Below are 249,961 nucleotides of genomic sequence, written 5' to 3'. Positions count from 1 at the left end.
ATTTATCACAATCTATTACTCCCACAATACACAATTTTCTTTTGTTTTGTCATTAAAGGACGCACCATTATGGATTATTCTTGGTTATTTGTTTTTATTTGATGTTTTCATGAGTAAGCCTAAGAGGTGGTGGCGTTAGTGGTCTAAGTACGCTTAATAAGGTATAAATTTCTATACAGCACCTGTTCAAAAGTGGTAAATTTTTTCTTCTGCCAATAAAAACTTTGGAAATACAATTTCCTCCGTAGTATGCGACAAGTTATGCTTAGCATGTGTAATTTAAGGTTGTGCGTTACCCTGTTTGATGGTTATCTACTCCGATTCGATGCACAATCGTCGAATATACATATGAAGAAAATACCGCTGATAACCGTAAATGATTTCTTTAATAAAATATATTAAAGCAACAAAGTTCAATTTCATATTTTCATCTCAGAAATCAGCGATCGTTGCAGGAAAAATCTGGATTACGTCATACCTATACCAAACCTGTAAAAGTTTCACAGAACAAATATGTTTATCTATCGCCACAACTATGTAACGTTGAAGAGCACACGAATTAGCTACCAAATTGTGCGAAATCAAGAAATAATTGTGTTACTCTGTATATTCGCTTGTTGTCAGAAAATTCTGAATTTGAAAATTCCATTAATTGAGAAAATTTACCAAAAAAGGAAATTATTGCAAAAATGAGTTTTAACATACTTTTTCATACGTTTTACGAAATAGTAGGCAACAAACATTTGCTACAAAATATGCTATTTTCTAGTTTTTGTTTGCAGTTTGTTAGCGAACTTATTCAGCATGTAACCATCAGGTAATTATGACCCTTATAAAATGTGCATGAAACAACAAAAAATATTACTCCTGGGTTTTAGCTGTTAAATTACCAATAGAAATTTTAAATCTTTTTGCAATCTCTGAATTTTTGTAAAAATTGCAGAATAATTGACCACTGGCAATAGTAACACTGGGACATATTATCGATTGTCTCAATCACATGCACTGCAGGTCAATAAAGGTTTATATTGATTGTGGCTTGGCACGTTTTTTTAAATTCAATTTTCCTTTTTTTGCGGTACCACCATTACCAAAAGGAATTTTAAGAAGTAATTTATGCGGCCTGTTATAAGGTTGCCTCCACACTGGTTGCAAAATGAGCGCTTTTTGACTATGCTTACTTCAAGCAATATTGTAGACACTTACTTCCTAGCAAGCATCCCATACATATCCTTTTCAAATTCTGCTTAGTTGAAGCGGTGTGGTCAAAATCGATACCAAAAGAGCGTGGCAAGCCTGCTTGGGTCAGGCAGAAGAGCAAACCTAGTTTCTTAGTATCGCTTTTTTTAATATGCACCACCTGAACTAAAATATACATTTAAATCGTATATTTAAGCCGTGGTATACCGCAACGTTTTCAGTAAAACTTTAAAACTTGCGAAAATTTATAACCCGCGTATTACTTTTAGGCATATATTTGTTTGAAAATTTTACAGGTAATTCGAACTAGTAGCATAGAAAATTATATGCATTTTTGAACGAAGCTAAGCTTTCTGAGTAATTGATTTTATAGCCATAAATGGTTCGCAAAACAAAGAATTTGACAGCAAGTGCAGTGAGTATAGTATCAAGCGTTTGAATAACTTATATAGATTTGTTTGAAAGGGAAAAAATCGTAAGATACTCGTAAGGTATCTACTGCATATTTCTTGGAATAATGCAGTCCATATGTATCGATCCCGTTTGAGTGATATGATACATTGAGGTCGTTTTGGATTTTACTTCTTTCTAAGTGAACGTAGGAGAACAGCGATTGATCCGGACTAATACCAAACCCAAAAAAAATGTCCCATTTACCTCGCTAGTAGAGGACATATGCAACTTGTAAATAAAATTACTAATAATTTGCATCGTTAACAGCCTAGTCGAAGACCGAAAGTCTTCACGTTAACTACAAAATTACCAGAAGTGCAGCATGGGCAGCACACATGTCAAAATGTTTTTAACAATCGATCCAAAGATGATAACATGCTATTTTAAAGACAAGTTACCGACGCTTTAAATTGTGTCTGGAGTGTCGAACTGCTCTTCGGGTAGAGTAGAGTACTGTGCCATTTTTCTTATTGAATCAACAGTGTGGCAGACGTATTATTATCAAACTCTTTTCTGGTTGTGTTAGACGTTTTTTTTTTCATAGTAATGCGAATTCGAATTTTAGTTATACCGGCTTATTGTTGGCATAAGAGATCTTCGTCCAAAAGCCATAAGCCATAGGTAAACGAATTCGGTACATGAAATTATAAAGTTATCGTACAAGTGACTGGACTATTTTACGCTCCATATTAATGCCATTGATTTACACAACCCGGATGTGCGAGATAACAATGAACATGCTATGCGGTCAGAGCTGTAGAATCAAGTGTACTAAACCATAAGATATTTTAAAGATCTTTTTGTTGTTTTGTTGTGTGTTTCATTTATTCCTTTGCACATCAATATAGGTAGAAATCATGATACGTATGTATATCTTGTTGTTCATATGTGATTGTAATTATTACAATGTTCTTTTTCATTAACCATTATAGTTGAATCAGTCTTGTATTATTATTATATTTTGTTTTTTTTTTATCTTTTTCATTTTGTGAACCTAATCGGCGATTTTTTATTCGCAGTTTTAACTTACTTAAAACAAGAAAATAAGACTACAATTGTTTTGTTATTTCGTTTTATTACTTAAATGAACACTTCACCATATTAGATTTAATTATTGTTAGTAAAAAATTTTTCTTTGCAAGTAATTTAACATTCCTTGTGTGGTTTAGGTTCCAGTTGTATGATGAAAAATATGCTTTTTTCTAAAGTGATAATAGATCGCAATCATTCTTCGGTGTCCATCTAGTTCCATTACAGCGTGCTACATGTTTGTGAAATGTGCTATTGGTTTTATATATCTGTGTGCCTTACAAGTTATGGAAATATGCTAGTGAAATGATATAGCTTCGCAAGACAAATAATAATTGTGTTTTTCTTTGCGTTTCACAATGGCAATATTCAGGATTACATTCTTTGCACCATGTTCATTTCACAGACTTGGAAATTACAGTTGGATGTGTGCATCACTAAATGGATATTTTTAGTCAACAATTGACTTCGGTGTTTCTTGCTTTTCAATTAAAATACAAAAAAGAAAAAAGCAAATATGTCGTTTTTACAGTGTGTTTATAACTACCACTGGCGTTTGTAAATTGTTTTTGTTTTACTTTTCACTTTCGTAAGGAATGAAAAAGCGTGGAAATTGTGTTTAGTAATAGTTAGATTTCTAACCTAAATTAGCTTTAATAGCAACAACCATTGGTTTTCCGAGGTTTGACAACAAAATTAACGTAGTTAAGGTCTTAAATTAAAAAAAATCGATGATCATTTATGCCTGGGTGATGAGATTTACGTCCCTAGTAATTATCCGTCTACTAGTAGCTAGTACTGTTGTTTATGAATATTGATATCAATAAGTCATGTGGTAAGATAAATCAAGGTCTCTGTTTGTTTGCGTACTTTATTTCTCCTTTAATTTAGCTTTAATTGAGTCTTTATTTCGAGTGATGTTAAGTTTCGCATAGAATTAACTAATTAAGAATTAATTGTGGTAACTAGTAAAAGGTTGCTTATTTCGGGTAGCCCTTGAGCATCAAATTGTTATGACTGTTGACTGTAGGATAACAAAAAAAAAGAAAACTCTCTAGAGGGGTGTGCCGCATTATGATTTTGATCGTATCGCAAACAATTTTTCTCAGGTATGATATCTCACAGTGTTCATGCAAACTTCGAATATGTTAATAAATATGGCAAATTTTGATTTGTATTACATATTACGATGGAATATCTCACATATATCACACGATTTCGGCTTAATTTAGATTTTGGCGAAGGTAGCGAGTTCCAACTCTACCGGTTCGATGTTAAAGAGCATGCATCAGAGCAATGGATCAGGTATTTCCTCAGTGCGCTCGGTAATGTATTAAATATTGCACGTAAAATTGTAGTACTTTGGAGTACCATAGCCTGCAGCAGAGATAAGCGTTAATTTAGGCTTATGTTTCCAATACTTTCAACACTCTTTCGATACGATTTTTTTTGACAACCCTACAACCACTAATCGCTTCAAACAACGTGTTGAGATTTGTGTTAATGGACATTCTCTAGATTTTTGTAGATTGCTCATAGTTTGAGTTTTTTGTCTCTTTCAATAAATAACGAGTTATTACTTCTTAACTTTTCCTCGTTTTAAACGTGTGATCAATTTGGCATTTCAGTCTCCTTGAGATTTTTTGTTTTGTGTATCCATTCAAAACGCGTTCAATCTGTAAATGGTAGCTGGCGTAAAATAAATTCCTTCTTGCGTTGCCCATAATATTCGTTCCGTATCGTGTAGATATGTTTAAAGCCTCTGGATAATCAATCATATTTATAAAGCATTCCTCTATTGCTTGTGAAGATCTAAGAAAATTGGTTAGCATCAGTTACGTGATCTACGAAGCTGATGCAGTTGCCGCAACTGTCGCAAAATATTCAATTAATAGTTTTCTGTGCTGTTAAGTTAATATCGCTTCAAACGCAAAATAATAAAAAAAATTGAAAGGTGGAAAGTTCCTGTAAAATAATTACGAAAAAAAAGGTTGTTCATTTGTTTTTTCTTGTCTGCATCCTATTTAGCTAGTAGAAAAGACGAACTTATTTGCGGTTTTCTTAATTTGCACTCATTTGTGTTAATAAGACAACGTCGGAAAGGGCAAGGATTTTCTTACGCGTTTATTTGTGGCAAGTAACATTGCATTACGGACAAGAGTTTACAACAATTCTCTAAAAAGCAATCCAAGTGATAAAAACATGAAAATAATAGATCATTTCTTGATAGCCTAATACATCAAAAGTTAATAAAGTTTTTATAAGTTTTTTTAACACAAGCAATGACCAAGTACTCCTTGCCTTGAAATGGTGGAGTTGGACCAACATCAACGTATTTAGTTGATGTTTTGAAGCCTTTGATACAGTTTAATTGATATTGATTGATTGTATTTATGGTTACTCAAGCAAGATATAATGTGGGTCTATGTCATATATCGTTCATGTAATTAAATGAATTCTAAGAAAAACATAATTTTTCATCCGTACTCACTTTACGAAAAATCTTGCATCTAATCTTATGTTTGGTGAGAAGCATTATGATAAATTTTGAGTTATGATTGATAGCCTTTCCTAATTGGGACATTTTTCAAAATTATCGTGCAAAATAGGTCGAATGCTCGTAAAATTTTATGAACTTTTATGAAATTTATGAAATTTTAATTGCGCGAGCATATTTCATTCACTTGAAACGAAACGAAACGAATGTTCAAAAACTCGAGGTCATTGGACATTGGTAATTCAAAAATTTATGACTCTTGAAACAAGCGACACAGAACTAAAAGTTTTGCAAGAAAACTTTTCCAGCAATCCAGAATTCGCTTGTATTTTCATTTAAAATTTCTTGTTTCACGATACATGGTTCAAGAGTCATGAATATTTGAAAGTAACGATGTCCAAGATGATCGCGATTTCCTCTAGAGTTTTGTGAGAAAATAGAAGGCCTCGAGTTTTTAAACATTGCTTTCTTTTATAAGCCCATTAATTAAGCACGTGTGTCAAACCCCATGGAACTCTGGGACCCTCCGGCACAAATCAGTACGACAATTTTGAAAAACTGCCTTTTATTGAAAGGCAGTTTCTCTATAAATTAAGAAGCGGGTGTACAGTTTGTTATTTACCGCAGTTCACTCTCTTGGATTTAGTTAGAAAATTTACACATTTAGCGTAAATTCAAAAACGTTGTACCGTTCTGATTCAATCTTAGAGCGGTCTCAAACTTCGAACACTTAGAATAAAATGCTCATTAGTATCGCTAATATGATACAACTATTATGCTTATTGTATACCACCGAATAGAGGACATTCTAATGAACACGGTGGTATACAATAAGCATAATATATTATCATATTAGCGATACTAACGAGCATTTTATTCTATGTGTTCAAAGTTTGAGACTGTTTTAAGTTTGAATCAGAACGGTAGTTCCAAATGTACGCATTTAACAAATTTACCCAGGCTTAGCAAATCTCAAACCTGTTATTTTGCGTATTTCTGACTTACAGCAGACGAAATACGAACCATAAGTTAGCATCTCACCTCTATGGTTGTAGGCATCTTGAAGGAAACAAATCGTTTTTAAAACATAAAAAGCAAAAGTGAATGTAAATTTTTTTGCCAAACCCGAAAAAATCGATTAGACAATTTAGCTTTCTCGTTGTGTGCCATGTAATGCATCTAAAGATATGCGGATTCCAAGTTTTCAAAAATATTTCCCGGACTAACAGTAAACTTTTAACCAATTATGGCGAGGAAGAAAAACGTAAATAGATTCGATTTTAAAATATGGTTTCTGTTGATGAGACGTCACGAAACAAAGAGTTGCTTTCCATTTGGTTTAAACAAATGGAAAGCAACTCTTTGTTTCGTGACGTCTCATCAACAGAAACCATATTTTAAAATCGAATCTATTTACGTTTTTCTTCCTCGCCATAATTGGTTAAAAGTTTACTGTTCTACGGTAGTGCAAATTCTAAGACATTCCCAGCACTTTAGTAGCAGGATATTAACACGAAAAGGATAACCGAAATGAGGATCGAATATTTATAAGCACAATTTCTCAAAGCTACTGGTGGTTTGTTACGTTAGGCCGAAGCTTTGCGTCATCTTGTTCGGTAAAAATAAATGCTCTCACGTAAACCAAAGATGTGTCTTATGTTTTTGTGAAAGATATTGATTATTGATTAAACACTGCAGATAATCACATAAGGTTCCAGATGCAGTGTCTAGTGTAACGTAGCTAATACTTCTACACACTGTATTTATATTTTCAGCACATCATGGGTCACGTGGTTTTCTCTCGCATTTTGTTTTTTTTTTGTGTTTAGAGTGGCATCCTTAAAGCTAAATTTCTCGTAAACTGGAGTATCTCTATTCTAATAAATAGAAATGGGAATAGTAACAATAAATTGTGAGCAATCAACATAATCAACATATGCGTGTGTGTGTGTGTATGGAAGATAGGGCAAGGTTAATATATAACTTATCCTAAAAACTCTTTTAAATAACGTAAGCGGCACACTGGAAAGAACGTAATTATATTTAAATGTAACACAGGCAATCTCGATTGCTGATTATATAGTAGGAGTTCCCACAGGAGATGTGTGCTGTTCTCTTTTATTTCACTGTTTACACAAAGCGTTTTGTGGCATTGTTTGCTTAAGGTAGATTTAAAAATCAACTTTGGAGAATGGTTTGAAACCTAGATTTTTAATAGTATCACAAATTAGTAAACTAAATCGTACACAGGGACTCTATAAATGGTCTACAAGGATTTCTTCTGTAAGTTTGCAGTTCTTTAATCTAAGCACTAAAGTTACTGTTAATGCAGGCTGAAAATTAAGGGTAATCATTGTTTCAGTTCGAACATTGTTAGAATAGGGTAGAATATGCCTTTGGAATATACTGTAATGGCAAGTCAAATGTATTGCATCAGCTGGCTAAATAACGAAGCATTTGACCAGAAAATTGTATTGGAAGAGTCGATGGAAGCGAGCTGGATGGAGCCAGAATTCACAGTTCGAATGATTGTTTTCTCAAGCATTCGGTATGTAAAATCACACGTATTTGAATACTCAATGTAACGGAAGTTTTCTTTATTAGCAAAGAATTAATATTGAATTATTCGAAAAAATAAACAAATATTGTGACCAACATGTCATAAATGTCTTTCACTTTCACTCGATTAGCTTCATCTGAAATAAAATTTGTGAGATACTGCAGTACATTTAATTGTACAAAAGGATTGTAAGTGGAATTTTTAACTTGTGCGTAATATCAACGCACGGTATAAACATCCATAAAGAGTAAATATCAAAACACTGAACGTAAGAGCTTTTTGCAAACAATCCATCCAAACTTCTACAGATGTTATGAAGTAATTCAATGCCCGGTGAATTATTGCTTATCATTGTTTCATTGTACAAGCACCATCAATGTAAACCATAAGTACATTATAAAATGTGCTATTATACAAATTTGGTTGACTTAAACTTGGCGCATTCGCTTTAACCATGCATTTAAAAAACCTAAACAGTCCTCATTTTGTAGGTATGTGCGTGCAAAATGATGCCTCTATCGTGATTACTGACATTATACTTACGCACACGTTGCCATGTGATTTGTTTTATCCACTTTAATGGCAATAAAATGCATTTTCGCACTCCAGTAATATCCCGGCACAAAAGATACAGCGTTGACAATTTTAAATTTATTTTAAACATTTGATAACTGAAAATCAAAATGGCATTTAAGCAAGCTGAGCACCGCAGGAAATGCTCTCGCATCGCGAAAAGACCAACTATTCGCACGTCAAGTTAGTAAAATCGTTAGGCCAAATCAACTGTCGTCAACCTAATAAGATTTCGTTTGCCGACAGTCAGCAACGACTGCCTTTCTTGAAGCAATACGATCGTTCCGTACTGTTTTAGCCGGATGACATCCTGCCATTACGGAACAAAGTCCATGAAGTGGTATACTCCAGCATCAACGTACAGGTGGTATCCGACAATGAGAACTCTCCCAACACGCCAGAGCTCCGTCTGACTGAGAAATAGTGGGCCGTTGTCAAGCGCAAACAAAACAGTTGGAAGCTAGAAACAGTTTTAGACAAACTGGCACTCTGCGGCGAACAAAGTGGACGTGGTGGCTGTACAGAAACTGAAAGTAGGAGTTAAATGAAAGGCCCGGCAATTCGGATTCCGCCACCCGGAAGGTTAGCTGATTTTTCATTAATTGAACTTCAAAACGAAACATGATTTTTTTTTCAATAGAAACTTTAATCAATTTACCCGGTTCGGTGCCCAAGTTACCATTGTTTCTCCGTAGTGTATCGTCAAATCTGCAACTAACTGATGGTAACTTTGTCATTAAGTACAAAACTTGCGTTACGCTTTACTGCTGGTAATTTCTGGTCAATTCGGGGTGAATGGTTTGAAGTTTTCAGAATACATAAATCTACCATAATCAGGTTGTGCCACAATCATTTTAATTGAGAGATATAATATAGCATTATCCATGCGGAATGGTTTTTTTTATGGAAACTCTTTTGTTCTGATCAATGTTCTAGCAAAATTACAAAATTTATCTGGAATCCGTTCACCAGCATGCTTCCATCGTAATTTTATTTACCGACAGGGCAAAAATAAAGCCTAAATAAAAACAAATTGATATTAATTTACTCAGTGTAAATTAATCACATTAGATGGCCTCCAATACCGTTTTGTAATCATCATTGATAGGCACATCTCAGTAAAATCTCCAACTACATTCCTTCGGATTTTGATTTCCTATTCCAACAGATTTCACCACGGCTTTGTTTTTTTTTTTTGGAAAAATTGTCACCTATGTTGTTTATATATGTATCAGTCAGCACTGGGATGTTTTCTATCTGGTTTTCACTTAGATATCGAAGCTTCTGCCGAACTGTACAATAATATAGCGACAACCTGAAACAAAAAATTGATTCGAATTCTTGAATTCAGTGAAATGTGAGCTACTATACGTAACAAACCTTACAAAGTGTGAAGAAAATATAAACAATACTTTTCTACCGTTCGGTGAAAATCATCGATAGAAATAAATTTATGATTTGTCCTTGTCTTTAGAGTTCGCCTTACGTTAAATATAAAGGTATATATATTTTTTCGTTCATTCACCGGAACATTTTTCAAGTAAATTAGCAGGGCTAGCGCGTAATGTATTCATTACAATACTCTTAAATTTCAAAGCTTTCTTGTAAATGGCGTTCGTTGAAAAGCGTTTCAGGTTCAAACGAATCGATGGGGCTCTAGAGTACAGTGAAATGTTGCAATAGTCCCCCTATTGTTTTTGCATTTATATATTAATTACTGTTGCTGCCGAAAGCGGCCAACGATTTTCATGTGAACGGTCTTTTCTAACAGCAGTAACATTTTCGTTTTACTTTGTTGAATTATATAGATTTTCTTACATCGAAATATATTCTAATACCACATTTGATTTTCTTATAAATTGCTTTCACCTACTGCAAAATGTGCATAATTGTTTGTGACTTTTTTTTTATCTTTGACTGAATTATGTACGCATGTGTCACCATGCGCGATTCGTCCCCAGACGAAGAAGTGGTAGAAACGAATGCTGCTAGTACAAAATAATAGGATAGAAAACAAACCGATTTTTCTGACTTATACGCCTAAAGCAACCTAAAGTTAATAGGATTCGTATGCTTTGTTTTCATGAGGGTTCGAATCCTCTCACTCGTGAAAAAAGTTTATAATTTACTGTAAAACTTAACATGTGAAACATATAACTAGACTTTTCTTTGACTTGAAATGTTTTGTGTGTTTGTTTGTGTTGGTTTCCTCATTTTTAGTTGTATTTTTTTTCGATTTTTGTCTGTTTCAAATATATATTAATTGTATATCGCTTTATTTAAAAAAAATGATAAAAACATTCACAACACCTTAATACTACGCCAGACGAAACCGCTGACTGTGAAAAGACACTTCATTTATAAACCCAGGCCTTCAGCTACCTTCGTTCAGTGACGTCCAACAAAATCTGCATCGTAGTTCGAATTAGTATTTTATACTAATAATATACATCGAATGATCAGTTGCCATAATGTCGTACTCACCTTTTTATCCTATAAATTCTGCTCACTTTGATCGCTTATCTTCTATGAACGTTTATATGCTTTGTATCTTTTCGTTCGGCTTAGTTCAGTTCAGTACCAAGCAAGCTCTCGGGTAAAAATGAGTTTAGATTGGCCGGCGTCACTCGATCGGATGGTCCGTCCATTGGAGCCCAGAGGTTAGCTCCTGCAGAAGTGCTAGGCCATGCTGTATTCCAAGCATCTGCACCTACACGAAAATAAACAGCATAATGGTGTGACAAGCATTATACGGTGAAGCGAATGAAACAACCTGGATTTCGTACGGATTGTGATTGGGCAGCGGCACTCAACCTCCAATTCTGTCCCCCAGATCCACCTGTCATACCGTTAGAGCCATTTGGGGGACCCAGATGTTGGAGAATATTCTGAACATCGCTCTCTGTAGTGGTCTCGGCGCAAATTGTTGTGTTTCCCAGCATGCAGTTGTTGAGCGCTAATTGAGCTTTGTTTGCTTCTTCACGTGATGAGTATTTACAAAGGGCAATGCCATGATTGAGATACACGTGAAACGCGACCAATGGACCGTGTTGCATACACAACGTACGTAGCGTGGACCCGTCAATCTAAACGAAATGGTGTTTAAATTAAGTCATTTTACATAATAATGTTCTTCAATTAACCAAAAAAAATAGATTTTTTTTTAAATAAGTGATTATGAAGGACATGACATTTAAGCCCACATACACACTTGGGCGCCAGAGATTTTTCAATATTAGTACTAAAATTGGGTGACTGTGGAGTGGATTCGATTTTCGTTCATGTCGTTGTTATTCCGTATATTAATAACATTGTTGTATTGAAAGTGTGTAAGCTTCGCGCTTTACGTACCTGTGCAGTAAGATTTTTCAACAAAATCCATGTTGAAGGCCATGCCGCTGCACTACCGTTCCAACCAGGACCACCGGCTGAAGCGTGCGAAGGATTCCATCCGTTCACCTCTAGTTTGCCACCTGCGCCTGTTTTAAGTCCAGGTGGAGCTACACGCGCACCTTTGTTGAGAGGATTCTCCCACAAATCGGCCGAAGGAACAATACTATCTGGCCACGGATTTTTCGACAGTTTTGAGCCCCCGAAGCCACCGTGTGTGCTATTAGGGTTGTAACTCCAGGTAGAGGACGTAATCGATTCAGTCGGCGAGGATTTGCTGTTAGTAGCATTATTATTATTGTTACTAGTACTATTGCTATTGGCAAATAAATTCGATTCTTTGGCAGAAACTATGGATAATGGAGAGCGCGCAACGCTTCCCGGTGTAATAGTGGGATCATCTTCGATACGAGTGGGTAGAGTACCCTAAAAAAACAAGATTGTTAATTATTTTTATTCGATTACAAAACTTTGCTGCCTACCTTCCACGGTTTTCCTGGCTCAAATTCAGGAACCAAATCGGTAAATGTATCAGCATTTGCCGTCCAGTCTTTATTATCTTGAGCATTGGAATCCGGCCATCCGTCACCCATGTTGGAACGCCCATTGGACCATGTTCTACAAACAATGATTCGGTTTATCCCAACCGTATTTAACAAAATAAGTTTTTTGACATACCCATCATCGATTCCTCCAAGCCCTGAGGCAGATGGTTTTGAGGTAGTCCCTGGAGCTCGAGGAAAATCTGTAAGATCTGCATCTTTATCTACTGCTGATGTTGAAGGAAGTTTCCACTGGGTTAATCGAGACTGTTGACTAGTGCCACCTGACGATGGGAATGGGTTGTTATTATCCTTCAGGGATAAATCTGAGAAATTACCCGGAAGTCCGGGTATTTCGTTAGGAGTACGGAACAAGTCATTTGCTTGGTGCCCACTGGTAGACACCGGGTTCGGATTGTTTTGCTGCTGCTGTTGTTGCTGTTGTTGTTTCATATAGATAGTCTGCTGTGCAGTGATCTGGTTTTGGAGGTTTCCAATTTGCGATTTGAGCTTATTGATTGCAAGGGAAATTTGTACAGCACTAACACCGCCACCGCCACTGCGGTTTAAATTGCTTTGCATAACTTGTAATTGCTGAAAATTTAATAGTATATCCAATATGAAATCAAAGTTTTAAAACAAAACTTATAGTCAATTACCTTGATATGATTCAACAGTTGATTTAAAAGTAACAATGTTTGCGGTGCCAAAGGTTGGTTAAGGATTTGTTGGTTCAAATAACCATGTTGTACGGCCATTTGAATTTGTTGGACTAGCATGCGTAGTTGCTGGGTGGAAGGTTGAGATTGGGCATTTTGATTAAGCACCGATGGTTGACCAAATTGGGCGGCGGTGGCTCCATTAGGACCACCATGTCCTGCACTATATTTCATATTATGCAGGGGGTTCATATTTGGATTACCACCAAACGCACTGAGCAAGTTTTGATTATTCTAAAACAACAAATAGCACATCTGCAATAAACTGTTTGCATATACAAATGTAGGTATATTAAAGTTACCTGAGGGAACGGAAGCGCTGTATTACCAGCTGTCGAAAACCGGTCATTAAATTGATTACCGAATGCGGGACCATGGTCATCTCCTCGTCGCCAGTCAGATGATCCATTTCTCTGCAACATTTCAATTGATTCCTCGAGATTCATATTGGATATACGAAGAACTGTTTCAACATCTTCTTTTTTGAAACCCATTTCACATAGCATGCGGTAGTGTTTGCTGTTTCTGATAAACTCAAGTGGATTTATTTTATTCGGGGGCTTGTTTAAGCCAGCATTATGCATTCCCCAATCTGGAACCATATCGCCGCCAGCATCGTTCCAATTGGAGCCCATTGGTTGTTTACCCTTGTTCCAATTTGCTGGTGTAACATTTTCTGTCCATAATGAGCCTGCAGTTTTTTCCTCCCAATTATTGCCACCGTTATCGTCCCATCCAGCACCAGTACGTGGATTCACATTGTTTTGTCCCCACATGTCTGGCTTGATAGGGCCAGAATTTCCAATTCTACCACCTGTGACACCTGGTAAATTTCCGCCAACAATAGAGTTTCGTTGAACAGAATTTCGTTGTAGTCCTTCCTGTCCTTCTTTCCAGTTGGAGACATTTGAATTTTGACGGCTGAGCACATTTTGACCCCATACGGCAGTACCGTCATCAACATTACGTCTGATACCAGGAGTTGAGGAGTCTTCCCAACCAGAAGGCATCTTATTGTGGCCAGGAAGTTGATTATTAGGCCATTGAGCATTTCCTGCTGGTGTACCAGGGGTTGATACAGGCGGCATTTTATTAGGTGCTATTCCTGGAAGTTGGTGCTGCTCCCAGAGATTGACATTACCATTCAATCGACCGGAAATACCTCTTGGATCACCACGAATTTCTCTGTTTCCATCTATTCCTCCTGAAATGCGCATATTGCGCATATCAATGTTTGTTGGTTCCATTCCAGTAACGCTTGCAGTGACTGCAGGAGGTGCATTGCGCTGATCCCATCCACTAGCAGGGACTGTAGAACCGGTCCAGTCAGTGTCTTTTTTAATGGCACCAGGAGCAACGCCACCAGGACCCCACATATTAGCATTGCTTGCAGCATTCCAGGGAGCCTGTTGGGACGGCCCACCTTGAGGTGTAACTGCAGTCTGGTTGTTGCCGGCGACGCCGGTCCAAACACTGTTCGGTTCATTGGCGTCATCATCTTCACCCCAGGTTCCTCCAATGTTGGTTGACGGGCCCCACGGTGTTTTTTGAACGGTTTGTTGTTGGGGCATTTGTCCGCCATTACGAAGATTCGCTTCCCAAATCTCGGTCCCAGTGTTGGTTTTCCACATAGGGATGCCAGCTGTAGGACCCGTGATTGCACTGTTCGGATCTGGCTTCGAGCCCGGTTCCGGAGAAGCTGGTACATCCCATCGAGTATCCTGATTTACATTTTCTGAGCCCCACCCATCATGTGCATGAAGAGCTTCGATCATTGTATTTAAACGTTCCAACTTAGGATTCGGTTGTGCTGCTGGTACATCAGCTTGTTGCGGTTGTTGTACAGTATTGGCACTGTTAATTGAATTGGCTACATTACCACTAGCACCACTTGGTTGATTTTGTGCATTAGAAGCATTCGTGTTAGGGTTAACTGGATTACCTGTGACCCACGCATTGGGATCAATGTTTTCGCCACCAGGATGTCCTGGCGGCCCAGTTGCTACCGGTTGTTGTGGTTGCTGTTGCTTCATGTTTGCGCTACCACCTCCTACAGCTCCTGCTTGCGGATTGTTAACCCACGATCCTGGCTGTTGAGGATTCAGGGAACCCCATGAATTCCCTGGATTGCCAGCAGTACCTGGGGTGCCCCAGGCACTAGCTCCACTATTGATTGAGTCTTCCCCTCCTCCACACAGTCTCATACGTGGCCTCAGGCCTGCTCTTCGCACAGTCTTTTCTCGTTCAGAAAGACACAGCAGCTCATCAAACTTAACGTACGTTGATACTAGTTTCGAGGTTGGTTTGGCTTGTTCGGAAGTATTAGCATCGTTTGCATTATTTGCCATGGCTTTATCATTGTTGTCGTTCTTAAAATCTAAATTTTGGTCATTACAGATCAAGCTACTACATCCATCCGCTATTATACTATGATTAGTATTTACTGTTATCAGGTAATCAATTAAATCACATATCATATTCACAGTGTCATTCTTATTCATCATGCTTTGGAACAGATGATCGAAATGTGTCAAATTCCCGTTTTTCTGATTTTTTTGAATAGTGTAGCCACCCGTGTTTAGTTCTAACTGGCGCTTACTTCGTGCATAGTATTGTCCAGTGAGGGTCAGCTCCGATCGTTGCTCACACAGCGAGTGCAGTTGTTCCTCTTCAAAGACCACAAGCGCAATGCAATCGATGTTAATTTTTGCTGCAATTGTTTGGCGAATTATTGAATTACTATTAACAGTAAGTATAATATTGGATACAATCCCTGATTGTTGCTCAGACTCATCGATCGATTGTAGTAACAGTGGTTTTCGAATTAGTAGATGCAACTCGCCCTCTCCTTCTTTCGACAGCTCCAGCTTTTGACTTGCCTCTTTTTCGATTGAACTTAGCAAACTATTAAGTGATTTCTTAAAAGCGTATTCAGACTTGTTCGTGTTGTTTTGAGTAGTTGAAGTAATAGAAAAAGTAGTCATAGAAGATTTAGCAGCGGTAGTAGTAACAGTGTTGGTGATATTTTTATCGGATTTCTTAATATTAAGGGTCATTAATACGTCTAAATTCTTTGTATTATTTTCGATACTAGAGATAAAGTTTTGCATTTTCCGTAATTTGCTCTATTTTGTTTGTAGCGTATTTATATACACTATTGCATTTCTCTCTGAGAAACAAAAAACACACTATCCTGCAATATATTGGTATTAAATATTTTTTAGCGATGAAGAAACATTGACTTACCTCAGATCCCGTTTACTGGTATGTATTCTATGTGTAGGTGAAATGTGTTAAACTGTGAAAAGGAAAAAGAAAATGAATTAAATGTTGGTAATGAGTGAACTTATTCCAATTACACTACATTTAATTTTAATCCGAAATCAGTAAATTGAGGGGACAAATGATTAAAACCAGTAATAAGTTCTTTTGAAGTTTCTATAGTAGACATTTAGCAGTAAAACCTTTGTTGTTTTGTATCAATGTTTGACTCCTTTACGACGTTACTCGCGATGCTGACTGTTAATGCGCACCACGTAACTTTTCCATTTTCGATAATTTATCAAATAAATTATGTTTTTTAGATGTACACAGTCATATTTCGTTAATTGCTAATTATCACCGATTTTGACAAAGACTTTCATTATTGGGCTGAGCTGTTATAGCTAACAGTTGAAGCGTTGTTCATGTCATCTCTTGGCTTTATCAGATCAGCCAAACCAACGTAAGTCTTTCTCAAAATCGGCGATAAGCTTAGTGCAGTTAACAGAGCTTGTTCGTTCACTTTGACTCAATGTTGATACATTTGACAGTACAGTCAGTGGAGCAAAATTTGACAAAGTTATATATGGGACATTTGTAATAATTGGTTTATAATCTACTATATAATGAATGAAAATTGAGTCAAAGTGAACGAACAAGCCCTGGCAGTTATCGAAATTTGATGGTACCTAAAAGTTTTCTATCGGACTATGACATAAAAATAGGATTGGCCGTGCAATGATAGCGATCATGCGAGTCATTTATCCGTGCTACGAACTTTTTAACCCTCTCACGGGCAACATCGGAAACCCGATGCGGTCCAGCTAATGACTATCTTTTCATAAAAATATGCTCAAAAAAGCTTAAGTCTTAATTTTTATGCAATAACTAGCTTGCAACTTTTAAAAAAATATTAAAATATATGCATGACCGCATTTCAAGGTCAATACTAAAAACATGAGATTAGTATATTTCACAGGAACGGGACCTTTCCCCGAAAACCCGCGCTGAGAATCGTGGCTAACACGCTGACAGTCGAATCACGTCACGTGTAGTACCTTGCAAGTCGTAAGGGCCTGCATAGTGTCGTCGTCCTGCAATGCACAGTGGTCCAGAAACGAAAGTTAACTGAAAACTTACTTTTGCGGCTAAGCGATTTATAATAGCTCCCTACAATGTTTAGCAAAGTTGTTCAACTCTAAAAGATAAATAATGCGAAATCAACGACTAAGTTCCAGTTTGGCTCGTAAACACATAATCCATAATAACTTTTTATAAGAAAGAGATAGAAGGATGATTTCTTCGACAAAGTTGTAGCTAAAGATTATATAAGTAACTTTTCCAAATACATAGTAGGCGTATTTTCAGGCGTTTCTAACTTACAGGGTGTTTTACAACAACACCTCTCAAAAATCACTTTTTCGCTGATTTCTTCAAATGCAGTGGTTTTATTGCTTCATAAAGTTTTACAAAGTTGGTTATCTTATCAAAAGACATATTTTTGTAGAACATTGTATGTTGAAAACTCATACGTGTAACGAGTTCTAACCTTTTTCCTGTGTTTTTTTAGTCTTTTTTGGAATAGAAGTTAGATTTCAACTTCTCGGTCGGTGGTTATCTATAGTAGACGGATTTGTGGCGGCACAATTTGTGTCTAAAACCCAACCAGACGCGTCGCTATCTCAGGGCTGATAGCCAAAGAGGCAATCCAAAAAAGTGATTTTAGTGACTAAATGAACAGAAATAGTGACCAAACATATACAAAAAGTGACTGAAAAGTGATCAAATGGAGCAAATTTTAAGTTTGAAATTTGATGCCAAAAGAATGAAGGAATTTCAATGATCTTCAAACTACGCATCTGTTTCTGTCAGTTCTGGGCAAATAAAGGGCACAACTTTTCTCGATCAATATCACTGAAATCCGCAAGATAAAATGATCTTTTTGCGCCATGAGAAAACTATTTTCATGTGGAATCCGATGGCAGGATGTTAAATTGCAACAATAAACGTCTCGGTTAGTATCGCGAAAATCAAATTAGGATTTTCTTCATTTGGACAAATCTACAAAAATCAACCAACTCGTCATCGTCAGCATAGGGCCCAGGTAGCTAGTGATGTTTCAAGCAGTCGTTTCCATTCAACTCGATCTTGGGTCGCTCGTCGCCAATTTCCCGGCGTCTCAGAAGGCGCAAGTTGCTTTTTTTTTCGAACGATCTTCGCACATCAGGCCTCTGGTTCTACCTCACTGGCATCAGGATATACCTTCATCTATGATCCCGATTCCCTGTTCCTGTTTGGCGTTGGAACCATCGGCGAAGGTGTTCCAAATTGGAGATCCAAGTGTGAAGCTAGCAAACCCGAATGATGTAACGCTGGAAGCGATTAAATAAATTTGCTGTTTCCACATTATCTTCGCCGATATGATGCACCACGTCTCGCAGGTATGCAATAGAATGGATTTTTACGTTTGAATTGAAAAAACTCGTGCAGTTGGGATTTTCTGATATGGAGCTTTGTGATATTGTCCACAGAATACTGGGTCAACTTTCTGCATCTCGGCTAAAATGCAGTCTATCTTTGTGATTTGCTGGACTTCAGACTTTTGATTGCTACTTCAATTTTAGCTAATGACGGCTCAAAGTTAACGCGGTTGATGCAACGTACTGCGAGTGTTCAAATTGTTCACCCCAACAGTTAAACTGATCCGTACGATTGCTCAGTAGGTTTATGCCATGCTCTAAAAATAATCTCAATTGTCAGTGATGTTATTGCAAAGCGCAAAAGTTCCAGAAGTTTTGCTTATAGAATGTTTTGCTCAGCAGCCCCATAAGCGACAATTTTGTTTCATCTTTCTTTTTCTGCCGGAGCACTTCAGAATACATGCTTCTGGATAACGATGCAAATCGTTTCAGTCCGTTTAAATGCCTGTCCGATATTCACTTTGGGATATAGAATAAACAGTCTCTAGTGTGTGAAGAAAAAATTAGCTCTGCTAGTTGTGCTCTTTCTGCACAAGATAACATGTTATAGGAGAAAACAGTATTTGGCATTATTCGGGACAACACAAAATGTTTGGACAAAAATAGAAACACTTGTTCGCTGTGAGAAGCAGATTGCTCTGTCTATTTATGATTAAGATGAGCAAAAACAAGCCTGTTACTCAGTAACTAGTTAGTTCTAAGTTTAAGCAGTATTTTTGCATTGGTCCATTGGATTGATATTTATCAATATTTTATGGATTCTTTAATATTGATCGGATATTTAGTTGTGTATAAAAAACTATTTATTTTGTATGGAAAATGACATAAAAACCCAGTATTAGGCTGGTGTAACGTATGCATTAAAAAAAATTAGACAGCCTGTCTCAGCTGGGATTCATACAAACATACGACGACTGGCTTGTTAGACCAACGTCGTACCTCGAATTCAACTGGGAGGTGGCATCCCCATCTTGTACAGTCATAGCCTTGTACCGATTAGGAATATGCGTTTTGCAAAAAAAATCTACAGTTCTATCAGTCGAACTCTAACCGTGATGGCGAAAACAGTGAAGCTACTCCGTTCAGAAGTGTGCGCGTTCGAAGAACGGTACCTCGCCGCGTCGAAAACTGATATCGTGCGGCACTTTGTGGACGCCGGATACGCCCGTTCCGGCATCTGCAACATCTTGGCGCTATTGGACAATAATTACAGCATCGAAAGAAAGCCTGGTTCCGGCGGCCGATAACCCTGAGCGACAAGAAGCTCCAAAGAATGCTGAAGAGAAAGACCGAGGGAAAAGTGGCTACATCACTACTGCGTGCGCTTGGTCGGTGCAACTGGCCAAACAGTGAAAAGATACCTGGCGAACATGGATGTACATGTCAGGAAGCGGTAGTCCCGTCCACTTGTCTCGGAGCTGCAGACAATGACGCAGCGGCAGCGACTGAATATGATGGTCAATACGATTTTCCCGGCGAATCACAACATGGCGGTGGTGATAGACGACGAGACCTATCTCACCCTGGATGACAACGTCTGGCAGGGCACTTCGTATTTTACTTCCGCCACGAAGGAAGTGAGCTCCGAGGTGAAGTTCGTTTCACAAAAGTTCCCCAAGAAGGCGCTACGGTGCCTGGCAATCAGTGGGTAAGGGATGTTGAAGCCGCTCTTCTTTCGCTCCGGACTGGCCGTGAACGGGGAAATTTATAGTACGAAGTGCCTGCCGGAAGTTGCGTCTGACCGGATCTGAGGTCGGTCCACTATACTCAAAGCGATCGGTGGAGAAGATTGAGCGGCTGAATATCGAAGCTACGTCCCATCGAGAATTTTTGCGCAAACCTGAAGCGTAAGGTCTAACAATTTTGCCGCAAAAACTGAGCAGGAATTGATAAATAAAACGAAGAAAGAACTCAAACACATGCCTAAACGTTGCCTAAATGTTCCGGTTAACTGCTGGAAGGCCGCTCGCAAGAGCGTAGAATTTTTTTTTGCAAGTAAGCAAATATAATAACCTTCCATTGGGAATTTATCAAACTCAATTAGCTGTCTTAATTTTTTTTCACCCCGGAATAAGTCCATTTTTTTAATGCATACGTTTGCATGTCAATAGCAAAACGCATAAGTCGGTGCAAGACTATAACTGTACAAGATTGGGATACCACCTTCCAGTTGGCTTCGAGGTACGATGTTGGTCCAACAAGCCAGTCGTCGTATGTATATATGAATCTCAGCTGGGAGAGGCTGTTAGAGTCAAAAGGAAGGCTGTGAAGTCTGTTGAACTAAAACTAACAGAAGTCAAGTTTTGATAACGGAATGTAACATCTAGGCTTTGCTTTGCTTTCCTTAAAAGATTATTGCTGGAAGAATACTTTCTTTGCGGTCAATATAGCCAGATTCTTGAACCAATCTTCTATGTTCCGGGAACAAGTATTCAGTTGGTTGTGGAAGTTGATATTTAGAAAAAGACGGCCGCTTAAAACTGACAAATTTTGCATCCAGTTTTTTGTTCTGATATCGATCACTAGTGAAACCGTATGTTCAATCCATTTTCGGAGGACAGACCATTTCAGCATCAAAATCCGACACGTTTACTAAAAAAATTGCAATACATTAATTTCTCACGTGACGTTTAATTTATCTTGCTCGAGCTCGAGGTACGATAGTAGTCAAACAAACAAACGTTAGTAGTCTAACTTCAAGAATTTTTATTCTGAGGAACAAATATTGCCTCGTATTTTAATAACAAATCGAGCTGTCCACTTTCATGAATTTCAATGAGTATTATATTATTTGAAGTAAATTTCAAGTTGAAAAGTTTCAACTTCGCACATAGAAATTTCACATGAAAAGATTAATTGAAATTGAAATTGTAAAATGAATGGTTTGTTAGACCAGCACCGTACCTCGAAGCTAACTGGGTGGCCAGTAAGTTCGTTAGTTGTTTTCGAGCAACATCTCGTAATTTTCTGAAACAAAATCTTATAAAAACTTTTGACTGAACTCGTTTGTTTCAATTTGGCGTAAAGATATTTGTTATCTAGCAATTTTCAATAATCTTGATATTTGACTTGCGATGTGGGTTCACCAAATAAAATTTTGAATGAAAAATAGTTTAGCTGCAAAAAAGTGACATTAGTGACCATTTGTGAAAAATGTGGCTTTTTAGTGACCATGACCAGCACTAAAAAAGTGACCAAGTCACTAAAAAGTGACACGCTATCAGCCCTGCTATCTTAATAAGTGGGTTTTGCAGTCTCCTTTTATCCAGCGCATCTGCGGTTCGAAGGTACATGGGTACCAGCGAACCACATTTCCTGGCGGGTGTTGTGGGTTTGAATCCAGTTATAATCTCTGATTATAGCTTGGTTCGACCTATGCACCTTCCAGCATTGGACAAAAGGTAGGAGTCAAAACGACTACTTGTTAAGCGTAGCTACAATATCCCCTCTCCCTCCTCACCTTTCCGCTCTTTCCCCTCCTATACCAAAAAATGTTCATTTCTTTCCCCTACCGTCCCGGCCCTTCATCAATTGTAGAACCACCGTTTCAAAAAATATTAATAACTAGCTGACCCGACAAACTACGTATTGCCACAAATTATACTATGTTGTACATAAATCGTGAATCTCGGATGTCCTTTATCACAATTTCGAGTTTTGCAAGTTTCTGAGGAGTTCAACCTGACATAATTCATTTTATTCATAGTTTAATATAAAAATTTGCTATTTTTCCTCACAGTAAAGTAGAGAACAACTCCCCCTATTGCTTAGCCAAATAAAATAAAGCGGATAGCAATATTCGCCGTGATTGTATAACATTTCGCCGAATACTACTTCGTGAAAAACCTTACACGGAATGTACCATTTCGCAGGGTGGTCCTCTCCTCACTCGCTGTCGCTCGTTCGGGCCCAACCGAACGGAAGTAATAAAGGTCAGTAGACCTAGGAAAACAAAAAAACGCGGGACACCGGCAACACTCGATTGTGTTTCATTTGTATGGGAGACCCCCCCTCTTACTATCATAAGAACCTTCCCCGACCCCAAAAAGCCCTGCATGTAAATTTTCACACCGTCGGTTCAGTAGTTTCCGATTATATAAGGAACATACGGACAGACAGACAGACAGACAGAAATTCATTTTTAGGGTATAGATAATTATCTGGAAGAGCGCCAGATAAGAATTAGTCTGATTTTTCTTTTTAGTTTTTATGTCTAACGCCCTAACCAATACTTTTTTCAGTTCAGATTTATTACAAAATTGAAATAAAGCATGCATATTACTCACAGCAAAAAAATTGAGGTGTTCAAGATGTCCTTTTTCTTCAAAAGCAAGAAAAAGAATATTCGAGCAATAATTTTTTTTCGAAATTTTCCTGAAGTTTTGATTTTCATTTTGCGTTTTGTTGTTAGTAAACAGTTTTGGTTTATATTTTTCAGTCTTAAACTAATGTGGTTCTGATATATTTATAGTGGAGAAAATAAAAATAATTGTACACAGTCAACTCCAAAATGCATTAGCGTCAATTCGGGAGCAGGTAAAACTGTTGCGGCGAATCCGGAAGGCTAAAGATGTTTTCGAGCAAATAGCCAGAATCCGGGCTTGTAAGATATACAACCAGATGTCGACGAAACGTGATAGATGTGTCTTGCTCGACAATGAAACTTATGCGAAAGTCGATTACAATCAAATCCCGGAGTCGAATTCTTCAAGGTGCCTGCTCGCGGCATGGTTCCTAGCAGATATAAGTTTGTTTGAGCGGATTAATTCGCGAAAAAATGTATGATTTGGAAAGGGATCTGTTCCTGTAGCAAGAAAACCAGCGTTTTTATGATGTATAACATCATGAATTACCAAAGTAAACCAAAGGGAGTGCCTCTACAAACCAATTTTACGCTGCAATAGGACCCATGATGGTCAATAGGGCCCATGAGTTACGTTTTGGCTAGAACTGTGTAGCTTACTGCCATTACAACAAGGACTTGCTACAATGATACAACGACAACGCAATTCAGTTCATCCCAAAGAAGTTGAACGCATTAAATTGTCCCCAGTTCCATCCAACAGAGATTAAGCGGAAGCTGCAGATGGAAAGAGAATCGGGTGATGAAAAACACTGGTCAAAAGAAGAATTGGTGGAATCGGCTGGTATTATTCGTTTCGTCAATCAGAAGGGTTTCAATTGAAAGAACGGTTAAAATATCACGCATTCGAAAGTGTTCCATTTCAGAATGATCTAAACTTAACATTGGATAAAAAATATCATGCTAATAAATTAGATTATCTAACCTTTTAAGCACTAACTTACACAATTGTGTAGATGAAAGCTTTTGGCAAAACGATTATTCAGAATCGTTTACGTGACCTACAAAGTATGAAAGTTGACCAACGTTAGTCTAAAAGTTCCAACAGTTTATTACGTTCTAGGCGAAATAGTTGTTTCACGGTAACAAATTTCTGAAAAATAGCAAATAATAAGCCGTCCTTAAAGGGCTGAACGAATCAATAGCCTTTTACTTCAAGACTAACAGTAATAAGTCAGATGGTGTTGACTAAGGCTCAAGGACAAGAAACATTCTGAAGAACACGATGTTGATAAAGGCAGAGATTCTCGCTTATCCGTTAAATACTGTCGTGTCCACGATGGTATCCACTGGGGTGGGACACGTTCCGTTAACTCCAATAAAAGTCCAAAGCACATAGCTATAGCACAATTTTGTTTCGTTGTCAGTTTGTATTATCCAAAGTTTGAACACATTTTACACTTATCATTGCCCATTTCAAATGTTAAGAAGCATTATGTTAACCGGATGGAATCTTTACAAAATCCATATTTGAAACTCATGCTTCTTAAGATTATATTTTATCTTGACATTGTAAAATGAATGGTAAAACCATAATATTTACCTCTTTCGCTGTTTGAAATAATTTTGCAATTGCAATAACTTGATGTTTAAAGTCTTGAGCATAAGTTTAGAGAAGAGGTTTGTCTTATAATGCCCATAAGATAATATTTAAGAATATATTCTAGATGAGCAATTTTTTTGACAACACCCAGCCAACAATCAAGAATTTTTAGACAGCTGAAATGAAATTTCGGTAATTTTTTCAACGGGCTGCAAGTGAGGTGCTGTTGCTAATTTGGTGTCGTTCTAGCTCGTGAGTAAACTACGTATGTATTGGCCGGCCGAACTAGCACACTTCGGTCAATTGAACGCCGTTTAGCGTACCAAGAGCCTAAAGATGCCAATCTTCTATTCGCATTTAATATCCTATTTCATCTATATTGAACGTCATCTACGCCAACGCCGTCTTTCAGTCAATTTATATTTCAATAATCTAAGTCTAGAATATAAAAGAATATAAGGAATTGCCAACAGCAGAAACCGAAAAAAATTGACTCATCTCCCAGTCCCATCCACCACCCAATTTAGTAAAAATTAAGAAATTAGTCGTGTAGAAATTTTGAATTTCAACAAATTATAGCCAGGAACTGTACAATTATCGTAGAGTAAACTTCGAGTGGAATTTTAATGTTTTAAATTAATACATAACAGGTAATGTTTATCCGAAGTTCAGTGGTTTACTGTTTGATTTCCTTTTTGAATTTTGCAAGATTCCGATGCCTTGCTTTCTCTTTGAGAACATACCAGGCAGTGTCGATAATTCTAGAGAGCGAAAATGTTACAAATCTTTTAAGCGAAAACATCAATCTGCACCACTGACGAATCTACACAGGCTGCAAGTGCAAAAAGGACTACCACTACAGATACTAGAAGCAAAACAACGTCTAACCGTGGGTGAAAGGAAAAACTACAAGGTATACAGCCCTAAGGGTTGTACGAAAGGGTGACGTAGGACTATATCAGTCCTACTGCAACTGCATAACTGCATTTCTGGCATATGTATGTTTATAAGAATCTGTGAGTGCCATTAAGAGCAAAAGTGAAATATTCAGATTCAATTCTTCATTGAATGCAATGGTAGCTTTGACAATACGTGGACGGGGGTTCATAAGTACAACGCCTGCAACCATTGAGATATAGAAATTTCTTTTAAAAATCACTTGTGTGCATGAAATAGTAATGAATGACCAGTCCACAGATTATTGTATTAAATATGATTATGCGTAGCTTGACATGTTCCAATAATCTTACTTTAACTCCCTTGTGGCCTTTAAAAGGGCCATTGGTTACAAGTAACATTAAAGCCAAAGCACGTTCATTGTAAATATGACGTGCCGTTCGAATGTCCTTCTCTTTTAACATGAATGGCAACAGGCACGTAAGTTAGCGGCGTCGATTCACTATCTTTTGCTTCGAGAAGGTTTAACTAGTTTACTTTCACACCTTACCGCTTGTTACATAGCAGAAAATATGGCACATACGCAAAAATTTCTGCTTTATTTGTAAGAGATCTTAACCACCTAGGGGTGAGGGGTCTCAAACCATCATAAAACAAATTCATGCCTCCAAAAACCCTCACATGCCAAATTTGGTTCAATTTGCTTGATTAGTTCTAAAGTTATGAGGAAATTTATATTTCATTTGTATGGGAGCCCCCCCCCCTCCTTTTAGAAGGAGAAGGGATCTCAGTACACTATGGAAAAAATTCTTACTTCCAAAATGCCTCACGTGCCAAATTCGGTTCATTTGCTTGATTAGTTCTCGAGTTATGAGGAAATTTGTATATTATTTGTATGGGAGCCCCCCCTCCTATAGAGGGAAGGGGTCATAATCCACCATAGAAAAAATTCTTGCCTTCTGAAACCTCCATATACTAAAGTTAGTTCCATTTGCTTAATAAGTTCTAGAGTTATGAGGAAATTTGTATTTCATTTGTATGGGAGCCCCCCCCCCTTCTCTTAGAAGGGGAAGCGGTCTCAGTACACCAGAGAAAAAATCCTGCCTTCTGAAACCTCCACATGCCAAATTTGGTTCCATTTGCTCAATTAGTTCTCGAGTTTTGAGGAAATTTGTGTTTCATTTGTATAAGAGCCAACCTACGCCTACAAAGTGCTACGCAGTCCTAGTATAGTAAACAAAGATGTAGTCCTAAGTCAAAAATACGGTTGCTGAAGACTTTAGTCTGACGGAGGCTGCAGTACACCAGATTTAAAACGAAACGCAAAAATTGAGAATATTTTTGTCCGGAAGTTATCGAAGATTGAAGATATCATTTCGTTTTGGCATTTGATCAGAAAAATGAAGAATTTATTGTGCATTGTATTATTACTCTATCGATCTTCTATATACAGCACTCGTTCGCTAATTGCACGAATAAGGCGATGCAACAAGCGAATTTCGTTCTTTATTTGCACGATGGCTGCCAATATTTATTGTAAAACGTGATGCGTTATCACCGTAAAGAACTCTTCACATGCACTCACACGTGCGCTAGGTTTTGCGAAAAACATTAAAATATTTACAAACGAACCAAAATCTTAATGAATACGTCTGCAATTCGTCAAAGTTTAGCCTATTAATTTATTTTAAGATATTAAAATCTGTTTGGCCGTTGACTTCAACACAACACAAGACTTTTCCAACGTGGTTCGTAAATATTTCTGAGGGCGAGTTTTTTTGCTGCCCTTTTTATAGTTCACCACATTTGATTTTGACACAAAATGCAATCCACATTCGGTGCAAGTGCAATCTACTAAATGATAAATGAGTCACATGACCTGTGAATGTTTATGGCTTTAATTCTGTCACTCCTCTTAGAGTGACACCGAATGTTTTTGGCATACTTTCATTAGCTTTCTCATTTGCCATAACATGCAGAGTTGTAATATAATAATAATAGATTGCATTACTTCAACAATCAGGCTCCGATTCAGGCATTCGGTTCCATTTGTTTGATTTGTTCTCGAGTTATGAAGAAATTTGTATTTCATTTGTATAGAATCCCTCCCCCCATCTTAAAGGAGAGAGGGGTCTCAATTCACCATAGAAAAAATCCTGCCTCCAAAAACCCTCCCAAACAACAATGTGAGTTTTATTGTACTCTTAGCGCAGTTTTCATGACCAATTTTGGTCCTAAATGCCATCATAAGAGTGTAATAAAATCCAAATTGTTACTTGGCCTCACATGCCGAATTTGGTTCCATTTTCTTGAATAATTCTTGATTTATGCAAAAATTTGTATTTCATGGGATATATTTGAATGGGAGCTAAAGGGGGAGGGGTCTCAAACCATCATAAGAACCCTTTCCAGTCCTATAAACCTCTGTATACAAATTTTCACGCCGATCGGTTCAATAGTTTCCGAGTCTATTAGGCACATACAGACAATTGACCAAACTCGTGACTTTAGTCATGACCTTGAAATGCGGTCAGGCATATATTATATTACATACAGACAGCTAGACAGAAATTCATCTTTATATATAGCACTTGTGCGCTAATTGTACATTCTCTTGTTGCACCGTCTTTGCACGTTCGCTCGTTGCATGATAATGCAACTAAAAAGCAGTTATCTGTCAAACTACACGTTAGAAAACCACGTGGTCACTATAAACAAAATAAATATTAAATTAATAATTAAAATACTCTGGTTGGACAGGGATACTCTTGGCGGAGATGAATCGTCAAGCAAAAGTCAATCTGAAACGGGCTTCCTTGTAGGCGATATTATTTCGCAGTAGACAAGATCACTATGGATAAAAGAATTACACTAGACTGGATGTCATGACATGCCTAGTACAGCTTCTCTTCACGTAAGGTTTTATCCCTATTTTTTAGTAATTAGGTACTGAAGTTGAAAACCCCGAGGACCCGGGTTCAATTCCGAACCCCACAGAAGTGACGAACGATGACCCAAGCTGTTAAAGTAACTTCAATCAAATAAAAAAAACCCGAATTAATCCACCTAGCGGCGTGACCTAGCCTTTCTACTACCACAACAATTATTCAATTTCTCAGGAACATCTATAATTAACTTGACTATATTTTTAAATATCCGTTCCGTATTCCTCAGAATCCTTATTTGCCAGTAAAATTCACAACGTATTGCGTACAACAATTATATTTTCTTTCCTTGGGTTTACTTGTAAGCGTCATTAATGTTACTTGATGAACACCTTACTGAGTTTTATAATATTTACGTGATTTATAGAAACATAATGTAAACACAAAAGCTAATTTTTGCAGACTTGAATATATACAGAAAATTAGAAATTAATCCTCTAACGGGTCTACAGGCGGCTTGAACTTTCGGGCTTCAGAGCCACATACGAAACGTGTTTCGAATTGCAATATGAAATATATTTTCATAGCAGATTTTTTGATATTTTGATATTAATACCATGCGTTGAAAAGTTAGCATCTTTGAAAAACAAGAGTTCAGAAAAATTATTATTAAACTTTACTTTTGAAGAAAATGGATATCGACAACAAAATGATTAATCTCAAAATTTTACTATTAGTTTGCTTGGCTTCAATTGTGTAATATATCTGAATCAGAAAAAATAACTGAATAGAGCAGTAGATATGAAAAGAGAGAACTTTTTCTTAGCTGGCGCTACTTCAGATAATTATTTTAGCATGAAAATCAAAACTTAAGCTTCTTTTGAATGTACTTTCATGAAAAGATAGTCATTAGCTTGATCGCATTGTTTTTACAATGTTAGTGGGTTAGGAAAACAAGATGAGGTCGAAAAATAGTGTAAAAGCGGCCCCATAAATATGCTTGAGAATGGGAAATATGATCGATATGATTTCCAGTGCTTGTCATTTTTGATTTATTTATTAAAACATAATACATGACATAAGGCATCTGTCCTTTAGAATGTCACTAACGAAAGCAAATCTTACAAAATTACTACCGTGCAACGTTTACTTCCTATTTTTCATTTAACATTTCTAAGATCTAGTATCTATTGATTGAAAAGAGCATCTATTGATGCGCAAAATTTGTTTGAAATTTGTATAAATTTATTTGGAAAAATCAACTCACTAGTATTTTTAATCCTATCACCATTATACCTACATGCTAAAATTAACTGCTTTTCTTCGCTTTTTACTTTTCTTGTACAATTGTGGGTAACAGCAAGTGAAGAAAATGACAATTGAAATCTGAAATCAAAGAAAAGAAAAAACTTTTCGAGAGAATCCTACTAGGTATTTAATATGTATTCATTTGCAACAGATACGTAGTTCGCCTACGACGTGCAGGCTTCATCAGTGTCTTATTTCAAAGCGTATACGTATCTGTCGCGAATAAATATTAAATAGTGGAATTTATTCGGTAAAAGTTTTATCTTTTCCTTAAATTCAGAGCTCGTATTCCACTAAGAGGCTTCAAAAACTTCAGACAATTGACATGTTTCTCACTTCTCTTGAATTTCAATGCAAATTTAAAAATTGCAAATTGTCATCACATACACACATACATACATACATCTATACATCTATACATACATACATACATACATACATACATACATACATACATACATACATACATACATACACACATACATCACACACATTGAATACAATCAACATTTGATTGATATGTTTTGCTTTTACACGTTTCAACGGTTCAATATACGGTGCATAAGTGTTAAACAGTGGCGACTCGTGGGGGTTTAGCTTACCTGTTCAACCAGCGAAAAATACAAATTAATGCGCAGCTTTTTTTTATTATCGCATTTCTATATTTTAATCATAAAACTAACATTAGGCGTTTTCACCGTAGCGCTTGCCATGTTGCGTAAACGTTGTATTTCGTGTAGGTATATACTGCCGCAATTCGCATTGCAGTTCCAGTTTCTATGGAGATGGAACTGTTATGCGAGTAGCGGCAGTATAAATACGCAATACTCCGTATTCGCAATATAGCAAGCGCTACGTGAATATTCCTATTTATTTAAATAATAACGGAATACGACGGTTTACTTTACCAGCAAACTCGTCTCTGAATTTTAATTACGAACCGAAAACTTTTCGTTCAATTTACCTATTGAACCAAATTCAAGAATTACCACCTTACTGCGATGCGCGCACAAGCAACAAGCAATATGCGTAAGTTGTTCAATGCTAAAGATGAACGAGTCAATGAGAAAATTTTGCTAATACTGCATGCCAAATTGCCAACCGCGCTCTATTTTCAAATCCCCTTCGAACCAACACATTGTTCCTGGTGCTAATCTCTAAAGCAACGTTCAAACGTCGCGTTGAACGTTTTGCTCATTAGCTTCCTAACTAAATAAAATATGGAATCAAAGCGCAGGCCATACGAATATGTGGTAGTAAGTTGTTCAATGCTGAAGATGCACGAGACAATAAAGCGTCCGCGCTTTCGAGTAAAAGCTGTGTCGCATTCTCTTTTTATCTCCTTCGTACCAACACATTGTTCCTGGTACTAATTCAGTATCAATAATCAATACCAGGAATAATGCGTTGGAATGCTTGTGCATTGAGATCTATAAAGCAACGTTCAAATGTCGTGTTGAACGGTTTGCTCATCAGCTTCGTAACTAAACTAAATTCGTATTGCATTGCAAATGCGTCGGTGCAAACGAAATTTTGTCGGGATGAATTTTGTTTGCCTGTCCTATGAACAGGTTGAACACGCGGACGAGTCGCCACTGGTGTTAAAGTTTGAATAACTTTTGAATGAACCGTCCGATTTTCAATAACTCGGTTTTGTTTGATAGATCTCAATAATAATTTTCAAATAATAATAAAATGTGTGATGTTTTTCATTGAATTAATGTTTATATGTTTCAAAAATATGTTTTAAATACTATTTTTTCACATTTCTTTATGTAACTTTCAAACTACAAGTTCAATCGTCATGAAATTTGAAAGTTAAGGGTTTGCAAATCTTCTCTTTCATATGCAATCAATTTTGTTAAAATCGGTTAAGGGACCTATGAGATAATGAAGTCCCATATTTTTCGTATTTTTATACATAACTTTTGAACTAAAAGTCCGATCAAAATGAAATTCAATAGCGACTTATAGGACACTTAGACCTTTCATTTGACACTAAAAACATTAAAATCGGTCCAGCCATCTCCGAGAAAAGTGAGTGAGATTGAAAGCGTTACATATACACACACACACACACACACACACACACACACACACACACACACACACACACACACACACACACACACACACACACACACACACACACACACACACACACACACACACACACACACACACACACACACACACACACACACACACACACACACACACACACACACACACACACACACACGCGCGCACACATACACACACACAGAAAATGCTCAGTTTTCAAAACTGAGTCGAATGGTATATGACATTCGCCCCGCAGGACCTTCTTTCCATTTCCGGTTTTTCAAGTGATTTCTATACCTTTATACTATATATTTATATAGTAGAAAGGCAAAAAGGTTGAAAACTGAATTTAGCACGATTCATTTATGTTTGTTGAATTTTACATAAGAAAAAATAAGTCCAAGTGGACAAACACGAGAGGAGGATGGGGGCTGAGTCAATGTCACCGGTTGTACACGGAGGAGGAATTTTACTGTCCACGGGGTATCTGGATTGCCATTTACTAGTGTTGTTGTTCGCGGTCACCAACGATCCAAAATATACGAACTCCCAATGAGTTTAAGGCCACGTTCATATGGCTTTGTGTGTAAGTGATATAGATTCAAATAGTTGAGAGGGTTGAGTAGTTGAGTAGTTATTTCCCGTCGAATAGTTGAAATCAGTTCAGAATGTGAACCATTTCATATTTTGACATTTTTCATTTCCATTTTCATTTTTACCTTTGTTATACTATATAACAAAGGTTTAGAAATTGGTCGAAAAACACGAAATTGATCCGAGGCCCGTAGGGCCGAATCACATATACCAATCGATAGAGCTCGACGAACTGAGCAATGTCTGTGTGTGTGTGTGTATGTGTGTATGTGCAGCTCATTTTCTATCGCCTGTTTCTCGAAGATGGCTGAACCGATTTGATCGCTTTTACTTTTGTTTGTAAGGTATTATTGTCTAGTATATCACTATTGATATACTTTGCGGTCCGACGTTTCGTTTAAAAGTTATAAGCAAAAATGTGAAAACTACGTGACACGCGTTTCTCCTGAACTACGCAACCAATTTTAACGATCTTAGTACCAAACGAAAGCTCTTGCTGTTACTAAACTTTTTACAAAGTTTTATTGAAAACGGACAAGCAGTTTAAAAGTTAGCCTTAAAAAACCATTTTTGATAAGGTTCAAATGATCGCCTGTTTCTCAGAGATGGCCAAGCCGATTTATGCGCTATTAGTTTTATTTGGCAGGTAATATAGCCGGATAGATCACTATTGAATGGTTTTTGGATTGGACGTTTAATTTGAAAGTTATGAGCAATCGTATACACCACACCAAAATTAACAATAATTTACAATGATTTTAACCAAGATAATTTACCTAATTTCAATTATTTTAATATCAAACGAGAGGTTTTGACACTACGAATATATATGCAAAATTTCATAAGAATTGGTTTTACCGGTCAAAAGATATCAATCCTCGAACGCTCGCGCCAACTTTTGCAACACAGTTACTCGCGCGCACAATAACCCAAAACCAAAGAAAACGTGCGCACTAGAGTTTTGACTAGGAAAACTTGTTTTTAAGTTTATCGAACCTTTGGAAGAGTTTCTTGAAATTGAATGCTCTATCATCTGGTGCAATTTTAATTTGGATTAATCCCCCTACAAGTGAAAAAAATTATTTTTCAGTTTCAATATAACACATTGATATGTTCTGCAAAGTTTTAGAGCCTATTATTACAAGAAATTTTGATGAAGACTGTAACCTGAGATAGAAGCGAAGACAGAGAAATCTTATTTATTGTTTCTGTATTTGTAAAATCAGTTTTTCTATTTTAGCTCTTTTTGTAATTGTTGTATGACTTTTTCATGTGTTACAAAGTTATACAAATAGTAAAAATACACAACTTTGCTGAAAATAGTATACCTCTATGTTTGCTTGTTTAGGAACTGTAGAACTTTGATTATAAAAATACCCTGATTTTAACCCCGAATTACTCGACTACCAACTGACGGATACATTTTAAACATTTTACATTTGCTGATAGTTTTGCTACATACAGACATCATTTTTCCATATGAAGTAACGTGAAAAAATTCCAGTTTGGGGCCAATAGCGGTACACCTACGGTTGCCAGTATGCCAGATAAATCTGGATTTTGCCAGATTTTTGATTGCGCGCCAGACCAACAGACAAAGCTTAAAACGTTCCAGATATTTGGCACTGTGCCAGATTTTCGATTATCCGTCTTGCAAAAAGGTCATCACTTCTAATTTTGGACAAAATTTTGCATCTACGGTGAGCAAAACGAGCAAGATTTTTTCAGGAAAACGCCTCCCCATCGGACTAATTTTACCACCAGATTTTTGCCAGACACTTTTATTCGTGTTCGCCAGATTTTCGGGAAAACCTGGTGGCAACCTTGCGTACACCTCACATGCTGCTTGCTTCGTTTCTGTGCTATCGGTTTATGCTGATCTATTTTCCTAACAATTTAAAGTATTATTGCATTGAATAATTCAGACATTTTGCTGAATATTTTTTTGAAGAATATACGTTAGTTAAACACCGATTGGTAAATATGGCATTCAAAAACCTACACATGTTATTCAGTATACAACAGCGTGGGTAACCGAAGGTTAATAAAAATTGATGAAATTTTTTCAAGAAGACCTTATTGATGCATAGTTATGCATAGTTCAAAAACCTATAAACTAGACCTTTACTACGCAATGTATATGTTAAAGAATAATATTTCTTCTTACAACTTACTTTTACTTGCACTTACCCACATTAGTAACAACTTACTCAGCAATTTCATGAGAAAAAGAACTATCAAAATTTGTAAGTGCTACTATTTTGTTCAAATTTTGTAAGCTTATTCAATTTCCAAAATTTTTATGTAAACCAACGCACAATGCAACGTTAACTAATAGATGAATTATGTTCCGAAGACGTGTCGATTTCTATCTCAAATAGCAAGTAAGACCGTATAACAAAGGTTCCTTTCACCAATAGGTGGATTAAATCAGGTTTTGACTTACTTTTTACTTACTTATGTCCACCATGTCCAGCGGTCCGGCATGAAATCAGAGATCTCCGATGCACCGTGCTACGCAGGCACACAACCGTACTGTTTACCGTTTGAGTTGAAAATTCGGGTTTTCGTACGTAGAGTGTTCTGGTTTGAGCGCCAAGTGTTTCGCAGACCTGCAAAGGCAACCCTGGGATTCCTGATCCGTGTGGCTATGGAGTATTTTGCACGATAAAGCTGTTTGCAGTAGGATTAATATCAACAATATCAAATTCCAAACTCTCGGATCCTCTTCTCCAATCTTTGCTCCCCTCTGAACCCTACACATACGAACTTCACTTGGAGCTTCAGTTAATGTCATTCTCGTTTAGAGATGAAACCGCAAATTACTTCATATCAATCTTGGTACCAGCATAGGGTGTTGTCTGACTACCAAGATATTGAAAGGCGTCCACCTCTGCTCAACTTGTCACGCTACTGTGTAGTTGGTGGGATTGTCAGTGTTCAGTGTTCAGTGACCTGCTGCCTGGGAACTCTCCGAGAGGTCCTCTAACTTGCTCTGCATGTTGTTTCGACGTTGTCCGAGCAAGATAATGTTGTCGGTCAGGTCAAGGTTATTGAGCTGCTCCATCGTTAGAGGATTCCGAGGCAATCCTCTGTTTGGTCTACTGTCCAAAATGCATAAATCACCCTAATATCTCATCCATAACGATGACAAACTGTAGTGGTGATAAAAAGCAGCCCTATCTCACGCCAGCAGTAATTCTTATAGGGTCGGAAAAGAAATTTCTTTCACCTTCAATGAGTGTAAATATCAAAGTGCGCAAGAAAAAATAATTTCTGAAGTATAGAATTTTGATGTTCTCTTGCCCGTGTGTACGTATTGCCAATGTCTAGAATAACTACCGAACTGTCGAGAATACCCATGCTTGAGAGAAGGCTTTTATCGAACGAATGTGAAATAACTACTGATCTATCAAATTTTAACTGAATAGTTAAATTTTTTGTCAAATGGTTCGCAGCCTTGGTATGCAAATTGATGTTTGGTCAGTTTGGCTAAATGTGATGACGTTATAGACTCATCCATTTTTTTATATTGTTTTTAACAGAATAGACGGGCTGGTAAACGGCTGAATAATGCGTACCGTCGGAGCCTTGTGCACGTGTAGGCACGAAATAGACCCTACAGTGGTCCATAGCCTCTTATTCAGCAACTCCTATTCCTACCTCCTCGTGGTACCAGCCGGGATACGAGCAACTTTGGTGGAGATCGGGTAACCAACCCCGGTGGAAGCCAAAATCGTATGCTGACAGGAAAGGAGGGCTCTTTCGAGCTTCGTTGGCCCTCCGACGAAACAGGGGGTTGGTGTAGCAGGCTTTGCAAGCCGTCACCACGAAAAATATTAAAGCACGGAACGATGAACAAATATATCCTTACTGGAACAATCGGAATAGACCCACGCGACGAAAAAGGACTATGGATTGGAAACTCGGAACGTGGAACTGCCGATCTCTCAACTTCCAAGGGAGCACTAGACTGCTCTTCAAGATCTTGAAGAGCCGCAAGTTCGACGTCGTAGCGCTGCAGGAGGTGTGCTTTTTTTGTATTGTTTATGCGGGGAGAAAATCTTCATAGACAGCATCTTTACTGTGCCGAATAGGATTCACATGGTGCCAGCATGCGCCTATCTACTAAAAATTATCCTGCTGCCCGTTCCTGAACCCCTCCTGGAACTACCGTTAGTTTTTACTTTAGGAGGGAGGACGTGCCGAAGCACTCCGACTTATCCGTTGCGTGTGTGGGTTCACACAACACCCTTGCCATTTCATACCGCCACTACCGTTCACCTAGGGCCTGGGCTACCCAATCAGCCCATTACTGACCCTAGCAAGCTATGTCAGGCCCTGTCGTTGCAAACGTTCTAGCCGTTGCAACTCCGTTATCACCGCCGTAGCCGCCCTATCGACGGCACCCCATGCGCGCTGCTCAGCGCACATTCTCTGCACAATGTTGTCGGCGTTGGTGTCTTCCCCAACGACCGCAAGCATCACCCGCCGAGTGCACGTAAACCGCGGGCAGTGGACAATCACATGCTCCGCCGTTTCCTCGGCTACCGTGCAAACGGGGCAAAAGGGTGAATCTACCCGCCCGCGCGTATGTAGATACTTCTTAAAGCATCCATGTCCCGACAGAAACTGGGTAAGGAAAAAGTTTACCTCACCATGACCTCTGCCGATCCAGGACGATATGTTCTGGATCAGCCTATGGGTCCACCTACCATGGTCGGTGCGATCCCATTCCGCCTGCCAACGCCTAATGGAGTCCAACCTAACTCTGTCACTAGCGCCCCTGACGTTCCTCCTCCTATGGCACTCGATATCCTTACCTAGGAGTATGCATATTGGAATCATAGCTGCAATAACCCCAATCGCATCCGATATGGTACGGTAGCCGCACGCAACGCGCAATGCTAACAGCCTGAACACCTTGTTCAGACATGCCTGATTGCGCTTACTCTCCAAAGCCGGGGCCCACGCCGGTGCACCGTATCGTAGCACCGACATGGCAACGCTGGCCATCAGGCGTCTCTTAATGCTGCTAGGACCACAGCCGTTCGGCATGATCTTAGACAGCGCAGTAACCACCGTTGATGCTTTACCACAAGCATAATCCACATGGCTGGTGAAGTTCAGCCTGTTGTCTGTCATGACACCCAGGTACTTCACACTTCGTTTGGAGACAATCACCTGTCCCCCTGCAGGAGGTGTGCTGGAAAAGCTCAACGGTACGTACGTTCAGAGATGGACATACCATCTACCAGAGCTGCGGCAACACACACGAGCTGAGTACAGCTTTCATAGTGATGGGCGAGATGCGGAAACGGGTGATTGGGTGGTGGCCAATCAATCTTCGAATGTGCAGGTTGAGAATCAAGGGCCGATTCTTCAACATAAGCATTATCAACGTGCACAGCCCTCACCTCAGAAGTACCGATGACGACAAGGATGAATTCTACGGGCAGTTGGAGAGTGAATACGACCGCTGCCCAAAACATGATATCAAGATCGTCATCGGGGATTTCAATGCTCAGGTCGGCCAGGAGGAGGAATACAAACCGGTGATTGGAAGGTTCAGTGCACACCAGCGAACCAATGAAATGGGCCTAAGACTTATCGACTTTGCCGTCTCCAAGAATATGGCCGTACGTAGTACCTTTTTCCAGCACAGAATCCACCATAAGTACACCTGGAGGTCACCAAATCAGACAGAATCACAGATCGACCACGTTTTGCTCGACAGTCGGCACTTCTCATACATTATCGACGTCAGATCCTATCGAAGCGCTAACGTTGACTCGGACCACTACCTAGTGATGGTTAAGATGCGCCCAAGACTCTCCGTTGTGAACAACATTCGGTACCGACGCCAGCCTCGGTTAGACCTCGTGCGGCTAAAGCAGCCAGACGTCGCCGCAAACTACGCGCATTCACTCGAAGCTGCGCTGCAGGAAGAGGACGAGCTAGACGAAGCCCCTCTCGAGGACTGTTGGAACACTATCAAAACAGCCATCAGCAGTGTAGCGGAGAGCTCCATCGGGCATGTGGCCCGGAATCAGCAGAACGATTGGTTTGACGATGAATGTAGGAGGGTGATGGATGAGGAGAACGCTGCGCGGGCGGCCAAGATGCGCAGTGCCACACGTCAGAACGTGGAAAGACACAAACAAAAGAAGATGCAGCGAAACCAAATCTTTCGGGAGAAAAAGCGCAACCTGGAAGAGCAGGAATATGCAGATTTGGAGCGGCTGCATCGTTCTTAGGAAACGCGGAAGTTCTACCAGAAACTGAACGGATCCCGCAAAGGCTTTGTGCCGCGAGCCGAAATGTGTCGGGATAAGACTGGCAGTATTCTGACGGACGATTATGAGGTGACGGATAGGTGAAAGCAGCACTTCGACGAACACCTGAATGGCGCCCAAGCAGAAAACCATGGCGGCGGGGAAAGCGATTTCGACGGTGCAGCAAACGGGAAAGAGGTGCCAGCCCCAACGATAGGCGAAGTTAAGGAGGCCATCCTGCAGCCAAAGAACAACAAGTCTGCTGGAAAAGATGGCATCGGAGCGGAGCCTTTTAAAATGGGACCAGAAAAGCTGGCCGTTTGCCTGCACCGACTAATTGCTAGAATTTGGGATACGGAACAGCTACCGTAGGAGTGGAAAGATGGGGTTATCTGCCCGATCTACAAAAAGGGCGACAAGTTGGACTGTGAGAACTATCGAGCGATCACCGTTCTTAATGCCGCTTATAAAGTGCTGTCCCAAATCATTTTCCGCCGTCTATCACCAATTGCAAGGTTTTGCACGACGGCGTCTTGTCCGACCCCATAAGGGTTACTGCTGGCGTGAGACAGGGCTGCATTTTATCACCGCTTCTGTTTCTCATCGTTATGGATGAGATATTAGTTGGAGCAATTGACAGAAGACCAAATCGAGGATTGCCTTGGAATCCTCTAACGATGGAGCAGCTAAATGACCTCGACCTAGCCGACACATTGTCTTGCTCGCACAACGCCGAAACGATATGCAGAGCAAGTTAGATGACCTCTCCGAGAGCTCCCAAGCAGCAGGTCTCACAGTCAATGTAGCGAAAACTAAGTCTATGGTAGTGAACACTGACAATGCCACCAACTTCACAGTAGCGGGACAACAAGTTGAGCAGGTAGCCGCCTTTCAATATCTTGGTAGCCAAACAACGCCCGATGGTGGTACCAAGACTGATATAGCCACACGGATCAGGAAGGCCAGAGGTGCCTTTGCAGGTCTGCGAAACATTTGGCGCTCAAACCAGATCACTCTACATACGAAAACCCGAATCTTTAATTCAAACGTTAAATCCGTACTGCTGTATGCCTGCGAAACGTGGTGCGTCTCAGCGGAGACAACGCAAAAACTGCAGGTATTCATTAACCGGTGCCTGCGATACATTATTCGTGCCTGGTGGCCTGATAATTGGATATCCAATGAGGAACTCCATCGTCGGTGTCATCAACGGCCGATAGCCACAGAAATTCGTGAACGTAGGTGGAAGTGGATCGGACACACCTTGAGGAAAGGAGCGAACGAGGTTTGCAGAGCAGCACTCGACTGGAATCCACAAGGACAGCGTAGAAGAGGCAGACCCAGAGGCTCATGGCGATGGAGCTTAGCCAACGACATCCGGGCTGTAGACGAGAACCTGTCCTGGCGACAGGTAAAAGCCATGGCGGGTAACCGTCAGCAGTGGAGATCTCTGATTTCATCCCTTTGTTCTGCCGGACCGGCGGAAATGGACACATAAGTAAATAAGTAAGTATCACCAATTGCGAATAGATTTGTGGGAACTTATCAAACCGGCTTCGTCGAAGGTCGGTCTACAACGGATCAAATATTTACACTGTGGGTAATCCTCCAAAAGGGCCGTGAATACAGAGTTCCCACGCATCATTTATTCGTTGACTTCAAAGCCGCATATGATACTATCGACCGGAAAGAGCTATGGAAAATACTGGACGAGAACAGCTTCCCCAGGAAGCTCATCAAACTGATTAAATCTATAATGGATGGTACACAGTGCTGTGTTCGGATTTCGGGTGGATTGTCAAGTTCATTCGAATCACACAGAGGGCTTCGTCAAGGTGATGGTCTTTCATGCCTGCTGTTCAACATAGCGCTACAAGGTGTTATGAACCGAGCGGATATCAACACGCGGGGCACGATATTCAACAAATCTAGTCAATTCGTCTGCTTTGCCGATGACATGGATATTATCGGCAGAACATCTGTGGCGGTGGCTGAACAGTACACCAGACTAAAGCGCGAAGCAGAAAAGATTGGGTTAAAGGTAAATACGTCTAAAACAAAGTACATGCTGGCCAGCGGAACCGAGGCCGAACGACACCGCTTGGGCAGTAGTATATTGATCGACGGCGATGAGTTTGAGGTAGTCGATGAATTTGTCTACCTTGGCTCACTGGTAACTGCGGACAATGATACCAGCCGTGAGATTCGGAGGCGTATTATCAGCGGAAGTCGTGCTTACTATGGGCTCCACAAGCAATTGCGGTCGAGCAGACTAAGTCCCCGTACAAAATGCACCCTGTACAAGACGCTTATTAGACCGGTTGTTCTCTACGGGCATGAAACATGGACAATGTTCGAGGAGGACCTGCGAGTGCTCGGAGTTTTCGAACGACGAGTGCCAAGAACGATCTTCGGCGGCGTACAGGAGAACGGAGTATGGAGGCGGAGGATGAACCATGAACTCGCACAGCACTATGGCGACCCCAGTATCCAGAAGGTAGCTAAAGCTGAACGTATACGATGGGCAGGGCATGTTGCAAGAATGCCGGACAACTACCCTGCAAAGATGGTCTTCGCCTCAAATCCGGTAGGAACAAGACGACCAGGAGCGCAGCGAGCAAGATGGTTAGACCAGGTGGAGCGAGATCTGGCGGAGAATACTCGGTGTCCGATGAATTGGAGAGAGGTAGCCCTCAACCGAGTTACATGGAGAAACTTTGTTCAACACGCTTTGTCTTAGGACGGCAAGCCTCCTAAGTAAGTAAGTAAGTAACAGAATAGACGACAAGCTTATCGACCTGAAGCATTTTGGTGTAGATCTGTTCTGTCCTTTCCAGGATGAACATAACCCTCTTTTGTCGCCATGCTGCTGGTATGCGACCTAGTATCAGCATTGATTGAAAAAGGTTTGTGAGAATAAGTGTTAAAAAAGCCTTGCCCTTATGATAGTACAGAAAAAATTCAACCCCTCCCGGTGAAAGGTATCAACCGCCCATTTAACTTTGAATTACGTAAAACTTTTTTTTAGTTAATATGCAAGCATTATTCGTGTTTTTATTTAGCACAATCATTTCATTCACTATTTTATGTTTTGGTTTCAAGAGATACAGTTCTCAATGTCGGTGTATTTCGGTCTTCGCATGAGTTTTAATGGTTGAACAGGGATGTGGTCAAACACTAGATAATTTTGATCGCGATGCAAATACAGTTAGGACTCGGTTTCCCGGGAATCCGATTATCCGGGTACTCGATTATTCGGGTTTTTAGACTCGATCATCCGGGTGAAACAAAATTTTTTTTTTAATAATTTACATAACACAAATGTTATAGTTTTCACGTTAGATAATGATTCTAGCATAACAAATACTGATTAACCTCCCTAAAGGTAAAAAATTCCTTTCCTATATATTTTTATCAACGAATAATGCAGAAAATGGTATCAATTTTTAATGTTTAAATTGTTGCGTAGTATGATTCATAATTCATCACCATCAAAATCATCATCATCATCAAAATCATCATCATCATCAAATTAATATTCATCAATCAATCAATTAAAAATCATTATCATAAACAAAACCATCATCATAATCATCATCATCATGATCAACATCATCATCAAAATAATCATCATCGTGATCATCATTATCAAAATCATCATCATCACCATCATCATAAAGCTACAAGGTATACAGCCCTAAGGGTTGTACGAAAGGGTGACGTAGGACTATATCTGATCATTAGATCAAAGACTAATCAACTGCATTTCTGGCATATGTATGTTTATAATAATCTGTGAGTGCCACTGCTTAAGTGACTGTTTAAAAAAGAAGAGCGAAAATTAGATTCAATTCTTCATTGAATGCAATAGTGGATTTGAAAATACGTGGACGGGGGTTCATAAGTACAACGCCTGCAACCATTGAGACATAGAGATTTCTTTTAAAAATTACTCGTGTGCATCATAAAGGTTGAAATAGTAATGAATGACCAGCTCACAGGTTATTGTATTAAATATGATTATGCGTAGCTTGACATGTTTCAATAATCTTACTTTAACTTGCTTAGGGCCTTTAAAAGGGCCATTGGTTACAAATAACATTAAAGCCAAAGCACGTTCATCACAAATATGACGTGCCATTCAAATGTCCTTCTCTTTTGACATGAATGGCAACTGGTGAATGGAAAAGGTTCTACTAGTTTACTTTCACAGCTTACCGCTTGTTACATAGCAGAAAATATGGCACATACGCAAAAATTTCTGTTTTATTAGTATTAGAGGCCTTATTCTCCTACCACAGGGGTGAGGGGTCTCAAACCATCATAAAATAAATTCATACCTCCAAAAACCCCCACATGCCAAATTGGGTTCCATTTGCTTGATTAGTGCTTGAGTTTTGAGGAAATTTGTATTTCATTTATATAGCCCCCCCCCCCCTCTTATGCCCTCCTTAAAATTGCTCCCTTACTCCTCCATAAAATTACTGGTCATTTTATCTATCCAACGACACATAAATTGTTCAGTCTCGTGCAGTAGTTCATAGTTATTACCATTTGAAAATCTTTCAATCAAACGTTACACTTCTATTTTCGTTTTCACAAAGTGCTATCCAGCCCCAGTATTTTTTTTCCATGTGTGGACTCATTACTGCGACCAGTATAGTTCTCGCCTGATTTTTGAATAGGTCCTAACTGCAAATGAGAGATTCTCTTTAGGTCTCCTCTCTTACGTCTAATACTGCTGCATGAAAGCATTTCAATGCAAATTTTCTTAACGATTAGGTAGCATATGACGCCAGCAATCATATCGTGCGAAAAAAAGCCGTCAAGTGTTTTAGCAGCGTCGTGAAAGATGTAAGAGAGGCGACGCAAAGAGAATCTCTCATTTGCAGTTATGACCTATTCAAAAATCAGGCCAGAGTTGATCTATTGTAATATCGCCCGGGTGTTTGCTGTATGACCTACACTGCATTTCTTTTTGCTGTAATCACTATTGAGTGAGCGATATGCTTATTAAATTTATGCGTGCTTGTGTGTATAGGGGTTTACCCTTCCTTCAAAACTTGATCTACTTTACCCACTTATTCCTCGCTACCAGCACTATCCCATATTATAGCCGTCCCTGGCGAGGACTCATTCGTACCTCTGACCAGTACACTTAACTATAGGAGGGACATTTGCACTGTCAGGTGGCTTCAGTGGATAAATATAAAGAATTCAGCATGAAGGAAGGGTACATGGAGGGGCCTGAGAATAAACCCATGCTAAAGTCACTTGACATCGAATGGCTTGATTCTACTAAGATTCAAACCCACGACCACTCGCTTGTCAAAGCAGACTCGGTAACCTTGCGGCTACGGAGTCCCAGTATAGTAAACAAAGACGTAGTCCTACATCAAAAATCAAAGAATTTGCTTAACGTTCATTCGTTTTTTCAATAGTGAGCTGCGAAAAATAAACTATTTAGGCAATATTATTCAATTCCTAGATAATTTTCTGATCGATTTTTAGAAATATCTTTCGAATTAGTTGAGAACAACGTATGCAAGGTTACAGTAGTCTCGAGTCCGTAAAGGATTCCGGTTCGATTCGCGTTTCGTACATCGTCTGCTTTGTGCAACGACGAATAATACTCTAAAATTGAATCGTTTTGTGGAGTGTAAATAGGCTCCACTTAAAGATTGAATGCGTCATTGAATTTTCTTACTCGTTTAATTGTCGACTGTGGCCAGAAATGAAGAGGAGAAGGAATTGGTTTTTGCGAATCTGGCGCAGAATACCTCCGCTGTCCTCAAATTTTTAGTAACAATGTCCAAGTTGGCTGCGAAGCCTGAGAGTTACCTACTCTTATTGAAGAGCCTTCCCGTCGTTTCGATGCCTGCAGGCTGAATCACACATTCAGCAGCAATGCTAAATAATATACAGCAATGCTGTAACAGCATAGCCTATTTCCTCACCGCAACCCTCTCTGAGATTCGAAAACTGCTGCGGAAAGTACGTAGAATATCAATATTCAGAGTAGCTTTGGTCAGCTGCGTCAGTCTATTTGGAAATCCTTTATTATTGTACATTATTTGTCATAGTTTTTCGCGTCCAACTGTATCGTACGCTGCCCTGCAATCCATGAACGTTGTATTGCCGATATTTCTAAAGAATTCGTCGGTAAGAAAATTTGATCCGTAATAGCACGGGCCCCCATAATGGCCGCCTGGTATCGCCTGTTGGCAATAGACGATGAAAGTGCACCTTGTAGCGGTATTGACCAGCATAATTTTCCTACCTGTTTTGATTATGACGGAGAATGTGTTGACCATTCGGAACTAATCAATTGACATACACCCATTTTTGTGAACAAATTGATCTCTGCCCATGGTAGACGAAAAAACGCTAGGTAGATATTTGATGAGGGTATTTGTTAAAATGAATGCATACATACAGGCAAGGAATGTGAAATTTATCTTGTGCAAAACCTTGAGTACCTATTTGCTGAAATAGTTTCTTTAAAAACTTGAGATAAAGCATTGCTTATGTTTAGGTATGCTAAATGGGTCTACAGTCATGCTGAACAAGGTAAATCAGTTTAATATGGAGCCTTTTCTGCTCTCTCGAATAAGCTTAGTATACGCTAATTACCCCAATTGATCCAAGTAAATAATTTCGATTAAAACCTTGAGTTCTATTGCACAATTATAAGAATTTTAGCAATAAAAAAAGACCAAACTTTTATTAGGATTAGAGTGCAATAAAACTCAAAAAAAAAAAATAAACCAAAATTAGATATGCTCTTATTAAACACCAATATATTAGTAAAATATGCTTACCGTATCGTTATAAGTCAACCCACCAGCGTCCTTTATTTCCACCGTCGGTGTAAAGTTAGGCTTGCATTTCCTTTTTGTCTTGCGCAGCGTATTTCCACCAGCTTCCTTCTACTCTGTGGTGTATTTTATCGTTTTTCTTGTTATTGTTATTATTATCCTGCACAGATCGATGCTTGAATGCATCTACACGGTAATGACGACGAGACAAGAACACCACCTTTTATTGCTCGTAGTACTCATGCAATTATGCAACGGTGTGACCGTCTTTCAATGTATGCACTAGGAGAAAAATAACCACTTTTCAATCTTTGGCTGTTTACAATCACGCACCTGGCAAGATAGAACACTTTCTGATGGCGATCTGGGGGAACTGGCAGGAATAAAATCGCCAACAACGTAGTTCTTAGCGGAGCACAGTTACTTTTTCTTCCAGTACGTCTCTTGCGTCATTACACGCTTTTTGATTCCAATCTTAAAACATTGCGGTGTATGCTAACTGCAACGTTAGCTTATTTAACTTTAATTCTACGTATATAAAATCAAATTTTTCACACTCGATTTCACATTTTCGCCTTTTTAAATACTAATATAAATCACATCTTAAAATTTCTATTTTCGGGACACGAGAACAGTACTGCGAAAAAATCGCCTGCACACCGTGCGAGACACCGATGACACTGAATTGGTGTGATCGCGCTGACAGTGCTGCCAGATCTGCAAAATAAATTAAGTTATGTGTTAGACGTAGGCTGTAGTAGACAGGTTGTCTGGGATCACAAACACTATACTGTGAATGTAACTGTAAATATTAGCTAAGAATAAAACTATAGACAAGAAGTGCATGAAGCATTTATTAATATATTAAAAACCCTTCTGTTTTTTCTTTTCTAGCAAAAGCTGTAAAAATCTGGCGAGATGGGCCGTCGACGGTCTCAGCCTACAAGCCTGAGAGAAGGCACCACAAAAAAAGCTGTAAAAATCACGTTTGTGCTTCAGACATATTCAATTGCCGTAGGTATCACTGTTTTTATTTTATTCGTCTTAATTGGAATTTGGCTTTTGGTTAAGGCGTCGTATTAACGTCAATGTAGAGATTAACAATTCCATAAGTAAATTCATTTACAGAAACTTCTCGTTGTCCTTGCTTTCAATGTAAAGCAAGACAATTTTTCGGTACAAGCTCTAAATACTATTTTAGATATTTATCTGATCCCTAGATTATCTGTCCGTACCTGTTTTGCAGATTAACGATTGTGTATGAATATGTTTGCTATCTCTGAAAAACATTACGTTGTAAAAATTGTTCATAAGGGAGCACTTGCAGCTATCGTCAAAGTTTGGATGTTTTGAACTCTATCTATTATATCTACAACTGATGTGACTGTATGCTTCGAATTTCATACGCATATACGTTTACGCAAACCAAAACAAACGTAGACCACCAATACAACCGTTACAGCGGACACATTTCTGATCAATCGCAATTTCATTCACAGCAGTGGTCGTTTTTTCAGCGTGAAGGAAAACCTATCTATCCTACAGCCATCGTACCAAATTACTCGACGTTTCTCGTTTCTCCTGCTGCGACTGCGACAGAAACAAATTCTCTCTCTCTATTTATGCACTACCGTCTATCTCGTTCTAGCCAATTATCTTACCGTGGTCTCTTGCAGGCTGTACAGCAGTATTGAAGAAAAATGATCAATTTAGGATTTTACTAAACTGCGTTTTTCCGCACTTCCGACAAATAGTCGAATTAATTAACACTTGTCGCTTATGCACGTAGTCTTCCGAAATCACTTGCGAATATTTTCGCTGATCGCAACTATCATTTAAAGCCAATTCTAGTGATAGAAAAATACTTGACACATACCGGAGCCATTTCTCACCATGGCCATTTGCAAATATCGTTCTTATCGTTATGTGGCAGAACTTTTCACTCGTCCCAGTGAAAATGATACGGATAACATCAAATACAGAGCCGCATTGAGCAACTCTAGCTCACATTAGAGTGACTATATACAGAGTGACGGCATGGCATCTCAAAAGTATGCAATGCTCTAGCAATGCTTATTTTCTTTCTCTTTCCTGCATACGCGTTGGTTTGATCGTCTGCTCGATTGGAATGACACTGACAGATAATTATCATTCCAATTTTGACATTGTCGCTCTTTATATCCAGCTTTTTACGAGCCATAATGGCGGACGTGTTCGTAAAATCTGAACAGTATTTTTGACATTTCCCTAATAAATCGCACGTTTTCTTTCCGTACATTCCTTTAGTTTTACCGTGAACTTGCAACTAAGTGTAGATCGAGGTGTAGATCGTATGCAGAATTGGTGCTCCCGGAATTTTTTGACACTTAGTATCAACAAATGCAATGTGATAACCTTTCACCACAAACTATACAGACACCACGCGTAGAACAAAAAGCTCAAAATCTAAGGTACCAGATTCATTTGAAGTGAGTGAATCTCGTCCCTTACTTAGCTCACGTATTGTGTGGCTCTCAAGACTACCTTTCTCTCTTACTCTGCTAGAAATCTAAAAATTTACTCTCGATAAAACTAAGCAACCTGATAAAATTGTTTATGATTTTCTTCAGTTAATGTCTGCAAAGCTGATTCAATTATTTAGGAAATGAAAAGGTAAATAATTAATAATAAGTTTTTGAAGATAAACGTTTTTCTCGCTACTTTTTAGCTAGAGAAAACACGGTGTAGTGTTTCAAACAATATAATATCGCAGCAGTGAATCCTTAGCGATAAATTTCTATTATAGCAACACAAACATTTGGATTGCCAATTTTTTTCGTTTTACAACGACGTGGTTCGGCAATTGACAAAGCTTGATCGGACTGGACCAGGATATCTATCAGCGATAAAAAGATATCAGGACATGCAAAATGGCCTAACGAATAGTGTGGATTATGACGACACACAACCAAAAACTTGGATGGGACTATCATCATCGCAAATTTCTCTTTGTCCAACTACAGCAGTGGCTGAGCTTCGGTCCAATTTGATCGAGATCACAAAAAGGAGTAATAGATGTAACAAGAAGCTTTCTTGTTTATGATTTACGTTCGATTTTATACAGAATTTTTATGGTGCACCGCCTTGTTCTTTATTTCGTGCTAGCTGTTGTATCGAAACGCGGGCTGGAATTCCCCGTCAGAGAAATGTTCCCATTGCTGAGGTTATTCTAGCCGTGTGCCCACTTGTCGGGCTCGTTTGACTTCTTAGAAATCAGGTGCTGGGTTATTGCTAGCTTCCATGGGCACTCCCAGGTTGACTTCTGTTCCGCCTCCTTTTGCAACTTCGCCATTTAAGTGTTCACCGAAGAACTGCTGCCACTCGCAAGACCATCTCGCGCTTGTTTGTGATTAGATTCCCTCCCTCATCTCTATCATATGTCAGGTTTCATAAATATAAAGCTGTTGATATTCGTTTGGGTTTTGTGCGAGAAAAATTAGGAGGGAATTATTTTTGGGAACATATACACTGAATTTCTTCCGGTTTTCAAATTCCAATGGTGAAAATTTTTGGAGGGTGCCTGGTCCCCTCGGCACCCCCTCTAGCTACGCTAGGCTGACCAGACGTCCCGGATTGTGCGGGACTGTCCCGGATTTGGATGGCTTGTCCCGGATTACCAAGCGTCCCGGAAAATGTCCCGCATTGATTAATTTTTAAATCGTGCCAGTTGAATGCTGAAACGCTCAGAGGAACGCTACAAATGAGTTCTAAGAAGTTTTTAAGAAGTTCCCTATTTATGAATTATTGTTGAGACAAGTGCATTCAACTGAAAAATTTAAGTTATTTTGTAATGTTTGCCTCTAAATAACTTTGTTATACCGTGGACCGTCGTACATTTGAACGATTACTCAGCAAACTAACGCGGTTTGTTTTTCATTTGAACAATTGGCGACCTTAAACATGCTGCACTTGTATGAATTGGCCGCCCTGCTATTTGTTATTATTTTGGCGTTTTGATTTAGTTGGCAATTACAGACGGCGAATATTTCGTTCTCCCATCAAACTTTTATCAGAATCGTCGAGAAAACAAATATGGAGGACGCTAGATCAGTACAAACAAATTTTTACTAGACAAGTCGTGCAAATTAGCAGAATTCAAATCAAAAGTGTTGAGATTAAATACGGGCAAACGAACGGAGGTCCATGGTATACTATAGTAGAAACAATTTAGCAAATAAGTCATTCAATATGTCCTGCCATCGGTCGTCGTCGTCAGCATGATGTCGGGATGGTTCGTGCTGTTTTAAACAATCATCGCCATACAATTTGATCTTGAGCCTCTCGTCGCCAGCTTCCCAGGCGTCTTTCGACCTGGTCGAGCCATCTGGCACGTATGGTCCCCCTGTCACCCGGCATCCTTGTCCGGCTCATTGTAGCCTACCGACTTTCGTCAGATGTACGATGGGAATCTCCCCAAGCAATGCCTTATAATTTATATGCATACGCCACTCTTGGCTTTCACTTTGTACTCCACCGAATACGGTTTGCAGTCATGCCGCTCAGACACGGCAAGGGTGCGTATGTCTACCGTGAGCAGCATCACAGATTCAACTCCATAAAGAACTTCTGGTCTAATAAGAGTTTTGTACATTGTCAGTTTCGTAGCGTTTTGCAAAGAGCAAAATAAGCCCGCATTCCCGCGTGCATGCGGTGCTGGATCTTTTTTTACTAGTGTTGCCCACAGCCACCAGTTATGCCAAATATGCGAACTCACAACCACTTCCAGTTCGACGCCGGCTTGCCGGGTTACCGGCACACCATCCGTGGGATTCGCGCACTTGTCAGTTTGAGCCTTTTCTTTTCATGAATTTGAGCTCCGTTGCATTTATTTTTAGTCTAAACTCCTCGCTTTCAGTCTGGGGTAGATTGCCTCCGCCGTCCCGCATTCGTCCAAAAAAAATCTGGTCACTTTAAGCTACGCTAATGTTCCCTACCGACCTGGACGTTTATATCTCCGATGACAGTCCTGATGTCTCGTGGCGAATAACTTGTCACCTACAGCTGCACGTAGAAGCCTTCCTCCTCGTCATCAGATCTACCTCCGTCAGACAGTTGGAAGTATGCTACAATTACGAGACTGAATATGTGAAATCGAGCATCGAGATCTATGAAAGCAAGATAATCTATTTCGTGAGGGACTGATAACATCATACGAAAACAGTACTTAAAAATCATTTCTGTTTCAATTCCTTTAGTAAAGCAGGATTTCATTTTGAAAATCAGAACACCAAGACAACGCAAGCGAAAACAGGACATGTCCTGGAAAATCAGAACGTATGGTCACCCTACTTATTACCAAGATTAGGCCAAAAATCAAGAGTTAAAATTAGAATATTGGAAAGTTTAAAAAATGTTTTATTATCCATAATGAGAAAGTAGTTTAAAGTAGTAGTGCACAACATTCGAGCACTTCTCCTGTTGATGTGCGTTCAAATGACGTCCTTTTGTGCTGCGTATCTTGCCTAGAGCCTTTATCACTTGATATCTTCATCAATGGATGCAAACGTTCCTCTGCTAAAGGGACTCTTAAAGCATCAAAGGTGTGCGATAAAAGATCTTTATGATTCCTTGATTTCTTTCTTTAGATTCATGAAAATATAGAACTTTATGAAACAGTTTCACTTGGAACTCTACACATTTTATACCCATTATAGTTACTTATTACTCGGAACATTGGTCTCTACGGAAGCAATCAACTCAAAATGTTTCACTTCGCCTATAATTTTTGAAGGAGTTCAGCAATGATGAGCATTATATCCAATTTTTACAAAATATAAAAATGGAAAGAGAAATGCATTAAGCATCTCTTAGCATTTCCATTACTATTGATTGCTGTTTCAGGTTGGTAAGGCAAAATATTTTTATTTTGCACGGTTACCAAAAATGTTTGTTTGGCGTTGCTATATAACATATCGATGAACTAACTCTCAATTAAATAGTGAGAAAAATGAGTGCTTGTGAAGGGACCGTGAGTGACTTTCTCACGTCCCTTCTGGTACCTGGAAAAATCGTTCGCGTGCTGTCTGTATAGTTTGTGCTTTCACCGTAGACAGAAAGCGATCATGTTTACTTATACAATTGGGTATTTTAATTTTCCCAAAAAAGTTGCTTTTTACCTCATTTGATAGCCCGTCGTTTTCTGAATCTAACAGTTTTTTTTATATCAATTGAGTCAATATTTGATGAAAAAATTAATAAAAATCAAAAATAGAATGATTTGCTGTTTGACAGATATCAACCAAGCCGGTTGATTGAAATGATGTCAGAAGTTCTCCTCCTCTCTTTCATCTTTCTGATAGAGCTTTTCATTTTGACCGAGCTTTTGACAGCTCCCATATGAAACTTGTATCGTCTGATGACCATAGTTTATCTATCCATTGTGTTGTCGAAGGCGAGCTGAGAAGAAAAATGGTTTACTAATAAGCTATCGTCTAATCCCAAAAAAATTTTTGAAATGAAACAAATGCTTTTTTTATTACTTTCACTCGTCAAATTTGGAAAAGTCTTCATGTGACTTTACAGTGACATCATATCTTATCATAATATGCGAGAATTTAAATACCGCTAAAATACCCAATTGCTGGACACAGACTTCAACGGGTCTACCAAATTAGAGACTTGGAGACTTGGGAGTTACTCTTGACTGTGAGTTGACCTTCAAACCTCACTACAACGACATTCTGACGAAAGCCAACAGACAACTTGGTTTTATATTCAAAATCTCTGAAGATTTTCGCGACCCGCGGTGCCTACGGGCCTTGTATTGTGCACTAGTCCGCTCAGTTCTTGAGTTTAGTAGTGTGGTATGGTGTCCATACCAAGCGTGTTGGATTGCTACATTCGAGCGAGTACAAAAAAGGTTTGTTCGCTACGCACTTCGTTTGCTACCATGGCGTGATGCTACGAACTTGCCTTCCTACACTGATCGCTGTCGGCTACTTGGAATTGATACCCTAGAACGGAGAAGATTCATCGCACAAGCTTTCTTTGCTGCTAAGTAAAGTGACCAGATTTTTTTTGGATAAATGCGGGACATATTAAATGGCTTATTTGCTAAATCTGTTGGGTAGTAAAGATGGGATCATTTAGAAATAAGACACTTCATTTTGGCGATAGCGGCGTTCCCAGCGGCCGTGGATGCTAACTTTTGGTAGCGTTATGTTATTTGTAAACAGTTCGGCTCGGTATATTTTTTTCGCAGTTTAAAGGTAACGTAGTTTCGAGATATTCATCATGCAGGAGGAGAACTGTGTAGTAACTGTGGGCGGTCACCTGCCGAATCCATCAGCGTCGGCTCGGGAGCTGGCGGCACTGACGGATTGTTCTAAAAGAGCTGTGGTGTGAGTAATTGAGGGTTGCAAGGAAACTCTCAGGGCTGTCCATAAGGCGCAGGTCAGACATTGGAGTTGAACTCTTGATCGTCAACTGCGGTTGAGGGTCATTTGGCAAGTCAAGGCTGATCTCAGCATCACAGATTGTGCTTTGGCGACAAAAACTGAATACTGACCGCTGTACGGCGAATCCGTCTCGGAATGGCTACAAGTGTTACCGAGGAAGCGGGGAGCCCAATAAAAGCCTCAAACAATAAACAAAGGCTAGAATCCGGTCTCGTGGGATGCGGCCGGGTGGTGACGAAACGCGATGCATGTGTTCATGCTCAGGTCCGCGGTAGGGTTTGTGGTAGATTCGAGATTGGTTTTGGGGATGGGTTCATGATAAAAGGTCATGACTTGGCAAGGGATCTGTTTCACTGACATTCGTGTGAAAACCAGTATTTTGTGACGGACAAGAATTCGGAGATACACAGGGTTAGGTGCCTCACCAGGCGGATTTTGCCATTCATTAAGTCCCATGACAGCCTACCGCAGTATTAGCTTGCATGCTACAATGGACCATGGACTTCTGTTTATCTCAAAAGAGCCGAGTGCACCAAATTATCCCTGGGTTCTTCCAATATTCAAATACTGGGGGATAAAGAAGCGAAAGCTGAAGATGAACAGAACAGTCACCAGACATTGGACAGATGAGGAGTTCGAAGTGCCGGCTGGCCGTGGCCGTGATTGGAAGGGGTGTGCACTGGCTAACGACCGTTGTCAACAGTAGGTTTGTTCATGCAATGTTACTTAATTTTCTATGTTGCATCCTTGGAAACTGTTTCGATTAAAAAATTAATCAATGCGGGACATTTTCCGGGACGCTTAGTAATCCGGGACAAGCCATCCAATTCCGGGACTGTCCCGCATAATCCGGGACGTCTGGTCAGCCTATGCTAAGATCATCACTTCGGAAGTCGATTCGCCTGAACTACTCCGGCAGTTTTACTTCTATGCTCCAGAGAGAGTTATACGTCAACGCAACTTTTTACACCTCGCCACTCGTAATCGACAATACGGACAAAATGAGCCAATCCGTGCCATTGCCAGTGCATTCAATCTCGCTTACATCATTTTTGACTTTAACGTTCCATTGCATGTTTTTATGAGAAGACTATCATGATCCTGTGTTCGTTTTATTTTTCATTAAGACAATTTTTTGTCAGATGAATTTTATTCAATAAATAATAATTATTATTATTTACGATGAATGAAACACATTTTATTTCGCATTTCAAATGTTTCCTTTAAATAGATTCGAACCTGGGTGCTTGTATCCCTGCATCATTCATTTGCTGGCACTTTTGATATCTCAACCACAGCTGCTGTAGATGAGTGGGTTGTAATTAGTCGTACTAAAATCGTCGTTCATAGTTCATTTTAGAGTTCAATTGGTTGAAAAAAGACGGCAGCAGTTAGATGAAACAGAGCATAAGTACAGTGGAGCCCCGTTCGTTTGAACGATTCCTCATGCAAACTAACGGGGTTACTTTTTAATTTGAACAACTGGCCACCCTAAATATGCTGCAACTCGTATGAATTGGCCGCCCTGCTCTTTGTTATTGTTTTGGTGGTTTGATTCAGTTGGCAGTGGCAAGCATCGAATATTTCATTCTCCGATCGAATTTTTATCGCAATCGTTGGGAAACGGAATGTGAAACTGATTAAACACGCTAGATCAGTACAAACAAATCGTGTTTATGTGCATTGTCTGCAAGAGCAAATGATGCCATGTTCAGAATGACATTTGAACCATTTTTAATTTGCACGTCGTGCAAACCAACGGGGTTCAAACTAAAAAGTGTTCAGATTAAAAACGGTCAAACGAACGGGGGTCCACGGTAGTGGCCGTAAATAAGCAAAAACGAAGTCAGGTATAAGCATTTTATTAACATTTACGGTACGTTTTAAAGATTTGTCCTAAAGCTTGTAAGCAACATATTGTAACATTATATCCAGCTTTCCACGAGCGATAATGGCGGATATTGAGCACAAGTGGGCACAATCTTTTGACAATCATTGGAGGAGCGTCGAGTTCGCCCTGACGGAGTTACTATGGATACATTCATGATTGTTTGTTGTTCGAATGTAAAGCCTAGTATCGACCTGAAAAGAAATGGGCAAAAAGATAGGCCAAGAAATGCTAAAGAAAAGATTTTCCGTTCGCGATTTCTTTACCAGTATGCACCTCACAAGAAATATTGTTTTACTTTCAGATGGCGCAGTTTTACATGCAAGTGAATTGAAACGTCACTTTTCCGTACGGAATAATATCCGGCGCAATTATTACCACAAGAAAAAATGACAGATAATTGCTTGCCTTGCAGTTGTCAAAATTTCTTCGATAAATAGCAGGATTTTTTCTTGAGCTGTTTTCTTTTCAGCTGGATACTAGGCTTAAAAATGTAAACATTGTTCAATTTTGCAGATCAGCTAAAGAGGAACATAATTGAACGGATAAGTTTTATGGATTGTGGCTTTACAGTTTTCGCAAATTTCAGGGAGAATGTCCAAATACGCAACGGAAAGTTTCTTATGAAGTCGAGACGCTGTTCGAGAGCAAACTTGACAACGGCTCGACCAACATGAAGTTAATGTTTGCGTTAATCAAGGGGTCGGTCACTCGGCACAGCCGTTTTTATGTTAGGCGACTTGAAACGAGGCGAACTGTGCCGATGCTGTACCGAAAGTGCCGAACTGCAAGATTTGTTAAATTCGTTAAAATCTGATAGATCTGGCAACCGTGCGAGATGATTTTGACAACTGGCAGTGCTCCCATTTCATATGTAAAATTGAACCGGAGGTGTGTAAAGCCCTATAAATGTTATTTTTATAAGGCGTTAGAGGTGTGCCGTTTGATATCTCTGCAGTGCCGGGGCACTATGTGCTGAGTGTCCGACCCCTTGGCGTTAATGTGTAATGTTTCGAATGTTTAATTCGCACGATTGTGAAAAAGTATTCTGAGCCAGTGCCTTCAGTAAATTATGGCCGCAAACCACTATAGATCATTTTGCGATGACGTCATTTTTCCGTCAAATGACACCACTTGGTGGTTTGTTTACATATTTTTTGTCACATCCAGCAGTTTCGATTTGAAATTTCGTGAAGGATTACTGCATAAGTTTTTGTAAAATGCATGTACGGCACTTTATCTTAAATAAAAACTATAAATTTTTATCATTATCTGCCGGACAAAGATAGAAAACTCAATTCAAAATTTAACTCCATGTAAACAAACCACCAAGTGCTGTCAAAAAAGTGTGGTTAGGAGCTCCCGTGTAATGATCTATAAAAGTTTGAATCCGCTTAGTTATGTTCCACTTCAGCAGATCTGCAAAGTTAAACAATGTTTACATTTTTACACTCGTACAACAAACAATCATGAATGTATCCATAGCACCCCATCGACATCTCTATAACGAGCTGCAGTAAACGTCAGCGACGACATGTCGTGGGCTCAAAATTTGACAGCGGGCCCAAATCAGACTGCTGGCAGTTGAGTGAAACGCAGTGCTGACATGCTATATCATTTTCGCACACACGAGATGTTGGCAGCGAAAACATGGTTGCCTGCCGATGGGGTGATCCATAGTAACTCCGTCAGAGGGCGAACTCGACGCTCCTCCAACCAAGGGCATGGTGTGTTGCTATCTCTTTCTCATGTAGGAGTGAAGAGAGCAACTTTCAAATGGTCCTCGGTAAAGGGGAATTCCCAGCAAATTTTTTGGTTCCTGTCAAAATTAACATTTTGGTACCTATGCGTGGGACATCGAAAATGTATGAATTTGACAGCCACTTCACCCCGTAGCCTCCAACCCGCTTAGGAAAAATTCGGATGCCCGGCAGAAATCGAACAGAATCAATATGGCGCCGGCAAAATTTGACATTCAGAACCGGTTCGTCTTCTTCGTTTTTCGCTCGATTTTCTGTATGTCAAAAATGACATTTTAAAACGGGAGATACGTGTTTCTCACGATGCTGCCTAATGTTGCAGTTCTGCATTACAGGTAAGAAAATAATATTCAACGTGTTTCTGAGGGATTTAGTTTCTGTTTTTAAAGCCTCACGAAACGTTTTAAATGGTCGATTCCAATAACGTGCGTGCTCCGTGCATTCTTTTTGTTTTCAGACCAAAGGTCCCGCTCATCTGGTTTCAGCTTCTGAAATGCACCGAAAACTAACAAAAATAAGCTGAACGTAAGAATGAACAATAAAGTAGTGTAAAATGCGCAAATGTATCTATGTATTGTATTGTATTGTATTTATTATTGATGACAGCTTTTTTTAATCAAAAAGTTACGCAAAAAACACAAACCGGTTGAATCGGTTTCGGTATCGGTTCTGTCCGTCATGGCTGGCAGAAATCGAACAAAAATCTGGCTGACAAAACCGTCAGGCGAAATTTCTGCCAGAATCGGTTGTTGCATTTCTGCTAGTTTTCACGGGTGACGGCGGCCAGAAATCCGGCAGAATGCCTGGCAGAAAAAGTTTTTCGCTGCCAGATTTTTGTTCGATTTCTGCTGGACGCGCCTATAGGCTTATAAGCGGGAATGAATGTCAATAGATTGTGCCCACTTGTGCTCAATATCCGCTATTATCGCTCGTGGAAAGCTGGATACGCAAATAGTGTTTTGACGTAGGACTACGTCTTACGGCGGGTTTTGAGATAGGGTGTCATTCCAAAAAATCGAAAAAGGCGAGCGTCACGAAAAATGAAAGGTTTTGAGCGCTAATAGCTCAGCGGTCTTCCGATCGATTTTCAATATTCTTACACCAATCGATCCGAAAATCTTCTAGGAATTGACCCAAATGAAGAAAAGTATGGACTCTTGATGTTGAACTATTGAAAAATTGAAAATAATGAACCTATGTTTTACCAGAATTCTCGCTTCGTGATTGGTTGGAAGATTCTTTGCGATGATCTAAACCTATACCAATTTGATATCTGTGCTTGGGAAGTAAGCTAAAACAAGTGACAAAGTTACTCCATTTCAACAAGATTTCTTAACACCGCGGTTAAACTTAGACCATTTTGATGTCCTTGCTTGGGAAGTACGCCAGAAAGAGTGACAAAGCTCCCTCGTACCAACAAATTTCTTATGAACGCGATTAAACCTAGTCCAATTTGATGTCTGTGTTAGGGAAGTGTGCCAGAAAATATGACACTGTTCGTTGTCCCAACAGATCGCAAATTCTTTACTGCAAGACGATTAAACCTCGGCGAATTTGATATCTGTGTTGGAAAAATGTGCTACAGCTGTAGTGTTCGGTTATAATACGACTCTGTATGAATACGCATGCTTTCCGTTTCATTAGAAGTGTAGTGAAAAGATGTGCTGTTGATAAAATAGGATTGAATTGGTAAAATCCCTTCAACGTGGGGAATCATGGGTAATAAAAACAATCTTTACCCAGTAAACCATTTGGTTTGTATATCTCGATTACAACTGAGGTATACGAAATCATATCTGAACGAAAAAGTTATATTTCACGCCATATAAGAGCATATATGTACCAAAGTGGAGGCGATATACGTGCGAAAATTTTGACAGCTATTTGTAATTCTATTTTGCGCAGTTTTTATAACACGCAACTAAATACTCCTGAATATATGATATAGATATAATCAAATATTGTAATTGTCTATCCTGCTTTATAATTCACAGTCATGAATTGTATATGAAGACACGCACGACTGCAAAACAACTTATTGTTCACTTCGATTTGACATACTCTAATCATTATACAACTCCAATATGAAATTGACATGAAAACGATTTAATGTGAACTTTCTATTACGATTTTGTGTTATCTGGGTAATTTCAGTAAGGTAGCAGGAAAGCAATAGTTTGTGTTCTTGATTTTGTTAAATTGTTGTCAAATGCACTATCTTTTGAGAATTGAACGTATGCAATGTTATCCCGCATTTTGCACCTTACTGGACACCGCAGTCTAAAAGTGCGACTGGCACAAAAAGTGCGACAATGGGAATGCTGTGAGTGAGAAAGAGAAAGAGTGACAACTGCAATGTTGCTGTTTTGTTTCGTCATATACATTGGCATTAGAGAAAATAATCTGGATTAATCCAACTACAGCTGCAAAGCACAATACTACTTTGATAAATATCACATACAATGCATGTAGCATGTATATATGTTGCATATAGCATGTATACATGAAGAATCGAATGATTACAAGCATGAACACATGCTACTATCAGTACAAAGAGACTTACGTAGTCCTGCGTCACCTATATATGCTGTCGTGTCTTGTACACAACCCCTCTGATGTTTAATAATGCCAATTTACGATAATGCTTAAACGCATTAGCAATGTTTATACAAAAGTTTTAACCATGCTGTCTGCTATTAGCGATACCGAGCTACAGCCAATATGGGGTTATGCGTTAATGCTTGTGGTTACTTGGGAATCTGGCTCTCAGTCTCTGATTTCTTGCCACTACGATTCTGTTCAAGCCGTATCTCCTCGTCTAATGGCTTTAGCAGGTAGACTTTATCTTTGTCCTGAAACTCTGATCTTTATAGAGCTTGCTAAGCCCAGTGCAAAAGGCTACAAAAACTTATCGTTTATCACTCAAACGTATGTTTTTTTTACCGGGGTATAACTGGGGGAAAACAAAAACAAACGTGTAAAATCAATGTAAAATCTAACAACAGCAACAACAAATCGCGCGTCGATGTGTGCGTACGGTAAACGTCAGCAAGCTCAATTATTGCTTCACTGTTAAAATTAGTCATCACAATACCTTATGGCTCCTCAGCTGGTTCAGTATGAGCAAAATTTCTACCAGTTCAGACGCCATTTGAAGAACGCCCACAAGATAATCTTCAATATGCAAATGAAAGCCTTCGGCTTGTTTGGTTTTTACTGAAATCAATGAATCATGTTATATATAATTGAATAACTTATTGTACATCCGAAACATACTTCCTAAAATTTCTACTGCTGCACCACTGCTCACAAGAACCTCCTTTTCTAAGTAGACTGTAGGTTAGAAAGTGCCAGTGATCGTTGTATCGGTAGTACTGCACTGTCGGAATCAGAGCGGCTAAACCTGGGTAAGACCAAAAAGAATGCACGGAGCACGCACGTTATTGGAATCAACCATTTAAAATGTTTCGTGAGGAATTTTATTTTCTTACCTGTAATGCAGAACTGCAACATTAGGCAGCATCGTGTGCAGCATGTATCTCCTAAGCACGATAAGTTTTTGTAGCTTTTTGCACCTGGCTTAGCAAGCTTTATCCCGCTTAGGCGTGTCCGGCAGAAATCGAACAAAAATCTGGCAGCGAAAAACTTTTTCTGCCAGACATTCTGCCCGATTTCTGGCCGCCGTCACCCGTGAAAACTAGCAGAAATGCCACATCCGATACGGGCAGAAATTTTCGCCCGGTTTTTCTGCCGGATTTTTGTTCGATTTTTGCCAGAGGTTTCGAATAAAAACCGGTTTTGCACCGATTCAGCTTTCCCTCCTTTTTTGGAGGGTAGCAGCAGTGGACTGTAGTAGCAAGAAGCGTGCAATAAACAGGTTAACAATTAAATTATACCTGCTTTATTATGTTCCATATTATTCTCTTACCTTTTGCCCGAAACTGCAAAACTACCCAGGTAACCAATAAGCATTAAAATAAGCAGTAATTCAGTCGTTTATTAGCATCCCTGGCGTTTTATACTGCAGGTTGTTGTTTATCAGCTTTTTGACTGCATAACTGTTGTAAATTGGCATCCACAATTCTATTTAAAGTCTTCTTGTTGGTAACTAGCTGCACATAAGCATTGTCAGCACTATAAGAGGGCTAGCAGTAAAGTAGCCGCATATTTTGCCAAAATAGCATTTAAGTAGCGTTTAAGGCAACTTAAATGCTTATTGGCTTGCTTTTAAATTGCATTGGAAATGCTTATTGGTTACGTGGGTATGATGAACCACTTTTCTTCAGCCTCAAAGTGTCACATTTGACATAAAGAGAATTGGGTCCTAAAATTTATGATAAAAAGATGATTTTTTTAGAAGGAACGATAAAGCTTCCCATTATGACTACCAGAGTATAGTTTTTTCTTTTTTAAAAAGATGCAGAGCACTAAAAAATTAAAAAACAAAAATATTGTAATTTATTCTCCCTTGACATTAGAGATCTTCCTTGACATAACGAAAATAACACGTTTCTGGCAACAATGATAACTTTTTCTCACTGGCAACTCTGGTTTGACATTAGAGCAGCTGATCGTTTTGACAGTTACAGCCAAAGTAAATTGATATACCAGGTATGTGACTATCGAGGGTTGCATTAGTGTGTGTAGAAAGAAGAAGACATAGTTCTGAAATATGGTGGAACTTGCATGAAAATTAAAACTAAATTAATTGTAATTAATGAATGCAGCTATATTATTCCAGAGAAATATTTGAACATTTACAATGAAATGTAAGGAATATATTTTAAAGTCATTTGCACTTGTAGCCTTCTTTAATTATACGTAAAAAATTTGAGAACATGGATGACTAACTATTTCGATGTGCAATTGAAAAATGAATTAATGTTTCTAATACTTCACGATCAATACGGTATACGGTTGCTTTAATTAAAACACGTTCCGTCCAACATTTTGCATGCATGATGCTCTTGAATATCTGCCTCTGATGTCTTCTTTTAAAAACCCGAATTAATCCACCTAGCGGCGTGACCTAGCCTTTCTACTGCCACAATAATCACTATTTAATTTCTCAGGAACATCTCTAATTAACTTGACTATATTTTGAAATATCCGTTCTGTATTCCTCAAAATTCTTATTTGCCAGTCAAATTCACAACGTATTGCGTAAGTATAATCAATATATATAGAATGCCAGTGTCGCTGGTGTTTCATGGATATTTGGGTGGCAAACATGTTGCTGGTTCGTGTCTTGGATACGGGAACTACAGTCAACTTTCGCTAATTGCACTAAACTCTTAGCCCATTTAGTGAAAGACTTTCGTTAATTGGGCTGAGACGTCAAAACCGAGGGATATATCGATTGTTTTTGTCGAAATCGTCGCAGAAAGGTTTATACAAGTATACACTTATATTAAATACGGAATCAGTAGATTAGTGGAAACTAATCTTTTCGTTGTTGAAATTTATTTCTAGATTATTTAACAAATAAATAGTAGAATTTCATGCGACAATGTTAATATATATTGGCATTTTTAACTGTTTCACCGTGATTCTAAAAATGGCAGGGTCAAGTTCATAATTGATCGGAAAACGATGTGATACAATTGTATTCCATTTAATTAATTTTAATATTTTCTATATAAAACATTTTCCACACTTGAATCAACTATATTCAAGAGCCCCTCAGAAGAAAAAATACGCTGTCAGAAATGACGTTTGACTTCGTTTTAGATGGGCTATAGCCCAATTAACGGGAGCCCGATTAAAACGTAGCCCACTTAAAGATAGCCCAACGAACGAAAGTTGACTGTACATTGTCAAATTGCCCAATAGAAAATTTTCCTGCCGACGAAATACCCCAAAACGACCAAATCGGGTGATTTATCCTACGTGATTTACGGAAAAGCAGAAGGATTTTTTATTGGGTTGCCTTTTTAGTTTGACAATCAGATTCCCGTTTCGAATCGATCACTCACACATATGCGCATACAGTGTAAATACGTAATTTTCAAATGTGTGATGTTTACCACGAGCACTGCAGCGACACTGGCATTCTATATATATTGATTCAACTATTGCGTACAATAATTATATTTTCTTTCCTTGGGTGCAGAAATACTTGTAAGCGTCATTTATGTTACTTGATGAACATATTATTTAGTTTTATAACATTTACGTGATTTATAGAAACATAATGTAAACACAAAAGATAATTTTTGCAGACTTGAATGAATATATATATATATATATAGACAGCCTTAACATTCAGGCCTTAGAGCCACATACGAAACTTGTTTTGAATTGACAATATGAAATATGTGTTCATAGCAGATTTTTTGATATTTTGATATTAATACCATGCGCTCAAAAGTTAGCATCTTTGGAAAACAAGAGTTCAGAAAAATTATTATCATATTTCGATTTTGAAGAAAAAGGATATCTACAACAAAATGGTTGATCTCAAAATTTTACTATTAGTTTGCTTGGCTTCAATTTTGCAATATATCTGAATTAGAAAAAATAACTGAATAGAGCATTAGATATAAAAAAAAGAGAAATGGAAATATTTCTTAGCTGACGCTCCTTCAGATAATTATTTTTGCATGAAAATCAAAACTTAAGCTTCTTTTGAATGTACTTTCATGAAAAGATAGTCATTAGCTTGATCGCATCGTTTGTACAATGTATCCCGTTAGAGGGTTAGGAAAACAAGATGAGGTCGAATAGTGCAAAAGCTGTGCCATAAACATGCTTGAGAATGGGAAATATGATCGATGTGATTTCCAGTGCTTGTCAATTCGATTTATTTATTGAAATATGATGCATGACATAAGATTTCTGTCTTTTAAAGTGTCACTAACGAAAACAAATCGTACAAAATTACTACCGTACAATGTTTTGCTCCTATTTTTATATAAAATTTCTAAGCTCTAGTATTTATTGATTGGAAACAGCATCTATTGATGCGCAAAAATTGTTTGCAATTTATATAAGTTTATCTGGAAAAATCAATCCATTAGTATATTAAATCCTATACACCACTATATCTAAATGCTTAAATTAATGCTTTTCTTCGCTTTTTGCTTTTCTTGTCTAATTGCGAGTTACAGCAAGTGAAGAAAATTTATTTATTTATTATTTATTTATTAAAATGACAATCGAAATCTTAAATTAAAGAAAAGAAAAAACTTTCCGATTGAATCCCACTACAGTGGGATTTCGAATTTGGCAATGTTCGATTTTGGCAACAAAAGTATCCGTTTTTGGCAACACAAAATATTTTACTTCCAAAAGTATGCTTAAATATCGAAACGTGCCGCTCGAGCCAAAAATGCTGATGCTTAAATATCAGTCAGTTTCCGCATTACTTTAAATGACGAAAAAATATTGCCCTAAGTGTGTACATGAAAAAAAGTTTGCGATCATAGAATGTTTCGAACAATAATATTTTTATTGCCGTAGGATTATGTCTTACCGTAGGTCACCAAAAACTTACTTACACCGCATGGATAGGTCTTGGCGGATTTTGTGAAAAAGGTTGCAATCGTTGATTAATAACATTTAGTTAATTTCCAATGCATTTACATTCAATTTTGTCATATCAAAAAGGGTCTCGATTTTGGCACGGTTTCGATTTTAGCAACATAGGCGACACGCATTTGTTGCCAAATTCGAAATCCTACTGTATTTAATATTTATTTGCGACAGATGCATAGTTCGCCTACAACGTGCAGGCTTCATCAGTGTCTTATTTCGAAGTGTATACGTATCTGTCGCGAATAAATTTTAAATATTGGAATTCAGTCGGAAAAAGTTTTTTCTTTTCTTTAATTTCAGAGTTCGTATTCCACATTCCACTAAGAGGCTTCGAAAACTTCAGACAATTGACATGTTTCACACTCTCCTTGAATTTCAATGCAAATTTCAAAATTGCAAATCGTCATCACAAACACACATATACATACATACACACATACATATACACATACATACATACATACATACATACATACATACATACATACATACATACATACATACATACATACACACATACATCACACACATTGAATACAATCAACATTTGATTGAAATGTTTTGGTTTTATACGTTTTAACGGTTTAATATACGGTGCTTAAGTGTTAAAGTTTGAATAACTTTTGAATGAACCGTCCGATTTTCAATAACTCGGTTTCGTTTGATAGATCTCAACAGTAATTTTCAAATGATAATAAATCTGGTGATGCTTTACATTGAATTAATGCTTATATGTTACAAAAATATGTTTTAAATACAATTTTTTCACATTTCTTTATGTAACTTTCAAACTACAAGTCCAATCGTCATGAAATTCTGAAGTTAAGGGTTTGCAAGGCTCCTCTTTCATATGCAATCAATTTGGTTCAAATCGGTTGAAGGACTTATGAGATAATGAAGCCCCATATTTTTCGTATTTTTATACATAACTTTTGAACTAAAAGTCCGATCAGTATGAAATTCAATAGCGACCTATGGGACACCTAGACCTTTCATTTGACACTAAGATCATAAAAATCGGTACAGCCATCTCCGAGAAAAGTGAGTGAGATTGAAAAGCGTCACATACACACACACACATACACACACACACACATACATACACACACACAGAAAATGCTCAGTTTTCGAAACGAAGTCGAATGGTATATGACATTCGGCCCGCAGGACCTTCTTTCCATTTCCGGTTTTTCGAGTGATTTCTATACCTTTATACTATATATTTATATAGTAGAAAGGCAAAAATAGTTTTATTCGAATAGATGCTTGTGCTACTGCTTGAAAATCCTTAAGTTGAAGTCACTGTTCCAAGATGATACCTTTTTATCATAAATTTGCCCGCTCACATTGTTTGATATATATGCTCTTGTCTCAACACTACGTAGAAAACCTTAAAAAGTAATCTTAGATTGCTACAAAACAGTCTTAGATGATAATTAACACTTTAAAAGCTTATCAGAAATCAGACGAAAAATATTGCGGGCGGATTACAATGTTGCTCATGCTGCTTATTGAACAATCATGTCCGAGCATTTTAAAGAATTTCTTTTTTGTTTTACTACTTGTAGGAAAGCGGTATAAGGACATTTCTTTGAGACATCTTGATACCGCTTTGACGAAAAAATTTCCGCTTGCGATTTGGAATGTTGCACTTCATTGTATTCATGAAAATACATACTAGAAATAATGTTCTAAGCATAAACATAAAAGCTGTAAGAAAAAAAAGACAAATCTTGCGTATCCAACGATCTTTTTAAAAAATTAACTAATTTTCCATACAAAATGCTCGAATTCTCAGAACTAGTGTAGATGTGTTAGTGCAAAGTGTATATGACAGCTCGCATTGTCATATACCTGGTATATATCAATTTACTTTGAGTTACAGCTTCGCAGTTGTCTCTTGTGCTTGTCTGCGTTTTGCTGGTCGTGAGGAAGTGGAACATCAAATTTGTATTAGTTATCGGATAAAAGTTTTGATTCGGGCAATGTATTCCAATCCATCGATTCACGGTGCTAGACTTTGTCCAAATCTAGTTTGCGCTAAGAATGACTAAACGATGTCAAACTGATGGCCAACAGTATAATCTCGGTACAATCGACCCCGCAGAACAGTATGAAAAAAAAAAAACGCCAACCGAAACTGGCACCGTATTATCAATCAGATTGGTATGTTCTGCTACTCCGATGTGAATCAGCAGTAGGGCGAACGGCAGACCAAAAATTTCTGTGCGTTTCTAACCAAACACGGTCGCATCTCGATGGCGGGTGTTGCATCCGAAAACTGAAGCCATCCACGCTGTGACCAAGTGCAGTCACTACGCTTATTGCTGATTTTGACAAAGGCCTTAATTAAACTGAGATGACCGGAACCGGAAAATGAGCTGTAAACTCAGAAAATGTTTTAGGTCGCGATTGCCAAGCCATTTCCTGACTTTTCAACTTTTGACTTGTTGACACACTATCAGCTATCACATGAGCGTGAAGGTAAACAAAAAGTTTTCCGTGACATTTCAAGACATACTATGGTTTCTTTTTATAATTCGTGTTGTCTAGACACCGCTTGACACAACCATGCACAACTATAGTTTGTCTATATAAGGTTGCCCAAATGTTTATTTTTTGTTCAAAGTTTCACAAAATTAAAAAAAAGGTCTTTAACTGGAATAGCCTAAAAATATAAAATTGAATATCAAAATATGTGTTCCTATCCCTAACCTCATCGATTCAAGCTAAAAACGACATAGGGCTTTAGGACCCAATTGAGCGAAAAATGAAGACTGGTTCTGTTCGATTTCTGCCAGGCATCCGACTTTTTCGTAAGCGGGTATGGGCGCGAGGAAGAGATGCCATCAGTCTTCTTGATGGAATGTTTTTGATTTAACCCTCTATAAGGCAATGGCAACTATATTGCCACGAACAAATTTTTTTTATTTTGCTTCTATAATTATAATGATGTCATTATAGACGCAAAACAAATATTTTTCGTTCATGGTGGCAATATAATTGCCACGGCCTTATAAAAGGTTAAGGCAGCTCTGAACGAACATCACAAGGAACATCACCAAACGAAAATCACCGCACCTGTAATGCGTATCTCATTGAGTGGCAATAACGAAATAAAGCCGCAAAACGAAAAGCTTTCGACGAACACGATAAAAAGCTTAACTCCATCGATAGGAGTGCAGAACTTACGCACACATAGTGCATGAAAAAGCTACACAATGGCGAGTCTGGAATAAAATATCATTATTTGGTGTGACATATTTTTGTCAATTTTCGATCGAAAGGTTATTTTTCTTTCTGTAAAACAGATAGGAAGTGTTTTTCGGAAATCCCTCATCAACGTGCAATTGGATATTGTTAAAATTGGATACCAAGTGTCTGAATAGTTGTAATATTTGAAGCTGAAAAAGAGTACGGTGTTCAGAGGAAAGTGAAATAATTTTTCGTCGCGAACGAAATGACCTTATAAGAAAATCCTACTTTTCGATACATCGGCAACAACCTTAGGTGAACTTGGGTGGTGTTTCTGTCCGTGTTCTTGAAGGGATTGAAAACTCCCGGTTCGAGTGCCGCAAGACTTGGAAACTGGATTTCCTGCTAGTATAGTTAATCGCAGTGTTTTCAATACGATTAAATTATCTTGGTGTTGTGCAAATAAGTGATGTTCGGGCATAGAGAACCACTTCCACAAAATGGTAGCAGTAAAAATTGATGTCGTCAAGCTGTTCTTACACCGCATGAAAACAAAGTTTTCTGCCAAAGGTATGCCAAATAGTTTAATAACATTGCCAAATTTGTTCTCTTGTATTTCGAAGGGCTTCTCGGATTTCGGCTTTCAGAAAAATATTTCGAAAATTGCTAAACGGTCTTCGTAGAAAGATTTAGGTATAACCACTTGTTTTACGATTTGCTCCTATTTATTGTGTATATGCAGTTTTTCTTCCGCGCAGTCCATGAAAGATAACACAATATTATTTATAGATTTTTCTATGGCGATAAATTAGGTTCTGAAATTTAATGAGCAACAAAAACAGGTCTCAATCATCGTTCTTGTTAAACGAATTGATTGATTAGACTAGTTATTTAAGAATTCTATTTTTCTATCATTGTACGGCCTTATTTTGTATATTAAAAAAAATCGCACAGCTAACTAAATGTCAGATAAATATATTAGTTATTTTTTTGCAATCGCTCTTTTAAAGCTTATTCTGCTAGGTATAACAAATTTTATATGTTTCATGTAAAATACTGTTTGAAAACAGGGTTAAATTTTTTGAATTGCAAATAATTTTATTTAAGGCTGAATCTTGTAAATTTCAAACGTCGAATTATCCTGGCTAGAAGGTCATTTTACATATTCAATAAAACTTTTTTTTCTATTGACCTCATTTAATCAGATATGATATAGCGCTGTATTGAATGCAAAAATGTCGGTTTTTTTTCATAGCTGCATGTCTCATTAAATGTAATTATGTTTACTAATATGTATTTGCAATAATAAATATAATGCGAAAAACTCAAGACTACCGTTAGATAAATTATACCAAAGCTTTGATAAATTTTTTCTAGTTGTATGGACTGAGTATGACATTGCAATGTAGTAAGTGATACATTCTGTTTTCGAAAACTGCACTTCTATTTTTTCCGACCAATATTAGATTCGCTATGTAAAACAAATTCCGGTGCCAAAAATATATTGTGAAAAACTGTCTTCAAATGAGGTTTTTTTCTGGGTTGCTGATATAATTTGCTAACCATGTTATGTTTGTTAAGCGATGGTGTGCTCAAGAGATATAAATCGTACTTAGAAAAATCTATAACTTCTAAACAAACTATCGCGAAATTTTTAACAATGAAAGGTTGGGAGTTTAGAAACAAAAAAAATTCTTTTTTGAATGTTTTCATGAGATAATTCTTCAGACTTTTTATTGAAGTTTTTCCTTATGATGAAAATTTTTGTTGGAAACTGGAGCATGACAACGAAATATAAAACACATGTTGATTTAACATAAAACATAAGAAAAATATTTTGTCAAATATAAATTGGCTGTAAATTTCGAACTTGTTTCTTTTGCATTTCCGGAAGGCTTATATATCTTCAGGAATATTGGGCCAAAGGATTTTTCGATAACTGATTTCGTTAAAACGTTACAGCAAAAACTATGGGAACAAACTGAACAAAAAAAACTGTGGGGTCACTTCAAGGGAAATGCGTTACTGCACGAAACGGACAATTAGGTAGATTGAAGTCTTTTTTAATAAAATCCACACCTTTGTCGCGGTACCACTGAGGTACCTAAAGTAAGTAGTTAAATCTAGTCAAAACTTTTTAGGGCCATTGTGTGCTTCGATATATGGGAAGCGCACAATTTTACAGGCCCGACCCAACCCTGAAAATCGAGCCTACTTTTCCCTTCGCAAGAAGCTTCGATCAAGGAGCATACGCCGCCACACCAAGCTGATGATGTACAAAACTCTAAACAGACTGGTAGTTTTCTACGGAGTTGAGAAAGTAAATTTGCTTACGGAAGACATACTTACCGTATTTGAACGAAAGTTGTTAGGGACTAGTTTTGGCAGAGTACAAATGGACAGCGGAGAGTGGCGGAGTTGCATGAATCACAAACTAGAGGCACTGATTGGAGAGATTCTCATCGTACACCTGGCGAAAGTTGGGATACTACGGTGAGCCGGCCACTTCTCAAGGATGCCGGACGACTGTGCAGTGAAATCGGTTATCTTTAAGAACCCCACCGGTACCAGGAATAGCTCAACCAGGTTGAAGCCGATATGGGTGTGTCCAGACGCGTAACGAATTGGGGACGAGTAGCACAGGACCGAGTAAAACGAAGAGGATTTCTTGATACGGTAAGAGTCACTCCGGCTCTCGTCTGGTAAAATAAGTAAGTAGTAATGTCGGTCCTAGGCTGCAGTTCCCCAATCCCCTTGAACACCAGCTGCCCGTGCGTCGTCCTCGACAGCGCACATCTATCGGGTGCGGGGTTTACACCGAAATCTACGACCTTTTCCTGGTTTTCTGTTGAAAATAGTTTTGGCTACTCTATCGTCGGGCATTCTGGCCAGGTGCCCAGCCCACCGCAGTCTGCCACATTGTACTACCTTCACTAAATCAGCATATTTGCATACTTAATACAGCTCGTGGTTCATGCGTCTGCGTCACACTCCATTTTGCCACAAAGTATTGACCGCAAAATTTTACGCTCAAAAACTTCAGGCAGCACTGCAACTGGCTACGTAATTCGTAGAAAGCCCGATTCGCAGATGCACTTCGTTGTTTTACTTCGCGGCTCACATCGTTGTCATATGTCACAAGTGTACACTTGTGTCCCCACAAGTGAAATGTGGGGTGCGCAGAATTAGGTGCGTTTACTGCAAGCAAAAAGATTAAATTTTCTGGGGACATCTTCTCATGCCTTGGCCGCATAGCACTTTTGCTCAGAAAGTTGCGCAAAATCCAGCCGTTTCATTGTCAATAGTTAAGGAAGCATCTCTGGTACTTCGCAGAACCTGTTACTGTGCAACTTTCGGGAACGATTTTTGGCCGTTTTTTATTGGGGTAAATATTCGATTAGGTACATAGAATACTTGAGAGTAATTATCCTATATCCTATACTAGCTGACCCGACAAACTTCGTATTGCCACAAATTAAACTGTGTTGTACATAAATCGTGAATCTCGGATGGCCTTTGTCACAATCTTGGGTTTTGCAAGTTTTTGGGGAGTTCATGGGTGTTTTAATATACAAATTTTCCTCACAGTAAAGTAGAAAACAACTCCCTCCCTTGCTTAGCCTGATAAAATAAAGTGGATAGCATTTAAATATTTGCCACCATTACAAACCATTTTTCCGAATACCATTTTGCGGAACTCCAATTCCCGGTTGACCATAACGCGGAATATAGAATTTCGCAGAATACCATTTCGCGAAAAACCTTACGCGGGATATACCATTTCATGGAAAAGCTTTTCGAAGAAAGTATCATTTCGCAGGATTGACCCAACTGAAGGAAACTAATAGAGGTCAGTAGATCTAGGAAAATAAATAAACCTAGATCCAGGTGATCCCTACGGAGGGCTGCCCCCCGCAGTGGCCAGCGCTTCCGACGGCAGAATTTAGCGCGAGACGGCCACAGGCCACGAGTCCTTATCCTCCTACCACAGGGGTGAGGGGTCTCAAACCATCATTAAAAAAAATCCTGCCTCCAAAACCCCCCACATGCCAAACTTGGTTTGCTTGATTACTTCTCGAGTTATGAGGAAATTTGTATTTCATTTGAATGGGAGCCCCCCCTCCTAAAAAGATAAGGGGTCTCAATTCATCATAGAAAAATATCATGCCTCCAAAAACACCCACTTGCCAAATATGGTTCCATTTGATTAATTAGTTTTCGAGTTATGAGGAAATTTGTATTTCATTTGTAAAGGAGCCCCCCCCCCCCTCTTAAAGTGGGGTCACCATAGAAAAAATTCTTGTCTCCAAAAACACCCACATGTAAAGTTTTGTTCCATTTGCTTGATTAGTTTACAGAAATTTGTGTGTCTTTTGTATGGGAGCCCCCCTCCTAGTGGTGCGAGGGGTCTCTAACCATCATAAGAACCTTCTCTGGCCCCAAAAACCATTTTTATAGGTATAGATTTGTATGGAAGCCCCCCTCTTAGTGGGGAGGGATCTCTAACCATCATAAGAACCTTCCCTGGCACCAAAAACCCCTATAAGCAAATTTTCACTCCGATCGGTTCAGTAGTTTTCGATTCTGTAAGGAACATAGAGCAGAGAGAAATCCATTTTTATAGGCATAGATTTGTATGGGAGCCCCCCCCTCTTAGTGGGGGGAGGGGTCTTTCGCCATCGAGAGAACCTTCCGTAGCCCCAAAAACCCCTACATGTAAATTTTCACGCCGATCGCTTCAGTAGTTTTCGATTCTATAAGGAACAGACAGACAGAAATCCATTTTTATAGGTATAGATTCAATCCCCAGTGGTGACTTTTCAACACTATTAGAATTGCATTACTTGCAATTATTATAATTTCTTACGATTTGTTACGACAATTAGGACTATTTAATAGTAGGGATTAAAACCTACGTGTCAAATTTTTGGCCGCTATTTTCTGATAAGCTTCATACAGACGAATTCTACCGACAAGAAATGTTGTAGTAAAATGAGCAGTATGTACAGATAATAAGTGAATCGAGCTTTAAGTAGTTCGCAAGAATTAAGTCGAACTCTTTATGAAATGGGTTTTGCGATAAATGAATCAGAATCAGATGATGGCGCTTTATGCTTTCAGTTAAGTTCTAGTTCTATAAAAATCTTGTTTCGAAGTAAGGCAATTTCGATATAAGACAACTTTTTAAAATGATGATTTGTCTTATATTGAGGTAATAAGGCCATTACAAATATTTTATAAAGTTTTTGTCCTTCCGTTGTTCGACCACTAAGGGGGGGGGGGCGAGAAAAAACAAAGTGAATTTTTTAATCGAGCAAAAAAAACTTGGGTTTAAGTATTTTTATTTAAAGTTTAAACGTGAAAACCGAATCTATTCTTGCTTATAACATATACGTTATTATTTTCTATGCAAAAATCTACGAAAAAAAGACAAAAACGAAGGAAAATTTTTTTGGACGATTTTCGGAAATTCCATTGTTCGAATTTCCATTTCTGTTTCGTGCTAGAAGCGTTAACTCAACTTGTACACTCATTTTTCGAGTTATTCAGACTGTAGGGCCCACAGACAATTGATTTTATGAAAAAAATTTGGACTTATATCCTACAAATTATTTTTCTGCCCCCCGATTTTTCAAGCCAATTTCCAAGGGGGGTGGGGGTGACAAAAACTTTTAAAATGATTTGCAGTGGCCTAATTTGTGTTAGGCTTATGGTTTGTTAAAACATATTTAATATTTTATTTTGACGTAGGACTACGTCTTTGTTTACTGTACTGGGACTGGGTAGCACTTTGTGAAAACAAAAATAGAAGTGTAACGTTTTTATGAAAGATTTCAAATACTAATAACTACTGAGCTACTGTACGAAACTGAACAATTTATATGTCGTAAGATAGATAAAATGACCAGCAATTTCATGGGTGGTTACAGACCAATTTTAAGGAGGGCGTAAGAGGGGGGGGGGGGTCCTATACAAATGAAATAAAACTTTCCTCATAAATCTAGAACTAATCAAGCAAAAGGAACCAAATTTGACATGTGGGGTTTTTGGGAGGTAAGATTCTATGGTGTACTGAGACTCCTATTTCTAAGAGGAGTGGAGGGGAGCTGCCATACAAATGAAATACAAATCTCCTCATAAATCTAGAACTAATCAAGCAAATGGAACCAAATTTGGCATGTAGTGGTTTCAGAAGGCAAGAATTTTGGCAAGAAATGTTGAATTGAGACCCCTTCCCTCTTTAAGAGGGAGGCTCCCATACAAGTAATACACAAATTTCCTCATAACTCGAGAACTAATCAAGCAAAAGGAACCAAATTTGACATGTGGGGTTTTTGGGAGGTAAGATTCTATGGTGTACTGAGACTCCTATTTCTAAGAGGAGTGGAGGGGAGCTGCCATACAAATGAAATACAAATCTCCTCATAACTCGAGAACTAATCAAGCAAATGGAACCAAATTTGGCATGGGGGGGTTATTGTAGGCATGATGTTATTTTATGATGGTTTGAGGATAAGGACTCTCAAACAAATAAAACAGAAATTTTTGCGTATGTGCCATATTTTCTGCTATGTAACAAGCTGTGAAAGTAAACTAGTAAAATCTTCTCAGAGCAAAAGACAGTGAACCGACGCCGCTAACTTACGTGCCTGTTGCCATTCATGTCAAAAAGAGAAGGACATTCGAATGGCACGTCATATTTGCGATGAACGTGCTTTGGCTTTAATTTTATTTGTAACCAATGGCCCGTTTAAAGGCCACGAGCGAGTTAAAGTAAGATTATGTCAAACATGTCAAACTACGCATAATCATATTCAATACAATAATCTGTGGGCTGGTCATTCATTACCATTTCAACCTTTATGATGCACACAAGTGATTTTTAAAAGAAATCTCTTTGTCTCATTGGTTGCAGGCCTTGTACTTATGAACCCCCGTCCACGTATTTTCAAAGCGACCATTGCATTCAATAAAGAATTGAATTTGAATATTTCGCTCTTCATTTTTAAAAATTCAATTAGGCCATTACAAATATTTTATAAAGTTTTTGTCCATCCGGTGTTCGGCCACTGAAGGGGGGGGGGGGGGCGAAAAAAAAAACAAAGTGAATTTTTTAATCGAGCAAAAAAACATGGATTTTAAGAATTTTTATTTAAGGTTTAAACGTGAAAACCGAATCTATTCTTGTTTATAATATATACGCTATTAATTTCTATGCAAAAATATACGAAAAAAGACAAAAACGAAGGGAAAATTTTTTGGACGATTTTCGGAAATTCCATTGTTCGAATTTCCATTTCTGTTTCATGCTAGAAGCGGAGACTCATTTTTCGAGTTTTTCAGACTGTAGAGTAGTGTTCGACATCGGAACGAAAATTGAAGTCCGGGTTCCGGTCCGGTCCGGTCCGGTAAAAAATCGGAACGAAATTTTTAGGTCCGATTTCGTTCCGGTCCGATTTAGCTCAGTTCCGGTTCCGGTCCGATTCCGGTCCGGAAGTCCGAAATTGTCCGGATGCAAAATTTACCAATTTTTAAAAAATAGGTAAATGTCAAAGGTAAAGCTTTGAATGTGTAGAACCTTCTGTAACTTCTAAACGCTAACCGGCCTGAAATGGATCATTTAAAAAAATTGAAAAATGCGGCACCAGTAACTGGTAGCTTACCCATCATGAAATGGTGCACTTTCAGACATAAACGTCAGATTTTAATTAAAAAATTGTCTTTCAACCGTCAGTTTATGCTCTTTTTAATGAAAATTAATTTAAATTCGCGATTTTTTATTTTCCCCGGAAACTTTAAATCAAATTTTCCAGTTTTCTCGGACATCACTTGCTTCAAAAGTTTATAGTTCTTGAACAATTTGTTTTATGAAACGGCGAACAAAATCTCAGCCATTTAGCAAAGCATATCAGCATATTTCTCAAAATTTTCCACGGTGGTGGAAAACTCCTGTAGAAAAATAAAATCACTGCAGTGAAATTTTTGACACTAACACTAAGAAAAAAATACAGTGGACTCTTGGAAAAGTTAACTCTCTGAAGAGTTAATTGTTCAGAAAAGTTAAGCGAATATTAGCTCCCATGCAACGCTCTAAAAAGTTAATTTTTGCCTTAACTTTTCTGAGAGTTTAAATTTTTTGGTTATCCAAAGCGTTCATTCACACACCTGTGTTTTCCTTCAATCTTTATTTCTCATTTTTGGATTCCTAACGCATTTTCACAGTTTAATACAGAGTCTCATCATAACTGGGATTAAATTAAACTCTTGTAGCGGACAGTTATAGCAACAGTCCAATACGGGCACATACTTATCTTAGGATTTTTGGAAAAGCGCAAACTTAGATTGAATTTTAAATGCAAAAGAAGCAATAGCAGGGACGAAACCGACTATTTCAAATTTACTGAAAGGAACTAAGTATTATTTTATAAATATGTTTTTTTTCGTTATGTTTTCTTTTTTTCGGGTTATCCAACTGGTCGCTTAATCTCTATACCTATAAAAATGGATTTCTGTCTGTCGGTATGTTCCTTACAGAATCGAAAACTACTGAACCGTTCGGCTTGAAAATTTACATGTAGGGGTTTTTGGGGCCGAGGAAGGTTCTTATGATGGCTAGAGACCCTTCCCCTCACTAAGAGGGAGGGCTCCCATACAAATGAAACACAAATTTCTGCATAACTCGAGAACTAATCAAGCAAACGGAACCAAATTCGGCATGTGAAGGTTTTGGGAGCATGAGCATGCGCATGAACGACCACACACATCGTAGTTGCACCTCCGTGATTGATCTGAGCTAATGAAGTTGCACAGGGAACCACACAGATAGCATTTCGGGAAAGTTGACTATCGTCAATGTGTAACAATTCAGTAGCAGTAGCAGTAGTATAAAGTTGTATATAAATCGTTAGGAAAGGAAAGGATTGTTAGTTCAACATTCGCTGTTATGAGTCCGAGTTTACCTCTGCATCTCCACGAATGTCACGGGAAGAAGGATTGTATTAGTATGAGTATGATCAGATCTGGATTCACTGTGGTAAGTGATGCGATCAGGCGATTTATTAAAAGTACTTCAAACAGCAAATAGAAACGAAACCCATGGCTTCCGGCCACTGGTAAAATAATTCGCGTAACGGCATGTGAAGGTTTTGGGAGGCAAGATTTTTTTTCTATGGTGAATTAGGACTCCTCCCCACTTTAGGAGGGGAATTAGGGCCCCTCCCCACTTGTCCTACACAAATGAAATACATATTTCCTTTTAACTCGAGAACTAATTAAGCAAATGGAACCAAAGTTGGCATGTGAAGGTTTTTGGAGGCAAGAATTTTTTTATATGATGAATTAGGACCCCTTCCCACTTTAGGAGGAGGCTCCTATACAAATGTAATACATATTTCCTAAAAATAAAAATAAGAAAACTTATCCAATTTAACCAACTTATCCAATCTGTTTTCGAACACTGAGGAAGCCTGCAAGTCGTAGGCGAAATACGTATCTGTCATTGAATAAAATACACATAGTAGAATTAAATTGGATAAGTTTTCTTATTTTTATTTTTAGGTTTCGTATTCTACTAAGACGGTCCAAAAACTTCAGTCGACATATTTCCTCATAATTCGAGAACTGATCAGGCAAATGAAACAAACTTTGGCATATGGGTATTTTTGAAGATAAGAGTTTTTTTATGGTGCATTGAAACCCTTCCTTTCTTTAGGAGGGGAATTATGACCCCTCCCCCCTTTAGGAGGGGGGGCTCCATACAAAGAAAATACAAATTTCCTCATAACTCAAGAACTAATCAAGCAAATGGAACCAAATTTGGCATGTGGGGGATTTTGCAGGCAGGATTTTTTATGATGGTTTGAGACCCCTCGCCCCTGTGGTAGGGGAATAAGAACTCTCATACAAACTCAGCTAATCGAACTCGAGAAATTTTAGACTCTTCCTTAAAACATAACAGACAATAACAAGACCACCAAAAACTTTCTGCAGCCGCCCGCAGAAATCAGCTATGCCCAGGTTTATTTGTTTTCCTAGATCTACTGACCTCTATTACTTTCCTTCAGTTGGGTCCGGATGAGCGACAACGAGTAAGGAGAGGATCACCCCGAGGATCGAAATGGTACTTTTCATGAAAAGGTTTCCCGTGAAATGGTACATTCCGCGTAAGGTTTTTCACGAAATGGTGTTCGGCGAAATGTTATACAATCACGGCGAATATTTAAGTGCTATCCGCTTTATTTTATCTGGCTAAGTAACAGGGGGATTGTTTTCTACTTTATTGTGAGGAAAAATTGAAAATTTGTAAATTAAATGTAAATGTAAATAGTGACGTTACTGCCAAGACGTTACTGCCAAAATGAGTTATCTTAGGTTGAGCTCCTCAGAAACTTGCTAAACTCGAGATTGTGACAGATTCACGATTTATGTACAACACATTTTAATTTGTGGCAATACGAAGTTTGCCGGGTCAGCTAGTAGCGTTTAAAACTCTGCGCTGGGTACATTTGTAATGTTAACGAAGTGTCAGGGAGACCTCAAACATCAGTACTACATGACGAGACAGGCAATGTCGCCCACTAAAACACAAGTAGAACCCCAAGCATAGTCGTCACGCCTAATAGTCGTCACGCCTATGCCCGCAGGCGGAGGCGTTCCGGCCCTGCGCGGACTCCACGAACTGACTCTAAGTTCTCTCTGCCAAAGGCCGGAATGCCATACTTTAAATATAATGATGATGATGATGATGATGATGATGATGAGAAGAAAAATGATAGATCGAATTTGTTAATGTGCTTTGGACTTTTTGTACTACTTGAGTTAGACTAATCTCATGTTTTTAGTCTTGACCTTGAAATGCGGTCATACTTGAGTTGTAAAATGTAGTATAGTGAAGAAGTGGAGGATTCGTCAGCCCCGTCTGACACCGATTCTCAACCGCGCGCCCGCTTTCAATTTTTTAACTCAAACAACCACAAATGATCTAATAGGAAAGACAAATTTCGGAGCATTAGCGGTTATCAACTTATCAGGGCAAATTGAATCTTTCATTCCCCCAGCATTTATGCACTGTCCCAAGATACAAAGTAAATTGAGCGCAGCACAACCCGGACGTTTGCGGTAGTCGAGAGGAGTTGGAGCTTATAAAGCTTTATAGAGACGCACTCGTCTTCCAACCCTCGAGAACAAAGAGCTAATGCAGTAAAGCTGTGGGCTTAAACGTCTCTCTAAGACTCAACCCCTCCCCATCGATAGACCCCGCGGCCGGCCACAGAGCACAGGACAGCCACGAGACCAGTGCGAAAATCCAGCAGCATCGCCCAGCCGAGACTCGAACACACGACACGAATTGACCTAATTTTCCCATCTGCTACCTAAGTACTTCTATTATTATACCAGTAATCATTGTAGAGTTGTCCTTCGGCATTCAACCGGATCTGGTAACTCGCTTACATCCCCTTACTAACCCTAAGTCCCCGATCGACCCAATCAATCCAACATTTTGCGGAGATATTTGTGACAGCTGTGATAAATAGAGATGAATCCCAGAAACATTCATCTATTTATTATCAGAGATTCCCATACTGGACACATTTGGTAAATTTTTACCCCGAGTCCCACTTGAAATTACAAAAGTATTTTGACATATACCCACATTCAGAAGTAAACGTGACCGCTGCTCATTTACTGATTAGTTAAAAAGCCCTACACCACGACAAGGTTCAGTTTTATCGTGGGGAAGCATTATTTCATAAAGATCTTGCTACATATTTCTTTGCGTTACAACTTCCAGATACCTAAAAATAAGTATCCTGCATCAGAGAACATATTTTTCGATTTTGTGTTTATCATTTTCAATGACTCTTAGGACTACTCAGAAAAGGTAATATTTCGAAAAAGCTAGCCGACCCATTCATTAACTTTTCCGAAAGTCCACTGTATTTCAAAATTTCTTAACACTTAGATCATGGGTTTTCCAACATTTCCTTAAAATTTTGCACCGTCATAGAAAATCATGTGGAAAACTTGTTCTAACTAATATTTTTCCTGGATTGCTGAGAAAATTTTATTACATTTTCATAAAAAAATTGTTCTGCAATGCTTGATTTTAAAACTATAAACTTTCGAAATAAGCGATGTTCGAAAAAATCGAAAAATTTCTAGTGGAGTTTTCTGGGAAAATAGGATAACATATTGTTTTCATTAAAAAGTTAACATCCTATACTCGTAAGCAAAATTTTATGAAAATCTGAGCCTCTTCGGCCCAAACCTATACGATAATTTTGAAAAATCTGATGAAACTTTTGAGTTATCTTTCATATTGGACCATAAGCGTGAATATCGGTTACCTATGGCATTACCGAGAAGATGAAGTGCCATAATTACATAACTTTTAAAATTAGTTCTTTGAAATTAAATTTTGAGGGATCATACGGCACGAGCGCACGAGCCGATGCTGCGAAACGTTCGGTTTTAAGACCCACAGATATTTGCTAATTTTTAAAAAATAAATCGATTAGTTGGACTTGTTTTGGAGCCTTAAACAGAAAGTGTATTACTGCTAGCGAAATTATTGTCTTTCCTCAATACTGAGGAAATTAAAGGAAATTAGTTTTAAACATATAAAGTAAGTCCTAGTCATCGTTTCCACTGCGGTCAGTTTTACGATCAAAAGTGCTCCGGACTTTTCCAGACTTTCAACGGAAGACCTGGTCCGGTCCGGTTCCGGAACGCTTCGTTCCGGTTCCGGTCCGATAAAAAATCGGACTCTAAAATTTCGTTCCGATCGGACTTCGGACCGGACTTTACCCGATCCGATGTCGATCACTACAGTGTAGAGCCCACAGACAATTGATTTTATAAAAAGAAATTTGAATCATATTCTACAAATTATTTTTTTGCCCCCCGATTTTTCAAGCCAATTTCCAAGGGGGGGGGGGGGGGTGACAAAAACTTTAAATATGATTTGCAATGGCCTTAAACAATGGCACTAAGTGCTAATGATCTAATGATCTGATATAGTAGCACATGGGATTTGCTTTGTTTTTTTTATACCAGCCGTCGTATGCTCGAATCTTACATTTTTACCTCCTATTATTTGTTTCTCTATCAAGTGATTATTAAAGTAATGTTGTTATTTCAAATGTTGTTTTACAGACGAAAAGTGCTGAAGTGAGTGTTTGCCATATACGTTTAGCTATAACGAAGCTGCAAATCTCTGGAGTTACAGGAAGTCAGCCACTTCCACCGGAAACAGGATATTATTCTTGACACGTAACCTTACACAGCCTAGTGTTCAATCTGTGATATTTCGGCTAAGTAGCATCCTGATGTTCATCGTCTGGATCATTTGAAGTCCGTCCATTGAGAAAGATAAGGTATTATTTTATATTGTTATTAAGTATAAAAGAAAGAAATAAGCATCGTCTGCTTATGTTTGATTCTTTTTGCAGAGTGCCAGCGCTCTATTTCCCTGGATTATTGACGAGACCGAATGCTGCTAAGGTAAGTGATTATAGTAAATTTGTTGACACTGTAGTTGTAAAATACATAGGGTAGCCTGCAGCAGGTTGAGAAAATTCGATTATTTTCAAATGATTGTAAATAGCGCTCCAAATTTTACTTTAAACATCAAACCTAAGTCTTTTCTTATATTTAAGTTGATTTAGAAGAAATTAGATGCATATTTTCTTTGTAAGCCGAGTGGTTCATGAAAAAAATGGCAAAAATTTAATGGAAACTTTTTAGTGCCAATATTTTTTTGTTTTCCTCCAAGAATTGGTTCAGGCTTTTATATGTAGGTATTGGATAAGTTTTGAAGTGCTCTTCAACATCACAGGCTATTTACATATACATGTATTGTGATGATGTAAAAAATGGTTATGTTAAAATGGCTTGGCAGTGATGCAGGTTAGGAAATCCAAATTTTTGCTGGTCGAAATTTTTTTTTCAACGTTTTACCTTTGTTATACTATAACAAAGGTTCCGAGGCCCGGAGGGCCAAGTCACATATACCAATCGATAGGGTTCGACGATTTGAGCAATGTCTGTGTGTGTGTGTGTGTGTGTGTGTGTGTGTGTGTGTGTGTGTGTGTGTGTGTGTGTGTGTGTGTGTGTGTGTGTGTGTGTGTGTGTGTGTGTGTGTGTGTGTGTGTGTGTGTGTGTGTGTGTGTGTGTGTGTGTGTGTGTGTGTGTGTGTGTGTGTGTGTGTGTGTGTGTGTGTGTGTGTGTGTGTGTGTGTGTGTGTGTGTGTGTGTGTGTGTGTGTGTGTGTGTGTGTGTGTGTGTGTGTGTGTGTGTGTGTGTGTGTGTGTGTGTGTGTGTGTGTGTGTGTGTGTGTGTGTGTGTGTGTGTGTGTGTGTGTGTGTGTGTGTGTGTGTGTGTGTGTGTGTGTGTGTGTGTGTGTGTGTGTGTGTGTGTGTGTGTGTGTGTGTGTGTGTGTGTGTGTGTGTGTGTGTGTGTGTGTGTGTGTGTGTGTGTGTGTGTGTGTGTGTGTGTGTGTGTGTGTGTGTGTGTGTGTGTGTGTGTGTGTGTGTGTGTGTGTGTGTGTGTGTGTGTGTGTGTGTGTGTGTGTGTGTGTGTGTGTGTGTGTGTGTGTGTGTGTGTGTGTGTGTGTGTGTGTGTGTGTGTGTGTGTGTGTGTGTGTGTGTGTGTGTGTGTGTGTGTGTGTGTGTGTGTGTGTGTGTGTGTGTGTGTGTGTGTGTGTGTGTGTGTGTGTGTGTGTGTGTGTGTGTGTGTGTGTGTGTGTGTGTGTGTGTGTGTGTGTGTGTGTGTGTGTGTGTGTGTGTGTGTGTGTGTGTGTGTGTGTGTGTGTGTGTGTGTGTGTGTGTGTGTGTGTGTGTGTGTGTGTGTGTGTGTGTGTGTGTGTGTGTGTGTGTGTGTGTGTGTGTGTGTGTGTGTGTGTGTGTGTGTGTGTGTGTGTGTGTGTGTGTGTGTGTGTGTGTGTGTGTGTGTGTGTGTGTGTGTGTGTGTGTGTGTGTGTGTGTGTGTGTGTGTGTGTGTGTGTGTGTGTGTATGTATGTAATGATTTTTTCTATCGCCTGTTTCTCAGAGATGGCTGAACCGAATCGTTCGCTATTACTTTTGTTTGAAAGGTATTATTGTCTGGTAGATCACTATTGAGTTGTTTCGTGACACGACGTTTCGTTTAAAAGTTATAGGCAAAAATGTGAAAAATACGTGACACGGGTTTCTCCAGAACTACATGACCGATTACAACGATCTTAGCATCAAATGAAAGCCCTTAATAAAGCTAAATTATTCAGGATTTCTTAATTGAAAACAAACAAGTAGTTTAAAAGTTATGCCTAAAAAATCTGTTTTGACAAGGTAATAATTATCGCCTGTTTCTCAGAGATGGCTAAACCGATTTATGCGCTATTAGTCTCATTTGAAAGATAATATATCCTAATAGATCACTATTTTTTTGATTTTTTGATTGGACGTTTAATTTGAAAGTTATGAGCAATCGTATACACCACACCAAAATTAACAATTATTTATAATGATTTTAACCAAGATAATTTACCTAATTTCAATTATTTTAATACCAAACGAGAGGTTTTGACACTACGAATATATATGCAAAATTTCATAAGAATTGGTGGTACCGGTCAAAAGATATTAACCCTCGAACACTCGCGCCAACTTTTGTAACACAGTTACTCGCGCGCCCAATAGCCTCAAACCAAAGAAAACGTGCGCACTAGAGTTTTGAATGGGAAAACTTGGTTTTAGGTTTATCCAACCTTTAGAAGAGTTTCTTGAAATTAAAAGCTCTATCGTCTGGTGGAATCTAAATTTTGATTAATCCCCCTAAAAGTGAAATAAATAAATTTATTTTTCTTCACTGTCAATATAACACATTGATGTGTTCTGCAAAGTTATAGAGCATATTATTACAAGAAATTTTACTAAAGACTGTAACCTTCTATCTCTGCAGTGAAGATAGAAAAATCTTATTTATTGTATATGAATATGTAAAATCAGTTTTTATATTTTTGCTCTTTTTGTAATTGTTGTATGACTTTTTCATGTATTACAAAGTTGTACAAATGACAAAAATAAACAACTTTGCTGAATATAGTATACCTCTATGTTTGCTTGTTTAGGAACTGTGGAACTTTGATTATAAAAAATACCTTAATTTTGACTACGAATTACTCGACTACCAGCAGACGGATACATTTTAAACATTTTAAATTGGCTAGTTTTGCTGCATACAGACACCATTTTTCCGTATGAAGAAACGAGAGAAAATTCCAGTTGGGGTCAATTGCGGTACACCTCGCATGCTGATTCTGCTTCGATTCTGTGATGTCGGTTTATGCTGATCTATTTTCCCAACAATTTAAATTATTAATGCATTGAATAATTATGATATTTTGCTCAGAATAAGTTTATTGAACAATATACGTTAGTTAAACAACGATTTGTAATCTTATAGCAATATGGCGTTGGAAAACCTACACGTGTTGTACAAAATACAACAGCGTGAGTAACCGAAGGTTAATAAAAATTGATTAAAATTATTCAAGAAAACTATTGATGTGAATCAAATAGAATGGCATTACAGGAAATTATTTATAGTTCAAAAACCTATACACTAGACCTTTACAAGGCAATGTATATGTTAAAGAATAAGATTTCCTCTTACAACTTACTTTTATTTTCACTTCTCAGATTAATAACAACTTACTTATCCTTACTCAGCAACTTCGTGAAAAAAGGATCTATCAAAATTTAAAAGTGTTCCTATTTTGTTCAAATTTTGTAAACGTATTCAATTTTCAAAAATTTTATGTAAACCAACGCATTACGCAACGTTAACCAATAGATGAATTATGTTCCAAAGACGATTTCGATTTCTATCTCAAATAGCAAGTAAGACCGTATAACAAAGGTTCCTTTCACCACTAGGTGGATTAAATCGGGTTTTATCCATTTTTTATGATTGTCAACGACTATATAAGTTAAACCTGTTTGCAATAAGTTTTGTGCATTTTAATGCTTAATACTGGGTTGACGGTGAAATAAACATTGGTGTCCCTACCGGTTGCTATTGTTTTGTCTTGCCCATTATTTTCGATGAAAATTGGTCTGAATTTAATGCTTGATGTTAGAAAAATACCGTATGTACAAATAAAATACATTTTGTTTTCATTATTGTAAAAACAAAAAATTTCTCAACCAGCAGCAACAATTTTTTTTCAATAATTTTTAGGTCCTTCACGGAAATAAGATCAAATATTTTGTTATTTTTTCTGTATAGATAAGACTCATAATTACACTCATAAAAACATTCTGATGAATGATGAATGATGATGAATGATTACATTCTATGAACCGAAAACAAAATTGGTCTCAACCTCCAGCAGTCTCCCCTATAAATCTCGGAATTTTTTATTTTTGGAAAAGTAGTAATCTGCCCATAAAATCATAACTGTTCCATATGAAATTTTATCGATTTTTCCATTGGCGTAACTAGAGGGGGCTTAGCCCCCCCTAGGGCTTAGAAAACATTTAGCCCCCCCTAGAAAAATTAAGCTGTACTTTTAAATTTAAGAAAAAACTATAGTTAGATAACTTTACATGATAAAAACTTCAGAGTAATTTTTATATGCATCACAACTTAAAGTTCCTATGCATCAATGTACATTTAATTTTAATATGCCAAGGAAATAAAATGGTCGAAAAAATGCCGGGGGCTATAGCCCCCCCTAGAAATGAGCGCTAGTTCCGCCAATGGATTTTTCTCAAAATCTGCTGTGCCCCGGTGTTGCTAGTACAGAAAAAAAGAGTTTTTCAAAGCTCTAGGAAAAATGGAAACCCCCGTGCGCCTCCAAAAAAATCCCCGTTACTTCAAAAAGGATGTAGAATCAAAATAAAAAAATAAAAATAGTGACTTTGTCAAAAATTTTAATGGTTTTTGTCCCGTTAATGAAAGCAGCAAGTAAATATTGAAAATCAGTAAGAGTTATGCGAAGATTTTCCTGATTCAATCGAAAATTATTCGCATGTCAGATCTGGTGATCAGTGATAAGCTGTAATAATTGCTTTTAATTCATTTGGACTGTATTTGGAGAGATTCCGTTTCTCTTGCATTAATGCGGTCTAAATTTAAATTGCTGCAATCTAAATTGCAGCTGCGCAAGTGTCTGGAAGACAAGAAGGGAGAAAGGATTTTGAAAGGATGCATTACTTTTTCAATTGGACCGATTGCAGTAAGGGAACTGTGGGTAAGACGGACAGATGGTTGATTTTACCAGTTAAGCATTAAAATTCTGAACGTCCTGATCGTCATTTAGAACTTTGAAATTATGTTAAAATACAGAAAACTGAAAATTCGGAGTGATTCTGCGTGCCGATGCAACTTTTATGTCATCGAAATTAAGCTTTTTGAGTGGTTTAATTCTAAAATGTTACACATCAAAAGAAAGGAAAGCCTAGGTGCTTCGCAGCCAACTGGTAGATTACAGGACAATTGCAGGGCCAGTTGCTACGATCCTATTGACTCTAACAGCTCCTCCCAGTCGAGATTCGAGCATACGACTACGACTGGCTTATTAGGCCAGCATCAAACCTCGAGGCCAACTGGGAGGCAATTTTATTAAAAATTTTTACACATGACATCAAGTAATTCGATTCAATAGCTTTTCAAGTGACGTGAGACGAGACGTGACGAGACGTGGAGTGCCTTAGTTGAATACGAAACCTGAAATTTATTAAAAAAGAAAACTTTCCAATTAAATTCTACTATGCGTATTTTTTCTCGACAGATAGGTACGCATTTCACCTACGATTTGCAGGCTTCATCAGTGTCTGTTCGTTCGAAAACAGTATGGTATGAATATAGTGCCGTAGCCAAAAATTTTTCGATTGGCAGCCCCTGAGGCAGGGGGTATAGCTACCCCCTTCACTTCTTGTTCGGTACATCGCCATATTTTACGTATTCAATCTGGTAATGGTCAAAAATAATTATATGCTCTCAATTGTGGCGATTTATATTACCTGTCCATCTTGCCTCCACGCATTGTCCTTTTCACCCGCAGCTCTTCAAAAGTTCACTTTTTTGGTCCATTTTAATACTCCAAATACACATTGAAAAACATTTGTTGTTAAATAGGAGGTATTACTGAACGACAGATTTATAAGTGGCTGGTGGTCAAAAATGAAGAAAAAGGGTTTTGTTTCTTGCATTTTGAGAATTTCTATTACAATGGGCCCTATCCTCACAGTCACCTCACTTCTCTCACGGGCCTATCCTCACAGTCATCTTCACCTCACCTTATAGGTCCCATGATTTGTACAATCCTCCAGACGAGCGAAGTGACCTAAGTAACTCTCAGAATCGCAAATTGTGCTCCCACCTAAACAATTTAGGTGGTGTGACAGCGAGATCTCCATTTTCTCCACCTACTGTTTTTCGTCATGGGATTGTTATGTATAGTAGGTTTCAACACAGACCGATTTTTCAGTGAGCAGTTTATTGTACAGCTCTTTACTATCTTAACGTATCAATCTAACTCTATATGTAGGACACAACTCTTATTGTACTTACAATATAAAAATCGGGGCTAGGTCCAATGTCTAGATGGACAACGTCTACGCCAAAACCGGTTGGCGAATAAGGTAAATTATGTTTATATTGTAAGAACAATAAGTGTTGTGTCCTGTATATAAAGATAGATTTGTTAGTTCTTACGTTAGCACAAACCAAAAGTGAAGTTAAACGTATCAATGTTTGTTTTTTTCACAGATACTGACTCCTGATATGATGATAACAAGTAAGAATCCTACCATCACAGTGTTCCGATTACGATTGGATCGAAAGATGATTGGCTGCTACATTCCAATATTATTACACCGTGAATTAAACGGTGAAAAATCGTTGGTGAAGCATGCTACTACCATCGTTTGGAACTGCGTTTCTTCCGAACCTCGACAAATCACGGAGGCGACTATCCCTTACGCATACAAGTCTGACTACATCTACTTGACACAATCAATTGGCAGCAGCTGCGACAGCAGGGAAATGCTGATCTCAATAAGATTTCCATTGGATGACTTGGACGCCACCCAGGCGCTCGTTAGCCATATTACTGAGTTGATGCAAAACACTAATACTGTGACTTTGAAATGTGATTTTAATGCTTACCTGAATAATGTTAGTATTAGCCGTAATCTAGCCCTACAGACATGCACTACTTTAAACCAAGGTCTGGTGCGAGCAGCCAATGAATTTCAACCTATTGACAAAACATCCGGTCGACGACGAAGCTCGTATACAAAATTCGATGACCTATTGGAGATGGTTGCTAATGAAAAAGCGCTACTAAAGCGCGCCTTCCATGAATCTCCAGGATGGTCACGGCCGCGTCTGCGATTGTGTGGAGGTGGTGAAGATTCTATCAACAATGGTACCAGTGCTTGGGGAACTCCTCCCGGTGCTACAAACGGCACTAGTGCTTGGGGCTTAGCTAATCAACAACCGCCACAGGCGTGGGCAGCGGCTGCGGCTACTGGTAGTAACAGTGTAAACAACAACAATCAAGCGGCAACGAGTCAACCACAACGTCAACCATCACAACCGCAAGACCAAAATGCCAACAAAGCGCCACAATCGATTCCCAATGTTAACAACGGCAACAGTAACGGAGGCACACCGAATGTCTGGAATCGTAACCCATCACAACCGACTGGTCCCAATCCAAACGTTGCCAACAATAATCCGCAGCAGCCTCCATCGCAGCAGCAACAGCAGCATCAGGTAGGGAACCATGTTGGTCATCAGTTGAACTGCGATCGTTCATTCAAGCTGATTTATAACTCAAAGCTTAAGCTATGTTCACTTATTCCTATCTAACAGCACTTCTTTGCGAAACCGCACCCTTTATTTTTCTTAAAATTGCGCATCTTACCCATATGGGTAAAATTTTAGTAGACTAAACTTCTATATTTTAGGTTTATAGAGATTTGGCTCTTCATAACTAAAGCTTTGATCTTTTAGAAATGGGGCTCTTTCGAATGCGTTTATTTTTTAACTCTTCTTTCAATTGAAACACTTTCCAAGGATAAAACAAAGGTAGTAACTTTATAGTTCAGGAAAAAACTAAAACAAATTATTAATCGTTATTTCGAAGAAATTCTCTTAGTTTACTGTTAATATCACTCACTGTCGCTGGTAACTGGTCGGTTCATCTTCAACTTCCGCTTCAATATTGCCCAATCGATAGAGAAGACCACAATTGGGCACAATTGGGTGGATTCGACTCTTTTTTCCATTGTCGATGTACCATGGCAGCACGTCATTACTCGGTAGATTTGACCGAAACGTAACTGGACCATTATGGCACTTAATGAATCTCCAAATTCACGGTCTTAGCAGTCACAAAACTCCTGTTTTTTGCCACAGGAACAGATCCCTTGCCAATCATGTATTTTTTCGTGAACTTGTTCGCGAAAACAAACTTGAGCTTCCATTCCAACGTTAGGTTTGCACTTTGTAACAAAGTCGTGAGAGTTTCTTTGCATCCAGTAGTGATAGATTTTGAAGTAACTGTGCACAATTATTTTTTCTAATCTACTCCTGCATAATGAATAAACGCGCTACTTTTAAACTGTGAGAATAATAAACCGAGTAGAACTGTTCATAAACATTAATACGTTGCCAAATTGTTGCATATCCAAGACCACTGGGAGCACCGCTACCACCAAAATGAAGTACCTACTCCATTTCTAAATGATCTAAGCTTTATTTATACTGTTGTGCTCAAAAAAGCTGAACATCTTGGTTTGAAGTACCCCCTCCCCCAGAAAAAAAGAAATAAATTGTTAAATATTTTGTTTATAGCTAATTGTCTTTACTGTTAAAAGTGGTACCTACTCTGGAAACGAAGACGAAAAACTTGAATTTTTACCAGGAGACTTATCTCTTCAGAAATGTTGTACAATCAAGTCTTGTTTTCCGTTCACTTATGGGGGAGGGTCGGTCGTAAAAAGAGAGGACGGTAATTTAAATTTTTTGGAAAAGTTAGCGCTTTTTGGTAGCTTTAACTATCTTTACATCCAGAAAATACAAAATACATCTTCAAATATACCTTAACCAATAATCAAAATAGCGCAACACTTGACTTTAATTACAACATCACGAAAACAAATCTCAAAAATCCATTATTTTTCGATCTTCCAGAGTAGAGTTCCCCCGTAATTCAACTAATCAGTGATCATGACCTCTATTCCACTTTCCAGCAACCATTACAGCAACAGCCACAGCAGATGGTAATGGCTAACAATGGGACTGTTGCAACGAAAAGTCAGCTGGAAATGCTGAGCAATATGCGCGAAGCGTTATTCAGTCAGGATGGCTGGGGCTATCAGCATGTTAACCAGGACACCAACTGGGAGGTCCCTGGTTCGCCTGAACCAGGAAAAATTGATAATCCTAATAATAATGCAAGTAGTGGAGCTGCAGCTGGAGCACAAGGGCAAGGTGGAGCAGGAGGCGGAGGAGGTGGAGGAGGGGGAGGTGGTATGCCCAATCCAGCAGTTTCTGGCTGGAAACCATGTAACCAGAACAATGGCACCGAATTGTGGGAAGCCAATCTTCGTAACGGGGGTGCTCCTCCGCCACCACAACCAGTACAGAAAGCTCCTTGGGGACCATCTACCAATCTTGGTGGAACTTGGGGCGAGGATGATGATTCTGCTGAAGCGAGTGTTTGGAATGGAGGCGCTGCTGGTGCGAATCAGCCAGCTGCAGCACCGCCTGCTTGGAGTCAGAACAATCCCGGCATGTGGCCTCCGGGTACCGCAGCTGGCCCAAATCCAGTTACTGTTAAGAAAGAGAGCGAATGGTCTGGAGTAATCGGTACTAGCACTGGGACTGCAAGTAATGTTCCACCGACAGTTGCGGGCTGGGATAATCGAGGAGGATCTGCACCTGCTGTTAACATATCCGGTCCTATCGGGCAATCAGTACCAGTTGAAGCTACACGTGAAATTCGAGGAGATCCACGTGGTATATCAGGGCGACTGAATGGAAATGTCGGCATGTGGGATCAACCTAATGTTCAGAATCTTCCTGCCGCTGCAAAGATTGTACAAGGCACTCTTCCGTCAGCCGTTCCCGGAGTTAATAGTCAGTGGAATACACAAGTTCCAAACAAACTTCCCAGTAGCTGGGATGATCCGTCGTCACCAATGAACACACGTCCGACATTAGAAGATAATTCCGGTACTATTTGGAACCAGGGTCCTCTATCCCGACAGAATTCCAATGTTTCCAGCTGGAAAGATATGCCGGACAATATTGTCCGTAATCCGATTCCTCGAGCTCCACTCGCAGGAGGTGCTAATCTACCCCTTGGACCAGCGACAAGAGGTGTTGGATTAAGAGGAATTAATTCGGGCATAAAACCGGACAATAACATGTGGGGTCAAAATCAAGGCCTCCCTTTGAATAGTTCATGGGATGAATGCAGCGCCACCGGCGGCTGGGATGATAAAGGAATGGCTAATAGTGCTCCTTGGAACGATTTCGGACAAAATACCATGTGGAATAAGGGAAAGCAGACAGCAGGTTGGCCAGATCCGAGTGATATAATCACTGGCGGTTCCGGTGCCGATTGGGCCATGAATAAACCACCGAATAAGATGAGTCCAGCAGAATTTATACGCAGCAGCAAGCATTATCGCATGCTTTGTGAAAACGGTTTTAAGAAGGAAGACGTTGAATTTGCTCTGCGCTCTACGAATATGAACTTTGACGAATCTTTGGACATATTGCAACGACATGGCACTGTAGGCGGTCTGGGAGATTGGAGACGTCCTGATGAGCATCCGGGGACAGCCTTTGAAGCTCAGTTTTCAAGTAGATTTCCGGCAGGTCCTGGAACTGGAATGCCGTTTTCACAGGTTGCAGATTTTTTTTTCGAATTCATTTAAAATTATTTACAAGACCTTTTTTTACAGAACCAAAATTTGCTTAACAGCATACCGGGAGTTGGCGGTGCCAACCCAAATCATGCCGCGTTGAAATATCTTTCTCAAGGACCTTCGACGGCACATTCTTCTTTTTCGCAAGGTCCGAATCCACTGGCAGCGGCAGCTGTCGCTGGCAATCCACAAAATCCGCAAGCACAACCTTCCACTCAACAACTGCGAATGCTCGTCCAGCAGATCCAAATGGCCGTACATGCTGGTTTTCTCAATCATCAAATATTGAACCAACCGTTGGCTCCGCAAACCTTATTACTATTGAACCAGTTGCTCAATCACATTAGAGTAAGTGTCACAACCATTGGGAATAATTTAGCTAGTTAGTTACTTATTTTTGGTATATGTTTTTTTCTAGCAAATGCAACACATTCAAAGTAATCTTGCTCGAAGTGGCGGAGCAACCGGTGTTAGTACCGTGCAGTTGACAATGCAAATCAACAAACATAAAGCGCAGATCTCGCAGCTTCAACAGCAAATCGCAGCACAGCAAGCTATTTACGTCAAACAACAACAGCAACAGCAGCAGCAACAACAACAACCACACCAAACAGGTGCCCCTCACCAACCTCCAGGAACGCCTGGATCTATGAATCCGGGACTGGGGGCGGCAGATTTTTTGCGTCAACAGGAATTGGTCTCGTTGCAAAGCAATTTCGCTGATATGGGACTAAATAAAGATCCTGTTACCCCAGGTGTCGGTTTTCCTCCGAATGCTGCTGCTGTTAATAGCAACAATCCAGTTAATGCCGGAATGACAGCCGGCACTGCTGGCGTTACTAGTCAACAGTCTCGCCTGAATCAGTGGAAACTGCCATCGCTCGAAAAAGATGGCGGTGTTGGTGGCGCCAATGATCTCACCGATTTCTCTCGTGCACCAGGCACGACCGCCAAGTCGACGCTATCGACCGTGAACTCCAACATAGGCTCCCTGGGTCTGCAGGATGGGTGAGATGCCGATACCGTCCAGTAGGTTTATCTTTTATTCTGAAAACATTTTTTTTTTGGGCTATAGAACTTGGTCATCAGGGCGGTCGAATATTACTGATGGATGGCCGGATCCATCTGTTGGCGGTGTTGAGCCGGAAAATAAAGACTGGGAAACTCTGGTCCCCGAATTCGAACCAGGCAAGCCATGGAAGGTAAAGGTGATCACATTGCGTTTTACGTTGTACCGTATTGTATAGGATTATTCATAATTTATGATTTATTTATTCTATATTTCGGGATCGCCCAGGGAGCACAGATGAAAATTGACGAAGATCCCAGTATTACGCCCGGTAGTGTGGCACGCAGCCCATTGTCGATTTCGGCTGTTAAGGAGGCTGATTTGTTTGGTACAGGAGGCAAGTCGTCCCCGACTGATACAATTGGTTTGACTTCTTCTACGTGGAGCTTCAATCCATCACAGCCAGGAGGAAGCGGTAAGATGGTTACCAACGCAGGAAAAAATGTATGGCCAGAAAGTATTTCATCCACAGTTGCCAGTACCGGTTCGGATCTCTGGGGAACGACTATGGGGAAAACTACCCGGGGGCCACCACCAGGGCTGGGTGCTAACAAAAACACGGCAGCTGCTGCTAATGGCTGGACCGGTGGTGGTAGCAGCACGCAGCGTCCCGGCACAGGTGGCACTTGGTCGGGCGGAAATAGCTGGGGATCATCGTGGTTGTTGTTGAAAAATCTTACTTCACAGGTACGTGTAGGGTGAATCATTAAACGGAAACGACGATGTGACAGTGTTTTACCGCTTTTTAGATTGATGGTGCCACCTTACGCACGCTATGCATGCAACACGGACCGCTACAAAGTTTACAATTATATTTGAACCATGGTTTAGCACTGTGCAAATACTCTTCCCGTGAGGAGGCAAATAAAGCTCAACAGGCACTGAACAGTTGTCCCTTAGGCAGCACTACCATTGGAGCAGAGTGTCCTAGCGAGGCAGAAGTTCAAACTTATTTGCAGCAATTGGGTGCACCAACGGGCAGCATTCCTGTCGGCGCGGCTAGCTCTGGCGGCGGAATCAACAGCAGCGGTAGCATCGTTCCACCGAGTAGCAGTGGAAGTGTTACTAGTGTTGCGCAATCTTGGCGTCAAACTCCAAGAGGATCCGGTAAGTAATGATGTAGCTAGGAGGAGGTTTCCAGTGACAGTGTTTGCTTTATATGTTTCTAGGTACTGACACTTGGGGTTCTGGATGGCCACCTTCTAACACGGGTGGTGGTGGTGGAAACTTATGGGCACCGCTCGAGGGAGGCACGGAGCGTGGTACCCCTTCCAATTTAAACTCATTTTTGCCAGAAAGCTTACTCGGTCCTGAACTAAACTAGGGTAGCAACACCGCATGTAATGGTCTCGAGCACTGATAAGCGATAAAAGTTTTCGTTAACTTACTTATTCTCTTTTGCTAAAAAGGTTGTGTTTTACATATATTTTTTTTAAAGAGTACTATTTATTGTTTTTTCTTCTCTTACTGAAATAAAATAACATAAGAAATGTTATCAATAAAACGCTATGCAATTTCGTTTTTATTGAATTCGATTCTGCATTGAATTCTGCATACCTTAATTGGTAATTGGATAGAAAGTATCTCCTACGCACCAGTGTTTGAAAGACTGGAAAAAGAGAGTGAAACCGTGAAAGTGAATTTTTGTTCGGAATCAAAAGATACGAAAGGGGCACATTAATTGCCTAGTTTCAGCAAGTAACTGTACCGCAAATGGAAGATCATTTTGTACGAATAATTACAGACGTTTTAACCTTCTTAGAGCAAAAGCCGTTTGAAATGATTAATTAATATAATGCAAACAATGAGACATAAAATCTAGTATTAAAGGACATAATAGCTGTCTAAGTCAGTTTTTTAGATTCTAAGATAAACTAGTAGTGAACGATAACAGAGGATTAGAAATTTGAGGTATATAAGAAAATTTGATCTATATTTATTAATTTTAATATACATCAAGGCAAGAACATTAAATTTACTGTATGTATATGAAAAATATACATAAATGTTATTATTGAATTATTTTTGAAATTATTTAGATATCGGAATAAATGAGCATGAATTAGCATTAATAGGTTTATGTTTTGCTGGAAAGAATTTGCATTTAACTTTGCCGACAGTTTTAAGGGAGCATATTACTTTTTCAATTCTCAAAAATCGATTATTTTTATTGATTATTTCGAATGATTAACATTTTGAACATACGTGTTTGCAGCCGCTTGAATGCCGTTTCAGGTAGCAATTTTGTATTTTTTAGAAAAGTTTAAAGTCCCATCGAGGAAGGATATATGGAAAAGGGCTTTGTTTCTCTACCGTTATCCACCTTTTCGCGTAATGGCAGCTAGTGGGTACAGCCTACAAAAGTATTAGAATGCCTTTGGTAACTTTATTCATGTTGGGATTCAGTACCGTTTCACCTTAAGGTCCTAACAATTTGCATACGGATTTTAATACAATGCATGGAATGCATGGAAAAACTCCAATTTCCGCAACGACTAAGAATCCGTATGCATTGTGTCGGGGCCTTCCGACTGGAGTATCCTTTCACGTAAGCTTTTTCAATAAATACTGCATAAATCAAGTTGAAAACTAAATTTAGCATAATGCATTTCTGTTTTGTTAAACTTTACATTAGAAAAAAATATGTCCACGTGGACAAACAGGGAAAGGGGTGGGGGTTGAGCCAATGTCCACGCTTGTCCACGGGGGTAGGGGTTGGGGGGGCGGGTGAAAATTTGTATTTTTCTGTCCACGTGGTATCTGGATGGCCCCTTAGTGTAATTACCTAGTTTCATCGGCAGACCATCTTCAAGCATTATCTACTACAGCTCATTTCGTTTGTCTGAATCATGCAAATCAAAATCCGAAACAGATGATGATTTTGCAAGTTGTCTAGTAAGTGACGCAGAGTAAACATCTAATCCGTCGGGGAGCGACCCTCACGAAAACCAGCTTTTGACGTAGGACTACGTCTTACGGCAAGTTTTGAGATAGGGCGTCATTCCAAAAAATCAAAAAATGCGAGCGTCACGAAAAATGAAAGGTTTTGAGCGCTAATAGCTCAGCGGTTTTCCGATCGATTTTCAATATTCTTACACCAATCGATCGGAAAATCTTCTAAGAATTGACCCAAATGAAGAAAAGTATGGATTCTTGATGTTGAACTATTGAAAAATTGAAAACAATGAACCTATGTTTTATCAGAATTCTCGGTTCGTGATTGGTTGGAAGATTCTTTACGATGATCTAAACCTATACCAATTTGATATCTGTGCTTGGGAAGTAAGCCAAAACAAGTGACAAAGTTTCCCCGTTTCAACAAGATTTCTTAACACCGCGGTTAAACCTAGACCATTTTGATGTCCTTGCTTGGGAAGTACGCCAGAGAGAGTGACAAAGCCTCCTCGTGCCAACAGATTTTTTACGAACGCGATTAAACCTAGTGCAATTTGATGTCTGTGTTAGGGAAGTGTGCCAGAAAAAATGACAAGTTCGTTGTCCCAACAGATCGCAAATTCTTTACTGCGTGACGATTAAACCTCGGCGAATTTGATATCTGTGCTGGAAAAATGTGCTACAGCTGGTAGTGTTCAGTTATAATACGGCTCTGTATGAATACGCATGCTTGCCGTTTCATTAGAAGTGTAGTGAAAAGATGTGCTGTTGATAAAATAGGATTGAATTGGTAAAATCCTTTCAACGTGGGAAACCATGGATAATAAAAACAATCTTTAATTTCAGTAAGGTAGCAGCAAAGTAATAGTTTGTGTTCTTGATTTTGTTAAATTGTTTTCAAATGCACAATCTTTTGAGAATTGAACGTATGCAATGTTACTACTTTGATAAATATTACATACAACGCATGTAGCATGTATATATGTTGCATATAACATGTATACATGAAGAATCGAATGATTACAAGCATAAATACATGCTACTAGCACTACAAAGAGACTTACATAGTCCTGCGTCACCTATATATGCGGTCGTGTCTTGTACACAACCCCTCTGATTTTTACTTGCCGACGAAGGAGTCAGCTACCGGTCTTATTTTACAGAACAGGATAGAGAAAGCACGTTATAGGCAGAATTGAGCAATGTAATGCCTGTCGTGTAGTCGCACTGAGCATGTGACTCCTGACCTGGTTCTTCTCATCTGGTCACTCTCTGGTGTTCGTCATCAAACCAACCAGCTACTACGCTGTCTTCCACGCGTTGTGCCTACCACCTTTCTCGCAGTTATTTCAATGGCAGCACGGAGGTTTTTTCACAGCTCTCTTTTATCTTCAGTTTCCTGACATGAGAAAAGTGTCGACCGTTAATGAAGCTAGTCTCCATTTGGATGCCTCCAGGTGTTTTCAAATATTTAGACGTTAAAACTAGGTGCCATTGATGGCCATTTTCTTGGCCGCGACAAAATTTCTCAGACCATTGGTCTACAAATGAATAAAGGCTATGTCTTCCAATGGTAGGGCGGAAAAATTTCTCCCTTCCGATCTGCGCAGTTCTCCGTCACTCTCCGTAGGTTTTCTCGACCATGTTGTAGAACTCGTCCTGAGTGTTATCGGATTTATCATTTGTCGGGGCGTATACGTTGGTTAGGCTGTAGTTCATAAATTTACCTTTAATTCTCAACACATATATTTGGTCATCTACAGACCTAGTATAATCAATATATATAGAATACCAGTGTCGCTGCAGTGCGCGTGATAAACATCACACTTGTTCAGATAATGTATTTACAGTATAAATGCATATGTTCGTGCCGGTTCAAGAAAAGTTCGGACATTCCAGGTACCAAGCTTCCAATCGTTATCCAATAATCCTTTACTTGTTCTTTGTCGTGTCCTACGCTTGTTTACAACAGATACCACTTAATTAAATGGTCGTGAGGTTCAGTGGCTTGCTAGGTCACGTGGAGGCCCTTGACTGGACCTCGGGGATGGCGGTAATGGATGCTTTCTGGAGGTAGCTGCGTTCTCAATTTCATAGCTAGCAAAAAAGTTGTATTTAGGGTTAAAAATCTGGGTCGGAGCGTGCTAACAGACGGCCGTGAACCCTCATTTTCATGCCACTTGGAATGCTTGACAAGAGATTTTGGAAACCCGTCCACGCGCGCTGCCACACACAAAACCTGAACGGCTGCTTGTCCCCTAATGAAACAGCTTGACTGTATCAGTACCTTTAAGCTAGTAGCCTAAACCGCTCACATTTCTGGGACGTTTGATATACTGACTCGTACGAGGTAACAAAAGCATCAAGAGATGCCGAGAAAGGTCTGACACACCATTTTAGATCAAAAGTGGCTGAGCATATCTTCAACGACAACCATCCGCTGGCCATTGACAACGCAAAAGTAATAAACAACTGCTCTGCGTGGAAGATGGATGTAACGAACTGACATGACACATAGAAGAAAATCCTTTAAAAACCATCGTCCTTCACATTTTGCTTGCACAATGGCACCCTCTGATATCCATGTTGCGGAGTAGCTTGCACTTGCAGGGTTTTATGCAGCAGGGTTTTTACATTAGTATGGGTTTTACATTTGTAACCGCGCGCCACGGTTTGGTCAGGTTGCGAAATATGCTTTTTTGAAAAATAAGTAGTTTTTGATTGGACGATGGAATTAACGCGAGGGTCTCGTCTGTTTGTCTGAGCCTACACTAATTTTGTATCCACCTTTTCGTGTGCGTATTAGCGGATAGTGGGTACAACTTTCGGAGAACGTTGGCATGCAACTTTATTCACGTCAAGTTGATATTTCCAACCTTGATTGTTGTTCTAGAACTTTCAAGCATACGTGAGCGGAGTTTCTAAAAGCAAATAAACATTGTCGAAAACTGTACCCACTAGCTGCCATTAGGCGCGCGAAAAGGTGGATACCCACACATAGATTACGTAACCTTAAGCTCCTATAAAAACAGTAAAATTGCTTTGGCTAATATAGTTCGAAAACAGACACTGAGGAAGCCTGCAAGTCGTAGGCGAAATACGTATCAGACACAGATTTTGTCAATCTAATCTAATCTAATCTCACACTAACGCAGCCAATTCTTGAAGGCATCCTGGAAAATGACGATTACTTGAATCAATCATTTTTCTTGTCAACAGCCAGGCCAACTGCGCAGCATGTACCGCAGAGAGAATTCCAAAGTATCAAGTGGAACCAGAAAAAATACCTAATTCCGTTAAACTCCTTGAAATCAAGGGGAAGGAAGAAAGCGTGGACCTCCCGTACCAAACGCTTCCCATATACATAGATAATGATTTATTCACAGTCGTTGGGAGTATCTTTGGAAAATAAAGGTTAAGCGATACTCCGGGCCCTCAGGGATGAACTAATGGCATTTTGAAAGCACGGCTAACATCTCGATTTGCACTATCCCCGCAGGCTCGACTCGAAAAGTTGCTAGGAGCAGCAGATCTCGGAGACATGCGTCCTACACATCTGTTGGCAAAAATGCAGGAGGTTTCCGCCAGTCTGAATGTAAACGAGGAGCTACTAAAAATGCTGTTCTTGAAAAGAATGCCACCAAACATTCGTCCTGTTTTGACGATTAGTGATGGATCTCTAGCTACAATGGCTGATAAGTTGGTAGACGAACCTTAAGCAGCGGCTGTTTTAACATCATCCTCGTCTAATGCTATGGACGAAATCGACTATTTAAAAGAGCAGGTGGAAGTTCTTAGTGCTGAAATACGTCGCCTTAAGCTGAATCCAGTTCCTGGTAGAAGCCGGTCGTCGTCACGGTCCCGAAACTCTAACGTTTTGTGCTGGTACCACCAGAAGTACGGCGATAAGGCTCAACATTGTAAGCAGCCTTGCAACTTTCGTTCAAAAAACAAGACGTCTGCCTGCCTCAATCGTCCGAGGTGGGCAGAAGTTTCTCAAGTCGGCGTCTCACGTTATACGATAGTCCCAGTGGTTATCGATTCCTGATTGATACCGGATCGGACGTATCGATAATTCCAGCTACAAGAAAAGAGAGAATAGGCGGCACGATTCCCTTCGTGCTACACGCAGCTAACGGCACAGAAATCAAAGTGTATTCAACGAAATTTATTACAACTAGTTTACGTTTACGACGAAAGTTTACGTGGAACTTTCTAGTGGCTGATGTTAGCCATGCAATCATTGGATCGGATTTCCTAGCGCATTTTGGACTTCTAGTCGATCTAAAAAACAAAGTGCTAATCGATAAGAAAACCGCATTGCACGCAACAGGTAGTATGACGACCGCAACTATTCACAGTATCATCACGATTAGATCAAACCATCCGTTTCATGACCTCCTGTCAGAGTATCGGCAAATTACAATTCCTGCGACATTTCGGGCTGAAATTCAACATGACGTCACACATCATATTGTTACAAAAGGTCCCCCAATAGCATCAAAGGTTCGGCGGATGCGTCCGGAAAAATTGAAGGCGGCGAAAGAGGAGTTTGCGTTAATGACCGAGCTAGGCATATGTCGACCATCTAGCAGCAGTTGGGCTAGTCCATTGCATTGTGTACCGAAAAAAGACGACCAATGGAGATTTGTTGGAGATTACCGGCAACTCAACAACGTCACCACACCCGATCGTTATCCAGTACCCCACGTTCACGATTTGCTGAATTCACTCAACGGTAAGAAGATTTTCACAACCATTGATCTCGAAAGAGCGTATCATCAAATACCAGTTGAGGAAACTGATATTCCAAAGACTGCTGTTGTTCCAGTTGGAAGTTGAACTGTTTTATCATCGCAATATTATCGACATTCATCTTGTTTCTGCAACATCGATAACCATACTTTTGCATTATCGACATTTGTCTACACCCGCCGTAGCGACATTTGTCCTGTTTAACCAACGTGCCTTTCTTCTGCTTTACCGATGCGACATTTGTACTGCACCCGCTTAGTCGACAACGATCTAGTTGGAACTTTATCTGCGCAGCCGTTTTTGTTCCAATATGAATTTGCACCATTTAATGGAACTCCCGTGGAACATCGAACGCAAGTGGTGGGGGTATTTACTTATGTACAACATTATGTATTTTAATAAATCGCTTGTGCGACTTGTACACTTTAGGTTAGGACAGCGCTCCTTGTACGTTAGTTTTAAGTTTTAAGTGAAATATACCGCGTTTATATTCGATAACCAGTACCAGTGTTTTACTAGCAGTGTAGTCCAAAAGTGAAGAACAGTAATAGTCCTGACTCTAGTGCAAGTGTTTCCATCCCAGCGAGTCTGCAGAAACAACCTAGTGCTCTGCAAGTAGTGATCCTGTGAAATCAAGGTGTCCACCAGGAATCCTTATTCCGTCGCCTTGTTTGCTTCTTCCGACAGAAGCCCTACTGTCCATTTTGCTTGTTCCACCGAAGAGGAACATATGGTCCTTCGAACCGGATCTCCGAGCCGGTTATTCCTTCTTGCCATTGGATACGCTGCTAGTTTGAGTGAAAAGTGAAAACGAACCCGAAGAATAAACACGTTAGTGAAGTGAAAAAAAAAAATGCCAATAACGCATAGCCCACAGGGGTCGCAAGGGGCTAAGTCGCCCAATGATAAAGATGCAAGTGATAGTGAAAGTGAAAGTTTCCATGGTTTCGATGAAGGCGCGAAGCGCCCTTCTACAAGTGCTGTTGACAAAAGGATAACGGTTCTTTCTCGTCAACAATCTCAAGCGCAAGCGAAGATTCAGCGTATCGCTGCGATGATAGAAGATTCGATAGTTCCGCTTGCCCAGCTCAATGTGTATGTGAAGTGTGTAGAGTCAGCATATCAGGAGTATTGTTCTTTCCACAACCAATTAACAGCGGTTCTTTCCAATGAAGAAATGGATGAACATGATACGGATTACGCTATTTTTGAGGAAACATATCATCACGTGATGATTCGACTGGAAACCTTAATCCTAGAGAAGAGGAATTATGTTGAGCCGGCTCCGCCGCAAGTGGTCATCCGTCAGCAGCCTCTCAAGGCACCGGTCCCAACCTTTAATGGACTTTACGAGAATTGGCCAAAATTCAAGGCTACCTTTCTCGACATCATGTCTCAGTCCAATGATAGTGACGCTATCAAGCTATATCATTTGGACAAGTCGCTTGTAGGAGCTGCTGCAGGGATACTTGATGCCAAAACGGTGAATGAAAACAATTACGCACACGCTTGGGAGATACTAAACGAACGCTTTGAGAATCCACGAGTGATAATTGACAATCACATCAAAGGTCTGCTAACGATGAAAAAGATGTCAACCGAATCACATCGAGAGCTGCGTCAACTACTCGATAGCTGTACAAAGCACATAGAAAATCTCCGGTACTTCAAGCATGAGCTGACAGGCATCTCCGAGCTAATGGTGGTTCATTTAATTTCGGCCAGCATGGATCGAAACACGCGAAAGCAATGGGAAGGAACAATTGCGAAGGGTGAGTTGCCAAGCTACGATGGCACAATCACATTCCTGAAAAAACAGTGCAACGTACTAGAAAATTGCGAAGAGGTAGTTAAGTTGCCAAGTAGTTCCAAGTTAGTACAGAAATCAGCATTTTCCCCGAGAGTAACCACGAATGCAGCTACAGACAGTGTTAGCGAGTTGTGTGATTTCTGTAAAGGTGCTCATAAAAACTTTCAGTGTGACATCTTCAGAGGCATGAATGTATCGCAACGTGTTGAGAAGGTGCGTGAATTAGGCATGTGCTTCAACTGCCTCCGGAAAGGGCATCGTATAAAAGATTGTCCCTCCGAGCGTAAGTGCCAAAAATGTCGAATGCGTCATCACACGCAGCTGCATGATGATAGCGTGTGGAGATCATCGAGATATCAGAAATCAAATCCATCAGTTACCGGTAAGCCACAATTTGATCGTTCTCCTGTACTAGCATCCAGTGCAGAAATTAATACTAGCGATGCTGTAGCAACAACTTGTTCAATCGCCAAGTCCAATGCTAAGCGGACAGTCATGCTTTTAACGGCAATGGTCAACATCGTCGATCGTCGAGGCAAGGCTCATTCTTGTCGCGCTTTATTAGATTGTGGATCGCAAGTCAACCTTATCTCCAAACGAATGGTTGATTTGATCGGTTTGAAAACTTTTCCCACCAGTGTTTTGATTGCTGGTGTTAATAACAAGGCAAGCAAAAGCGACAAAAAGGCCAATGTGGAGATTTTGTCAACCAACAACGATTTTCGAACAGTCCTAGAATGCATCGTAACACCGTCAGTAACCGGTTTAATACCAAGCTCGTTTATTGATACTCGCAACTGGTGTATACCTCCAGAATTCCAGTTAGCCGATCCTTATTTCAACGCTCCGCAAGCGGTCGATTTGCTTATAGGTAACAGTCATTTCTTTGCATTGCTGAAACCAGGTCAGCATAAGCTTGGAGCGAATTATCCAGAACTCCGCGAAACTCGACTTGGTTGGGTTGTAACTGGAGAAGTATATGAGCCATTAGTCGAAGCTGACTCCGTGTATTCTCATAAGATAACCGTTGAAGACGTTCATAAAGCTATGCAACGTTTCTGGGAAATAGAAGATGTCGCCGAAGCACCAGTTTTGTCTTCAGAGGAGCAGGAATGTGAGGAGCATTTTCGTGCCACGCATAAGCGTGATTCTTCAGGACGGTTTATCGTTCAGCTGCCGTTGAAGGAGAATGTTGTTCATCTGTCCAACTGCCGAGATCTTGCATTAAAGCGATTTTATATGCTAGAACATCGTCTTTCTCGTAACTCAGCGCTTCGGGAGCAATATGTAAAATTCATACAAGAATACGAAAGTCTTGGCCACTGCAAGCAAGTTGACGAGCGGAAGGATCTTCCAGCTCAGCGAAATTGTTATTTGCCTCACCATGCCGTAATTCGTCCAGACAGTACTACGACAAAATGCAGGGTTGTTTTCGACGCATCTGCTAAGCCTTTAAGTTCCAGTTTGTCTTTAAATGATGTCCAAATGGTAGGTGGTACTGTTCAATCTGATTTGTTCTCCATAGTATTACGGTTCCGTAAACATAAATATGCATTCACCGCAGACATTAGCAAAATGTATCGCCAAATTTCTGTAGATTCTAGCCAAACCAGTTTGCAAAGAATCTTCTGGCGAGAAGGTTCAGAATTACCCTTGAAGGTTTTAGAATTGACGACAGTAACATATGGAACAGCAAGTGCTCCATTCCTAGCGACACGATGCCTGAAGCAGCTAGCAGACGATGAAATAAATAATTATCCAATGGGAGCTGCTACTGCAATGAACGATTTCTACGTTGATGATGTCCTTTCAGGCGATGATACATTAGAATTGGCATTAGAGCGACAAAGGCAGGTCAAGCAACTATTAGCAAGTGGTGGTTTTCCAATCCATAAATGGTGCTCGAATTCGGACGAACTACTGGCATATATTCCTGCTGTCGAACGGGAACAAAAAAAGGTTTTAGCAGACACCAACACGAACACAGTTATTAAGGTTTTAGGAATAATGTGGGATCCGCAGTTTGATCAGTTCATGTTTTTATCGAAGCCTTCTGAAGCGAATCAATCCTTTGATGTGCCGACCAAACGGATAATATTTTCTGGAATCGCGAGATTATTTGATCCGTTAGGACTCGTTTCTCCCGTAATTGTATTGGCTAAGATACTGATGCAAGATTTATGGCGCAGCAAGGTCGGTTGGGACGAACCAGTCGACATAGAGCACCAGTTAAGATGGAAACAGTTCCAGAACGCTCTTCCTCAACTTAATGATATTCGCATTCCAAGGCGCGTAATTTCAGACGACTGCAGTGTTCTTGAACTTCATGGATTTGCTGATGCTTCCGAACAGGCGTACGGAGCATGTGTTTACGTCCGCAGTATTCACTCCAATGAGTCGGCGCAACTACAGCTGCTTTGCAGTAAATCAACCGTAGCACCATTGAAAAAGGTAACAATACCCAGGTTAGAGTTGAGCGCAGCACGGTTACTTGGTCGCCTCGTCGCCAAGGTATATCCGACCATAAATATTTCTTTCCAGCAAGTGGTTCTTTGGTCAGACAGCCAAATTGTTTTGAGCTGGTTGAAGAAACCTACCGAAAGGCTAGATATATTCGTTCGTAATAGAGTAGCCGAGATACAATCAACAACACGTGATTTTTCCTGGAAGTATGTACGCTCATCGCAGAACCCTGCCGACATTCTTTCTCGAGGTCAAATGCCCAAGGAGCTAGAAAATAACACGTTATGGTGGTATGGACCATCTTTTCTTGCGTCAGCATATGATCAGTTGTCGGACCCAGTAGAACTTCCAAACAGTGAACTTCCAGAGATGAAATCTTTAGTCACCGCCCTACCTGTAACGAAGGAACAACCATTAGCTGTGTTTTCAAAATATAGTTCATTTAGAAAATTGCAACGAATCATCGCTCTGATGCTGCGATTTATTCATAACTGCAAGCAACGAGATCCAGCGGCACGAGTCTTCAAGGAATTACCAACAATCGACGAACAAAGAAAGGCGTTGCTTGTGATCTTCAAGGTTGCTCAAAAGCTTGAGTATAGTGATGAAATTGGGAGAGTAAAATCTGGTACGATGTGTAAGAAACTAGCCGCTCTCGGTCCGATTTTAGTGGACGGATTGCTAAGAGTTGGAGGGCGAGTTCAACACTCTAAACTTCCATTTGCTTCTATGCACCAAATCATTTTGCCCAATAATAGTCCTATTACCAGATCCTTTATTCGCCAGTTACATGTTGAGCACCTTCATCTAGGTCCAACAGGTTTATTAAACGTTCTTCGGCGAAATTACTGGGTAGTTAATGCTAATTCCACCCTCCGCTCAGTGACAAGAGCCTGCATTAAATGTTTCAGGGTGCGACCGACAGAAACATCGCAGTACATGGGTAACCTTCCTGCCTATAGAGTAACGCCCGCACCGCCTTTCGCTGTAACCGGTGTGGATTATGCTGGACCATTTTTTATCAAACAAGGTGTACGGAAGGGAGCTACAGTGAAGGCTTATATTTCAGTTTTCGTATGCATGGTTACACGAGCAATACATTTGGAGTTGGTGTCAAGCATGTCAACTAATGCGTTTTTGGCAGCCCTTCAGAGGTTCATCAGTCGTCGAGGTATCGTTCAGCAATTGCATTCAGATAACGGTACTAATTTTCGTGGCGCTTCACATGAATTAAATCAGCTGTACCAGATGTTTCAAAGAGAGCAGCAAGCACATAATATCGAATATTTCTGTTTGTCAAAGGCTATTGATTGGCATTTCATACCACCGGATGCTCCAGAGTTTGGTGGTTTGTGGGAGGCAGCAGTAAAAAGTACCAAGATTCATTTAAAAAAAGTATTGGGAAACACATCTCTCAATTTCGAACAATTTGCAACTGTTTTGACGGAGATTGAAGCTGTCCTGAATTCACGTCCTCTCTTCGCAACCACATTGGATCCGGACCAGATTAAAATAATAACACCGGCAGACTATCTTATCGGTCGTCCACTGACGGCAATTCCGGAGCCCTCCTTAGAGAACATTAAGGTTAATCGATTGGACAAATGGCAGCATTTACAGATGTTACGAGAACATTTCTGGAAGGCCTGGAACAGGGACTATCTTAGCAGTCTTTAACCTAGGAAGAAAAATTGGAAGGTAAATACAAACATCATTCCAGGAACGATTGTCTTGATCCACAATAAAAACTTGCCACCGCTTCAATGGAAATTGGGGACAGTAACTAAAACTTATCCAGGCACCGACGGTTTAGTACGCGCTGCAGACGTTCGCAGTGAAAACACCACTTTTCGTCGCCCGATTACCAAATTATCAATCTTGCCGATTGAAGACAACAAAGCTGCTTGCTGCATGATAAATGCTAATCTAAAAGGGTATAATATTGGCAAGGAATGAATTGAAAAGATATTTCAACGGGGCGGAGTATGTTCCAGTTGGAAGTTGAACTGTTTTATCATCGCAATATTATCGACATTCATCTTGTTTCTGCAACATCGATAACCATACTTTTGCATTATCGACATTTGTCTACACCCGCCGTAGCGACATTTGTCCTGTTTAACCAACGTGCCTTTCTTCTGCTTTACCGATGCGACATTTGTACTGCACCCGCTTAGTCGACAACGATCTAGTTGGAACTTTATCTGCGCAGCCGTTTTTGTTCCAATATGAATTTGCATCATTTAATGGAACTCCCGTGGAACATCGAACGCAAGTGGTGGGGGTATTTACTTATGTACAACATTATGTATTTTAATAAATCGCTTGTGCGACTTGTACACTTTAGGTTAGGACAGCGCTCCTTGTACGTTAGTTTTAAGTTTTAAGTGAAATATACCGCGTTTATATTCGATAACCAGTACCAGTGTTTTACTAGCAGTGTAGTCCAAAAGTGAAGAACAGTAATAGTCCTGACTCTAGTGCAAGTGTTTCCATCCCAGCGAGTCTGCAGAAACAACCTAGTGCTCTGCAAGTAGTGATCCTGTGAAATCAAGGTGTCCACCAGGAATCCTTATTCCGTCGCCTTGTTTGCTTCTTCCGACAGAAGCCCTACTGTCCATTTTGCTTGTTCCACCGAAGAGGAACAGCTGTAATAACTTACTTCGGTTTATTTGAGTTTACGCGAATGCAGTTCGGTTAATGTAATACTAGCCAAATTTTTCAACGGTTTATGAACAAAATATTCCATGACCTTGACTTTGTAATTGTGTTTATCGATGACATTTGCATAGCATCTTCACGGGAGGAGCATCGGAATCACGTACGAATTGTTTTTGAACGCTTGCAGCAAAACGGATTGGTGATTAACGTTGCTAAGAGCCAATTCGCCCTACCACAAGTCGAGTTTCTCGGATACTTAGTGAACCAAGACGGAATTCGACCATTGCCTACACGAGTGCAGGCAATAAGTGATTATGCATTACCCTCGAAAGTGAAAGAACTCCGACGATTTCTGGCTCTGATAAACGTATATAAGCGGTTCATTCCCAGGGCGGTGGACACTCAATTGCAGCTTCGTAAGCTAATACCTAGCCACAGGAAAAATGACACAAGGCAAATACAGTGGGACGATGAATCAATATCTGCGTTCAATTCCTGCAAAAAATCCCTTGCAGCGTCTGCTTTATTATATTATCCCGATTCAACCAAGGCGTAAGCGCTAATGATCGATGCATCAAACACGGCAACTGGTGCTGTTCTTCAACAACTCTCCGGCAACATGTGGCAGCCGTTAGGGTTTTACTCAGAAAAACTATCGGAATCGCAAAAGAAGTATTCCACGTTTGGCCGTGGGCTGACCGCCATGAAGATGATATTCGTCATATTAGCGGCATGGAAAACACTGTCGCTGATGCGCTATCCCGGTTCGAATCAGTATCTGTCGTGGATTTGGCTGTATTAGCTCAAGATCAAGCTGTCGACAAAGAGCTCGTAAACCTGATGAAGTCAACATCTTTAAAAATCGTGCCGAAGCGAGTCATAAATACTTCCCGTCCAATTTACTGCGATGTTTCTATTCCAAACCGTTTTCGTCCTTTCGTTCCAGAAAAACATCGTACAACTATAATGCAACAGCTTCACGGTATGGCACATCCCGGAGCCCGGACAACAAGAAGGCTTAATTGCGATAGATTTGTCTGGCCGACGATGAAAAAGGATATCAATCTATTCGTTAAAACGTGCACGGATTGCCAGCTTTCTAAGGTAATGCGACACAATATCACCCCTGGGTTCGTTTGACCCTCCGAAAGCCAGATTCCGGCACATACATATTGATCTGGTTGGGCCCTTACCACCATCTAACGAGCAACGTGACTTGCTAACAATTGTTGACCGGTTTACACGTTGGCCGGAAGCTGTTCCGCTTCCAGATATGATGGCGCCAACTGTCGCTCGAGCTATCACTTTTAATTGGATTGCAAGATTCGGAACGCCCGAGACAATCACTTCCGACCAAGGTCGTCAGTTCGAGCCCGAGCTATTCCGGGAGTTGACATACATCTTGGGATCACACCACATTCATACAACTGCGTATCATCCACAAGCCAATGGAATCGTTGAACGATTCCACCGTACCTTAAAAGCATGTTTAATGTGCAAAAAAGGAAATCGCTGGGTTGCAGAACTACCGATTGTCTTGCTTGAACTAAGGGCTGCATATCGCGAGGATCTCAAGTGTTCTTCTGCAGAGCTTGTATACGGTCAGGCCCTCCGTATACCGGGAGAGTTTTTCGATCCTCCTCCAGTTAACGTAGACCGCACGGACTTTTTACATAACTTGCAACGTGCTCTGGCTAAACTGCGCGTCCCCACAACGACTCATCATGCTAGACCATCGGTGTTTGTGCACAAGGACCTCGAAACGTGCACACACGTTTTCGTCCGTATTGACACAGTGAAACGTTCGTTGCAGAGGCCTTATGAGGGACCATACAAAGTTATTGCCCGCGGGACCAAATATGTGGATGTATCAATTGCCGGTAAACAACAAAGAATTTCTATTGATCGAGTAAAACACGCATTCGTCTGCGATAGAAATGTTTCGGATCATCCTCACGATGACTCGCGTACGATAGTTACGCAATCTGGACATCGTGTCCGTTTCTTGACGTAACTGGTGGGGCAACTGTGGGTGCACCCCGTTGGATGTCACCCTGTGAAACTTGCTGAGAATCGCTTGACAGCGAGAGAAGAATATATAGAGAGAGATGATTATTATATTCGTGGAGTTGAAGTGAAATACGGTGGAGTTGAAGTGAAAAGTCCATGCGTCATTAAATAAAGTGTATTTTATTCTACGATTTCCATTTGCATCCGCTTGCGTCCTCCACATAACTGACCGTGGACTTGGCGCATATGCAGTCGTTTCTCGCTTTGAGAGAAACATAGTTTTGAACAAAGTGGACAATGGGAAGATCTTCGAGTGTGCAATGATAAACTTTTTTCTGACTTAAATTCGAAAGCTTTCGTCATACTAGAGTCTGTCTCTCGATCAGGCACATGTACCTGAACAGTGTGCTCCGCGAGTTGCTGCTCGGTGTTCATGACAGCCGGTACAGCCGAATTGAAATCTAATGTTGCATTGTCGCTTATGGCATTGTGGTACGATGCCGTGTCCTCATTTGTTTTTTTTTTTTTAGTATTTCATATCTGTGTTGTATTCTCTTCCTCAGGGCAAATCCGACCAGGACCTGGTTCTTCATCATCATCGCTGTTTGGAGAAACACAGGAGGAATTAAAAATGACTATACCCTGAATCTCATTTATAGTTACCCGTAGCAGGCCTGTGCCGTTCGTAGTTCTGCTTCCGATTTGCGGCATTTGTTGATGAACAGCTATGCGTTGAGTGCTTCATCTACGCACCGCGGACATGCATCTCCGGGTAGACCGTCACCTTCGGAAATCTGCAAAAATTCCTTTTATTTTCCAAACTAAAAACAGAAAATTTCATGATTAAATCTTACCTCGATCCTGGCACAGAATTTCAAAATATCACAAAGCTTGATGCCGCGCGTCGTTGCTTAAATAACGAAACATAATTTTCTTCATGCCGCAAACTGATACGGCATTCTTCTGAAGGCATTCTGCTTTTGATTCAATAAAAAAATGAGGTTCAAATTATTAATTTGAAAATGTCTCAAATGCTGCACTATGAATGATGGTGTTTTTGTTGTTTTCCGAATTTCATAGCATTTTTATCGAGAAACGTCAGTCTGGACTCGCACCCCGAGCACACATCTAATAACAAATCACCCAAATCACTGACACAAACCTCTGATGGACGGCGCACGGGTACGGGTTGAATGAGCACAAGCACAACACAAATCTCGACTAACATTTGAAAAGGGCCTAACAACCAATATGGTGAAATCGAGTAAATTGAATTCAAAGATTGGTATTCGAAATTTAAATCCTAATTTAATATTCTACCAAATAAATCCAATTTTCTTTTCGAATACAGTGGCTTGATCTCTTATCTATTGATATGTGAGAGGAAATTAATAAAAAGTCTCATTTGAGCGATAAAAACTGAAAGAAAAGAATTACACCCTTTTTAAAATTAAAGTTCACTTATTCCCAATTTTTATGCCACTATGCTGCCAACACTGGAATTACCCCCTGGTTTTTAAGCTTATTATTATTTCAATTTGTTGTTTCGCCCGTTTCGCGCTTGAAGTTGTTTTACGTATTAATGTCAAAAATCCTTTTTTTTGGTATTATTATTAAACAGAAAGTGTGTTTTCGTCGTTCTGTCGTTTTCATCTTGTTTCAACTCGTCCGCGATTTTTAATTTTTTGAAAACTATCGGAGTTCAGTTCAGTATAAAAATATTTTCCAAAAACAGAATAAAAAGCAGGGCTGACCTTTATGCAATAGATATCGAAATAAAAGATGAACCGGTCATCATTGAAGGCTACGAGCTGATAGATACCGCAGACAGCTACAATCTCAGGTAGGCACATAAACAGCTGGGTATGAATAAACAATCTAGTTAAATTATAATGTTCAATTTTCTCTTAGCAATGAAGCATGTGCTTTCAAAGATAGCCAACAAAGTTTCGAGAACGATGAGATGTTGATCCTTCTTCGGCCGTGGGGGCTGGAGATCCCTCAGTGAAAACTACATTTAGCGGAATCATTCCCCGCGAAGTGAATCGCTGTGCCAGAATCCAGTTGAAATGCCGCACCTTCCAATAATGTTCCGAGATTGGTGAGAAGACTGCTGGGAGACGCTATTTCATACATCCCGGAAAATGGATCAACATTTCGGAAGTGGTCTCACGGTCGATGATTTGCTGGGAGCCTGTACTTCAGCTGGACAAAGGTATCCAGCCTGCGAGTAGATTACAATCGACCATTTCGGATTTCGGTTCCTACTTCCAACGGTCGATATCGGTGGTGAAAAGTTCCAGATAAATTTAGACGTACAATTCTCTCCGAACGAAATCAACGTCAAAGCAACCGTGAACAGTATCATAGTGGAAGGAAAACACGACGAAAAGCAGGACGGCCACGGTTACATCGCAAGGCACTTCGTTCGTCGGTACATGCTCCCTTCTGACCACGATCCCGATGCAATCGTCGCTGTCGTCGGACGGAATTCTTACGATCTGGAAAACCGGTTGCGGAGGCAATTGAAAAGTAAAATACAAATGAAAAATAGATTCAAGTTCTCTATCATAAGATAAATCTCTGATACTGCATTTAATGTGATTTCTAGAAATGTGATACTACATCAAAGTGAAAATGTTTGTTATACCAAATAAAAAATGTAACAGTTTAAAAAAAGCTAGCGTGTGACCTAAGCGTTTTGTTCCGTTGGTACTTCTTGGAGGTCGATAATGTTGGTTGTGCGAACTCTCTTTCTAGTTCGTCGCCCGTCGCATTGCAAAATACGTGTGTGTATATAGTTCTCGGTCGATGATGTTATTTTTCGAGAAGCGCAATTGCTGCAAATAGGGGCGATGGGTAGGCTTCTTAAGAGCCAGCTGCGTGAGAGCTTCCTCAATCGAGACCCATTGACGCTTGCAACCGATGATTTTCGTGTCCTCCCATTCTTCCAGGGCTTGAGTAACTATCATGACAAAGACTTCGGTTCGGTGCATATGCTCTGTATTTTTGAAAATTTCCAGACATCTAACCAGCTCTCGTCCTGCTTCCTCGAGAACCTGACGGGTTCTGGTTCTTGTTTCCTCCATCTGGCACTCTCCTTAATTCAGGACGGCGAAACGATATTACTATTTAAACTTCAGATTCTTCGCAGATGCATGCGGCGTCGTGAATAGCTATCCTTATCGTATATTCTGATGGAATTCGGTTTTTCCTTCACCATCTTGACGAAGTTAAAAAATATATAGTGCAATAGGGATGGTAATATTCTTATTTAATCTGCGGTGACCGCTTCGAAACAGAATGTATACAAAATCTCTTTAGGATTGGGTTGGTTCTCTAAGTAATTTAAAACATGGTAAAATGTCGCTGCTCGAAAAACACAAGTCTGTAAGAAATTACTCGCACTATTACGCTTCCTCTTAAAGCACCTAGACGAGGATTTCCCTCTATTTTACAGGTAACAGTGCAGTTAGCTGTAGGCAGCGCATTCGGCTTGTTTTTAGCAATCCAGAGTAGTCCCGGAATCCATCTTAGAGGTTATCTTTGGCCGAGAATCGGTTTTGTTCACAATAACTAATGGACAATTCAAACTGCTCAGTACTTTCGTAGAAAGGTTTTAGAATTATAGCACTGTAAAAGTGGCGATAGTTGCCGAGCTAATCCAGCGATATTAACTTCCACCGGAAAACGCATTTCCGGAAGCAAGACACAAAAATCGAAGTACAAGTCAGTTTTTGAAATTAGCTAGATATGACATCAGGGTACATTAAACGTAGTGCAATCAGTGTAACATTCTGAAATATAAAAAGGAATTTTTACCAATATTAATCATTAGATATTATCATCATCAGATCATACTTGCATTGAACAGTCCAGCGGACTTTCTTCTATAAACGATATAGATAAATCCAGGGGTTGAGCGCTGACTGAATCGGCGAACTGTGACTTAGGCGTCGATGATATTATATTGCATGTGCAATTAAGCAAATTTAATCAAATATAACCACACTCCGTATGTATACTGTATGTATGCTGTAAGGCTGTAACAACAATCGTAGCTTATGATGGTAATAACTCAAGGGAATAATTCCATCGTTGACAGTTAAACGGCGAAACATAGGGGTCTAACAACACGCTTATTCGTGTATAGAGCGAATGAGCCAAATTCAATTTTAATAAGTTTTATGTAGAAACTTGTTTTAGAAATACCTAAAAACTGTCAAAAGCCTTTAAAAATCTTTGAAGAGGATAATTGCATGACCGTGAGGCTAATTCAATGTGCCAGCGAAGCTAATTTTCAATAAGAAAAAACTGGCTTAACAGCCATGAGCATTTTTTTTGGGAAAATGGTATTACGCCTTTTTAAAAAAAGAATGAAATAAAACTTTTTTAAGCATGTTGTTGAAATCTATAGATAGATTTTCATTGTTTTAGATGAATAATGACATAAATTCAATTTGTTTACTTTTGGCTGTTACGCCCTTTTCAAATGTTAGTCGAGATAATGTATACTCGATTTTGATGGCGAGAACTGCGAGAACTCGAATATGCCGTCGTAAAATCTTTGCTTTGAAAGCCCGATTGTGAAAGCGAACAAAATGAAACTCGAATACATTGCGCGATTGTGTGCGTGAGAAGGGCGCTCGTACAGTCGAATTCATTCATTTTCAAGTCTTTTGCAGGTGGAAAAAATCGCAGTTCGTCAGTCGAGGAGCGAGATTCTTATACGTCGTTCTGCAATGCATTTCTAGCCTCTCGGGACAAGTGAAAAGTGGCTTTTACGGTAAAATCGACTAATCCAAAGGGAAGAAATCGAAGGACCTAGAAATCAAATCGAAATTTGCGTGAAAAAGTGCTGATAAGTGCGAGAAAAATTGAGTTCGAAATTTTTTCAGCTCTGTTGCGTGTTGGAAAGAACAAAATGTCCTTACATTCGCGTGTCTGATACCTCTATAAAGCAATGGTGGCCAGCAGCGACAGCGGTGTATGAGAAAACGACGTCGAACCAGTTTTACTGGAACGCGAAAATTCTGGTTTTCCTTGCAGGAATAAAAAATTGTGATGGGAAAAGTGAGTTATGTTAGATCCTGCCTAATTCTGGAACCGAAGTCAGTGTCGAATTGCTGAATTTTCAGCCGTGAACAAAATAAAATTTTTTCGTGTAGCCTCAATCGATCCACATCAGCAGTTTTTTGCCACGGCAGATAGCACGGCATCGCACCTCGATTGCGTTGGGCGGATAGGTGCCAACGAGTTTTTATTACCGTTGGCAACAAGTTAAGGCGTCTCATGAGGTGTTCCATCGGATTCGTCAAAAAACAATTCGGAGCGAATACTTCCCATTGGATTTTCATTTTGTTTATGGGAAAGGTAAGATTGATTTTCTGTGTGTAAATTTCCATTGAACGCAAAAAACGATGTAAATGGTTTCTTTTCGTACCCCTCTCATTCGGTGGTGTAGCAGTGTGTTAGTGTAGTTTGCTCGTCGCGAAAGTGTGTGGAATTTGTGGAATGATGGAATTGAAATCTCAAGCTCATTCATGTACACACACACAGGTACAATTTGCAAATGTCAATACCGCAGCGATCAAAACATTACTGTACATTTCATACACCGGAAAGATTGGAAAGATTGTGTGTTTTTCATTGACTTGAAAAATATCATTCGAATCTGAAAAAATAGTAAAATGTGTGTGAGATGTTTTGATTATACTGAATTATACTTAGTGACTGAAGGTGATTTTTGATAGTATTATGAGAATCATTTTATTACGAATTAAATGTTCGGTTTTCTGTGGAGTTTGAAGTATCTTAAGGTTGATTGGTTGGTTGTAACATTAATTTCAGAGATTTCAAAAGTAGTTTTTATGTTTAAAACAATAGTAAAACCTTAAAATTCGACAAAAATACTTAAAGAACTAGCTTTTGAACACTTGTAGTTTTGCTATTACATGACAAATGCTTTTTGTATTATTGTTGAATTTGTTAAATTGTTAATTTTCTCGTTTATGCCGCACAATTTTGGAATAAATGTGCTGTCCCAAGTATGCTTTTTTCAGCCATCATTTTGCAATTTTCGTCGGTCCTGGTCAATAACGGAGTAGCAGCATACAGGCGGTATTCTATGCTTATGCTTTTTCACGCCGCACAAATTTAGTAGGGTAACCAACCTATTTTGGACCCCCTTAGCAGCTGTACATAATTTGGACACTTGCATTTGATTTTGCTGTAAGTGTCCAAATTATGTACAGCTGCTGAGGGGGTCCAAAATACGTTGGTTACCCTATCTTTTACTGGCGCAGCAAAGGAATAGAAACTCTCACTCGGTTTGTTTACATTAGGTTAATCGGCCCTTTCAAAAGTTTGATGAGAAGCGCTGAAAGTAGAGAAAAATCGCAATCATCGTGGCATATCCATACCTTACAGGCTCAGCAAGGTATTCGAAAAACAGATCTATTTTTTTCCATGTGTGGACTCATTACTGCGACCAGTATAGTTGATCTATTATTATATCGCCCGGGTGTTTGCTGTATGACCTGCACTGCATTTCTTTTTGCTATAATCACTATTGAGTGAGCGATATGCTTATTATTAAATTTTATGCGTGCTTGTGTGTATTGGGGTTTATACCTTTCCTTCAAAGCTTGATCTACTTTACACCCACTTATTCCTCGCAGCCAGCACTATCCCATATTATAGCCGTCGTCCCTGGCGAGGATTCCTTCGTTCATCTGACCAGTACACTATAGGAGGGACTTTTGCACTGTCAAGAGGCTTCAGTGGGTAAATATATAGAGAATTCAGCATGAAGGAAAGGTAAACGAGGGGCCTGAGAATTAACCCATGCTAAAGTCATTTGACATCGAATGGCTTCGATTCTACTAAGATTCGAACCGACGACCACTCGCTTGTCAAAGCAGACTCGGTAACCTTGCGGCTACGTAGCCCCCCTAAAACAGATCCATACAACTATATAGGTCAGTTGTACCGATCATCTCTAACAGCCAGCATGATGAAGCTTTGCTTTATGAAGCTTCGTTTAACAACATAATAAAATATCTTATGCTATCCCAGTATGAATTGTTACGCTTGTGTCGGACGACGTCCGTACGACAATTGTTACCGGAATGCTAAGTGGAGTCAATACGTTTTGATTTTGGGAAAACTTTTGACACTGTACCACACAATCTCATTATTGAAAACCTGAATCACATGGGATTTTCCTTATGGTTCACCGAATGACTAATATTTGTCCGCCCGCACAGCTTTTATTACTGTAAATTCCGTTTGTTCCGGAATATTTGACACGCAGACAAACAGACGAAACACACACTACAGCATAAAATCCTGCAAATGCAAGCTACTCCGCAATATGCATAACAGAGGGTGCTAGTGTGCAAGCAAAATGTGTAGGACGATGGTTTTTAAAGGATTTTCTCTTCTGTGTCTCGCCAGTTATATTCATAACGGCAAACCTGTCCGCGAGACCAGGCATGGCAGCGCCAGTAAGGCGGCATGCTTAAAAAATTATGCTACGAATATTTTAGAACATGAATTACATTGGAAAAATCGAATTATACCCAGGCGAACGAAAAGGGATAATTATTTATAAACTAGCTGACCCGACAAACTTCGTATTGCCACAAATTAACTTGTGTTGTACATAAATCATGAATCTTGGATGATCTTTGTCACAATCTCGAGTTTTGCAAGTTTCTGAGGAGTTCAAGCTTAGATGATTCATTTTGGCAGTTACGTAACTATGAAAGCATCCCAGGTAACCAATAAGCATCACCAATGCTATTCAAATGTAGGCCAATAAGCATTTAAGTCGCCTTAAATGCTACTTAAATGCTATTTTGGCAAAATGTACAGCTACTTTATTGATAACACTCTTATAGTGCTGACAATGCTAATTTACAGCTAATTACTGACACGAAGAATTTGAATACCATTTTGGATGCCAATTTACAACACCTATGCAGTCAAAAAGCTGATATACAACAACGTGCAGTATAAAATGCCAGATACGCTGATTTGCTGCTTATGTTAATGCTTATTAGTTACCAGGAATGGGTAGTTTAATATACAAATTTGCAATTTTTCCTCACAGTAAAGTAGAAAACAACTCCCCTGTCCCCTCATTGCATAGCCAGAAAGCGGATAGTAATATTCGCCATGATTGTACAACATTTCGCCGAATATCATTTTGCGAAAAACCTTAAGCGGAATGTACCATTTCACGGAAAACTTTTTTTTGGAAAGTACCATTTCGCGATCCTCGCTGTCGCTCGTTCCAGGAAATTCAGGTAGACCTAGGAAAACAAATAAATCTAGATAGTAGTGATTTCTGAGGGGAGTTGCCTCCTCCCAGTGGGCGGCGCTTCCGACGGCGGGTCGCCGGCAACACTCGCGGCCGTCTCGTCCTGGATGATCTAGTGTTACTATAGATAGTTTTTGTGGTCTTGTTATTGACTAATGTTTTATGAAAGAGTCTCGAATTTCTCGAGTTCGATTAGTTTTTGAGTTTCGCAAAAATTTCTGTTTTATTTGTAGGAGAGTCCATATCACCCTACCACTGGGGTGAGAGGTCTCTATCATAAAATAAATTCAAGACTTCAAAATCTCCCACATGCCAAATTTGGTTCCATTTGCTCAAGTTATAAGGAAATTTGAATTTCATTTGTATGGGAGCCCCCCCTCCTAAACAGGGAAGGGGTCTTAATTCATCATAGAAAAAATTTCTGTCCCCTAAAAGCCCCATATGCCAAATTTGGTTCCATTTGCTTGATTAGTGCTCAAATTAGTGGGTAGGGGTCCTAATTCACCATAGAAAATATTCTTGCCCTCGAAAACCTTTACATGCCAACTTTGGTTCCATTTGCGTGATTAGTTCTCGAGTTATGAGGAAATTTGTATTTCGTTTGTTTGGGAGCCCCCCCTCCCAAAAAGGTAAGGGGTCCTAATTCATCATAGAAAAAATGGTTGCCTCCAAGAACACCTACATGCCAAATTTGGTTCCATTTGCTTGATTAGTTCTCGAGTTATGAGGAAATTTGTATTTCGTTTGTATAGGAGCCCCTCCTCTTAAAGTGGGGAGGGGTCCTAATTCCCCATAGAAAATATTCTTGCCCTCGAAAACTTTCACATGCCAAATTTTGTTCCATTTGCTTGATTAGTTCTCGAGTTATGCAGAAATTTGTGTTTCATTTGTATGGGAGCCCCCCCTCTTAGTGAGAGGAGGGGTCCCTAACCATCACTAAAACCTTTCCTGGCCCCAAACACCTCTACATGCAAATTTTTACGCCGATTGGTTCAGTAGTTTTTGATTCTATAGGGAACATCCCGACAGACAGACAGACAGAAATCCATTTTTATTTGTAAGATAACTCGGTACTCGGGACGCGCTAATATCCTGGCAAGAGAGCTGCAGAAGATAAAGCGATGACCAAAGAAGGGAGAACTCATAACATAACAACACTCGCAACTCATAGAAGGGCACTATATTCAAGTACCAGATTTTCTATTGTGACGGCAAAGCAGAGCATGTCGTCGGATTTGTACTACATTGAACAACAAATGAAGTGGGTCGTTAGATGGAGGTCCATTACAAAAGCTCGAGCTTCTCGAAAAGACATGGGCACATTCCATGGGCAGGACATGACATAAAAATAGTCATCGGGGATACAAATGCACAGGTCGGACGTGAAGGGTTCTTTTGTCTCGTTACTGGTAGATCTACCACAAACGCCAATAGCCTGAGGCTAATCAACTTTGTTACAGCCAGAGTAATGACTATTTGGAAAACCCATTTTGCGCGACGTAACATTCGGAAGCATATCTGGAAACACCCTAATGAAGAGGCCTGTTTTCAGATTGACCATGTGCCGTTTGATGGTTTTCGGATGTCGCGGACGTGTGGTCCATCCAGGGACCAAGCATCCGCTCGGACCACTATTTCGTAGGAAGCAAGATTCACGCCCGATTGTCCAACGAGGAAGATACGACTGAACATCTGGCGGTTATCATCGGAAGGATTTGTTGAAGAGTGCTCTTGGAAAACTGTTGAACGAGCAGTGGATGCACATCCACGTTGGGTACTTCCAGTGAAGGATTTGACGCAGAGTTTTAGCGAGTGACTGGCGAGAAGAGCCGAGCAAGAACTCACATGTTGGCTGCAACTGTGACACGCCCGAGTAGGGACAGATACCGAAATGATAGAGCTGCTATAAAGAGATTTGCTAACTCCTCTTAAGCGGTCAGGTGCCGAAAACGAAATTTCGATACATTGTTGAATGGTAAATTAAATAACACTGTCGACAGAAACAAAAACAGAAACAGGAATCCACTAACTTTGGACGAGGTTAAAAAAGTAGCTAGAGAGCTAAAAAACGGCAAAGCAGTTGGAAAGAACTGCATTCCCAGCGAACTTTTGAAAATCACGAACGAACGACTGTGTTGTGCAATACATCAGGTGATTCTCAAGGTATGGACTGAAAAGGAACTACTTAAGAACTGGTTGGAAGGTCTCATTCGCCCTATCTACAAAAATTACCATCAACGGCGTCGACTCGAATGCAACAATTATCGAGGTATTCCTTTTCTCAATTCTGCATACAAAATTCTCTCTCGCATCCTGTTTCGTAGACTGAGACCGTTGCAGGGAACCTTTGTTGGCGAATACCAGTGCGGTTTTCGAGAGGAACGCTCCGCGACGGACCAAAGGTTTATTTTGCGACAGATCCTCGATAAATACCTGGAATTCAACTTGCAGCAGACTCACCATTTGTTTATAGACTTCAAGCCGGAGTACAGTTAAACGAAATGTGCTGTGACGGATTATGCTTAAACATGGTTTTCCAACAAAACTTATCAGGCTGATACGTGTTACCCTTTATGGTTTATGCTCAAGCGTCAGAGTAGCGGGTGAGGTATTGGACTCGTTTGGCGACGTTAGATGACTTGAAGCAACGTGACGGCAGTTTGCTGTTCAATATTGGATTGGAAGGTGCTGACTGGATTTCCCTAAACATGTGAAAAAAGCAGAGCCTTTGGTGATAAATGTGTCTAAGATGTGATCCTTCTTTACCGACAGACTTCGCAGCCGGTTATTAGAGTAAAGGGTAATTACGGGGCTAGCAACGATCTTATTGACCCTAGTAGTATCGCCCATCCGAGATTTGAACATACAACGACTGGCAGCATCGTACCTCGAAGTTAACTGGGGGGTCCTAAACATTTACATACTTCAAAAATACATATTTCATAAACCAATCATCACAGAGCAAATATTTTTATGCCAACATGCGAGTACATTTTCAGTTTCTGTGCATGCTTGCTTCATCGCTTGTGAAAAAACATATAGAAAAGGTAAACATCAAACAAAGGGTGCGCACAAAAGTAGTTTTAAGAAAAGAACATTACTGTGTTTCAAACTTAAAAATTGAAATGAAAAATGTATCTATTGCTCAATGCAGTTAACTTTCATTTTTTAGGGAAAACATTTTATGGTTATGACTGCCACTCAAAAACATGACAAAACGAAAATTAGTTTTGTGCTTTGGGGTGCAATTGTTGCAGCTTAAATGTGCACAAAATTAGGTAAATGATTTTAGCAATTTGCGCAAACTATGTGTGAATTCTATGACTATTTCAACCGGTTATCGCATTTTTTTTTATCAATTAAGGACATCGGAATGTTCAATAAATATTATTGGGCAGAGTACGATTATTTTGATCCAACCATCTTTGCTATTGGGGATATGTAGGCTAATCGAAATATAACTGCATCCAGTGTGACCATTCGTAATTCACTTCGAACGGATTTAATGCATGATGTTAATGTACCACATTGAAATGTGGATTAGCTATGCATAATTTTCTCTGCTGCACAGACTATAGTTCGGTTTTTTAATTTACCTCTACGAAGCTCAGCCCTCGCTCTCTCCTTTGTTGAGAATGTGTTTGTTTGTTTATTTCGATTATTTTAACGATGGAGGCGTAATATACAGCAACAAATCCAAATGCAACCAAGCCAAACACATGGACAGCATGGTAGGGTGATTGATCGTGGTTCGGCCTATTCTCACTGTTTCACATAGCACACATGAACTATGCACGTATATCTACAAAATCACAATGTTTTTCGAAAAAAATTTAGAATGTTTAGGAAGAATAACTAAAGACTATTCTATTTCTTAATTTAGAAGAAAGTTTAGAGCGCCAGTTGAATTATAATTTGATTTTTAATGACAGTCAAATTGTGATCCTGGTTCGGCCTATGTTGATCGTGGTTCGGCCCATCGATGATCTTGGTTCGGCCTATTCCAATAAAAATTTTCTGAAACGAATGTTTTTGTATATTAACCAATTATAAATGGTATAAACTTACTTTTGGTGCCTGATATAGTATCTCACTTCAATTTATCTACCTAGCAGTGTTAAATGAGCTTGTGCATGATCAATATTCTAACTATTTCGGGTTATATAAATTCAGATAATTTTTTACTTTCTTCGGAAGCATTACAAATAGTACAGATGTATTTTTGGGTAAATATAGTATCTTTTTTCACTTTATCTACCTAGCAGTGTTAAATAAGTTAACTTTCTCCTTCCAGTTGACCTCAAGGTACAACACTGATTCAACAAGCCAGGCGTCGCATGTTGTAATTTCGACTGGAAGAGGCTGTAAGACTCAATAGGATCGAAGCACTAGTCTCGCAATTTTCCTGTATTTTAACAGGTGCCTTCGAAGAAAGACAGAATTTACATTTAATTTCAGCATGTTTTCAAATAGATCAGTGAAAATAGCTGCTTTTGACATCACAACTGTATTAACAAATAACCGGTTATACACCGACGTTAGACGTTGGTTTTTGCCCTAATTCAGGGACAACAAATAATCCTAAATTCCTATCGTTAAAAGAATAGAAATTGGCGAACCGAAATACTTTTGAAAAATTCAAAAGGTAAAGCATACTTTTATTAATACCACAATAGATCAAAATAATGGTCGCAGTGGTCAAATCTTCCGACAAAAAAAAAACTTTTTGTTGGCGCTTGCCCTACGTTGTGTATTTTGAAGGAAAAAAGGAAACGACGACAGCCGGCAGCAAACGTGTATAGCAGGCGGGAACGACGACAGCCGGCGGCTGCTGGATAATAACCACCAAAGAGGGTGGTAGTGGATCGGAATTTTCACTTTTCTATGAATAGCACTGAAGCCACCGTATTAGGCACTATAACTTAGAGATTTATTTCAGGCTAAACGGGTCCAACTAATAACTAACTACACAGGTAAGTATTGCAGAGTGGTAAGTATATTTGATTGCAGGATAACGAAGACGCAAGTTTTGCGTTCACTCTTGCTACTGGTTCGATCTGGACTGACTATCGTCCGATCGCTACCGAAATTATTATGCGGCTGACGGGTTGCCAGAAGGGCTGCAAAACTGGTCTAAATGTACGCCCGTTAGCACCAATCTGCTACAGGATGCAATTCTACCGCCAGTGCGGTCGATTTTACTTCTAAGTCTCAACACTTTTATTAAAATTATTTTCGAGCGTCTTAGTAGAACTCACGAAATATCGCGAACTAATTCTTTTTAGTTCTTCTATAATTTCTGCAGAAATATGCCACGCTGATGAAGATTGCAAGTCGTAACCGAAAAACGCGTATGAAAGTCAAATTATAGTAGAACTAAAAGGAATTCATTTCCAACTAGTTCGTAATACTATACTTTTATTGATTTTTCGGTAGAGTTCCCACAATCATGAATTTTTTTCCAGATAGTATTTTTCTGGATTGATGAGTAAATTTGCTTACATTAGCATGAAAAAATATTTATTTTTCAATACTTGGCTCAACAGCTATGAATTTTTAAAATAGGGGGTGTACATGAAAATCGATAAATTTCCATTTGAGTTTTCTAGGAAAACAAGATACCATGAATTTTTTAAATATTGTTTCATGCACAAGCCCTGAAGTCGTGTACAAGGTTGCATAAAATTCTGAAACATTACAATCCAGTTTGTACGCTTCTTTGGAAAAATACCCTCATATTTATTGTTAAGAAAAACTCAATTTTGGTATGCTAATAATTTTGTTTCTGAAATGCATGAAATAATAAAATATGGCATAAAACACAACATTTAGATTTAACACAAATGGTACGTGCAGCCAGAACTTGGTTAAAACGTGGGCGAAGCGCGGCGCCACTAGCGGCGATTCAGTGAAGCTGATAGGCCGAACCACGATCATTTGTAGGCCGAACTAAGATCAAAAAATTAAAATCGTATTTTCTCAATAAGTCGTAATCTCGCTTTTTGTTTGGAATAAAACGATCCAATAATGGAAGAATATAGATGAATCTATATTTTAAAATTGTTTTAAACCAATACTTCACAGACTAAAACACTTTCTAAGCGTTTAAAAAAACAGCTTTGATGACGACATTAGAAGCCGTTTTTACATATGTTATAAATTTAATTATTTGAGCTAGTTACATTAATTTTTATGGCAAATAAATGAAGGCAATGCATAGGAAAATATTATAAGCTGCTTAAAAAATTATTTTACCTTTAAATCTGTAAATATTTAATGAATTATCGATGATTATGCTAATGGGCCGAACCAGGATCAGTTTTTGCATAGGCCGAACCACGATCAATAACCCTATGCAAGTAAAGGAAATCGTACACAGTCCGGTACACGATCATGCAGTTATCCACATTGATAAGCGTGCTTTGCAATAATTTTCAAATTGCATGTAAAAATGCGTTTTCGAATTGCTGCTGCTACCGCTGATAGTTGCTTACAATAGCAACGCTAAAAAACTCAATGCTCCGGGAATTTTTGACAGTGTGTTTCAAACACTGTATACTCAGCTTAGCCTGTAGCTAACACCCATTGAGTACATCAAAAGTACATTTTGACAACAACTCGTAAAACTGTAGGATGTCGCGGTTATGTTGAATATTATTAACTATTTCTTCATTTCACAGATATTTTGCACACTTGTAGCTCGTCTTAAAAGGATTAACTATAATTTGGTCTTTAATGAAAAAATACATTGGGAAAGTTTGATTCTGTTTCCCGGTGATATTCCGACGATTTTGTTCGCGAGTTTGTAATTTGTTTACATTTTGGACTTGGGCCCTTCTCAATTGTTGGTCGAGCATCCGCTGAGCATCGAGCTCGGCATCCCTCCCGAGAAAATCAGAATGACCAGTTTTTTATTCCAGCTGCCATGATGTGAAAAATAATCCCACTGCGATGCGGAATATGGAACTTTCTGAGGAAATGGAACCAAATTTTAGCTAAATATTTTTCCATTTAAGGTCAATTTAATGTGGTTCTTTCAACATAAAACATAAAAGTGAAAAAAAATCAATGAAGATAAAGCTAAGAGTGTACATAGTTGCAGGTACCTTACTTTTTGATGTAGGGGACGTAAAGGTTAATTATGAACATGCTGTGTAACAATTTTAACATGTACTGAACGCAGAAGAGAGTAGTCAACAGGAAAACACTTTTTTACCAATTTTTTTTAAATTTGTTGTATAATATGCTGCTGCTCAAACCATTTGAAAAGCACAATACTGTTTTAGTTTCAATCTAAAAAAAGTTTCTGTCGTTCCGGTTAATTATAGACTAATCTCAAGTTTTTAGTCTTGACCTTGAAATGCGGTCATACATATATATTAAAATTTTTTTTTTTAAACGATGGTTCTACAATTGATGAAGGGACTGTAAGGGAAAGAAATGAAAATTTTTTTGGTGAAGGAGAGAAGAGCGGAAAGGAGTGGGAGGGGGATATTGGTAGCTACGCTTGACAAGTAGTCATTTTGACTCCTACCTTTTTGTCCAATGCTGGAAGGTGCAAGAGTCGAACCAAGCTATAATCTGAGATTATAACCGGATTTGAACCCACAACACCCGCCAGGGCATGTGGTTCGCTGGTACTTGTACCTTTGAACCATAGAGGCGCTGGAGCGCCTATTGCTCTTGCCGCGTGCTATTTATTGCTATAATTTGACCTTCTGCTTTTTATACGACAGACTTCGCAACCAGCTGTTAGAATACAGGACAGTGCGGGGTCAGTGCTTCGATCCTATTGACTCTCACAGCCTCTCCCAGCCGAGATTCGAACATACGACGACTGGCTTATTAGACCAGCGCCTTACCTCCAGGCCAACTGAGAGGTGCTAGACTAATCTCAAGATTTTAGTCTTGACCTTGGAATGAGGTCATACATATATTTAATATTTTTTTGAAACGATGGTTCTACAATTGATGAAGGGACGGTAGGGGAAAGAAATGAAAATTTTTTTTTGGCGAAGGAGGGGGAAGAGCGGAAAGGAAAAGGGGGGGGGGGGGGGTATTGGTAGCTATGCTTGACAAGTAGTCATTTTGACTCCTACCTTTTGTCCAATGCTGGAAGGTGCATGAGTCGAACCAAGCTGTAATCTGAGATTATAACCGGATTCGAACCCACAACACCCTCCAGGGCATTTGGTTCGCTGGTACTTGTACCTTTGAACCATAGAGGCGCTGGACGGTACAAGTACCAGCGAACCAAATGCCCTGGAGGGTGTTGTGGGTTCGAATCCGGTTATAATCTCAGATTACAGCTTGGTTCGACTCATGCACCTTCCAGCATTGGACAAAAGGTAGGAGTCAAAATGACTACTTGTCAAGCATAGCTACCAATACCCCCCCCCCCCTTTTTCTTTCCCTTACCGTCCCTTCATCAATTGTAGAACCATCGTTTCAAAAAAATATTGAGAGGTGCTATTTATTGTGGTTGTGTTAGCAAACAATGCGATTGTAATTTTATTTGAATTTAACATGCAATTTGTTGTCCAAATACCTACGTCTGAATATGATTGCAACAAAATTTACTTTGATTATTGTCAACATGTTTTTTTACAACTTCTTCACGTAATGTAGGCTCACAAGCTTCACTTTCCGGAAAATACCATCGATTTTGAATGACCAAACTATTCTCGTTGTCTCACTATTGACTACTTTTCGCTGGTAGGTTTTATGATTAATTTTCATATTTTATTTTCAAGTTGTTTCAAACCCCTTATGGAATTCAAACTCTCTAAGTCTAAGTTCATGCGATCGCAGTGTACCTATTGCGGGCAGTTGTGCATGTAGTATGGTCACTTGATCCACATTTGCCATCGGCGTATGAGTGTGTATTTTGTTCCTATATTGAACGTAAACCAACACACGAGCCGACGAAACTGTTCAGCCAGGTAGAGGCCGAAAAGAAACCAAACAGTCAGCACGAATGCCAACCACTTTTTTCGTACATCAACTGCTTCGTCTATTGTTGCTCCTGTTTAAAGGTTCGCTGCAATAGGTATACAGTAGCTCCCCGGTGGAGGTACGCGAAAATAAAAATAAACAAACGGTTCAATAAACTGTTATGTAAGAAGTGCAAGAGGAGTTTCGGTCATCTACATTCTCGAGCGGACAAGCTTTTCGGTCTGAGCTGAGGTCTTAGCCCGGAAAATGAATGAGATGTAAAAGTGGCACGAACGAAATAGATGCGAGATTTGAGACTTGCTCGGGTTCGTGCATCAGGCTATGCCGTTTCGATAAACCTCTAAGCACGTTTGAGTTTTTTGTGTTACTTTCGCACTAACCGTTATTTTTAAAATATGAAATAGTATGATCATTAGGGGGCCATTTTTATTGTCTCATGAAAACTCTGACTGCAATATTACAATTCAATCGGACAATATTTACTGGACATAAATTCTATTTTAGTGTAAAAAAGGAAATCATGGCTTAGGCGGCATTAAAAAGATTAAAAAGATTGTGTTTAAATCACATTCACATTGATGAAATGTGAAGGCTTATGTTTAAACTACTTCACATTTAAAGTCTTTTTTTGACGTAGGACGAAGGTAGGGTGTCATTTCAAAAAAATCTAAAAATGCGAGCGTCACAAAAAATTTTAGGGTTTAGGCGTTAAAAACTCGCTTATTTCTCAACCACTTTGAAAGGTATTTATATCAGTCGGTCAGAAATCTTTCTACGAATTAAACGATATACAAGTGAAATTTTATTTTTAAACATTCACTAATAATAAATGCATGAATATTAAGCATTGTTATAATTGATGTATCAACCAATAACATGCCAGCATCTGTTTGTTCTTCTAGTCTGGGACGACAGGCATATATATACTGCGATTTCATTTGTTAACATTTCTGAAAAACGGTGACCAAATTTTTACGTCCCAACAGGTCACATTCTACATTCTTTCTTGTCAATCTAAACGGATTTGATATCCTAAACGTAAAATGTATTCGTAAAATGCGCAACTGATGTCTCGTGCGAAAATATAACGTTTCGTGTCTATTACTGCACTGATTTTAATAGTTCATCGCGACATAGTAGGGAATCACTCACACATGAGTGTTCCTTTGCTTTGATTCTTAGCAAACCTCCTATAACATTATTGTCGTAGATTATTGGCAGTCCACTAACTATGGCGCTAGCGTTGTCCACAAGGACTCTTATCATTATCACAACCACCTTCTCTCAGCCTTGGACAGACTTGGTGGCTTTTTTTATTCAAATTGTTCTGTCATAATAGTTGGCAATTTCAAATCTTCATTCTTTTCGTGCTGATTGGTGAGTGCAAATGAGTGTTGAAGATAATAATTTAGAATTATTCGCTCTTGGAACCGTTTATGAATCTTTATTTTTCGCAAATAGCAAAATGAGTTGAAAAGTTCTACATTTTGTGCGTTCCCCTTTTTTGGTCAGTAAGGTTTTCGACTTTTCAATTACTTTGCTGTATTATTTCCAACAAGACAATTCTTTCAAAAGTTTTTTTTTTTTGTCAAATAGCTTTGCGTAATAGCGCAATGATAAATTAATCACCTTTTATGAAGCCTTCCTAACCATTTACTAGCACTTGTGTACTAGTTATTGATTGTTTGCTTCTTGTGATCGGCGGTTTTCGGCGAAAATAAATATCAACTTAAGTGCCAGTTTGTTCGTGCGTTTCGAGTTACTTACTAACCTTAGTTATTGAATGTTGGCTATATCTAGCGTAAAGAGAACTGCGAAAACTTTCGAAATGCACTGGAGTCGCTATTTACGCGGTTTTTTTAACGCGACTATTTTTACGCGAATTTCGGAATTAACCCTTTATAAGGCAGTGGCAACTATATTGCCACCAACAAAAATTTTTTATTTTGCTTCTATAATTATATTGATGTCATTATAGACGCAAAACAACTATTTTTCGTAGGTGGCAATTTAATTGCCACGGCCTTATAAAGGGTTAACGCGGTTTTTACGCGAATTTCGGAATTTACGCGGTTTTTTACGCGAATTTCGGAATTTACGCGGTTTTTTTACGCGATTTTCGGAATTTACGCGGTTTCTTTACGCGAATTTCGGAATTTACGCGATTTTTTACGCGAATTTCGGAATTTACGCGGATTTTTTACGCGATTTTCGGAATTTACGCGGTTTCTTTACGCGATTTCCGGAATTTACGCGGTTTTTTTACGCGAATTTCGGAATTTACGCGGTTTTGATTTACGCGGGACGTATCCTTCGCGTAAAAAGCGACTTGAGTGTACTATACACTGCTAATAACTAATAGCAAATTTGTTTATTCAATCCGGGTTGGAACTGGATGAATTTTTTGTGTTCATTTGCTCCTAACTGAGAGATAAAATTCATCCAGTTCCAACCCGGATTGAATAAACAAATTCGCTATAAGTATGTATAATTGCAATCAGATGATTTGCTTTGAAAAGACAATTGATGGAAGAAACATTGCACCAAAAACCAACCCGGTAGTAGTCAACAGAAATAGAAGAGCTATGAATTCAATTAATTTAATAAATCTGATCGCTCTGCTAGGTTGTAAACGTAATCTAATCTAATTGGATTAATTTATTAAAATAATTGGATATTTTGTTTCACAAAAAAACAAGAATTGAATTTTAAGGTGTCAGTTTCAATTTTGTCAACGCATGTAATAAATATCTACAGATTTATCTCCGTAGTAAGATGAATATGATTTCTATCAGTGACTCAATTTGGCTGATACAATTGCATTAGAATGCTAATATTATCATTTGTTTATTTTTTTCTCTTTATTTGCAGCCCTTGAGCATTTCATCGTGAAGCAGGTTCCGATACTGGTTAATAGATATTGTCATTTGTCGTCTGGAGCGGGCTGTTGTCGTTGTTATCATCTAATTTATCTGTGATATTGTTACTCGATTCATTTGACGTAACGAGTATTCATATGAGGGATCTGACTCCGTCCTCAAAGGTAATTATATTTATTATTTATGCATGTCAAACAGTATGGTAGAAGTTCAATAGTTAGTATGTATTATAGAAACTATAAAAATAACATGGGAATTGCAAAAAAAAACAACACTTCAAAATCTGGTCTATTTTGTATGCGGAACTAAGGAATGAGTTTCATCTCGGAATGATTTGACGTATGAAAAATGTTATTTCTCTTTTAGAATTATAAAAAATCAGAAAGGTTGAAATTCCAGACACACTGGCCTAGAACCACATTAGGCGGGTTTGTGCGAAGAAACCTTAAATAGTAAAGAAAACACTAAACTTAATAGTTCAGTAGAATTTTGACATTCAAGTTGCAGCATGGCCCAACTAACCAACATCCAATTAACGTTCGTTCAATTAACAAACCCTCAATTTGCGCTCCGCAATCATTGCTATATTTTAAAATAGAAATCTCCCTCGCGCACCCAGCTTTTAACAAAATTCTAGGAAAAAATTAAATCTTCAAAATAATATGTTATTGGTTGATCTGACTTCACCAAAATTCAAATAATACTATATTAAGCGTGCGTTTGTCCGCGCTGATAATTATCAAAAAGCAAGTTTGCAGATGCCATTTAATTCCATTGTTTGCCATCTGAACATATTCTGCTCTCTCATTCCGCGGTTGCAAGGCACGAAAATTGATTTACATTCGCCAGTTCTTGACTGCATATGTCGCCTGTTTGCAGCGTTATGTAGCTAACAAAAAACCAAACGATAATGGCTTCGCTTTTCTTTTTAGTCTTTACATGTCAAGAAGGCAGGACTACGCAACCGCCGCAAGATTATTTTGCTTCTCTGTCTTGAAGCAGCATCAGCAGCCCCATTCGCAAGCATGGTGTATGTAATCTTCGTCCGCCGACACGGAAAAAGTATCCGTGCGTAATGGCGGCTAGTGAGAACACCTTTCGGAAAACGTTAGCATGCCTTTGGCAACTTTATTCACGTCAAGTTGACAGTCCAGCCTTAATTGTTGTTGTAGAACTTTTAAGCATACGTATGCGGAGTTCCCAAAAGCAAATAAACAATCTTTTCAAGAAATCCATACATTTGCTGTAGTATCTTTTATCAAAATCCGTTCTAAATTGGAAAAGCTATTAGCATTCAAAATCTTTAATTTTTTCGTGACGGATTGAATTGACACCCTGCGGTAAGACGTAGTTCTACGTCAAAATGTATTAGAAAATGTATTCCATAGGCTCCGGACAACATTGCGAACTTTCTTTGGAGTAGCCGTCATTGTCTATTGCAAACGCTACTGGTCAAACTTCTCAGTCAATCTTGATCAAAGCTTGGCTTTTCGACTACATCTGCAAATCAATAACTGCTTGTAAATTTATCAGCATAAACAAATTTAAACTTGACGGGGTATCAATTCGTGGTGTGGCTGGACGGAATTTTAAGCCTATAAAATCCATTCCATGTATGTTACGTTGTTCATGAGCTAACATCCTTTATATCTCGAAGATTTGCGGTGGACAGACTGATTTTTTAACGTTTGTATCATTTTATATCATGGAAATTCATTAATATTCTTATTTTATTCAAAAACGAATTGGTTTTCAGTCGATTGGTGAAAAGGGCTCATTTCTTCGAAATCTGCGCCAGTAATATCTATCGTTGTGGTCATTTTAGGACATGACGCAAACCGTATTAGTGTGAGTATTAAAGGAGGTCTTTTCAGGTCGGCAGCTTGCCAAAAAAAAAATCCTGTAGCAAACGCTAGGTACTCCGACAGAAGCGGTCATTTTGGGATCGAAACCATATCAACACGGGAGTCATATTTCAGGATTTTGTATAATTTGCAAGTATGACACTCAAATATGTATGTTTTCGGTCATGACTCAAAGTGGTCATATTGAGAGACGTTACTGGCAACATTTTCAGAACTGATTTCGCGTTTTTGTATGGTAATTTAGCATCGTTTGCTTTCGTGTCTCGCTCGTTGCATTTTTCCGACAGCGGTTGTTTTAGGACGCCACTCTGAATTCATTTGAGCACACTTAGCAATGGTGCGTTTACAAACCGGAACTTTTATTGAAATCTTATAAACGTGCATTTTAATCGTAAAATCGGTTACCTAGGAACATCGCGCGTTATTTCTTTCATATGATTATCAAATATCAAAAGCTTGATAGCTTTTATACAGCTCCCTAATAAAGTAGTCAGAGTTTTTAAGCAAGTTCTATGATCGAAGGATGGCAGAAGGTATCTCGTGCAGTCAATGTTTTCGATTTAATTGCCAAAATAAACCCGTTTGTCTCAGGACTCAGGCCCAGTTAGCTTCGAGGTACGATGCTGGTCTAACAAGCTGGTCGTCGTATGTTCGAATCTCGGCTAGGCGGTGCTTGCTAGTTAGAGTCAATAGGATCGTTGCACTGGCCCCGTAATTTTCCTGTACTCTAACAGCCGGCTGCGAAGTCTGTCGTTAAAGAAGGGTAATGTCTAGAGACGGTATAAACCCATGGCTTTGCTTTTGTCTCAGGACAGCTATCGTGTAAAGCGACAAATCTCTATCGGTATTTAATAACTGACCGCGCGCGATTTCGAACGAATCGAATATGTTGATAGCACATAACTTCCGGTGCGGTAAACTGATTTCTCATAGTTTTTTCCTATATCGGTATATCGGATCTCCACTACCTGTTTCGCAATGGCCACGTAACCAAAAACGTCCTCAAATCATACGCAAGCTCGAATGACAGTGATCGCACCACTTGCCTCGGTGGATCCAGATCAATTCCTTTCTACTAACAACAACTCCTTCCTGTGACACTTGTGGATGATGCAGAGGATTCCTCGGTCTCTAGTAGCAGCAAGTGTCGCACTAACATTCCTTTCTCTCCCAAATTGACCTGCATGGGCGTGGCCAGCTTTGCTATTGATCATCACAAAGAATTAGATCACCAGAAAATGCACACTGAGAATGATCTGCTACTCCCAAGTATCATTCTGATGGCTCTTTGTGCAATCTCAGTTGACCTAGATCAATCGCGGGCAACTCACGGGCAGTCAAACTATGCTATGCTATGCTATGAATATTGTTTTTATGATTATTCTAGTTGAAAAAATGCAAAAGGAACTAGGGTGCTGGATGGGTTCGTTTACGGTGGGTCTTCGTCTATTTTCCAGACATATCGACAAGAAACCAGCATTATAACCAATTTCGATGCGAATTACAGTCAAACCAAGAAAATTACTATTTTTCGATATTTGTTCAAAAAATAGAAGCCCTCTTGGTTTTTCTACTAGTTTTGAGTATGACGAAGAGAAGCTTGAGTATGACGAAGAGTAACTACTTAAAATTTTGAGCTGTGATTCAAACTATTTCCACTCTTTTTATAGTAGCTGGGTAGCTGTTGGACACGGCTCAAAGAATACGTACATAGATAAACGAAAGAAATCTTGCTAATGACGAACTCCCGCTGGAGTATGAAAAATTGTTCCACTGAGAAAGTTCCGAAATATTTTTTCGGGCTAAATGGGTATACATGTACAGGCAAGAAATGTCAGATTTATCTGGGGTAAAAAACTTGAGTACTTGTGGATTAATTCTTTTAAAAACTCGCAATAAAGTCTGGATCGTGTTTATGTATGACGAAGAGGGTCCGTAACCCTATCCATTTTTTAAAAATTCGATTTGTAGACATTTTTGATCAGCGATATTATAGTTGTAGCGCTATTTTTGTTGTATGAATAAACATTAATTATTGCTTTTTTTAATAATCCTACAGGGTGAAGGTGCTACATCCCTCTTCGGCCAACGGTCAACAAAGCGATACAGTTGAAGTTTAGTTCGTAATTCGCCAAGTTGAAGCAACAGGAAAATTCTGTTTGTTGTAATCAGATGAACATTATAACAACTGCATGAGTGACAGCAGCCAAAGGCTTCACGTATGTGCGTGTCGACGGCATTGCGTTGTGGAACACAGAAGATTTACCAGTGTGTGCTCATGTGAATAAATTAGGAATACTAGAATCGAACCTTGTGCCAGCAGATGGTCATCTTCCACATGCATGACTGACAGAAGCTTGAACACTGAAGTTAGAACACGTAAACTACAATCACAGTTTAAATATATATAACAAAAATGCAATAATATACCGAAATATTTAAATGAAATTGTCAGTTTTAATACAACATAGTGTGGAAACAAATATTACTTATTTGTAAGTGAATAACGATATAATCTATCCCACGTGAATATCTACATTGAACTTTAAATTTCAACTACAAGCAAAGTGCATACCAAGTACCAAGAATCTATATATCTTCAAAGAAGAAAAGAAGCAAATTTACGAATCAAGTAATTTTTTCTGTGAAAAGTGTAAACGCAAATATCTGTGAGTGAAATGAGTTAATTTACCGCAAACAGTGTTTCGATTCTAACTATCCACTACTAGCTGCTGCGGGTAGATGAGTGTGTTATCAACGTTTCGTCTGCTTTTATCTGTGGTTTAAGCGTAATCTAAAGCTATAACATAAGTACAGTACTAAATTAAGTGAAGCAAGAACATGTGAATGATAATAATTTCGACTTTAAACAATGTGACTTTGAAGATAAAGAAAAACTGTAATCAATATTGTGTTCCACATTATCCGAAAATTAAGAACAAAAAGCTTTAGAGAAAAGTGTTTAATAAAAAACAAAACTCAGAGACTTAATTAATACTACACTGCATCGCCGCATCCAAAATAGAGGATACACTTTGGCGTCTCGAGAAGAAAAGACTGCTAACGACTGAAAAGGATTGTGGTTATTTTTGTAAACGATAAAACAGACAGGCGTTCAGCAATTTGTTGGCAGTTCCCGGGAGACGTGATGTGAAACAACGTGAAAAAGCAGAACTGTTCCTAGATACCAATTTCGAGTGGTTTGAAAACATTCCAAATAACCGACTACATTATAGGCAAAGAACACACACGGGTGCAACTTTTGCGTGAGTTTAAACCAAAAGAAAGTTTATCAAAAAGGATATCATAACGTCTGTTCGCAACTACTCAATCTGATTCACGAACAAGTCTGAATACGCTTCAAGAAGAATAGTATGAAGTTAAAAAAATAGACAAATGTGTGTAGACAATTGTGTTTTTTTCTGTGGTGAACAAAGTCAACTGACGAAATCGCAGTTGTGAAACCAGCTTAGTACAACCTAGGGAGAATTTTCTATCAAAACATTATCATGGGTGCAATAATTAACGCGATCACTGATCGTCAGTCGTCTGAATATACCATCATTATCATAGAAAACTACAATAATAACAGTAACAACAACAACAACAACAAAAACAACAGCAGCCATAAAGCGTTGGAAGTGAATAATTATTACACTGTGAATATGATATGTGATTTTATTGATTACCTGATTAAACTTAATGTTGATCATAGCTTAAGTGTAGAAAAAATCGTTTTATTACAACATCAACAACAACACACAACAAATGACCAAAACATAGTTGATAAGGCCATTCTCCATTCACTCGAATGCGATAACCAACTTGTGACGAATGTACCAGCTACAGTTACGGTTACACATAGCGATAAGCGCAAATCATCTGAATACACATCATTTGACGAGCTTTTGAGATTAACTAAATGGCAGCGAAAACTGGAAGCGTCAGGAAAGAATTTTTCTGGTTTACTTCGTCTTTGTGGCGGAGGCGAAGGATCATTGAATAATGGAACAAGCGCTTGGGGCTCACCTCCGAGCAATCCGAATGCGGGTTCTTGGGGTGCTGTAGCTCCTCAACAACAGCAAGGCTGGGGTAACGCAGCACCTAATATGAACCAAAGACCAGATATTAATAAATCGATGCAGCCTACTCAAGGAGCAGGATCCGGTGGTGGACCTCTAGGTGGTCCGAACAGCAGTGGAAACAGCGGCTGGAATCAAGTTGTCAATCCCAATAAACCACCACTTCAACCACCTCCTCAACAGCAGCAACAACAACCACAAGCACAACAGCCAAATCAACCTCCCCCGTTAGGAAATCCAGGTAACAGCACAAATCAACCTCCAACATCTCAACAACAAGCACAACAACAACAACCCTTGCCCGGTTCAGGTAGTAATTCTCAATTAGTGTCTCAACAAGGTATCACTGCACAAAGTTCATCATCGAAACTTGAACACCTTAACTCTATGCGTGAGGCATTATTCAGTCAGGATGGCTGGGGTTGTCAGCATGTTAATCAAGACACGCAATGGGATGTTCCGGCATCACCAGAACCAGTTAAAGATGCGCTCAAAACTAATATAAACAATGGGACTGAACTTTGGGAAACAAACTTACGTAACGGAGGACAACCGACTCAACAACCTACCCAAAAGACACCATGGGGTCCATCTACCAACATAGGTGGAACATGGGGCGTCGATGATGATAGCAATGCTGAAAACAATAGTGTTTGGACAGGAGGCGCGGCTGGTGGAGCGAATCCTCCGGTGTCCGGACAACCAGGGTGGAATCAAAATAATAATACTGTATGGCCACCGAATGTTGCAAATGCACCGCCGAAAAAAGAACCAGAATGGACCAATAATGTTGGTGTAGGTGGGCCGGGAGGAAACAATTGGGAAAGCCGTGGAGCTGCAGCTCCACCACCGCCGCATATCCCCACTCCTCAGTTAGATATGAGCAACGTTGATTTGCGAAATATGCGCCCACCAGGGAATATTGAGCCCAGTCGCGAATTCAGAGGGGATCCTCGTGGAATTTCGGGCCGCCTAAATGGTAGTTCTGGAATGTGGGATCAACACCAAATACCCAATACACCGCTTAATAAAATGCCTCCACAAGCGCCAATGCTCAATCCCCCTGGTGGCAACCAATGGCCAGTTGGCGCTGGAGGGCCACAAAACATTCCCCCAGCTAAACCACAAACTGGATGGGATGAATCATCACCACCAGCGAGCCGTCGTAATATGCCCAACTTAGATGATGGAACAACTCTCTGGGGTGGATCAGGAAACACAAATCGCTCTAGTGGTCCGGATCCAATGATTCGTAGTGCCAGAAATCCTCTTGGAGCAAATTCTGGACCAATTGGTGGTCCTGGCAATCTCGGAGGTCCTCGACTTGGTGGACCTGCTGGAAATCAAATGAAAGCAGATAACATGTGGGGTCATGGTGGGCCTAACTCGATGGCCAGAAACACTTCCTGGGATGATACAGCAAATATTAACAATTGGGAAGAGAAAGGACCAGGCCCGTTAGGAACAGGAACAGGCGGTGGAGGATCATCTTGGAATGAAGGACCTAATAATCCTGCAACATGGAATGCAAAGAAACCGATTATTGGAGGCTCTAACGTTTGGCCTGAATCGTCAGATATAATGGGAGCAGCAGATTGGACCACTGGTGTCGGTGTAGGAAAACCACCGAATAAGCACAATCCGCAAGACCTAATTCGCAGCAGCAAGCAGTTTCGCATTTTATACGAAATGGGTTTTAAAAAGGAGGACATCGAACAAGCTCTCCGTCAGGCTAATATGAGCCTGGAGGAAGCTATGGAAATGCTGCAGCGTAATAACGCCAACAATAACATGTCTGATTGGAGACGCCATGATGAACATCCGGTGAACTTCGAACCACCCTTTACCGGTGGCCGGTATCCAGGTGGCGGTGGAGGAAGTGGTGTTAATACAGGCCCGTCACTACAATTTCAGCAGGTTAGTTTTCACTATAAGTAATGTACAAAAGGGGGTGTTGAGAGAGTGAGATCGTTTATATCTAAATGCGAGTATTAGTTTACATAAAAGCAGATGCATGCCTTTCTGACATAGCCTAATATTTAATGTACGTCCACTGAATGGGCTAATCCTAATATTGTGAACCCGCAGTAATGTAAATTTTATGTAATTTAATGTGAGTTAAGAGATTTTTAGTCTGAATGTCTGAATAACTCTATGAATTTGTTGTTTTGATTTGACAAAAACAAACGTTTTCAAAACGTATCAAATGTGCGTGAATTTTCAACGCCCGGATTGCAGAAGTAGGTAATCTACTTGGCAATTCTGATGTTTTATTATTTTTTAATGCGAATGCATTCGTATTACCAGCCTTCAAATAAAAAATGTTCAGAATTAAAAACGTTGAAGAAGCGGTGGTTCATGGTAGAGAAAATAGAGATAGCTAACAATCATTTGCGTCATTTATTAGATTATATAATCAATTAGATTTGTGACTTTAAACCAAATGAGAATATTCGCAGTTAAGTTATTACTATTAGCAACAATAAGTGCAAAACCAATTATGAAGTTAAACTAACTAGCTCAAGTGTCTATATTTGTAACATGTTTTTTTTATTATAGAACGCTCAAAACGGACCCAATAATATGCCCGGTGGTATGGGAGGTGGTAATCCAAACTTGGCTAATATAAATAGCCTCAACAAACCATTGCAAAGCTACTTGAGTCAGGCTCCACCATCTGGCCCAGGCCCCTTCAATCAAGGTCCGAATGGTGTTGGCGGCGGTGGAGGTGGTGGTAGCGGAGGAGTGGGTCATGGAAATGTGCTTGGTGGGGGAGGTTCGGGTCAAAATCCATCCGCCCAGCCATCTACTCAACAATTGCGCATGCTTGTGCAACAAATTCAGATGGCTGTACAGGCCGGTTATTTAAATCATCAAATTCTTAACCAACCATTGGCACCGCAGACATTGTTCCTATTAAACCAATTACTGAATAATATAAAGGTAAATTATTGAAAACAGGGCTGTTCTACTCTTTGTGCACTAATTTTACTTGTATTTACATATTTATCCGTACACCTTAGCCAAAGAAAGTTATGTACATATAGGGTACTGATGGAGCTTAATATTGTTTACAGAATTGTTAAATTAAACATTGCTCTATTTTTTGTATTCACGGTGCACTGCTGATTTACCCATAGGGCGCTTTTGGTGCCCCAACAGGTGTAATCCGGGAGTGTGCCGTAAATAAAAAAGATAGAGCAAAGCAATTTTGTTGAAAATAATAGCTCAATAAATAGCCCATAAATAATATTTCCAGATTTTGCTTGACTGAGGTGCTACACTTAAATAAGTAATGTTAGTGCACAAAGAGCAACAGAGCCTTGAATAAAAATAAGTATGCTGATACAATGGTATACTTGCAGCAACTCCAAGTTACTCAGAATAACCTTCGTGGTGGGGCTGGGGGCAACAATCAAATGTCCCTGATACCCAAGATAAAGCAACAAATCGCCGGGTTGCAGAATCAGATTGCTACACAGCAAGCCATTTATGTAAAACAGCAACAACAACAGCAGCAGCACCAACAACAACATGGTGGAGGTACATCAAATATGGGCCACTTGGGATCAAATTTCCACAGAGAACCAAATGACTTAACTACACTACAAAACAGCCTATCGGAAATAGGATTGGGTAAGGAACCAACCGGTCCGTATCATCACGGTGGGGCCGGTGGAAATGGTGCCGGTAGTGTTAATGGCAATGGTGCTGGTAGTGGCGGCTCTAATAGCCAACAGTCTCGTTTGAATCAGTGGAAGCTACCCGCTATGGAGAAGGACACTGGGCATGATTTGACAGATTTCTCCAGGGCTCCAGGGACTACCGCAAAATCGACATTATCGACAACTGGTTCGACCATGGCAGGGCTTGGTGGATTGCAGGGTGATAAGTAAGTGCTAACAATTTTTATAAACGTAAGTAATGTATAAATGCTATTTTTTATGTAGTACATGGTCAACTGGACGCGGCAGCATCACTGATGGATGGCCAGATTCGGCTGGAGATACTAATACCAAAGATTGGCCATCAAATCAGGAGTCGTTCACTGATCTGGTACCAGAATTTGAACCAGGAAAACCGTGGAAGGTATGTGAATTGCGATTGTACACTCTGTCCATATTATAGCTTTGTTTTTTTGCAGGGCACACAGATGAAGATTGAAGAGGATCCCACTATTACTCCTGGTAGTATTGCCCGTAGCCCCATTGCGTCTATCTCGATAGGATCTGCCAAAGATTCCGATTTATTTGCTACTAACAGTAAGCCGTCACCAACAGACTCCATTAGTCTTTCATCTTCAACCTGGAGCTTTAATCCGAGTAACAATAATTTTTCGGGCTCCATTTCGAAGATTGGTGGCACCAAAAATACTTGGTCCGATTCTGGTTCTTCGGATCTCTGGGGAACTGGATTGAATACCGGTAATGGGGCAGGTAAAACTCCTCGTGGTCCTCCTCCAGGTTTATCCGCAGGAAAAAATGCTGGTGGTTTCACATCTAACGGATGGACTCAACGTCCCGGTCAATCTACTAATTGGCCTTCTGGTGGAGGCGGACCTGGATGGTATTCAACATGGGTTCTTCTAAAGAATCTCACTGCACAAGTAAATGTTTCTAAGTAAACTAATTCATCGCAGGAATTAACGAATTTTTATTATAGATTGACGGTTCAACATTGCGCACATTATGCATGCAACATGGACCATTGCAGAATTTCCATCTCTATTTAAATCACTCAATCGCATTGTGCAAATATATGTCGCGTGAAGAGGCTAGCAAAGCTCAGCAAGCGCTGAATAATTGTGTGCTGGGCAATACAACCATCTGTGCTGAATCAACAACTGAAAGTGATGTGCATGCCATCTTGCAGCATCTGGGTGTACCAGGTGCTAATAATAATAATAACAACAACAATAATAACAGCATCAATGTCGGTTCTGGTGTTGTTGGCGTTGCTAACAATGGAAATAATGCACAACCGTGGCGCCCGGGAGCTCAGCAGTCGGTTGTTCGTACGACAGGTAAGTGAATGCCACTATTTTATGCACTACTCAACATGATATAACTTTCAATTAAACTAACCCCTGCGTATATTACTCGAAACAAAGTGCAAAATGCCATGACTTACCTACTTAGTTGACCTTACGCTTTATGACAAGGCTTGCATAGCGTAGTTCCTCCATCTAATTCGGTTTATGGCAGCTGATCTCCATTTCCGCGGGCTCCCGGTGCTTGCCAGATTTCACTCCACCTCTTTTCCGCTGTGCCACTATTTGTCTTGTTCCTTTCGGATTCGATGCGAAAACCATTTTTGCAGGATAGTTGTCCGGCATTCTAGCAACGTGTCCTGCTCAACGTATCCATCCAGTTTTAGCCACTTTCTTAGTACTGGTTCTCCGCCACTCTTCGCTTTCAGTTTGTACTCCGCAAAATATCGGCAGCAGTACCTTACGTCTAAAGGCCTAGACACAATGCATACGGATTTTACGACATTGCGGAAATTTGATAGTGTTTCCATAGATTTTCTATCAAATTGCCGTAACGTAGTAAAATCCGTATGCACTGTGTCTGGCCTTAAGACCCTGTCGCGCTCATTCCCGCTCGCCAACATATACTTCGTTTTTGACAATTCGATCTTTTCTGCTTCATCTTTTAGTCTGGTGACTGACCTTTTACCGCTATGAATCTTTTGCCGATGGCAAGCAGGTAAATCGAATGGATTTACTAAAAATCGTTCCGCGCATTTCGATCGCCGCTCGTCTTCTTACATCTTCAGGAATAGGAGTCAAGAAAGACCATCTCCTTGTCGAAGTCCTATGCGAGATTCGTATAGATCCGACAATCCACCAGAGATTCTCACACAGCACTGGATCCATCGCAAGCATGATAACTTAGTAAGTTTACCCGGAAATCCGTTTTCGTCTGAAATTTTCAAATCAATGAACAGCCAACTGCTTGTTTGTTCTACAGCCGGTGGATAGCTGCTTTAACTTCGCTTATCGATGGGGGTGGAACATCTTCATTGCTTGCTGCACCAATGAAGACACTTACTCCACTATCACGGTCTCCCGGCCGCCCGCCATTCAGGTGGTCATCGTAATGGTGCTTCCACCTTTCGATCACCGCTCACCGCACGGTCGTGTGTCAAAATACACAGCATTAGTACCCGCGCTGCGTTCTTCTCATCCAATATCTGCTGTCATTCCTCGTCAAACCATTCGTTACGTTGTTTGGGTGCCACGCAGCGGCAGTCTACGCTGTTAATGGCTGTGTTTCGAGAAATAACGCGTAGCTTTCGGCGACATTCGGTTGCTTCAGTCACGTGGCGGGCACTGGTATCGTATGTTGTTCAGAACAGATTGACGTATCTTTGACGTATCTCACGATGTCGTACTATCGTTCCTTTCCAGCATACCTCCTGCAGCGCTACGATGTCGAACTTGCGGCTCTCCTTCAGAAAGCACACAAAGTACTTCCGAGGAAATTTAGAGATCGACAGTTCCATGTTCCTAATTTCCAATCGTTAGTCCGTTCACTTGGGCTTGGGTCTTTGCCGATTCTTCCGATTCGAGTTATTACTTATGTCGTTCGTTGCTTCGGTTTTTTTGTGGTGCTGGCTTGCAAGGCCCGCGACCAACCCCACTGTATCGCCAGAGGACCAACGTAGCTCGGAAGAGCGCTCCTTCACTGCAGTATATACGACCTTTAATTTTCACTGGGGTTGGTTACCCGATCTCCATTGGTTGCTCGTATCCTGGCTGGTGCCACGAGAAGGTAGAAATAGGAGTTACAGGATAACAGCCTATGAACCACTGTAGAGTCTATTTTAACGTGGAACTACGTTCGGCTAGTTGGTTGAGTACAAATATAAATTCAACGCGTAATGTAAAAATAGCGGATTTATTGTTGCAACAGTAGTGTGTATAATACAATGTTTAACAACAGATATATTTTTCTCTGTGATAGATACCTGGGGCTCTGGCTGGCCATCATCTGGTGGCGGTTCCAACCTGTGGACGCCTCTTGATGGTCCAACGGAACGAGGAACACCATCCAACTTGAACTCATTTCTACCGGAAAATCTACTTGGTGGAGAGCTGAACTGAGTAACTAGAGCCAAGTGAGTAAAACTCATCTATCATAATTGAAATAACGATACAAAGTACGCGTTTAATTTGCAAAGCGATATAAATATCAATCGTGTCTGTTCAGATCAAATGCGCGTTCGTACTATTAGGATTTATTGGTAAACCATAGGTATGTTGCGTGTTTCAAAAACATGCTCAACATCGCAGAATCAACTTGACATACACACAGGTCATTGCTCCAAAGCGTGTACAATATCAGGAATAGTGTATGTGTAGTTCGTGTAATGCGGAATAACGATATTTTGTACAATTTTATTTTTGCTAAATATTTGGATACAATAGTTCTTAGACTATTAGAGTAAAGATGAGTATTGATATAGCAACTAAGACTTTATTACCTGAACTATTTTTTGTTATAAATTTATGTTTTATACGAATGCATATTTAAATCATTATTTCACCAACGAATCTGCTTAGTTAGTCCGAGAATGAGTATGCGAGTAAGCATTAACAACAAACAAGATCACAACTATTGTCATAATGATAGAATTATTACGTTTTTATTTGGCATTTTTACATTTTATCCATAAATGTTGTGAACACTAAACACGAAAGCACAGGGAATCATTAACAGCGATCTCAATGTCAAGGGGCCAACCGAAACAAAGCAACAACAAACACACACACACACACATACAGAAGGCCACTCTTGTAATAAAAGGCGCAATTTCCGTGCGTGAATACGAGTTGTGGTTGTGATTTGCACTACTGGAGTCACAATGAAACACCAGCTTTAGCCAAGGAGTAAATCATACACACGTGACCCACCTCACTATCATGCTAGTGGGATATCTAAAAACAGGGTCATTTTGTTTTCTGGTTTTTGCTTATAGTCACATGTAACACATATCAAACTGGAGATTGGATTTGTTTCGAACTATAGCTACTATTGCGATTGTAAAGTTGAGATACCGTTATCTCAAGGATTTCGTTTTACCTTGGATATTTTTTACTGGGATTGGTTATTGTCGTAGATTTGTTTTTTAGTTTGTATTCAATGCATATTGCATTCCATTGAACTGTGTTTCTTTCAACTATTACAGAGTGGCGAATAATGTAATTTAAAAGAAATCAAATATTTGTACATTTGCAACTAATAGCTACTTATCGATATTGATAATCCTAAAGCAATATAATTAATAAAACATACAAACAAAATCAATACTAAATGTAAAGGCGTAAGAACGGAATGTTATTTATTTTTAGTATATATATGAAAAATGAAAAAAAAAACAAATAAAAAATAATCTATGAATCATTGGCCAAATATGTGATAAAACGCTTGGTTGAAAACCAATCACTCAAACAGCCTTTAGTGTTTAAAGATATATATTAACAATTGAAAAGTGCAGCATTGTTTTCGTTTGTTTTACCTCTCTCTATACACAGTAAAAAGTGACTAATCAAAGCATTATTTTTTACAATCTTTCGCTATACTTCAAATACAACTGGGTAAATACGAGATGCAGCTAGGTTGTAAGTGAACAAATAACTATTAAAGAGGGAAAATCAAAAGTATATATATCTATATAAATATATATATTTTTATTGATCGTAATCGTAAATGTGTATTTGGAGCTAAGTACATTCAGAACGGGAATTATATAAGTATTTATCTCCATAGTGATTAAGATTGAGCTAAATGCGATAAGCCAAACGTGAAATGAGCAGAGTTATCTTGCTGAAACTTGTAACATACATACAAAACAGAAGCAGTAATTTCACTTGAATAGAGGCAAACATTCTTAGTTTATAAGCAAATAACACAAATATTTATATACACGAACCATATGAATGGAACTATTTAAAAATCTCCAATATGTAGAAGAACTTTTTCCAGTGTTTTAGATATAGTGAAAGTGTGGAATCAGTGTAATAACTTCAAATATTTCACCAGGAAAAAAAAACTATACTAACGATTAGTATAAGGGTACGGAAGGCCATTGCGAAGAAGTTGGTTTTCACACTAGAAACGCGTCATCGACGACGCGTTACTCTTCTCATTCCAACAAATCGAAAGATAACATTTTATACCACTATAAACACCCGACGATGTGAAGTCATGACAATATTAAATATCACGCATTTGACGATAAGTACGGACAGAAGTGTTAGGTGTGAGCAAGTCCTATTCGAGAATACAATCCTGTCAGATCGTTAACTTCTGACCCGTGAAACTGCGTGGAACAAACTAATTAGTGGAACAACCCGTTTAGCACAGGTTAACGGAAGTCTCAAACATTTTAACTTTCTGTAGAGGAATTTCTAGTAGCGAACGTGAAAGTCAACCACTCCAGTGCATGGATTTAGTTTATACTTGAGGGTAGGATTTGCGCTGATATACAACCTGAGACAACAATGATTGCGAACAATTTCGAACAAGAAAATAAAGCAGAAGTAGAAATGGACCACGTTGCAGGGAAGATAAATTGCGTTATTCGGAATTCTAGTCGTTCATCAAGTATTTTATGTACTTTGAATAATAACAGTAGGTCTGGAAACTGGTAGAACTTTAAGGATCTTAATATCTATTGTTACCTACTAGAAGATGCTGCCAATACCTCGTTATAGATTTTGCTTGAAACTGGACTCTCTTCTCTACATCGTGGTGCGTTTAAGATGGCAAAGCTAAGAATGACAAAATTGACAGATCAGCTTTATACACGTCTGTGTGGATGGATATAGCAAAAAATCAATTTTGCGTAGCTTACCAATGTAGATTGAATAGAGGATTAAGTTGTGGCAATGTGAAAAAATTCATCACATATTACTCACGTATAAACCTCTATTGTTCTAAGCCAATAAAAAAGCAGCTTAGAATTAAAATTCAAGGGTGCTCTCGTAGGGAAATTGACCTGATGGCGAATGCCGCATATTGTTTTAGAAGGTACATCGCATGTCTGATGACATGACCAAATTGGACAGTTAACCTAATGCGAATTACCATGGGATTCTCACGCAGCTCACAAGTACTGAGAATTACAATACAAAATATAAATTAGACTAAGTTGGAATTCGGCAAATGCTGTGTTTATTGATTAAATTTAATACATTTACGTATCAGCCATACATCTTTCGTTACATAGATGACTTTTTTTGGTAGCCAAAAATTCGAAAATTCCCTAAACCAGTTTCACAGAACAAAGCATAACAACAAATTGTAAGTAGGTATAAGAAAATGTGGTGCAGGTTTGTTAGTCATATTGGGTTTCCCATGATAGGAATTAAAAACGCAAACTCTTCCCTTACTGTACGGTTAAGTAGACTTGTGTGATCAACAAAGTTCTTTTAGCTTAATTAAGTACGTCTTATGTTTAATAGGTGATAGGGATAGCCTTCCGTTCGTTTCATAAGTCCTATACGTAATAAACCGTACTATCATTATCCTACAATTATAATTTATTTTTTATTTCAGGTCATATTTAATTGTTATACTAGGACTAGAACCGTATAATTTATGTTGTTATTCCTATGTAAAATTATTTTACCAGGTACGATACTCCACTGTCATAGCATTCGCAAAAAAAGACTTATAAAATTATTGATTTATTTCGGAGTTCAGCCGTATTTTCCAAAAGCTTTATAATTGAAAACTGTTTTGGGAGAGTAGGAGAAACTGTTGGGTTTATTAGCACACGATTTTAGCTATTTGTGAAAATACTGAAAATGAAAATAAGTGATACCGTAACATTGTGTCTATTCTGATGCACAAGCAATCGTGCGAGTAATATAAACTAGACTTGCATTACATCTCTTCGAGTAAAGGATTACAGACATTTTGAGTCCATTATGGTGGACATGGACCAAACATGGTGAACCATTATTATTGTAGACTCTTTCATAACAGATATCTAGCATCAGTGAGCTTAAATTTCTTGACCGGTTCTAAAGGACAGTAGATTGTGAAATTAATTATCGACAGCATGAACCGCTCTGAAAATCTGCGGTTCATATCTCGCATCAACATGTTGATTTCTCATGCTATTTCAAAGCAAAAAGCTTGTCTCAGACAAGTGTGCTCTGTATTTGACCAGGATCCGCTTCTAGTTTTTCCGCCCTATAATTTTAAAATTTTAATTCTATTCCTTTAGAATGTTTGAAAAATCTAATATTAAATATTAAATGAAATGAAATTCACAAATACTTGACAGTGTCTTTAATAATTATCTTTAATTTTAGTTGAAATTCTCTAGTTTGTCCAATGCAGATTTAACTCTTCAAAGTGCTTTAAGATATTTTCAGTTGATATTAACTTCTGAGTCCATACACAAACACTTATTTGTTTTGATCGAATCTATTCTGATTGGAATTTCAATTTTGAATTTTATTCAGAATAGATATTCAGCAGAATTCAGAATAGATATTCTGGTCCTAATTGGATTGAATAACTCTTTGTCTGTTATTCTTAGAGTGTTAGGTCAACTTCTAGTCATTATTCCTAGTCCATTATGAAGAATTTCATTTGCAATGAACATAGGTTACTATAGCTTCTAAGGCTGTATCGGTAGCCTCTCCCGTGAAAATAAATTACCTGAATGATATTGTATGGTACACGGAATAATATATTTCCAAACCAAATAAATAGTCATAACTATTACTCAATGATAGAAGCTTTCTCTTAAATACCAAAGAAAGATCTGTGTGTCAAAATTCATCGGAACTGAAAGACAAAAAATGAAGCTGTTATTTTCGAAGTTTTCAAGGAACAATGCTGTCGATACTCGCATAATAGTCCTATTAATTGCTTTTGGGGTATTGTTTTAAAATCGGATAATTTGTGGGATATTTTTCCTTCACAAATAAAAATAATCTGAAATACATTTCAATATCTCCAAATGTCGGTGGGCCAGATTTAATTTTTTGATGACCAAGATATTTTAGTAAGGATTTTAATGGTGTGGTGCTCGTTTACGGCACGTGTCTTGGTTTAGCAGTTTTGGCCAGATCAAGGCCATGTTTTTAGTTTTCTCGATAGGTACAAAGAAATGTTAAACTTAATATCTTAGAATTCTGCTGGGATAAAGTTGATCTTGTTTCACCATAAGAAAGTAACTGGTTTAAAGCCTAACTATAATTCGGAATCCTAACTGGGCGGAATAGTTGCTGGGAAATAACTAACTTTCATCATTTTCTAATTAACCCCCTTAAGAATTTGGTCGTCTGTATGATGCAATACTTAGATACAATGTAGCGGTGTCACATTCATTTTCATTCACTGTACTTATGATTATTCAGATAAACATTTTTCCAATGTATCAAAACGTCTAGTCTCTCGCATTTGGCGTAGTTTCAAATTACAACGAAAATTGACATGTTTTGTGTTAGCTAAAAATCACGACTAGATATAATTCCATTTACCTCTTGAATTTTACCACAAAATCAATACTATCAAATCTCTCACAAGTATGTTACTGTACTAATAAATTAATGAATCCCCCAAAATGTTTGTACATAACTACTATGCTGCTCGATCATATTTCATTCATAGCAATTAAGTATCACGAAATAATCAAAGTTGAACATCTTCAATCACAACGAATGATAATACTTATAAGCATTACTACGTTTAGCGAGAAGAAAATCCATACCTGCAAACAAGGAATAATCAAAAGAACCGACAAAAAGCAAACAAAGTCAGCTATAAGAAACCGGCAATCGGTGTTCCTGATACAGAACCGGCCTCCCCTAATAATATATTAATGACGATTTAATGAAGCAAACCAAAGAATTTGTGGAGTAACTCAAACTCAATAAATTACATATTTTAGATATATCATTTACTTGTTGTGCCTAGATCCCAGAAAAAAAATAAAATTAAAAATTTGTATGAATCAACCGGCGCATTGGAAGAACAAAACTAAAACATGACGGTATACTTACATATCATGAATGCCATTTTAACATCGTTTTCTGTTCAGTATTTAGATACAATCTTACTGGTTGACACTTACTCCAAAATGCATTTGTTTTTAGACTTCCTACATTACCAAAAAGAAACATCGTGAGATATCGCGATCAGTACACTACCGTGTGCTAACGTAGCTGTAACGTATAGTTTCGTATTGCTATATTTATTATTGTGTTTGGTTTGGCCTAAAAACTCCGAATACACCAACGTTCAAACGCGTGTAGTAGAACCTAACTCTCTCTAGATTTGAGATAGTAGTAATGTAATCCCATGCAATGGCTGTGAAACGTCCCTCGTCTCACCATTCATTTACGTATTGCGCGGAAAATATGACTTGAGTTGGAAACTAAGCTTACCAACACTGATATGCACACTTTGCTAAAAGCTTAACGTCGATAATTTAATTTTTAATCATATCTGTAGCTGTTAGTTTGGTCCGGTCTGAAACCATAAAGCACAATGAGCGATAATGAGTCTTGTCTGAAAATAAGATGACCCATTTTGAGAAAAAAAATAACAATTTTCTGTGATCACATCTTCCTTCTGACTATTATTACTTATATAAAAACACATAATACATAAGATGTTAAGCGGTGAAGTTAGTAAAATAAGTGCACCTAAAACATTTTATTTTTACGCTCTTTTAGGTAAGCTACAGAATTTGTTTAGTTAGTATATACTCATTACTTTGGTAGGACGATAGCAATGATAGACGATAGTAGCGACATCTCCGGATTATTTTCGGTGACGCAACACATTTTAAAACGAACGTAGGAAATGATACAATTTAGCCCAAGGTGAACAAACAACAAATGTTACAATCGAACAAGGGCCAAACTATACTGTCAACGTGTTTCTTTCGGATGGCAACTGCTGGTGGATGCTTCGGCAGAGGAACTAAAATTTCGTTTTCCATATTGTGCTCATTAAGGCAATGCAAATTCAATTTTCAAATTTTAAACAAATATTTGGCAGCACTGCCAAATTGGGAATTATTGAACAACTAGCTGACCCGACAAACTTCGTATTGCCACAAATTAACCTGTGTTGTACATAAATCATGAATCTCGGATGATCTTTGTCACTTCTCGAGTTTTGCAAGCCCCCCAGTGGGCGGCGCTTCCGACGGCGGGTCACCGGCAACACTCGCGACCGGCTCGTCCTGAATGATCTAGTGTTACTATAGATAGTTTTTGTGGTCTTGTTATTGATTAATGTTTTATGGAAGAGTCTCGAATTTCTCGAGTTGGATTAGTTTTTGAGTTTCGCAAAAATTTCTGTTTTATTTGTATGAGAGTCCATATCCCACAGGGGTGAGAGGTCTCTAACTATCATAAAATAAATTCAAGACTCAAAAATCTCCTACATGCTAAATTTGGTTCCATTTGCTTGATTAGTACTCAAATTATAAGGAAATTTGTATTTCATTTGTATGGGAGCCCACCCTCTTAAAAGGGAAAGGGGTCGTAATACACCACAGAAAAAAAATTCTGCCATCTAAAACTCTCACATGCTAAATTTGGTTCCATTTGCTTGATTAGTTCTAAAGTTATGAGCAAATTTGTATTTCGTTTGAATGGGAGCCCCCCCCCTCCTAAAAAGGTAAGAAGTCCTAATTCATCATGGGAAAAATGGTTGCCTCCAAAAACACCCACATGCCAAATATGGTTCCATTTGCTTGATTAGTTCTCGAATTATGAGGAAGTTTGTATTTCATTTGTGTAGAAGCCCCCCCTCTTGAAGTGTGGAAGGATCCTAATTCACCGTAGAAAATATTTTTGCCTCCAAAAACCTCCACATGCCGAATTTGGTTCTATTTGCTTGATTAGTTCTCGAGTTATGGGGAAATTTGTATTTCATTTGTATTGGAGCCCCCCCTCCTAATGTGGGAAGAGGTCCTAATTCATCACAGAAAAAATTCTTGCCTCCAAAAACACCTACACGCCAAATTTGGATCCATTTGCTGGATTAGTTCTCGAGTTATGAGGAAATTTGTATTTCGTTTGTATAGGACCCCCCCTCCTAAAGTGGGGAGGGGTCCCAATTCATCATTGAAAAAAAAAATTGTCTCCAAAAACACACACATGCCAAATTTGGTTCAATTCGCTTGATTAGTTCTCGAGTTATGAGGAAATTTGTATTTCATTTGTACAGGAGCCCCCCCTCTTAGAGTGGGGAGGGGTCCTAATTCACCGTAGAAAATTTTCTTGCCCTCGAAAACCTTCACATGCCAAAGTTGGTTCCATTTGCTTGATTAGTTCTCGAGTTATGAGGAAATTTGTATGGAAGCCCCTCCTCTTAAAGGGGAGAGGAGTTACAATTCCCCTTATAAAGAGGGAGGGGTCTCAATTTACCATAGAATAAATTCTTGTCACCGAAAACACCCACATGCCAAATTTGGTCCTATTTGCTTGATTAGTTCTCGAGTTATGAGGAAATTTGTATTTCATTTGTATAGGAGCCCCCCCTCCTAAAGTGGGGAGAGGTTCTTATTCATCATAGAACAAAATCTTGCCTCCAAAAACACCTACATGCCAAAGTTTGTTCCATTTGCTTGATTAGTTCTCGAGTTATGAGGAAATTTATATTTCGCTTGTATAGGAGCTTCCCCCTCCTAAAGTGGGGAGGTGTCCCAATTCATCATAAAAAAATTTTGGTCTCCAAAAACACACACATGCCAAATTTGGTTCCATTTGCTTGATTAGTTCTCGAGTTATGAGGAAATTTGTATTTCGCTTGTATAGGAACCCCCCCTCCTAAAGTAGGGAGGGGTCCCAATTCGTCATAGAAAAAAATTTGGTCTCCAAAAACACACACATGCCAAATTTGGTTCCATTTGCTTGATTAGTTCTCGAGTTATGAGAAAATTTATATTTCATTTGTACAGGAGCCCCCCTCTTAAAGTGGGGAGGGGTCCTAATTCATCATAAAAAATATTCTTGCCTTCGAAAACCTTCACATGCCAAATTTGGTTCCATTTGCTTGATTAGTTCTCGAGTTATGAGGAAATTTGTATTTCGCTTGTATATGAGCCCCCCCTCCTAAAGTGGGGAGGGGTCCTAATTCATCATGGAAAATATTCTTGCCTTCGAAAACCTTCACATGCCAAATTTGGTTCCATTTGCTTGATTAGTTCTCGAGTTATGAGGAAATTTGTATTTCGCTTGTATATGAGCCCCCCCTCCTAAAGTGGGGAGGGGTCCCAATTCATCATAGAAAATATTCTTGCCTTCGAAAACCTTCACATGCCAAATTTGGTTCCATTTGCTTGATTAGTTCTCGAGTTATGAGGAAATTTGTATTTCGCTTGTATAGGAGCCCCCTCCTCCTAAAGTGGGGAGGGGTCCCAATTCATCATAGAAAAAATTTTGGTCTCCAAAAACACACACATGCCAAATTTGGTTCGATTTGCTTGATTAGTTCTCGAGTTATGAGGAAATTTGTATTTCGCTTGTATATGAGCCCCCCCTCCTAAAGTGGGGAGGGGTCCCAATTCATCATAGAAAATATTCTTGCCTTCGAAAACCTTCACATGCCAAATTTGGTTCCATTTGCTTGATTAGTTCTCGAGTTATGAGGAAATTTGTATTTCGCTTGTATATGAGCCCCCCCTCCTAAAGTGGGGAGGGGTCCCAATTCATCATAGAAAATATTCTTGCCTTCGAAAACCTTCACATGCCAAATTTGGTTCCATTTGCTTGATTAGTTCTCGAGTTATGAGGAAATTTGTATTTCGCTTGTATAGGAGCCCCCCCCCCTCCTAAAGTGGGGAGGGGTCCCAATTCATCATAGAAAAAATTTTGGTCTCCAAAAACACACACATGCCAAATTTGGTTCGATTTGCTTGATTAGTTCTCGAGTTATGAGGAAATTTGTATGTAAGCCCCCCCTCTTAAAGGGGAGAGGAGTTATAATTCCCCATTATAAAGAGGGGAGGGATCTCAAATTACCCTAGAATAAATTCTTGTTACCGAAAACACCCACATGCCAAATTTGGTTCTATTTACTTGATTAGTTCTCGAGTTTTGCAGAAATTTGTGTTTCATTTGTATGGGAGCCCCCCCTCTTAGTGGGGGGAGGGGTCTCTAACCATCACTAAAACCTTCCCTGGCCCCAAAAACCTCTAGATGCAAATTTTCACGCCGATTGGTTCAGTAGTTTTTGATTCTATAAGGAACACAGGACAGACAGACAGACAGACAGACAGACAGAAATCCTTCTTTATAGGTATAGATTTTCTTTTAAAATTTAATTTTAAGCCTCAAATTTCGGAGATATAGAGTGTCGATTACCTGGAAAATCAGGGAAAACCTGGAAATGTCAGGGAAATTCGTTTCACCCTGGGAAAGTCAGGGAATGTCAGGGAATTTCATTTCAGGTCAGGAATTGTTGGCATGGGAAGAAAATTTAGCGGAAAACTTAAGGCTTCGCAAGGATAGCATTAACTTCAAATATCTGGCACCTTCTCATTCAAGGCCATCGCGTATGCCCAAATCAAATAGAGTATGACACGTTATTTTTACTGGCGTGCAACCACGCCAGTAAAAGTGCCAGTGACCTGCTTTAAATCTCAAATCACAGAGCTCACAACTTAATTGATCATTAACATTATCAATATCTTTTGGAATCTTTGATATTAATCGGATTTAGATCAAAAATTGTGTATAGAAATCTACTTATTTTGTACAGAAAGGGACACAAAATAGCCATACTATCAAATTTTGCCTATAGTATATATAAATCTAGACTTCCGGACCGAGATCGGACTGTAACTGGAATGAGGACTAATTAAACTAGACCAAGATCAGCCTTTGAAAATTTACAACGATATTCAACTTGGACGGACCAGAACCCGAATTTTAATTTTTATTCTCATGTCGATCACTCGTGATCGTGAAAACCTGCACTTAATGCGTTTTCGTATGAAAGACCATCTCAGCCTCAAAATTCTGATTTAGTCTAACAAATCAGTCATATCTTTGAAATTCGACTGCGACCAGAGAGTCGATAGAGTCGCAAACCCGAAATTTTCCCGAATATCAAAAGCTAGCTGCACTTGCAAGTAGGTCGTTGTTATGCTCGTTGAGTCATTCGGCATTTTATTTGGAACCATTATTTTCTCAAATTTTGACGGCAAATGGAAGGAAGTTGGTCAGACAAATTGAAAGGAAGCTGGTCAGACAAATTGGGCTTTGTGTCCGAAAATATCTTCAAATTATGTTCTAAACTAAAGACCAGCTTTTATGCTTATTGTTTTGCATAGTTAAATGTTTGAAGTAGATTTATTTCTATTCATTACATGTGATCTAACAGGCAAAACGGCTCATCCCACAACCCTTTGGCAATTAGATAAACCAGCAGACTATTTCATTTTTTCCGAAAAGACATCTTGCAATTTTTATTTAGCTCAATTCTGTAATTTCGATGTGCGTTAATTAAGTTCGAATTGTTTTTAATTTTGCAAATAGAAATTTTGCATAAGAAGATGAATTTGAATTAAAAAGGAAAAATGAATTCATTAAGAAATGATAATTCAAGAGTAAACAACAAATTAAGCCAAATAATTACTTTGCAATGAGAAATTAAGAACATATTTTGCGTCTGGAATATTTCGAAATACACTTGGAAAAACTTGGAAAAGTCAGGGAATTTTATTTTCGCTGGATAATCAATACCTGAGCCAAAAAAGATAAGACAATTTGCCAAAATGGGGCTTTTTGTAGTTCTTCTACAAATGCTTTGAGGAACTAAAGCAAGTAAACTTATTTGCGAATGGATTTATTCAAGCTAAAAAGATACAAAACTGCCTATGCTGAGATTTCATGAAAAAGTGCTAAAATTTTATTTCAAACTTATATATTTCTTTCATTTTTAAAAATTTGTGATCTGTATTTTTTATTTGATGTTTAGGTAGCCCTAGGTTTTGCTAGCGTGGTCCCAAAAATTATCACTTTTGTTTTTTCAAAAACGTTTTTTAAAAATCAAATCTTTTGAACCATGGAACCGATTGCCATGCTTTTGGTATCAAATGAAATTTTGAAAATGAAATGCTGCTGAATTTTGTATGGAATGAGACCTTTGATTTTTAATATTTTTTATAAAGTTTAAAAAATTTTACATAATGAAAGAGAGACAAATAATGTTTTGTTTTTACTTGAAAGGGAACGACTATTTCGGGGAAGGAAATAGATGGTTTCGGTCAACAGGCACTGCTCGCCAAGAAGAAATAAAACTTTGAATAATTTGCTTCCTTTCTACCATTCACGCGGGTATTTTATATTTAATTTTATTTTCGTATTGTATTAAATTAATTATTTGTATTAAAATTCGGAATAATTATAAATTGTTTTTGTGCATCTGGAAGTGAATTTGAAGTATTGGAATATTTTTTCAGAGCGACTTATATTTCCTGGGCCAACGATTTATATTGCCACTCCACTACTAAGAAAATCCAAGATAAAACATAAAACTATCAGTCTCAATTCTGCTGTGTAGCTACCAGCGGTCAGTCATCGAAAGATTCAATTGTAACAATATATATTAAAAAAAAAGTGCTTCAAACAGTAGGTTCCTTTTATGAGGCTTTTACAAAACTGGAAATGTACTTTTTCGTACCCGAATTGAGTCTTACTCTGCAGGAAAATCCAACTTTCCTTAATCATAGAGTGCAATCGTTAGCATAGTGCCATCGTAAAGAAATTGCATACTTAATGTGTACATACGATCTATGGCTTGTCATGCTCAGTAACCACCATTTCGACGTCTCGCGTATTAAAAGAATGATCAATTGAAAGTTGATGGTAGGCTGTCTGCCTACCACGGACGTTGAGGTGCCTGCCGTGGAATCTAACACATTTAGGTGTAAGTGAAGCTCGTCGAACGTACCGTGCAATCCACAAGATTCGAGTTCACATACTCGAAATCTTTGAAATATGAATGACAACAATATAACAATGATCTGTTGTAATAATTGCGTTCGGTCGGCACACATGGCTGATACGATCAGCACCAAAAGGTCCTAATCAATTAAAAGAACGCGCAACAATTGATTTTGTGGAAGTGTTTCTAGCAAACGAGTTCAAACAGTACCTGCAAATCGAAGAAATAAATCAAATCTTAAGTGAGAGAGATCAAGTCTCTACTTCGACCCCGCCAAAAACTGTGGAGCGGTAAAGTAGACAACTACTACAATAAAGCAGCATTTTTTGTTTGTTTCAAGCTGAACGTAATACTAAACCATGATAAACCTAACTAAGCAACATAACAAGGATCCAAAGTCCTCTCAAGGGTGCGGGTAAATAGTAAAACAAAATGGGATAAAGAAACCCCTCCGCCAACGTAAATGGACATTATACGTTAACAAATTGCCATAATATCGTTGATTGAGAATTTGGTGCTAAAGAAATCTAAAGTTACGACTAAGATTAATTTGCTTTTAAAACAAATTGTGTAAGGATCATATAAGTAAAAGTAATAACATAATTTAATAGCCGAGTTTAGCTGAAAATATGGGGATGACAACAGTGGTAATAATAAGTAGCAGTCATGATTATCATTGCATACTCTACTAAATACTAAATGTGTATTCTTAAGAAATGTGTATTAACCACAACCTGGTTCAAGAGGCTACGAATGTAATTAAATAAAGAAGAAAAATGCTAGACAGGCAAAGTCTTGTACGCACACACCATACTGGATAGTGGCGATCGTGTGCTTGTGTACTAGATGATCAATTAGACGAACCAAATCTGAGCAGACTGACTGCTGTAATGTTGAAATCGAATGTTTACTAAATCGACAACAAAAGCTATCGCTTCTTTTTCTGCCTCATTGTCGCCAATACGAATGGTAGTGATAGTGACGGTAGAATTAGCTAGTGTGATAAATCGTGCGGTCCATTATTCTACAGAGCGCACACGAGGAGACGTTTTGTTGATACGCACACAACTCAACACGAATCTTAACGACACCTAATGTGTGTGTGTATATGTGACAGTGCATATGTTGCAAAACAAAGCAAACACAAATAAACTTTATAAAAATGAAAATCCACCTACAATTTTTTTAACCAGTATTTATTACAATATAAACATTATTACACACAACAAACATACACACAAACAGGCAGGAAAAAAAAGAAAAAACTGCTTGAATTTAGCCTTAATGATTATTACTACCAAAACAAAAAAAGTGGAACACAACTACTATTATATCAAAGATATTCATCAGAGACGTAAAATATATAGAAAAATGATTATTAGTACAAGACAAAATGAAAACAAGAAAAATATTTATTATAAAGTATATAATAAGCATTGAGAAAATTATCTCAAGTTTAGAAACATTACTAGGTAAAATGCAATAATAACTAAGTTCAGGTGATCAATCATGTCGAATTGGATGAAGTGAAAAAGGTCACGACAGAACGGATGTAGTGGTTCATTGAGCGGAAACATGGTCAGTCAGTCGTGACCTTGCAGTTTTACAGGTATTATCAAACAGTGTAGCAGAGTAGAATTCTCAACAGCGCATACTTAAGAATTTGATATAAAATCACTGTGTTTGGCAAGGTGTTCATAAATGAAGTAACAATTGACGAAAAAAAAACAAAACAAACAATACACTTTTTAACGGTAGTAATTTCTGAAGAAGAAAGGCGTTTTTAAACATTAAGTATGTCATGTATTTTTTAGCTAAATTGACCGTCGATGAATTATGAACAAATTAACACATACATTGGCATAGGATAAGTACCAAATAAATGAAAAAAAGGAGATTCCTTATAATTAAATATAGAAATCTTTAAAGAGTTACTTGCATAAAATTAAGCCAAGGAGATAAAAATTCTAAATTTTTACAGCTTAGTAAACGGACGCTGAATGATAAGCGCGAGAATAGAAAGCCATGAATACCGGAAGTAATGGTGTTGCGGGATAGGGTCAGAAGCGAAAAAATCAGACGACGGGCAGTGAGACAAGGCTGATAACGACGCTCAGTCGTCTGTTTAAAATTGAGTACCACAAAACAAAAATTGTAGTAATAATTACGACTTGTAGTCCTAATTGTGTTGAGAAACATTCGAAGAGAAATATTACCTTAAGACTGATTTGAACACTAATCAAATTGTGTACGAAAAAATCAACACATAAAAAAGATAGCCAAATTGTGGAACAATGTCAGCGATTGAGCGTAGTATGGCGGAATTTAATGAATTACGAAAGCTCGCGGTTTTGAATTCGGTGGTGGATCAGCAGTTTACTAGATGATCGCACCCGCTGTCGATGTTTCGTCGACAAAAAACATCCAATAAAATAATACAGACAAATGAACACGAACATTCTATATTCGAACACTTAAATGATAGAGAAAATATCATTTACATGCGATGAAAAAGGGAATAAAGGACAACAATACGTGTAAGCCATTCTTTTATGGAAAACAACTAAATGGGACAAGTAACTTATTGATGATGTATTTTAGAATCAATTGTAATGTATTTTATTTAGAATGAATAAGAATAAACCACAAATACTGCTGAAAGTTACTAGACGTAACAGACATCTAAACACCGAGATCAATAGATATAGATTAAGATGAAACAATAAAGCATTGAACACAATTAAAATAAAAATAAAAACAAAATGAATTTAAGAAACGTAGTGAACATCAAATATAAAACCAGCAACAACCGTACTAAGCTAAGTAATTGATATTGATGTGAGATTTTAAGATTTCCGACACTCAAAAATGTATTGCAAAGCAACAAAATTGTCCAATTTAACTCCTATTGCTTCATGTTCCTCTTGACAACCGTTTATTCTACATCTTATTATACGTGTCTTTTATCTTCCCCTCACTTTGAAACCGATATTAAACATACGAATGAACCAGTCTTTTCCACCATAACCTTAAATCTTCGCCAAATGGGTAGTGATGTAAATTAATTATACGAAAGACTACAATGTTCTGATTAAATGGTTGTACCTTATAACGCTGACATATAAAAACACATATACATATATACCGCTATATTCAACGATGTTAGACGCTTCTCTAACAGCAAGGATTGCGTTTCAAACAAGACACTCCGATAAAGATGCATTTTCCGTAACAACAACAGCAAGATAAAGGGAAACAGCCAAATCCAATTTAATACTAATGCAAACTCAGTATATCCTAGATGTATTTCAGTTTCAGAAAATACATAAGTGTGTTTGATTAACTAGATTTGAACCTAGATTGCTGCATAGGCAGCAACCTTTTTCTCATACACGATATATCAAACAATAACACACATGGAATGAAATAAAATCAAGCAAATGCATTCAAATGTGACCAATCAAAATGAAACAACATTGAATTAGCAGCTAAGTGTAATAAATATAGAGACGATATATTTTCTTATTTTGCCTTTCGGCAAATGTTTGAACTTTAACCCATTTGTAGAACACAGTCTTCAACATAAAAAAATCAATCAAGCTGCATAAAAACATGCACAAAAATGCTTTAATTACCAGAGGAAATAGAATCAGTGTAGAATCGAAGGTAACTTGCATGAAACAGTAATCTTGAGAAGAGCTCTACATGGATAAGCATATAAATAAATAAAACTCATATGATCGATGCAGCAATTAAGTAGTGACTCGTGAACCATCTGGTAAGAACAGGAAACAAACTATCAGTTGGAGAGGAAGAAAAAAATAACCAAGAGTTTGACATGATACAGCGCAAAACGCAAAACAAACGAAAAAAGTATCCATGTGATGTGTTAAAATTAATTGAATGAAAAATATCTGTAAGTTTACAATACTTGAAAGATAAATTATTATTATACTGATTATAGTAGATAAAATTGGAACACAACTATAAAGGATAACAATATGAACCTTAGTGAATAAACATTATGAATATCAGTGTAACCGTAATTGTATTCGTTAAATAAAGGTAAACATTTAAAAACCAATATCTTTAATCCCTTTTAGTATCCGAACTAGCCTGCATAGGACACGAATTTTCCACATAATTATAAAAAACGTGCTGCCATAAATACTGACCCTTAATTTTTTTTGTATGGGCTTATTACTTTGACCACTATCCGTGACTCCGACGGCGCTGGACTCTCCAGCCCCTTTAGAGCCGTCGACTTCAGACGCCTAGTTGCTGAAATTCAGGCGATACCGGAATGCATCGAGTACAGCATCATGGAAGCCCCTAACCCCCCCGCCGCAGTCGAGACATTCCCGCCAGCGTACATCAGTCGTTCCGGTCCTGTGTGCGAAAATGACAACTGGCTGCCCGTCGAGCAAGTGTGGGTGACGGTAAAGCTTGCAGACCGGAGGCTGTTCTTGTGTGCACTGTATCTGCCTCCTGATCGCATCCGCGATCCCGTTATCTTGAATGCTCATATGAATTCAGTTACTGCAATAGCTTCAATGGCGTCTCCAGTAGACCAGATAATCGTTATGGGCGATTTCAACCTGCCTGGGTTAAAGCGGTGCGGACGAGGCAATGGTTTCATGTACGTTGACTCTAGCTCGTCGTCTCTATCTCCACTCACTAACGAGTTACTCGACTGCTACAGCACTGCCACAATGCAACAAGTCAACAACATTGCTAACGAAAACGGTTGCTTTCTCGATTTATGCTTTGCTAGTGTGCAAGTTCACGCTCCCGAAATAGCTATGGCTCCTTCCCCGCTTGTTAAGGACGTTCCACATCATCCACCCTTGCTGGTTACTATCCGTCAACAAATACGTCTTGACGTGACTAGTGCACCACCGATCGTCTACTATGATTTCGCCCGTGCGGACTTCAGGGAAATCCAAAGAACTGACTAGCATCAATTGGGATGCAGTTTTGGACAAGGATGATGTTAATTCTGCCGCAATGACTTTCTCCAATATCCTGAACTACGCTATCGATCGACATGTCCCAAAAAGAACCATGCCCGCTCTGAAGCAGATACCCTGGGTAAACGCTATGTTACGACGTCTGAAATCCGAGAGAAAGACCGCTCTCAAGAAATTTTCAAAATATCGAACGTTGCCACTCCGTAACCACTACTTGTCGATCAACGCGCGTTACAAACGATTGAGTCGCTCCTGTTTCCGGAATTACCTGAGCAACATCGAACGTAGACTGAAAAGGAATCCCAAATCCTTTTGGAAGCACGTCAACGAACAGTGGAAGGACAGCGGGCTTCCTTCGGTAATGTTCCTGGGTTGTGAAACTGCCAGTAACACAGAACAGATTTCCTAACTATTCGCGCGGAAATTCTCCAGCGTATTTACTGACGAAAGATTGACAAGAGAAGAAATTTCCGCAGCCATCCAGTGCGTCCCCGTACTTAGTAATTGCTTAATTCACCTTTCCATCGACGACGCGATGGTCATATCAGCCGCCACGAAGCTAAAATCCTCTCGTTCTTCTGGACCGGATGGTATTCCGTCTGTTCTGCTGAAACAGTGTATCGACGCCTTGGCTGCTCCGATGAGCCACCTGTTCAGTTTATCAATTAGTACAGGTGTCTTCCCAACAATATGGAAATCGGCATATATGTTTCCTGTTCATAAAAAGGGGAATAAGAGAAATGTGAATAATTATCGTGGCATCTCTGCACTAAACTCAATATCAAAACTGTTCGAGCTTGTTGTGTATGCACCTGTATTTGCATTCTTTAAGCAATATGTCGTAGACGATCAACACGGCGTTATGCCCCAGCGGTCCACGACAACCAATCTTCTAACTCTTATGGCCGACGTGATAAAAAGTTTTGACGACCGGTCGCAGACGGACGTTATTTACATGGACCTTTCCGCTGCTTTCGACAAATTGAACCATCGCATCGCCATCGCCAAACTGGACAAACTCGGAATCGGAGGCTCGTTGCTACGATGGTTTAATTCCTACCTCTCCGATCGCCACCTAGAAGTTAGCATCGACGGGTTCACCTCCAGACCTTTCACTGCTAGCTCTGGAATTCCACAAGGTAGCCATCTCGGACCTTTGGTTTTCCTCATCTACTTCAACGATGTCAATTTCCTGCTTAAATGCCCGCGACTCTCTTTTGCCGACGATCTGAAGCTAAAGTCGCATAGTCCTTCCGACGCCGCGTTCCTGCAAGAGCTGCTGATTTTTGCAAAATGGTGCACAGACAACCGCATGCTGCTAAATTCCGACAAATGTGAAATAATTACATTCTCAAGGAAATTGAACCCTCTCGTTTTCGACTGCATTCTATCAGACGTGCCTCTACGCCGCGAAAATTGTGTTAAGGACTTGGGAATACTGCTTCACTCTAAGCTCGACTTCAAACAGCACATCGCATATATTGTCGATAAGGCCTGCAGGAATCTGGGATTTATCATGCGGATCGCCAAGAATTTCAACGACATCTACTGCCTCAAAGCTCTCTACTGTGCTCTTGTCCGGTCCAACCTTGAGTACTGCGCTCCTGTGTGGAGTCCGTACTACCAAAATGGAGTTGACCGAATCGAGTCAGTGCAGCGCCGATTCATACGTTTTGCACTTCGAAGATTGCCCTGGAACGACCCCTTTCAGATGCCCTGCTATGAACAACGCTGCAGACTCATCGATATTGACCCGTTGAACACTCGTCGCGACGTGATCAAAGCAATGGCAGTCGCCGACATGCTGACCTCGAGAGTGGATTGCCCATGCCTACACGCGAACCTCACCATATACGCCCAAAGTCGTGTTCTAAGTAACGGTCCATTTCTGCGTGTACCGCATCGGCGAACCAACTATAGCACATTTAGCACAATCATCTGTAACGCCATTTCAATCGATTTACGCACAGCTTCGACTTAAACGTCATCCGCGAGGTACTGGAAACTCGTTTCCGGGCACTAGCACGTAGATTCTAGTTTAAGTGTATCAGTAGGGCCAGTAGGTAGGGCCAGTAGGGTTGATATTTTTATACAAATAAACAAATAAACCACAACATGATTGATCTATTGTAATGTTGTCCGGGTGTATGCTGTATTCTGTACTGCATTTCTGTGCTTTATCATTATTGAGTAAACGATAAGCTTATACATATATATTTTTTTACGCGTGCTTATGTGTATAAGGGTTTTACCCTTGCTTCGATGCATGTTCTACTATACCAAACCTGTTTCGCCTCGTTATTTAGTTAGTTAGAACTGGTGAGTCCTCATGAGGTTCAAAACCATTACTTCAATAGGTCCTCATACCAGTATACTAACCATAAGAAGCGTCTTCGGGATAATGTAGAACTCAGCATGAAGGAAGGTTGATGAGGGGCCTGAGAATAAACCCATGCTAAAGTCACTTTGACATCGAATGGTCTGATTCTACTAAGATTCGAACCCACGACCATTCGCTTGTCAAAGCAGACTCGGTAACCTTCCGGCTACAGAGCCCCCCTGACCCTTCATACTACTTACTTATTCAGCCGAGAGCCGGGTGGCTCTTGCCGTATCAAGAATTCCTCTCCGTTGTACTCGATCCTGGGCTACTCGTTGCTTCACACGTCGGCTTCAACCTGGTCGAGCCATCTAACACGGTGGGCCCCTCTATTCCCGGTGCCGGTGGGGTTCTTGAAGAGAACGGATTTCGCAGCACAGCCGTCCGGCATCCTTGCCGCGAGGTCGGTTCACCGGAGTCTCCCATTTTTCGCCAGGTGTACGAAGGGAATCTCTTCAAGTAGTGCCTGTTTTCGATGCATTGATTTGTAGCCTTAGCCTCCGTTTGTAGTCTGGCGTAGATTGCCTCCGCCGAATCAAAGTTTCTAGTAATGATGTCGAAGTCGTCTGCGAAAGCTAGGAGTTCGCTACTCTTGCTGAAGATCGTTCCTCTCGTTTCGATGCCCGCTCGACGGATCACTCCTTCAATAGCGATATTGAATAACATACAGGACAGTCCATCCCCTTGCCGCAACCCTGAGCGCGATTCGAAACGACTCGAGAGTGTCCCCAAAACGCGAGTGTGTCCAAGCGAGACGCTTGGAGACAAGGAGACGAGAAAACACTGTTTACTATCCAGCTATTAGTAGAGGAAAGCCAGTATAACCTGATTCGCGATAAAACAACGGCGAAAGCCACCTGGGATGCACTCAAACAGCATCATAATAAAACTACACTCGGTCAGAAGGTAACGTTATTAAAACAAATCACCAACCAGGACTATAAGTTGGGTGATAATATGGAATGTTATCTGACAAGTATTGAAAAACTGTATGCCCGTCTCGAAAATTCTGGTTTCGAAATGTCCGAGTGCTTGAAGGTTGCATTAATTCTGCGCGGTCTTCCCGAAGAGTTCAATCCTTCGACCACGGCGTTGGAAGCACGCAATGAAGTCGAGCTCACTTTAGAATTAGTGAAGGTGAAACTGACCGATGAAGCTGACAAACAGAATAAGCAGAAGGGCAACATAGAGGAACAAGCTCTGCGAGTCGCATCGAGCCAGCAGCAGTCAAAATCGTTTACATGTTTTTTCTGCGGGAAGCAGGGGCACCGCAAGCGAAATTGTAAAAGGTTTCTGGCGGAGAAAAGTGCTGAAAATAAAAATCAACCGAAGAAGGCTAGCGAAAAAGCCAAAACAGTGCGCGAAAATGACCCAGGAGTGTCATTTACGTTTATGGTGCGATTCGGTTATATCGGCGCGGGTGCGTGGTTAATTGATTCTGGTGCGACGTCACGCTTAGCCAACAATGAAAGTTTATTCGTGCGATTGGATGAAAGTGTGCGTCCGGCAATTTCGGCTGCGGATGGAAAAGTACTCCGTACAGAAGGCGTCGGTGATTGCAATATACAGTGCGTGAACGATCGCGACGAAATCGTTTCGGTAACATTGACGGATGTAATTTTCGCTCCGGATCTTGAAGGTAACCTTTTGTCTGTATCGAAATTGTCGAGTAAAGGTGTGCAAGCCATATTCAATGAAAAGAAGTGCACATTGATATATGGGAAGAAAGTCGTAGCGGTGGCAGATAAAGTTGGCGGTCTGTATCGTTTAAATCTGGCTGATGAACATTCAATGTTAGTGAGTGATAAACATCATAACGAAAAATGCCAGCATATGTGGCATCGCAGACTTGGCCACAGAAGTCCTGATGCCATGAAGGAAATGTTACGTAAAGATTTGGTTACTGGAATGTCGAACAGTGAGTGCGGTGTTAGAATGACGTGTGAGTGCTGCATTAAGGCGAAAATGGCTCGTCCATCCTTTCCGCAGGTTGCAGAGAAAACCTCTACGGGAGTGCTAGACATAGTGCACAGTGATGTTTGCGGACCGATGACTACCACTCCCGGTGGCCGTAAATATTATATGACCATGATCGATGATCACAGCAGATATACTACTGTATACTTCCTTAAGGAGAAGTCGGAAGTGGAGGAAAAAATTCGAGAGTACGTCAGATTCACCCAGAACCAGCTAGGCAAGAAACCGAAAGTCATAAGATCGGACCGAGGAGGTGTATATACTAGTAAAAGTATACCTGAGTTTTATGCGCAAGAGGGAATTAAGCATAGCCATGCTATGCTCCCCAACAAAACGGCGTAGCAGAGAGACGGAATAGAACCCTCAACGAAATGGCTTTGTGTATGCTGGTGGATTCGGGGTTGCCGCGACGCTTCTGGGCGGAAGCAGTGAATACAGCTGCTTATACGCAAAATAGATTACCATCGACAGCTGTTGATAAAACGCCGATTGAGCTTTGGTTTGGCAGAAAACCGAATCTTACGAATTTGAAAGTTTTCGGTTGTACTGCGTTCGTCTGGATTCCCCCTCAAAAGCGAAAGAAATTTGAGCTTAAGGCTGAAAAATTAACCTTTGTAGGTTATTCTTCCGAGAACAAAGCCTACAGGCTACTCGATATCCGTACTGGTAAGATAACCATTAGTCGGGACGTACGGTTTGTGGAATATGAAAAGCTTCCGTATTCCGATGATGCAACACCACAAACAACAACAAGCCAAGGCAGGAATGAAGAGGTACTATGGAACTTGAAAACTTCATCAAGGAATGCTGTTTGTACTAAAGTTGAGCTAGTGGAGACCGTTCGTGATCAGAACGATGGATCGGAAGATGAATACTTCGGGTTTGATGGAGAGTCCGCCTGCCAAGGTTTTGCGCCGGTTCAGGAGATAAGCGAAGATCCCGTCGAAGTTCGACGATCAGCAAAATCGAATGCAGGTGTTCCGCCTGAAAGGCTCATACAGACAATTGGCCTCGCTGTAGCAGCAGTTTGCGAACCGAGAAGTTATACGGAAGCCATGCTGAATCCAGAGAGCGACAAGTGGAAAGCGGCAATGGAGGAGGAGATGGTTTCGCTGCAGGAAAATAATACGTGGGTGCTGGCCAAGCTACCTGCTAGTCGTAGAGCCATTGGATCGAAGTGGGTGTTTAAACGCAAGGAAGATGCTTCCGGAAAAGTTGTGCGTTTCAAAGCTAGGCTTGTGGCGCAGGGCTTTTGCCAGAAATATGGTAGTGAATACGACCATGTTTTTGCACCTGTTGTAAAACAGACTACGTTTCGCACTGTTTTGACACTGGGAAGCAACCGAAAAATGAGTGTGAAGCATATTGATATAAAAACTGCATATTTATACGGTGAGCTGCAGGAGGAGATTTTTTTGCGACAGCCTCCTGGGTACGAAAGCAAGGACCCAACCGAAGTCTGTCATCTCAATCGGGCGCTGTATGGTTCGAAGCAGTCGGCCCGTGTGTGGAATCGCAAAATCGATGGCAGTTTAAAAAGCGCCGAGTTCCAGCAATCGAACGCAGATCCTTGTCTCTACACGAAGCGTACCAGCAGTGGATATGTATACATTCTAGTGTATGTAGATGCCCTCATTGTTGCTTGTCATACTGAACAGGAATATCAGTCCCTGGTGAAAATTTTGAAACAAAGCTTTAAAATTACCGAACTCGGTGATCTCACGTGTTTTCTAGGAATTCAAGTGCGCAAGGAAGCTGGTGGTTACGTTCTGAACCAGAAATCGTACATAGCTAAGACCCTGATGCGATTTAGGATGGAAAATGCGAATATTTCACGGGTTCCGGTAGCGTGTGCTTATTTACAACAACAGCAGGAGGAGATAGAAGACTTTAGTGATAAAGAACAATATCAAAGTTTAATTGGTGCTTTGCTGTACATTGCTATAAATACCCGTTCTGATATTGCGATTGCTACTTCCATTCTCGGACGGCGTGTATCGAAACCAACGAAAGCTGACTGGACTGAAGCCAAGAAAGTGCTTCGTTATTTGAAGGGAACTGTTAACCACGAACTGCACTTGAATACCGACGGAGAAATGAGACTGCTTAGCTTTGTGGACGCAGATTGGGCAGGTGAAGTCTCAGATCGTAAGTCTAACACAGGTTTCCTGTTTAAACTGGGAGGAGCATTGTTCGTGTGGTGCTGCCGTAAGCAAACAAGCGTGGCATTGTCAAGTACCGAGGCCGAATACATCGCGTTGGCTGACTGTTTGCAGGAGTTGCAATGGCTTCGCAAATTAATGGCTGATTTGGGTGAACCCATAGCATATCCTGTTGAAGTGCGTGAAGACAATCAAAGCTGCATCGCCCTTACAAGTACAAACAGGGCTTCTCGTAAATCTAAACACATCGTGACTAAATACTGCTTCGTGAAAGATCTTGTGGGTAGCGGTGTTGTTATTATTAAATACTGTCCGACGGAGCGGATGGAAACAGACATTCTGACAAAGCCGCGGTGAAGCTTCGAGAACTTCGGGCGGCTATCGGGATCAAGTCGACTGAAGTTGAGGAGGAGTGTTGAGTCCCTTGTACGGCGACAACATCATCGACTATAGAAAACCAACTGTTCAGTGACATCTGTCATATATTCTGTACTTCCGTTACGTGATTAATAAATACGTTTTTATTCTTCGTTCTCTTGTTCAATACTATACACGTGTTTAATTCTATCTTCGCTGATCCGGTATAATTCCGCTGTAGTACCGTGTAAGCACCATATTCAAAACAGTGCCTAATTCTGAACAGTTGCAAATTTTTCATAAATAATGACAAAACTCTGGCTATTTAAACCATTTTATTAAATATGAAATCATCAGATGTAGTGAATAAATTGTTTAAATAGCTAGAATTTTGTCACTATTTATGAAAAATTTGCAACTGTTCCGAATTAGGCACTGTTTTGAATATGGTGCTTGCACGGTAACTTAGAACAGTTCTATATGGACATGAAGCCGTGATGCTGCTCACGAAGGACGTACGCGTTCGTGCTGTGTTCGAGCGGAAGGTTCTGGGGACGATATTTGGTGGAGTACAAACTGGAAACGAAGAGTGACCGGCACCAGGAACGTGCAAGACGGCTCGACCAGGTCGAAAGTGATTTGCGATTTCTGAGACGACTGGGGAATTGGCAACGGGTGACCCAAGATCGAGTTGAATGGAGACGACTGATTGAAAAAGCACAAGCCACTGCGGCTCTATGCTGCTGACGGGGACGACAGCATTTTTAAAATGTGATACTGTTTACTAATTGATTGTATAGTTATTCTATGTATTGTATTTGAATTAGGTATTTTTCGTTATTGTGTATTACTTAAGTAACATTCTATACAAAATAACCTATTGTTTGGCAGTACTAACGTACACAGAGACGCTATGCATTGATTTCTACCCGTTCGGGACAAATTGATATATGCTTATCAAACGTAGTTTTTCTGGCAAACTTTTTCAAACATAGGCACTCGAACGGATAGTCCCCAGTGTGGGTCATTTCGTGCCGCTTGCGATCGCTGCAGTAGCCAAATCTCCGTTCGCAAAAACGACAGTTATATGGTTTCTGTTTAGTGTGCACCTTATAGTGTTCCTTGAGGTGTGAATTGTTCTTGAATTGTTTTGGACAATCTGGACAAGCGTAGAAAAAAGTACTTTGATGTTTCCGCATGTGCATCTTCAAGTTAGATTTACGATGAAAGCGAAGTCCACATATTGAACATTCTTCTTGTTTATCGTTATGTAATAATTGATGACTCTTAAGATCGAGTGATTTTTTGAACGCTTTGTCACATTTATCACACTTGTAGTTACGTTGTTCCGTGTGTACTAGTGAGTGATTTGTCAATTTGGAACGAGTATCGAAAGCTCGGTTACAAGTCGAACAGGTGAAATTCTTCGGACGGTATACGAATCGCTGATGAATGCGTAAACTCTCTAACGTTCTGAACAGTTTATAACAAATGTCACACTGGAATGGACGGGATTCATCAACAGCACTTTTGCGAATTTCATGTTCTTCTAGACTATGTTTACGCAGATCTTCCTCGTTGTCAAATGATTTATAGCACCCGCAGCAAATTTTTTTCGACGTTTTTGTCATTAAAGGTGAGCTTAACTGACCGTGGACTTGGCGCATATGCAGTCGTTTCTCGCTTTGAGAGAAACATAGTTTTGAACAAAGTTGACAATGGGAAGATCTTCGAGTGTGTAAAGATAAACTTTTTTCTGACTTAAATCGTGCATAACATGTGCTACATTCGAAAGCTTTCGTCATACTAGAGTCTGTCTCTCGATCAGGCAGATGTACTTGAACAGTGTGTTCCGCGAGTTGCTGCTCGGTGTTCATGACAGCTCTACAGCGAGTACCACAGCAAATGTATTTATTTGCCTCTGTAATGTTACCTGAAATTCGCAGTTTGTCTTTTAGTTCTGTTGGCGCCTTATATTGATCAGATTCTAAGTGTATTTCATTCATGCTTTCATCTACCAGCAATTCTGTTCCGAAGTCATCGTCTAAATATTCAACGAGAAACCTATCCGCTTCCTCGTCAGACTGTTGAATTAATTCAGATTTTACATTGGTTTTTAACTCGTAGGCTAATTCGTCCGTCGATGAATGATGCCCTTCAATTGCTTTTGTAAGATTTACATCTGCGCGTTCTGTTTCATCGGTTTTGGAGTCGTTTGATTCGTCCAAACAATTTGGTACAGCCGAATTGAAATCTAATGTTGCATTGTCGCTTATGGCATTGTGGTACGATTCCGTGTCCTCATTAGTTTTGCATATCTGTATCGTATTCTCTTCTTCAGGGCAAATCCGACCTGGACCTGGTTCTTCATCATCATCGCTGTTTGGAGAAACACAGGAGGAATTAAAATGACTAAATCCTGAATCTCAATTATAGTTACCCGTAACAGGCCTGTGCCGTTCGTAGTTCTGCATCCGATCTACGGCATTTGTTGATGAACAGGTATGCATTGAGTGCTTCATCTACGCACCGCGGACATGCATCTCCGGGTAGACCGTCGCCTTCGGAAATCTGCAAAAATTCCTTTTATTTTCCAAACTAAATACAGAAAATTTAATGATTAAATCTTACCTCGATCCTGGCACAGAATTTTAAAATATCACAAAGCTTGGTACCGCGCCGTTGCTTAAATAACGACACACAATTTTCTTCATGCCGCAAACAAATGCGGCATTCTTCTGAAGGCATTTTGCTTTTTGATTCAATAAAAAAGGAGGTTCAAATTTTTAATTTGAAAATGTCCCAAATGCTGCACTATGAATGATGCTGTTTTTGTTATTTTCCGAATTTCATAGCATTTTTATCGAGAAACGTCAGTCTGGACTCGCACCCCGAACACACATCTTAAATCACTGACACAAACCTCTTATGGACACTTCCGTGAATTTAACCTACAAGAATTCAAACCACTAAAAAAATTTCCATTGGCACTAGCGGCGAGCACCGGAACTAAAAAAGCGCCACCTGTAAGTCAAAATATATATAAAAAATGGTGGGTCCGAAATTTGATGGCGGGATTCACAGAACGATTGCGAGCGAGGTGGCAAGACTAGGCGGAGTAAGATCGAAATACAGAATGGAAGTGGAAGTCTCTGTTGTTAATAATTTCGTTGGCGGATCTTGAATCTTCTGTTTTTTTTATTCGACAGACTTTATTAGATAACTGGCTGAACAGACAGGATAATTGCCGGGATACAATTAACAGCCTCTCTCAGTCGAGATTTGAACACGCAACGATTGACTTTTTAGGCCAGTTAGCTCACCCAAGAGACTGGTAAATTTCGTGTCTAAGAAACAATCTTAGGATGTTACCATACCAATATGAGATGAAATGAAAAAAAACAATGTTATAAACGTTTTATTCCGTACGAGGTGCTGTTGAACAAGTACGCTCATGTTGCCGCAACTGATTTTTCCGAATAAAAGGCTTATTGCATATCGAGCACTTATGCGGATATATTCCTGTGTGACTGATTTCGTGCCGCTTTCTATCGCTGGTGTAGCGAAAATTTTTATTGCAGTACTGACACCGGAATGGAGTTTCCTTCGTATGAACTTTCAGGTGGTTCTTCCAATTGGACTTCTCCTTGAACTGTTTCGAGCATATACTGCAGGCAAATTCGTAGGCTTGATCATCGTGTGTTTTTAAATGCGATTTGAGATGTGATTTTTTATAAAATCGTAAACCGCACACGGAGCAGATTAGAGCTTTCTCCTGGTGCATTCTTTGATGGCCGCGGAGGTCAGCGGGTGTCTTAAATTTGCTGCCACAGGTTTCGCAAGCAAAATTTCGTTCAGTTGTGTGCGTTGCCTGGTGATTGGAGAGTTTAGACGGACATTCAAACCCCTTATTACACTCTGGACAAAAGAAAGCTCTGGGTTTATACACTAGGATCTGATGGTTGCGTAAAGTGGTGTTTGATTTAAAATACTGGTAGCAAATGTTGCACTGGTTTTCTCGCCCGTCACTGGCGTAAGAATATTGATTCTGGTGCATATCAACACCATGTTGGAATAGTTCCTCAACGGTTTTGAACGTGGCTTCACAACCACAACATATTTTGATGGGTTGGTCATCTAGGCGATACCTTCGAACGATGCGGGTGGTATTTTGATGAGAATTTTTAGTATGGTTGAGTCTATCTCTCGGAGTATCAAAATAAATATTGCAAATGTGACAATAATAATCTCGTATCATTCTTTTTACATGACGAATCAAACTTTGTCGTGATTCAAACCGCCTGTAGCATATAACGCACTCAAACAGCTGCGCTGAATTTACGATCGACTTGTTTCCGGCATGAGTTTCCGCTCCATGACGTAGCAGTTCTTCCCGCGAACGAAATCTTAGTTGACACTTCCGAATGCAGCATCTGACTACTTTACCCTCACTGATGTTCAATTCTGTTTTTAGGTCTACGTGATGTGGTTCAACGTACGTAAACGAGGTTTCTTCTTCATCCGTGCTAGTATCGTTTTCGGAATGCTGTAGCACTTGTGCGCCATCGGGATCAAGTTTTATTTTCAACCACTTCTCAGATCCTTCATCATGAACGGATTCTATCAAAAGATCAATAAGCTTACTTGAAGTTGTTTCTGACAGTGAATCCAAATATTCTATCGCAACCGCGTCCGGATAAGACACTTGTTCCCTTACTTCCGAATGAATATATTCTCGCTGTTCGTCGTTATCAGGTTCGCTTTTGCTAGTTGCTGCTAGGTCAACGACGTATTCCGTTATTACGGTGTCCGACGTGGTTGGCGTATTGTTTTTTATCAATAGCGAATTTTTTAGTAGTTGATCTGCGTCGCGCACGCGATTTATATAACGGAATGCATCAATTGTCAGTTCGACGCAGTCTAGGCACACTCGTTGAGGCAAACTATCCGCTTTCTCAATCTAGAATGTGCTGTCCACAATTAAAATTTCAATTTTAATTTTAACGTAAACTACTCACCACAACGGATGTAACAAAACAAACCATTTCGGCTACTGTCCTGTTACCTCTGCTAGAAAACAGAGACACTAGCTCAGCATCCGTTTTTGCACACAAGCGACAGGTATCCATTTAAATGATTTATTTGTCTTATCGAACTTATTATGTAGGTTTAAACTTTTTTAATATTTTATCAAAATGAAATTGTTTAAACCGTTTAAACATTCAAAACTTTCAAAAAAATTGCTGTTGCTGTTAATTTGGAAAGTTTGACAGTGAGAAACGTCAAATCGTCAAATCGATTCGTGTATATTACAGAAGGTGCAAAGGAAAGAATAATAAATATTTGATGCGTAACAGCCCGTAACGTTGTGTGTAACGCATTGTAAAATACAGGCGTATAGAATGGTTCCACATAATTCGAGATTCGCCTGAAAGTAGACAATACCATTGTACTCCTACGTAACCGGTCGTATCCTTGAACCTCCAACGGGTAAGGCCGTTTGTAAAAGGCCTTCGCTTCTGAAGCTTTAGGGTTACATACAAAATACCGTTCTGATTCAAACTTCGAACACTTAAGCCATCTTAACCGTTATGTGTGCGACAAAAATAACACCTTTAGCAGGGCGACAAGGGTACCCGGGTACCCAAAATTGATATTGTTATAACATCAACAATTTTAAACCGATTTTGATGAAATAGGTGTCATTTGATTCGTTAATTTATCTAGTTTTGAATTCTTTGGCTATTTGGCCATTAAAAGACATACGGGGCCCGAAAACCCGGAATTCCGACAGAGTGTCCGCTGTGAGGTAGAGAACTGGTTGTATTGCAGGAAAATCAGTCATGCGGATATAAAAACTCTAAAAATTCATACAATGAACTATTTCATATAATGAGATGAATCAGGTTGGTCATTCCGGAGTAGGTTCCTGTGGGGCCATGGGTGGCCAGTCTAGGATTGGAGGTAAAACCTAGCAATATGGGTATCAAAGTTCTTGGAATTAGTTCGGTAGGTGATATTTTTTACATATCGTTGTATTTTGATTGGTTATTTCGAAAATGGTTTCTACGGGGTCACAGATCATACCGCAGGATTCAAGATAATGCTTAGCATTATCAGAACAGTTTAAAACGTAGAACCATCCGTTATACATTTGGAACCAGTTCCGAAATTATTAATCAGTACTAAACTGGCCATATCCGTTCAAAACATCTAAAAGATCCGCTAAACCAATTCTAATATTGGATTAGGCACCCAACTGGCCATCTGTAACCCTACAGGGACCCAATTCTGGAATGGCCAATGCGATCTAAAGTCACCAATTTATATAATAAGATGAAAAAAGGGTCCACAATGTCAAGTTGAAAACTAATAGCTTTACTGAAGGCTGATATTCTTTCAAAACGAGCGGCTTCCCACGTTTTACCGGACGTTGCTCCGGAATTACCGATTCCCGGGAACTACATGTCATTTGATGGCCAAATGCTTTATCTGATCAAAACTAAATAAATGTACGAATCAAATGCCACTGGTTTCATCCAAATCGGTTCAAGATAGCTAAAGTTATGAACATAGCAAATCATGGGTACCCGGGTACCCTTGTCGCCCTCCTACGTAATAAAAAAATTCAAGGGCCTCTCATCGCTAATCCTCTTTATGGATATGCACCGAAAAACCTCAATTACTTAAGATCAACGAGTTTTACGATGTCGCAAAATTTCAAAAACGTATGTTTTAAATTGAATGAGTTATAACTATTTTAAAACTGAAAAGGTACCCGGGTACCCTGTTGCACACATAACGGTTAAGAAGCTATGCAGAAACTTTCTTCCAAGTAAAATGTTGGAAAACATCTCTATTCTACCCCCACAAATGGTTCAATAGCATGACAATTTATTTATTTTCGCAGAAATATTTTAAAAATTCAAAAATGAGGTGATTTTACAGTGAAAAACACCAAAAAGTTACTATTCAGTTTTGATTCAAACTTATAACACTTTCATGGTCTACATTTAAAGTTCGAATATTTTAGTCCTAGACATCCAACACTTTTATTACTTTGATAAGTATTAATTTTAGTGTCACTCAACTTAAATGAGTGAAATTATATCCATTAGTCAGTAACAGTGTTTAATCCTTTTAAACAACCTAACAGTGTGATTTAAAATTGGTAAAATAATGCAAGCAAAGAACATCTACTTTTGCACGAAACGCTTAGAGTATGCGAACCAAGTTAAAATCTGAGTTCTCACTTTTTTCCAGCGCCTGCTGATTTTTTAAAAGGAGTCCTACAGCAGGGTTGCCACATGCACAGATTGTTCTGTGTTTAACCGATATTTGAAAGAAATCACCTGTACAGAATCTGTATGCATAGAATACAGATTTTCGCCAAATTACACAGATTAAACAGATTTTTGAGCTTTTACAGGAGAGTGAAAGAGACGGAAATAGTTAGCAAAATGACTCTCTATCTCTTTCACACTCATTGTTTTGAATCGGACAGATTTTTGCACAGAGATTTTTCCTCGCTGTACAGATTGTCAGATTTTTCCAACAAAAAACACAGAATTATATGTGGCATCCCTGCCTACAGTTCACTGTCATACCTCACCGGATAAAGGACGTTCTAACGAATACGGCGGTATACAATAAGCACAATATTTTATCATGTTAGCGATACAAACGAGCATTTTATTCTGAAGTGTTCGAAGTTTGAGACTGTTCTAAGTTTGAATCAGAACGGTATGTACATATGTTTTGAAATGACGATATGCAAAATGTGTTCAGAATAGATTTTTTGGCATTCTGATATTAATATTTGTTTTGAAACGATGGTTCTACAATTGATGAAGGGACGGTAGGGGAAAGAGGGGTTAGACAAAATGATGGGGACAGGCAAGATTTTGATGAAATTCAAACGGCCATAACTTCCACAAAATTGCAAGTTTTTAGATGAAACTAGTTGCATTCGATGGGGAAATCTTTCTAGTTTTTCTAAAATATTTCAAGATCCGCAATAGTTAGGGGACACCACAGACATTCTGGGTTATCTAGAGGTATGTCAAAAACTGATTTTTTTCATCGCTTGTATCTTTTTCTGTCATGGAAGTTTATTCATATTCATATTTTGATCCCAAAACTAGATTTCATTTCCAGTCGATTGGTGAGAAAAGAACGGAAATCCGACGAGAAACAACCAAGTTACGGCCGTTTTCGTAAAATCAGTATTAGTAACATCTATTGCTCTGGACAGTTTAGGACATGACGCAAACCATGTGAATATGAGCATCAAACGTTAAGGCACTGACGAACTGACAAGACACATAGAAGAAAATCCTTTAAAAACCATCGTCCTACATATTTTGCTTGCACACTAGCACCCTCTGTTATGCATGTTGCGGAGTAGCTTGCATTTGCAGGGTTTTATGCTGTAGGGTTTTTACATTTGTATGGTTTCATACTGAAAACTCGAAGAAACTCTCGCGCGCCGTGGTGTGGCCATGTTGCGAAACACGCTTTTTTGAAAAATGAGTGGTTTTTGATTGGACGATGGTATTAAATCGAGTGTCTCGTCCGTTTGTCTGTGGTTAAGCCGAGGTCCGCAGCGTATCATGGAAACCCTGTAGCAGGTTCTAGATACCCCGGCGGAAGTGGTCGTTTCAGGGAATATTCGAAATCATGTCAATATGGGTGTCAAACTTCAGGAATTTCAACCCTCGTAAATTTTTGAAGTTTGACATCCATATTGGAATGAGTTTGGTCATGATTTACTTACTTAATTGGCCTAATGTCTTACGACAAGGCCTGCGCAGTATAATTTCTCCATCTGTTTCGGTCCATGGCAACTGATCTCCAGTTCCGCGGGCACTCAGTGCTCGCCAGATCTCGCTCCACCTGGTCTTGCCACCCCGTTCGCTGTGCCCCTCTTCGTCTTGTTCCTACCGGATTTGATGCGAAGACCATTTTTGCAGGCTAGTTGTCCGGCATTCTAGCAACATGTCCTGCCCAACGTATCCGTCCAGCTTTAACCACTTTCTGAATACTTGGTTCGCCGTAGAGACGCGCGAGCTCGTGGTTCATTCTTCGCCTCCATACACCGTTCTCTTGCACTCCGCCAAAGATGGTTCTTAGCACCCGCCGTTCGAAAACTCCTAGTGCTCGTAGGTCCTCTTCTAGCAATGTCCACGTTTCGTGCCCGTAGAGGACAACCGGTCTAATTAGCGTTTTGTACAGTGTGCACTTTGTACGGGGGCTCAAATAGTTCGACCGCAAGTGTTTGTGGAGTCCGTAGTAGGCCCGACTTCCGCTGATAATACGTCTTTTAATTTCACGGCTGGTATTGTTGTCCTCTGTTGCCAGCGAGCCAAGGTATACGAACTCGTCGACTACCTCGAACTCATCCCCGTCGATTACCACGGTACTGCTCAAGCGAGCCCTGTCACGCTCGGTCCCGCCCGCCAGCATATACTTCGTTTTAGACGTATTTATCTGCAATCCAATCTTCTCTGCTTCGCGTTTCAGTCTGGTGTACTGATCTTCCACCGCCTCAAATGTTCTGCCGACAGCATCCACGTCGTCAGCAAAGCAGATAAATTGACTGGATTTATTGGAAATCGTGCCCCGCATTTCGATCACCGCTCGCCTTATAACACCTTCAAGCACAATGTTGAATAGCAGGTAGGAAAGACCATCTCCTTGTCGAAGTCCCCTGCGAGATTCGAATGGGTCCGACAATCCACCCGAGATTCTCACACAGCACTGGATCACATCCATCGTAGCCATGATAAGTCTAGTAAGCTTACCCGGAAAGCCGTTTTCGTCCAAAATTTTCCATAGCTCTAGTCGGTTTACGCTATCATATGCGGCTTTGAAATCGATGAACAGGTGGTGCGTGGGGCTCGGAATTCGCGGCACTTCTGGAGGATCTGCCGCAGGGTGAAGATTTGGTCTGTTGTAGACCGACCCTCCATGAAGCCGGCCTGGTAACTTCCCACAAATCTATTAGCTATTGGCGATAGTCGATGAAAGAGGACTTGGGACAGCACTTTGTAGGCGGCATTCAGGATAGTGATGGCTCGGTAGTTCTCACAATCCAGATTATCACCTTTCTTGTAGATAGGGCAGATAATCCCGTCTTTCCACTCCTCTGGTAGTCGTTCCGTATCCCAAATCTTGACAATCAATTGATGCAGACAGCCGGCCAACTTGTCCGGGCCCATTTTAATAAGTTCCGCTCCAATGCCATCCTTTCCCGCTGCTTTGTTGTTCTTCAGCCGCTGGATGGCTTCTTTAACTTCCCTTATCGATGGGGGTGGCACATCTTCGTCGCTTGCTGCACCAATGTGGTCACTTCCTCCGCTATCATGGTCTTCCGCCTGCACGCCATTCAGGTGTTCATCGTAGTGCTGCTTCCACCTTTCGATCACCGCACCGTCATCAGTCAAGATACCTCCATCTTTATCTCTGCACATTTCGGCCCGCGGCACGAAGCCTTTGCGAGATCCGTTGAGTCTCTGATAGAACTTCAGTGTGTCGTGAAAGCGGTACAGCTGTTCGAGTTCTTCGCACTCCTTCTCCTCTTGGTGGCGCTTCTTTTCCTTGAAGAGTCGGGTTTGCTGCCTCCGCTTCTGTTTGTATCGCTCCACATTCTGACGGGTTTCTACGCAGCATTTGTACCCGCGCTGCGTTCTTCTCATCCAATATCTGCTGGCATTCCTCGTCAAACCATTCGTTACGTCGATTCGGTGCCACACTGCCTAGGACGTTCTCCGCTACGCTGTTAATGGCTGTTTTCACGGCATTCCAACAGTCTTCAAGAGGGGCTTCATCCAGCTCACCTTCTTCCGGCAGCGCGGTTTCGAGAGATAACGCGTAGCTTTCGGCGAGCTCCGGTTGCTTCAGTCGCGCTAGATTATACCGTGGCGGGCGGCGGTATCGTATGTTGTTCACAACAGATAGTTTTTGACGTATCCTTACCATCACTAGGTAGTGATCCGAATCAATGTTAGCGCCCGGATAGGTTCTGACGTCGATAATGTCTGAAAAGTGCCGATCATCTATCAGAACGTGGTCGATTTGTGATTCTGTCTGGTTGGGTGATCTCCAGGTGTACCGATGGTAGAGGTTATGCTGGAAGAAGGTACTACGTATGGCCATGTTCTTGGAGGCGACGAAGTCGACAAGTCTTAGGCCGTTTTCGTTCGTTTGCGGGTGAGCGCTGAACCGTCCAATCACCGGTTTGAATTCCTCCTCCTGACCAACCTGAGCATTACAGTCCCCGATGATAATTTTGACATCATGTCTTGGGCAGCGGTCGTATTCACGCTCCAACTGCGCGTAGAATTCGTCTTTGTCATCATCGGTACTTCCGAGGTGAGGGCTGTGCACGTTAATTATGCTTATATTGAAGAATCGGCCCTTTATTCTTAATCTGCACATTCGGGGGTTGATCGGCCACCACCCGATCACCCGCTTCTGCATCTCGCCTATCACTATAAAAGCTGTGCCCAGCTCGTGTGTATTGCCACAGCTCAGGTAGATGGTATGACCATCTCTATACGTACGTACCATCGTTCCTTTCCAGCATACCTCCTGCAGCGCTACGATGTCGAACTTGCGGCTTTTCACTTCTTTAGAAAGCACGTGGGTACTTCCGAGGAAATTTAGAGACCGACAGTTCCATGTTCCTAATTTGCAATCGTTAGTCCGTTTTCGTCGCCTGGGTCTTTGCCGATTGTTCCGATTAGAGTTATTATTATTACTTACGGAGTTCATTGCTTTGGTTTTTTTAGTGGTTCAGGCTTGTAAAGCCCGCAACCAACTCCACAGTATCGCCGGAGGGCCAACGTAGCTCGAAGGAGCCCTCCTCCCCTGTCAGCATACGACCTTGGTTTCCACCCGGGTTGGTTACCCGATCTCCACCGAGGTTGCTCGTATCCCGGCTGGTACTACGAGGAGGTTGGGGTAGGAGTTGCTAGGTAAGAGGCTGTGAACCACTGCGGGGTCTATTTTATGCCCAGTGCACAAGGCACCGATGGTACGCATTACCAAGCCGTTTACCAGCCTGGTCATGATTTAAAATGGTTATAAAGGTAGGTATGACATTACGGGCAACATTTCCAAAACTGATTTCACTGAAATGGCCATATCTCGGTTGTTTCTCGTCGGATTTCCGTTCTTTTTCGACCAATCGACTGGAAATGAAATCTAGTTTTGGGATAAAATATGAAAATTAATAAATTTCCATGACAGAAAAAGATACAGGTGATTAAACAAATCAGTTTTTGACATACCCCCAGATAACCTGGAATATCTCCGGTGTCCGCTGACTATTGCGAATCTTGAAATATTTTAGAAAAACTAGGAAGATTTTCCCGTCGAATGCAATTAGTTTTATCTAAAAATTTCCAATTTTGTGGAAGTTATGGCCGTTTGAATTTCATCAAAATTTTGCTTATCCCGATCATTTTGTCTAACCGCTGTATGTATGACCGCATTTCAAGGTCAAGACTAAAAACATGAGATTAGTCTATTTTGATATTATACGGCACTTCCCATCAAACTGGACTCAGCAGTTTGAAACCGTGACTGCACCGAACTGCGATCAAATTGCGACATACTTAAATTACTGTAGTCAGACAGAGAGAGAGAGAGAGAGAGAGAGAGAGAGAGAGAGAGAGAGAGAGCAACAACGGCAATGTTGCTATGCCGCCATTAGAGAAAATAGTCCAGATTTAGTTGCCAGGCACAATAATATTACAATATTCTAACCATTCTGACCAGGTACTCAAAAGTAATAATTTTTCAAAATCAAGAATTCTGGAAATTTTCCCTTTTTTTCAATTTTTTTCTCTGTCAGTAATGCTTTATTTCAATATTCAATATAACATGCTTTATTTCCATATTGTAATAAATCTGGATTGAAAAAAAAGTCTGTGCAAAGCATTAGACATGAAAAACGTAAAGGGGAAACTGGACTTTTTCGTAGCTGGCGCTTCTTCAGATAATTATTTTTGCATAAAAATCAATGAGCTTCTTTTGAGTGTACTTTCGTTTCGTCGTTGACTTGATCGCATCGTTTTTGATGTTGCCCGTTAGAGGGTTAAAAATTAAAGTTACAATTATGTCGTTTTAGGCTATAAACCATTTGATGAATTTTTGTTAATTTTGTCTAGTTTATTTTTCCCCTTTTTCCTTCTTTTTTCTTTCCCTCTGTTTATCTCATTTTTCTTTTTTTCTCTCATTTTCCTTTTTTCTACCCGCAAACATTTTCTTTTCTTTTCATGTTCCGTTTTTCTTTTCCTCATTGTCTACCTCGTGTATTTGCTTTTTGGTTCCGTTTATTTCGTTCCTGTTCTGTTCAGTTTGCCCTCAATTTCCTTTTCATTTTCTTCGTTTCCTTTGTCGTTTTTCCTACTTTCCCCTTATTTTTCTCCTTTTATCTTTCCTCGTTTTTTGTCTAGTTACCTATTTTTTGTTTCGTTTTGCCTTTTTCCCCTGTTGGCTTCGTGCCCACTTTTTTCTACATTTAATTATTACATTATAGTCACTTTAACAGTCTATGTCATTCGTGACTTCTTTTTTTCCTACATTTTATTTCCTGTTTGTTCTTATTGTGTCACGGTTTTTCTTCGTTTTCCTTTTTTTAATGTCAGTTTAACCTCTTTTTTATCCCGTTAGTTCAGTTTTTGTCACGTTTTCTTCCTTAATTCTTTTCCGTTTTGTCCTCCAGGCAGCAAGCAGCAAGAGACGGACTGCCTCTACTATAGATCCATCGGCAATCTATCAATTGATTAACAATTTCATAAGAAACTGTTTGCTTTTCTTTTTTTTTTCATTATTATAAACATTTTCATAAGTTCATAAACATTTTCATAGCAAACTGTTTGGTACATTTGATATGAATTTTTAAATAATTTAAATATTTTTTAAATATTCTGGAAAACCGAATTTATTTACCGTAACTCATAAACAGCAAAAAATGTTTGGTATGAAATGGGGAAGGTAAACGAAAGCGAACTAACACAGCTTTTGCTAGCCCAAGCTCCTACCTAGTGCCTCCACGCGACCATACCCGGTAATACTCTATTAAGCAGCTATAAGCCAGGGGGTGCAAAGTTACGTGGTTTCCAGATGCTTGATCACAAAACTCAGATTTTGGGTAGACGGCTGAGCCACACGGCCTTGGTAGCAGGTAAGCGTAGTATGTTATTTTAATTCACGGCGTTACATGGAAAAAATACTTCTCAAATGCACTAGGTCACGTTGTTAGTCACACCTCATAATAACACATTTTAAATCTTCCTAACGGATCAAAAGGTGGATTTTCAGGATACTGTATTTATTTTCTAATATCGCCCGCTCCATCTTACAACTAGGTATCTAGATAGAAATCGTGTACAAGATACTCAGTTGCAAGATCAGGCGTGTGATATAAGAAAAGCCTACGGTTCGTCGAATTAATCGTGTCAACTAGGAGGCGATGATGTAACAGCCATCAAGAGTATGAAATCCAATAGAGCGCCAGGGATAGACTGTATTTCAGCCGAAATGCTCAAAGCTGACTTATCTTTGTCAGCCCAGATGATGCATCAGCTTTTCAGCAATATATGGGAAACCGCAACTTTTCCGGTGGACTGGATGCAGGGCATATTGTTCAAAGTCCCTAAGAAAGGAGACCTAACTGAATGCGGCAACTGGCGTGGCATCACGTTGCTCTATATTACTCTCAAAGTACGGTAATCCTCAACCGGATCCAGGGGAAGATCGACGCCACTCTCCGGCGGCAGCAAGCTGGATTTCGTGCTGGCCGATCGTGTGTAGACCATATCACTTTTCTACTAGGCGAAGCGAATTAGATAGATTTACCTCCTTCGGCACAAAAACAATATCGTTAGCTTCGTACCACTCTATAACCGGTTTCAATGGCATTATGCCAGATCCGGCTAAAACAGAATGTCACCTTCGTGAGGCCGGGGAAGGGCAGCAGGGGCTTCTGGAGGCATTTCTCTTTATATATTTGGCCGTTGAATCCGCCGGTTGTTATGTACGGGGCTTGCTAAATTTGCCGCACCCACAGATCGTCTGCCACACCAAGTACATCTTTGCAAATTGTCGACCTTCTTGTTCCGGAACATCCAGGCGGGATTTGCCTCATCGTTCATTACGATGCATTTCGGCTGCACAGACCACTAGCGGTACAGCTTCCTGACGTGGATTTGGCCATCGTATCCTGTTTATCGATTCAGTTAGACGCCTTCCTTACCTTGAAGACACGAAGTCCGGTCCACTTCATTGCCTGCTCAATGAACCAGGCGGAAAATTTAACTTTTTGGCCACGTCCTGAATAGATTGCCTTCACGGAGTCGGTCGTCTTCGCTTTTCTACCGCTGTCAGCTCGCCGCTGGCGCTGGGCCGTCTGGGTCTCCTTGAATGCTTTTACCACACGGGACACGGTCGAATGATCGATTTCAAACTGTTTCGTGTCCACCAGTTTGCCGTGTTCCATCTGTGGGACTGGCCTAGAATTTTCGCGAGCGCGCTCGTAATTTTTTTTTGTCGAAGCACTTCTTGCTTGGTAGGTATCTCGATAACCACTTGATAGATTGTGACGAAATTTCGCACATGTAAACATTATACTTTGAACTACTTTTACCCAAACTTTCATCAATTTTTACCAATGCAATACAAAGTTATACAGAAAAGAAAGTGTTGCATGTTTTTCGAGTACTCCCATTCTAGTGACTCACACTTACTCACCATCTCGGCACATTCATCCCTACAACCCCGATAGCGCCCTGAAGTCTATGAGACCATCTCTGGGAAATCATTTTTTTTTAATTTTTACTAATTTAGTATTCGGGTCTTAAGTTACAAATGCAATGGATGAAATTGAGCCGAGCTCTGCGTAAGAAACAATACGAACAGAGGCACGAAAACGATACTCTACAGCATGACTTGTAAAATCTCAAATGGGAAGTTCAGCTCCACGCTCATATTCCGCATAATGCGTAAAGGGACCGTATAATCTAAACGGAATGAACAAACCCGAGATAACAATTAATAGTACGTAATAATTCTACCAGAAAAAGTTGTAAATTATAAAAAATATATTTTCCAAACGATATAATATCTACCGAGATAGAGAAAATGTGAAATTGTAGAATGAACATGAATGAAGAAATTAAATTACTCTATCATTATACCAATTCACCAATTACACTTCAAAAATTTAACTGTATTAAAACACCGAAAAGGTAAGATTTTACAGACAGGTAACAAAAAATTTATGCGGTGTTTTGTGGACAATACAAGCATGTTTTGTTGATATCTAAACTCTGTTAAATAACACAAAGCACCGCAGTTTGTAGAAACATCTGCTGGAGGTTATTGAAATTCATACACCGCATACCTGAAAAATATCTAGAAATTGTTTCGAGTTGATGGATGCTAAAGGTGATTCGTTAAACAACGAACACGTGCGGTCGGTTTTTCGGCGAATTGACATCTCCCTGTAAGTCCATTCTAGACCATCCTTAATTTATCTCATTTAGAGCATGTGCACGTCCATCACACGGTCAATCAAAACAATGTATCTCTGTTTGCAAACACGCCCGTCGTTTACCTGAAATACGTCGCCAAATTGAAAGAGATCTTCCGTTGAAATCAAAACCGAGAAATTACTGCATAAAGCGACTCAAAAAATGAACCCATCCTGAAACACAAAAAGTTACCCCCACTGGGAGGATGCGTGTGTGATATTTCACGCTCAACAGTCAACGGAATCAGCACGCCAAACAAGGCGCGCCTTGTTTTAGCTGATGCTGGCTGGCTGACAGTCGTCCTTTTTCGCTTACGTATCCTTTCCACCTCGTTTCTTGATACAGCAGCTCAGAAACGACGATGACTTCTTTCCGTTCCTCAAAATGAATAAATTAAAACATCTGTTCCGGAAGGTTATTCTGTAAGGAGGCTAAGTCAGTCGCCAAAACGTCAGGGTGCCAGGGTTGGCGTGCTGCTGCTTCTCCGATAGAGGTATACATCTCTCGGCCCTCCAACGACGTTGCCCGACGGTTCGCTGCATGAGTGCTCCCGACTTTTGGTTCACTGTGCGTGAATGCTGGTTGACCAAAAAGTCTTGGAATTTCTATGAAATTGTTTTCACTTCAGTTACAGGACGACGATATATTGGCACATAAAAAATGAATCTAGTTCTACAGCTACCCTATGACCAAACTCCTACGTCTCATTGCGGGCTGCAGACAGTGGGCAAGATTGTGATTTGTGGAACCTGCAGCAGGAACTCTACGAATCAGCATGGTGCTGAAGAATTATCCACAAGCCGGTACGAAGAAGCCCATAGATGCTGGCAGGAGGTTATTTTTCAGGATGCTTAATTTAGAACTAATACGGGTGACATCGATGTTTCTGTTGATTTTCTTATTTTGATAAAGAAAATAGCTCTCGGTTATTGTCTATTTGAAAAGGTGGTAAAGCAAGCAGCTGTATTTTTATGTGGTGTAATTATTCAGATCGATAGAGTGTCTTCCGGGTGTTGATAGTTTAGATTATATTCAGCTTAAACAACATTTCGACACATTGATTACAGAACTTGTTCAACATCTAACCTTGTTGGGCCCCAAAGAAAAATCACTACCGTTAAGTGATGACTTCAAAATTAATGAAAGGAGTATCGCAAAACTTATAATTCGTTTGTATAAATCATAAGAAAATGTTTATTTTTTTGTTTTGCATAATATATAAATATTGTCAATATTTTAATCAGTTAATTGATTAGTTAGTTAGTGGTTAACATTCATACCTCTCACGTAGAGAACTCGGGTTTAGCCCGCTGAAGCAGTGTCCCAAGCTGTTAAAGTGAATAAAGAATGTTAGATTCACGGTGTAACTATATATGGTATCGTATCTAGTCTAAAGTAAAAAAACTGAAGATTTCAGAAGACAGGGCTTCGTTACTTTTTTATTTGTTTGAAAATGAAAGTACATGATTAATTGATTTCTGTTTTGCCTTGATCTCAATTTTTACTAGAAAATAAATTGATAAGCTCCTTATGCCACTAATTTTGATATTTTGATATTTGGATATTTGGATGACCTTTGTCACGATCTCGAGTTTGCAGGTTTCTGAGGAGTTCAACCTTAGACGAATTATTTTGACAGTTACGTAACTATAAAATCATTGCTAGTTTGATATAAAAATTATTAATTTTTCCTCACAGTAAAGTAGAAAACAACTCCCACCATTACTACGCCAGATAATATAAAGCTTATAGTATTTAAATATTCGCCGAGATTATATCACATTTCGCCGAACACCATTTCGCGGAAAACCAGTTTTCGTTTAGCCATAATGCGGAATAGAGTGTTTCGCGGAATATCATTTCGCGAAAAACCTTGGTGAAGATGTTGGGCTGAACGAAATTGAATGATTGAATGATCTAGAAGAACAGATTCATTGCACGGTCATCCGGTATTTTTGCGACGTGACTGATCCATCGTGCTCTCCCAACTTTCGATGATTGTACTTTGAGAATCATTCCAAGCAGTGCCTGCAGTGCATGGTTCATACGCCTACGCCATTCTTCGCTTTCCGTTTGCGCTCCACGTCTTCCTGATGAAAATCTATTCGCAACAAAACACAACAATCAAAACACTCAGATAAACGTGGTGGGAAAGTGGCATTGATGATACTAAATTATTTAGAAATTTTTCGGAAGAGATTTTTGAATCTCTTCAGAATCAGCAATCAGCAGATTCATCTTCGATTAAGTAGCGAGATATGAGGACAAAGTTTCTGAAGTAACAGGAAATACGACCCGAACTTTTTTGAAGATTTATCATTCTAATCATGTGTTTTAAGAAACCGACAATTATTCAAAAGAAATGGCGGTTGACTGTGGCCAATGTTGCGAAACCCGCACTTGTGTGGACTCATTTTCTCACACAAGTGCACTCGTTCTAATGAACACGCCGGCCTAAGCATTCCCTTAGAACTTCCGCTTTTGTTTGTTCATGCACTGCAACGACTTTTGCAAGTGTCTATTTAGCTAACAGCCACCGCCGTCGCACTCGCACGTCATTGCAGCCTGAGTAACTGATACCAATAACTCGTGAGGACTCGCACTCCCACACGCGTGTAGAATCGAGGGCGGAAGATGAAGAAGAAAAGTGTGTAGGTAGTAAAATGTCTGCACACAGCACCGCCGGCTGTTTTTCGTTTGTTCTGGAGGCGCCATTTTGAGAATTTGCGTGGAGCGACAAATTGGCTAGCGCCGGCCCTGAGTAGTCTCACCTAGTCCACACTGTACAGTCAATTTTTCACAGTTTGCATAAAATTCAATCAATTTTCGTTGTTTAAAAATACCTTTTTTCTTCATTTAAGAAAATAAAATGAATAGAGTTACCAAATATTCGGATTGAAAATATATCCGCTTAATCGAAGTGAGCAGATTTTCACTTTACTGGGGATCAATAGAAGGTACTGCTATTTTTAATCGTTTTTGAAGATTTTCATCAAGCGTCAAAATCATGATGTGGGGCAAAATGCCTAAAGCAAAGTTTATTGAAAAAAAAAATTTGACTAAAAATTGGCATTCAATTAGACTTGAAATTGGGCTTAAATCGGACATTCAACTGGACTTGAAATTGAACTAGACATTGGACATTAAATTAGAGGAAATTAGACACCTAGTTTTGCATGAAATTGGCATTAACATATGTCGTCTTAATTTCTCACGCATTTCACCTCGTTTCTGTTCCATTTTTAGGGCGAAGTCCTGTATGGCGGGACAGGCCTCTATGCCCGGGCACTAGCGATTTCTCAAAAACAAGGAATGATAAAATTATTTGGAAAGAATGCCACAATAGTACTTTAATGGTACTATTGTCCTATTTAAGCCCAATTTCAAGTCTAATTGAATGCCAATTTTTAGTCAAATTAAAATTTGATTTCAAGTTTAATCTCTAGGAAAATGTGAATTCTAATTTCAAGCCCAAACTCAAATCCAATTTTAAGTTCAATTTTCATTTCTATTTGAAATAAAGCTTAAAGCGAAAATTAGTCCAGTTGTGTGGTAAACAATAATAAATTCGTCATCTCGTTTTTCCAGGCCAAAACATTCTTCTGAAAAGTCGGGTACCCCACCTTTTGCTTATGTCTGAGCACGCTAGTGTTCGCTCTTTTCCTCAAGGTATGTCCGATCCACATCCACCTACGTATTCGAATTTTAGGTGCTGCCGGCCGTTGATGACATTGCCGATAGAGTTCCTCGTTGGATATCCAGGTGTCAGACCATCACGTAGGAATGATAAGTCTCAGCCAGTGATTGATAAATACCTTCAGGTTTTGCGTTGTCTCCGCAGACCAAGCCTGTGTAGCTTTTGCTGGTGAGACGGTGCAGAATTTTGTTGGAAGCAGTATGGTGCAAAAAAAGTAAGTAGTGTTGTAGTATTTCTTGACGATGGGAAGCAAATGATTCATAGTCGATCTCGTTGAAAAGAGTATAGAACCTTTGAACAGCCAGTTTGTCCCGAGGAATATCAGAAAGTTGTACTGCATATATCCGATCATTCTCTTGGTTGTGGTGATTTTATAACAGGAATTTTTTTTCGTCCGAAAACATAATTTCACAATCACCGTTTCTCTTTGAGCAGCTGCCCGTATCTTTCGAGGCTAGCAATCTTCTGCTTTTCAGTCAAACCTTGCACCCATTGCACTATAGTCCAGTAAGCGGTTTTAGACGGACAAAAATGATTGCGCCTAAACGAGATATTCTAGCTCAACGAAGTCTTCGGCAACTTTTTGAATGAAAACATGATGCATCTTTTGAAGGTGTCGTCCAATGTTCAGATAATACTGTAACAGCAATTCAAGTAATAATTTTTTAAATAAGTTTGTTTTCGATTTTTTAGCTTTAAAACATTAAAGATGAATTAATTTCACATAACTTTTCTTAACATATCAAATTTCTAACTCTTATGTATTTTCAGCAGTGGAGCTTTGTTTATGGACGACCCGTAAAATCATATTTCCTCTTATAACTCATTTATCTCAACAGGTAGCTCAATATGATGTTCTACAAAATCTATTATACGTTAGAGAGGAATATTTTTTCAGAAGACTATTGTGCTTTATCTTTATGAGGTAATAAGATATAGCTGATTTCAGGTTAAAAACAGGCTAATTTTACTTAATCATAACTCGGAAAGTGGCAAACGAATTTTGACGAAACTGTGGAGATTTAATATACACATATGCATAAAGTTTTTAGCAAAAAATGGTTTTTTAAAAAAGATAAAATTCTTTGAATTTTATGATTGACTAGGGTAACCAACGTATTTTGGACCCCATCAGCAGCTGTACATAATTTGGACACTTACAGCAAATGCAAATGGAAGTGTCCAAATTATGTACAGCTGCTGATGGGGTCGAAAATACGTTGGTTACCCTATAGCTAAAATTGTCGTTTTCTTCATAGAATCACATTCAAGTAATCAAGTATGCGAGCACGGAATACTATACGCAACAAATATACTGGCAATGACCGTGGTTGATACTAAAATAGTGAATGCATTCAAAATGTTACATTCGCAATCTTGTTTTTCATGCGAAAAAGCTAAAAGAATGTTTAATAATAATCTTGAATTAAACGATGTGTACGATCGCTTCTGATACTAACACGAACCTTTACTGTTATACGCGTATATTCGCAATATGAAGATGTTTTTGAAAATATTTTATAGACTAAAACTAACTGCGATGTGAAAAACGAGGAAGATGAAGCAGGGCTGCGGAAAACTTATGATTTGCGCGTAATCGAACTACGTAGGAAGGAAACTTAACTAATTGTTATACTTTTTCGGTAATTTCAACATTGAATTTCAAGTAGAATTCCAATATGATTTTTAAATCCATTATAAACTATAGAATTAACAATGGAAATTAATCGGGAAATTTTTTTTCTTTATTTTCAATCTTCATATTCCATTCCAAAAAAACTTCAGTCAACTTTAACATTTATCAAATATTATTAGACACGACGTTGATTTGTTTGAGCGAATGCACGTGATGCGAATAATTATTAGCAAACATATAATCAACCCTTCAACGGGTAGACTTCTGTAGATAGTTTTTGTTTTGAGAGTCTCAGAGCTGTGCAGAGTCTAAATTACAGCCACAAAGAATCGCCCAAGTCTTTATTGTTTAGTCAACTGAATACTACTGACTGTGCTTACCAGCCAGGTCTTTGAACGCGGTCGGAATCTAGATGACTCCGATGATTGCCGACACGACGATGCACCGAACTGCTCGTCGCATCGGCGGCACATTCTAGCGCTGCCGAGATGGTATACAGCGCGATGCATGTTGTGATGCTGGGAGACGAGATATTCTGTACCAAGGGCATTCAACCCCCACATCTCACCTCTTCTCACAAGACGAAATTTGAAAAAAAAAAAACCTAATATAAAAGTATAGAAGAAAAAGTCTAATTTACACGCTACAAAAAAATATTAGTGAATTTGCCATTTATTATATTTATATGGAGATAAAAGACAACTTTCCATGCATTCAACTGATCCCAAGCAAACGAAATTCTGAAAATAACTCTTTTCAATGAAATTGTAAGTGAGTTTGTGGCAGAGGGTAGTTTCTGTATTTGATCATTCAAAAGGTGCAACAGTTCGGCATCACTACCACCACTTGTACTATTCAAATACTTAGCAATTCAACAATCAATCAAATCTTTAAATCTGATAAGAGAATTCAACAATCAACACCATTAAGAACACTATTTACTGGGACCTGGTTAAGTTACCTGGTGAGAACAGATGGATATCCTAGCACATCCCCCTCCATATCATTGACTTTTCTCTGAGAGGAAACACAAGTTTTCGATTCTTTCAGCATTGAAGATAATTCGACTCGTAGGGTAAGTCTAAGAGCAACTTTGCCTTCACGTAATTGCTGTTTTTGCCTTTTCAGAAATGTGGAAAACTGCCCTTCCTATTCTAATCTGTCAAGTAAATTTTTCATCACCCGCTTTGTTGTGTCCTTCTGGACTCGTAGGATTCTCAGCCTGGTGATTATTTCGAGACGATACTATCGAGTTTTCCAGCCGAAGTACCTTTACTTCTTGTTTATTTCACTTAACTTTCATAACATATCATGACACTATTTTTCTGAGTCGCTCTTTTTACCAAACAGTTTCCATTGACCTCATGGGATCAACCATTTTAACTGCCAAAAATCCAAATAAATCAATAGCTCAAACCTGTATAACAACTTATGCATATAATCTGGTACTTGATTCATACTAAGTAAAGCCATCTTTTCGACAATGATCATATTAAACTATTTTATTTGTCTCTGGTCGTATCAAGCAGTTTGATCCGTCTATGGTCTTACCGGTCCATCTTTTTCTTTTACTTCTTCTTATATCTTTTTCAACAATGATCGTACCAAATCATTTAGTTCGTCTATGGTTGTACCGAACATATATGTCATTCAACAATGATCTTATCAAATCATCTAGTTCATCTATGGTCGTACCGAACCATATACATCATTCAACAATGATCATTTCGAATCATTTAACTCATCTATGGTCGTACCGAACCATATACATCATTCAACAATGATCGTATCAAAACCTTTAGTTCATTTATGGTCGTACCGAACCATATACATCATTCAACAATGATCGTATCGAATCATTTAGTTCATCTATGGTCGTACCGAACCATATACAACATTCAACAATGATCGTACCAAATAATTTAGTTCATTTATGGTCGTACCGAACCATATACATCATTCAACAATGATCATATCGAATCATTTAACTCATCTATGGTCGTACCGAACCATATACATCATTCAACAATGATCATACCAAATCATCTAGTTCATTTATGGTCGTACCGAACCATATACATCATTCAACAATGATCATATCGAATCATTTAACTCATCTATGGTCGTACCGAACCATATACATCATTCAACAATGATCGTATCGAATCATTTAGTTCATTTATGGTCGTACCGAACCATATACATCATTCAATAATGATCGTATCGAATCATTTAGTTCATCTATGGTCGTACCAAACCATATACAACATTCAACAATGATCGTACCAAATAATTTAGTTCATTTATGGTCGTACCGAACCATATACATCATTCAACAATGATCATATCGAATCATTTAACTCATCTATGGTCGTACCGAACCATATAAATCATTCAACAATGATCGTACCAAATCATTTAACTCATCTATGGTCGTACCGAACTATATACATCATTCAACAATGATCATATCGAATCATTTAACTCATCTATGGTCGTACCGAACCATATACATCATTGAACAATGATCGTATCAAAACCTTTAGTTCATTTATGGTCGTACCGAACCATATACATCATTCAATAATGATCGTATCGAATCATTTAGTTCATCTATGGTCGTACCGAACCATATACATCATTCAACAATGATCATATCGAATCATTTAACTCATCTATGGTCGTACCGAACCATATACATCATTCAACAATGATCATATCGAATCATTTAACTCATCTATGGTCGTACCGAACCATATACATCATTCAACAATGATCGTATCAAAACCTTTAGTTCATTTATGGTCGTACCGAACCATATACATCATTCAATAATGATCGTATCGAATCATTTAGTTCATCTATGGTCGTACCGGACCATATACAACATTCAACAATGATCGTACCAAATAATTTAGTTCATTTATGGTCGTACCGAACCATATACATCATTCAACAATGATCATATCGAATCATTTAACTCTTCTATGGTCGTACCGAACCATATAAATCATTCAACAATGATCGTACCAAATCATTTAACTCATCTATGGTCGTACCGAACTATATACATCATTCAACAATGATCATATCGAATCATTTAACTCATCTATGGTCGTACCGAACCATATACATCATTGAACAATGATCGTATCAAAACCTTTAGTTCATTTATGGTCGTACCGAACCATATACATCATTCAATAATGATCGTATCGAATCATTTAGTTCATCTATGGTCGTACCGAACCATATACAACATTCAACAATGATCGTACCAAATAATTTAGTTCATTTATGGTCGTACCGAACCATATACATCATTCAACAATGATCATATCGAATCATTTAACTCATCTATGGTCGTACCGAACCATATACATCATTCAACAATGATCATACCAAATCATTTAGTTCATTTATGGTCGTACCGAACCATATACATCATTCAACAATGATCATATCGAATCATTTAACTCATCTATGGTCGTACCGAACCATATACATCATTCAACAATGATCGTATCAAAACCTTTAGTTCATTTATGGTCGTACCGAACCATATACATCATTCAATAATGATCGTATCGAATCATTTAGTTCATCTATGGTCGTACCAAACCATATACAACATTCAACAATGATCGTACCAAATAATTTAGTTCATTTATGGTCGTACCGAACCATATACATCATTCAACAATGATCATACCAAATCATTTAGTTCATTTATGGTCGTACCGAACCATATACATCATTCAACAATGATCATATCGAATCATTTAACTCATCTATGGTCGTACCGAACCATATACATCATTCAACAATGATCGTATCAAAACCTTTAGTTCATTTATGGTCGTACCGAACCATATACATCATTCAATAATGATCGTATCGAATCATTTAGTTCATCTATGGTCGTACCGAACCATATACAACATTCAACAATGATCGTACCAAATAATTTAGTTCATTTATGGTCGTACCGAACCATATACATCATTCAACAATGATCATATCGAATCATTTAACTCTTCTATGGTCGTACCGAACCATATAAATCATTCAACAATGATCGTATCGAATTATTTCACTTATTGATGATTGTACCGAACCATGTACTTCACACAACAATGATCGTACTGAATCATTTTCCAAAACTTGTTCTGAACTCTAATTTTTTTGTATTAGCCGCCGAACCACTTCACAAAATGGCTGTACTAAGCCGTTTAGAATCAACATTGTCTCCAGGTCATTTGTTCAACGGTCCTACCGAGCTGTTCCATACAAATGGTCATAACCAACCATTTCCAACAATTCATTATCGAATTCATCAACGATCCTGTTCACCAAATCATTTTATTTAATTGTAGTACCGAGCAGTTTTGATAAAATGGGTATACCAGATAATTGGATTTTATACTCATTTTCTCCTAATGCTATTAACGCTATTATTAACAAAAACAGAAACAGATAACACTCTGTTCATACACCCTGGTTTCATCGAACACTTTTTTTAATGCATGAAGTAACTTCATTGTATCTAACTGCTCTATGATAAAATAAAGGAAAAATACTCTATAACTAAAAATGGGACAAATCATTCGGTAAATCTCACAGCGTTGAGAAAGAAATAGGCTAAACTACACTTTATATTTCTGTGACGGTGATATTGTGTAAATCTCTACAACTCTTGCCAAACGACACTGCTTCTTCAAATCAAAAATATAGTACTAAATGGCGTAACCATATCGCGAAACGCAAAATAGCATTATTCAACCACATTCATGTGTATTCAAACCATTTTACTTTGTCCAGGAAAAAAAAATCTAAAAAGCTTACCTTACAAGTCCAGCCGTACCACCCAAGTAACATTCCTGTTGTTCAGCAGCCCGTCAAACACCCGTTCCACGGCCATCAATTGTACAATACTTGAACAAGCTATTCTTAAACAAAAATGTTTGTTGGGTATGCAGCAATGTGATGACCAATGTAACGCAACCCCTCTCCATTACAGGGAACAGCGCGACACAATCGCACAAACACAAGAAAGAAAAAAATGCTCTGACCGGCTTCTGTTCACTTTCTGAATTGTACGCGCATCTAATTTAAGCTTTAAAAAGCAAAAGAAAAACCACCGACAGAAGTAAAATGAAGTTTCCATCATATCTTTTCTGCTTTTGGCGTTTCACAATCACTAAGCGATTTATCCAAGAAAAGAATTCATAAACTGTATTTCACACGCGTACCGAAATTACTTTATTCGGTTATCTTGGGCGATTCTGCTCTGCAACACGTGCCGAAAAAACTAGCATGGCACAATTGTTCGATTAAAACAACCTGCACGGTCGCCATTGTGCAGAGTCTAAATTACAGCCACAAAGAATCGCCCAAGTCTTTATTGTTTAGTCAACTGAATACTACTGACTGTGCTTACCAGCCAGGTCTTTGAACGCGGTCGGAATCTAGATGACTCCGATGATTGCCGACACGACGATGCACCGAACTGCTCGTCGCATCGGCGGCACATTCTAGCGCTGCCGAGATGGTATACAGCGCGATGCATGTTGTGATGCTGGGAGACGAGATATTCTGTACCAAGGGCATTCAACCCCCACAAGAGCCACATATGAAATTTATTCTAACTGGATAGCATAATATCTGTGTTGCGAATAGATTGACATTTTGGTATCATTCTGACTATGCGTTCAAGAGTTCTTAACTTTTAAAATAAAAAATTCAGAATTTTGTCAATTTTTACTTTTGAAAACATAGGACATCTAGAACAAAATGTTCGACCTCAAAAATATTCGGTGATGAACTACTCACTGAGTTTTGTAATATTTGGAAAAAACATGGAATGGATATGAAAAACAAAATAAAATTTTTATAATATTTCTTACCTGTTATGTATAGCTTTATGGCTGGTATCCTTTGCCTCCAACAGTGCAAATGGTATTGAGATTTCTTAATTATGTAATTCATCAGCGTATATCATAGCTTTTCTCACAATGTAGGTATTAATACTAAACGTACCAAATGAGTATTCATGAATATTTTTCGCTAACTGATAGGAAAGACCGCGATTGTCGTCAGATAAGCGTTTGTATTTGTCTCGATAAAAAATAAATAATAAAGCAACAAGCTTTGTATTATGTTTTAAAGATATTTTCTAAAAAAATTGTTAAGCGAAATTGTGTTATAACGCTGTGAAACTGAGCCCAAAACTGTGGGATGGATAAAACTACATCTTTAGCTACAGTAAATCACAAAATTCAAAGAATTTTATCTTTTTTAAAAAAATAACACCCTCACCATTTTTTGCTAAAAACTTTGTGCATATCTGTATATTGAATCGCCAAAGTTTTATCAAGATTCGTTTGCCACTTTCCGAGTTATGCTTTAGTAAAATTACCCTGTTTTTAACCTGAAATCGGCTATATCTTATTACCTCATGAAGATAAAGCAAAATAGTCTTCTGGAAAAATATTACTCTCTTACGTATAATAAATTTTGTAGAACATCATATTAAGCTACATGTTGAGATAAATGAGTTATAAGAGGAAATATGATTTTATGAGTCGTCCATAAACAAAGGTCAATTGCTGAAAATACATAAGAGTTACAAATTTGATATGTTCAGAAAATATATGTGAAATTAATTTATCTTTAATGTTTTGAAAATAAAAAATCGAAAACAAACTTATTTAAAAAATTATTACTTGAATTGTTGTTACGGTATTATCTAAACATTGGACGACCCCTTCAAAAGATGCATCATATTTTTATTAAAAAAGTTGCCGAAGACTTCGTTGAGCTAAATTATCCCGTTTAGGCGCAATCATTTTTGTCCGTTTAAAATCGCTTTCTGGACCATAGTGCATTGGTTTTGATGGAAGGAATCGAAGATCATCTTTTAAAATATTCTTCATGTTTGACTGCGAAATTCTAAGTTCTTTGACTATTTTAATTAAGTTTCCGTCGGATTCGCTTTCTTACTCGTTTGATGGCTTCCGGTGTTCTTACAGTGCGTTAACGTTTGGGACGGTTTGGGACGTATTTTTCAAGAACCTGCTTCCTTGTACCGGTTGCTTGATACTACGAAAGATGAATCTTTCGTTCATTCCGAGTGACTTCAGCTTCTTTAAAATGTCACATGGTCGAAGAAAATAAGCTTATCACTAGTTCCATTTTCACGTCCATAATTACCACGACTCTTAACCGTTTAAAAAGTCCTAATAAACCAATCTTAAACGAAGGAAAATTCAAAATAAAAATGCAAGCTGTGTAAACATTTGAAAACAGAAAATATACAACCACATCTGTGGTTAACCCATTTTTTATTAAACACGTCCAAAAAACACTGCCGGTTATTACTACTCACCCTGTATACTATGCCAACCAAATCGAAAACTAGTAATTTCCAAGCTAAAGATCCGTATCATTCTTTTTTGACGCTGGTTAAATATTTCTAGTATAGACCACCCTGATCGGAAACCCAACCGCGAACTTTCTTACAGGTAGTCCTTCAAAGCATGTAATCTGTCTAATAAGGCTACTAACCAAAAAATTACCTCTAAAAACACACACTGCAAACAATGGACGAATGGTTTCAATCGCCAACCTGTCACAATAAAGGTCACAGTTGGATTTCGACTTCCTACGTGCCTTTTTTCTTTTCAAATCTTGCTGATTTGCTGTAGTTTTTTCGTGCATCATGCTGATTTCACCTCCCTACCGCAGATTCTAACCAACCCCGCATGGGATTTTTCTGCATCCTTTAAAAAACATGTAGAACATACATATTATCAGATCTTCCAATACTAATCTAGAGCTTATTTCTGGATAAGTGTAATGTAAAGTGGCCTGACATTGAGAAATTAATAGCCCTGTATCACCATCCTGGAGGACCACACCGACTGCAAATGAGTCGTTATAGTCATTTGCTTGGTTCCGTTGTTGACACCGATGACCTTCACGCAGTTAAAGCGTTATGTAGGTACATTACACGCCGTATTGCCTGATGGTGGCAGGACCCGAGCGAGCGGTCATAAACGGCAAGCTATTAAACTCCACCAGTTTCGAAGCGTTTCGGAGGTGCCGAGTAGTTGGTAAATGGACGGCGATTATATTTAACTTTTGCTGAAGGTTAGAAATTAAGGTAGAGGAAGCCGTCGAATACTATTTAAATTAATTGAGCTATAAAACTGGAAGCTTACGGTGGCAAACTGCAGGGTTTGCAGCGGCACTGTAACTGAAACTCAAATATTTTTGCGTTGTTATTCAATTGATGTTGATAGTTATCGAAAGGATTGTAATTATGGTTTTCAATTATCATTAAATTAATTTAAATATAGAATAGCGACCGAATATCTGCGCCAACCGGCTGTTAGGTATTGTAAACCCTAGCAAGAAAAAGAAACGGTCGGTCTTAAATAAAACATTTTACTTTACTCCCATCCCAGTATAATACCACGAGGAAGGTGCCACTAATGACATATAATCTGACGTGTATCTTTGGCACTTTTGGTGACACACTTTAAAGTGGTCATGTTATACCCACCCTGCTTGAAGAGGGAACGCTTTACAGACTCACAAGTGATGTTGACCCGAGGAGTGCCATCATGAATGAAAACTCTCGCGCTGCCTGGCGTCGTCTGGCCGGCCGGGCAACTGAACTCCGCTGTAGGTAGGTCCACGCGTGATCGTAAAACTTTTAATTCGGCAGTATTTATGCACTTCGAGGAAGCATTCCATTGAAGGTGCGAGAAATCCGTGTTAAATGTGTAGAACTGTCCAGTTCGCTGATGTAGTAGCAGTAGTTTTCTCATCAAGAAGCCGATCATTGTGATGGTCATCATTATCTGCTAAGTCAACGATGTCAGCGACGCGACTAGAAGCCAGAAAAAAAGTCATTAGATTGTTAATTAAAAGTTGATTGGTAGGTATCTGCTTGCTGAGAATGAATGGCTGCCAACTTCGGTAAAGCAACACAACGCTGAATCAATGTGAGATAACCAGTAGCATCTGTTTTATTGCGTTCCCGGATTTATGAAGTGAACAACATTCAGCATTGAACAACGAAGATAGGAAGACATTAAATCAATAATACATGGAATGTGGCAGATAACTTTCTCGAATCTAAGTAATCGACTTCTGGTTATTGAATAGAAATATGATGTACTGAAAACAATATTGGGGTAGAAGTGGCAACACACTTTTCACTCAACAAAGCAATTCAAAGAAGCTATCAATTAAATGTGAATTAAACCAAGCAATCAAAGCGAACAATGTTAGAAAATACACACCTTGACTGGAATGACAATAACAAACGGGATAAAGTACAAAATAACGAATTGAGAACAATGCCATCACATATCGAGATGTCAGTATGAAGGAACCCCTATTTTCAACAACCAAAAGATTCATTGAAACAACCAAACAAAAATTGCTCAATAGACTCAGTATAAAGACGATATACACACCACCATCAAGCAGCATCTAAGAGGAGAACATAAAACTGACAATGAATGACTGGTTCATGCGGCGACATCCCAAAATATCATCATATGGGTGGCCAAAGAATTACCTTCAAAGTGGCTGATTTCTCCGAGGGATCTGCTATTAAACGACAAGATATAGGACGTATTAGCCTTCGTCTGCCATACTTCTTGTTCGACCGAGAGAGAGCCATCACTTCGCACCAGGCAGTCACCAGGCTTGACAGGCAGTACGGTACGACTCCAGACCCCGGCTCTCTATACATGCATGACACACTGTGGAAAACCAACAATTAAATAAGGTTTCAAACTTTAACGTGACTTTTCGTTGCAAGAAAGGTCCATACGGAGAGTTGGCTGCCATGCTATCCATTGCAGCACTTTTCATCGCTGTCAGGTAAGCCATCGTCGCAGTGGAACTTCAACCTTTTCAAGGATTCGAACGGTAATTTATGGCGAGGATAAGACAGTAATGACAATATTTAGTCTCTTTTCTGATGTATTTCCACAGAAAAAATAAACAATTTAGATCCTCAATAAATGTTATAAGTTATCAAAAACATTGTACACTAATCTTTTTGAACGTGAATAAGTACAGTAATGATTTTAATGATATTATGATGTGATTTTTTCATCACCGTACTTTTAAGTACATTTGTACCTATTCAAACTATAGAGTTATTTTACAGAAATCATTAATACCTTTAATCTTTCTAATTTAGTTATTCAACCGCCAAGTATCTAACTATTATACTTCATAATCTTCTTCCAACAATTATCCTTGAACAGCTGTCAAACAATGGATACATGCACAGGGATACCTCGATAAAAGACAATTTATAATTTCAAAAAGTTGTCTTATATCGAAACATAATTTTTTCAAAAAAAATTTCTGCTTTAGCGATCGTTAATTAGGTCTGTGTAGTGTGTTTACATTTTTTTTAACTATTTATTATTGTTTGAGCTAGGGTAAGGGCACTATAATTCGACCTATGGAACCAACGCATGGCTAACAAATTGCAATATATCGTCCAAATAGCGCTGTTTTTTCGAAAATATGATAGAATAGTAGAAAAGGATGTACACTGAAGTCGCTTTTTACGCGGTTTTTTTACGCGACTATTTTTAGGCGAATTTCGGAATTTACGCGGTTTTTTTTACACGAATTTCGGAATTTACGCGGTTTTTATTACGTGGTTTTGATTTACGCGGGACGTATCCTTTGCGTAAATAGCAACTGGAGTGTATACCCAATTAACATTTAAAAGGGAATAAGTGTACGATGTATATTTTTCATACAATTTCTCGTTGCAATTCAATATCCAATTTGGCTAATTTGCGACCCTTGCGTCACGCAAGTAATTGTATGATTTCAAGCGTTTTCCGGGATTGCATTTCAAACATTTTCCATCTCTTCATTCAAAGGAGAAGGGTAATCGAAATAGTCTACAAAAAAGGTTTACGGTTTAGTTAAAAAAAATAATACCAATGTGATATTACAGTTATGCTATTGTTTACAAGCGCAAATTGCGAAATAAAAGCATATCTGCCCCATATTTTTGAAAAAAAATTTCAGTACATAGTGGAAGTTAGTTCCTACGCCAAAGTATGCGCTACATGCCCATCTGAGTTTCATCTACGGTGAGCTGCCATCCGTTCATAGTACCGAGCGAGAGTCCTCAGGATTGTCGTCGTTAGACCGTTGTGCCGGAAATAAAACAATGTTTTAGACCAGTAGCTTTGTTTTATTAGGGTCTATTGTGAAACGTCCCCTCTTTTGTTCAGCGTTCGATGGTGTCGGCAAGGCTATGAGGTTGAGGCGGGTCTGTAGCGAAACAAAAAAGGGTTAGGTGCAGCTATGTCGGCTCAGGTCACCTCGCGATGGACACTGCTCCGGTTCCTGGGTAACGTGGCTATTTGGCGGTTATCCGTGGCCTTTCCCCCACGGGTTCTTCTGGGTGGCTGGAATAACGGGTACGGTCAACGACGGCCAGTCTAGCGTCCCTTCGGCACTTTGGCACTCGCGGAACCTTTATAGAAAGAACAGACAAACTTATTTCCGTACCTTAGGGTACGTCTTGACTCGCTCACAGTCCAATTCAGAATTAAAAATCTCGGCGATGGCGTCCTACGGGTCTTCTTAAAATGGCGGGAATATTCTTTAAATCGTCACCTGACATATGTGCTTATGCTGTGGTGCGAAAAGCTCACAGAGAGCATTAAACCAGCAGATGTTGAAAGGGATGGGAGTTGATTGATAGGCGGTAGGGTCGATATAGGATAGGATGGAAACGGGATCGGTGGTTTCGGATTGTCGTTTCCGACTATGTTCAGGCTTGTCTTGTCCCCACTTTCAGTGTTAAAAATCACTTAATTTGCTATCCGAAATATATTTGTGTAACCTGAGGACTGTAACCCTCCACTTAAGTTATATCAAAACATATCCCATTCTTCCCCGCGGAATCAACCGAGATGCGAGCAAACTTAGCGGAAACCAAAGTCGCATGCTGACAGTGAAGGAGGCGCTCACGTGACCTTCGAATGTTGGCATAAACAATAGCCATTGATGGAGGGACGGTAGGGGAAATTAATTTGAATTTTTTTGGGAAAGGATGGGAAAGAGTGGAAAGGAAGGAGGAGGGGGGCAATAGGTAGCTACGCTTAACAAGTTGTCGTTGTGACTCCTATCTTTTGTCCAATGCTGGAAGGTGCATGGGTCGAACCAAGCTATAGTCAGAGATTATAACCGGAGATTATAGCTTGGTTCGACTCATGCACCTTCCAGCATTGGACAAAAGATAGGAGTCACAACGACAACTTGTTAAGCGTAGCTACCTATTACCCCTCTTCCTTTCCACTCTTTCCCCTCCTTTTAAAAAATTTTTCATTACTTTCCTCTACCGTCCCTCCATCAATGGTAAAACCATCGTTTCAAAAAAAAATATTAATATTAATGCCTGACCGCATTTCAAGGTCAAAGACTAAAACACGAGTTTGGTCAATAAAGAATAGCCTTGCCAACCAGGAGCGTCTGTTCCCGCTCTAGATAGTGGTTCAACAACAAGGTGGACCACCGTTTACTCCACCTGCTAAGCATCTGCTCTGGATGTTAGGAGCGGCTGACGACAGTGTCTCACTCGGAATAGACTATTGAATTAAGAAACGTGTTGTCTTGGATGCTAAAATCAAGATGGAAGGCATGATAGCGTGGCTCTGATAAAGAAATACAACGACTACGAACAATCAAGAAAATTCAACTAGGAACATTCAGCATTTGGGTGGAATAAAAGTTTTGTACCTGGAATTGCAGTCCACTGATTTTTGTTGGTGACAACAAGATAATGCTTGAGTAGCTAGAACCATGAAAATTCGATACCGTGGTACTGCAGGATTTTTTTGCAAATGCTAAAAGGTGTGGAGGATCCGTGGCGGTAAGTCCAAGTTTTGTCAGAGTAGAGGAGCCTCCTATGAGCTTCAAATGGGCATTGTGGTACTGGCCAGAATGCACAACCCAAGTAGCAATTTTAAGTTGTATTGCGTCCCACTAGTGGTTTTTATGCCCAATTCCATGAAACCGCTGATAAAACTATGAGCTCCACCAGAACTTTCTGTTGACCGCTATAAAACTGCCTTCCGACCAAGTGGCCCACTCTTCAGAAGGTTTTCATAACCTCTATAAGAATCAGGTCATAAGCTGAAGTAGTCTTATCACGCTCTGCTGAAAGCAGCAATAAAACCGATTATGCTTTTCGCTGCTGGACAACTACCGTTATAATTCAATAAAGCTTTTCGTTATAAAGCTATAAAGCATACAGCTTGCTCTGTTGAAAAGCTAAATCCGTCCGCCAACTTTCTTAACTTGCGAATATATCCGTGAGCATAAAAGTTAAAGTTTTACTGTCAGACCATCCTGATCGATTTAGTTTGCATCGACCATAATAAAATATCTCATAGAATAATTAATGAATTTTAGTAGTTTATATTGGTTTGCAGACATGCGCTCGTGCATATTGACATGATACCCGAGCAGGAGCGAAGAGCAAAATAATATCAAAATGTGTTATTGGAAATCGAATAACTCATATCAAAATTTGGTCTTGTTTTGGCTGACATAGTTGGTAAAATAACAAAAAATAATATCAAAATTTTACTCCTTTAAGGCTAAAAGAATAACTACTTGTGTTATTTGAATAACAAAGCAATAACATGACTGTATTCAGAGTTTGGAACAACATATTTTAGTATTATTAAGGTATTGAATAACAAATGCAGTAGTATATGAGATATTAAAAATCCTTTTATAAAATATTTATAATCTAACATTTCTTTAATCAATAAAAAAAATTGTATGAAATATATCGAATGTCATTTTAAGGCCAAAATAAGATATGCTAACAAAATCAGTTATTATACTCATCTTACAACCACTGTTTTAAATATCTACTCAATAACAAAATGTGTTATCAATGTATCTCCACATCTATTCAATAACAAAATATACCATTATAACACAGTTTGATATTGTTTTTGTATTATTTTGCTCTTCGCTCCTGCTCGGGTAGGTGGAGAAAATCAACACGCCATAATTTCGATGGAATTTTAGAAAACTGGTCGTTTTAACAAAATAAATATATTCAGTTAGTCAATCTCAATTTCTAGCCAAATCAATTTAGTTGCTCCTGTGACAGGAAAACCGAGTGATAATAACTTTCTTTTTGCAAAACATTTTGACGTAGGACTACGTCTATGTTTACTATACTGGGACTGGGTAGCACTTTGTGAAAACGAAAATAGAAGTATAACGTTTGAATGAAAGATTTCAAAAGCTAATAACTACTAAACTACTGAACGAAACTGAACAATTTATATGTAGTTGAATAGATAAAATGGCCAGCAATTTTATAGAGGGGTGAGAGAGCAATTTTAAAGGGGGCCTAAGAGGGGGGGGGGGGGGGCTCCTATACAAATGAAACACAAATTTCCTCAAAACTCTAGAACTAATCAAGCAAATGGAACCAAATATGGCATGTGGGGGTTTTAGAAGGCAGGAATTTTTTCTATGGTATAATGAGACCCATCCGTCTTTTAACAGGGGAATTTTTTCTATGGTACATTAGAACCTTTGCTTTCTTTAAGAAGGGGAGATCCCATACAAATGAAATACAAATTTCTTCATAACTCGAAAACTAATCAAGCAAATGGCTCCAAATTTGGCATGTGGGGATTTTTGGAGGCATGAATTTATTTATTTTATGATGGTTTGAAACCCCTCACCCCTGTGTAGGAGGATAAGGACTCTCATACAAATAAAACAGGAATTGGTCATTCATTACCATATCAACCTTTATGATGCACACAAGTGATTTTTAAAAAAATGTCTATGCCTCAAAGGTTGCAGGCGTTGTACTTATGAACCCCCGTCCACGTATTTTCAAAGCCACCATTGCATTCAACGAAGAATTGAATCGGAATATTGCGCTCTTCTCTTTTAAACATTCACTTAAACAATGGCACTCACAGATTTTTATTAACATACATATGCCAGAAATGCAGTTTACATTAGTCTTTGATCTGATGATCTGATATAGTCCTACGTCACCCTTTCGTATAACCCTTAGGGCTGTATACCTTGTAGTTTTTTTGATAAATTTTTCTTTGCGAGCTAAAACAGAATATGACAATATGGACTCGCATAAAAAAATGATTTTGGTGTTGAACTTTAATATTCTTCATAACAGCAGCCATAAATCTGTTTTTTTTTCATGTGTGGACGCATTACTGCGACCAGTATAGTTGATCTATTGTAATATCGCCCGGGTGTTTGCTGTGTGACCTGCACTGCATTTCTTTTTGCTTAATCGCTATTGAGTGAGCGAAATGCTTATTAAATCTATGCGTGCTTGCGTGTATTGGGGTTTTACCCTTCCTTCAAAGCTTGATCTACTTTACCCACTTATTCCTCGCTGCCAGCACTATCCCATATTATAGCCGTCTCTGGCGAGGACTTATTCGTACCTCTGACCAGTACACTTAACTATAGGAGGGACATTTGCACTGTCAAGAGGCTTCAGAGGGTAAATATAGAATTCAGCACGAAGGAAGGGTAAATGGAGGGGCCTGAGAATAAACCCATGCTAAAGTCACTTGACATCGAATGGCTTGATTCTACTAAGATTCGAACCCACGACCACTCACTTGTCAGAGCAGACTCGGTAACCTTGCGGCTACGGAGCCCCCGATTGGTTACGGTGTTACCGTTTTAATAGTTCTATATAACTAACAGATTTATTGCGGTTTGACCAGCAACCGTAATAACATCAATTTCGATTGGTGCGCCATATTGTATTGCTACGCCACACGTATGGTAAGTTTATAAGAGACGTAGTGCAGCCAGTTAGTTTTATCGTGGTAATATACGCAACCACTATAAATTTGCTTTATTAAAAGTTTTATTATAGTTTTATAGCTAGCTACAAGTGTATTTTGACTCGTATCCTCTTGGTATTACGTAATACCATAATAATGCCACAATAAAACCCATATTAATGTCAAGTAAAAACAAGTGGCTTTAAACTTGTTACTTGGGAATGGAGTGGAAGGCGACCAATGAGAACATATAACTGTTGAAGTTAGGATCGTTTCTTTGATCACAGCATCGACAACGTACACTGCTCGCGCGACGATACACCCAATGACGAAAAGGAGCTTAACGCACAGCTGGAGACCAGCGGGGTGATGTGGCTGTCAAATCACATACATTGTCCATGTCCCACTCATTGGTTTTGGTAATTTTGGTACTGGGACCTACTTAAAGGTTGATTCACTTCAAAACAACTGAAACTAGTTAGAAAGGAGTTAAACACAGCCTTTTAGTTATAATTTACCTATTATTAGCTGTTATTTTCGATACGCTGACTGGTTCACATGGACATGGACGTTTAGTCCACAAAATTTTGACAATTTCACACCCCTGCTGGAGACATCGTGCGGCAGTTGTTTCCAATGCTGAGTGCATGACTTAACTAGTTAACTATCGCTCAAGTTCCATGAAAAAGTGAATCAATTATTTATGGTCTATACATCGAAAAGTGACGTGTACAGGGAGGGGTAGGGTAATCTGATCACAAACAAGTGTGAGGTTATAAATCATTAATCTATTAAACAAATAAATAAATAAATAAAACTATTTTAGAAATACGTTCTAGAACGTTACTAGAAACTTTTTTATGATGCTCACAATCGAAATTTTAGTTGATTACTGACTAGAATTTGAATTGAACTTTTGGATGACAATTTACTACAGAAATGCCAATAAACGGTTGATTTACTGCTTATATGAGTGCTTGTTGGTTATTTGAGTAACATTCTTCAGCTCTTCAAGGACCGTCATATTGTTATTTTATTGTTATGTAACCTGTTTCAGAAAATTTCAACAATAATCAAATCAATATGAAAGTATTATTTGATAAGAGTTCGAATATTTAATATTTTAAAAACAAACGACATACAGAAAAAATATAGCAAGACGAAATTAGTTTTATGTAAAATAACTCAATGAATTTATCTTACCAATTAAACCAATTGGTCATTCACCATAAATAATGTCATAATAACTAAATTCTAACATACCCATATTTCGATTTCAGCGGTAAGTGATTATCTTGATTGCAGTTTCTGACAAATTTACATGACTTAATTAACCCAACTTCGACCGTTCGTTTCAACAGATGTTGTAAAGTTAACTACACAGGTTGCTCAATTCGGCAGCACTTGTAGGGCACCGCCCAACGACTGTGAATCAATTTTTCGTTCGCTTATCGCTTATCAGGATATTAAAATCTCGCCAACCACCAGCCGTTTTTCTGTACAGCACACCGAGGGCTCTGTTGTGTCCTTCGTTACCATTAATTTTACGCATAATCACTTCCCTGTGCTGAGGCGATGAAGCCGCTTCTCGCTGGAGGATACAAATTAGCATAATAATGTGCAAACCAGTGCCAAGTTAACTCCTTTTCCGTAAACCACCACACCGGTACGCTCTGGTGCAGCACCGATTGAAGCAGGGCATTTGCCCGCCCCGTTGCTGAAGCGCACCAGTTACAAATTCGATTTTGCATATCCGGAGTAACACAATTTATCGTGGAATTCAATTTTCCTGCACTCTTTAGCGTAGATTATTTAAATTGAAAGTTATTTTGCAAACATCAAAGAGCACCCAATTTTACAGTCGAGATTAAACGAGAGGAAGAAAAATGTGACTTTTTACAACCTCACAGTCGCACGACCTTTGCCGTGGTGCGTGTGTCATCTTTGCATATTCCGGGTGAATTTTTGCTACTTTCGGTACCAATGCCGGAGGCTTCAAAGAATTCGGCAATCGTCAAACGCACAATACAACTCAATACACGGTATATTGCGGTGCTGACAGTAAACGATTGTAAAGCAATTTAGGTGGACATACCTAGAAGAGAGGATACGGTCTCTTCAACAGGGAAAATAACTTATACCGCCCTTTGTCGGCAGCAGGAAGGCGTGTGCGACCTGTCGACGGGTTTTGGAAACTGTTGGCTTCTAGCTTCTGCAGTTTCAATTACGGTGGCTGTTGTTCTTGTGTAATCAAAATCGGGGATGCTACGTTAGGTGGTGTTGTATTTTCGCATTCATAATGAACGATCTTGTTCAAATATCCTCGTGTTTTCGGAGATTGTTTGTCAACAGCTGTACTTAAAGTAAGCTTAATCTACAAATAAGTTAAACATAATTAATCAAAATAAAATTGAAATCACCTTTCAACTATAAACAAACAATTCCTAATAAACATTTCTGCCATAGAACAATGAATATTGAAATATCGCGTTATTTTTAACTAGAAGCTAGTCTTATAAAAATGATTACAGAAGTAACCCGATTTTATCAAGTTTTTGTTCCGATTTTGTCACGTTTTTTATCCGATTTAAATTCGCTTTTTGCTAGCCTCCCAGTTGGCCTCGAGGTAAGACGCTGGTCTAATAAGCCAGTCGTCGTATATTCGAATCTGGCTGGGAGAGGCTGTTAGAGTCAATAGGATAGTAGCACTGACCCCGCACTGTCCTGTATTCTAACAGCTGGTTGCGAAGTCTGTCGTATGAAAAACAGAAGGTCAAATTTCGATAACGGAATTAGCACCCAGGCTTTGCTTTGGCTTTGCTTTTGCTCGGCGAGGGGAAGAGTGTATCTTTAGGCAGTTTTCGCAATTATCATACAGTTTTAAGTTGAAAAATTCCAGACTTCTACGAAATTTTATAAACGTGCAATTTAAGGACTTATGAAGATTATTCAAAAAAAAAAAAAAAAAATCAAATATTTTCTAAGAATACTTCAAACGGATACTTTTGAGCAGGGAATCAAAATATCATTGTTCATACGCAGAAATAACCGACAAAAACGAAGAGCGATAAACCAGTCATTCTTTACCTATAAAACAAACATACGTGGAAACCAGAATGTATCACGATAACAAAATGTCAGGACAAATGAATGTCCATTCACACCAGCAAGCAGAACAACTTTCGTTGAGAATATATTTTGATACACACTCGCTCTCACAAGCGCTTGTTGTTAGTGATGCAGGTATACAATAAAATAAGTTTTTGTCGCTAGTCGGCTGGGCAAGGAAATACTTTATCAGCAAGTAGAACAAAAGGGACAAACAGCAGAAACCTTAAGAAAAAGACCAGCTTGCTTTGACCTAAAGCCTGGCGTACAAACGTTACCTTGGTAACTACCAAACACTGCCGCTGCCGACACAGTGTAACGTGATTAGGATTGCTTTTGTTGCGTACAATACGTATTGCATACAGCAGTGTGTCTTTTTCGCAGGCAACAACATAGTTGTCATGAAACATCTGTATGCACGATAAACAGCTACGATAACATGTCTTTGTCCTAACTTCCATGGTGACAAACTTTAATCATTTTGATTCCCTGCTTTTGAGAAATAGATTTTTCCTATCATTATATGACCAAATTTTGATCGTAACACTCTGTATGTGTGGTTGACTATTACAAAACATAATAACTTGGCCAATTTTATAAACTCCAATAATTAAATATACAACGAGTGACTTGATCGAGGGCTATCATTCCAATATGCGGTCCAAGATTTTCTTCAAATATTGGCTAATCAAAAGATCAACTTGACCGGAAATCTTCTAAAAGCTCACATAAGTACCACCAAGTTTGTGGGCGTTACAACAGGAAGAAAGCGGAAATCTAATCAATTCAACCGACAAAACGATCAAAGATTTATTTCATTCATAATTTCGGATGTGTGCTCTCTTTCCTACAAATCGTTCCGTGTCGGGCATTAAGACAAATTAGGCATGATGAATGGAAAACTCAACCGAACTGAAAAAATGGCTTCGTGGGACCTCCCAATCTGACACCGATTGAGAAGTTCGCAGCCCACGTTGATTGAGCGCGAAGATCTCTAATTCCCGACGAACCGACGAGCGCGCGGAGATCGATAATCAATATATCAATCAATCACTTTAGGCAAACCATGCTCTCCGCTTGCCAATCGTATCTGCGTGGATTGATTTATGTCGAGATTCATCCTCTAAATCTTACACGGAGTTTTATTAATAAATTCAATTACCAAACCTTAATGAAGCGGTTCGGTGTGAAGAGACCAGTTTCTGTTCTTTTCCTTCTCTCCTTACATACCGAGCTGGTTTCGGAGCTTTCTGAGATCCACAGCCACAAACGAACCACGATCGATGATGATAGGATCGTTTATTGATTGGGATTAATTTCACGATCAGACAGTGAGATGAGATCATCCCCAATTTGCTTTTGATTCATTCATAGAAAAGTGCACACGATGCTAGGATATCTAGAGGAACCGAGAAGATATGGTAAAATCTCCACGAAGATCATTTCAGCTCAACAATGTCATCTTCTTTCGGATTGTGCCTCACTGACGTATTGTAATGATCGCTGATCGCCGAGAAGATATCCATCTTCTGAGGTTTTCGCCCACTCAGTTGTGGGCCTTATGATAATCTTTTTTTTCCTTTCTTAAATTACAGACACAGCGTCATAATGCTCTCCACACCACCCACGCAGCATGGAATATGTATATGAGACTCATCCGTCAAACGAGCATGTTGTCATTCAATGCTTTACATCTTTCAGCATGTTTTTCGTGCCTACCAATCGTCGTGCGAACAAATGTATACAAGGCAAACGGTTTTACACTATCCTTGAAAGTGTCCTCGGTGGCCGAGCTGAGCCTAAGGAAAGCGGTGCTTCAAGGCCAGAGCAGGCGAAAATTTCGCAGTTGTATTTTGTTTCTAATCGAATTGAAACACGATTTCAATTTATTCTTTACTATCGGAGCCTTGTGCCTCTTCGACTTGTACCTAATTGTTTTATGTTTACGATTATGATGTTTTCATTAAGGTTGCTGAAATAAACAGAGGAAGATTTTACGAGCAGGGGATGGAAATATGGTTGAATTGAATACTATAAACCTTCTAGGCGTACGTTGAAACTACGTAGGTTGACAAAAACTGAAAAGGATCAACATATTTTCTGGAAATTTTTAAATGCCGCTGGTTATAAATTAGACATGGTCGTGCGACTAGCGACCTTGGTGGGTACAGTCTAACATTTTATTGTACGTTTTTAGGATACAAAACTGCCAATTTACCTTGCTTTTATAGAGATGTCGCTTTTGTATTTCAATTGCCCAGTCGTGTGGCTGTTAGCGAATGCTGACAATTCCGTCAATTTTTACTGAATGCATGAAACAAACTGTTTAAAATTGTATTACTGACATTAGAAACACTTAGAAACACGAATTTTCAATTTATAAATGTAGCGTTTCATGTGTAGCAATAGTTTATGCCAATTTTTAAGCAGACCGTCTTTAATTTGCTCGACCATTTACTTAACTGTCCAGTATGACTAAATGTGTCAATTTACACCGTTCTTTAGCTCATCATACTCACAGTTTAGCAATTAAGTTGTTTCCTAATCAGTCAATATATACATTAATGTTTAGTTAACAACTGCCACAAAGATTTTTAAGTTATAATGAAATCTAATTCTACTAAAAGTACATGAGCTTTGGTTAGCCTCCCAGTTAACTCCGCCAGTGAGGGACCACGCTGATGAACTAGCACGTGTGACTCCATAAAAAGAGTGAACAAGTGATGGGGAAATTGGATCGGGACCCAAACTGTCACAAGCCAGGATAAAGGAGGAGTGTTGAGATTTGTCTTTTGGTGTGCAGCGCTGGATGGCTCCATGACAAACACGTGATGGATCCATCTAGATGTGCACCGAGTCTCTTCCGCGGCAAATCTTGTAAAAAAAACGTTTGCTCCCAATGTAGCAAGCAACATTGGAGCATGCTGCATTCTGAGTAAATTGCGGAGGAGGACCCCAATCCTCGGTGTAACGCGACCCGTGCCTAAGGATGAATGCTTGGGGGGGTCTAATTAAGTCTCCCAAGGTCGAACGGAGCCTGCATGGTACCAGGGCACCCCGTGCAGTAATTTGCTCCCTCTGTTCTAAGCTGGTAACGGACAGCTGATTCTTTCTCCCAGCAAATTAAGACCAATTGGAAATGGATGGATGGATGGAAACAATTAATAAAACTTTTAATATAAATATAAATAACAAATCAAGTGGGGGATCAGCACTCAGGAGGGACCCTGACATCGATAAGACCCAAGAGGAAACTGGCGATGCTGATATAATCAGTCAAATCCCAGGACCCAGTTGTGTCAACGGTGCAGGACTAAACCCAAAACAGCCCGGTCGTACCACAAATCATATAAAATTACAAAGAAAAAATGTTAAATTTGTCCAGGTGAATCTTCACCATGCAAAGGGAGCAACTGCTGTACTTTGTAGAAGATTCACAGAAAGCAACCTGGATGTAGCACTGATCCAGGAGCCCTGGACCTATAAAGGTAGGATACAAGGAATTCCTACAAAGTCGTGTAAATTGATTTACGCCGAAGGTGAGCTCACGCCAAGAGCTGCCATTTTAGTAAGTGAAAACATAAAAAGTTTTCCAATTACAGAATTGATTACAAAAGATCTCACAGCAATAATGATGGAGGTTCCAACGACCCATGGCACGACTGAAATTTGCGTAGCATCTGCATATTTTCCAGGAGATTTGGGTGAAGTACCTCCACCAGAAGTGGTAAATTTGGTTCTTACTGCAAGAAACAAAACAAAGCACTTGTAATTGGATGTGATGCAAACGCCCATCACACTGTTTGGGCCAGCACAGATACCAATAACAGAGGTGAACTCCTTTTAGACTATATATCATCAAATGATATAGATATATGCAATAAAGGGGAAGAGCCAACTTTTGTAAACGCAATAAGGCAAGAAGTACTTGACTTAACACTATGCAGTCCAACGATGACTGATAAAATAAAAAATTGGCACGTATCGGATGAAGAATCTTTGTCCGATCACAAGCAAATCATGTTTGATTACGAAGCTAATCAGCAACTTAAGGAAATTATAAGAGATCCCAGGAAAACAAACTGGGATCAGTATAATTTGAAACTGAAGGTTGGAGTCAAGAACTTGAAAGGCTGCTCAAGGACATGTAAAGAACTTGAGGACAACTCAAAACAACTTTCAAACCTGATCCAACAAGCTTATCACGAAAGCTGTCCTGCAAAGGAACGCTCTACGAATAGAGATGTACCTTGGTGGAACAAAACTTTGGAGAAATTTAGAAAGAAAACTCGGAAATTATTTAACCGGGCAAAAAGAACACAACAGTGGGAGGAGTATAAACAAACTCTCACTGCCTATAATAGGGAAACACGAAGATCAAAGAGGATTCACTGGAGGCACACATGTGAAAACATTGAAAATACTCCAGCAACTGCTAGATTGCAGAAAATCCTCGCTAAAGATCATTCTAATGGGTTAGGTACTTTGAAAAAAGAGGATGGCTCTTTTACTAACTCAACTAAGGAAACATTAGAGTTAATGATGAGAACACATTTTCCCTGTTCAATCATTAATACATGCGGAGACCAAAGTGCACCGGCATTGAGAACTGTAAATCTTGAAACCAGGACAGACATTCTCGAAATAGCGAGTAAAATGACTGGGTTGGATAGAAACAGGAATGATGCTTGTACTTTGGCCAAAAAAATTTTTACAAGAAGCAAGGTTGAATGGGCGATTGATACTTTTGAACCCTTCAAATCGCCGGGTAGGGATGGAATTTTTCCTGTACTACTACAGAAGGGCAAGGCGTTTTTAACACCTATTCTAACAAACCTTTTTCAATCAAGCCTGATACTAGGTCATATACCAGCAGTATGGCGACAAGTACGGGTCACGTTCATTCCGAAGGCTAATAAGAAGGATAAGACTTCACCAAAATCCTTCAGGCCGATAAGCTTATCGTCCGTTGTGTTAAAAACAATGGAAAAAATAATTGATGAGCATATAAAATCATCATATTTAGCCAAAGATCCTTTGAGCGAATATCAATTCGCATATCAAGAAGGCAAATCTTCAATAACAGCAGTACAAACTGTTGTAGAAAAACTAGAAAAGTCTTTTGAAGCGAAAGAAATTTCACTAGGTGCCTTCCTTGACATAGAAGGCGCATTTGATAATTCATCTCATAATTCAATGATTACGGCTATGACGAAACGTGGTTTCGATATATCCATTATCGACTGGATTAGCGAAATGTTATCAAAAAGGGAGATATCAGCAAGCCTTGGAAGCTCATCTATAAGCATTAGAGCAGTAAAAGGTTGCCCACAAGGAGGCGTAATATCACCTCTACTGTGGTCTTTAATAGTTGATGATCTTCTTCAAAAGTTGACGGCGCTAGGCTTTGAAATAATTGGCTTCGCAGATGATATAGTCATAATTGTTCGAGGAAAATTTGATTCTATTATCGCTGACCAAATGCAAATGGCTTTAAATTTGATTTCATCATGGTGTGATAGGCAGGGTCTCAGCATAAATGCCAATAAAACTACTATCATACCATTTACGAGAAGGAAAAAATTTACATTAAATAACATCAGATTGAAAGGAACACTTTTAAAACTTTCAGACACTGTTAAATATGTTGGAGTATTTCTTGACAGAAAACTCAATTGGAACACACATCTAGAGCAAGCAGTAAACAAAGCAACAAATGCTCTATGGATATGTAAAAGAACGTTTGGTAAGCAATGGGGACTGAAACCGAAGATGATCCATTGGATCTATTCGGCCATTGTCAGACCCAGGATTACCTATGCTTCGTTGGTCTGGTGGCCAAAAACGAAAGAGAAAACTACCCAAACAAAGCTGGAAAAACTTCAAAGGCTAGCCACTCTCTCAATAACAGGTGCAATGAGAAGTACACCTTCGAAGGCATTGGATGCTTTACTCTATATACTTCCATTGCATCAGTTTATACAATTAGAAGCTGAAAAAAGTGCTCTGAGGATCAAAAGATCAAAGAACCTTTTTGAAGGGGACTTAACAGGTCATCTCAGTATTCTAAAAACTATTAGTATAAATCCTCTTGTAACCAGTAATGAAGATTGGATGGAGAAAAAATACAACTTCAACCGAATATTTCGTGTATTTGAGCCTAGACGTGATTCCTGGGAAGATGGTGGTCCCGATATTCGTCCAGGCTCGACAGTTTTCTATACAGATGGTTCAAAAATGGACAATCAAGTGGGAGCAGGAGTCACTGGCCCAGGAATAGACATGTCAATTTCTATGGGCAGATGGCCAACTGTATTCCAAGCTGAAATACAAGCAATTCTAGAATGTACGACTGTGTGCTTGCGCAGGAACTATAAACATTCAAATATATGCATCATGTCCGACAGCCAAGCAGCTCTAAACGCTCTAAAGTCGGCGACATGCACATCAAAACTTGTCTGGGAATGCATTCAATCACTCCAAAAATTGTCTCGTCGTAACCAAGTCAACTTGTACTGGGTCCCAGGTCACTGTGGAATTGATGGAAATGAGAGAGCTGATGCACTAGCAAGACTCGGATCATCTCATCAATTTGTAGGACCTGAGCCCTTCTGTTGCTTATCTGCTTCTGCTTTAAAAATGGAGCTAAAAGCATGGGAATGTACGAAAGTGGAATCAAATTGGAATAACACTTTCAATGCTAGGCAGTCGAAACGTTTCATCTCTCCAAACGTTTCAATTACTCGCAAAATACTGGAGCTTTCGAAGAAAGATCTAAGCATTTATACTGGTCTTATAACAGGACATTGTCCGAGCCGCTATCATCTGAAGCTAATGGGAAAACTTCATGATGATATATGTCGCTTCTGCGGCATAGAAAAAGAAGACTCGGAACACCTGTTATGCCGATGTCCGGCAATTCTCAATAAAAGATTAAGGTTCTTCGAAAGAGGGCTGTTAGAACCCTCTGATATTTGGAGAACAACTCCCAGCGCAGTAGTGCACTTCATCCGAAGTGCATCACCGGGCTGGACAAATGCTATTAGTCAAACAATGACAATCACTTCTGCTAGTGGTGCGTCATCTTGACAACATAGCTATAATAAAACGGGGAATATATCACAATAGATCAAACAAATGGTCGCAGTGATAAAAATACCCAACATGGAAAATAATAATAGCCTCCCAGTTGGCTTCGAGGTATGACGCTGGCCTAATAAGCCAGTCGTGGTATGTTCGAATCTCGGCTGCCCTGTACTCTAACAGCTGGCTGCGAAGTCTGTCGTATAAAATAGGGGGTCAAGTTTCGATAACGGAATGTAGCACCTAGGCTTTGCTTTGTTTTACATGAACTTTGGCACAATCTCATCTCTTCTAGGGAATGACACCGTGCCAAAAACGTAAAGTCAAAGTTTTGCTTGTAATGTTTTCCTTTTCATTTCATTTGTCGTTTTTAAAGATATCCGGCGAAAAGTGTAGGTGAGCTTCGAATTGCTTTTTAAAGGCACGTGGAATTTTTCACAATTTTCAATTTCTTTGAAGATTGCTAAAATAACATAGTACAGAACCTTACTTTGTACATACTCTCTACTAGGATTATTTTACAAGTCATTGCTGTATTGGAATTAACACGAATTCTTTATTTCTTTTTCAAGTGCAAAACATAGACAAAGCTTTAAGATGCTATTCGCTAGCTTATATGATAAAGAAGTTCGTATGGGGCCAACTAAATATGCACCACGTAAATTTTTTGAGGCAAGGGTTTGGCCAAATGCAACACACCATACACACTATAAAACTTGTATGAAGGATAACAACCCGGGTGGAAGTGGATCATGCCTAATATAACCACGTACGTGGTTTTGGAGGAGGAAGGAACTTCGGACTGGAACAATCGGAATAAACCCACGCGACGAAACGACTGTGGACTATGGATTGGAAATTTGGGACGTGGAACTGCCGATCTCTTAACGTAGAACTGCAGGAGGTGTGCTGGAAGAGCTCCACCACGGTGTTCAAAATACAGATATTAAAAAATAGTTGACCGAAGTTTCCATGCGTTATAATGGACGATAAAAAGTATGTCTTAGAAGACTTTAAACAGCTTCCTGGTATGTCTTTTTACACTGCCATGAAACGGAATGGCGTTGCAGAGCAGTTTAGGACAAAGAATAAAGCCAAGTTCCCCAAAAAATATTTAGTATGGCAGGCCATATGCAGCTGTAGAATGCCTGCAGAAACGATAGTTACCGTTCCTACACAGCCATGATGTACCCTCGCTGTTTTGGCCTGATTTGGTATCCTGTCACTACGCCGAAGATGTTTTGGAATAGTATGATGCTAATGGAGTCCATATTGTACCGAAGGAGGCGAATCTACCTAACTGTCCAGAGTTACGCCCTATCGAGCGATATTGGGCTTTGGTGAAGAAAGAGCTGTCCCAGCACAAACAACAAGCAACAACTATAGATAAATTTCGAAAATCTTGGACAAACGCTGCTAAATTGGTTGCCAACAAGTCTGTACTGACCCTCATGCCAAGGGTAAACTCCAAAGTTCGCCAATTTTTCATGCAGACCATATAAGTAATGTTAATTTGTTTGATAATTATTAACGATAAACCCTTAAATGATATAAAATATTTCATGGATTAAACTTCTAGCAAATTTGTTCCAGCAAGTCTAGTTCTAGTTCTAGCAAAATTGAGGTGTCCAGATTTTGTCGCGAACAAGCTTTACTCGAGGAGGACCTGCGAGTGCTCGGAGTCAATATCCAAAAGCCAAAAACCAAATTTGGCATGTGGGTGTTTCTGCAGGCAAATTTATTTTCTATAGTGAATTGAGACTCCTCCCCTCTTTAAAAGTAGAATTATGACCTCTCTTCTCTTTAGGAGGGAAATACAAATTTCTTCATAACTCGAGAACTAATCAAAAAAATGGAACCAAATTTGGCATGTGAAGGTTTGGACTCAAGAATTTTTTCTATGCTGAATTAGGACCCCTACCCACTTTAGGAGGGGGGGGAGCTCCTATATAAATGAAATATAAATTTCCTCATAATTCGAGAACTAATCAATCAATTGGAACCATAATTGGCATGCGGGTGTTTTGGAGGCAAGAATTTTTTTTATGATAAATTTGAACCCCTCCCCACTTTAGGAGAGGGGGCTCCTATACAAATGAAAAACAAATTTTTTCATAACTTGAGAACTAATCAATGAAATGAAACCAAATTTGGCATGTGAAGGTCTTAGGAGGCAAGAATTTTTTCTACGGTGAATTAGGACACCTCCCCACTTTAGGAGGGGGGGGGGGAGGAGGGCTCCCATACACATGAAAAACGAATTTCCTCATAACTCGAGAACTAACCAATTAAATGGAACCAAATTTGGCATGTGGAGGTTTTTGGAGGTAAGAATTTTTTCTATGATGAATTATGACCCCTCCCCTTTTTAGGAGGGAGAGCTCCCATACAAATGAAATACAAATCTCCTCATAACTTTAGAACTAATCAAGCAAATGAAACTAAACTTGGCGTGTGGGTGTTTTGGTAGGCAAATTCTTTTTCTATGGTGCATTGAGACCACTCCCCTCTTCAGGAGGTACATAATGACCCCTCCCATACAAATGATATATGTATAAATTTCCCCATAACTATAGAACTAATCAAGCAAATGGAACCAAATTTGGCATGTGGGGGATTTTGAAGACAGGATTTTTTTTATGGTTTTAGTCGCCTCACCCCTGCGGTAGGGGGATAAGGACTCTCACACAAATAAAACAGAAAAAATAAATTTTTGCGTAACTTAAAAACTAAACGAACTCGAGAAATTTTAGACTCTTTTATAAAACATAAACATAAAAACAAGATCACCAAAAACTATCAATTAGGTTTATTTATTTTCCTAGGTCTACTGACCTCTATTACTTTCTTTCAGTTGGCTCCGAACGAGCGACTGCGAAATGATACTTTCCACGAAAACATTTTCGGTGACATGGTACATCCCGCGTAAGATTTTGCGCGAAATGGTATTCCGCGAAACTCTATATTCCGCGTTATGGTCAACCGAGAAGTGGTGTTCCGCAAAATGGTATGCGGCGAAATGTTTTCTAATCCTGGCGAATATTTTAATGCTATCCGCTTTATTTTATCAGGCTAAACAATGGGGGGAGTTGTTTTCTACTTTACTGTGAGGAAAATTTGTATATTAAACCTCCCCTGAACTCCTCAGGAACTTGCAAAACTCGAGATTGTGACAAAGGTCATCCGAGATTCACAATTTATGTACAACACAGTTTAATTTGTGGCAATACGAAGTTTGTCGGGTCAGCTAGCTAGTATATATATAATATATATAAAAGTTAGTGTGAGTTTGTGTGTTCCGCCATAACTCCACAACGCCTTGACCGTTTTTCACCAAACCTGGCACATATGCTCCTTGACATAAGGGAATCAGCACTGGGAGGTTGGTAGGTCAAATAAGTAATAGCCCAAGCAACATTGTGAGTTTTATTGTACTCTTATGGTGGTCTTCAAGCCTAATTTTGGTCTTCAATGCCACCAAAAACCCAAATTGTTATTTGGGAGGGCTGCATTTAGAGCGATTGTAGTTGCGCAACTGGCTGGAAGTCAAGAAGGGGGGCAGGGGGGGTGAGGGGGAATTTATGATAAAAAGGCTTTGTTTTGCAAGGATTTCCAGAAAGCAAATAGATGTATAATTGTCTACGTGACTGAAGCGGGAGGTGACTGCGAAGGACTTAAGGGGGTGGTAACAAGGAACGTGAGTATGAACGTACACTGAGAATATAATTTCGTATTGTTTTTGAAAAAACATTCGTAAAAGTATATTCGTAGCTGGTACAAATAATTTCATACCATTTAAAAACTTTCGTAGGCTTATTGTCTACCGCAAATGTTGTTATTACGAATGGTTCGTATTTTTTACGAGAGCACATTCGTAGCTGTCTTGCATCAAAACCCATTTGATGCACGGTTGTTGTCTGGCATCATTATCGACGAAAACGGGATGCGAAGATTGTACGAAGAGAAAATAGACTTGTGCAATTATGACCTTCTTGGTATGCAGTAGCTGTGGTTCTGTCGTTTGCGGCGTCGTCGGTTGTTCGTTAGGAAGTATGACAAACGAGTTCAGTTCGATTCCCGATAGAATCAGCTTTTTTTCAGAGACAATAAAGATTTCGCTAATTTTCGATAGGTGTCGGTAATGTAGCATACTGACACCTATCGGAAAATAGTGAAGTCTAGTATTATTTTTATCGACAGCCTTTTCGTGCATTCGTAAAATCTACGAACCGTTTTGTAAAATGCAATAATTCGTACGAATATAGCTTTGTTACTATGTACAAAACATTCAGGATTGATTTTACGAATCTACTTCGTGGTAGAAAATAACGAAAGAATTCGTAAAGCGAACGCTCGTTTTCGTACTATAAACCAAGTTTTATTATCAGTGTATGTTCTGCCATAACTTTGAAACGCCCAGACGGTTCTTCATCAAACTTGTTCCAACACATGTTCCTTGACATAAATAAATCAGAGTAGAGGATTGACAAAAAGGGGGTGATTCCCAACAAAGGGGAGGGGGATCCAAATAAGTAAAAGGGCTCTTGTTTGTCACAAATGGCTGAACGACAGAGGGTATTTCTGAAAGGGGGAAATTGGGTGACCATTGATAAGGCGGAGGTAAAAAAACACAAAGAAGGCTTTGTCATGTTTATAGAGATTACCGAAAAGAAGACAGATTTATAAGTGGCTGGGGGACAACAGGAGGAGGGAGCTGAGAAAGTGTAGACACATTCAAATGAAGAAAAATGGTTGTGTTTCTTGCATTATGAGAATTTTCGTTACAATAACAGATATTCAAGTTACTGGGAGACAAAGGGGCCCCGAGTAAGTTCGGACAATCAGCTAGTTTCAAATAATTATTGTTGCAGTAGAAAGGCCAGGTCACACTGCTAGGTGGATTAATTCAGGGTTTTGTTATATAAATAGAACTGTTTATAGATATCATCCAATGAAGTAATTAGGCTCGCGTTCCTAGCTAAAAGTTATCCCTGGCATCGGTATAATCTGGTCGGTAGCTTAACCATCGTAGTGGTCCGAGGTGCTACCTAAGTGCTTTGATAGGATCTGACGTCAATGATGTCTGCGAAGTGCCGGCAGTCAATCACGTCAAAACGTGGCGTGGTTGATCTGTGTTTCTGTCTAATTTGGGGGTACTTGTGTTGCTGGAAGAATGTACTAGGTACGCTTTTATTTTTGAGAGCGGTAAAGACGATAAGTCTCCATCTTGTTGGTCAGCTAGTGGGCGCTGAACTCTCCATCTCCAATCATAAGTTTGCATTCCTCCTTCCTTCCTGATCATCCAGGAGCAGTTAACGTATTTGCGCTCCAACAAAAAACGTAAACTTAATAAAGCACAATCGGTAGCAGTAACATAATATTAGAATAAAATAATATCAAATAATATTAATTTAAGTATCAATAATGATCAATAATCAATAATATTTCAATTTAATGTATGCAAAGTTAGACAGAAATATATGAGAATAATAATGAGAAAAAATGACTCAAATAGAGCGGAAATTTCAATCTCAGGGAGGGAATCACTACAAATTTCAGAGTAAGCTTTCAAATTAGATGGATAATAATTGCTGGAATGCACACAAGGTTACTGATTGATAACGTTTCATAGTAGCTCAAATCGGAACAGTTAAATGTGGTACAACAATTCTAATCCAGCGCTTGCGCTGAGTCAGGCAGAATCAATGCGTTATCACAATAATGTTACCGGTGGCTACCGTTTAATTCCTACTTGCTGGACTTAACTGAAGGAGCAGGTTAGACAACGGGATACTATTTGAGCTGATAAGAAAATGACCAATTGATTCATACGCCACGGGGAGATTCGACTAATGCCGAGTTAAACAGAATACAATGTAGGTACCTTTCGATCATTCTTCGGCTAAAATTTATGGCTTCATGTCATTCGGGATCAAGCGAATTGTCGGCAATGACAACGGCTGTGTTCACTTTTTAGGAAATTCCTTATCAGCGCAATATTTGCGTACTTGTACCTACGATACGGTCGTAAAAGTTCTGACAGGAAACCGATTAGAAGATTGATTGAATTGGGAGTGACTTATTTTTAAGTCCAATAATAATACCGTTAGTAAATATCAGATCAGAGCGAATCGTGCTGCAGCGTTACCGCAATAAAAATAGCAACGACGGACGGCGCGACAGTCGATTTGTTTACTTTGGTTTAAACTATTGACGACGGCAACGTGTGATGTACTGAATAAACGTGACAGCTTTTTGTATCAATAATAAGACCTACCAGAAGCTAATTTAATATGGTGTGTGGATGTTGAAAAACAAGTTTAATATTTTGTCTTTTTGATGAAACATATATGTACGGATGCTAAAAATCTAATGATATTTGATCGAAAGTGACATAAGTAATGGACCAAACTCTTATATATTGAATATGTTCGGGGCCGCTAATTTGCGGTACGGTTGCATGTGTATCGCCGAATGTCATGCTATAATTTTATTATTCATGCAATTGTCAAAATATTTCACAAACTTTAATCTGCTTTGCTCTCGCAGGGCGCATGATAACGATAATCCTCACGCAAAACCTTCCTGCACAGTCGCAACTAATTTAATTTTGTCAGACATTCACTAAGAGACCAAGCAGGCAAATAAATGTTCGCCATGGCGTGCGCGTGTATCGGCCAGCTCCCATAGGAGTATACCGTTGGCGACCCATAGCTCACCCATAGGGATTCAGGATCACAGTATGAAACCTTGCTGTGATTGAATTAATGTTGGAATTAATAAACAAAGCACCAACTACTCTGCCTTTCATGATTCGAATATCATGCCCCTCGTCAGTGCTGAAGCGTACCTAAAATCAATAAATTGGACCTCCGATTCCGTGGGGTAAGCTTCGGGTTTTTGTTTGCTAGTCCTGAGGTGCCGTGCGGAACCAGTATTCTTTTGACCCCCTGGCCGGAGTAATGTCCAGGTCGTGCTTCTTGCAGGCTCGCGTGGATTTAAATCGCCGCCCGATTTGCTATCGGTATGCTCACAGGCAGAATAAGCAGCAGCCGCTGCAAGAGACCAACCGTGGGATGCGCTAATTTTGAGTAATCACGAGCACTCACGGACGTATGGTTGGACAGACGCGGACAGACGGTGCATTGGTGTGTTTAATCAAATGTTGCCTCATGTTAACATGATCGGACGGATGCTGCTGTGAGGATTATTTTATGGATAAAACTCATGTACATCGAAGCTGGATTCCTGCGGCCATTGGGAAGCGGTTGATTTATAGTCCTGCAAACGACAGCCGAACAAAATGTTCTAACGGCGGGATCCTAATGAGGGCGCGCTTTTGATTGCGTGCTACCGTTTTCGCGTACGTTCGTGTTCGTTCCAGCTATCATGCAAAATTAAATTTCAGTCGAAGTGGGAATTCACATACCGCAACATGAATGAGAAATCTTAATTTTGAAATGGTTTTCGAATTGGTGTTTATAAACAATTTGTTCTCGAAAATAAACAGAGAAGATTTAGGATGCGTGTTTATCTTTTAATTATAACTGATAATTCGTCATCTTTGTTCACAAGCAAACCTTTGCCAACCACCTCAAAACAAAACACCATCGATCGAAAACAGCTTCAGCAGGTGAATCACTCAACAACTTGCGCTCTATAAAATCTTGTCAGGTGGAACAAAGCCACCGAGGACAACAACCTGCCGCTCATCGACGAAGGTTTACAGGCGCAGCTCTAGGCTCGCGCGGCGTGAGAGCAATAAAACACTTTTCTGAGCGAGCGATGGTCCTGCTGACGAAGCGGCATATCCTGAACCTACGGGCTACGGCTACTTCTAACAAACACGCAGAACAAAAGCAAAGATATTCCCAAAACAGATCGCAATAAATTTAAACGTTTTATGTTCAACTGCGGTGTAACCACTGAACATCGAATCGAACATTTACAATCTGAAAAGGTGCCAATAAGTTCAATTGCCAACTCGAGGAAGGTTTTAAATTCGACACCTTACTCTGACAGCCGCGCGCCAGGCTGCGCTCAAGAAAGGTGTATATTCTTGGTAATTCCTGGAACATCACACAAAGAGACACCTGATGAGGCCAAATATTAATTTTCAAACAAAAATCGGTCAGATCCGATGTCAGCTATCAACAGCCATGCAGGATCAAAGAAGCACTGTACCGGTAGGCGTCACTATCGTTTTACCGGTCCCGCCATTGTTCAGGTGGGTTTGTAGAAATAACAAATTGGTAGGCGATGTCCTGCGGTTATGGAGCGTAGTTTTAGACATCAGAAAAATTGACTTGTTTGCAATGGAAGATAACTTCATAGTCTAGCAGGTGAATTTCAGACGTTTTTACTTGTTTGTACTAGCTTTCGTTACATTTTATCCGAAGTTTCGTTGTCCGAAAATATTGTATTTCTATTTGTTTCCTTTGCTTCCTAAGACACATTATTGGTAGACATTTAATAAAGATGAGCTTTAGAAATTCTACGAATTCTACAGTCTAATTCTGCAGTCGAATCACTAATGCTAATGAAAGCATGATTATTTTTGCCAAACAGAATACAAACGTAACCATCTAAAGTAGAATTGAGCGGACCTAGATAAAAGGAGATACGGGAACATAAGTTAATATTGATAAAATATCTAAATGATTTTAATTATTAAATATTAAAATTGTAAATTAAAGCACAAGATTTATTCGAAATAATGAAAATGCACTTCTCAACTATTGAAAACAATCAAAATCAGGTTTTCCGAAATTGTGATTTTCAACGAAAGTAAATGCACTACGAAATTCGTTTCTATGGTGAGAATAAATTTTCTTGCCAACAAGTTTTATACAAGACTGTATTACTAGTACATACGGATAGTAACTAGTACGGGTGGATATAAATGAATAGACATGTAATATACGTTTACTATCCCTTTTTAGTTTCCTCGTGCCCTCTGGTTTGTGCTGAGCATGGTAAGGAACTAATTTTAAGCAGTCTAAGCGGATTGCTGGTTGTTGTACCTTACTTTAACCGATGTGTTGACTAAGTGGGGGATATCAGCATACCAAGCTTCTTTGTTTACTTCTTGTTTACTTTAGTTCTTCAAGCTGTTACTACACTGATAATAAAACTTGGTTTATAGTACGAAAACGAGCGTTTGTTTTACGAATTCTTTCGTTGTTTTCTACCACGAAGTAGATTCGTAAAATCAATCCTGAATGTTTTGTACATAGTAACAAAGCTATATTCGTACGAATTATTGCATTTTACAAAACGGTTCGTAGATTTTACGAATGCATGAAAAGGCGGTCGATAAAAATATTACTAGATTTCACTATTTTCCGATAGGTGTCAGTATGCTACATTATCGACATCTATCGAAAAATAGTGAAATCTTTATTATCTCTGAAAAAAGGCTGATTTCATCGGGAATCGAACGCCCGTTTGTCATACGGGTCATGACGACGCCGCATACCACAGAACCACAGCTACTGCATACCAAGAAGGCCATAATTGCACAAGTCTATTTTCTCTTCATACAATCTTCGCATCCCGTTTTCGTCGATAATGATGCCAGACAACAACCGTGCATCAAATGGGTCTTGATGCAAGACAGCTACGAATGTGCTCTCGTAAAAAATACGAACCATTCGTAATAACAACATTTGCGGTAGACAATAAGCCTACGAAAGTTTTTAAATGGTATGAAATTATTTGTATCAGCTACGAATATAGTTTTACGAATGTTCTTTCAAAAACGATACGAAATTATATTCTCAGTGTACTGAAAGTTACTATCATTAAGCTAAACCTCTGATTTTTACATTAACGCTTGAACGTGTGTTAAACACTAAGGTGCTTTCTTATATTGCCGGTATGTAGGCAGCACTTGTAGAACACCAACACATAAACCATCTCACTCTTTTTTGGTCTGCTGTTGAAGTACAACAAACCACCGATACCCTTGGGTGGTGCTGTTTGCTCATCGCAATTTATCAGGCTACAAGGTGTATATGATTTTTTGCAGCAGACGATAAGTCTTTGATAAGCCCTAACAATATGCCAAAAATCAGCTTTATTGTTAACTAGCTGACCCGACAAACATCGTATTGTCACCAATTAAACTGTGTTGTACATAAATAGTGAATCTCGGATGACCTTTATCACAATTTCGAGTTTTGCAAGTTTCTGAGGAGTTCATGGGTGGTTTAATATATAAATTTTCCTCACAGCAAAGTAGAAAACAACTCCCCAATTACTTAGCATATTAAAATAAAGCGGATAGCATTAAAATATTCGCCATGATTATATAACATTTCGCCGAATACCGTTTTGCGGAACACCACTTCTTGGTTGACCATAACGCGGAATATAGAGTTTCGCGGAATACCATTTCGCGAAAAACCTTACGCAGGATGTACCATTTCACGGAAAATGTTTTCGTGGAAAGTACCATTTCGCAGGGGGTTACTCGCTGTCGCTCGTTCGGACCCAACTGAAGCAAAGTAATAGACGTCAGTAGACCTAGGAAAATAAATAAACCTAAATAAAGGAGATCTCTGCGGGGGGCTGATCGATCCATCTTGCTCGCTGCGCGCCCCGTTGTCTCGTTCCAGTCGGATCGTTATTGAGAACTTTTTTAACCGGGTAGTCGTCCGAAATCCTCACGACATGCCCAGCCCATCGCAGGCGACCGATTTTTGCAGTGGCAGCGATGGGTGGTTCCCTAAGCAGCTGATGCAATTCATGGTTCATTCGCCTCCTCCACGTTCCGTCTTCCATCTGCACTCCGCCGTAGATGGTGCGCAACACCTTCCGTTCGAAAACACTAAGGGCGCGTTGGTCCTCCACGAGCATAGTCCATGTCTCATGGCCGTAAAGGACTACCGGTCTAATCAGCGTCTTGTAGATTGTTAACTTCGTGCGGTGGCGAATTTTGTTCGATCGCAGCGTCCTACGGAGTCCAAAGTAGGCACGATTTCCTGCCATAATGCGTCTTTGTATTTCTCTGCTGGTGTCGTTGTCTGCGGTAACCAGTGAGCCCAGATACACGAACTCTTCTACCACCTCGATTTCATCACCGTCTAAATGAATCCGGGGAGGGAGGTCAGCATTCACTTCTTTAGAACCTCTTCGTTTCATGTATTTTGTTTTCGATACATTAATGACAAGTCCTATCCGTTTGGCTTCAGCTTTCAGTCCGATGTACGTTTCCGCCATCTTCTCAAAGGTACGTGTAATGATGTCAACGTCGTCAGCGAAACCAAGAAGCTGGACGGACTTCGTGAATATCGTGCCACTCGTGTCTATACCCGCTCTTCTTATCACACCCTCCAAAGCGATGTTAAACAGCAAACATGAAAGCCCATCACCTTGCCGTAACCCTCTTCGAGATCCAAAGGGACTCGAGACTGCCCCTGATACTCGAACAACACACATTACTCGATCCACCGTCGCCTTGATCAATCGCGTTAGTTTATCCGGAAATCCGTAGTAGTGCATAATCTGCCATAGCTGATCTCGATCGATCGTGTCGTACGCCGATTTGAAGTCGATGAATAAATGATGCGTGGGCACGTTGTATTCGCGACATTTCTGCAACACTTGCCGAAGCGCGAAAATCTGGTCCGTGGTGGCACGGGCACCCATGAATCCCGCTTGATATTGTCCCACAAACTCCTTTGCAAATGGTGATAGTCGACGACATAAAAGTTCAACAGTGTGATTGCGCGGTAATTGCAACAATCCAACTTGTCGCCCTTTTTGTAGATCGGACACACGATGCCTTCCGTCCACTCCTCCGGTAGTAGCTCATCCTCCCAAATCTTGACAATGACCCAGTGCAGCGCTCTAGCCAGTGCGTCACCACCGTATTTCAGCAGCTCGCCGGGTAGCTGATCAGCCCCAGCCGCTTTATTGTTCTTCAGCCGACCGATCTCTTCTGCTACCTCCTGGAGGTCAGGGCCTGGTATTCTGTCGTCTTCTGCACGTGCTCCAAGATCTATTGCCATATCGTCACCTCCATGTTCAGCTACATCGCTGTTAAGGTGCTCGTCATAATACTGCTTCCACCTCTCGATCACCTCACGTTCGTTCGTGAGAAGATTACCGTCTGAGTCTCGACACATATCGGCCTGCGGCACATGGCCTTTGCGCGAACGGTTTAACTTCTCGTAGAACCTCCGTTTATCGTTAGCACGGTACAGTTCTTCCATCGCCTCGCGATCCCGATCTTCCTGTTGGCGCTTTTTCCTCCGGAAGACCGAGTTTTGCCTGCTCCGTGCTTGTTTATATCGATCCACATTCACCCTCGTACGGTATTGCAGCATCCTCGCACATGCTGCATTCTTCTCCTGCACTAATTGCTCGCATTCGCCGTCGAACTAATCGTTTCTTCGGTTCGGATTCATTGTACCTAGTGCCGCTAGAGCAGTGCTACCGATGGCGGTCTTAATGCCTTTCCAACCATCTTCAAGAGTTGCTGCGCCAAGTTGCTCTTCCGTTGGTAGCGCTGCTTCTAGCTGCCGCGCGTATTCCTGGGCAACTCCGGTGACTCGTAGCTGCTCGATGTTGGGTCGCGGCGTACGACTTCGACGCGTGTTATGCACCGTCGAGAGTTTTGAGCGCATGCAGACTGCAACTAGGAAATGATCCGAATCTATATTCGCACTGCGGTAGGTGCGAACGTTTATAACATCAGAGAAGAATTTACCGTCGATTAGAATATGGTCAATTTGGTTTTCTGTTCGTTGGTCTGGTGATCTCCAGGTGGCCTTGTGGATATCTTTGCGGGGGAAGAAGGTATTTCGGACTACCATTCCGCGGGAAGCTGCAAAATTTACGCATCGTTGGCCGTTGTCGTTCGTTGCGGCATGCAGGCTGTTTGGCCCGATTACCGGTCTATATATAGCTTCCCGCCCTACCTGCGCGTTCATGTCACCGATGACGATTTTCACGTCCCGTCGCGGACAGCCATCATACACCTGCTCCAGCTGCGCGTAGAACGCCTCCTTCTCATCATCGGGTCTCTCTTCGTGTGGGCAATGCACATTGATGATACTGTAATTGAAGAAACGGCCCTTAATCCTCGACTTGCACATCCTTGCGTTGATCGGTTGCCAACCAATCACACGCTGGCGCATCTTTCCCAGTACTATAAAGCCGGTTCCCAGCTCGTTGGTGGTGCCACAGCTCTGGTAGAAAGTAGCCGCTCGATGCCCGCTTTTCCATACCTTCTGTCCTGTCCAGCAAAGTTCCTGCAGTGCTACGACTTCGAAGTTTCGGGGATGTAATTCATCATATATTATCCTATCGCAACCCGGAAAGCCGAGCGATTTGCAATTCCATGTCTCGAGTTTCCAATCGTAGTCCTTATTTCGTCGCGTGGGTCGACGCCGATTGTTCCGATCCCTATTTTCTTCTTCGTTGTTGGTAACTTTTAGTTTTCCAGGGCGACTTGTTGGGCCTGCCCCTAACCCCCTGTCTCGCCGGAGGACCATCGTGCACAGCACTGTTTAGAGTCCCTGCTGGCATAAGGACGAGTATAATAATCAGCCTCCCCTAACATGGAGAACAGACGCTGTTTGAGCCGCACCTCCTTGGTGAACAGACGCTCGTGTTTGACGAAGCATTTCCTCTACCGCCATGCTATGGTTACCGCGCCAGTATTCGCGTCGCACCTCCTCACTTCGCTATTGTCAGATTGACAACATTGCCCAGGCAACGCCGCATTTGGTATCATATGACTCGTGGAGGCGTGAGGCGGGAGCTTGTGAGGACCAGAGCTGTGTTTGACGCTCCTTCCAGGTTGTCAACTCACCATTTGAAGCCATTTGAGTTTTTAAGTTACGCATCACTTTTTGTTTTATTTGAATAAGAGTCCTTATCCCCCTACCACAGGGGTGAAGGCTCTACACTACAACCATCATAAACAAATCCTGCCTTTAAAACCCCCCACATGCCAAATTTGGTTCCATTTGTTGATGAGTTCTCTAGTTATGAGGAAATTTGTATTTCATTTGTTTGGGAGCGTCCCCACTTATAGAGGGAGAGGTCATAATTCCCCTGGTAAAGAGGGGAGGGGTCTCAATTCACCATAGAAAAAAATCTGGTTTCCTGAAACACCCACATACCAAATTTGGTTCCATTTGCTTGATTAGTTCTCGAGTTATGCAGAAATTTGTATTTCATTTATATAGGAGCCCCCCCCCCCCTCTTAGCGGGGGAGAGGTCTCTAACCATCATGAGAACCTTCCCCGGCCCCAAAAACCCCTACATGCCAATTTTCACGCCGATCGGTTTTGTAGTTTCCGATTCTATAAGGAACATACGGGCAGACAGACAGAAATCCATTTTTATAGGTATAGATTTGTATGGGAGCCCCCCCTCTTAGTGTGGGGAGGGGTCTATAACCTTCATAAGAAACTTCCCTGGCGCTAAAAACCTCTACATGCAAATTTTCACACCGATCGGTTCTGTAGTTTTCGATTCTATAAGGAACATACGGACAGACAGACAGACAGACAGAAATCCATTTTTATAGGTATAGATAGCCCAACTAAGAAATTACGCTGTGCGCACTCGCAAAACACTCAGTTGAGTTCTTCGGAGGATTGATTTACAATTGTGGTTGTGGTTTGTACCATATAAATGAAAATTTTGTCTCGAATAAATATAGTTTCAATATAATTCATGATTATTGTTCCGGTTACCGCTTAAAAGACCGAAAATACCCACATGTACCCTATGTGAAATTTGAGTGCTCGGTTCTTAGAAATGCTGTGATCAGTGCTCAAAGTAGTGAAAAGCGATTCTCTTCTGCAGCTGAAAAAATGTTAGTCTTTTGACAAATTTTAATTCTTCGTGCCTTTAATGATCATGATTCGTGATTCTTCAATGATCGTCGTTTCACTTTACTGAAGTTGCTTTCTGTAAAACAATTCAAAGGCATTAAATTTTTCATACGAAACAGCAGCAGCAAGGCCAATAGAAACACAACCCATGCAAGTAGAAGGACAATGAAATATAAGTCAACATTTCAACATATCGATTCTGTTCTGTTGCAATTTCCTGCTCCAGCTTATCGAAAAAAAACTCGCCGTCATTATTCATTGTATACACTAGGTATATGCGTACAAGTCCTTGGGCGTGCGAAACGCATAGCAACTTGACTGGTAACGAGAAATGTTGGTCGGTTTTACGATACAGCATCCACGCGCATGTTTCATAAAAATCAATATGGCTGCTGGCTGGCAGGGACGAGCACGCACTGGAAAACTTCTCCCTTTATATTGTAACTACCTAATAAAAAATCGTAAAAGAATAAAAACCTATTTCTACTACAATTTTAGTACAAAATACTGTGGATCAAATCTCAGCTACGACGAGCATAAATTTCTTTCGAATTGGACGAATCGATGACGGGTGCCTCTCTGGACGTACGACGAAGAAAGCATTTGCCATTTAGTGAATTCCATAAAGTTTTATTAATGTAAATAAACAACAAACGGAGCCTTTTGCCTGTCGACGTTGTCTTCGGCCTCTGGCCAATTCGCTGGCAAGAGATAGAAAGAGCCAAATCGCTGGAATCGGGTACTGGGCAAAAGACAAAGTAACTGAGAGCAGCTAGGGAACGACATAATGATATAAACAATTTTATTGGTTTATGGGGACAGAGGCAACCCAGTGGGCCAAGGCCGAGGCATCCGTTGAGAATGATTATTACGCTTCTCTGTGCCTGCATCTAAATAGTTATCGCTTTCGAGAAAGCAATTATGTTTTGCTTTGAGCTTTGCAAAATAGAAATTAAAGTCACGGCTGGTGGTGCATGTACGCGTCTTGGGAGTCCTCGGAATGCAGCGAAAGGTCTGTACGTTCCTGCAGGGAAAGAAGACCTGCCTATCGCCTGTAGGTTGGTTGAAGCTGAACGGTACGGATTGCTAGCAACCGGAGTGGACTATCCCGAAGAGACGATCATTATGCGTTCAGAAAGTGATTATCGCGCAGGTGGACTCCGTAGGTGTTGATGGTAAATTCCAATCGTAAGACACCTGTAGGTGTTCTGGCCAACGAGTTCGGTTTCGACCGTTAAAGTGATTGGTTTCACCAAAAATTGTGTTTTTGATTAATATGTTTTCGTTCTTTCGAACATTGGAAGTTGTCATCATTTTCATTTAGTTTACGCATAATTAACCTTACAACAATAACCAGTTAACCGGCATGAGCGAAAAAAAAACTTTATGATGTGTTTAGACTGTGGTTCAGCAAACACAGAATTTTCAGCACAGAATCAATTAATGAATTAAATCAAAGCTGAGCATCCTGAGCGTGAGCAGTTACCCGATCTCACATTTTCCTTATTTAAAATATTATTTTACATTTAAAAAAAAATATGTTTGCTGTAAATGATCAGTTTTAAGTTTCAAACAAATTTTTATTCTTTATTTATATAAATTTTATAAATTTTGGTAGCAGTTCAATTTTTTTATTTTTCAATTTGAAATGATACTCAACATATCACATTGGCCGAGCGACTATTGTTTTCCGAAATTTTCCTTTAGTTCAACCTGACTCTAGCACCCAGTATAAGGAATCATATCGCTAGAGCCTTTAACATTTAATCTCTGTTCCGCGCCACAACAAAATTTCACACCCAATCAACCATTCTTTTTTCATTTACGACATTTTAATGAAGCATACTGGCGCCAGTGAAACCGGCGGTCTCGTCCCATATTGTCTGGTTTAAACAGATTGTCTGGCGGTCCGTATTACGTTGCATACATACGGAAAACCACTCTGCGTAAACGTCGGTCCGTCTTCAACAATTTAAGGATACGCGTTGAACGATTTATGGCAAATTCTCCGATTTCTTGTATGACCTGTGAACGGTGAAGCTGTTGCAACTAGAGCAATCTGTAAAAAAGGATCAGTGCCTAGCGGTGATGGTATCGGCGCTTAACTTGCACGCACTTTCCTATTTTCTTCGAAGTGCCAAAGAACATTTGTCATTTCGTAAGGCTTAACTTTTGCGTTCTGTTTCATACTACAACTTGTATTGAAAAATCTAACACCGCTCAAGTGGACTCGAACGGGTGGTGCGGTTATTGCAACACCCGGTTTCAGCTGATGGTGGTCAGGTCCTTGCGTCGACCCGGCTACCGAAGACGGGACGCCTCACTGCTACAGGTTTCTGCTTTCCCAGTTCGAATTACATGTTGAACTCTGCTCATGCTGCTAGCTAAGAATTTACGTGATGGTGTTACATATCACTCGTAGGGTGGTATTATATTATGTTCAAGCATTTTGCAAGGAGGAAGGATATACAGGACAAACTGCGAGGCACCCAGCGAGCGACTGCGCACTGCCTGCAAAAGGGTAGCAAAAACGAGTAGTTCGTCCTTCTGTGGGCAGTCATGTTCAGCCCGGTAGGCGTTTCAAGTTGCATTTACGTCGGACCAGCAAGGGCCTGAGTACTAGTGAACGAGTTTTAGGTTTGATTCACGAATGGCTGGCTGAACTATTGCGAAGGTATAGTCACCACAGACGGGCGTCCGCTGTAAAAAATACATTAGTTTTAATTACCGTTTTGGCTAAATTACGACTAAATGACATTTGTAGAAGGTTTGAATTGTTCGAATTATTTTAATTTGTTAATAATTGTCTGAATTCTTGTAATACATTTTGATCAGAAAAGCGGTACGTTGATGGTCTCACATTTTGATCATAAAATGCATTGCACCAAGTTCAATCGCAACGCTGATAATATCAAAAGTTTTCTCAGCAAGGGTTCTTGCTTCCCAAATATGAGAAATGACAAAATAGCTTAGAGTCAGTGAACAACACCGTTATCTTTATTATAATTGTTATTGATGAGTGGTGTTTTTCGAAAGAAATAAAGTAGTTTTTTCTGCCGGTTATTCCATCCCGGCAAGGGGGTTTACTTTCACACGATATGTTCGACTGCAGCGATGGGCTTATCTATGACGGTCGAGCCCTGCATGTTGAGTGCGTACTCATGTCGATTGGTTTCTGAAACGTATGTAAGATGGAAATTATGTCACCAGAAGCTACTGCCTCCGATTAGTCGGAGCTTACCGGAATCTATCATCTATCTAAATGTGTATACTTAGACAGCAGCTGATAATTATCGCAAGTGTTTTCTGATAAGCTGTCGGTTTATAGTTTCTCGAAGATTAGTGTATGCCTTCCAAGCGTGGGATTTTTATATTTAATTCAAGCTAGGGGTTTCTGAAACAGTGCATATTTCAAAAGCAAATTTATTGCTTAAAAAGTGGAGTTTTGAGATCAGTGATTTAATTTAATCGTCTGGCTCAGAATAGAAAAGGGCGTTCCGTTCATTATTCTGTCTACACGAATGTCGTAGAGTATGCGATCTTCCGGCAAAAATATTCAAATTCGTGCAATTTGGGGCCAAGCAAAATACATGGAGTTTCCCGAAACACTTTTTTCTCTCTACAAATGCGTTGGCAAATTCATGCTCTTCTGCTTCTTCCAAAGATCCTCCGCCAACAATTAACAGTTTGGACGAAAATTTGCAAGGCTAGCATTTATCATCATTGCAAATGCAAACATTTTATTGAAAATTTTACGATATTTTGCCAATAAAAGGTAAACAAGGGAAGGATTTGTTTTGGGCTCTGCTAAAGGATTAAGTAAATCCTATCCACCCCTTTGGCTGCTTTGGCTGCCCATGCCGGAGAGGTTAAATTGCTAAATTGCTTTCTCTCTTTCCTATTGCACACGTTGCTTTACAACGGACAGAGCAATTGTCTTAAAGACATTTGCCTAATATTTACAAAACATTACCCCTTCGTAAATACAAAAGGAGTACCGAATAGGAACGGGTTTTGTACTGTTCTATGGCGGCATATAAAATGGGACAATTTTGTCACCACTTCGCAGTTAAGCCTTCATCGTACCAAAATTTTCAGTCTGCCCGATTGGGTACAATTCCTCTTTATAACTATATACAATTCGACTTTACCGTACCTTATACTGGATTGGATTACACATTCGAATCCTTTATGCTTAGGTTTAGAAGGATGCGTAAAAGGCTAGGAAGGGTTGTCACCGATCAACAGGATTTAAATGATTTCGTCATAAAATGATTTAGTTCAGATGCCTCGGTGTTAGTTGTTATTTCGCGATGGAATGTTTTCTGGATACGGGTCTATGTCGGTTGTTCCTAGAAAATCTGGTGTTTGTTTTTATAACTGATTAGTCGTTGTTCCTGGCCGTAATTGCCAAAGGGGAGGTTACTGTTTTGCTGTACCGTAATGACTTAGACAAGAAAATGCACACAACCAGTTATTGAGCAGTAAAGGATTGAGTGATACTGTACACATTTCGGTATATAGTAATAAATTACAGTTGAGCTGCTTGTTTTGGAACATTTGATATTTTTGTGTTATCGATGAAAAAATAAAATGTCTTTTCCATTAGATAAATAGGTTTTCATATTAACATGTAACGTCGCCGTCGTGACTATTACTTTACTTATTTTTTGAAGCTTTTCCCCATTCAAAATCGATTGTTTAGATAGTGTTTTAGTTTGCGGTACGCAGTTATGAGTCCAAGTTAGATTAGTTACATCCTGGTGAGCAGTCAGTTACTTTTTAGCAAAGCTGTTAAGCATAGCATAAACTAAATTTTGCGATAATTGATTGTCATAGTTAGAATAAAGATACAAATTTTCTAGTGTTATCTGCCTCAGTTCGTCCGCAAACAAGATGATGAGTCTGCAAGTTGTACTCCCGGAACTTGTCTAGTAACTGACGCAGAGTAAACATCTGTTCCGTTGTGGAACGACACTGATGAAAGCCATAGGTAGAATTGAGCAATGTAACACCTCGATAGTTTTTACAATCGAGTCGATGTCGAAAACCAAATGAACCATTAAACGGCTATAGCATGCTCCTTTGACAGATCGTTGGAATGTAGAATTACAGATTCGAGTTGGTGAAATGCTGGCGCAACACTTCTACCGCCACGTGGTGCCAACTGAGATGCGAATAAGCAACAAGAACGGGTAATCAACATCGGTAAGACTGCCGGTTGCATTCTCTGCCCAGGTCCTGGTAGTGCTCAGAACTTCAAATAGTAGTACTACATAATTTGAGGCTGGTACCGAATGGCCGAAACACAAATGGCCGAATCGCCGAATAGCCGAAATCCAATTGGCCGAATTTCAACAACAGTCATAGAAGGCCGAATCATGAAAGGCCGAATCACGAAAGGCCGAATCACGAATGGCTGAATCACGAATGGCTGAATCACGAATGGCTGAATCACGAATGGCTGAACCACGAAAGGCCGAACTTTTTCGGAATGCCCAAATAACTATTCAATAAAAACATGAATTGGCAAGCAGTCAACTACTCACTTTAATCAAACAAAAAACAAAAACAGGAACACAAATATTTACTATAGGGTATAGATGATTGAAAGTTTTTTCTTCCCCTAAGCGCAAATGCGAGACCTATTTACCGTGTCAGTAGCAAATGTTTTCCAGATGATTCAGGGCAGCTCCCCCGCAGAAACCATTACTATTTAGGTGCGTGCATTTTCCTAGGTTTACTGACTAGTAGGGATTATCCCTTAGTTAACGTGTGTACCTAACGTTTGTGCAGGTTGAAGGCCGTCAATATTTTCAGCCAAATATGAAGTTCGGCCATTCGTGTTTCGGCCTTTTGTGATTCGGCCATTAGGTATATTATGCCATTTGTTATTTCGGCCATTTGTGTTTCGGCCATTCGTGATTCGGCCATTTGTGTTTCGGCCATTCGTAGGAAATCCCTAATTTGGGCATCTTGTGAGACAGTGAGATTGGCAGTAGGCCTTGTAAATCGGCAACCCTAAAATGTTTAGCAACGAATCACATAACAGGTAACTCGGTTTAGAACAATCGGCATAGAACTTGGCAACGAAAATGGAGTTTAGATTGGAAACCGGTATTCGCACCATTACCCAACGATGGTTAAAATACACCGAGGAATCTCAGCAGAAGTAATATGCCCATATAGAGCCACCCGTCAGAATGTGCAATACGAAGAATACGAGCAACCGTGCTCTAAGCATGGAAATTCTATCGAAAGCTCAATGTGTCTCACAAGGGCTTTGTACTGTAAGTCGAAAAGTATTAGACGGTAACAAAAAAGGCATTTTGACAGAGGACAGTAAAAGCAGCGCTTAGGTAAAGCAGCCTTAAAAAGCAAGATGGCGTGAGAAGCGATTACAGAGGCGCCGAGACACTCCAAATCCGCTAAATTTTGAAACAAAACGGAGAGTACCATCATATATAAAGGTAACTCTTCGCTTTCGTTCCAAATTTAGCGGTTTTTGAGTGTCTCGGCGCCTCTGTAGTCTATAGTCTCTGTAGAAGCGATTTCACTCAAAATAATCCGCACATAACTAATGGAAAATTTCCATATAAAAATCCTTATGATTATTATGTGCCACATATAAACGCAATCCGCCCAGAAGTACACATGAAAATTATATGCATATGAATAGTATGGGCAAATTTTAAAGATAAATTTTAAAAACACATAAATGGTAACTGTTTGGCACATAAAGTTCATTTACTGGGCACATGGCAAATATCTATGTGTGAAACACATAGTAGCTATACGAAAAGTTTTCTCAGTGTTCTTTGGTACAGCAATCGACGCCTCACCGATGCACAGTGGCGCTCCTTCATATATGAAGCTTGGCCAAAAGTCAAAAGTTATTGTAAATCAGCTGAAAATTATATGTTTTTCTCATTTCAAATATGGGATCAAAAATCAAAAACAAAACAATTAAGGGATGTTAAAAAATTAAAAAAAAAATAGTTTCGCTGTAGAATTTTTTACTTGTTTCACTTGCCTTTAGATATCAGAATACGGATGTTCCCTTAAAAGCGTAAAATAATATTATTATGGTGGGTTCAGGGCGTGCCTTTCGGGAGCACTCTTTCGAATCGCGCAGAGGGTCGCGGAAAGGGGATGGCCTGTCCTGTATGTTACTCAACATCGCTATTGCCCGGCGAGCGGGCCTCGAAACAAGAGGAACGATCTTCAGCAAAAGTAGACAGTTTCTAGAAACCTTCGCAAATGGCCTGGACATTATTACTAAAAACCTTGAGATTGCGGAGGATCCAATCTACGCCAGACTAAAAACTGTCGTCGGACAGTTATCTTGTCACTACCAGCCAATACATTCGTAAAAAGTTATTAGGCTGGTTTCATAAAAGGTTTGTCTATAACGGAACAAACTTTCGTCTTGCGGCAGATCCTCCAAAAGCTGAAGATAATGCCATTATAATGTATACGGAAGGTTTGCGCGCTATCCAGGAGGAAACCAGAAAGCAAAGTAAAACCTTTGGTATAAGTGTCTTTAGATATTACTCTTCCTTACCGACAGAATTCGCAGCCACAATTACGGAACTAGTGCAACGATCCTATTGACTCTAGCAGTACCGCCCAGCTGAGATTCGAGCATTGGACAACTGGTTTTGCAAGACCGGCATCTTACCTTGAAGCTAACTGGGCGGGTTAAGGGGGTCCAGGGGGACACCAAGATCACGAATATAATAGACCCATTGTAACAAATATCCCATCTACTAGTAGCTAAAAACAATAGGCTTATCTTTACGGTGAAAGAAGATGGCGAAGCACACTTTGGGTAGCTGACGCTTAGTATGCTCCATTCAGTCGGGGACTGTTTTGATTACCTTAAAGATTTTTACATCGTCACTATAAAAAGCCCTTTATCCATGTAGCAGGGGAGCTGACAGTTGATTTATAAAAGAGAAACGAGCAGTGTTTCTCCCCTGTGGTACGCCAGAGATGGTGCAGAACAAGTCGGAAAACTCGGATCTTCACATTCAGCCCATGGTGTAGCAGGTACAAGCGTGATCACTTGCAGAATGGTGAGGAAACTCCCAGTTTCTAAAGTCTTGAAGAAAGATACCGTGGTCCACTCAATCAAATGCAGCTTTCAAGCCCCTGTCACTGCATACTGATAGAAGTACAGAAAATAAACCCATATCTATCATTATAATAGGGGAAAATTTACCTTTTTGGTCGTCGCCTTGTTTGAACTTCCATTTCTGTTCTGTGCTTTTGTGTTGACAGTAAGGTTTGATTTCTCATTGTTTTCGACATTTTTGATGCAAATGACAGGATTACGTGTAAAAGTACTGGATATGTTCAATATATTAAATACGCGATTGAAAATATACGCCATATTTGATTCGACTATTTTTTCACCATTCCACTCTTTAGATTCAATCTTTTGATTACTAAAGAAAAATATTTTCTAAACGATTTTAGTAGTGTGGTGGTTATTTGCCTCTTATTCTTTTTTTTCGTTATACAGAGATGTGAATGTCAAATGCGATCCGACAGATTATCTGTCAAATATCATCAACCGCAACACATTTTTTAATTTTCACGATCTGAAAGTGCTTTGGACTTCCCTGGGCTAGATTGATATTTTTCCATCAGAAGAAAGGTATTTTTCTATGAATACCAAAAGTTTAGTGTTTGTTCACAACACTTTTTCGCATCTTGTAGTTTTAATTAAAAGAAGATCATCTAGCTCTAATTCTTACGACATTAACCAAGAAAATTGGGCTAAAACGTCCTTTTGTGCCATGATACAGCAATCCGTAGGGCCCTCGTGTTGCTTCAACAGAGAAATCAGACGCTTCTGTAGACACTCGTTAAGGTAGATCTGCCCGTTTACAAACCCGGTAGTCATCAAAGTAGTCACTCCGTTTGCCACACAAGCAGATCGCTTGCCAAATCGTATATTTCTAGGCAAACTTTGAAAGTTTTTGTTATCTTACTTCCTCCGGAACATCTAACTTGTGCTATCTCCGAAAGCTGCCGGAGTTAAGTCCACCTTAACGTAAGTCTCATCATCCATGATGAGACAATGAAGCTTCGGCAGCATCTGGGTGTACAGTTTCTGGGCCCGTGACTTTTCCACCAGATTTTGGCGTTCGTCGCGTTTTGGGGCCTTCTACACTTTGCACGTATGGATTGCATCCCAGTTGTTGGCTCTCTGAACGAAAGACTTGGACAGATTCAACTTTTTGGCCACATCCCTGACCGAAGCGTTGGGATTCCGCTTAAACTCTTTCACGACACCCTTGTGATCATCATCATCATCATTAATAAAACATCCATTCTGACCGCATTTCTCCTTTCGTACGATGCTCAGAGTTTCGTAGCAACGCCAAATCACACGACTCACATACACGATTCTGAGTTGTTTTCCGATGTCCCGATGAGAGAGTAGAGGATTTTCCAGGTGCTTGCGCAAAATCAATTCGCAACGTTGCTTTTCGGGTGACGCCATTTTTTCCAATTTTCGAAAATTCGACAGCGGTAGAAATACAGTGAAGTAATACACTCTAAACTACTTTTACCTAAATTTGTAACAGAAAATACCCAGTAGGTAGTTTTCTTCAGCGGTTTTTTTCGTAATGCAATTTGATGTGGGACACCCTTTATTTGTATTTGTATTTGTTCTGGCTTTTGTAGGCCTTTGTATTAGCAGTTGGTAACAATAAATTCGTGAAAAAAAACAATTAAATTCTACTATGTATATTCTGTAGTAGATTTTAATAGAAAAGTTTCTCTTTTATTTAATTTCAGGTTTCGTATTACGAGTTCTCTACCAGGCAACTTAAATAACTTAATAATGTTGTTCTTTAACTTAATACATAACTTACATAACTCTTTTCTTTAATTTTAGGTTTCGTATTCTACTAAGACGCTCAAAAAACTTTAGTCAGCTAATAATATTGAACAATTTTTAAAGATGTGATTAAGATTTAAATAATTTATTACCAATATGAATTACAATAATTTATTTATTTTTTTATTAACTTTTTTTAATGGGGTTTTCAATCAGTAAGTGGTTCGCCCCAAAATAATTACAATAATGCCACACCTCCATAGAAGTAATTTGTTATAACTTTGAAATCTATGGATAGTTCTTTTAAAAGCGAACAACTAATATTTTCCGTTATTCTCCAGTTTTTAGTCATCGCACACTGTTGGCCTTCTGTGGAAGTAGATAATCGCCTTTCCGGTATGTATTACTAAGCTGGCAGTGAGTGAGCTGTATAGTTCCCAACCACCCACCGATGTGTCTGTCATGCCCACTCGCTGTCTGGTTGCCTGTTTGAACTGTATGATGTCAACGGTATAACATTATTACTTCTTTGTCACGATAAGCAAGCTTTCCGATAACCAGACTATTAGACTTCATAGAACGCGGCCCGCTGCCGACAAAGGGACAAAAAAGTGAGAAACAACATTCTTTCCTCTCGTATCCTCTTCCGCTGCGTAGGGGCCTGGTAGTTCTTCAATTATTATTATACTGACTAGCGGGGACTTAAAATGACTAGCGGGGACATGTGGTGTGATTTCGTAGTAACGATAATTACAAAATTCGGTAGGAGATTGCTTCAATAGACATGCTGGCTGTGTCTATCTGAGGTTCTGCTTGTCAATGTTTACCATCCACAAAGGCAACTACAAAGGCGGCAATGGTAGTTGTAAATTTGAACACTTGATATTTACCGCGTCCACTTTTATTTGTACTACTATTCTTTTCGGAAAGGGTGAACTGATGTTATCAAAAGATTATCACTTGTAGAGAAGAAATTGCCCTGGAATCAGTTTCGTTACCTTTCTAGAACCCCTGCTAGGTGAATCGCTCCACCGGTGTATTTTTGGCGGTGTGATTTGTTTTTCGTTCGGTGTTTTTTCTTTTCATCAGTTAATTGTGTCACTCTATCAGTTGAATTTAATCACTGAGCCTTTAAGTTTCCTAGGAAATTAGAGTCCATTTGGTTTTCGTTGGAGTTCCGGTGGTGACTGTCGATGCCGCTTGACTCAGGGTCAGCAATGTTCCTGCTGACCAATCATAGATTGCAGCTGACAAGTTTTCGGTAGAAAACGATGAGTACCGGCAATTGTTTGATTGTTTGATATTATGTTCGATGCATTCGTCTTTTAATACTGGTTGACCGGCTGCTGACTATATTTTTTGAAGTGGCAGTCCTGACGAGTTAGTCATGTAACACCGGTTGTATTATCAAGCGTTGATTGAAATAAGTAGCTGCGGGTGTAGTGCGATAACGCATCACCTCGGTGCCACTTCAAAGGCAGCTTCCAGGAATTGTTTTATTACCGCCGAGAGATAAGATGCTGTTAATATCTCTGGACTGCATGGTTACTGCATGCATCAGTGGTGACTCCCATCTTAGTAAAAATTTAGTGTTTATTTGCATATGTGGATCCAAAGCTCCATCACCAGTACATTCAAAAATAAGTTGCTAATTATCAAGAAATAATATACGATTTGAAGATTAAAGCTTACTTTTGCGTTTTTTTATTGCGATTCGTAGTCGAAGCAAAATAAACTCAACTGAAATTAGTTTAATTTTCGTTCTTCCTCCTTTAAATTGTTTAGAAAATTTCAAAACTTTCCACTGTTTCCTATACGAAGCTCACAACCAAAACCCAATAACCGACTTTGCGTGAATATTTTTTTAGTGAATGCAACGTTTGTGAATTTTTCTGAACATGAAATAATAGATTCATTCAAATGCTACATAAACAATCGATTATCATGTCAACGGTTCCCGTTCCTCCAGCTGTAAGACTATCGATCGTGATTTTCTAAGCTGGTAATTCTGGTAGCTCTTTTCGTACAATAACACACAACAAATTTAACTTTTAGATCCAACATAAACAGTTTTCGGAAACTTCCTGATTGCTGGGATTCACCTCGGCAGCGCACATGTGGCGCAGAGGATCTTGGAAATACCATTATCGTTAACCATTAGAATCAACAAACCTGGTGCCTGCTTGTCTTGGATTATCTTGGCTTTGGTGTAGCTTCGTTTTGTGCTGGGCTTTACGGGAAATTTCGTAAACGACACCCGTGCTGGACTGAGCCTCCGGTAAACTGCTTCAGCGTTCATTGTTTTCTGTTTAAACAGATGCCCGAATTAATGACCCATTGTTGTGGTTTTATTCTTAACCTACCAGCTCCGGGAAATGGATTTCCCACCTTCTGTAAAGGATCACTGCCTTTAGGTTGTGAAGGTGATTATCAATCCACCAAACAAACGTCTGCAATGGGTTATCCATGTGTCCGATTTGTTTACGCCAGAGCGTTGTTGGAAAAAACGTCTATTGCAACCGGTTGTAAAAGTGCAATTTTTGGAACCATTTGATTAGATCTGGTAATTGTAGAGCCTCAATTACTTATTTTACTATGCAGGTAAAATGAACTCGCACCAGTATCGCTGCGATTGCGAAGACCTGATAACGGGGGTTGTGACAAAATTAATCCATATACGACTACCTTATACGCGTCTGATAACCGTTTGTCGGTGTGCTGATCAAAGATGCCGCCATAGTCGGCCGACAGTCATCAAACGCAGCCGCAGAAGAACTCATCGTGCTTATCGGACGGAACAACCAGAACTACGAAGCCGTTGATGGCCCAAAGCAACAATAATGGTGGCATTTCATGGATGGTGCAAAGAGCGTGGACAATTTTGTTTGGCTTCCCGTAAACCTCCAAACAGGCTGGGCATCGGAGTGATAGTGGATCGAATTTATGGCTAAGGATTTTTCTATTAACCCATTCGATTGCGTTTTATATTTACGGTTAGTGATTACCGAGGATTGGCGGGTATTGACATTATGATGTTATCATGATTTATAGGTCACAACAGTGTGTGTATTTGTATAGTCAGTGTAATATTGGTCCCTGAGAGGTGGGTAAGTCTTGCGGCCAGTGATAGGTTTGTTATCGATTCAAATTACAGCGCTTCTGTAGCTTTTAACATGTGCCTGCATAAAAGCAACTACTTTTAAAATAAGAAAATGATATTATTCTGTTAAGGCTTATACTCGTTGTGAACACACTGTTTTTTAAGCTGTAAATAATTGATAATTGATGAGCATTTAAAGTCATCATATTTAGCCAAAGATCCTTTAAGCGAATATTAATTCGCATATCAAGAAGGCAAATCTTCAATAACAGCAGTACAAACTGTTGTAAAAAACTAGAAAAGTGTTTTGAAGCGAAAGAAATTTCACTAGGTGCATTTGATAATTCATCTCATAATTCAACGATTACGGCTATGACGAAACGTGGTTTCGATATATCCATTATCGGCTGGATTAGCGAAATGTTATCAAAAACTGCTAAATATCTGCTAGATATCAGCAAACCTTGGAAGCTCATCTATAAGCATTAGAGCAGTAAAAGGTTGCCCACAAGGTGGCGTAATATCACTTCTATTATGGTCTTTGATAGTTGATGATCTTCTTCAAAAGTTTACGGCGCTAGGCTTTGAAATAATTGGCTTCGCAGATGATATAGTCATAATTGTTCGAGGAAAATTTGATTCTATTATCGCTGACCGAATACAAATGGCTTTAAATTTGATTTCATCATGGTGTGATAGACACGGCCTCAGCATAAATGCCAATAAAACTACTATCATACCATTTACTAGAAGGAAACAATTTACATTAAATAATATCAGATTGAGAGGAACACTTTTAAAACTTTCAGACATTGTCAAATATCTTGGAGTATTTATTGATAGAAAACTCAATTGGAACACACATCTAGAGCAAGCAGTATACAAAGCAACAAATGCTCTATGGATACGTAAAAGAACGTTTGGTAAGCAATGGGGACTGAAACCGAAGATGATCCATTGGATGGATCTATTCGGCTATTGTCAGACCCAGGATTATCTATGCGTCGTTGGTCTGGTGGCCAAAAACGAAAGAGAAAACTACCCAAATAAAGCTGGAAAAACTTCAAAGGCTAGCCACTCTCTCAATAACAGGTGCAATGAGAAGTACACCTTCGAAGGCATTGGATGCTTTACTCTATAAACTTCCATAGCATCAGTTTATACAATTAGAAGCTGAAAAAAGTGCTCTGAGGATCAAAAGATCAATGAACCTTTTTGAAGGGGACTTAACAGGTCATCTCAGTATTCTAAAACCTATTAGTATTAATCCTCTTGTAACCAGTAATGAAGATTGGATGGAGAAAAAATGCAACTTCAATCGAATATTTCGTGTATTTGAGCCTAGACGTGATTCCTGGGAAGATGGTGGTCCCGGTCTGCGTCCAGGCTCGACAGTTTTCTATACAGGTGGTTCAAAAATGAACAATCAAGTGGGAGCAGGAGTAACTGACCCAGGAATAGACATGTCAATTTCTATGGGCAGATGGCCAACTGTATTCCAAGCTGAAATACAGGCCGGACTCGATTATCCGGGGATTCGATTAACCGGGGATTCGATTATCCGGGGATTCGATTATCCGGGTTTTTAGACTCGATTATCCGGGTGAAGAAAAATAATTTTTTTTCGCTGATTTATTTCAAACCCAAATGTTATAGTTTTCATGCTACATGATGATTCCAACTAGACAAGCATTGATTTACCTCCCTAAAGCTACAAAATTCCTTTCTTATATCCCTTTTATCGGCAAACAAAACAAAAATAAATCCTGCGATGATGAAATCAATTTTTTTACTTAAAAATCATCATCACCATCATCATCGTAATCATCAGTAAAAAAATTGCCAAAAAGGTGTTTTATGACTTTAGGGGAGATTGATCAAATATAAATTATTAATAAAAAAACATTTATAATACCTAAATATTGAAAAACATAACATACAAAAAATAATATTGTACCAAAAAAAATCATCAGTGGAAAAAGTCGAAAGAAAGGATTTTTCTGACTTTTGGGAAGATAGATCAATAATAAATAAAACATTTCTGATACCTAAAAGTCAAAAAACTTGACATACTAAAAAATAAATTTGTACCAAAAATGATGATTCGATTATCCGGGTGATTCGATTATCCGGGCTGAAAATAAAAATGAGCACCCGGATAATCGAGTCCGGGCTGTACAAGCAATTCTAGAATGTATGACTGTGTGCTTGCGCAGGAACTATAGACATTCAAATATATGCATCATGTCCGACAGCCAAGCAGCTCTAAACGCTCTAAAGTCGGCGACATGCACATCAAAACTTGTCTGGGATTGTATTCAATCACTCCAAAAATTGTCTTGTCGTAACCGAGTCAACTTGTACTGGGTCCCAGGTCATTGTGGAATTGATGGAAATGAAGGAGCTGATGCGCTAGCAAGACTCGGATCATCTCATCAATTTATAGAACCTGAGCCCTTCTGTTGCTTATCTGCTTCTGCTTTAAAAATGGAGCTAAAGGTATGGGAATGTACGAAAGTGGAATCAAATTGGAATAACACTTTCAATGCTAGGCGGTCGAAACGTTTTAGCTCTCCAAACGTTTCAATGACTCGCAAAACCCTGGAGCTTTCGAAGAAAGATCTAAGCATTTATGCTGGTCTTATTACAGGACATTGTCCGAGCCGCTATCATCTGAAGCTAATGGGAAAACTTCATGATGATATATGTCGCTTCTGTGGTATAGAAAAAGAAAACTCGGAACACCTGTTATGCCGATGTCCGGCAATTCTCAATAAAAGATTAAGGTTCTTCGAAAGAGGGCTGTTAGAACCCTCTGATATTTGGAGAACAACTCCCAGCGCAGTAGTGCACTTCATCCGAAGTGCATCACCGGGCTGGACAAATGCTATTAGTCAAACAATGACAATCACTTCTGATAGTGGTGCGTCATCTTGACAACATAGCTATAATAAAACGGGGAATATATCACAATAGATCAAACAAATGGTCGCAGTGATAAAAATACCCAACATGGAAAAAAATGCATTAAAGAATTATACAAAGGTTTATAAATCTTGTAAGAGTTTGCTTCTTGTGATCGGCGGTTTTCGGCGAAAATAAATTCAAATTCAAGTGCCAGTCTGTCCGTACGTTTCGAGCTACTTACTGGCTTTCACTGCGCCAGTAAGTCTGCGGACACTAAAAACGATGTATTTAACAAATTACACATATTACAAATTAAATTTAAATTCAGACTTACACATTTTGCGTCTTAACACTACACACTCTCATGAAAAAAGCTTTAAAATAAGTGTTTCTCGAGACGTTTGTATCGAATTTCTCCTAAAAATGTGTGATAATACTGATTGCTGTTATCCTTCAATTTAAAGCTCTGGTACCGTTTTCCAATTCGTTCTTTAACGTAAAACGCCTATCTCTTTCAGTTTCAATGCAATTTCATTTTAAATGTATCGTATTAAATGTTAAATTAGTATCTGAAAACTGCAAGAATTCATACCTCACGCATAGCACACTAGATCACCGCGTGCGATAAACACAGTCTGACACGTATGAAAAACAGTAACAATGTTTTTCATAAATTGAGGGTTCGCCTCCACTTTTGCTTGCATAATCTTGCAAAATTCAAGCTGCTTAGGTTTATTCGCTGGCAGCAGCTCTTGAATCTGTAGTGTGGAAAGGATGCATTTTTACCCGGTTCAGTACGTTCTACACCTCCATGGTTACAAGGGACTGTGCCGCAATATGACTTGTGCTTGTCTTGAAATCATTTTCCACAATCTGCAAAATTTTATGGTCAATCGCTGTCGCCACTTGTTGATGAGGCTGAGGCTTCCCTCTAAGCCTCGTGTTAGTTATTATTATTATTATCTTTTTCTTTTTTCTAAGGAGTAGGGGAAAGCCCGTTGAAAACAACGTTCCTGCTCGGAAGTGACGCACGGTGCGTTGTCATAGACGTCCCTGAACTAAAATCATTGTGTAACGAATCGAACACGTCTGGATTTGTGTTCACTTAGGGCACGGGTATTTTCAGCCCATTAAGCGATGGCATATGCCATCGATGGATATCCATTTTTTCGGCCTATGGCCTAGTCCTAGTGGAAGAACAGGTGGTTTTGACGTTTTTTGAATAAAAAATAGTAGATTACTTACAGTCTTGAGAAAATAGCTGAATTTAGAAACCTGCTGAAACTCCCCTCCCGTACCCTACTTGGATTACGTAGCCGACGATCAGAAAGTCTACAACCATACTCCTGCTGAGGTGTCGCTGCTGCACAATTAGCGAAGCCATGACAAAGGTGAATGTCCGTGGGTCCTTCCAGAAAATATATTTTAACCTACTTTCAGAAATGTCCCAGAGAGACTCAAGAAGTCACCTTCGAAACTGTTTTCCATATGCGTCTAACCGTGCCCGTTGAACGCACGCGTTGATCTCGTGTGCTATGCGTTCGAGCAGTTTTCAGATTCTAATTCAACACCCAAAACCACACGGTTAAAATGAAATTGCAACGAAACTAAAAGAGATAGACGTTTTACGTCAAAGAACGAATTGTAGAACAGTACTAGAGCTTTGAATTGGTAGATAACTTATCAGTTTAATCACACATTTTTAGGAGAAATTCCGTAAAAATGACTTGAGTAATACTTATTTCAAAGCTTTTTGCTTCTAAAAAGTTACTACATCTCATAAAGTAGGAGGTTTAAAAGCAATTTTTAGTACAAAATTTTCATATTCGAATAAAAGTAAGAGAATTGAGCTAGCTAATATAGTTTTTTTACCAGAGCTAATTTAAGGTAAAACGAACCGCAAACAAAATATGTTTAATAACTCTGTACCGATTGAGATTTGACCATATGTATTGAAGGATTTTTTCGTCAATTATAATACATTTTCACCCCCTGAAATATCTGCACTAAGCTACCCAACACCCTGTAGAGTTGAAGTTTAGCTTGATTTCTAGGCTTCAGCGTGGTATTTAAAGTGGCCTGTTACGGACAAACTGGAAGTTCGCGTGTGACAAATTTAGTTGCTAAGCACCAAAAAAAATTTAAATAATGCGGTTTAATCTAGGCCAGTTAATCGATTATCTAATAAACGTAACATAAAGCAATCGATTAAAAGTTATTCGATTATTTCAGCGGATAATCGTTTAGTTCGATTAATCGAGAAGTAATCGAACATCACAAGTTGTGATCAGCACGGATTCTACCCTGGACGATGCACTGTCACTAATCTTACGGAATTTACGTTATATTATGTATGACAAATAGAAAATAGTGCTCAAATTGACACAGTGTGTCACAGACTTGAAAGCTGCCTTCGACCGTGTGGATTACAATCTGCTAGTAGCTAAGATAGAGTATATGGGCGCAGCATCGAGCGATAGGGTTGCCAGTCCCGTGTAGGTAACGCATCTTCCAATGAATTTTGCAATCAATCTGGCATCCCGAAGGAAGCAATCTTGGGCCTCTACTGTTTTCCTTATTTTTCAACGACATGTGCACTGTGCTTCCAAAAGATTGTAAATTGCTCTACGTTGATGACATAAAAATTTATGTACGAAATCTTCGTTTGAAGATTGCCAAAAATTACAAAACCTCATTGATGGACTGGTGTCGAAAGAATGAACTTTCTATTAGTGTAGACCGTAAAAAAGAACCCATTATTTGGAGTTATCACATCGGCAACGAGCGCTTGGAAAGGGTACATACTGTTAAAGGTTTAGATGTGCTACTTGACTCAAACCTCAACTTTCGGGAGCACTGCTGCTATTTATATTATATCCAAGGCTAAACAAAATTTGGGCTTTATATTTCTTAGAAGAATAAAAAATGTAAACAAACCGAGTGAGGGTTTCTTTTATCGTGCTAGTTCAGCAGAATATAACTCTCACTCGGAATTATATTTTGCAGTTAGGCCCATTTGAAAAGTTGGTGCCGAAAATTCAATTATCACTTGTATTACTTAAACGATTACTACGCTGACGCTGGACCAAGCTAAGATCAATGTACAGGTGTATTATTACAATTGTTTGGAGAATAAATCATGAGATTCAACCAACAAAAGCAAACTTCTCTTCTATAATGCACTTTCTTTCGGTTGAACACCAACAGATGATTAAACAACCGAAAGCACATTCCATGAAAACATATGGACCCCGAACTATAGCAGCACGCACTGTACGCCTTGCACAACCTTCATGCTAATAAAACTGAAACATTTAATAAACGCCTTTATATCGGCCATGTGTGCTTAGGATCTAATACGCATCTATTAGGTCCAATTTGCTCGAGCATGTAGTCATAACTACCAACAATCGACACAAGGCACGATGTGCGCCGTGCACAGAAAGCTGAACGCTGAAAAGTTAGTTTTAATATCCTCATTCCACCCAATTGGTATCATTTTCCTCTTTATTCGCCTGCAGTTGACCAAGGATGCAAAGATCCCCTGGAACGTGGCGAACACCATGCATATTAGGATCCTACAAACGAGGAGAATAAGACCATAAAAGCACGGGCCTCTGTTTGTTGTTTCGTTTGAATTGTTCAAATGCACCAGCAAAGGCATGACAATTGAGTCTATGTTTGGATTTGATTAGAGGAATATAGACTATTGTGCACTTTATATGGATCCGAACTAGAAACTGTCGGCCGATTGCATAGGCACAGTGGGACAGCGAAACGATATAAGAAAATACAGAAAATAGAGATAGGCTAAAATCAGCTGTACTTTTAAGCCAATATCATACCAAAATGATACACTGTGCACTAGGCTTGGAGGAAAATCAGTGAGAAGCAACCGATTTGTGACGTTGTACCATGTCTAATAGACTGCGAATTAATTGAGCAAATTATTGCCATTCGTACTCGTGTGTCTAACTCAAAAGTCCCTGTTCTCGAAGCTCTACAGGCTTATTGCCAGGTCGTTGTCGTGTAGGGGGAATCAAATTAGCCTGGACGGATTTCGATTCAGCATTGTGTTTGTTGATTGTTTGTTGATAATTTCTCTAGCAAATTGTCAATAAATTGAAATGACTGTGCGTTATAATATCGTTATAGGCACGTACGGGTTTGGCGCTTCCTGCAGTCGACAACAAGTGTCTGCAGCTCAGTGTTCGTATCGCAGCAATTATTGGAAGGTTGATGGCAAACAGTGTCGGTGTTGCAAACTATTCAACAGACATGCAATTAACAACAGTAAAAAGTAAAGATAATCACAATAATCACAGCTCTATTGTCGTCACGTAGATACAAATAGGGGAGTGTCGTCGTGGTTGGGCCACGTTTTGGAATTCGCACATAACTTTCGTTTCAAAAGGAATTTTGGAAATCTAAATACATCGTTGCAAAGGTCTAAGAATAAGGTATATTTCCGGAAAGCTTTGAACTGATTGCTTGAAAAATAAAAAAGTTATAGGCATTTACGTGAAGACAAAAAATGTAGTCATAGTCGGGCCATGT

The 249,961-nt window shown here is 39.4% G+C and overlaps 7 protein-coding genes and 1 long non-coding RNA gene across 12 annotated transcripts; 5 read left to right on the top strand and 3 right to left on the bottom strand.

The window, feature by feature from the left end:
- Positions 1-6,543: 6,543 nt before the first annotated feature.
- Positions 6,544-47,337, bottom strand: LOC128744748 (protein Gawky-like). Its single transcript, XM_053841962.1, has 11 exons — positions 47,113-47,337; positions 45,455-46,168; positions 16,210-16,261; positions 13,266-16,156; positions 12,904-13,197; positions 12,381-12,838; positions 12,185-12,320; positions 11,664-12,128; positions 11,086-11,398; positions 10,797-11,022; positions 6,544-10,720 (listed from the first exon to the last, which is right to left on the bottom strand). The coding sequence occupies exons 4-10, from the start codon at positions 16,071-16,073 to the stop codon at positions 10,877-10,879; spliced, it is 4,620 nt and encodes a 1,539-aa protein (XP_053697937.1). The 5' UTR covers positions 16,074-16,156; positions 16,210-16,261; positions 45,455-46,168; positions 47,113-47,337; the 3' UTR covers positions 6,544-10,720; positions 10,797-10,876.
- Positions 47,338-67,299: 19,962 nt separating this feature from the next.
- Positions 67,300-94,308, top strand: LOC128741839 (protein Gawky-like). Of its 5 annotated transcripts, none has more exons than XM_053837930.1 (12): positions 67,300-67,836; positions 80,422-80,642; positions 80,718-80,769; positions 87,022-88,032; positions 89,514-91,178; positions 91,236-91,547; positions 91,618-91,813; positions 91,955-92,207; positions 92,275-92,407; positions 92,497-92,955; positions 93,018-93,375; positions 93,438-94,308. In XM_053837930.1, the coding sequence occupies exons 4-12, from the start codon at positions 87,037-87,039 to the stop codon at positions 93,590-93,592; spliced, it is 4,527 nt and encodes a 1,508-aa protein (XP_053693905.1). In that variant the 5' UTR covers positions 67,300-67,836; positions 80,422-80,642; positions 80,718-80,769; positions 87,022-87,036; the 3' UTR covers positions 93,593-94,308. The 5 variants fall into 5 exon arrangements, with proteins under 5 accessions (XP_053693905.1, XP_053693904.1, XP_053693903.1 ...); XM_053837929.1 differs by having other exon boundaries at positions 91,618-92,207; positions 92,497-92,683; positions 92,741-92,955; XM_053837926.1 differs by having other exon boundaries at positions 67,309-67,324; positions 67,582-67,836; positions 91,618-92,207.
- Positions 94,309-100,771: 6,463 nt separating this feature from the next.
- Positions 100,772-105,868, top strand: LOC128740271 (uncharacterized). The gene has a single exon (XM_053835810.1). It carries the CDS (start codon positions 100,772-100,774, stop codon positions 105,866-105,868), a length of 5,097 nt encoding a protein of 1,698 aa, XP_053691785.1.
- A 2,260-nt stretch (positions 105,869-108,128) lies between these two features.
- Positions 108,129-108,866, top strand: LOC128740269 (uncharacterized). The gene has a single exon (XM_053835808.1). It carries the CDS (start codon positions 108,129-108,131, stop codon positions 108,864-108,866), a length of 738 nt encoding a protein of 245 aa, XP_053691783.1.
- A 4,725-nt stretch (positions 108,867-113,591) lies between these two features.
- LOC128744294 (protein Gawky-like) lies at positions 113,592-149,114 on the top strand. Its single transcript, XM_053841161.1, has 9 exons — positions 113,592-114,235; positions 129,015-129,186; positions 132,947-136,886; positions 137,529-137,912; positions 138,335-138,861; positions 138,920-139,058; positions 139,114-139,575; positions 139,632-139,992; positions 141,938-149,114. The coding sequence occupies exons 3-9, from the start codon at positions 134,397-134,399 to the stop codon at positions 142,075-142,077; spliced, it is 4,503 nt and encodes a 1,500-aa protein (XP_053697136.1). The 5' UTR covers positions 113,592-114,235; positions 129,015-129,186; positions 132,947-134,396; the 3' UTR covers positions 142,078-149,114.
- Positions 149,115-166,950: 17,836 nt separating this feature from the next.
- Positions 166,951-169,458, top strand: LOC128742349 (uncharacterized). The gene is made up of 3 exons (XR_008412255.1): positions 166,951-166,999; positions 168,880-169,037; positions 169,094-169,458. It is a non-coding gene; the product is annotated as an uncharacterized LOC128742349 (long non-coding RNA).
- On the bottom strand, positions 167,564-169,500 carry LOC128742348 (zinc finger protein 16-like). Its single transcript, XM_053838684.1, has 3 exons — positions 169,384-169,500; positions 169,193-169,323; positions 167,564-169,131 (listed from the first exon to the last, which is right to left on the bottom strand). The coding sequence occupies exons 1-3, from the start codon at positions 169,498-169,500 to the stop codon at positions 167,664-167,666; spliced, it is 1,716 nt and encodes a 571-aa protein (XP_053694659.1). The 3' UTR covers positions 167,564-167,663.
- A 670-nt stretch (positions 169,501-170,170) lies between these two features.
- LOC128740268 (zinc finger protein 287-like) lies at positions 170,171-182,260 on the bottom strand. Its single transcript, XM_053835807.1, has 3 exons — positions 182,018-182,260; positions 171,072-171,712; positions 170,171-170,900 (listed from the first exon to the last, which is right to left on the bottom strand). Exons 1-3 carry the CDS (start codon positions 182,258-182,260, stop codon positions 170,171-170,173), a joined length of 1,614 nt encoding a protein of 537 aa, XP_053691782.1.
- Between the last annotated feature and the right edge of the window lie 67,701 nt (positions 182,261-249,961).

This window comes from Sabethes cyaneus, chromosome 3 (genome assembly GCF_943734655.1).
Source record: "Sabethes cyaneus chromosome 3, idSabCyanKW18_F2, whole genome shotgun sequence".
Lineage (NCBI taxonomy): Eukaryota > Metazoa > Arthropoda > Insecta > Diptera > Culicidae > Sabethes > Sabethes cyaneus.
The sequence above is the reverse complement of the archived record's forward strand: the minus strand, read 5'-3'. Positions and strand labels throughout refer to the sequence as shown.

What these genes read in the sequence shown, in the direction of transcription:
- LOC128744748 (XM_053841962.1), bottom strand. Translation starts at nt 16,073, where the DNA reads ATGCAAAACTTTATCTCTAGTATCGAAAATAATACAAAGAATTTAGAC. An exon ending in AACTGTTGAATCATATCAAG is followed by an intron (nt 12,839 to 12,903) that starts GTAATTGACTAT and finishes TTAAATTTTCAG; the next exon opens with CAATTACAAGTTATGCAAAG. An exon ending in AGCCAGGAAAACCGTGGAAG is followed by an intron (nt 12,129 to 12,184) that starts GTAGGCAGCAAA and finishes TTGTTTTTTTAG; the next exon opens with GGTACTCTACCCACTCGTAT.
- LOC128741839 (XM_053837926.1), top strand. Translation starts at nt 87,037, where the DNA reads ATGATGATAACAAGTAAGAATCCTACCATCACAGTGTTCCGATTACGA. An exon ending in AGCAGCAACAGCAGCATCAG is followed by an intron (nt 88,033 to 89,513) that starts GTAGGGAACCAT and finishes TCCACTTTCCAG; the next exon opens with CAACCATTACAGCAACAGCC. An exon ending in TCAAACTCCAAGAGGATCCG is followed by an intron (nt 93,376 to 93,437) that starts GTAAGTAATGAT and finishes ATATGTTTCTAG; the next exon opens with GTACTGACACTTGGGGTTCT.
- LOC128740271 (XM_053835810.1), top strand. Translation starts at nt 100,772, where the DNA reads ATGCCAATAACGCATAGCCCACAGGGGTCGCAAGGGGCTAAGTCGCCC.
- LOC128740269 (XM_053835808.1), top strand. Translation starts at nt 108,129, where the DNA reads ATGGCGCCAACTGTCGCTCGAGCTATCACTTTTAATTGGATTGCAAGA.
- LOC128744294 (XM_053841161.1), top strand. Translation starts at nt 134,397, where the DNA reads ATGGGTGCAATAATTAACGCGATCACTGATCGTCAGTCGTCTGAATAT. An exon ending in CGTCACTACAATTTCAGCAG is followed by an intron (nt 136,887 to 137,528) that starts GTTAGTTTTCAC and finishes TTTTTATTATAG; the next exon opens with AACGCTCAAAACGGACCCAA. An exon ending in TAAAGAATCTCACTGCACAA is followed by an intron (nt 139,576 to 139,631) that starts GTAAATGTTTCT and finishes TTTTTATTATAG; the next exon opens with ATTGACGGTTCAACATTGCG.
- LOC128742348 (XM_053838684.1), bottom strand. Translation starts at nt 169,500, where the DNA reads ATGCCTTCAGAAGAATGCCGCATTTGTTTGCGGCATGAAGAAAATTGT. An exon ending in AATTCTGTGCCAGGATCGAG is followed by an intron (nt 169,324 to 169,383) that starts GTAAGATTTAAT and finishes GAATTTTTGCAG; the next exon opens with ATTTCCGAAGGCGACGGTCT. An exon ending in ACGGCACAGGCCTGTTACGG is followed by an intron (nt 169,132 to 169,192) that starts GTAACTATAATT and finishes TTCTCCAAACAG; the next exon opens with CGATGATGATGAAGAACCAG.
- LOC128740268 (XM_053835807.1), bottom strand. Translation starts at nt 182,260, where the DNA reads ATGGAACACGGCAAACTGGTGGACACGAAACAGTTTGAAATCGATCAT. An exon ending in CCGGACTTCGTGTCTTCAAG is followed by an intron (nt 171,713 to 182,017) that starts GTAAGGAAGGCG and finishes AGCACATTCTAG; the next exon opens with ATTGAGAAAGCGGATAGTTT. An exon ending in AATTCAGCGCAGCTGTTTGA is followed by an intron (nt 170,901 to 171,071) that starts GTGCGTTATATG and finishes CATCGTTCGAAG; the next exon opens with GTATCGCCTAGATGACCAAC.